General features: G+C 44.9%; 1 protein-coding gene and 1 long non-coding RNA gene across 2 annotated transcripts; both read right to left on the bottom strand.

The window, feature by feature from the left end:
- Positions 1–9,139: 9,139 nt before the first annotated feature.
- On the bottom strand, positions 9,140–13,039 carry LOC136572937 (uncharacterized). Its single transcript, XR_010785829.1, has 3 exons — positions 12,534–13,039; positions 11,518–11,625; positions 9,140–9,614 (listed from the first exon to the last, which is right to left on the bottom strand). It is a non-coding gene; the product is annotated as an uncharacterized lncRNA (long non-coding RNA).
- Positions 13,040–142,068: 129,029 nt separating this feature from the next.
- On the bottom strand, positions 142,069–283,285 carry EMCN (endomucin). Its single transcript, XM_066573976.1, has 12 exons — positions 283,163–283,285; positions 245,929–245,994; positions 224,388–224,450; positions 203,084–203,137; positions 200,596–200,649; positions 194,886–194,993; positions 162,546–162,638; positions 153,188–153,235; positions 151,804–151,893; positions 149,998–150,022; positions 145,666–145,727; positions 142,069–143,326 (listed from the first exon to the last, which is right to left on the bottom strand). Exons 1-12 carry the CDS (start codon positions 283,215–283,217, stop codon positions 143,280–143,282), a joined length of 765 nt encoding a protein of 254 aa, XP_066430073.1. The 5' UTR covers positions 283,218–283,285; the 3' UTR covers positions 142,069–143,279.
- Positions 283,286–288,358: the final 5,073 nt, after the last annotated feature.

Raw genomic sequence — 288,358 nt, 5'->3', positions numbered from 1 at the left:
TCATGCAAGTAAACATATTTCATGCCATGGAATGCTTTTCTCCAACCTAATTCTTTGGCAACATTTCTTTGTAATTAATAATGCATAACCAGTTGCCAACATCACAGAACGAGCATAAAAAACCAATGTACAAATTATAGCAACATAGCAAATGAAATGAATCCCTAATGACCTGCCTTTGCCATGTTTCTGCACTAACTACAGTATATAGCACCAAATGTGGCAGCAGCAGGCTTCATAAATTAGATTATTGCAAGACTGGCTGATTTATTCCTGGCATAGAAATCTAAATTGATGCTCTAAAAGTGTCAAAAAATGTAAAATTATGTGGCGAGATTTACTCATACAAATTTGCACATTATTGCCCTGTTAGAAATCCCAAAAGCGATGGAAAGTTGTGATGCTCAAAAATGTTCCTTCTCAGAAACCAAATTATTACTTTTTTTTACGTTGGATGTGTAAAAAACATCTGTCAGTGTTTTTTACTAGACCTATTTTAGACAGTAGGATTTGTCATAAAAGAGATTATTTTCCGGCCATATATTATACTTTGCTTAGTCTCTGTTCACATCATGTTCGGTTCTTCTGGCATAGATATGGCCAGTAGGCATTCCATTTTTTTCACATTTATTTGTAAACAGAGTCAACTTCCCAATACAAGGGTATCCCAAAACAAAAGTAATCAGCATAGTATGCCTTGTAAACAATGGGGTTCAATGACAAATGCATGAAACCATATGGTATACAGTTGTAAGCATCTTGGTGCACACCACAAATGTGATATTTACAGAGCCTAAAGGTACCTCTACATGGGCTGATATAATCACTCAAGTAATCGCTCGAATGAACGATTTCAGGTGGCTATCGGCTCGTGTACACATGGCTGCAGAAAGGGCACTGAACGAGAAGTCACAAAGTTCTCACTAGTCGTTCCTTCTAAACTCACTGAAAAGGAACAACTGCTAAATGGCTTCTTACTCAATGTAAACAGAATTGGCTCAATATTTGAGCAACTGCCTGCTTACGTTGAATGGAGGCGGGTGGGCCAGAGTGATCCCTAGTCCACTTCGCCTCCATTCACGTAAATAACCTTTGAGACAGAGTTGGGCTGCCACAGCACTTTGTCAGCTACCTTATGTGATGTGTGTATATATGTCTGTGTCCTACTGTTTTGTTATGTGTATTGGCCTCGTCTAGTGTCTCCTCCAACTAACTCTGCATGACTGTGCAGAATGCACCCTACCCCACTCTTTTACCTCTCAATCACCCCTACCTAGGACTGGTATTAAGTAGAAGGCTTCCCCATGGCCAATGATTGGTTAGTGAGTGAGGTATAAAAGGCAGAGTGTGGTGCGGTTGAGGAGTCTTGGAAAGTCAAGGAAAGTAGATGGAGAGAGACCAAGAGTGAGGAGGCAGGGTCCAGCTTAGGCTGGCATGGCCAGGCTAGCCTAGCGTGGCTCAGACCCGATCTGGAGAGGAGAAGCCGAGTCATGAGGAAAGCCTAGAGTCGGGTGTGTAAGAGGTGAGAACAGCAGAACAGAGAGGAGCCTTCTTCAGTCTCCTGCAACCTTGCTGTCAGGACTCAAACCCTCGAGTTCCTGTGTCCCAGGCGAGGACTCTTCCCAGTGAGTTATTACTCCTGTGGACAGCTTTCCTGCTGAAGTTTGTGTAGGACCCTTGCTCCAGCTTCTTTTCCTGAGGAGACTCCACCTAGTTTTCATTAATTAGTCTGGCTATTTAAACCTGGTTCTGGCATGCCTCCCTTGCTTGATTATTGAGCATTTAGCCTTTAGTCAAGCTCCTGTATATATCTGCCAGCTGCCTTGCTGTACCTGCTGTTCCGTGTATAACTGTAGCTTCCCACTGACTACACTGTTCCTGCTGAGTTGGCCACAACCTGAGGACTCCCATCCAGACCCTTTTCCTAACACTTGCCCTGAGGGATTATTGCCAGGGAAGGTCTGCTTGTCAGCGTCAAGGAAGTCAGCCACCACAATCGTGAGTTTAACTTGTCCATGTACACAGTCAGAAGGCAAAGTGTCTACAGGAGAGCCTGCACTGTTCCCTCCATTCCTCCATGAATAACCCCCTCGCTCTGCTATCCCTTAACTCAGCCTGCCTACCTTGTTTCTTCCTACAGTAGAGAATTAAGGAGTGATTGTACATCGTTACCTCTGTTTGACTTCATGCTGTTTTTCCAAGTTGCAGTAAACTGTGTGCCTTCGGTTTTACTGGTACCCTCTTGGACTTGCCTCTTTATTTTGTCTCTAACAAAAAGAACTCACTAAAAGGCACTGGCATCACATTGGACTTACACTAACTACCGATGGCCCCAGCAGGGCCCTATTGCAATCCCAGCTACTGAACGAGCCACCATCTCCGGCAGAGTAGCCATCACCGTGACACCGTTAGTATTGGTGCAACCGCTCGAGCTACCCTTCTGTCGACTTCTGCTCACTGCACTATCACTGCTGTGTAAAGCACAGGAGCGTTAGTCGTTGAATTCGCTGTCAATCGCTTGTGTGCCTGACAGTTGTAAAGAGTGTATAGAGACCGTAAGTTACTCATCTGCACCAAATGCTCAATCAAAAACATTGAAGCTGTTATGAATGCTAAAAGAGTAAAACAATGCCCAAAGACAGGACACTATTTACTTAGGCCGGGTTCACACGGGCAGATTTCAATTGTGAATCTGCGATTGGAATCTGCACGGTGGATCTGCGGCTAAACGCAGTCATTAGAAAGAAAGAGAAACCATTTCCGCTGTTAATTGTTCTGGGAGCCCACCTGGCTACCCAGCCTGTATTCCATGCATGCTCCCATCTGATGTCCCTGCAAAGGGATGGGGTTTTCTCTTTCCACACTTCTCTGACTGCTTCAACTATCACCATCTGTGAAGCATTATAGGTCCATCAGGTCAAGACATATAGAGGCGCTGTCCAGACCACCACATTTTGCTTAAACGCAGGCATTGAAAGGCATGAAATTTTGATTTTTCCTTCACACTTGCGGATACGAATTGCCTCTCTGTCCCGTTGAATGGGGCCGCTCCGGCGTGCTCGCGCCGCACAGGTCGTCTGCGCATGCGGGACAACCCCTTTAAGGCCGTTTCTATAAGGGCGACACAATATGAACGTGAGAAAATCTAAGCCATATCGCATTGGTGGTCGCTACATTGAATGGCTGTGATTAGTCCATCAAACGCTGGCTCTAATTGGCCGAGCGCCGTAGCACTCAGCTAATCACAGGCAGCGCTTTCTGGAGGCAGGGATTTACAAATCCCTGACCAGGGAAAAATGCCTGAAGACAACTGCCGGGAACTGTGGAGAAGATGCGCCAGAGCTGACAGCACTTCTTAAGTGATGTATGTGTTTTTTTTTAATGCAGCTAGGCTTACTTGAGTGGCTTTACAGTAGGATTTCCTATGTTTTTGGACGATGTAATGCAACACATAGTAAGGCTCGATAGGGAAACATGGGTACAAAAAAAATCACAAATTGCAGCTGTATAGAGCATGCCGTGATTTTGATGTCTTGCAATGTCGAAGACTACAAAATATCACTTGTGTGGAAGAAACCATAGGAAAGCATGGGCTCTACATACATGCAATTTGTAGCACTATTGCATCGCAACAAAATCGTCCATGTGGGAGCGGCCTAACTCAGACAACCTATTTCGGGCTAAGACAACATAGTGGAATTTTTGCAGACTGCAGGTGGCAATCCAATTTCGGATTCAGGGTTTCCTAGGGGGTTTTCTCTTTCTGCCATTATACAATGGCGCCATCTGCTGGCTAGAGCCAGTACTGCAGTATGGGACATGCTGGAGAGGCCCCCAACAACAGAGCGGCCAGTAATATACAGTAAGAATACCCTGCCGGACGTCTTCCGACATCGAAGCTGTACAGCCTTCAATCAAAATGTCCTCAGATGTCAGACAGTGGATTGGAAAGGGTTAATGGGGGATGTTATCTCAGGTGATATGGATCATGCAGTGTAACAAGGGGGCATCTTCTACGTCTAGAGGAAAGGTTTCTACACCAACATAGAAAGGGGTGCTTTACTGTAAGAGCAGTGAGACTATGGAACTCTTTGCTTGAGCATGTGGTGATGGTGAACTCTCTAAAAGAGTACAAGAGGGGCCTTGACACCTTTTTGGAGCAACACAATATTATGTGTTATAACTTATAATCACTAATTTTTTCAAAAGTGTCGGTGATCCTGGGATTATTCTGATGGCCAAATTGGAGTCAGAAAGAAATTTTTTTCTCTTAATGCTGGGTTCACACGGGGCTGATTTGCCGTGGCTTTGCTGCTGTTTTTCCGTTGCAGTTTTGCCACAGAAGAACCGCTTCTGCGGCAAAACCGCTTTAAGCTTATTTTCTGACTATTTTCTGACTTCGTCCATCCTGACAGCACACATGGAGGTTGCCCTTTAACCTCGTTGGGACAGGAAGAGGAGAGTTTAAAAGGCCACCTTCCACCGCTATTCTCCAGTGTTCTTCCTGTCCCAATGGGACACAAGGGAGAGTTGCCAAATCCAGGACTCTTACCTGGATTTGGCAGATCTTCGCAACACTGCCCTGCAAATGTCGCACATCGCAAGACCAGTGGTTTCCTGCTGGAGCAGAAGGTCCCTCCACAAATGCCGGGCATCCCTGCGAAGAAGACAAAAAAGGAAAAACAATTACGGAGGTCTGGCTTCTGCAGCGGCAGTAAGTTCAGACTTTTTCCGGGAAAGTCAGCCGCTTACCTGTTTCCCTGGCTGGACTTACAGCGCAGCTGCAGGTCATCGGGGGCATCCACTGTGCCGACCGCCGTGCCGGTCGGTGACGGGCGGCCTCAGGTGACGTGGATATGTGACTGCAGGTGACGCGGCCGCACGCATATTACCAAAGGAGGCCTGAGTTCTCCTATGGGGCCGATTCAGCCAATCAGCTGGCTGGAATCGGCACCACGTGACACAGCGGCGTGCCCGCGCATTGCCGTGCACAGGATTGTGCTGCCTGAGTTCTCCTGTGCGGCCGATTCAGCCAACAGCGGCGTGCCCGCGCATTGCCGTGCACAGGATTGTGCTTTGCCCGCGCTTTCACATGTTCAGTGCCTTGCCATGCACTCGTGTGGACACAGGATTGTGCCTTGCCCGCGGTTTACATGCCACTCGTGTGTGGCACAGAGAGTTATTGATTTGGCAGGTATTTTTTGTGCTTTTTGGCAGGTATTTTTTGTGCTTTTTGGCAGGTTTTTTTTGTGCTTTTGCCAAAGGTGATTATTTCTTTTGCGCACGTGGATTTGCCAGCGGAAGTTTTACATCTTTTGCGCAAGTGGATTTGCCAGCGGACGTTTTACACAGGACTACTAAAAGCCAAGGTAAGCTGCTGCATCTGCTCATTTAATTGCGCTCTTACTTCCCCTGCGCGCATTGGCGGAGAGGCGGCCAATTCTGCATGCCGCTGCATTGTCCACGAGCGCGATCCCCAGCATGCCGCTGCATTGTCGCCGCGATCCCCAGCATGCCGCTGCATTGTCCACGAGCGCGATCCCCAGCATGCCACTGCATTTTCGCCATGCCGCTGCATTGTCCACGAGCGCGATCCCCAGCATGCCGCTGCATTGTCCACGAGCGCGATCCCCAGCATGCCGCTGCATTGTCGCTGCGATCCCCAGCATGCCGCTGCATTATCGCCATGCCGCTGCATTGTCCACGAGCGCGATCCCCAGCATGCCGCTGCATTGTCCACGAGCGCGATCCCCAGCATGCCACTGCATTTTCGCCATGCCGCTGCATTGTCCACGAGCGCGATCCCCAGCATGCCGCTGCATTGTCCACGAGCGCGATCCCCAGCATGCCGCTGCATTGTCCACGAGCGCGATCCCCAGCATGCCGCTGCATTGTCCACGAGCGCGATCCCCAGCATGCCGCTGCATTGTCGCTGCGATCCCCAGCATGCCGCTGCATTATCGCCATGCCGCTGCATTGTCCACGAGCGCGATCCCCAGCATGCCGCTGCATTGTCGCCGCGATCCCCAGCATGCCGCTGCATTGTCGCCGCGATCCCCAGCATGCCGCTGCATTGTCGCCGCAATCCCCAGCATGCCGCTGCATTGTCGCCGCAATCCCCAGCATGCCGCTGCATTGTCGCCGCAATCCCCAGCATGCCGCTGCATACATGGTCGCCGCTGCATTGTCCACGAGCGCGATCCCCCAGCATGCCACTGCATTGTCGCCATGCAGCTGCATTGTCCACGAGCGCGATCCCCAGCATGCCGCTGCATTGTCGCCGCGATCCCCAGCATGCCGCTGCATTGTCGCCGCGATCCCCAGCATGACGCTGCATGCATGGTCGCCGCTGCATTGTCCACGAGCGCGATCCCCAGCATGCCGCTGCATTGTCGCCGCGATCCCCAGCATGCCGCTGCATGCATGGTCGCCGCTGCATTGTCCACGAGCGCGATCCCCAGCATGCCGCTGCATTGTCGCCGCGATCCCCAGCATGCCGCTGCATGCATGGTCGCCGCTGCATTGTCCACGAGCACGATCCCCAGCATGCCGCTGCATTGCTATGTGTGGAGACGCGGTTACCAGAGATTTGTGCGCTGTGCGCTGCTACGTGTGGAGACGCGATTACCTGAGATTTGTGCGCTGTGCGCTGCTACGTGTGGAGACAACACCCAAGATTTGTGCGCTACGTGTGGTGAGTACGTCACCTGAGATTTGCGTGACGCCACCTGACGCAACCTGTCTTTTTTTTGCAGATTTGTGCGCCTTATTGCAAAATAACGTGTGGAGAGGATCCTGACGTTTGGACGCGTTTCGAGAAGAATTTCGCTTCGCTCGGACACCATCTGACATCACTCAGTGAGGTAAGCTGCTGCATCTGCCAAATTTTTCATTGCTTGCATATGCTCATGTGTACATGCATGCGTGCCTGTATGCGTACATGCCTGTATGCGTACATGCATGCATGCCTTATGCGTACATGCGTGCCTGCGTGTATGCGTACGTGCGTGCCTGTATGCCTATGTGCGGGCATGCGTGCCGTATGCGTGCGGGCATGCGTGCCGTATGCGTGCGGGCATGCGTGCCGTATGCGTGCGGGCATGCGTGCATGCCTTATGCGTGCGGGCATGCGTGCATGCCTTATGCGTGCGGGCATGCCTTATGCGTGCGGGCATGCCTTATGCGTGCGGGCATGCCTTATGCGTGCGGGCATGCGTGCCTTATGCGTGCGGGCATGCGTGCCGTATGCGTGCGGGCATGCGTGCCGTATGCGTGCGGGCATGCGTGCCGTATGCGTGCGGGCATGCCTTATGCGTGCGGGCATGCATGCCTTATGCGTGCGTGCATGCCTTATGCGTGCGTGCATGCGTGCATGCCTTATGCGTGCGGGCATGCGTGCATGCCTTATGCGTGCGGGCGTGCATGCCTTATGCGTGCGGGCGGGCATGCCTTATGCGTGCGGGCATGCATGCCTTATGCGTGCGGGCATGCGTGCATGCCCTTGTGCGTGCGGGCATGCGTGCATGCCCTTGTGCGTGCGGGCATGCGTGCATGCCCTTGTGCGTGCGGGCATGCGTGCATGCCCTTGTGCGTGCGGGCATGCGCGCATGCCCTTGTGCGTGCGGGCATGCGTGCCTGCATGCATGCCTGTGTGCGTGCGTGCCTTATGCGTGAGTGCGTGCCTTATGCGTGAGTGCGTGCCTTATGCGTACATGCATGCCTGTATGCGTGCGTGCATGCATTATGCGTACATGCGCGCATTATGCGTACATGCGCGCATTATGCGTACACGCATGCCTGTATGTGTACACGCATGCCTTATGTGTACACGCATTCCTGTATGCGTACACACATGCGTGGCTGTATGCCTATGTGCGTGCATGCGTGCCTTGTGCGTACAGGCACGCGTGCGTGCCTGTATGCGGACATGCACGCGTGCGTGCCTGTATGCGGACATGCACGCGTGCGTGCCTGTATGCGGACATGCACGCGTGCCTGTATGCGGACATGCACGCGTGCCTGTATGCGGACATGCACGCGTGCCTGTATGCGGACATGCACGCGTGCCTGTATGCGGACATGCACGCGTGCCTGTATGCGGACATGCACGCGTGCCTGTATGCGGACATGCACGCGTGCCTGTATGCATGCATTTATGTATCGATGCACGCATGCGTGTACATGCATGCAGATGCACACATGCATGCATAGATGCACGCATGCATGTATGTATGTATAGATGCATGCATAATTCTTCTGACCTGGTTGGGGGAGTAGTGGTCATTGTAAGTGGGTTGAGCGGATCTAGGAATCAGTAATACTGGTGGGATGTGACTGTTAACCTGCTGATTTCTCGTCATTTCCTGCAGATCTGACGTCCTTGAGAACGGGAAGGCTGGCAGACAGTGAAGAGACCCTCGTCGTTCAGCAATCTTTAAACCCTTCTTTTAATGCACTGTTTTTTCCCAGTGACTCCCTTGTTTTTAATACGCTTTTTAAAAAAAATAATTATGACGGAGGATCCTGAAAAACTGCGCAATATTTTACTGCAATGCATTAAACAGAAAAGACCCATAAACACAGCGGCCTTTTGTCTATGTCACAAAGGCTGCTAGGTGTCATAATTAAGGATGAGCGAGTATACTTGCTAAGGTACTACTCGTTCGAGTAATGTGCCTTAAACGAGTGTCTCCCTGCTCATCCTTAAAGATTCGGGGGCCGCCGTGAGGGAGAGCGGGGAGGAACGGAGGGGAGATCTCTCTATCTCCCCTGCGACTCACCTGTCAGCCGCAGCGGTCCCCGAATCTTTATGGACGAGCAGGGAGATACTCGTCTAAGGCACATTACTTGAACGAGTAGTGCCTTAGCGAGTATACTCGCTCATCCTTAATTATGACACCTAGCAGCCTTTGCAAACTTGGATTGGTGTAGGAAAACTAAGTGTTCCTCAAAATTCTGAAAAGTAATGTTAAATTTGTACGTCTCCTAAATGGAAAAAATAAATGTACAAAAGTTTTAAACCGTGCTTCCAGAATAAAGTGAACAGATGGAAATCTATATGTTCGCAGAGATTTGTACAGAATGTTGGCACTTATTTTATATATGACATTTGACAATGTGAAAAAATGAAAATTCAAAATTGTGCAAAGTAGCAATTTTAATAAATATACACAACTTTTAACAGTCCTTTTTTACTACCTAACAGAAGTACAACAAGGGGAAGAAAAAAATGTCACAGTCACTTGGATATGCAAAACCTTTACGGACTTATGATATGTCAAGTGACACATGTAAAGTTCCAAGTTTTCAGTCTGTCACTAAGGCGCAAACAGGCTTGTTCTCTAAGGGGATAAATAGCTTAGTGTATAAACTGTGAACCGACTAACGAGGGACAGTGAGCAGCATCACATGCAACCTGACAATCTTCATCGTACTGCTCCATCAGATCCTGATGATGGATTTCCATAGCAGGTGATGGGCCATTTCCAGCTTTTAAGCGTCCTCCGGAGCCAACATCTGGGAACTTTTGGCTCTCTGGTGATTCAACTCTGTGGTTGTGAGCACCGGAAACGGTTACCACAGTGCAGTATTCTGACCAAAACGTATCAGCTGACCTAGAAGGAGGAAGAAAAAAAAAATTAACCCTGCCTGCAATTGGCTTAATTCCGTGGGTTTTCCTAGTTCTTGCACTGTCCCTGCTTTTCTTCACTCCTACTTTAATAGATAAAGACATCGTATTTGGACAATTGGTATGTTTCTCCGAAGGTTGGTGCAGTATTGGGATGGAACCTGTACGTTTGCTTAAAAAAAGGAATTAAATGCTCAAATCTAATGTTATGTCTTTTTCGCCCAATAAGACGAATTTAACACAGCAAGTGTGTGAGAGAGAGAGAGGGGGTGGCTGAGTAAGTGGGTGAGCATACATGCATGTATACATACATGCACGCATACAGGCATGCATGCACACAGGAACGCGTGCGTGTACGCATACAGGCACGCGTGCGTGTACGCATAAGGCATGCACGCATACAGGCACGCGTGCGTGTACGCATAAGGCATGCACGCATAAGGCATGCATGCACGCACATAGGCATACAGGCATGCATGTACGCATACAGGCATGCATGTACGCATACAGGCATGCATGTGTGTACGCATACAGGCATGCGTGTACGCATACAGGCATGCGTGTACACACAGGCATGCGTGTACACACAGGCATGCGTGTACACACAGGCATGCGTGTACGCATAAGGCATGCACGCATACAGGCACGCGTGCGTGTACGCATAATGCCCGCACGCATAAGGCACGCATGCCCGCACGCATAAGGCACGCATGCCCGCACGCATAAGGCATGCACGCATGCCCGCACGCATAAGGCATGCACGCATAAGGCATGCATGCCCGCACGCATAAGGCATGCAGGCACGCATGCCCGTACGCACAAGGCATGCACGCATGCCCGCACAAGGGCATGCACAAGGCATGCACGCATGCCCGCACGCATGCCCGCACGCATAAGGCACGCATGCCCGCACGCATAAGGCACGCATGCCCGCACGCATAAGGCATGCCCGCATGCCCGCACGCATAAGGCATGCCCGCATGCCCGCACGCATAAGGCATGCCCGCATGCCCGCACGCATAAGGCATGCCCGCACGCACAAGGCATGCATGCCCGCACGCATAAGGCACGCATGCCCGCACGCATAAGGCACGCATGCCCGCACGCATAAGGCATGCACGCATGCCCGCACGCATAAGGCATGCACGCATAAGGCATGCATGCCCGCACGCATAAGGCATGCAGGCACGCATGCCCGTACGCACAAGGCATGCACGCATGCCCGCACAAGGCATGCACGCATGCCTGCACGCATGCCCGCACGCATAAGGCACGCATGCCCGCACGCATAAGGCATGCCCGCATGCCCGCACGCATAAGGCATGCCCGCATGCCCGCACGCATAAGGCATGCCCGCATGCCCGCACGCATAAGGCATGCCCGCATGCCCGCACGCATAAGGCATGCCCGCACGCATAAGGCATGCATGCCCGCACGCATAAGGCATGCACGCATGCCCGCACGCATAAGGCACGCACGCACACAGGCATGCATGCACGCACGCATACAGGCATGCATGCAGGCACGCATGCACGCACGCACAAGGCATGCACGCACGCATAAGGCATGCCCGCACGCATAAGGCATGCCCGCACGCATAAGGCATGCACGCATGCCCGCACGCATAAGGCATGCACGCATGCCCGCACGCATACGGCACGCATACGGCACGCATGCCCGCACGCATACGGCACGCATGCCCGCACGCATACGGCACGCATGCCCGCACATAGGCATACAGGCACGCACGTACGCATACACGCAGGCACGCATGTACGCATAAGGCATGCATGCATGTACGCATACAGGCATGTACGCATACAGGCACGCATGCATGTACACATGAGCATATGCAAGCAATGAAAAATTTGGCAGATGCAGCAGCTTACCTCGCTGAGTGATGTCAGATGGTGTCCGAGCGAAGCGAAATTCTTCTCGAAACGCGTCCAAACGTCAGGATCCTCTCCACACGTTATTTTGCAATAAGGCGCACAAATCTGCAAAAAAAAGACAGGTTGCGTCAGGTGGCGTCACGCAAATCTCAGGTGACGTACTCACCACACGTAGCGCACAAATCTTGGGTGTTGTCTCCACACGTAGCAGCGCACAGCGCACAAATCTCAGGTAATCGCGTCTCCACACGTAGCAGCGCACAGCGCACAAATCTCTGGTAACCGCGTCTCCACACATAGCAATGCAGCGGCATGCTGGGGATCGTGCTCGTGGACAATGCAGCGGCGACCATGCATGCAGCGGCATGCTGGGGATCGCGGCGACAATGCAGCGGCAAGCTGGGGATCGCGCTCGTGGACAATGCAGCTGCATGGCGACAATGCAGTGGCATGCTGGGGGATCGCGCTCGTGGACAATGCAGCGGCGACCATGTATGCAGCGGCATGCTGAGGATCGCGGCAACAATGCAGCGGCATGCTGGGGATTGCGGCGACAATGCAGCGGCATGCTGGGGATTGCGGCGACAATGCAGCGGCATGCTGGGGATCGCGGCGACAATGCAGCGGCATGCTGGGGATCGCGGCGACAATGCAGCGGCATGCTGGGGATCGCGCTCGTGGACAATGCAGCGGCATGGCGATAATACAGCGGCATGCTGGGGATCGCAGCGACAATGCAGCGGCATGCTGGGGATCGCGCTCGTGGACAATGCAGCGGCATGCTGGGGATCGCGCTCGTGGACAATGCAGCGGCATGGCGAAAATGCAGTGGCATGCTGGGGATCGCGCTCGTGGACAATGCAGCGGCATGCTGGGGATCGCGGCGACAATGCAGCGGCATGCTGGGGATCGCGCTCGTGGACAATGCAGCGGCATGCAGAATTGGCCGCCTCTCCGCCAATGCGCGCAGGGGAAGTAAGAGCGCAATTAAATGAGCAGATGCAGCAGCTTACCTTGGCTTTTAGTAGTCCTGTGTAAAACGTCCGCTGGCAAATCCACTTGCGCAAAAGATGTAAAACTTCCGCTGGCAAATCCACGTGCGCAAAAGAAATAATCACCTTTGGCAAAAGCACAAAAAAAACCTGCCAAAAAGCACAAAAAAAACCTGCCAAAAAGCACAAAAAATACCTGCCAAAAAGCACAAAAAATACCTGCCAAATCAATAACTCTCTGTGCCACACACGAGTGGCATGTAAACCGCGGGCAAGGCACAATCCTGTGTCCACACGAGTGCATGGCAAGGCACTGAACATGTGAAAGCGCGGGCAAAGCACAATCCTGTGCACGGCAATGCGCGGGCACGCCGCTGTTGGCTGAATCGGCCGCACAGGAGAACTCAGGCAGCACAATCCTGTGCACGGCAATGCGCGGGCACGCCGCTGTGTCACGTGGTGCCGATTCCAGCCAGCTGATTGGCTGAATCGGCCCCATAGGAGAACTCAGGCCTCCTTTGGTAATATGCCGGCCGCACTGATTGATAACACGGCCACACTGGCTGATGACGCGGCTGCGCTGGCTGATGACGCGGCCCAGGTGACGCGCACGCGCTGATTGGGTGCGGCCACGCTCGCTGACCGAGATGATGTGCATGCAAGCTAGGGGGCATGCTCCCGACGACGTCAGATGCCGGGGGCGGGCCCAGATGCCGGGAATGCGGCGGGAGACGCCAAATTCAAATAAAAACCATCCTTTTCCCAGGCAGCTCACCCTTTTGGGAATACTGCCACGCTTCTTCCAGCTCTACAGGAAAATGGAGACCGTGGAAGGAAACAGGGGAAGTGCAGCAAGTGTGAGTAGTCCACTTGGACAAAGAACTTGTCATGTAAATTGCACTATTATCCTCCAAGTTAATAGCCTCTCCTACATTTCCATTGCAGGAGGATGCATCCAAAAAATTGGAATCCAAAAGCAGGCTCAGGAAGTGCGCATTGTGCGCCACAAAAATGGAGGATAATACGAAAAAGCTTGTATGCGTCGAGTGCACGTCTAAAATTGTTAAAGAGGAACAACAATCCTTAAGGGAAATTATCCGCTTGATGGTACGGGAGGAAGTCCAGGCAATCAGATCCGATCCTGCTTCCCAACCTAAGCCTGGGCCGTCTAGGCATGAACGCAGGACTTGGCTTCCTCAGACTCCGATGAGTCAGACTTGGACATGGCTGAAGGTGAAATTTCAGACTTGTCCACGCCGGTCCTCTTAGAAGATGATGAAAAGAAGTATTACTTTTCCATTTGTGATTTGGAGGAACTAATAACAGCTGTTTGTAAATCTATGGAAGAATTAGACGTCCAACAACCCAGGTCTCTTCAGGACAAGATGTTTGGTGAGCTGAGAACAAGACGGCGCAAGTATTTTTCCATTAATCAAACACTAAAACAATTGGTGGAAGATGAGTGGAAAAAAGGCAGAGAGACAATTGTCGATGTCCAAAGACTTCAAGGACAGGCTCTTGTTCTCTGCTGACAAGACTAAATTATGGAACACAGTTCCGAAAGTTGACATCCAAGTCACTAAATTAATTAAAAAGACAACACTCCCATTTGAGTATGCGTCTCAGCTTAAGGATCCCATGGACCGGAAGGTGGGCGGGCTCCTCAAGTGTGGCTGGGAGACTACAGCCAACCTGATAGACGCTAAGATCGCGACTACTTCAGTCGCTCGTTCCATGTTCATATGGCTGTCACAATTAGAGTCGCACCTGAGGCAAAAAACTTCAAGGGGAGAGTTAGCGGAATGTATTCCTTTGTTAAAAAAAGCCATGGGCTTTCTGGCCAATGCTTCGGCTAAATCAGTCCGGTTCTCAGCAAAAAATGCAGCATTATGCAATTCCGCTAGGCGCGCGATGTGGCTCTGAGCATGGTCGGGTGACACCGCCTCAAAAAAAAAATTGTGCTCAATCCCCTTCCAAGGGGAATACTTATTTGGTCCTGTGTTGGACAAAATTCTAGAGAAGGCAGAAGACAAGAAAAAGGGATTTCCATCAGATTTCTCTTCCAGGAGCGGCACAGGGTTTAGACAGTTCTTTCGTTCCAAGGCCAAAGAGGCAAAGGCAAGACGGGCAGGTGGTCCTACCCGAAGGGAGGTAAGGGTAAAACTTCCCCTTTCTTCCCGCCAAGACCTGAACAAAAATAATTGGCAGGTTACACCAATTCGCAGGGAGATGGCCTCAGCTTAATGAAAATCCCTGGGTATTGGAAATTGTTTCATTGGGGTATAGAATTGAGTTTGATTCCCTGCCTTCTAGCAAATTTTTGGTTACCCCAACTGATCTCCCCTTCTGCAAACCTGATAAGAGGAAGGGGTTGGGAACCTGTTACAGATGGGAGCGATGGCTCCAGTCCCTTCATCTCAGCGAGGGTTTGGGTATTATTCGCCATTATTTTTGGTGCCAAAACCAAATGGTTCTTTCACATTTATTCTTAATTTAAAATCTCTGAATAATTATATATATAATCACTATTTCAAAATGGAAACAGTGAACTCTACAATTATGTTGATTAATCAGTCAGACGTTATGTGTACAATCGACCTGAAAGAGGCGTACTTTCATATACCTATTCATCCTGCGTACCAGAAATTCCTCAGGTTTGCAGTCAGAATGAAGTCAAAAATGAATGAACCGATAGGATTCCTTAGGAATCAGGGTATCTGCATAGTACCTTATTTGGATGATTTGTTACTTGTCTGGGGAAGTTCCGAGATTATGGAACAACATCCAAACATAACGTTAGGTCTTTTTTCGGATCTGGGATGGCTGACTAACCTGGAAAAATCAAGTCTTCAGCCAAATACAAGGAAAACTTTTCTGGGAGTTTAGTTAGACTCTCGCAAATGTTGCCCTTTTTTACGCCTGTCAAAAAGGATATTTACGTGGGCGGAAGAAAATGTAAGATCCCTGTCAGGAGTGCATCTAAAGGGCTCTCTAAATATGGTCACGGATTATCTGAGTCGGGAGGAAATAAATCCAAGAAATTGGTCCCTAATAGAGATGATCGAGCACCAAAATGCTCGGGTGCTCGTTGCTCGAGTCGAACTTTCTGCAATGCTCGAGAGTTCATTTCGAGTAACGAACCCCATTGAAGTCAATGGGCGACTTGAGCATTTTTGTATATGACCGATGCTCGCTAAGGTTTCCATTTGTGAAAATCTGGAAAACCCAAGAAAGTGATGGAAACGACACAGAAACGGATAGGGCAGGCCAGGGGCAACATGCAGGGCTGCATCTCAGGCTCCCAGGTCTCACTATTAAGCCACAATAGCGGCAAGAATGTGCTCCCCCCCTAACAATTTTTACTTCGGACAAACCCTCATTGGCAAGGCACACCTTAGCTAAGCACCACACTACCTCCAACCAAACACACCGCTGCCTCTTCTCCTGGGTTACATGCTGCCTAACCCACCGCACGACCCTGCGTCCGCAGCGCACACAAAAGTGTCCCTGCACAGCCTTCAGCTGCCCTCATGCCACACCACCCTCATGACTATTTATAAGTGCGTCTGCCATGAGGAGGAACCGGAGGCACACACTGCAGAGGGTTGGCAGGGCCAGGTAGCGACCCTCTTTAAAAGGAAAGGGGGGCGATAGCCCACAATGCTGTTGAGAATCGATGAGAAATTGACGTTCGATCTTCATTCCAATCCTGTGCCACCTCCGTCAGGAGCTGCAAACGTGGGCATAAAGGGGACTCAGCTGCCAGCCCAGCACTTCTACGCATCTCCACAATGCAGCAATACTCGGTGTGGGAAGTATGTGAGCGGGCCCTGGGTCAGCCTCTGTCCCAGCAAACACCTTGTGTGGCCCAAGGTGCTGCGAGTGACATAGCAATGGGGAATCCATGTTCCCACACACTACTCATTCTGTTTGGGTGTCGGATACCTCATCGACAACAAAAGGGGTAAACCATCTGCACTCTGCACCATCCCCAAGTCTGTCAGTGTTTTGGGGACAGACAGGTACAACTCCGCTATGGGAAGCCTGTGTGCACCCGCAGCATGGGTGGCTAGCAGGAACCCACAGACGGTACATAAAGAAATCCCATTGCAGCTCCCCGGATAGCTGAGCTTACGTGAGAGAAAATACATGTTGGCTTCGGCCCAGACTGCATACCCTAGTCAGTCTGTTTTTTTTAAAAGTGCCAGGCAGGTACAACTCCGCTATGGGAAGTCTGTGTGCACCCGCAGCATGGGTGGCTCGCAGTAACCCACAGACGGTACATAAAGAAATCCCATTGCAGTGCCCCGGATAGCTGAAGTTACGTGAGAGAAAATACATGTTGGCTTCGGCCCACACTCCATGCCCTAGTCAGTCTGGGTTTTTTTTTAAAAAGTGCCAGGCAGGTACAACTCCGCCATGGGAAGTTTGTGTGCACCTGCAGCATGGGTGGCTAGCAGGAACTCACAGACGGTACATAAATAAATCCCATTGCAGTGCCCCAGGAGTTGCAAACGTGGTCATAAAGGGGATTCAGGTGCCAGCCCAGCTCTTCTACACATCTCCACAATGCAGCAATACTCTGTGTGGGAAGTATGTGAGCGGGCCCTGGGTCTGCCTCTGTCAGAGCAAACACCTTGTGTGGCCCAAGGTGCTGCGAGTGACATAGCAATGGGTAATCTATGTGTCCACACACTACTCATTCTGTTTGGGTGTCGGATACCTCATCGACAACGCAAGGGGTAAACCATCTGCACTCTGCACCCTACCCAAGTCTGTCAGTGTTTTGGGGACAGACAGGTAAAACACCTCTATGGGAAGTCTGTGTGCACCCACAGCATGGGTGGGTCCAAGAAACTTAAAGACAGTACACATAAAGAAAATCAGAGTGCCCAACATGGCAGACTTTCACTGCGCCGAGGACATAGGCCTCTGCACAAACCCTCAGCAATCGCGGGCATAGAGCGGACTCTGATGCTAGCGTAGCAGTGAACGTCTCATTAGCGCTGTATCGCTCCTCTTGTTTGTCCCAATGCAGTGCCTTGGATAGCTGTGGTAACGTGAGAGAAAATACATGTTGGCTTCGGCCCACACTCCATGCTCTAGTCAGTCTGTTTTGGTTTTTTTTAAAGTACCAGGCAGGTACAACTCCGCTATGGGAAGTCTGTGTGCACCCACAGCATGGGTGGGTCCCATGAACCCAGAGAAGGTACATAAAGAAATCCCATTGCAGTGCCCCGCATAGCTGTGGTAACGTGAGAAAAAATACATGTTGGCTTCGGCCCATACTCCATGCCCTAGTCAGTCTGTTTTTTTTTTTAAAGTGCCAGGCATGTACAACTTTGCTATGGGAAGTCTGTGTGCACCCACAGCATGGGTGGGTCCCAGGAACCCACAGATAGTACATAAAGAAGTCCCATTGCAGTGCCCCCGATAGCTGTGGTAACGTGAGAGAAAATACATGTTGGCCTCGGCCCACAATCCATGCCCTAGTCAGTCTGTTTTTTTTGGGGGGGGGGCAGATTGGTAGAACACCGCGATTGGAAGACTTAGTGCACCCATAGTATACACAGACCCCTGTAATATTTCTGTAGCAAAGGTATAAGCTGACCCCAGTAACAGTTATGTCTAGGGAGACCCCAGTAACATTTCTGTAGTAACAGTATAGACAGACCCCAGTAACATTTCATTAACAGAAGTATAGGCAGACCCCTGTAACATTTCTGTAGCAGAAGAATAGGCAGACCCCCTGTAACATTTACGTGACAGAAGTATAGGCAGACCCCTGTAAGATTTGTGTAGCAGCAGTATAGGCAGACCCCTGTAACATTTCAGTAGCAGCAGTATAGGCAGAGCCCAGTATTTGTAACATTTCAGTAGTAACAATATAGACAGACCCCAGTAACATTTCTGTAGTAACAGTATAGGCAGACCCCTGTAACATTTGTGTTGCAGCAGTATAGGCAGACCCCTGTAACATTTCAGTAGCAGGAGTATAGGCAGACCCCTGTAACATTTCAGTAGCAGCAGTAAAAGGCAGAGCCCAGAATTAATAACAGTACAGAAGCAACAGTATAGACAGACCCCAGTAACATTTCTGTAGTAACAGTATAGGCAGACCCCTGTAACATTTATGTAGCAGCAGTATAGGCAGACCCCGGTAAAATTTGTGTAGCAGCAGTATAGGCAGACCCCGGTAACATTTGTGCAGCAGCAGTATAGGCAGACCGCTGTAACATTTCTGTAGCAGCAGTATAGGCAGACCCCTGTAACATTTGTGTAGCAGCAGTATAGGCAGACCCCAGTAACATTTCTATAGCAGCAGTATAAGCAGACCCCTGTAACATTTCTGTAGCAGAAGCATAGGCAGACCCCAGTACCATTTTTGTAGCAGCAGTATACGCAGACCCCAGTACCATTTCTGTAGAAGTAAAGGCAGACTCCAGTAACATTTCTGTCGCAGCAGTATAAACAGACCCCTGTAACATTTATGTAGCAGAAGTATACGCAGACCCCTGTAACATTTCTGTAGTAACAGTATAGACAGATCCCAGTAACATTTCTGTAGCAGAAGTACAGGCAGACCCCAGTAACATCCTTGTGGCAGCAGTATAGGCAGACCCCTGTAACATTTACGTGGCAGAAGTATAGGCAGACCACTGTAACATTTAAGTGGCAGCAGTATAGGCAGACTCCAGTAACATCCTTGTGGCAGCAGTATAGGCAGACCCCTGTAAAATGTACATGGCAAAAGTATAGGCAGACCCTAGTAACATCCTTGTGGCAGCAGTATAGACAGACCCCTGTAACATTTAAGTGGCAGCAGTATAGGCAGACCCCAGTAACATTCTTGTTGCAGCAGTATAGGCAAACCCCTGTAAAATTTACATGGCAGCACTATAGGCAGACCCCAGTAACGTTTTTGTAGCAGAAGTATACGCAGACCCCTGTAACATTTCTGTAGTAACAGTATAGACAGATCCCAGTAACATTTCTGTAGCAGAAGTGCAGGCAGACCCCAGTAACATCCTTGTGGCAGCAGTATAGGCAGACCCCTGTAAAATTTACGTAGCAGAAGTATAGGCAGACCCCTGTAACATTTAAGTGTCAGCAGTATAGGCAGACCCCAGTAACATCCTTGTGGCAGCAGTATAGGCAGACCCCTGTAAAATTTACGTGGCAGCAGTATACGCAGACCCCTGTAACATTTAAGTGGCAGCAGCATAGACAGACCCCTGTAACTTTCTTGTAGCAGAAGTATAGGCAGGCAGACTCCAGTAAAATTTCTGCAGTAATAGTATAGGCCAACCTCTGAAACATTGGGGTACGATGAGCGTAGGGGAAGGCCGGAAAAATTAGTTGGATAAGAGTGTAGGCGTAGGCCCAAAAAATAAGTGTATCAACCAAGAGGGAAGGTGAAACCCATAAAATTTTTTTGAAAGATACAGCTCAATGTTGCTTAATTTGTAACAGAGCCTATAGGCAGCCCTGTTGAAAAAATTGGTTCATGTTAAAGTATCAATACTTTTGAAACTTTGAAAAATTGTAAAAACATTGGTAGATGAGCATTTTGGGCCGCAGAAAAATTGGCCGTTCAGCGCGATGACATGTTGTTTCTGGAGGAGGAGGACTAATGTCAGAGACAGATTGACAAAGATAAATGCCCCGTTTTCCCAGTGATAGAGAAGAGTACTTTTATCTGCGGTTGCAGCGAAAAGAATCTTTAGGTTCTGCTGCTCTCTGCCGGTGGAGAAGAGAAGTCTGGGGAAATCCAGGCTTCGTTCATCTTTATGAGTGTAAGCATGTCGGCACTGGCAGTTGACAGGCGGGTACGCTTGTCCGTGATGATTCCCCCAGCTGCACTAAACACCCTGTCTGACAAGACACTAACGGCAGGGCAAGCCAGCACCTCTAGGGCATACAGTGCAAGTTTGTGCCACGTGTCCAGCTTTGACACCCAATAGTTGTATGGAGCAGAGGCATCATGGAGGACGGTGGTATGATCGGCTACGTACTTCCCCACCATCCTTTTACAGTGCTTCCTCTGATTCAGCCTTGACTGGGGAGTGGTGACGCAGTCTTGCTGGGGAGCCATACAGCTGGCAAAGGCCTTGGAGAGTGTTCCCCTGCCTGCGCTGAACATGCTGCCTAATCTCCGCGCCTCCCCTACTATTTGGCCCTCGGAACTGCGCATTCTGCCGCTAGCGCTGTCAGATGGGAAGTTTACCATCAGTTTGTCCACCAGGGCCCTGTGGTATTGCATAACTCTCGAACCCCTTTCCTCTTCGGGAATGAGAGTGGAATGGTTCTCCTTATATCGTGGGTTAAGCAGGGTGTACACCCAGTAATCCGTAGTGGCCAGAATGCGTCTAACGTGAGGGTCACGAGAAAGGCAGCCTAACATGAAGTCAGCCATGTGTGCTAGGGTACCAGTACGCAACACATCGCTGTCCTCACTAGGAAGATCACTTTCAGGATCTTCCTCCTCCTCCTCCTTGTCCACAGGCCATACAGGCTAAATAGATGGGAGGCAAGCAGCATGGGTACCCTCTGCAGTGGGCCCAGCTGTCTCTTCCCCCTCCTCCTCCTGCTCCTCCCCCTCCTCCTCCTCCTCCCAACGCGCTGAGATATAGACATAAGGTTGCTTTGACTATCAAGCGACATACTCTCTTCCCCCATCTCCTGTTCCGACCGCAAAGCATCAGCCTTTATGGTTTGCAGCGAACTTCTCAGCAGGCATAGCAGAGGAATGGTGACGCTAATGATTGCAGCATCGCCGCTCATCATCTGGGTAGACTCCTCAAAGTTTCCAAGGACCTGGCAGATATCTGCCATCCAGGCCCACTCCTCGGTAAAGAATTGAGGAGGCTGACTCCCAGTACGCCGCCCATGTTGGAGTTGGTATTCCACTATTGCTCTACGCTGCTCATACAGCCTGGCCAACATGTGCAGCGTAGAATTCCTCCGTGTGGACACGTCGCGCAGCAGTCGGTGCTCTGGCAGATTAAACCAATGTTGCAGGGTCCGCAGGGTGGCAGTGTCTGTGGTGGACTTGCGGAAATGTGCGCAGACCCGGCACACCTTGCCAAGGAGGTCTTACAAGTGTGGGTAGTTTTTCAGAAACCGCTGAACCACCAAATTGAAGATGTGGGCCAGGCATGGCACGTGTGTGAGGCTGCCGAGCTGCAGAGCCGCCACCAGGCTACGGCCGTTGTCACACACCATCATGCCCGGTTGAAGGCTCAGCGGCGAAAGCCAGAAGTCGGTCTGCTCTGTCAGACCCTGCAACAGTTTCGGGACCGTGTACCTCTTGTCACCTAGGCTGAGTAGTTTCAGCGCGGCCTGCTGACGCTTGCCCACCGCTGTACTGCCGCGCCACACCGACTGCTGGCGACTTGCTTCTCACATTTCTTAATTGAGAGGTAGAGGTTGCGTAGGAGGAGGAGGAGGAGGGGGAGGGTTTAGAGGAGGTGGCATAGACCGCCGCAGATACCAGAACCGAGGAAGGACCCGCAATTCTGGGTGTGGGTAGGACGTGTGCGGTCCCAGGCTCTGACTCGGTCCCAGCCTCCACCAAATTCACCCAGTGTGCCGTCAGGGAGATATAGTGGCCCTGCCCGCCAGTACTTGTCCACGTGTCCGTGGTTAAGTGGACCTTCCCGGTAACCGCGTTGGTGAGGGCACGATTGATGTTGCGGGAGACATGCTGGTGTAGGGCTGGGACGGTACACCGGGAAAAATAGTGGCGACTGGGGACCGAGTAGCGTGGGACCGCCACCGCCATCATGTTTTCAAAAAGCCTCCGTTTCCACAAGCGTGTACGGCAGCATCTCCAGGCTGATCAATTTGGCAATGTGCACGTTTAAAGCTTGAGCGTGCGGGTGCGTGGCGGCGTATTTGTGCTTTCGCCGCAACGCTTGCGCTAGCGACAGCTGGACGCTGCACTGAGAGACATTGGTGGATGGGGTCAAGGACAGTGGAGGTGAGGGTGTGGGTGCAGGCCAGGAGACGGTAGTGCCTGTGTCCTCAGAGCGGGGTTGGATCTGAGTGGCAGGTTGGGGCACAGGGGGAGAGGCAGTGGTGCGACCCGGAGGCGGTGAACGGCCTTCATCCTACCTTGTGGGGTGCTTGGCCATCATATGCCTGCGCATGCTGGTGGTGGTGAGGCTGGTAGTGGTGGCTCCCCGGCTGATCTTGGCACGACACAGGTTGCACACCACTGTTCGTCGGTCGTCCGCGCTCTCACTGAAAAACATCCACGCCTTTGAACACCTAGGCCTCTGCACGGTGGCTTGGCGCGAGGGGGCGCAGCAAAGTGCAGCAAATCCACCCCGTGTGAACCCAGACTAAGGGCTTATTCAGACGGGCGTATATCGGCGGGGTTTTCACATCCGGCCGATATACACTACTCCTCTCTGCAGGGGAGGAGGCGGGCTGAGCCAGGCCAGAAGCAGTGCACTGGGTTCTCGACCCCTCTCTCCGCCCCTTGCGGAGAGAGGGGAGACACACTGCAATCCTCCACCTCAGCTGTCATCCATGGTGGGGGATTGCTAGTTCCCCGAAATGATGCGAGGTCTTTTTATATAAAAATGCCTCGCATTTGCAGGGAAATTGCATGTTGGCAAGGGTGATATTGGTTGCAATTGGTTCATGTGTGAAGTTAGCCTTATGCAGGTGCAATTTAAGTGAAAAAAAAATGTTGCAAAAATTGCATGTGTTTTTTGACTGGCACTTGCTTGATCGTCTTTTCTTACTAACATATTTGTTTTTGTTTGTTTGTTTGTTTTTTGTAGAGAGATGTCTATGGACAAACACCAGAAAATAAAACATAATACCAGAACATGCTGCAATTTGCAAAAACTGCAGAAAAAGTGATAAGAAAAAGGAAACGCGGCTACGAAAAAAACAGTGTTGGTAGGGCATTTAAAAAAAAACTGACAGACTAAGGCTGGCTGTCCACAGCCGATAGTTCATAGCGTGATCTGCGGTGATAAATCGCACGCGGATCACGCTTAAAATACTTTCCATAGGATAACTATAGAAAGTGCAGCCCGATGTACACAAGCTAGCACTAGCACTTGTGTAAATCGGGCTGCATTTTCTATAGTTATCGCAATTTCCTGCTCACGTCTAAAAATTTTCCTTGGTGAACTTATCATAATGATAGGTTCATCGCAGTAACTTTAAATGATCTTCCGAGGCGAAAATCCACTCGAGAGAATCAAGCCTGCCCTTGGACAGGCGGCCTTAATGGTGTATGTACATGTGATTTAAAAAGGGCACGTGGATTTGCGACAGGTTTCACCATTCTGCACTGCAGGCCGCACCATCGGTTAGTTTCTATGTGGTGAAATTCTGCAACCTGTGGATATTATTCAGCTGCTAATTTTGTGTGCATAAATCCGTATGGAAAATCTGCAGCATTCTCGCTGTGTGTGCTTTAACCTCAAGGTCTCCTCCACACGGGTGTATGCGTTTTTGCAGGCGACTCAGCACAATGTTTTTTCAATGTAAACAAGTATTTTTTGCACGCGTATTGGCATCTTTTACTGTACATTTTGCACTCGCAGGGCATGTTTATTTGCACGCCGGAGACAAACACGCCCCTATTTAAATGGCTATTTAGCCTAATGAGTTCCTGATATGTTTTTTTTTCTCACAGAATTGCGCAATATATTGTGCATCCTTTTCTATGGGGACCATTTTTGCGCAAATACACAGAACGATTGAGCATAGTCAGGAAATGTGTGCAAACCGATTGATGTCAATGGATTCTATTCTCTGCACATAAATGTTACACATCCAAATACACCCGTGAGAAGGAGCCCTTAAGGCCCATTTACACACAACGATTATCGCTCGAAATTCATTAAAACGATGGCAGATGAGCGATAATCGTTGGGTGTAAATGCTACCATTGTGCACTTTTCGTCTGAACAATGATTTCTAGGTGAGTTTAAAAACCATAATTCAGACCGCAGGCTGCTATCTCCACGGGAGCAGGAGATAACATTGTTTTCTCTTAGCAGCCCATTCCAGAACAGTGAAGCTAATTGCAGTGCTCAGACCACCTGCTGAATACTGCAAGCATCTCTGGAGGCTCATTTACACATAAACGAAGCTGATAAAGTAATAATGGGCATAAGTGCCCATAAAGCCCCATTTAGACAGGACGAATGTGGGGCAAACAATGCCCGACACTCGTCCCCAAACATACTCGGTCTGGTGCTGCTGCATAGGAGTGAGTATTGCTGGCTTACAGTGGGGCGGCTGGAGGAAATTTCTCTCCTCGCACTCCTCCTCACTTCTCCATTTACTTAACATAGCGGCCATTCAATACTGAAAGGCTGCTATTTGCACTGAACGATGATCGTTCCGCTCATCGTCCATGCAGCATAAACGATGGGCGATGAGCTTATGGGCTACAAAATCATCGCTACGTTTTGAAGCCTGAAAGAACCCATTGGAAACCATCAGTTTCACATACATGCATTTTGTGGCACTGATTTTATAGCGAGATTTTGTAGCCTGTGTGAATAAGGCCTAAATAGCAGCCGTTCAGTATTGAACGGCCACTGTGTGAAGTCCATGGAGAGGGGCGGGTAAGCGAGAGAAGAGAAATCTCCTGCAGACACCCTGCCCCCCTGCTGGCCACTCTGTGAGCGAGACACCGATATTAGCTCCCATGCAGCAGCACTGGAGCGAGTGTATGCGGGAACCAGTGTCGGGCATCGTTTGTCTGATATTTGTCCCGTCTAAATGGGCCTTTAGTACTTTATACAAAATAATCACTAAAACTTTCAATCGTTTGAAAGATTATCTTTGCGTGTAAATGGGCCTTTAGGCTGTTTTCACACATATTGAAATTGTTGCATGCATTCAACAAAGGAATACCCACAGCTATTACACTGGAAAACCGTAGTGGCCAAATCTTCACCCAAGTGGTGCAGATTTCCCTGCGTTTTTAATTGAGGATCAGTTATGGAATTTACTCTTCATATTGGCCTGAATTCTGCAGCATAAGTAGCGATCCGCCGCTGCGATGGAGGATAGCAGAGTTTCTCCCATTGCTTTCAATGGGGAAACCTCGCATCACACTGTGCACACCTAGCACATAGTGTGGTGGTACCGCAGGCCACATTGATACAAATGGGAGATGCGAGGGTTCACCCAAAGATAGGACATGCCGCGATTTGTTTCCCCTCATCGTAGTGTGATGCAATGCGGGAAAGCATCGCTCATGTGTATTAAAAAGAATGGTGTTCATATTCCAGCGTAATTTGTATGTTTCACGACGCACAAATCTTGCACAATCCCCCCCCCCCCCCCCCCCCCCGTGTGAAGCTGGCCTAAATGTTACGTGAAAAATATCTGGAGAAGGAACTAAAAAAAAGAAGGTTGCATACAAGTCATGTACCGATCCCAGAAGACTCGCTGCTGACTATAGTCTAAGGCAGTGATGGTGAACCTTCTAAAGACCGAGTGACCAAAGTGCAACCCAAAACCCACTTATTTATCGCAAAGTGCCAACATGTCAGGGGGCGGGGCTTATCACGACGTATGATTTTTATCTATGTCGTTATAAAAAAGACCGGGCCGCTTTAAAATAGACAGCTTGCAGATTTTGACTGCTTTTTGGATGCAGTTACAGTGACCCCCCCTCCCCACGATGCCCCAGCGGTAACAGTGACCTCATGGCGGCCTCAGCGGTAACAGTGACCTTCCCCCACGGCGGCCCCCAGTAGTACTAGGGACATCCCACAGCGGCCCCCAGTAGTACTAGGGACATCCCACAGCAGCCCCCTGTAGTAATAGGGACATATCACAGCGGCCCCCTGTAGTAATAGGGACATATCACAGCGGCCCCCTGTAGTAATAGGGACATCCCACAGTGGCCCCCTGTAGTAATAGGGACATCCCACAGCGGCCCCCCTGTAGTAATAGGGACATCCCACAGTAGCCCCTAGTAGTAATAGTGACACCCCACAGTGGCCCTATGTAGTAATAGTGACATCCCACAGCAGCCCCCAGTAGTAATAGTGACATTTCATAGTGACTTCAGTAGTAATGCTATTACTACTGGGGACAATATAGGAGACACTATTACTAATAGTATCCCCTATATCAGCCCAAGTAGAAATAGCGCCCCCCTCAGATCCACATAAATACCCCTCCTCCTCGTTGAAGCATCACAGCTCCTTTGCTTAGAGCTGCTAGCAGTTCTGATTACATGTGCACACTGTGACCTCAGTGTGCTGCCGGACACCTCCTGCTCTCGCGGAACCTAAGAGGAGACGTCAGGGGAGGAGGAACTAGGCTACACACCAACGTCACAGTGTGCGCTGGGATCAGTGCAGCTGAGTGAATACCGGCAAGGAAGCCACAGCCCCTGCCGGTATTCACTAATGTGGTGAGCAGCCACTGGCGGTGCGTGCCAGCAGTGAGGGCTCTGCGTGCCACCTCTGGCACGCGTGCCATAGGTTCGCCACCACTGGTCTAAGGCTACATTCACACGGGTGAGCGCAATATTGCACTTATTAACATGCGTTTTATCTGAGGACGCAAGGCATTTTTCACGCAGAAACACCTTGCATCACTTCTGTGAGATTCCGATCCTCTGGCGCTTGTTTAACTCGCGTTGGAGGAAATGTTTGTTATTGATGTAATTCGAAAACATCACATTGCGCGGCATATAATGTATTTGACAGTTCCATTGATAACAATGAGCAATGCGTTGCAAGGAACGGCAAAAGAATAGGACATAGAGCGTCTGCTCCATTCAAAAAAGTGGAGTTCATATTTGTGTGAGTTTTGTGCATTGCGAGAATTTCACACCTATGGGAAAGTAGCCTGAAGCAGAGCTGCACGCTGACTATTTGTAGCACGATCACTGGAATTCTAAATCACTGTCTGCGCACAAGTTGCTTGTAACTTGTTCTAACTGATAGATTTCTGCATGCCAAGGGATGAATGGTAGTAACACGTACAACCTATGTCTGTGGACTGCAGGTGTTGATGTGTCACATAAGACTATGTAAGTGGACGGCTACCTCTACAGATGACATATAAAGAAATCTAGTTGTCCCTGTAATGCCCAGTGTGTGCCGGAGGGTAGATCGCTGGTGGAGAGCTCAGCAAGGAAAGCTGCATCCATTAATGTTCTCTTTTTAAGCTATAAATATCTATCCGGCAGCTGACCCCGGCCACTCACTCGCTGTGACACCCTCCGAGCTGCCACCGTTGTCATTATTTTCAGAAGCAGCCATATGCTCCGAAATCTGAGCCGCAGAACTGTCTTGTGCCCCACTAGCCGTAATCCAAGCTACTTGTTTCTATGAGAATGTATAGAGAAGGACATGTGTGCAAACTATTAGGAAACATGTAGCAACAGGGGACATGTGACACTCAGAATGTTAGACCAGCAAACAAAACCTTCAGACTTGCTATTCTTATGCCCTACTGGATAGTTCACTTCCCTTAAGATGTCTTCAAGCCTCATTGTACCTTCATGCAGAAAATGCGATATTGAATTTATGTTGCATTTCTGCAGATGGACAATGTTAACCAGCCTTGCGAAAATAGTTGCATTTTTTCTTGTGGAATTTGTATATTAACCCCTTCATGACATGGCCTATTTTGGCGTTGAGGACCAAGCGATTTTTTGGTATTTTGCCATCTCCATTTTTCAAAAGCCATAACTTTTTTATTTTTCCGTGGACGCGGCCGTATAAGGGCTTGTTTTTTGCGTGGAGAACTGTAGTTTTTATCGATGCCAATTTTGGGTACATAGACTATATTGTAAATTTTTATTTTTTTTTTTAATGATAGCAGAGAGAGAAAACGCATCAATTCTGCCATAGATTTTTTTATTTATTTTTTTACACCGTTAATCATGCAGCATAAATGAGACTTTCCATTTTTTCTGCAGACCGGTACGGTTACAACGATACCAAAATTCTAACATTTTTTTTAGGTTTTCCCACTTTTCTGCAATAAAAACCCTTTTTTTTGGAAATCTTTTTTCTATTCTAAATTGCTGCATTCAAAGTCACGTAACTTTTTTATTTTTTGATGTACAGAGCTCTGTGAGGGCTTATTTTTTGCGAGACGAGCTGTAGATTTTATTGGTACCATTTTGGCGTACATACGACTTTTTTGATCACTTTTATTGCGTTTTTAGTGAGGCAAAATGCAAAAAATTAGCATTTTGCCTCAGTTTTTTAGCTTTTTTTTTAGCGTTTTTTTCGGTGCACAGTCAAAAGCATGTGCAACTTATTGTACGCATCGTTACGGACGCGACAATACCAAATATGTGGGGTTTGTTTTTTTTTTTACCTTTTTTTATGCTAATCTGAGAAAAAGCATAAAAAATGTTTTTTTTACTCTTTTTTTTACATTTTTTTTTAATTCATTTTTTAAATCTTTCTTTTTTTTACACTGTTTGTGTCCCTCTGAGGGACTTTAATCACTGCCCTGATGATCGCTGTCATAAGGCATGGCAGAGCTACTGCTCTCCCATGCCTTATCGCTCATACAGCGATCTCAGGCATAGGCAATACAGGACGCCAGTGTCTGGCGTCCTGTTGCCATGGTGACAGGCCGGGCTCTCGCGATGACATCGCGAGTTCCGGCCGGAGACACAGAGGGAGCCGCGCTCCCGCTGTGAACTCTTCCCCTGCCGCGATCTACTTAGATCGCGGCAGGGAAGGGGTTAAAAGTGGCGGGCGCATCTCCGATGTCCCCCCGCTGCTGCAGCGAGACGCCGGCTGTGACTGACAGCCGGCTCCCGCTGCGGGATAGCGCTGGATCACATATGATCCAGCGCTATCTCCAGGACGTAAGTTTACGCCCTGTTGCGGGAAGTACCCCGCTCCCAGGACGTAAACTTACGCCCTGCAGCGGGAATGGGTTAATCCCTTAATGCTGCAGCCCCTTTTTTTTCAATTTTCGTTTTTTCCTCCTCCCTTTTAAAAAATCGTAAGACCTTTTCAATGTAGCTGTATGAGGGTTTTTTTGTGGGACGAGTTGTATTTTTCAATGGTATTATCTAATGTAGCATATAATGTACTGAAGTTTTTTTTAAAAAATTTTTTAAGTGGAGTAAATGAGGAGATTCCACCATTTTTCGGTACGTCTTGTTTCTACGGTGCATAAACTGCAACAAAAATGACATAACTTTATTCTATGGGTGAGTACGATTACTACGATACCAAACATATAGTTTGTTGTTTTTTTTGCTGTACAACCTTTAAAATAATTAAATGTCTTTGAAAAAAAAAATATATATATATTGTAGGGGTGCGCTACAGAAGATGGCCTGTAGGGGGCAACAGACAATCAGTCTGATGCCTGAAAACACCCACAGGTGTGGTGAGTGATATAAAAATGGGTTGTACCATGCTGCAAGAGAGACAGTGTCTGGCTGAGAGCCAGAGAGTGCCGGGCTGCCAGGCTGCGGGTGTCAACACCAGAGACAGTGTCTGGCTGAGAGAGCTAAGAGACACAGCTCAGTGGAGCTGGGGCTGCCAGGCCCAGTGTCAGGCTGAGAAGGCCAGAGGTGGAGAGGGAGACACCCCTCACCTGCACACCTAGGAGAGGTGTGTGGTTGGGAGATCCAGGCTGCGGTGATTCGCTTTGTGAGCGGAGAGCCGCTGTGGACAAGGCGCTGCGAGAGATAGCAGGACCCCTGAAGTACGCCTGCCTTGGGACTAAGGGTCTGAAGGCACGACAGACTGAGGACCAGCTGCGCTCTGGACATTCACAGGTCTGTGAGACTCTATGGACTTATATGGTCTCCTCAGCTGATGATTTACCTGCTTGCCCTACAGACTGTAAAGGGTTAAAACTTGAACAGAGACTTTTGTTGTTGCAATCATTTATTATTTATCTGGAGACCCAGTCGTTTATGTTGCTGTTAAAGATTGTGTGAATAAAGTGCAAGTAAAGAAGAGAAGTGACCATTTGGCGTGATATGTAACCCCCGTGTTGTCACTATATATATATATATATATATATATATATATATATATATTTAGTAAAACTTTTAATTCTGATTTTTACTTTTTTTTTTTTTTTGTAGTCTCCACAGGGTACAACTAGCAATGCTTTGATTGCTCCTGCAGTGTGATATAATGCCTTAGCATTATATCATACTGTTATCGGGCAGGCGGGCAGTTTATCAAGCCACCCCACGGGAATGGCTTGATAGGCAGTCTGCTAAGAATGGATTTAATGACTTTGTCTCCAAACTCAATACCAATGAGATCAATCTCAGGATCACGTCGGAAATCCAGACAAGTTCCATTGCCTTTCTGGATATCCGTATTTCCAAGACCTGTGAGGGTGCGCTGTCCAGTACTCTATACAGAAAGGAAACGGCGACATAGTTTACTTTCCTGGGAGAGTTCTCACCCCTACTCCCTACACAAAGGGATACCGAAGGGGCCATTCCTTCGTCCTAGAAGGAACTGCTCCTCGGACCATGAGTTTTTGGAAGAAAGCGAGAATTTGAAAATGAGGTTTATCCAGAGAGGGTATCCACCAGAGCTTTTGGATCAAGCTCGCACTTAGTCAAAAATGATCCAATTTATTAGTAATATGCCCCAAAGAGGAAGATAAGACCGTCAGGATCATAACTACATTTGACAGGGGAGTACCACATATGCGGCGTATCCTAAATAAATACTGGTATATACTCCCGGAAGATAGTGATTTGAGGGATATCCTCCCCAGCACTCCCCTCCTTACCTTTAGACTAGGACATAACATAAGGGACGGAGTGGTGAAAAGCCGCCTACCACCATCCCTGGGATCACAAACAGGGTTGGGCTCCAATCGCCCATCTGGCACTTTCTCTTGTGGAAACTGCTTAGCTTGCCCCTTCATTCATAGAGGAGCTGAGTTTATTTGTGCCAGAACCAATGAAACATACAATATCCGTGAATTCATCAATTGTAAATCTAAAACTTGGTCTATATGGTCTCATGTCCCTGCCCACATAATTATGTGGGCAAGATGGTACAAGAGTTCTGTAGACGGATTTAGGCGCACATTGGAAACATCAGGAGGGGCGAAAGCACTCTTGTAGCCAACCATGTTCGTCTCTTCCATGCAAATGATGCCAGTCTACTGAACTTTCAGGGTCTTGAATCTATCAGTCACCGAGAGAGGTGGCAACATCAATAAGAGACTCCTTCAGAAGGAGACGCAGTGGATTTTTAGGATGGATTGTGTACATCCAGGCGATCTGAACGAGACTCTCCCCTTTAATTGTTTCATTTGAGATAATTTCTGAACGAAGCTAGACGGTTTCTGCTTATGACCTCCAATTTCTTGGTAATCTATGCATTAGCTCTAAAGTCCACCCACATCTTCATTAAATTTGTAGGCAAATACATTTTCCCTCTGTGTGCTGTACAACTCGATAGTCCTTTATCTTTTCATTATTTTTTATGACTATAAAATTAGGCATCCTCAGACTTTGTCTATCAAGTATTTGATGTGCATACTGCATCAGGTCATTATGCTATCTTTTATATATCTATGATGGCCATAATTTTACTATCATTAGATATTCCGTTGGGCTATCTAGTTATTTGCCAGTCTAATACATGATTGTCTAATCTAATTGTGTATTATTCCCCCGGCTTGCTGCTAACATCATCTTTTAGAGATTTCCATACTTGGGGTTATCATCAACGTTAATACACTCTTGTGTTTTTTATTGCTGCTTTTCTCTATCGATTGCGGCATGGTAGAAGCCAATTCCATTTTGGATCAAGCGACCGGAGCAGTGCGATCACGTCTAGCTTTGCCCTAGACTCCATTGTGGCCTGCACTGACATGCTCCTGATATCTCCTAGGTCAGTGTTCCCCCAACTCCAGTCCTCAGGGACTGCCAACAGGTCATGTTTTCAGGATCTTCTTAGTCTTGCACAGGTGATGTAATTATTGTCAGTGCTTCAGACATTGCCACAGGTGTTCTTACTATAGGATATTCTGAAAACATGACCAGTTGGTGGTCCCTGAGGACTGGAGTTGGGGATCCCTGTCCTAGGTCACCATGCTTTATCAGGTGACCGAATATTGCGGTCACGTGGAGGTGTTTCTTGCGGGTATCAGCGGCCTTCACTTACTGTTTACATCTCCTAGGCAACTGTGTCAGATCATCTGACCGGGTTCTTGCAGTCATGTGAACTCGGGGCTCACGTCACATTACAGCCCGTACTGTCTTTCCTCCGACGTCTCCTAGGTAATGCTAGGTTACGAAGCGGAGTTCCGGTTCCGGGGCAAATAATGGTAGGTTACCATGGGAACATGTACACCTCCCGGTTAGCTGCGGCGGGTGTTGGTCTATATCTATATCTCCTTTTTAATAGTCCTCCGTTACATCAGGAGGACATTCTAGAGTCTTGCTGGGCACATACTAGGTTCACCTGGGCCTGCACTATACGCGATCGGGCGTTTGTTGTATAGCATACACACAAGGGCTGTACTTGTTTATACTTGGTTGTGATTGGTGGAGATCATTATTAATAAACGTTATATTTTAGAATCTTACCTGTGAAGGCAGACCAGCTACTATGACACCCACACGGCTCCCTGCAATCTCATCAAGGGACCCCTGAACATCATTCTGGGGATTTAGGTGTTGAACATTTAAAGAGTTAATAGCGCCGATCAGCCACACAGCTGATTGCCGCTATTGCCAGCGGGTGTCAGCTGTAATAAACAGCTGGCACCCACGCTGTATGAACAGAGGTCGCGCCGCAATCTCTCTTCATACATACCCTGACCCCGCAGGATGTAACTGTACGTCCCATAGCAGGAAGGGGTTAAACATATTTAGAGCGGCCTCAAACGGGGACATTTGTGGCCGCAAAATTTGTGCCCACAATGCGCAGCAAATAGAACTCAATGGGTTTCTTCACCTGGGGTTTTTTTTTTCCACGTACATTTTGAGTGTGGGCAAAAAACGTGACATGCTCTATTTTTGAGCACAATTGCGCACCGAAGGCACCTGTCCAAAATCGTGCACGGAACTGCACGATTTTACAGTTTTAAATGATACCACCTGGGCCTACTAAGGCAGCTGATCCGCCTACTAGGTAGGCTGTCCCACCTACTCAAACATGGCGCTGCTGAGACTGCACTGATGTGAGTGGTCCCGGCAGCGCAATAAAGTACAGTAAAATGTGACGATACAGTCACAATAGGCAGCGATCATGGGCCCTGCATAGCGCATATACGTCCCGCGACAGCGAGCGTATGTGCGCTTGCGCCCATGTGATGCCCCCTTAGAGCTTCTGCAGACAGGCATATTTACGCAGTCTTTGCATGTGTAAATTTGCTTGCCTAAAACGCAGAGACTGGAAGCCATTGATTTCAGTGGGTTCCCTCACATTGTGCGTTTTTGCGCACAAATTGTGCACACACGAAAATTTATGTGACATGCTATATTTTTGTGTGCATTTGCGCACTAAAGGCCCTGTAGAATCCACATGAATTTGTGAAATTAAGTGTACGATTTCGTGGAGAAATCGATAACACTGGAGACTAAGTAGGCTGCACAGCCTGTTAAGTCCCAGACGCACGGAAAAGTATAGTAAAATGCGCCAATAGCGCTCCCGCAATTAGACTCGTGGTAGCGTGACGTATCTATGCCTACACTTGTCTGCAGGAGCCCTTAATTGCTTTTTAGGTGCGGCTTTTCCACTCTGGAATGTGTTGCATCTTTATGATATGGTAGTGGTATGTTACTGAGGTCACATGGGCAAACCTTATTAAGCGCTCTCTCACATGAGCGTATTGTAATTGCGTATTTCGCATGTGTATTACGATATAGCAAGCAGTCATAGACTTGCATTGTATTACTCCCACTTATTGCGCAAAATACGCAAGATAAATTGCAGCATGCTCCATGTTGGTGCGTATTATGTGCCAAGACAGAACAACCTTTGACTTTGTCAGAACACGAATGAATCTTGGAGGAGGCTTCTTGCATCAGTGGAGAATATGAGAAATCTGGAATAAAGATAACACACAGGTCTGGTGACCCCATTAACACCAATGTAGAGACCATAAAACTGTCACATTCCTATCAGTGGACTAATTAAGTATTTACTCCTCTGCTCATTCTATTCTGGTATTGTTGTAAATGCAAATTAATCACATCCTGTCTGTGCCTTGTCATATGTATGTGTATATATTTATGCCTCTTCAGATCAATTTTTTATTAAGGCCGCCTGCAGACGGGCGGAAATTCCACGTCGGGATTTCCCGCGGAATTTCCGCCCTTGGAAGCTGCCATAGGATTGCGTTAGCAAACACAATCCTAGGCAGACGGCTGTGGTTTGTCCGCGCGAAATCTCGCATGGCAAACAAACTGCAGCATGTTCTATTTCTGTGCGGGGCTCGCAGGCAGCCTAAGCCTGAGAAAGAATCCTGAGCGGTTTGAAAGCTCACCATAACATCATGTATTTTTGTTAGCCATTAAAAGGTATCATATCTACAAGATGACTTGGTTTCTCTTGCTGGGAACAATCGCACTTTGCTCTACTGCCTAACAAGGTACCAAACATTTTTCCATTTTACACAGATATACACACCAAGATAATTCATGGGATTAGTAGCTCGCAGTAAACACATGATGTTCATTGCGTGTTTGATGCATGACGCGCGCAGTTATCTCTTGGGTGGCACACAGCAGATTACGGCCATATGAGCCCAGACTAATAAATATCAGACATAGATTTTCAAGCGGATTACTCTATTTGCAGATTATGGTGCAATTTTCATGTTAGCCATTCATCTCTAAAGCAAAAATCTGCTGAAGATGCACACAGTTTCCATAACATAACCACACATGCTGCGGATATGTAAACTGCAGCGTTGTTCAAATTTGGTGCAGATTTGTTGTAGAAAAAGTCCACACTCTAATAAGATTTTCCCAAAACGCCTCCCATCAATTCAGTAAAGTAGCAACCAGCAAGTGTTTCCCATTGTTTTCAATGTGGTAGTGAGAAATAATCAGTTTAGACTTTCTCAGCTATGTATCATTCACTAAGCCTAATATTCACCTATATGACAAAGTAGGCTTGCAGCGGAGAGAAAAGATCACCTTATACAGTGACTTTGGCTGTGACACATGTAGCCCTGCAATCTGGCACCCTAATTGAAAGCTATGCAGATTGGACAGCTTCCAACTTGCCGCAATCGCGACTCACTGATCACGAAAAAAACTGGCAAAGTTGTATGCCTGGGAATCGATGAGTTGCCACTGTTGCAACTTGCTAGCCACACCATGGCCCAAACTGACTTCAAGTAAATTGCAAAGACGCAGGGCTACACAGCAATCTTTGGTCACACGACCAGTGTTGTGGCCAAAGTCGTCATGTAGCTCTAATTTAAATATCCAGCGGAATGGGCAAATTTTAGACTCCATCAGTATGTTGCTTAGATACACAGGACCTTGTGATGTTGCTATAGTCTATAACAATATACTTCCCTTCCTTAAAAGACCTTTACAAATATAAAATATAAATGTATGTAATATATATATATTTCAAAGACAAGGTAACCATACAACAATTTTCTATGTATGACAATAGGCCTAAAAATAATGCAGCAATACATTTAACAAATAACACTACTAGACAAGTGACAAATATTACTTCCGTAATGTTACTGAACAATACCTAACCTTACAAGGCCAATATTACCATTCTTACCACTATAAAAAAGGTCAAATATAATACTGTCACATAATATCCATTACCATCACATAGTTGCTGTATATTGTTACTATACTGATACTCAAACACTATAAAAAGACCCCAATACGGTCACAATATAGTGATAAAAACCAGTTCTAGACAGGCATTCTGCAGTCCGTATGTGCCTGCCCTCTGTAAATGTGCCCCTTTTGTACTGTACTCCATTAGGAATGCCCCATTTATGCTTTCCTGCATACATAATAGTAGTATCCCCTTTGCGCCAATAAAAATTGAAACTCACTGCAGCGTCCAAGCAGCAGGGTAGGGAAATAACCTTAGTAAGCCAACCTTGTTACCACAGGGGAAGTCCACCAATTAGTAACCGAGGTTACATTAAGTCCTGTTTGTCACTCGTGACGTCAACGTCCCATCCACTGCAGCGGATCACTCAGATGAATAACGTAGTCCACACACAGGGTTTTTTCTGAACAAGAATCGGGAACGTTCGGTCCTGTCCGTTTACTTAAGCTCTTAAATCAAGATCAATAAAACAGTCTTTGTACAAAACAAGTTGTAGTGTTGAAGCAGTGAGGATTCTTGGGGCATTTGTATAATCTACAGTTTTAGTTATCTGTTGGATCTCTCTCCTGGCAAAACTCTCTCCACTGTCATACACTCACTTTTTCCTTGCTAAGCAGCCTTTTCCATTTCTCCAGATACATGCAGTACCTGCGCTGTACACCCATGCATTTCCATCATGTCCGGGCATTCACTCTCTTTAAGTTTAGCAGCTATATGGAGGGTTCCTAGGAATGGCTGGGATCAAGCATGAGCATTAGACCATCTCTCCTCAACTCTAGTCCACCATAACCCCTTCTCAAACCCTCTTTCTTCTCCTTCCTCTAACTACTCCCTCCTTACACTGAATAACTAACCTTTTTGCACCTTTCTCTCCACACATACATGTGGACAAAGACCAATGAACAGTTAGACAGATAGATCCATTTTCCAGACAACACCAGGCATTAAGCCTTTCATGCCTGCAAACTCCAATACACATAACTCTGATGCATTCCACATTTATGACAGTAATACAAGATAAACATAAAACAAGTATTCTGAGGTGGTGGAGGGATCCCTAAACTCTAAGCCACTACAGTTCCCCCCTACTTAAGAAAAGCCGGGATCAGAAATCCTCAGTGTTCTAACCGAGTATCACTGTATCTCAGTCTTAAGTAGTATAAGGTAAAACCGTTACACACATTCCCCCCTTTGGTTACTACTCAGAGTTAACCCATCGTGGTGTACTCAGCCTACCTGGGATTACACAACTGTAATACATGACAGGGTGTAGAGAAATGGACTGACCAGTGCTATGGGGCCCATCATAATTCTTCTCCCCAAAGCCTGAAATCGAGATACAGCAATGTACGTTGACACGCAGATAGAAAAGGGTGACTGTCAGACTTTGAATTGAGGAGAAGTTTAATAAACTTCACTTTCCTCTACTTGTGATGGGTGGTAGCTTAAAGTTAATACCCCCAACCGAGCTGACTATGAATGATAATGAAGATGTGTCCCCTGACACAGATAAGACACAAGGCTGACACTGGAGTAATTGGATTTAGTAGGCTGCAGCATCCAGACCTCACCACTAGATTCACTCAGGCATACCATTCCTTGAAAACACTTATTCACACTAGGTGCCTTTAAAGATAACTTTCTGTCTTCTCTGCATAGTCAGACCTGCACATTTACATATAATTTTAATGCATAACTTTTAAGCAAACAGTGAAAACATTGTTATGCAAAGCATAAAATAATGCGTTTATATAGACAATGGGGGACAAAAAATAACTTTGCAGTCTCTTAGGACAAATAAAAGGGGCAAAAGAAAGTTCAAAATGTCCTGGTAGACAACGGGTACATAAAGTCTTTATCGCCATGTTACTCTCCTTGCACATGGGACTGCAGGTTCTTCTGACTCTGACTTTGTCGTGAAGCCTGTTGGTGTCTCATTGCTTCCCCATGAGTGTATACCCACTAAGGAGCACAGAGATGGGCTAGCTTGAGTAAGTTCTCTCACCTCCAAGTCCTCTGGAGAGCTGTCCTCTTTTTCTTGGAACGGCATTGGACAGTCCGCAGACTGTTGTTGTGGTTTGTATAACTCCTGTAGGCGACCCTCCCGTTTGTCCTCAAAAACAAGGGAGAAATTTGAATCCCCATACTCCACAATAAACGGTAGCAGGTGCTCCAGCAAAGCCTCATTGGCAGTATCATTGTCCTGGTCCACTAGGATCCAAGGTGGGTACATTGACTACACAAACCCAGTGTGGGTATGATAAAACTTGAAAGTCCAGTTTCTTTTTCTGTTATGTGAAAAATCAGGAGCTGTGTTGTGCTGAAAAAATCCAGCCAACTCTTGGTCCCATACCAGCAGACAGTGCACTGACGCAGCAGCGGTGGTGACAACAGGCCTGGTCATCCCACTTGGTTCCACGCTGATAGTGGGGTTTGACGGCTCCTTCTAACTTCTCCCTGAAACATCCACTGCGCTGGGAGGCACTTTTGAAATGAAGGGCAGCCAGTCCATTACTTCTTTCTCATCCCCAGAGTAAAAGTGGGGTTTTGGGGGCCAATATCCTGCAGGGACTCCTCTCACCACTTTGGCAGCAGCCTTGGCTCTCGATAGGACTCTCACACTGGTCTGCTAGGATGTGGCTCACTCAGCAGCACTCCTCCTCTGGGCAGTCCCAACCAGTCTCCTCACTTTGCTCTGCAGCGGGGCTGTGCCTCTCCCCCCTCCCCCCCCTATTTTTCTGTAGCAATGGTGGAAACTTTGTGGCTGGAAGAATCAGCGGACTTTTATGGAGTAAACGATGAAGAAGGCTGAGCACCGTCTTGAAAGTCCATTTGATCACCGGTGTTCTCCAACATGCAAATCTGGCAACTCCACTTTATCTAACAACATTACACAGTCATTTTCCACTTGGTAACACATTTTGGACTCATACAATTTTGATTTCAAGGTTTTTAAGGTTGCTTACTTCTTCTTTGCATCTTGCAGGCAGGAGTATTTGGTCTCTGCATCTCGCAGGCGGGAGTATTTGGTCTCTGCATCTCGCAGGCGGCAATACCTTGTCTTGTCGTTTCCTCTTTAAGGCTCAGAGGGTTGGAGGGATCTTGTCCTTGAATCTTGGAAGGCTCAGAGGGCTTGCTGCCGGAGGCAAAATCCAATTTGCTTTTTGCAAGGCACAGAGGTACTAACTAAACCATGACTGTTAATGGCGGAGGCATTAATTCTCCTACAAGCAAGGCGCGGAGGTATCATGTGTGTTTCTGCAAGCATTCTTTTGGCGCAGAGATATCATCCTGTTCGTGACACCAAGGAGGCTCCACCCTGCAGCATCCGAGGAGCAGGCCCTAAGCCGACACTCACCTTTGCTGTTCCCAAGATGAATAGTCACTTTTCTTCTGTCTGCAGTCCCGGGCTGAGCACAGGTGTTGCGATGCAGTGACATTATTGTGCCGACTAACTTCCTCTATGTGTCCTCAAGCTCTGACAGGCCACAGGTTTAAAGCAGCCTGTGACTTGCCAGAATAAGTGCCAACAGCTCTCTGCTCCGCTATTGTTTTGAACTGCATCTGCATCTTGAGGAAGCAGATCCAGTTCAAAGTAGGGATTTTTTAGGAATTTGGGTGGGGCCAAGAGATGAGCGAGCATACTTGTTAAGGGATAATACTCAAGCGAGTACCGTCCTTTTCGAGTACCTACCTGCTCGTCAGAAAAGATTCGGGTGCCGGCGAAAAGGACGATACTCGCTCGAGTATTGTCCCTTAACGAGTATGCTCGCTCATCTCTAGTGGGCCCCCTTCCATTATGGGCCTTCGCATCCCTGTAACCATGATCATTACTCCGCAGTCTGGTACAACATTCCAAGACTGTAAGCGAAGTGGCATTGATTTTATTGGACCTTTCCATGTAATGTTGTCAGATGTCTAATAATAATAATAATCTTTAAGCTAATTTCCTGGGCAGTGTAAGATCTCCGCTGTGATTCTACACTGAAATTTTGCACCACTATCCCATCATTTTGGTGCAGATTTAGCTACAGATTTCACTCATTGCATTGAAATGTACTAAATCTATAGTGAAATATTCGCAATAAATAGAGCATGCTCTAGATTTGAAAACTGCACTATGACTCGAATCCACAGCAGATTTTGTCCTGTGGAAGTGAATGGAGTTTGTTAAAACTCCACACACTAATATTGTAACTGTGTGTAGTTCTGGAATTTCAGTGCCGATTCAAGAACCAACTTCACAGCTAGTATGTGATCTGTAAAACTTGACTAAGCGGTGCACAAGAATATAAAGACGCAGCGGAGCTTTATTACCCTCGTAGTCAGTGGTGGTCCAAGATTACAGACTTTAGCAATGAGTGAGGTGTTGAACTGTGTTATCTGTATTGCATGGATATTCTGACCATGCAGTAGAGTGGTAAAGAGGTATTTGTGGCTGACAGAGGTCAGGGGGCTGTGAACACTTTGAGCAGCTCATTAACTTTTAGGGGGCATGGAGAGGCATTATTACTTGTTGGGGACACAGGACACTTTTTGTGAGAGCACATAGGGGCACAATGACTTTGAGGGGGCAGAGAGGGGCACTATTTGATTGTGAGGATACAGGAAGACACTTGCAGAAGTAAGAAAGTTTAACCTGATATGTAACCAACCAAATAAACTGTGGCACAGAACTTTTTTGTGCCTTTATCAATACATTTTCAGTGGCTTTTTGTTGCAGCAAGTTATCCACGCTGGCTAAAATATTGCTATATCTGTACTCTGTGGGAGCAGTAATTGTGGGAGCGCAGAAGGGCTCCATTTGGGAGGGTCACAATTTCTTTAAGGTGGCACAAAGAGACACTGTGGGAGCACAGGGGGACACCGTTTATACAATTACTTTGCGAGAACACAGAGGGGAACATAGGAGGAATGATTTATTGTGGTAGGCAATATGGGCAAGTTATTCCTGTATGGATGCACTATTTGTGGGGCGCAAAAGGGGTACTGTTACTATGAGGTATGCTGAGAGTGGCATTGGAGGTAGTGGCAGTATAGGAAGAATGTGCAGAAATGAGCCATGAGGGTTTGGTCCCAGATAGACAATCAAAGAGAAAGATGTCTCCTATGATCACTAGATACTTATTTTTTTAGGGGAGCTGGTGCAAAACCTATATTTTGGGGTTTCTGCACCTGTTTTTTTAAGACCCTGGCAATGCCCCCGACTGCTAGTGTGACATCAATGGGTTACTTAACAAAACCAAGTTCCAGGCAGGCTACGACCTTGAAAATGGGAAGGGTGGGGGACCTTTATCTGAACCTCTGCACCAGAAACCATAAGCATTTAGCTACATCTTTGCTCAAGTGTAGTGTATTCACTGTATGAGATATCAAAGCATCATGTTGATGGGATTTTTCCTTAAGAAACAGGAAAAACATTTTAACCCTTTCCAATCCACTGTCTGACGTCTAAAGACATTCTGATTGAAGGCTGCACAGCTTCCGATGTCGGAAGACTTCCGTCAGGGGATTCTTACTTTATATTACTGGCCGCTCTGTTGTCGGGAGTCTTTCCAGCATGTCCAATACCGCTGTACTGGCTCTAGCTAGTAGGTGGCGCCATTGTAAAATGGTAGAAAGAGAAAATTCCCTAGGAAACCCTGAATCCAAAATTGGATTGCAAAGGGTTAATATAAAATATGGTTGATGGCTAGAATGAGTACAATACTACCATATATCAGTAACTGCATTTCTGAGTTGTGCAAACCTTGGTCACTCTGGTGTATTGGATGCTCATGAATATTCCATGCTTTTATCTTCTAATTTCTTGCTAATTATTAGGCTGACTTCAGACGAGTATATTGTATCACGTCTGTAATACTGATCCGTATTTACCCCCCACACCCCAAAAAATAGCAATACATAGACAAAAATGGGAAAAAATAAGTTATGCTACGTTTTTCAAAAACAGCTGTGAAATATACAGCCACAGCGGTCTAAGTTAGTGATGCTTAGTAATGCCAGATGGGAGGTCGAGCTCTGATGACTATTGCTATCACAATTTATAAGGCATTTAACACTTTGCTGAACAAAGGTCTATGCGCTTCAAGCTACATTTATAAACATATTGATTGGACTTTTTTTAAATGATGTCTTCTATGACCAAATGGAACAATATCAGTTTCAGCCCGCATCCCCATTTGTCCTCAGGTTTGTACTTGGACAATTGAGATGCATGGGAGGCCAACATATTGAGTTCTACCTACTTGCTATACCATTCCATTTTGGTCTATGATAATATGGGTTAATAACTGATGTATATATTATCTGATAATGTGAAATATAAGGTGAAGATGATATGTGCAGCCGTTTAGATATCTTTAGTAATCTTGTTTATTTCATAAACCATTTGACAAAAAAAAAGAAATAACAGAAAACAACAGCTAACAGACAAGTAAGGGCTCTTTCACACAAGCGTTTTCCATGAGTGTATACTCTGCACAGGGAGGCAAAAGTTTGGACACACCCATTTAACTGGTGAACTAATGAGAAAATTAACTTCCAATGTGTGAAAGTAAAATGAACTTGTGAAAAAGTACAAAAGAAAAGGGAAGGCAGAAACAAGGGGGCGCTATCTGCTGCATCAAGTTCAATAAAATCAGTGTAAAATGTAATAGCCAATTCTCTCACCTGATAAAGTTGTGCTAAAATGTGATGTGATGGACCCAACAAAAAGGGGAGTTGCAAGTGTGAAAGTAACTAATATTGGTTTAAAAGCGCATCAATCCTGTAGCCGGTATATTCGCTCACAAAGTGTTGGAAAAATCCAATTTATAGTAATTGTATTTTTAACAAATGTCCTTGTAATACATCATTACTTCTCATCACAGTTTGCAGAGCAACACTTTATAATGAATTGTTCTTTTGAATTAGACAAATGTAATCATGTACTCCAGATGTCCTGGCATTATTACTGGATGTACCCTTTCAAGGCTTCATCTTCTCGCTTTAATTATTTTATGTTACATCACTAAAAAAATAAATTCTCTATGAAAGGCTTATTAATGTGCTTCAGAAGAGCTTGGAAACATCACCTGAGTGTTTCTCATTGTTTTCTTCTCCGATGCACAATAATAATTAGGCATACCTAACTGATAAGGCTACAATACCCATTTAGTATCACCTAAATTAAGTGATTGCTCCAACACGAGCCTCAGTCAGTCCTCCTGAGGGCCTTTCTCAGAGCTCAAACCAGTTATTGAATTGCAGCAGAAATAAATCCAACTGATAAAGGCGCTTACTCCTCAAATACTGACCATTAAACATCAGGCTGATTTTCAATTCAAGTTCCCCTTTTTATTAGCAGAAACAAAAAAGAGCAAAACATAAAAAAACTGCACGTTTCAACCCTGGAGGAGGGTTTTCACATACATGAAAATCACATATTGTTCCACTATTAAAACTAGAAAGTCGCATTGTGCTCACATGGAAATTGCATTTATAGGCAAGTGCAATGCAATTTTTTTTTTTTTTTGTGGCTCCTATAGGATATCATGGACGTTTCTTGAGCAGAATCACGCTAAAATAAGACAAGCTGGGATTTTTTGAACGCGCACTGGCAGGGCAAGCAAAATATCGCTCATGTAAAATAACCCATCGAAAACAATAGGTTCTTTTCAAATGCGATTTCTCTGGGCCTTGCAACGCACAGAAATTGCACATGAAGCTCACCTGTGTAAATATACCCTAATTAGTAGACCATTAACCCACTCATACATCGTTTTATGTACGTTATATGATATATAATCTCCTATTGCTTGATATAATTTGTTTTTATACACCTCTCTTGTCTATTACTATGTCTCTCCATTACTACTTTGTGCAACAGTCAAAACACTTAAAGGGTCATTCAGTTGTATGCAAATGAAGCTTAGCCATTTTATAGTGAAAAATTATGCAACTTTCAACATTTTTTGTAACTGAATCCTTATTGTTTTCAGGATCTCTGTTTGACGTCAGAAACATTCATTGTTTATGTGGGCTGCTAACCAATCCAGACCCAGTCCTGATCACACAGCTGAGGGTTTGTATATCTAGGCAGCTCTCTGCAAGCTAAATAGAACAGCAGCACAAATGTATCTGTTTATGAGCAGCGAAAAACCCAGATGCAAAATTAACAATTGACCAAAACCCATTGGCTTGTAACTAGAGATGAGCAAGCACCCAAATGCGCCGGTACCCGTTATTCGAGTTGAGCTTTTTGTAAAATTCGAGAGCTCTACTCGAGTAACGAACCCCATTGACTACAATGGGAGACTCGAGCATTTTTGTATGGGGCCGCCGGGTGGCGAGCTTTTTTTTTTTTTCTTGGTTCGTGTGTTCTCTCTCTCTCTCTCCCTGCCAGCCCAAAAATTTGCCATTGACGCCTACGCTGCATGCGGGTGGGAAGGGGTCCAAAACAGGCACCTCACAGTGGGGAGGAGCCAAAACGGGGGCGGGGTCGAACACAGCATGATGCTCGCTCGAGTAACGAGCACCATCGAGTATGCTAATACTAGAACAAACATCAAGCTCGGCAGAGTACGTTCGCTCAACTCTACTTGTAACATTACAAGGGAACTATAGTATTTGCATGCATTTATTTCTGCGGGAATTAAAATGAATGCCTGCTGTTGCACAAAAAGACCAACCTTTCGTGATCTGAGCATTTTTTTATGAAAATGGAGAGATGTCAATAGTGATTCGATAACATGATTGGATTACTCTACAAGATGTCTGCCTATGGGGTATATGAGTAAGGTTGGTTTCACATCTGCGTTGGGGATTCCCCTTTCCTGCTTTTGGGAGCAGGAAAGAGGAATCTCTGCAGCCAAACAGCTCAGTCTCTGGAAGGAGGCAAACCGCACCGGACGGACCCCATAGACTATAATGGGGTCTATCCCCTTTCTGCCCAACAGGCTTCTGGATGGAAGAAAAAGCGCTGCATGCTGCACTTTTTCTTCCATTATTTTGAACCGGATCTGTGTCAGAACGTCCTGCCGGAGGTTCCAATGCAGATGTGAAACTGGCGTAACGGTGGCTGAATTTCAACACACTTAGTAAAAATGAAGAGAGCATTGTTAAGGGTTTGTTTCATAAAGACATCTCCTGTCCACATGAACTATTAGGTTGGTTGCCAAATTGATTCTTTGTGCCGGGTGACGGAAAGCCAAACTAAGCTTCTAATATACAGTAAAATTCCTTTATTGCAGCATTAATGTAATCAAATAGGTTCAGAATTAGCAAATATTCTTGATTAGACAGTCATAAAAAAGCATGCAAGATAGATTTATAAGGTAGAAACTCCATTAAAATGGCCCAAAATAAACTAACATCATTTTTTTTTATAGGGGAGTTTTATGTTCTCTCTACTCAGATTTTACTTTTTTTTTAACCTGATTTTTGTGATTTCACTGCAGTTCATGCCAGAAACAAGCCTCGGTTATCAGAATTAGTGAACTCTCAGATGCTAGAGTAAAGTCCCATTTACACAAAAAGATGATCGCTCAAAATTTGTTCAAAAGATAGGATGATTGATAGTTTGGGCAATCATTTTGCATAAGCTGCTAATGGGCACTAATGCTCATTAGTAGCTTATTGGCTTCATTTGCATGTAAAGGAGGCTCCATGGGCTGTATGCAAATGACAGCAGATGGGCTGTTATTTGCATTCAGCTCCTTTGTTCTCCAGTGGAACTGTAGATGGATACAATGTTATCAGCACTCCCGTGGAGAAACACAGCATGCGGTCCATACTATCAGCTCTCTGGCCAAACAATGGATTTTAAGCTGAACTAAAAATCCTTGTTCGTCTAAAAAGCAAACGATGGTAGTACACGCAACGATTATCACTCAAAAGACATTGTTTGAGCGAATTCTGAGCGACAATCATTGCGTATAAATGGGGCTATATTTGCACACAAATGCCATTATGTCTTGCATACACATCTAATAGGTACAAAAAGCATTGACAATTTGGAATACAGTAGTATTTATTACTAACAATCTTCATTTCCTGCACCTATAACGGAAAAATACAATCTCTGCTTGGAGATATGAAACTTGGGACTTAATTTGATGACACTCTTGAAAAGTTGCGGAAAACAGGTTCTGTTGGCGAGAAGATCTCTTAGGTAGTCCCACCCTTGAGTGTCCTGTTTTAAAACAAGCTTTAGTTCAAAGGTTGGTTCAACTGAGCAGTCATATACCATTGTGTCCAAAGCAGTTTTCTTATTGTTGGTTTCCAGGATCACATATATAATGCAACCTCGTAGTCCACAAGGCTCATTCAAGGATAACTTTAGTGCCTCCTGAGCCACCCGTGTGGTTAGTTCTTTGGGGACCAGAACTTTTGAGCACTGTAGTTTTGTACTTTTTGCCCTATACCAGCTGTTTTCTAACATTGTCACTAAATGACCAGTCCTCACAAAAGATAGAGCGTCTCCAATGTTGAGTTCGGTGGACAATTGATCCATGTAAACAAGCCAGATAAATCTGTGAAAGAAAAACAAAAATATTTCTTACTTTAAAGTCTATATTCACCAGTGTAGTAGTATATTAAATATCACCCGTCTGTGTGCTGTGCGATAGTCTCTGACTTTGTACATTGCATCTTCTATTCTTGTCCATGAAAACGCACAAGACTAGGACATGCGTCAATTCTTTTTTTCACGCAGACCATCGATGTAAAAGAATGTTTTGATGAAAGAGTCGCCTAGGTTTTTATGCTATTATATGACTTTGGATAAATGCTGCACTGTGCAATACAGAAGGATTTGGGGGAGTAGAAAGAACATCCAAAGACTGCAAAGAAATATGTGATAAAGGAGTCCTACAGACTGAAGTGAATTCAAGCACACACAACAATTTTATCTTTAAAAGATAGTAAGAACATTTTTCTTTCATGCCAGTGGCAGGCATTCCAGCACTATGTATCTTCATAGCATTTTGCACTCACTTAGCACTGCATATAAAGAGGTTGAAATAGCAAAAGGGTATTTTAAAAGTTCTTCTGCCTGGGAACAAACTCTCACTGAGCATTTTTAATGTTAGTCTTAAGGTCCATTTACATGCAAAGATGATCGCTCAAAATTTGCGAGAAAGTGATTGAGCGATCATTTTGCATTAGGAACTAATGGCCTAATCAGCCCATTAGTAGCTAACTAGCTTCATTTGCATGTATTTAGAGAACAGCGGCTGGTCTGTTCTCTAAATACATCACTCGTTGTGCCGTTGACAGCAGGCTGCATACAATGCTATCAGCGCTGCCCGCAGAGAACACTGCATGCGGTCCCTGTTATCAGGGACAACGGCTTTTATGCTGAGCTGAACTCCACAATGGACGAAGAGTTCGCACATATTTACACGCAACGGCTATCGCTCAAAAGCCGTTGTTTGGATGAAGTTTGAGTGATATTTGTTGCATGTAAATCAGCCTTTAGGCACTACTCACACTGTTCATATAGCAGCCATGAGGGCAGTTTCAGACAACCGTATGCACTGTTGCGTAGTGAGCTACTTTAATTTGCGTGTATTTGTGCATTGTACAGTACCTTTTGTGCATGTAGGACCTGTTCACATGCGCACACAAGACATCCGCACCCTGATTTAAAAGGCTATGTAGCCTAGTGAGGTCCAGATGTATTCTTTTCCCCACGGTTTTGTGCATGGTTTTATGTATCCCTTTGCATTTCGCGTATGAATTTGCACACCTCCCATTAATTTCTTGGGGCCCTTGATGCGCAAATACGCAGTCCTATTTTTTTCACGTGCAAAAAGCGTTAATGAGAATAAACCCATTGATATTAATGGATTCTATTCCCTGAGTATTGTGCGTCTGTGGGAGACCTACCCTACAAAGGAACTAGAAAGGACCTTTCACACGGGACAGAATTATGCCGCAGGATGCAGCCAAATCCGCTGCTGTGGAATTCCACAACGAAATCCGCCGGTCTAACTGCAGATTTTGATGCCGAATTGCAGGCGGGTTTTAAGCCATTTCAATTCCATATCAAAAGTTGTACGTAGCCTGTGAATTTTGGTGCAGAATTTACAATGGTTTGCGGTGCGCCGTGTGGCCTATTCTCTCATGTTCCAAATTAGTTGAACAATCCCAGTAATCTTTAGGCACAAAATGTCATGTATTTATGAGACTAGTATTATGCGCTATATGTCAAGGACCATAAATGTACAGTGGAAAAATAAAAAATGTTACGGCTTCAGAATGTAGAGATGACATTTTTAAAAAACCTATGCCCTTTAAAGTCCCCAAACGACTGTGTCTTTGAGGGGTTAAAGAATTAAAGCTTTGGAAGTTTCTAAAACGGTTTCCAGACTGCATGTAAGACAGTGTACTAAAACAGGTGTTTTTTGTACAGGGATGTCCAGGTAATTTTACATGAACCACTTGTAAATTGACAAAGAAGACCTGCAGCTAAAAATTTAAGAAAACTCATCTGTGTCCGTGTGCGCAGTAAGTGCAGCCTCTTAAAGCTACTTCCTGTCAGCCATATTGAATCTTAGCAGTTATCTCTGTCCTCAGAAAACCTAGCCATGTTTGTAAATAAGATGCCTCTTCATCTTTCCTCTGTTATGGCCCTTTTAAGGCCCATTTACACGGGATGAATGTTGGGCAAACGATGCCCGACACTCGTTCCTGTGTGTACTCGCTCCAATACTGTTGCACAGAAGCGAGTATCACTGGCCTGCTCAGCAGGGAACCAGGACAGCTGGAGAAGTTTTCTCTCCTCTGCCCCTCTCCATTCACTGTAGGCAGCGGTCGTTCAGTGCCGCTGTTTTAAGTGAATGGAGAGGGGCGGGGGAGTGCGAGGAGTAAAATCACCTCCAGCCGTCCTGCCCCCCTGCTGAGCGAGCCAGTGAGACGCACTCCTGTGGAACAGTATGGGAGCAAGGACATGTGTTTGCCCGACATTTGTCCTGTGTAAATGGGCCTCTAGAGAAGACGATTCCCATTTGAAGGAGCAAATGAGCGAGTGACGTCACTGCTAACTCATTCCCTCTCATGCAGCCTGCTTAGACCGGCAAATGCATCGCTGACTTGTTCAAGGGAGAATCGTTCAGCCGTTGTATAAGTGAATGAGAAGGAACTGAAAGAATGCTGTTTAAACCGAAAAATAAGAGAACAAGCCAACAATTATTTTTATGCCTGCAGAAACTGAACGGCGAACGAGAAGCGGTCAATTTTAGTTTTCGTTTAGTCGCTTATTCGCATTTAGACTGAACAATTATCATTCACTTTCACTCATTTGAACGATTTTTTGAACAATAATTGTTCCATCTAAAAACAGCATTGGATCTAACAACCAATCACTGCAAAATAATCTACTCTTTATCAACCCCTTCACTGTGCAGACTCCTGCAGGACTTAATCTAGACCTGCAACTGTTTGCAGAGTGTAGGGCTTGTATATTTCCCGTAAATAGTCACTATTGAGGCAACTGTCCGGTCCCAGGGCACAATTTACCCAGAGACTGGAAGGGGAGTTATATTACCTGATGTGCTCCTGTCTCCCTTTAGTGGATCTCCTGCTTCTGGAGAACCTCTGCTGTGTTTTGAGATGGCCTCACTGCAACTTAGTCTACCAAATTCACCCTGAGCACTGTTACTCACTTGGTAGGTGATGACAGTACACACTGCTCCAGTTGTCCAGCTCATGTTAGCATTAGGATCTGAAAGCAGCATGTGATGCTTAGCTACTCATATACAGTGTGCAACAAGTAATGACATGAGCGCCGTGGCCATCTTAAAGGAACCAGGAGATTAGCAGCAGTACGGGAAGAAAGGAGGGCACCTGGTAATATAACTCCTCCTTTCAATTCCTGGGCAAAGTTTGTCTCTGGGACCAGAGGGTCGCTTATCACCTATCAATAGGATAGGTAATGAAAGTCTGATTGGTGGGGATCTTGTTATCGAGACCCCAACAATCCCCAAAACTGAGGTCTCTTGTTCCCCTTTTCTTCTCCCTATTTCTGTCTCACAGAGATTGAATGGAGTGGTGGTCACACATGCTTGGCGCTGCTTCATTCATTTCAATGGGGCTGACAGAAATAGCGTAATACAAGTGCTTGACTATCTCTGGCAGTCCCACAGAAGATAAATGGAAAGATGTTGTGCATGCTCAACTGACACACCATTTAATCTCCTCCTCCATGCTGGGGTGCAGCAAGTCTATTGTCAGGAGAGAAGGGGGACATGGGATCGCCATTCGTGGGATAGGTGGGGGTCTCCGCTATGAGACCTCACTGATCAGATTTTTATCCCCTATCTTTTGGATAGGGGCTAAAATTTGATTTTGGTATAGCCTCTTTTAGTCAAAATCTTGCACGTTTTAATTTTCTTAGCATTGTGAAGAGTGTATGTTAGTGCAGGACACCACTGATAGGAAGGCTTATGCCTTTGTGCATTAGGGCTCACACCCACTAGCGATACGACTGAGCACTGCCTGTGATTGGTCACAGCTCTCGGCCAATCAGAGGCAGCACTCAGCTGTCATTCATTGATGACTGGGCACTGCCTCTGATTGCCTACAGCACTCAGCCAATCAGAGGCAGCGCTTTCTGGAGGCAGGGATTTTTCAATCCCCGGTCACCAGAAGACAGAAGAAAGACAGAAGACTGCCGGAGCAGGGGAGAAGAGCCGGACTGCTCTTCCAGGTGAGTTAATTTTTTATTTTTTTTTAACTTTTTTTACAGCTAGGCATAATTTTCAGGAAAGGTCTTATATTTCAAGCCCTTGCCCGAAAATCATCCCCGCAGTGGTGGCCTTCATTCCATTGCTTTCAATGGGGCTGCAGCAGTGCCGGACCCATTGCATGCAATGGGATAGCATCGTGTACCTCTGCCACTGCTGTGACAGGGCATTCCTTCATCCCCCGCGGTCCCTATGGGGATGAAGGGATCCCCTGCCATAGCTGTCACAGCTGTATCAGGGGAGCGCAATGTACTCCCTATTTTTTCAATGAGGCTGTCGCTGCTGTCGCCGGCCCCATTGAAAACAGTGGGCGATATCGCACATTCTTCTTTGCAATGCGAGGTTACAGTGAACACATCGCTAATGAGAATGAAACCATTAAAAATCATTGGTTTCATTATCATGCGTTTTCACTCACTCTCACATCGCAGAGAAGTCGTATCACCAGTGGGTGTGAGCCCTTATATTTATAAAGTCAGTACCTAAACAGCTATTTATGAGCAGATTGATAATGCACATGGGCAGGGAAGGCACACAGAATAAAATGTAGGCTTTCATAGCTCCTCTGTAAACTACCCAGCAGGTAGGCAAGCTGAGCAATGTGGTACAGTGCTGGCATCAGCGAGGTAGAAACTAATGGTCCTTCTAGATGAATGAGCGGACGAATGACGTCACCGATAACTCCCTCATGCTGCCTGTTTAGAAAAGCAAACGTATCGTTGCTCGTTCAAACAAGAATCGTTTAGTCTCTATATAAGCAAATACAGATGGTCCCCGACTTGCGAACAGGTTCCGTTCCAGGAACCTGTTCACAAGTCGATTTGTTCGCAAGTCGAACAAATGCTTGTATGGAGCAGGATCGCGGGTGGATCCCGCTCCATACAACATCGGGTGCAGGCTGTTCTTACAGCGGGCACCAGGCGGCAGCAGTTCCGACGAGCCGCGCCGCTTGTCTGAACTGTTAACACTTTAAATACCGCTCTGACAGCGGTATTTAAAGTGTTAACAGTTCTGACGAGCGGCGCGGCTCGTCGGAACTGCTGCCGCCGGGTGCCCGCTGTAAGAAACAGCCTGCACCCGACGTTCAGGGGGCCCGTACAGCGTCCCACGATGAGATCACGGGACGCTGTGCGGTTGCTAGGCAGCTGGGGACCTCCTGAAAGGCCCCAGAGCTGCCTATGCAGAGTGCCCATCAAGCGCACGGCTTGATAGGCGCTCTGCATAGACAGCCCTAGGGCCTTTCAGAAGGCCCCCGGCTGCCTAGCAGCCGCGATCTGACCGGACAGGCTTCTATCAGGCTTGATAGAAGCCTGCCCGGTCCCTGCACAGTATGATGTAATGCCATAGCGTTACATCATACTGTGCAGGACAGATAGTTCGTATCCAGCGAAATTCGTAACTCGAATGTTCGCAAGTCGGGGACTATCTGTACAGGGACTGGCAATTGCTGTTTAAAGGCAACTTCAGACAACCGAATTTGTGCACGTGAAATACATGGGTTCATTCTCAAGAACAATGTTTTCCTGGTGGAAAAGCAGCACCTGCTCTATTTTTGTGCACATTTGTGCACCAAGGGCTCCGTAGAAGTCTACTGGAGGTGCACATATGCGCACTCCATACCCACGTAAATGCTCAATATGTTGTACAAAAACATTTGGACCTCATTAGGCTAAATAGCCTTTTAAATCACGGAGGGAGTGTGTCACGCACGCATGTGAAATGGCCCTGTGTGTGCAAAAAGTACAGTACAGTACGCCGATACACATGCAAATCTACCTCATCATACCTCGCTCACTGCGCAAATACGTTGCGCTGAAGCATCCGCAATTGCACATACTGTCATCTGAAGCCGCCCTAAACCAAACGATCATTGAACGAGCCAAGGATGATTTTTATGCCTGCATAAACTGAACAAAAAACAAAAAGTGTACGGTTCTCGTTCGCCGTTCAGTCCGTATCTCGCATTTAGATCGAACGAGTATCATTAATTTTCGCTTATTTGATTACACTGTGCAACAAATTTTTTAAACCATTTTGTAACAAAAAGTAATTGATACGTTTCTATAAAATTAAAGCCTGCTGATTACACTGGTAAAACGGAATACCAGCGTCACGTCTCATTGTCAAGTAATTAAACCCCTTAGTGACCAGGCATTTTTTTTTTCGTTTAAAAAAAAAACAAAAAACGCAACTCCTTTATTCATCCATCGATGTGGCTGTATGAGGGCTTGTGTTTTGCGGGACGGGTTGTGTTGTTCAGTGGTGCTATTTATTGTACCTTATAATGTACTGAAATTTTTTTTAAAGTTCTAAGTGAAGTAAAATAAAAAAAACAACTACATTTTGCCATCTTTCAGTGCATCTTGCTTCTACGGCCCACAGGCTACAGAAAATGACAAAATGACATGATAACTTTACTCTATTGGTCAGTACGATTACTACGATACCAAACGTATGCAGTTTTTTATTTCAAAGACATTTAATTTTTTTTAAATTATTTCCTGCAGCCATCTTCTTTTTTTATTTTTCCGTCCACATAGTTGTGCAAGGGCTCATTTCTTGCGGGACGTCCTGTAGTTTGCGTTAGTACCATTTTGGAATACATACGACTTTATGATCACTTTTTATGGCATTTTTTTCTTGGAAACAGAATGACCAAAAAAGCACATTTCTGGCGTTCTTAATTTTTTTTCATATGACATTCACTGTGCGGGGTAAATAATGCATTACTTTGATAGATCGGACTTTTATGGATGCAGCGATAATAAACATGTATTTTTGCTTTATGATTTTGATTCTTTTATTCAGTCTAACCAATGACCTGTAAAAACACAGTTCATTAATTACAACTTACTGGTGGATGCTCCGCATCATTTCCACCACATGAAAACATTCCCTATATGTTACATAAACCTACCCTTATAGTGGTCAGTCAGCATGCAGTGTGTAACAGCGATTGGGAAATAGCTGCACAATCACTTTTGTTATTCTTTTTATTAAGCATGGTTAGTGGTGAGCCTGCTGGATTACTTGTATAGGCAGATTTCAAATAAATACAATAAAACGGCAATTAGAGTACAATATTCCCCATAATTGGAAAACCTTACATGGCAGAAAATAAACGATATCCTATTTGAATTCAGCGCACTAAAGTTACTATAAGCCGCCTATCTGCTTATCTGTTACAGAAATTGTGTTGCACAGTGTAATCGTTCCGTCTAGTACGACCTTTACTCATTGCTGGGCATTTACATTCCGACTTTTGAAATGCATCAATGCAGTTCCTGTGCCGCACCATGAAATACAAGGCAAAGCATTATTCTACAGCCTGAAACCTTTACATACTGGATAGTTTTATTCTTCTAAATCCCTTAAGTTGCTCTTCAAATACCTAAAGCCCTTTATCCAGCTCAGGTGATACAGCATGCAGCCAAGTTTATGGATTCTTAGTTATGTTATCTTCTGTTTCCCCTAGAAGTTTGCTGATAATGCTCTATGCTTGTCCTATATATTAGGACATACATGTCATATGCCCTGAAGATCTGAGTACTTACCGCCAATGACTGCTGTGAAAATCTGCAGTTGGGAAGATTCTTGAATATCTTGATAGAACTAATGATGAAATCTCCAGACTGAAATGTTATCTGCAGTCCAACCTCCGCAGTATTTGGGAGGCTTTGTTCGGCTGCATGAGAACTGTGTCAGCAGCCGGCAGCCTGACAGGCACTTATAAGTGGGAACTGTACCCATCTTCTAGCTTCTTTTCACTTGACAGTTCTTCGTTTCCATGAAGCAGCCGGGGTGGTTTCCCTGTAAATAAGGATCTGTTATCTTCTCATATAACCACGATGTTGTAACTAAACCCCACACTAATGCAAAGGTATTAATACATGGAAGATGGCTGCAGAAGTCCCAGCAGTATTGGTCACAAGACCCTTCAAAACTTTAAGTAGAAACATAGTAAAATGTGTTTGATGTGGGACTGTTCTGCTCTGCTGAAAATTCGACTAAATCTGATCTTTGCTGGGACATCTGCTTTGTTCACTCATGTCTCCTAAATATAGAGGATCTTCCCGCTGGATACATTATTGGCACAGCAACATGCTTGATATTAGGGTGTGGACAAATAACTGGATCATTCCTTCTGCTTTACAGGAGAGACGATTCACATTCCTGTTGTTTTTTTTATGAGGCTCGCGCAATTACTCACATCCCGTCCCATTCATTCATCACATTAAAGAAGGCTGAAAAGGAATTACACAAAGAATAAGCATTTGTCTTCATTGTTACATTCTTAAGGGTTGAAAACATTCCCACACATATACCGAATGGATGGAACTGGATTCGGTTTTCATTTTTTTCCGTTCTGGATTAATAGAAAACTCTTCTTTCGGCTTGCAAAAAATTGTGTTTGTAATGTGATTCATATATTCCTATTGACGTGTGGCTAACCTCTGGCTGCAGTGTTTTGGTCAAAGAATGATGGAAAAACTTCTTGAAAAGTGGATCACTTTTCCAGAAAATGCTGTGTGTGATACCACCCTTAGGGTTCCTTCACACTGGCGATTGCAATATCGCCACAAGAAAATCACAGCAAAATTGAGACTTTTTTCCCATGATAGTTGATAGCATAAGCGTACCAACAGGGGTCACAATGGCGGCCAGGCCCCTCTGGTGAGGGGGCCTCGAGGCCACCCTCTGCCAGATACATATGCAGATTCAGTGCATTACCGTCTGGTCGCACTGTTGACCGCACAGCACCAATCACGTGACTGGCAGTGTGACAAACTGGAGAGGAAGCAGAAGAGAGGAGGAGAGAGGGAACCGCATGGCATGGCACTGAGGTCATCCTGTATACAATGTACAGCGGCCGCATCTGCCTGCCCTGCTGCTCTCCTCACATAGAGAAGTGGTCCGGGGTATCTATCTATCTGTCTGTCTGTCTGTCTTTCTCATATCTGTCTGTCTTTCTATGTCGTCTATCTATCTCTCATATCAATCTCATATCTGTCTGTCTATCCATCTATTTCTCTCTCTCATATCTATCTATCTATCTATCTATCTATCTATCTATCTATCTATCTATCTATCTATCTATCTGTCATCTCTCTCTCTGTTATATCTATCTACGGCTGGTATAAGTTATACATCTCCCTGTATATAATTGCACACTTTACACACAATTAAAAAGCGCATCAAAAACACATGCGGTTTTTAATAGTGTATGCAGTTTCTTAAAAACGTATGTGGTCTTTGAATACAGCATGCAGTTTTTAAAAATGTTTTTCTTTATTGTGGTTCAAAAGTACAACAAAAAACATGAACACACCCTAAGGCCACTCTCACACATGCGTTCAGAAAACGCAGCTCAAAATCATGGCATGTGCACCACAATTTCGAGTGGCGGTTTGAACGCATGGTGTAAAACTTTTTAATGCACCCCATCATTGTGATGGATGAGAAGGTGCATTAAAAAATGTTAAAACATAACATATAGGCACATAAAGCATCAAGGTGCGCAAGCGTAATTGAAGTGCATTGTAAAGTGGTGAATCACTGGTACTTCTTCCCAGTTAGGATAGCTGACTTTTTTCCAGAAGCAATGGACCGCTGTTGGAGAGGATGCAGACAAAGAGGCACTCTTCTTCACATATTCTGGGGTCCCCCTGAAATACAACATATATAGAGGTCACTTTTCTCCATCATATATAGGATCATGGGGGTTAGAACTCCCTCATACCCAGGACATGGTGGTTCTCCTGCTTGGAATAGAGGGCATTCTAACTAGGTACAGGAAACTAGTAGCACACATCCTCCTATCCGTAAAATTGCAGATAGCTAGACAGTGGAAAAAACAACGCGCACACACACACACTATCTGAGTTACAACATGTGATAACAGACCATTGTTCATTCTAAAAACTCTATGCTTCTAGGAATGATAAAGTAAAAGACTTCCTAGACACATGGCAGCCACGGTTAAATCACATTCAAACAGAATTGTAAGCTCGTCTGTTCTTGGGGAGGATGATGACCCCAGGCAGAAGTTAAAGAAGATAGAGGTTAGAAGGTGTGAACAGAAAGAGATAGAGAGAAGAAGGTTGTACCTCCTGGTACAATAATGACATGCTTCAGAAAGAGATTATCAGTTGAGAACTAAAGTATAATACGGACAATACGAAGGGATGGATCTCACCATTCCCACATTCCCCTTTCTTTCCCCTAACCAACTAAATTTCAAACCCAGTTTTTCTAATATACCCTTGTTTCACAGTTACTACTTTGGGTTCAAATCTTGAGGTATGATATAACTATAAAATGGCATCGTAAGCTAAGGAGGATTGAACAATCTTGCAGTTGGGAATTACAAGTGTTCTACAAAGGGTAATATGTGAAATGAATTATTATTTGATTTTTATTAATATTTTCAATAAGAATTATTGAATAAAAAATGTGAAAATGCAAAAATAGAATAGACAGCTCTCGAAAATCGCGGTGTTAGATACACTGCGTTCAAGCTCAGGTCTGAGTAACCCCTTTAAAAACAATGGGAGTGTTGCACCACGGTTAGCATGGCACTTTGGACGCCACACAAATAGCGGTAAAAAGCGGTGTGTGTAGTGCTGGAAATGAATCATGTTTGGAAAGATTATGCCAAGGGGCAGATCATGTATGGAAATATATTTAAGTTGCAAAAAACATCTCACCTTCAGTTGCCGCTCGTTGTTTCATATAGTAGAGTGCCGGTTTGCAGTGATGTATACTCACGTCCTGCCACTCGGTCTTGGTGGTTACACTTGACTAAATCAATTGATGTGGAAGAAGAAGGACGTAGTACGAGTATAAACCGTGACTGCTTTTATTAAGTTATAGTGCCAATGAAACAGCAAAAAAGACGCGTTTCGATTCACAAAATCTTGATCACTTCAAAGCTTCAAAGCAGCACAATTTAGGTATGGTTATGGGTCGGGAAGGGGGGGGGGGCACAAGCTGAACCTCATGCATCCGGGCTCCTGAGCCTTTGTTTATGCCCCTGGTTGATAGAGTATAACAAAATAGTTAAAGGGAGTCAGTCAGCACTTTTTATCCCACCAAACTGCTAACATGACTAGATAGGTGATGTGAAAGTAAATTTAACCATACAGCACCTATTGTATCTTGATGCCACCAGAAGCTAGGGGTTTGACAGGAGGACAGGTGCTCCCTGTCAAACCCCTAGCTCCCGATTGGCTCAAGAAGCGAAGGTGCAGGAATGAGCTAAACTGCATGGGGAAGCACCGTAGTGAGTGAGGAGGGCTCAGTGTCTGTTAGTCGCCACACACCTGCAGCGCTGTTACAGCAGCAAAGCTGTCCTCCTCCTCCAGCTGTCCGTGGCCTGGTGGCTATAACGCTGAATCCCCCGCCAATGTTGGCTGCCTGGTCTCCTAATGCAGTGTGCGGGGGGCCACATGTCTGAAATCCTTGCCCTTCGCTGCTGCCTCTCTGCTGTAGTGCTGCTGTGGGTGGATGGGCCACCACTATGTCCTGGCTGATGCCGACCCGGGGTAAGGAAAGGGAGGAGGGAGATGAGCGCCTTCAGGCGGTTCACGGGCCTGTGGGTTCCATCATGGCCACCCCACTCAGCGCTGTAACACACAGTGGGGTGCGTTGTCCTGGGATGCCGTCAGAGAAGGGGTTTTCACCTACGGCAATGTGCGCCTCCAGTAGGGGCTGGGAAGGAAGGGAGGTGCAGCCCTTCATGGATTGCAGCCGGGTGCCTTCTTCTGTCTGGCTGGTGGGGAGGGGCTTTATGCTGCCCTGCATAACAGCAGGGTCCCTTCTTCTGGCTGCCCAACGGGGAGGGGGTTTAAGCTGGCCGAAATGCGCGGCTCGGGAAGGAACGGAGGTAAAGGGCTCACAACATTGCAGCTGCGGCCTCAGCTTACTGAGGTGCCAGGACCTGCAGCACAGCCAGCTCTTCCAGCCAATCACGTTCAGGGGGCGTCACCCCTCCTGTCAATCTTCACTCCATCAGTTCTTCCTGGTGGCGTCAAGATACAATAATACCAGCCATTCATACTGGCAACATAACTGAGAAAACAAGATTTTATGTCTTTTATGCGAATTAGACTCCAATAATAATTATCCGCTGGGCTCTCCATGACCAGAGAAGTGTCCTGCCTTTTTTTGTCAATAGACCCAATCTCTCCCCTATTTGACGGAGCGAGATCATTCGGCCATACCCATGCCATATTGGTAAATAAAACACCTTTGTGTGGCCACATCGTCCAACATGCTCAACCGTCCTACAGTCCCGACTCACAGCTCATGTTGTTGTGCATCTCATAGCCACACGGCAACATCTGTGAAAACATGAAAAAAATGGGGCATAATCACGCAGTTTTATGAATTTTTACAAGCTCATTTCAGATGAATGGGACAGTTATGGAAGATAAATACACGCTTAGGAAATTCCTCCTATTAAAAAGAAAAGTTATTCCAGCAGGTTATGTGTTAACAGTTTATTTTGTGTCTTCTTCCTGAAGATTCTCTACCTTTATAACCAGTTGCACATGAGCGCATTACGTGTGAATTAATGTGCCAGTAATATGGACAAGTATCCCAGCCCAATCGCTGGTCTGCTGACCCAAACTCAGAGCATTGTAGGTCCTCTGAGGATAGATCAACCCGGAACACTTGTGTGTATTATGGGCACAAAAAATGCCCAGAGTGCGTTCTTCTGAAATTGGCCTACAAGTGAATTTTCAATGACCAACCTCTAATCCAGAATAATTTATCAGGTCCCTTTGTTGACAAATTAAAGGGAATCTGTGATGAGGTTTATACTGCCCTATGGGTACCCCCAAACATGGTCTTTTTAAAGTCAAAATATTAACACCATACAGTAATTACATTTACATTGTGTAACAACAAGCTTTCGGATCTTTTATCGATCCTTCCTCAGACTAGAATGGAACTGGTTTGGATGGGGCACATAGATAATATACAAACGCAGAGAGGACACCTCTCCTCTTGATTGAATGCAAATATTCACATACAGAAAATTGACACTGCTTTATACTCAAAAACTTAAAACAGACAAACTGAGCCGAGACATAAATACCTAATCAGTCCATTGAGCTCAGGAATGTGACAGTTTTATGATGTCTCTTATCTCTCCTTCAACCTGCACATGGTAGGAGATGCAGCATCGCTTATTGGATGGCAGCATTATTAACAAGTTCTGAACTTTAATGAAGTATCATACTGAAGGGTGATTTCAAGTCGCAGCATCACAGAAGAATTTGGGAGTACAAATTTATGGCCATGTTTGATACCCTCAAGAATGGAATGAATCTCAGCCCGGAATTCTTGCAGAAGTAGAAAATATGAAACGTCTGAAGGAGGTCAAGAGGGATGTCCTCTTCCGAAGCATTATTTTATTTTATTTTTTTTAATTCATAAAAATTCAGAACTTAACTTGTAATAATGTTGCCATCCAATAGGTGGTGCTGCATCTCCTTCCATGGGCAGGTTGAAGGAGCGATAAGACACATCATAAAACTGTCACATTCCTAAGCTCAATGACAGTAATATTGCCCCCTGTGAGCCCCCAGTAAGTAATAATTCCCTCTGGGGGGCCCTCAGGCAGTAGTAATATCCCTTAGAAGTAATATTCCCCCTTTAAAAAGTAATAATGACCCTTCTCAGTACCTATTAAGACATAATGACCCTGCGTACCTACTATTTCCGTAACGCGGATGACCGCAGCAGCTCGTCGTCAGTCATGCACAGTGCAGTTTTTTTTTCCAATGTATTTCCCGCCTCGTTGCTTAGAGATGACACGGGTACCCGCTGCCCATATGCAATGATAATGTGTATGTTGACTTCAATGGAGGACGTTCACAGCAAAATAGAACATGCTGCGATCTTTCCTCCGCTCGCAGAATACGCATTTCGTATCCGCAAGTATTAGTGCAAAAGTACATACTTTGCAATGGCTGCATTTTGCTGTGCATCCTCCGCGTGGATTCCAATAGCGGATTCTGCAATTGCAATCCTCCCATGTAGAGCCGGCCAAAAGAACCTTTCACACGGGACGGAATTATTCTGCAGGATGCAGCCAAATTCGCAGCTGCGGAATTCCACACTAAAATCTGCAGGTCTAAATGCAAATTTTGATTCAGAATTGAAAATGGCTTAAAATCAGCCTGCGATTTTGCATCAAAATCCGCAGAGCATCGAGCGGCCTATTCTGGCTCATGTAAAAGCTCTAATAGGCTACTTGCACACGAACGATATTTCGCACTGGGGCTCTTTTTTACTTGGACAGAAAGCCAGAGTTAAGAAAAAACATTTGCAGCATGTCCTATTTTTGCCAGATTGCAGTATTTGCCCAATTAAAAAATATTAAAAATATTATTATTATTGATGACATATGGATGTGATGACTTTTCAAATACATCCATAATACGGATCAGTGTTACGGACGCGTTTTCATACACTCGTCTGAATCACTGATACAACAAAAAGCGCGCACTCCCGTTCTCCATCCACTGTCAGTGACCATAAAGATGTCATTGCATCACCTGCTCTGAGATACTGGGATCCTATGAGAATAGTAGAGCAGGCGGTATGCTCTATCATGGAATGCTGCGCCATACTTTCCAACTTTATTGGTGCCCTGTGGGTGCTGATACGGTTGATTGCGGTGTTTGCCCGAGGTCTGAGACCTGTGGCCCTGATCCCCTCTGCTGGAGATGCCTTTGGCTGTGATTGTCTGAAAGTCAGAAAGACTGCTGCCATGAACAGAGGAGGCTGCAAAAAGGGGCGTCCAATAGCACAACTTAGAATTGGGCCCTTCCGTTCAAAAAATACATTAGAGGCAGAATATCTATAACTTGTGGGTTTAGATACAGCAGCTAAGTTTTAGTATACCTGCATATAATGCAGTCATCATATAATAGTCAGATACCAGCTCTACGTAATGATAGTGATTACAGTGCAGTTACCTCTGGTGATCACAGGTGACACCTTATTTGATTGTTAACATCCATTTTAACTGGGCCTAGATGACTATGAAGGTTTCCTCTAGCCATAAATCATCTCTACACAATCTTACCATCCTGCCACTACTCCAATGAACCTCTTAGTAGTCCTCCTATAGTATAATGTTCATTATGTAGATCTGAATAGGACTAATGTTCCCTCTTTGGCCCCCCTGATATTAGTGTTCCATCTGTAGCTCCCATAGTGCTATAGTGCCCTCTGTGGCCCCTTACAGTACTAGTGATGCCCCCTCCGTGACTCCACCCCCATTGTACTGGTGCCCCCCTAAAGCACTGGTGTCCTTTCTGAATGACCAAGTGCTAGTGTTTTCTTTCTGTGGCCCCACAAGATAATGGAGCCCCTTCTGTGTTTCCCCCTTCTCCATAATTTCCAGCAGCACACGTTTCACTTATGTTCTAGCTGCTCAGGATACAGCCCTCTCAGTCAGTGCAGGCTGCTCCTCCTTCCTACTCTGTGTAGTGCTGCCGAAAGATGGGGAGGATCAGCTGGCACTAAGAGAGTTGCATCCTGAGCAGCTAGAATGTAAGTGAAACTTGTGCTGCTGGACATTCAGGGGAAGAGAGAGGCGAGTCAGTGGTGGGAAAGGGGATGGGGCCATACAGCCCCCATCCCTCTCTCTACCACAGGTAGTTTGCTTACATTGGCTGCAAGATAGACCTTAGGCTTAAAAGGGTTTTCTGATCTTTTTTCAACTAATGACCTATGCTCAGCATTCTGCACCCGACTGTGTGGAACGTTCTGCACAAACGTTTGTGATGTTATCCCTACTGATTGCAATTGTTACCAGTCCTGAAACAGGATGCGATACCATGTTCTTTTTGTGAGAAGATGCAAACGAATGCAATGCTTTTATACAATATTTCATGTTTAGTGATGAAGACTCCTTTCAGACACAGCTAACAAACGTAATGTCAGAATCTGGGGGAGGAAGCCCACCTGTCTACATGAGCGTATGAACGACTCCAAGGTGAATGTGTGGTGCACTATAACTTGTAGAAAAGTGTACAGCCCGTCTTTTCTCCATGAGAAAACAATCCTGGGGATTTAGTATCTGCACATGATACAGATATGGCTTCTGTCGCAGCTGGAACAAGAAATCCCAGGTTTCATCTTCGAGCAGGATGGCGCCCCCCCTCCCCTCCCCATTTTCGCAATGATGTCAGAAGTGATCTCAATAGGTGGGATCAAACAGATGGATTGGCCATGACTAGAGATGAGTGAACCTACTCGGCCACGCCCCTTTTTCACCCGAGCGCCGTGATTTTCGAGTACGTCCGTACTCAGGCGAAAAGATTCGGGGGGCGCCGTGGGTGAGTGGGTGGTTGCAGCAGGGAGCGGAGGGGAGAGGGAGAGAGAGAGGGCACCCTCCTGTTCCCCGCTGCTACCCCCCCGCTCCGCCACACCTCCCCCCGCCCCCCGGCGCCCCCCGAATCTTTTCACCCGAGCACGGAAGTACTCGAAAATCGCGGTGCTCGATCGAGTAATTACTCGAAACGAGTATATTCGCTCATCTCTAGCCATGACGATAGCAAAATTCTTCCTTGGCCTCCACGTTCCCCAGACCTTATGCCTTGCGAATTTTCCTCTGGGGAGTGTTAAAGTCTACATATACCTCCCTTAGCGCCCATCATGCTTGATCTGCCAGTAGGATCATAGAAGCCATTGCATTGTGATACGCTACAATGTACTGTATATGGCAGGAAATTGACGACAGGCTCCATGTGTGACGAGTGACAAAGGGGGTTGCTCTACTGGCTAACACGGTACCAAACCTTTTTTTCCATTTATGTGATCACCTCTGATATGGAAAACAATGATGTTGTGAAACAAAACATTTTGAGTTTCGATTTTCAATTATATCAAAACGATGTAACGGGAGTTATGAGGGTTCCAGATCGGTAAGATGGTTTGTAATAACCCTGTAACTAGTTCATGGAACCCAGAGATTGGGACTTTCATCTACTGCTATGTGACAAACTCTAAACACCCATTTTGGCCACCGTTTAGTAACGACTGTCTATTGCCGTTGATACCTTTTGACTCTGCGACATGTCATTGGTCGCATGACTCTATCCACACCTGTCGGACCAGGGTCAGCTTTCAACAGATTCATAAATGTGTTTTAATTACTGGGCTTTCCTGATTGGCATTTTTACTCAGTGTTGATTTATTTTTCTTCTGACATTAGGAGCAGCAGTACGAGCCGCAGTAATATAATCTGTCTGTCACTTGACTTCTTGAGCTTCGCGTGACTGATCCGCTGCATATGTCATCTGTTTACTGTAGTAAAATGAGAAATCCCGCTAACATTAACATATGCAGCAGCAAATACATGGGAGGAAAAGGGTGGATGGAAGTGATTCTGATTATTTGATGAATGTTTTTAGTTAATACACCTATATATCCTTATTGAGAAAATATGTAGTTTATGTCATTATTTACCATGTGCTGAAAGGATGAACACATTGCAATGGACTAACTTTCAATTAACGCTATAACTCGGTCTGCACCTTATAAATCGTGTGCCCTCAACACTGTGGATGCAGTGTGGCGTTAGCTCAGTCAATAAATGGTTTACCCTGGCCAGGGGCAAAGAGCTCCACTTATACTGTTTGGAAATACATTCCCTTGAATGTAACTTAGTCTTGCAGGAACTTTGGTTAGGCAAGTAAGCCAATCCAATAACTGAAATATGCAGTCACTATACCATGAACAAACTATTAGCACAGTGCCTTTGTGGAGGTTGTACAGTGCTGAAGTCAAACCAATCTATTTAAAGGGGTTGTCCGGCGCCGAAACTGTTTTTTTTTTTTCAATAGCCCCCCCGTTCGGCGCGAGACAAACCTGATGCAGGGGTTTAAAAAAAAAAAAAAACGGATAGTACTTACCCGAATCCCCGCGCTCCGGTGACTTCTTACTTACCTTGCGAAGATGGCCGCCTGGATCTTCACCCACGGTGGACCGCAGGTCTTCTCCCATGGTGCACCGTGGGCTCTGTGCGTTCCATTGCCGATTCCAACCTCCTGATTGGCTGGAATCGGCACACGTGACGGGGCGGAGCTACAAGGAGCAGCTCTCCGGCACGAGCGGCCCAATTCAGAAGGGAGAAGACCGGACTGCGCAAGCGCGTCTAATCGGGCGATTAGACGCTGAAATTAGACGGCACCATGGCGACGGGGACGCCAGCAACGGAACAGGTAAGTGAATAACTTCTGTATGGCTCATAATTAATGCACGATGTACATTACAAAGTGCATTAATATGGCCATACAGAAGTGCTGAACCCCACTTGCTTTCGCGGGACAACCCCTTTAAGTAGTGAAGGTATGCTACTCACAATTACACACTGCCGAAACTTGAATATCTGAATACATGCTCTTGCTGGTGCTCTCTCTCAGTGAAGACTCTGTGATTGCAGTTGGTAATTACAGCTGATGTTTCCTTGAACGTTTGGTATATTTCCCTCTGGAATTTGCATTCTAACAGCTAGGGAGCACCACACCAGATATCCAAGTTGCCCCCTCTCTGTCACAGCAAACCCAGCTCTTCAGCACCAATGGGCAGCTCACTCCTCACAAGGCTCTCTAACCTCTGCAAAAAACTGTTCCACCCTGATTGCAGATACTCATAACCCCACCTGCAGGTCAGCTCTGCTGCAACTTTCACTAGCAGATTCTCCCTTCTCTGCACCCTCTGAAACTTCTGAGTCACACCAGCGCATGCCATTTATACCTATTCCAACAACCAATCAGTAGGCAGCTGAGGTCCTGTTGGTCCACAGCTGCAAAGTTAGGGCCATAAGACAAGGTATAACAGTATTATGCAGATATATACATGGACATTTAATCCATTACATGGCTGCAACAGTCCATCTGAGAGATCAACCCATTCCATGTACTTTTAATCCAAAATACAATCTCATTAGAGGTTTCTGTACTTTTACCTTATACAGGGACGAAGGTGTTGCCATTGCCATGAAATCTTGTCAATGTAAGAACATCGAACTTGTTATATACGTCACCCACAATACATTGTCACTAGATAATGCCCCGTACTTGCCCTTTCTGTTTACCCAAGTAGCCACCTAGGGAAGCTTCTTTGCTTTTTGCACATTCTGTCGCATGCCACTGTACTTGTGGAAGCAAGGTACTCAAAATTGACTTATATCACCTATCCATATGAGAGATGATAAAAGTCTGATCAGTGGAAGTTTCAACACTGAGTCCCCCTCCAATCCCGAGAATGAGGGTCCTGTGTCTCCCTCTCCTCCTCAGTGTGTGTTCACTGCACCTCTCTTAGAAATGTGGAGATTGAATAGAACAGCAGTCAAGCATGTGTGTGCATTAAGTTACTGCTGAAGATGGCCAAGTGCTTGTACTCGGTTATTTTAATCAGCCCCATTGAAATGAATGCAGTGGAACCGCACATGCATGACTACCACTCTATTCAATCTCCTCCTCATTCCAGGTGGTACAGTGAGCCTGTAGAGAAGAGGAGGGGGGTACGCGGAACCCTCGCTCTCAGGATCGGTGGAAGCCTCAGTGGTGAGACCCCCACTGATCAGACTTTTATCACTTATCCTATGGGTATATTTATTATAACACATAAACTTGGGGAATAGGTTGGCAATACAAGCTTCCGTTAATTGATAAGCAGTATACTGTTGTTACAGAATCGTTGGATGACCTCACTAACTGTAACTAAGACTTTCTGCAACTTTAACATTAACAGAATATTATAACAATCTTTTACACATCACAAAAATTAGCAATACACCCCAGCCATAAAACACATGTCTGGGTGTCTGTGCAGGTTTCAGTATCTTCACTGTGAACAGTGCCATGTTCCTGCATGTCTGTTCAGTTTTTGGTACATGTAGTGTGAACTGTGCCTTGCTGTGGATGCTTTATCATCTAGAACGAGATAGGTCCCTAGGTTCCAGCGTGGGATTGTCCCTATCGGGATGAATGCCCCAAATGCAGGCAGGTTTTCCTGGGGTTAGGTATCTTGTTAGAGTAGGGACCCACAAGACATTGAGGACCCTTGAAGTGGGCTCACAGGCTTAAGCATCTTCTCCAAAATATGATCTAATACCTTGTATATTCTATAGTTATTCCATCTGGCTATATGCGCAGGTATACTGGTGAGTGTTTTGAGTGCTTGTCAGTGTTTGATTTATGTCTGTTTCTCAGTTATGTCTGTGAATATTGAGCCCAGTTCGCGGCTCTACATTTCCGTCTGAGTTCGCCTGTCGGCGAGTATGCAGTCAGTCTCAAGGTTCCGCAGTTCAGTTTGCTAGTTTGTGGGTTTGAAAGACGTAACAGTAAGGCTCTACTTCCCATCTGTGGCTTAGTTTTCCCTTTCAAATGTTTCTCTTGAACCAGAACTCGCTCTTCTGTTGCTGTGGAGTTTCTTGCGCTGGAGTTATAGCTGTATATCTGTTTTCTTGAAGTCTTGGTCCTGTGAGCCATCAGATTGTTTGTAACCAATGCCAGTGCACCCAAGACATATCAGTTATTTTGGTAAATTCTGCCAGCAGAACATTTATTCATTTCAATGTAGACTGCAATGCAGCCTTCCACTCTGCCTATTCGATGCAGTAGTATAGGAGCACTCTCACACGCCTTGTTGCTTTAGTTTATTACAGCTAATTGCACCACAAGAATGGCGCTGACTGCCCTTCTGTTGCCGATTCCTTGCATGCTTCTGTGTGTCTGGCTAAAAACAACAGTCAAAGTGCTAATGACCACTTGTCCATGAGTCCATGTGAGACTGTGTGAGTTACATGCTTCGCCCCTGATCACTTGATTGTGATGGCATCACATCCTAAAGCATAAACCATGCAGAGCCTGACAGCAGCCGTGTGCTTAAAGGACCTGTGATGATGTCACCATTATGTAATCAGTTACCGGAACTTAGCTATGCTCCGGATCACGTGATGGTGATGTCATCACACATGCTGCTTCACTTTAATAATTAAATAACCTGCAGAGCTAAATGGCAACCTTGTGCTGTCAGGACCTGTGATGTCACAGTCATGTGATCCCTCACCTGCTCTTTGCTCAACCCCTTATTACATAATGGTGACCTCATCACAGATCCTAATGCAGCAGAGGCAGATGAGAAATGTATGTAGCACAGCTGTGTGTGCTATGCGTGACACACGCATGGAGCAAAGCTGTGTGTCTCGCACGCACATGTAGCAGAGCTGTGTGTGTCTGACACATGCATGAAGAAGAGCTATGTGTGGTGTGTTTAACATGCATGTTGCACAGCTGTGTGTGACACGCATGTAGCAGAGCTGTGTGTGGTGTGTGTGACACGCATGTAGAAGAGCTGTATGTGGTGTGGTGTGTGTGTGTCACATGCGCATGTAGCAGAGCTGTGTGTGTGTCACATGTGCATGTAACAGAGCTGTGTGTGGTGTGTGTCACATGTGCATGAAGCAGAGCTGTGTGTGGTGGGGTGTGTGTGTGTCACATGTGCATGTAACAGAGCTGTGTGAGCCTCACATGTAGCAGAGCTGTGTGTGGTGTGTGTCACATGCACATGAAGCAAAGCTGTGTGTAGTGTGGTGTGTGTGTCACATGTGCATATAGTAGAGCTGTGTGTGCTGTTTGTGACACACAGGTAGCAGAGCTGTGTGTGGTGTGTGTGACATAAATGTAGCAGAGCTGTGTGGTAAGTGGTGCATTGCGCCACCAGAAACACTGCTACTATAATTCCCTAATAATTTCTAGTAGCTTAATATTACACTACAGTGAATTTACAGGTACAACATAAGAATATACCCTGTTACAAATCAGCAATTGTGACTCCTCTTGGCTAGATAACTCTTTGCTCATTTGCATGAATCATGGGATAACCTTGCAACCTAATTGCAGAGGTATGTGGCATTAGAAGTAATTGATTTCTCATCCCCTGACAGCCAATGAAGTTACTTTTCAGGGGCGAGATGGTGATGACAAGTTCACTTTAACACTGTAATAGTACGATCTATTAATACAACACACACATATTACAGAAAAACTCCTCTAGGATAACCGCTGACAGAAGCAGACAAGCATCGCACTCTCTTTAGCTGAAAGCAGGCAGCAAAAATATAACAGTTGAAAAAAGACCATCCATTCCACCCACGGTATGTGGGCAGATGCCTCTTATCCTTTGTTAGTATCATTTTTCAGGGAGGTGTATTTATCTTTCCATGCACCATAATAATAGAAAATACAGCAAATATCTTAAAAGTGTTTGACAGCTTTTAACTAATTTAATATATGAAAACACTTCTGTCCCTAGGAACAAACTGAAGCTGCATTAATACTTACATGTAAGAACCCTACATAGACACACGTGATATGCACTTATAAGACCGGAAAACTTGGAATAGACTTTTACCCCTAGCAGGAAGAGAAGCATCTGGTAATAGTTGTAGCAACAAATAATAATAATAATAATCTTTATTTGTATAGCGCCAACTTATTCCGCAGCGCTTAAAAAAGCGCTTAACAAATACGAAATGAATTGAAACGAGGGGGTTAAAAACGTTGGTAAGTGTGAACATATCTAATATCTTGTATTTGTTCACTATTATGAGGATTAATAAAGGGATATTCCAGGCATTGCTAAAATCTGTAAAAGGCAGACAAAAGTTGCAGTATATTAACCATTTAAATTCTCCCTTTGCTTACTGCCAATATCTTATGACGTTGCACTCGCAGTAACATAACGTCTGATATACTGCATTGTCCAATGGTTATAGGGTGTTTTGATGTTTGGTCACGAACCACAATATGCCATTAGACAACATGACCAAGTGAGGCAATGTCACTATGGAAGCTAAGACATTATGTAACATTCGCCCTGGTGTGTATTAGACTTATAGGGGCATTCCAGTTTCAATTAATAAATGTTATTCCTTGTAAAATGAAAAGTTCTACAATACAAAATACTATATACCTTCTGCATGAACCTCTAATGCTTTCCAGGATCTCTGCTTGCAATTACTTAATAGGAATTACTCCCACAGAATAAGGTTGGGAGGGGTATAGTTTTTCCTTGTGGAGACCACCTAGTAAGTGTCAGAAGGCTTAAAAGGCCATGCATACTCCTTTGGGAAATTTGGTATGCAGAAGGGAGATGTCATCTGTCACCCAGCCTATGACATCTGACTAATGGCAAGACCCCGAAACAGCTGTCTGCACATAGTTATCTTTTCCTTCTGGAGAAGACTCTGGTTTTGGCTTATATTCCCAGTCGTGTTCTAAGGCCTGTTAAAAGGTCAGACATTGACTTGTAGGAAAGCTACCTTCCAATAGGTGGTGCTGCTGAGGCATTGTAACATCTACCATTTGTATTCTAATCTAGAGAATACAAAATTGTAAAGGGATAGACTACACAGGTGTGTGGCTTGTTATAAACAGGTTTGATAAACAGGGGTGTAGCTATAGTTAGTGCAAAGGGGAAGGTGCACCTGGGCCCTAGAGCCTTAGCGGGTCCATAAGGTCTGTCTTCCCCATAAGGCCGCCTGCACACGGGCGGAAATCCCGCGGCGGGATTTCCCGCGGGATTTCCGCCACTGAAAGCCTGCATAGGAGTGCATTACAATACGCACTCCTATACAGAAGGCCACGGTTTGGACGCGCAAAATGTCGCGCGGCAAACAAACCGCGGCATGTCCTATTTTTGTGCGGGGCTCGCAGAGTCTCGCACAGATACGTCACTCACCCGGCCGCTGGCTCCGGTCTGCGCATGCGCCGGCTGCCCGGCAGCCGGCACATGAAAGAGCCGGGGCCGCCGGGCGCGGGTGAGTACGCGCTCGTCTCTGCAGGTGCTCGGGTCGGGTCCCGCGGCGAGAATTCTCGCCGCCGGATCCGACCCGCTCGTCTGCAGGCGGCCTTAAAGAAGATCTGTACTATAAATAAAGCATTATAGTTGGTGGCCCTGATACAGATTTTGCATTGGGGTCCAGCAGCTTCAAGTTACACCTCTGTCGATACGCATAGTGTAAAAGTGACCATAGATCTTAGCCAGCTAAATTCCCCTCCCTCCAACAGCTATTCATCATGACTCTCCAATAGCCCTACATGTGTCCTCAATAGGAAAAGATGAAAAAAGCTGCTTTAAGACCCCTTTGGCAGCAACTTATCTCCCATAGGAACAAAGGATGGGGCATGTTGAAATTCAACATGGCTAATCCTTCTTTGCCCTAACATCTACTAAAGGGTGAGCATTGGGACACCTCTGTACACATAAGATAGTCGTCTAGGCCCACTGTTAGGCATCCATCACAGCCTCTATTAAATGTATATGTTGGTACCATAGCATTTCTTGTCTTATATGCTGAACACAAGCAAAAATGAGATGTGAATGGCCTTTAATGCGTATAGGTTCATTTACATGGGGTGAATGTCAGGTAAACGATGTCCGACATTCATCCTTGTGTTTCCTAGCTCCTGTGCAGGAACATGGGAGCGAGGAAACACAGGGACGAGTGTCGGGCATCGTTTGCCCGACATTTGTCCCATGTAAATTGACCTTTAGGCATATTGGCTGCAACCAATCTTGCACTTCGGTATACATCACATGATCGGATTGTATCCACTTGGAAGTAAATAGTAAATGTTCCTAGTAAATGACTGCAAGCAGAGATCTTAAAAACAGCGAAAAATTGACACAGAAATTATATTGAAAAAAGTGTTTAACTCTTCATTTTACAAACAGTTATTTGCTTCCACTAGAAACCCCTCTGAAGAATATGTCCTACATGAAATCCCTTATGGCACATTTTCACTATATCTCTGTCTAGACTTTTGTCCAAGAGCGTAGCTGGATGCTAGTTCCTTGTTAGATGATAGTTGGTACTTGGGTGACAGCTTCACAGCAGTAAGATGAGTTGTGTTGGGACCAGGAATAAGGACTTGGAACTGGCCAGCGTGGTCAGAAGCTGGACAGCAGAAGAATACATTTTTCGGTAGGCGCTATCGAAGCCCAACTGCCGATCCCATTTAATTATCTATTAGATGGGATCAGCCATTATCACATAGCTAGCACCCTTAAGGAGCTATTTGCATGCCTTGAGTGGAGAGAAAGAAGCCAAGGAATTAATTCACTATATTTCTATTGAACACACATTTTCAGGCTTAGCAAACAATCCGGGCTTGGAAACAGATAAAAAAAAATGTGTTCTGCCAATATTACAGTAAAAAGGAGGATGTTATCGAGGTAAATAATAAGGAATACGTCCATGAAATGGTAAAGACATTGGGGGTTAATTTACTATTCAAAATACAACACTATCGTGGCGCAATTTATGCCAGGAAACTGCCCTGCCTGCTTTGCACCATGTTTATCATGTTTTTAGACCCTTTCAGAGAGCTTTTCCAACTTGTCCGTAAAATGGGCATGACCTAAATTGCACCAACTATTGCGCCAAATTGCAGCGATTTACGCAAAAATTTTGGTGCCATTTCTGGTGTAAACTAAGCCAAATAATAGGTTGATGAAACTGAGACTAGACAGTCTTACAGGCTGACAGATTTATTATTCAGCAGAGCTGCTATGGTACATCTTAAGACTAACTTTCAGACAATATTAGTGAATGAGCCCCATTGTTAATGAAATGTTGGAGTATGGCTGGGGCGATGCAAAGCCAAAAAGCAATTACGCTTTTAAAATGTCTGTAAAAGGTGTGAAAAATGGTCCATTCATCACCTCCTTGAATGTCGATAAGATTATAAACACCCTTAAAATCTAATTTGGATGAAATCCTGGCAAGCATCAATCTCTGAAGGAGCCCAGGGACAAGCAGAAGCAGGTACTGCAGCAATTCTTCATGGTAATGCTGTTTAGTTTTTGCAGTCAATATCTGATTCATTCGCCTTAAGTGGAAGATATTCAGGTGTGATCATTGTTTGCATAGATGTCCCATAGCTGCTGGTTGTCATAGTACTATACTTTGATTGCATGTCACTATTTAGCTGCCTAAATGTCTTTTTAGTTGGCAAGATGAATTGGAACGAGCATGCACCCAGCAATAACGTAACTATTGGATATTCTGTATTGTTTGCTTGGGAAGAATGAAAGCTCCATTTTCACGGGGCAAGCTGTCAGGCAAACGATGACCGGCAGCTTGTTCCAGTGTTGCTTGCTGCTAAGCTGTTACACAAGAGCGAGTATCGCTAATATTGCTCACAGCGCTGCCTGCATGGAGGCGGAGCGGACAGGGAGAGTTCTCTCTCCACCCGTCTCCATTTACAGTAAGCAGACAGTCGTTCAGAACTGAACGACTGCTGTTTACATTGAATGGCGCGTTATTCAGTAGTTAATGCAGAAACTGAATGACTGAACAATTCTCATTCAGTCGCTGCATGCATTTACACGGGACGATTATCGTTCAAATTCCTGCAGGAATTTAAACAGTTCTGGATGATGAACATCCTGTATAAATGGGCCATTACACTAAGCAAAAATTGGGTAGTTCAATCATCCATAACAGCACCTCTAGTCAACCCTTCTGCCACTGCTTTCTATTCATTAAATTGTTACAATGCCTGTTTACATGAAAGTATTTGCAGCAGACAAACAATGATTTTTAGGTCCGTAAGAAAGATCCAGTAAAGGGTCACCTAATGGTTTATCGCTGATTGTTCACTGGATGCACAAGTTAACACCTAACAATTATCGTGCAAATCACTCAATCTAATTCACATGATAATTGTGTCATGTAAAAAGGCCCTTTCCGCCTTCTATAAGGGTGGAAGGGGAAGCATACTTTTTTTCATATCATACCATGGGGAAGGGAATACTATAAGCGGGATGTAAACAAGGAGGTGGCGGGGTGATATAATACAGTCAGGCCAGGCTCACACGGGCAAATTCCAATTGCAGAATCCACAATGAGCATCTGCGTGGAGGATCGGCAGCAAAATACGGGCATTGACAAACATGTACCTTTCTTTTTGCTCTCACTTGTGGATACGAATTGCGTATTCCGCGATCAGAGGAAAAAATCTTAGAATGCTCTATTTTGCTGCGGACTTGGCGTGAACGATTTCCTTTGAAGTCAATGGAGGCCATCTGACCCGTAGCCCATATGCAATCAACATTGGGCTGTGGGTACCCACATCATCGCTAAGTAGCATAGTATGTTAGGCTGAAGGGAGACAATGTCCATCTTGTTCAACCTGTTTCCACCCCCCCCCCTTGTTGATCCAGAAGAAGGCATAAAAAACCCCAATGAGGTAGAAGGCAACTTAGCCCATTGGGGGAAAAAATTCTTTCCCGAATCCATAATGGCAGTCTGAATAATCCCTGCATTAAAATGATGGTGCAGGAAATACAAATATTGAAAAAAAAACCTCCAATGGCTGACAGCAAGCCACCATGGTCATCCGAAATACAAGAAAATAAAGTATGCAGGGTCACTGGCTGGGCTGGCAGTCGGAATCCCATATGCCCAGCCTAAGAGCAAATTGACGGGAAATGAATGCCTAAGGAAAGGAAATGGTGGAGGTCTTATTGTGTTTGTACTATTGCAACTTTTCCCTTTTGGCAAGCCCAGAGGAGGATGGTTGCAATATACTTATAATTTGCTTTTCAATCAGAGTTGTCAAAATTGCTACACAAGCAACAATTTCCGAGTTGCCACTAAAACAATGAAGTACTGAAGATTTATATTGCTCAGAAGGTTGCTGGATTCCTTTTGGGCTTTTAACTTCTAATTTATACAGTGTGGTTTTGTAAAGTACGAGGGGTTATTAATTGTGTTTGGTGGGACTTATGGACTGACTTATGTTTCTTGCATACTGAGTCTCAGATGGGAAAAGGAAAATTTTGATAGAAGTCAAGCATGAACTAGTACTGCAGCAATCAACTTAAGTAGCCTTCACCATACAAGGTGGCCAAGTAGGACAGGTGGTCAGTAAGTGTCCAGCTGTCTTCAATATAAGCAGAGATTGGCTTGCTGTCTGTAATGGCTCTGATACTGAAGAAGCAAACATTCCAGGGACTCTTAGGCAGGATACCAGAAGACTAAACATGTGGCTCTATGTGTTCCTGACGCTTACATACTTACCAATGTATCTGGATGGACAGTCAGATCTTCCACAGACACCGGAACATTTGTGCATGTGTTGCTTGTTGTAATTGTTTGGACGCTAGCATTGGGCAAATTTTCGCAGAATCAGATCCGGTCAGCCCCAACTGATTTTTAGTGAAAATACATGAAAAATAAGCGTTCTATGCGTGAAAAAAAGGTGTGTTTTTGTTTGTTTTGCAACTTCAATCAATATGGCTTAGTGGTTAGCACTGTTGCCTTGCACTGCTGAGATCCTCAGTTCAAATCTCTTCAAGAATAACATCTACTTGGACTTTGACCATGAGCAACATCTGTATGGAGTTTTTCAGATTAGGACCTAGAACTGCAACAGTGCTAACCACTAATCCACCACAATTGTTCATTCATCTCCAGAGGAGGAGGAGAATGAACCTAAAACCTCCATACACATGTTGCGCTTAGTCAGATTTTAACTCAGAGCTGCAAAACAACAGTGCTAATGAATGAATCCACCACCCTTGTTCCTCGTTCTTCATTCCTCTGAAGAACGAGAAGAAATAGGAGAAGAAGCCACACAGTTACTTCTTTTTTCCTCCTCCAGAGAAGGAAGAAGGAAGAAACTTGGTGGCTCAGCAGTTATCACTGTTTGCTTGTAGCACTGGGGTGCTTTGTTCATATCTGACTACAGACAATAGCTTTATTGAGATTCTATGTTCTCTGTGTAGGATGAAGAAGTGTGGTGGCTTAATAGTTAGCACTGTTGCCTTGCAGTGCTGGTGTTCAGAGTTCAAATCTGTCCATGGGCAACATCTATATTGAACGTTTATGTTCTTTTTGTTTTTATTCTTCTTCTGCTCCACTTGGGAAGAAAGAACAGTTGTTAGCACAGCTGGCTCGCAGTGCTGGGTTCTCCAGTCAATCTGATCAAAGGCAACATCTATATGGAGTTTTTCAAAGTCCATGCAAATGTTGTCCTTGATGAGATCTGAACTTAGGATCTCAGCACTGCAACAGTGCTAATAATTGAGCCACATGTAAAAAGTAAATGTGGCCGTATTCATGGGTGTAGAAGTCACAAAAGTTTCCTTTATTCTCCCATAACAAAAGATATACAGTCTACATTTCGATCCCCAATTAGACCTTTGTCAATTGGGGACCAATACATAGCCTGCATATTTTTTTGAGCCACAGTCATTGAAGAGCCACCATTACCACTAAGCAATAGGGTCCTTCTGGCAGCCAAATTAGTGAACCAACTTTTTACTCCCATTGGGTTATTTTTGGAAAATCGGGTCGGGAGTGACTGACTTGATTATTCCAATAATTGCTCATCGCTACATATTAGTTCATTCTTGAGCTGGTTGCTTAACCCCAGAGGAAATAGAAACCTGAGCACAGGGTTATTACAGTGTTCTGAAGAATTAAAGAATCCATAGTAAACTCAGCAGATGCTGTCCTATGAGAGTTCTTATAGATCATTGCCAAAGCTTCCAAAACACACAAAGATTCACAAACTGACTATTTTGTTCCACAAATTTGTGTGTCTGGGCATGATTCGCCTTTTTAGCAAAGTAATAATACTGCCCACTTTTCTCTCGTTAATTTGCTAGGTACAGAGCTGTAAAGAAGAGCAACTGGCAGCTGTAGACAAACCAAAGGACCTTTGATAAAGGCACAGCCAGACCAAGGTCTACTGTGATGCAATAAGTTACCTCTGGCAAAGGCAAAGTGGCGAAGAGTTTAGGATTCTGCAATTCCTAAACCTCTTAGCGTAGCTGTACAGATTCACAGGTAACAGTCTGGGGCAGAAATATGATCAAACATGTTGAGTCAGGTCAGTAACAGGCAGTTGTCATCAGGTCTAGGAATCAATAGCAGTAGGTAGGGTCTAGAAATCAGGCCAAAGGTTGGTGCATGGACAGTCAGACCACAGCAAAAATTAATGGGAAATGAAGAAAAACTTACCACCATGGTTGACAACCAAGTGATGAAATTCTGGAGCAGTTTTACCCCTCAACGGTTCCTGAATTATGTCAAATTTCACATCTAGGTCTCCATCCTTCAGCAAGCGCCACGCAAAGCACAGTGCGAGGAGCTCTTGCTTCACATTGGATGCCACAGCTCTGCACAACTTGACACACCTGCCGCTGGATAGCTGGAGTGTTACCGAGGATTGTGTTGGCAGCTTCTGACATTCGCTGTTGTAAAGGATTATGTGCACATTGCAGTAACTAACAGCAGACCAGTACTTTTTTGGAAGTGTCTAAACAATATAAAAATAGGTCTTGAACATTTTCAACTGTTGTATTACTTATATAAGCCTCATTGTGGATCTGCCTAAAGCATGCCTTTCATTTAGTGGAAACTCTCCAAGTAATGCATTCCAATGTTGAAAGTTTTTTTTCCACCATGGCAGACTAAAGGCCCATTTAGACCCAACGATTGACACTCAAAAATCGCTCAAAGCCATCTTTTGAGCAATAATCGTTGGATCTAACTGCACGGATATTGTGCAGTTTTCGTTAAGGAGTAGTTCATCATTGTCTTTCAGCATGCTGAAAGAGATTGATGAGCCTTATCAGTGCTGCGCTCTGAGTTTCAGCTGGTATCCTGCTTGGAGAATGCAGCCAGAGTATAAAGACAGTGCTCCAGCTGGGTTCTGCATACCCCACTCAGAGTGCTCAGCTGTATACCAGCTGTGTGCTCCATGAACACAGCAGAAATATGCAGAAGATAGTGCTCCAGCTGTGTGCTTCGCTAGGAGCACTCAGCTTTATACCAGCTGTGCACTCCGTGAACACAGCAGGAGTATGCAGAAGACAGCGCTCCAGCTGTGTTCTGCATACTCCGCTTGGAGCGCTCAGCTGCATACCAGCTGAGTGCTCCGAGAAGACAACAGCTGTATGCAGAAGATAGCAGTCCTGCTTGTCTTCTGCCTACAGTGGGAGCCTTCATTTACACACTTATGCAAAGTGAATGCTGAAAACTGTCCCTTAAACTGCCGTTTGAGTGAATTTTGAGTGATCATCTTGCCATGTAAATGCACACAATGGTTATCGCTCAAAAGATGTCTTTTGAGCGAGAATCGTTGTGTCTAAATAGACCTTTAAATGACATATTGCTAGTATATGCTATCATTTCCTCATCGCTGGTGGACAATTACAAGGACTTTCACACCCTTGAGAATGAAGGGGAACACTGCACAGTGCCTTCTTCACAGATTTTGCATAGCTGTGTTCTCTGCACCGCATGTGCCTTGGTGTGGCTCTGTTGGGATTGGCAGTGGTCCCAGAGATTGGATGTCCACCGATCAGAATGTTATGCCATCTCCTAGCAAAGCCGTAGTATTAGAAAATGGGAACACTCTTTTATGAAATTAGGGCTTCAATTTGCAATCAGCAGTCTAAGAATTTTTCATAATGGTTTAGTAATTTTATTGCATCCATTTCATAGCCCTTATATTTCTGTATGAAAGATGGAACAATTGTTCTAATTTTAAACAGTGGCGTCTGTTAGAAATGTTGTGTATGCAAAGGCTTTTATGTTTTTGGCAATGCAGTCACATTTCTTGCAGATAGATCAAGGGGCCATATTTCTATAAAATGAAATGAATTTTCGGTAGCACAGTCATGGAAGTGATTTAGACATATCCATATCCCTCTGCCGCTTGCTTTGCTCTACAGAGGACAGAAGTTACAACCTTATGTTCCGACTCACACAGCATCTTGTACTTGTAAGAAAAATCTAAGCTATTATATCATATAAAATGCGGTAGATTCTGACAGCAAGCAGCGTCACCTGACAGAAGCTTTAGTTTTACACGCTCTTCAGCTGGGTTATTTTCCTTCTGCTCCTCCGAAAGTGTGAAATATTGTTTACTTTTATAGAGCAATTTTTTATGGAAACACTTTTATAGCAGAATAAAAAAAACGTGATGCGAAATCACAAATGTATCTAATAATATACTGTACCTACATATATAGTTAGTATGTGTGTGTGTAATATATATATAGATATATAATCTCATACCTTGATTAAAGCTGTTCATGACAATGCCAGTGTGATGGCCATTGTCCACGTCTAATAAACTAGTACCAGCATTCTGTGTCACCCACATTTTCTTCAGACTTACTGTACTGGCCAAATTAATCGCAGAAGTGCATTTTTGCAATCATTTTCTTCAAATTTAGTTAGGGGTGAATTCTAAAAAAACATAAATCACAAAAAGAAAGTCAAATATGCATCCCCATATACTTTGCAGGACAGGCTCAATCACCATGTTCCCTGATAGCATGCTAAGAGACAGATTACATTAAGAGGCAGCAATTTGGTCAGTGCAGACTAAATTGCAGCCACACACCTCAAACCAAATTGTGGTAGGGGTGACTGCAAACAAAATGATCTGCACATGTGAACCGATACCAAATATGTTAGCCATAGATAGGTGCGCCACACTATACAGGATTACGACCCATGCTGGCAAAGCAGTGGATTGCCCTGTATTACCATGGTGGACCACACTGTCATGACACCCCGGGCTGCCTGAGCATCTATAGCAGACTGCCCGCAAAACAATACTAATAAATGCGGGTGTTATTTAGCACTTTTGTCTTTTAATCTAGTTAAGGGCTTATTTACACAAGCGTATATTGCTTGGGGTTTCACACCTGGCTGATATACACTTCTATCTAAGCATTTTCCCCCTTCCCTCATCCTCACCGACTCTCTGCCTCTCTTCTCCAGTCCGGCATTCGCAATGGGAGGGGGCAGAGCTAAGCTCTATTCTGTCCCGCCCACTCCCATTGCTGGCGATGGCCAAGGGCAGGGGAGGGGTGGGAGCTTAGCTCCATCCCGTCCCGCCCACTCCCATTTCAAACCGCTCGGAGAGGAGGAGAGAAACAGAGCCAGTGAATGGGAGGAAAGGGGGGGGGGGAACTGCTTAGAAAACGCCGACCGATATACGCTCATGTAAATAAGCCCTAATAGTGAGATAGCGTAGGTTCTGAGGTACACATGGTGGCCATGCCGCGGCACACCAACTTACGTGTCTTGGCCAAATTGCTAACTAACACCAGCATTTATCAGTATTTTTTTTGCAATTAGTTTCAGTGGTCAATAGATGAGGGCACAGCAATGCCGTTTTGGGTTTTCCTGCTCCATTATGGGAGCAGAAAAGCAGAATCCCTTTGCCAAATTCTGCTCAAGATAGGCCTATCTTAGGATGGGGCTAAATAGATCCCCTTGAAAATAATGGGGTATGCTCAGTTTCCAGCTGTCTGTCTAGTTTTCACAATCAAAATAGCATAGTATGCTGCATTAGTTCTTCCAGGATTTAAATAGAAATCAAAGTAGTGACGAATTAAGGGGAGAAACTCTCCATTAAATTACCATCCTATGAACATAGTCTCTCTAGAGAGGAACATAGAGCTCTACATAATTTGGAGACGGATGGGACCATTATCATCAAAGCCGTAGATAAGGATTATTATCTCGTAATTTCTGATCGGAACGTGGAAAGGATACAGAAAGCTATAAACGTCTCACATTTGACCCCACTACACAATATCAAGAAGAACTGGGCCTTATGTTACAGGAAGCTTGTACTTTAGAGCGTATTGATGAAGAAAAATTTACTTTCTTATTCTCTCTTTATCTGCGGGTAGCCGCTTTTTATGGACTACCAAATGTCCATAAGGGCCTGAACCCATTATAATGCCATTCTATTGTCTCAAGTATTAATAGCTTAACACAAAACTTTGTTATTTACCTAGATTAAATTCTTCGGCCTTTTGTGGTGGCTCGTCCATCCTATATTAAGGATACTACTGATTTAATGTTGAAATTGGATGACAGAAGATGAGCATACTTTCTTGTGTAATATTGATTTAGAAGGTCTCTACATCTCGATCCCACATGACTGTGAAATACAATCAGTGAAATACTACCTTAGGACCCATAATGTTTATCTGAGACAACACAATAGTTTTGTATTGGATCTTCTCAGATTTGTCCTGACCCTGAATTATTTATTTGAATCCAGGGTCCATTCCCATCGCGCCCACTTGTGCCAATTTGCTCCTGGGCTGGTGATAAGACACACTGGTATTTGGGGAGCTCTTTCTTGTTTAGTTTTAATAACCAATGATAATAAATAAATTATTATTATTACAAGTGAGGCGTGTTCTAACCTCGCTGCAAATGTCTTTGCATATATTCTTCTTTTTAATGGAATTAACAGAAGAACTTACTTGATTACACTAGGAAACCAAGTGTGGTCATTTGTTCTCAGAGTACTTCATTTTTATAAGATTTGAAACACCCAAAATATACCTTTTAAGCGTAATTTTCACTATCAGGCTGTTTCTGTTGTATGGGGTCATATGTGATTAAATCCTACATGCGCAAGCCAAACTATCATAGGCAAAATGTGACACTGTTTTAAATCCTGTAATCACTGTAACTATTGTACTTACACATTGCTCATAACAAACACTGTCCGGAAGAACTTTAGATTTATGGAACTAGGGCATAGTGATTATATTAAGAAAGCAATGACGGAAAGAACTATTGCTACCATTGATTGAAACTATTCACTTGTAACATTTTTACCAACTAGATGACAAACCATTAATAAAGATTTATTTTCAGGTAAACTTTTATATTTAACAGATCGATCGCTGAGCTCTGTTATTGACTGCAGCCCCTGTGACGTCCCATAAACTGGGCGGAGTGGGGATCCAAGCACTGTCTTGCGGCACAGCAGGATCGGGGAGAGTGGAGTATAAAATCATTTATTATTTTACTGCATGGGGAAGGGGTTATTTACAGCTGGTACAACTCAGACAATCCTTTAAGTTAAGTTTTTAGATGTACATTGTGATTTGCTGTTTAATAAATATATGCAATCCACTTTTACTGAATAGTATGGAAATGGAAAATAAATTACAGAAATGATAGAAGGTTTGTAGGCTGCCAATCTAACTGAGATTGGAGAGATGTACAGATAGTATTACTGGAGTTGAAATTGGTTGAGCGCTGATGTTAGAAAAGCTTTGATGTTTGCAGACTGAAGGACACAAAACAAAAAATGCTGCTTGTTCTTATCTCTTTCCTTGAGCACATCTCCAAGCTGTCATCAGTCAGGCAGAAGAGAGTAGCGCTAACCCTGCTACCAAAAGTATGGAGTGCAAAGGATAAGCATCTTAGAAAAGAAAATATCAGTTCTAACTTCTATCTTTATTGCGATATCTCTTACAGTGAATATAATAGTTTGCTCCATATTTAAGTTTTACTTTATTGGAACCGGCAGCATCCACATTACATATATTTTTAAAGGGGTCTTCCTGGATTTTTAGCATTAGCCTTAAACTGGTTATGTCACTACAAATGAATTGCTAATGTAGTTGTCTTAAAAATGCATCTTCCTTCAAGTTGTGGGATTGCCCCCCAGCCCCCCCCCCCCTCGGTGTCTTGTGACATGTCCTAGATACGCAAGGAAACAGAACACTCATTTGTGATCTCAAACCAGCAATACTTGTAAAGTGACAGAATCCACATACCTGTTTCTTAATATTTGCTAAGCAAGAAAGTAACTATGAAGTGCGCTATATTTCATTTATGATATTAGTAAAAAGAAAGGTCTGCCGGTTTTCCAGAAACACGGTCTGAGTCTGGCATTGCAGTATAGCCTAGGGCTGGGCATCCACGTGCCGTGTGCATGAGTTTCACCCAAGAGGTTTGAATGCAACTCGCGTTGGACACCATACGGACACCTGTATGGGGTATGTGGGGTAATTCTGCCAAGGATTCAGTTAAAATGTGGGTGATGTTGTTTCCACATTATTTTATTTTCTGTGTGGTTATGTTTCAACTTGGTCGTATTGTGGTGTTAGTGCAACCGCTTGTGATCATCTTGTTTATGTGTAGACAGTATATTCTGTACTCTAGCCCTTTGTGGCACAAAGTGCTAAGGCAGTAGAAATGCAGTCCTAAACTCTTGCTCATGACCTGAAGGTTGTGGGTTTAATCCCCGCATGGTTTAGGCAGCCGGCACAAGGTTGACTCAGCCTTCCATCCTTCCGAGGTTGGTAAAATGAGTACCCAGCTTGGTGGGGGGGAGGGGGGTGGGTAATACATAAATTATTTGAAAGCGCTGCTGAATAAGTTGGCGCTATACAAATAACAAGATTTATTTATTTATATATTTACTCTAATGTATTAGAAAATGTGACATGATAATGCTGGGGGCATGCCTTCAATATAAAAGGGCACGCCTTCATATAATGTGCAAGCTGATTGACTGTAGTGGTCAAAGGATTGCTGAATTAGGCTCCCGGCATGGCCTATTGAGAAACAGTCAATGACCATATCTTAAAGGGAACCTGTCAGCAGATTTTTGTAATTGCATCCAAGCCCAGCGCTGCAGTGTGTACATTGCTGCATTTTATATAGTGATTTTGTTTTGTCTCATAATCCCATAATAGCAGCAAACTTGAGTAATGTGTGTCCGAACCTCTCCCATGCTGGTCATCACCAAGCCCGCCCCCGTAGGTTTTTCAGATGTGATTGATGCTGTAAGCGTCATGTAGCGCAGCAAAGTTTCACAGGATTGTCATTCGGTACATGCTTGGCGACAAACAGGCTGCTAGCAGAGCCGCTCCAGTACGCCCACTGGACCCCTCTGCAGCATTTACATACAGCGCGGCAGAAGTCTGAACACGCCTTACTCTGGTTTGGTGCTATTATAAGACAAAACAAAAACACTATATAAAAGCCGCAATGTACACACAGCAGCGCTGCTCTTGGATACAATTACAATAGTCTGCTGACAGGTTCCCTTTAAATATCATGCTGGAAAGTCTAAGCACAAATCCTCGCCCATCAAATGTTATCCTTTCGGAATGCATCAATAGAATCCAGTAACAGCAGGTCAGGCCGCCTCTATGAAAAAACAAACTGCTTATTATAATTGCTATATGTATACAAACACATCATTAAAAATAACTGGGCAATGCAATAGGCGTAGTTAAGCATAAATATTCATATCTACTTACATCTAATGCATTTTTTCCTAATCACATGACTATTAATCTAGTGCTACACTAATTTAAGTATTTACTTGAAAAGATCATTTGGAAAGAAGTAAGACTTTTCACTACTAGTATAATTTTCATAAGATATTTATTTAATTGAGGCCAGCCCATAAAAAAACTTTTTGCTTAGAATGACCGAGCATCTAGTAGAAAGAAATAAACTTTGTACTCCATTCTACGGTTTGCGTATAGATTTTAATCTACATAAAAAGTTAAGTAACTTTGTAAATACATTTTCAACCCTTAGTTATGGCCTATATTATCATCCTGTATTATCATTCTTAAAGGGGTTTTCAAGGGAAGTACTATTTATGTCTGATCATCAGGATAGGTCATCAACAGTTGATTGGCTGGGGTCCGTCGCTCGGGACCCCAACAGATCAGCTGAGCGGATGCATGCTGTCAGTGCCGCAACAACACAGAGGTCTGATTTCAATGAGAGCTGTGCCTGCAGTTACAAGCGCTGGCCACTACATGGAGGTCGGCGTGGAAGATTTCCCTGGAAAACCTCTTTAAGGGCGCCTACCCACTGGCGATTTTTTTTCCTGCGATGCTAAATTGCGTTTTGCGTTTTTTCTGAAGAGCAATTAGCATAGAATGTGTTCTTGTCCATTTGTTTTTTTTTTTTCGTTTCTTTGCAATTTTTCACATAGGAACTGTCAGTTGCATATGTCTCCTTATTTTTCTCTTAATGCACCCATGATTGTCAATGGAAATTAACGAAAAACGCAGCGAAAAAGATGCGGAAAACGTGCTGAAAACGCGCAGCGTTTAGCATCGCAGGAAAAAAAAATCGCCAGTGGGTAGGCGCCCTAAGGGTGACTACCCACTGGAGTTTTTTTTTTCCCTGCGAAATTCGCAGCATTTTCTTTCTGCAGGGGTCTATGGGACTTGTAATGTTAAAATCGCGATCGCGCAAAATCGCTATTTCACCCTAACTGTACAGACTTCAGAGCGGAAATCTCACAGAAATCCTTGTTGGTTCATTATCTACAAGGAGTTTGCATTTGAGAGGTACAGTATAGCATTGTACAGTTGTCTTGCTATAAAGGCAACAATTGAGTTAAAGGGGTTGTCCCGCGCCGAAACGGGTTTTTTTGTTTTTTTTTAACCCCCCCCCCCCCCCGTTCGGCGCGAGACAACCCCGATGCAGGGGTTAAAAAAACAAACCGGAGAGTGCTTACCTGAATCCCGGCGGTCCGGCGTCTTCATACTCACCTGCTGAAGATGGCCGCCGGGGTCTGCTCCCTCCGTGGACCGCAGCTCTTCTGTGCGGTCCATTGCCGATTCCAGCCTCCTGATTGGCTGGAATCGGCATGTGACGGGGCGGAGCTACACGGAGTCGGCATTCTGCACGAGCGGCCCCATTGAAGACAGCAGAAGACCCGGACTGCGCAAGCGCGGCTAATTTGAGCATCGGAGGCCGAAAATTAGTCGGCACCATGGAGACGAGGACGCCAGCAACGGAGCAGGTAAGTATAAAACTTTTGATAACTTCTGTATGGCTCATAATTAATGCACAATGTACATTACAAAGTGCATTAATATGGCCATACAGAAGTGTATAGACCCACTTGCTGCCGCGGGACAACCCCTTTAACAGAGCATTCTACAAGCTAAGCTATTTGAGACCCATTAACAATTTCCAGTAACAACCGGAAGAATGCAGAAACTTGAAAAGAGGAAATGGGGTGAGAGGAATATGTATACGTACTTTAGAAAATCACCAGTGAATAGTATTGCTGGGATTGATTAAACACCCACACCAGCATCCAGTTCACGGGCAAAGCTAAAGGCTCATGCCCCCCACACACGCACAGCTATTCTGTGTGGCTACCGGCCATGGTCAGCCTCAAAAAATACATACACACATACGTTTTATATATCAGACAGCGTTTCTTAGGAAAATGATTATAACTAGACGGGTGAATGATGGGAGTTAAATAGGATTCAACAAGTAAATAGGATTATTCAATGTAAACATTCCGGTGAGGTCTGTAGGAGGTATATCCCATATATTAGGACTGTAAAGGGGGCACATTGCACACTGTCCAACAGCTCAGAGGCCTTCTGCAGAGACAGAAAGAAGGCAGCACATTGCTTGTCATTTATCTTCCATACAAAAAGTGCAGTCTATGGAAAGCTTATATATCATTCTTTATTACATGAGTTGTAAAAGAGGATAAAAACCTGCCATATCTTTTGAGCGAAGTCCAGCAATGTTAGTGCTGAGGGTGCCCCAAGGCCCCCTAACTTATGCGCCCGTGTGCAATTGCGACCCCTGCAGCCCCTATTACTACGCCACTGGCAGTACAGCCAGCTGGGTGGTTATTTAGTTAGAGCTTCGATTTGGTGATCATAATAATATGGTTTATGGCAGGGGTACACAACATGCGTCCCAGGGGCCACATGTCGCCCACCATGCCATTCTATATGGCCGAATCATCTGGACACAGAAATATCTATGTGTAGCTGCTCACATGTAGCTTTCATGTCAGGGTGAAGAGGGGTGGCACATTGCAGGGCAACATGGACAGAAAGTTCTAAGGGTGTACTGTGCAGCCATGTCTGGTCCTCTATATATTAGGACAAGTACTAATGGTGTACTGTGTAGTCATGTCTGGGCTCCTATATATTAGACCAAGTACTAATGGTGTACTGTGTAGTCATGTCTGGGCTCCTATATATTAGACCAAGTACTAATGGTGTACTGTGCAGCCATGTCTGGTCCTCTATATATTAGGACAAGTACTAATGGTGTACTGTGTAGTCATGTCTGGGCTCCTATATATTAGACCAAGTACTAATGGTGTACTGTGTAGTCATGTCTGGGCTCCTATATATTAGACCAAGTACTAATGGTGTACTGTGTAGTCATGTCTGGGTCCCTTTATATTAGGACAAGTACTAAGGGTGCACTGTGCAGCCATGTCTGGTCCTCTATATATTAGGACAAGTACTAATGGTGTACTGTGTAGTCATGTCTGGGCTCCTATATATTAGACCAATTACTAAGGGTGTACTGTGTAGTCATGTATGGGTCCCCTATATATTAGGACAAGTACTAAGTGTGCACTGTGTAGTCATGTCTGCGTCCCCTATATATTAGAAGAATAAAGTCTCTTGACTTGTTTGGCACTCCCGAAATGAGTATCTGAGTTAGGGTGCGGGCAGACGAGCGCATAAACGGCGCGTTTTTGCGACCAAACGTATATACGTGACCATCTGAGGCAATGGTTTCGAATGTATTCGTTCACATGGGCGATTTTACGGCACGTAAAAACGGCAATTCGAAAAAAAACGGAACATATGCGACCGAAATACGCGCCAACGCATACTCGATCGCCGAAAAGACCGTTTGCAAAGTAGGAACAAACGAAAAAACGCTTTCTAGCTCTGGTCGTGATCGGTGAAAAACGATCGCTCGGGCGATTATACGTTGCGCTCGTGCGAACGTAAATACGCCTACGCTCGTCTGCCCGCACCCTTAGAGGCATCATATGTATACGCAGTTCTCTCCGTTGTAATTTATAGGACTTATGAAGTGCCAGGCTGTTACTTCGCCATCCATCATCTACAATGGAGAGATCTACATGCATTCTCTCCTCCTCTCTGGAGTGCTCATTGGCGAAAGTCCTGGAAATGGAACTTACTTTGATTTATTAAGGCATATACCATAAATGTGTCAGATGGGAATACTCTTGCAGCCCTTGGTAGTGGATTAGTATTACAATGTAGCCTTCAGACCAGAAAAAGTTGTGCACCCCTAGTTTATGGCATCATATCAAAGCCCCAGATCGTAGCTTTCAGATGATATTAGGATCAATATTTAGGTGCAATATTTGCTGTGCATCACTTGTTTGAAGGTTCTGGGTAATGTTTAATGTGTCTTGAGTTGAAACTAGAATGTTAGATTTACAGGATTAAATGGATAGAATGTGGATAACATGAATGCTGAGACAGATATAAAGAACATTTTGAAACATTTTGCTCTTTATGCAGAAACTCTTAGTCACAATTAATGTTATGAAAATTACCATTAAAAATATTTCACATTATGCATTGTGTAATGTTGGAGACAGGCACACAAAGGTTTCAACTAAAACCACCATCTTTTGGCCTTGGACTCTACAGAAAAGGCAACATCCACTAGTGTTCTGTATGTTGTGAAAAAAGTCATATTTTCCAGCAGAGAGATTTTCTACAAACATGCTGATAAATGTCATTTTGTGCAATAATGAGAACATCTCCTCACTGAAAGGGTTCAATGCCTTCTACCTATACAGCCTGAATCCTGTCTAATCATCATACTGACAGGAAAATTGGGTTTTCTATAGCAAGCCTTACAATGAAACCTGTTACCATTATAACCTACGAATTGAAAGAAAAACTGTTCTCTGAATACGGTATTTTATTCTTGAATACATCCGAAATTGTATCATAATGATTAATGGATAAAGCTTATTAATTTCCTACAGTTGCGATAAAAATGAATTAATAGATGGTGAATTATATGTAGCTTCATATATGAATATTCTATTGTGTAGTAGGATTACTGAATTTATGTAAATGCACTTCAGATGTGCTGCACACGACCTCCCTAAAGTGTATCTGTCACCAATTTACCTTCATTCTCTACTAGTTCATGATAGCATATTGTGTAACATTTTTGGGCAGGGGTGGAAAAAAATACTGCAAAGTAAGAATTAAAAAAAAAATAGAAGGCATCTGACTCTAAATATATTCTTCACCAGCCCAAACATAAAGCCAATGTCATTGCAAACTATCTTCAGTGTAAAGAAGAACAAGGAGTCCTGGAAGTGATGATATGGCCCCACAGAGCCCTGATCTCAACATCATGGAGTCTGTCTGGGTTGCATGAAGAGACTGAAGGATTTGAGCGTGCCTACATCCACAGAAGATCTGCGGTTGGTTCTCCAAGATGTTTGGAACAACCTACTTGCCGAGTTCCTTCAAAAACTGTGTGAAAGTGTACCTAGAAGAATCAATGCTGTTTTAAAGCCAAAGAGCGGTCACACCAAATATTGATTTTATTTAGATTTCTCTTTCATTCGTTCACTTTGCATTTTATTAATTAATAAAAATTAACTATTAACACTTCTATTTTCAAAAGCATTCTCACTTTGCAGCATTTTTTGAGGCAATTTCCAGGACAATCAGGCATTTAGAGACGAGTGTGGCGCTATACAAATAAAGTTTATTATTATTATTATTATTCTGGACAAATAGTTAATAAACTTACTATAATGTGTGTGTAATGTGTGCACAAACACACGCTCACATGCTTTAACAGCAGGAGAGGCAGAGACTTTGGATATGGTTATCCCGGTGTCTGCAGATCTGTCAGCCTGCAGCCTGCAAGTGCAGATGCGCTGGCTGTGAAGATAGCCGCCCCCCCACCCCACCTTGTTGCTATGGAATGATAGAGAGTGGATTGCAGAGAAGCTGGAAGGGAGAACCCTAGTTGCAACCACTTCAAACATGATTTACAGTGGTGAAGCAACAACATTTTAAATACAAGTATATTATAGAAATGATGAGACTAATACAAGCTAGTAGATGAAAAGAAGTTGTCTGAAAAGTTAGTGCCCTTTAAATAGAAAAACATGGTGTGAGGTGAGATGAGACACATGAAATCATCAATTTATACAAAGTTTTTCCATAGAGTCTACTGTAAAATATTTCCAACTAATTTCATAAGTGCATTCCCACAATGCAGTAAATGATGTTTTAGAGTAAAAGGCAGGTACAAGGTGCATGGAAAATGAGTGTCCTAACTGGGAAGCAGTCCATCACATATCGATCTGATCTACTGGCTGACAGTCAAGTACTTAGCGCAGTATACTAAACGCTTCAAACGCTCATATTTGTTTTATGTTCCGCTATTCTCTCCATAAGGTGCTTCGTGATGCTATTAGACATAGAGAAGCCAGAACGTTAAACACTTTAACTGTATTAGGTACATATCCAAGTCCCTGTTCAGTAGATGATATCGTTCACGCAGAGGTGATTGAGTACCAAAGAAGCCTAAATAGGTGGAATTCACAAAACATGCAGTAAATCCAGTTGTTAAATTATCTTTTGGATTGGCAAGAAGTGGTAAATTAAAGTTTAAGGCTGGCTACACATGGGCATATCTGTGTGCACAAGATTTGTACGTGCTATACGCAAAGAGTAGAACTTATTGATTTCAATGGGTTAATCACATTTCTGTATTTGGTGCGTGCATTTCAGTTGCTCAAAAATAAAACATGTTCTATTTTTTTGCGGATTTGCGCACCAAAGATCAATGGGGATGCACAATATGCAAGAACATGCGTGAAGCACTGCGTAATTACACAGGAAAGAGTACACAACTGGAACTCATTAAGACTAATTAGCTATTCCATTCCGTGTGTCTTTCTTTGTCAAGCACAAATTAACATGCCTTGCGGAAGCAAAAAGTACAGTAAATACACCAATGTGTACGCAAAAAAATAGTTTGTTTCACAAAAACTCTACTGTGCTACCCCAGGGCAACCAAGACACGAGGCCCACTTTGAGGAGCTGGCGGGGGTAGAAGTGTCACTTGTCACTTTGGCTCTACCAGACTCTTTTCCCGGAGGGACGCATGGAACCTCGGCCATGTCACCGTTTTGCCTCTTCCAGGCAACGCTGGGACAGGGGTTACCTGTATAAGTGTAGTGCACTTGAAGTTGTCACGTTTCTTCACACCGTTGAGGATTCGGCAGTTGAATAAAGAGAGTCCACACAGACGATTGGAACTTGATTACCCAGTCACTGGGAACAGGCAATGACCTGTGAACTTTACGTGCAGGAAAGACAGCTTATTGCTGATCGATCAGGGAGGAGAACAAAGGATGAAATCGGGCCTACAGTCTCAGTTATCTGCAGTGCTCCACTCAGGACACACACACTCTCCAGGACTCTGAATAACTCCAGAGGAGAAAGACAACACTCCACTGACACTCACTCAGAACTCTTGAAGATGACTCTGCACGGCAGACTCCTTACTCTTTTCTCTCCTCAGGAGGTGGTTCCTGGCATGGAAGGCCTTAGGATACCTCTCCTTCTCTTCCATCATTTCACCACATGAGGGTTGAAGGTACTCCCATGTGGCCAGCATTCTCACTCTTCTCTCAACCTTTGAAGTAGAAGGACCCACCCCTTGCTCTCAATCACTCATAGAGGGAAGATATCACTTGACTAGACAGATTTTGATACATTCCCAGACATATCCCAGCCACTTTCAGACATTAACCTCTTGCATGCTGCAGCTGTGCAATACACATAACAGCAGACAAGACACTTTGCACAGTGCATCCACACTGAAGACATATGTATGACAGTTATGGAGAGGCCAGAAATAGGTGTTTCGGGCCACTACACTACGCTCAGGCACATGCAAATATGCATACACTTGTGTGAAGGCTGCCTAAAACCCCCTGCAAGTCTTCCAGAGGTGATCTTACAGGCCTCCAAAGGAGCTGGTCACAAAACCTCTAATATGGACATAATTCCTGAGCTTTTACTTGCTTGTGTTGCATGTAATTATGGACTACAGTTAACCCCTTAAGGACCAGGCTGTTTTGTACCTTAAGGACTAGACTCCTTTTAGGGATTTTATCCATTTAGTGGTTTAACTGCCCTATTTTTTTCCCTTCAGTTACCAAAATTATTTTTGCTGCATTTTTTTCGAGTGACAAATAGGGCTAATTTTTCAATATTATTTTCACTGACTTTTTTCCGTTTTATTGGGGGTAAAACGTTAAAAATATGATTTTTTTTAACATTAATAGTTTTTTTAAATTAGTATATTGAAGCTAAAATAAAGTATGGGAATGGGTTCCTCATTTTGTTTTGGACATTTTGATACATAATATGTATGGTTTCGGATTAGCCTCGTGTGGCACAGAGTGTAAGCTTTTGCCTACGACCTGAAGGTTGCAAGTTCGATCCCCGCTTGAGTCAGGTAGCCGACTCAAGGTTCCGAGGTCGGTAAAATGAGAACCCAGCTTGATGGGGGGTAATAAGTAATAATTACCTGAAAGTGCTGCGGAATAAGTTGGCGCTATACAAATACCAAGATTTATTTTTATTTACAGGCGGCATACGGTGACAATTTTGGTTGGTGTCAGCTTTGGGTTATTTTTAGAGATGAGCGAGCATACTTGTCCGAGCTTGATGCTCGTTCGAGTATTAGGGTGCTCGAGATGCTCGTTACTCGAGACGAGCACCACGCGGTACTCGTCTCGATTAAACGAGCACTGACCATTGAATTCAATGGAGCCGGCAATACAGCCGACTCCATTGAAAGCAATGGGCTGCCGGCGATCGCGGGATGAATTGTCGGGAAGGGGTTAAATATATAAGCCCTTCCCTGCAATTCATCCAGAAATGTGTAAAAATAAAAAATATATATATACTTACCTGGTCCCGGCAGACGGAGTTCAGCGCAGCAGGCTGCAGTTCTCCTGAACTGCTCTGAACAGCTGTGAGTAGTAACATCTCATTCAGCAGGCGGGGATTTTAAATCCCCGGCTGCTGAATACTACTCACAGCTGTTCAGAGCTGTTCAGGAGAACTGCAGCCTGCCGCGCTGAACTCCGTCTGCCGGGACCAGGTAAGTATATATATTTTTTTTATTTTTACATATTTCTGGATGAATTGCAGGGAAGGGCTTATATATTTAACCCCTTCCCGACAATTCATCCCGCGATCGCCGGCAGCCCATTGCTTTCAATGGAGTCGGCTGTATTGCCGGCTCCATTGAATTCAATGGGCTAACATCGTTCTTCTCTGCCACAGCTGTTACAGCTGTGGCAGAGGAGAATGATTTTTACGCTGACAGTGGGGGGGGGGGGGGGTCTCACTCTTGCCGCTATTGTGGCTTAATAGTGGGACCTGGGAACTTGAGATGCAGCCCAAAATGTAGCTCCTCGCCTGCCCTATTCGTTTCTGTGTCGTTTCCATCACTTTCTTGTGTTTTGCAGATTTTCACAAATGAAAACCTTAGCGAGCATCGGCGATATACAAAAATGCTCGAGTCACCCATTGACTTCAATGGGGTTCGTTACTCGAAACGAATTCTCGAGCATCACTGAAAGTTCGACTCAAGTAACGAGCACCCGAGCATTTTGGTGCTCGCTCATCTCTAGTTATTTTCTTTCTTATGCATATATTTTTTATTTTATTCTGTAATTTTGTTTTACTTATTTATGTAATTATTTCTTTACTATCTATGTCCCCTATGATGTCATAAGACCCCTGGGGAACATTCACATAGTCTTTTTTTTTTATTACACACTTTTCCACTGTAGCTGGAGCATCCATAGGAACCCCAGTTACAGGGAAAACATCCCCTGTAGTGACATTAGTCCCTTACAGAGCGGATCAGGGTCTACTAGGACCCTGTAGCTCTGCTGTGCCAGGGGATCCCGGTGGTCACATGACTGCCGGCTCACGTAGTGGAAGTGTAGTAGCCCAAAACACCATCCTAGTCCCCTCCATAAATGTCATACATGTTTTGTCTTATGCGGATGCTCTATGCAAAGCTGTCATGTCATTTTTAGTATGTGTGTTTCACAGCTGCAGCGTCTGAAGGGTTAACTTTAATAAAATCATTGCATGCCTGTAAATGTATCAGTTTGTCTTGTCATGTGGTACAAGTGAGGTTATAAATGAGAGAGATTGAGAGTGGGAAAAGAGTCCATCTTCAGGAGGAGAGAGTGCTAACACAGAGCCACATGGAAGCACATTTAGCTTCTATGTAGGTGAAGTTGGAGGAAGAGGAGCGACATCCCATAGCATTTGGAGTGTGGATGTGAGAGAAGTGTGTCCCAGTAACAGAAAGAGAGAGCGCGCACTACCCCAGTTTCTGGGTACAACAGGTACCCATTCACAACACAGGTTTTTCCTGTGCAGCCGTCCATTATTAGGATCACCGCACAGAGGTACTCTATTGAGTCACCCATGCATCTACCGTGCGGGGTGTATATTGGCTAAGCCTTCATTTAATAAATGTTTTGCCAGAGTGTCTTTGGAGTGACCCCTACCCCTCTTCCCCCTCTGGAATGCTCCCAATCCAGGACCGATTACATACAGATAACATGGACTGTAGGGCCGTATTCATCCTGTGTATCCTCCCTACCTCTGAGGTATAGCCTTTTACTACTTAAAGTAAATTGTACCTGAATTACCTGTTATACAAGTTTATTGCCAAGTAAAAGTTATACCGGGCCCTAACCATTCCTAGGGACCCGAGGTACTACACACAAGTCTCCATGTTCATTTCTCCGCCGCATAGAATAACGGTGTGTGGGAACAGTGGCATCATGAGTGATAAGTACTACTACTCCCCCTATCCCATTTATTGGCACTCCTTGCCAAAGGAGTGTTGAAGCTGGCCTGCGATCCTGCTCTGGCCTTGGCTACGTGTCATCCCTCAGGGACCAGAGCCTGGTAAGTGCCACCGTGATGAGACAGCACTTATCCCTCCCAACTCTTCACGTTAGCCAGGTGCTCAGGGTCACCCCTCTGAGCGATGTGTACTAGAGAAAGGAGAAGGCAGAAAGGGTTAAAAAATGCTTCTCTCTCTTCTCCGGGTTATCAGCTGTGACTAACAGCTGACAACCCGTGCTGCTTCTGAGTAATTGCTGAAGCAGGGGATTTAATCCCCCTGCCGTATTTTTACTATCAGCTGGGATTAAAGCCCAGGACCAAGTGCTATAAATTTACTGTGCTTGGTCCTTAATTGGTTAAATATAGTGAAATACCATTGTGTGAAAAACAAAAAAGATCTCAAGCCCTAATATACAGTACAGAGTTAAACACGCATGTAACATTTACCTCCATATATTTTATGATCCATATTTACTCAATAGAAAACAGTAGCAACATGGAGGCAAAAAACACAAAAAAATAGGTCATGCTCCATTTTTAAAAAACATGTGAAAAATACAACCATGTGAATACATAGATTTGCATTAGCTCCATGTTACAGCCTGCAAAATATGGGTCAAATCTGAAACTTAAATATGCTCATTTACAAGTGTGACCTAAAAAGTGGAATTTTCCTTAAGGCCTCGTTCACACGAGCGTGGTTTACACTCTGTTACAGCAATATGTAAACCACGCTTCTATAGCAATCGGTTGCTATGGAAGTACTCACACTGAGTTTATTTACCAGTGCAGATTCTGGTAAAAAAACATAGGTCAGCGAGTGCCGACTCGCCTGTCAGCTTCGTACTGTGGAGCTGACCACAGGCTTCTATGTGAGCCGCGGCAGCACACTGCCCGCAGCACGGACATGTGAACGGGCTGCTCCACGGAGCAGCTTGTTCACTGTAGAATTCCTGCCTGTCAGCAGCGTGGTTTACACGCTGCTGTAGCAGCATGTAAACCACGCTGGTGTGAAGAAGGCCTAAGGCTAACTTCACCCAAGCAAGAGCGATATCAAGCCGTGAAACATGACAAAACCGCCTCGCCTCACTTCGGGAAGTAGCAAGACATTGCATCACACTCGCGTGCACCCAGGACGCGGTGTGATGCTGCTGCCAGCCCCATTAAAAGCAATAGGCGATGTGAGGGCATGCCCAAAGATAGGACATGCCGCAATTTGTTTCCTGCATTGCATTGCGATGTGATGTGTAAAACAATCACCCATGCATATGACCACTTTCAAAAGAATGGAGTTGATATTCATTCGAGATTTCTGCGTTGCAAGATTTTTTTCAACCATTTAAAAACGACCTAATGATGCTACCTAATTACTTATTCAGACGAGCGTATATGTAAATATGTTCATCGGTACGGTACGTATTTTCGCATGAATGAAGTGAGGAGATAGAAAGAAGCAGCCTAATATATGTCCATGTTGGGGTATCGATCTTTCTTTTTGCGATCAACATGCCCGTTCACATGCTCGCATGTTACAGCCTTTCCGTGGAATAGAATGCCAATTAAATGCCTAATTAGGGACAGCTGTCTTTTTTTCCCAGCGCTGTACGCAGGGTAACTCCCTTCTCCTCCCTTTTTTTGAGCCGCTATAAAGTCTATGGCAGCTTTCTGTGTAACACAGAGAAAGATAGATCTTTTCACGGATGAGGATTTTGCATGGAAAAAACATGTTTGTCAGAATGACTCTATTGAAATTGCAGGTATCACTTTGTGGTGTTTACGGGTGAGATTTGCACATGCAGAAATACCTCCACAAATACGTTCCCCTGAGTCCGCCCTTATACAAAATTCTGTACTTTTCTATGTAGATGCCAAGAAGTAATCCCCCGCCCCCAATCTTTTATGTTGCTTTGGAAAGAGTTCGGCTTGATATACTAGATCCATCTTCAAGCCAGTATGAGTTACTGTACTTGGACACCTTACTTGCTCTAAAAGCCTGTGCCTGAAACTGCTGAGTCAAAGACATCCTAATGGTAATGCTGCAGTAACTCCTAGAAGCCATATACAGTATTCACGGAAGTTTCCACAGTAATAACATGCAAAATTTATTGCCCTATACTCACAAGTGTTTTTGTAATTATCTACTGTATAAACGGCGGAGCATTGCAGAGGTATAAAATATATAGCAGTGATGACTGTGGAGGATCGGAAAATAACAATACAGCACGTACAGTAAATAGCCCGATATAGGTCCATAGTGCACCTATGAGAATCCAGAAGAACTAGGGCATGCTCTGTCATTTGCTGTATAAGGCTTCTTTGACACTAAGGGAACAAAGACCAACTGTCAGACAAAAAAAAATCACTCAAAACGAGCGTTTTTGACTGATCCCGTGTAAAAATTGGACCTGATAGAGTGTTGAGCAAGAAATTTGTATTGATTAGTAATTTGATTATTCAAAGTTAGAGATGAGCGAGCACCAAAATGCTTGGGTGCTCGTTGCTCGAGTCGAACTTTCCGCGATGCTTGAGAGTTCGTTTCGAGTAACGAACCCCATTGAAGTTAATGGGCGACCCGAGCATTTTTGTATATGACCCATGCTCCGCTAAGGTTTTCATTTGTGAAAATCTGGAAAACCTACGAAAGTGATGGAAACAACACAGAAACGGATAGGGCAGGTGAGGGGCAACATGCAGGGCTGCATCTCAGGTTCCCAGGTCTCACTATTAAGCCACAATAGCGGCAAGAGTGCCTCCCCCCCCTAACAATTTTTACTTCGGACAAACCCTCATTAGCATGGCACACCTTAGCTAAGCACCACACTACCTCCAACCAAGCACAATCACTGCCTGCGGGAGACACCGCTGCCTCTTCTCCTGGGTTACATGCTGCCCAACCCCCTCCCCTCCTGCACGACCCTGCGTCCGCTGCGCACACAAAAGTGTCCCTGCGCAGCCTTCAGCTGCCCTCATACCACCCGCTCGCTTCATAGCCACACCACCCTCATGTCTATTTATAAGTGCGTCTGCCATGAGGAGAAACCGGAGGCACACACTGCAGAGGGTTGGCAGGGCCAGGCAGCAACCCTCTTTGAAAGTGTGAGCAATAGCCCACAATGCTGTTGAGAATTGATAATAGATTGACGTTCGATCTTCATTCCAATCCTGTGCCACCTCCGTCAGGAGCTGCAAACGTGGGCATAAAGGGGACTCAGCTGCCAGCCCAGCACTTCTACGCATCTCCACAATGCAGCAATACTCGGTGTGGGAAGTATGTGAACGGGCCCTGGGTCAGCCTATGTCCCAGCAAACACCTTGTGTGGCCCAAGGTGCTGCGAGTGGCATAGCAATGGGGAATCTATGTGTCTCACACTACTCATTCTGTTTGGGCGTCGAATACCTCATCGACAACGAAAGGGGTAAACCATCTGCACTCTGCACCCTACCCAAGTCTGTCAGTGTTTTGGGGACAGACTGGTAAAACACCGCTATGGGCAGTCTGTGTGCACCCACAGCATGGGTGGCTCCCAGGAACCCACAGACGGTACATAAATATATCCCATTGCAGTGCCCCAGATAGCTGAGGTTACGTGAGAGAAAATACATGTTGGCTTTGGCCCACACTGCATGCCCTAGTCAGTCTGTTTTTTTTTTTTTAAAGTGCCAGGCAGGTACAACTCCGCTATGGGAAGCCTGTGTGCACCCGCCGCATGGGTGGCTAGCAGAAACCCACAGACGGTACATAAAGAAATCCCATTGCAGTGCCCCAGATAGCTGTGGTAACGTGAGAGAAAATACATGTTGGCCTCGGCCCACAATCCATGCCCTAGTCAGTCTGGGTTATTTTGGGGGCCAGATAGCTAGAACACCGCGATGGGAAGACTTAGGTGCACCCATAGTGTACACAGACCCCTGTAATATTTCTGTAGCAAAGGTATAAGCTGACCCCAGTAACATTTCAGTAGTAACAGTATAGACAAACCCCAGTAACATTTCAGTAGTAACAGTATAGACAAACCCCAGTAACATTTCTGTAGTAACAGTATAGGCAGACCCCAGTAACATTTCTGTAGCAACAGTATAGACAGAGCCGAGTAACATTTCTGTAGTAATAGTATAGGCAGACCCCAGTAACATTTCAGTAGCAGCAGTATAGGCAGACCCCTGTAACATTTCAGTAGCAGGAGTACAGGCAGAGCCCAGTATTAGTAAAATTTCAGTAGTATCAGTATAGACAGACCCCAGTAATATTTCTGTAGTAACAGTATAGATAGAGCCGAGTAACATTTCTGTAGCAGCAGTATAAGCAGACCCCTGTAACATTTATGTAGCACAAGCATAGGCGGACCCCTGTAACATGTCTGTAGTAGAAGTATAGACAGACCCCAGTAACATTTCTGTAGAAGTAAAGATAGACCCCAGTAACATTTCTGTCGCCGCAGTATAAGCAGACCCCTGTAACATTTATGTAGCAGAAGCATAGGCAGACCCCAGTAACATTTATGTAGCAGCAGTATTGGCAGACCCCTATAACATTTCTGTAGTGACAGTATAGACAGATCCCAGTAACATTTCTGTAGCAGAAGTATAGGCAGACCCCTGTAACATTTACGTGGCAGCAGTATAGGCAGACCCCAGTAACATCCTTGTGGCAGCAGTATAGGCAAACCCCTGTAAAAGTTACGTGGCAGCAGTATAGGCAGACCCCAGTAACATCCTTGTGGCAGCAGTATACGCAGACCCCTGTAACATTTCTGTAGTAACAGTATAGACAGATCCAAGTAACATTTCTGTAGCAGAAGTATAGGCAGACCCCTGTAACATTTATGTGGCAGCAGTATAGGCAGACCCCAGTAAGATCCTTGTGGCAGCAGTATCGGCAAACCCCTGTAAAATTTACGTGGCAGCAGTATAGGGAGTCCTCAGTAACATTTTTGAAGCAGAAGTATACGCAGATCCCTGTAACATTTCTGTAGTAACAGTATAGACAGATCCCAGTAACATTTCTGTAGCAGAAGTATAGGCGGACCCCTGTATAATTTACGTGGCAGCAGTATAGGCGGACCCCTCAAACATTTAAGTGGCAGCAGTATAGGCAGACCCCTGTAACATTTACGTTGCAGAAGTATGGGCAGACCCCATTAACATTCAAGTGGCAGCAGTATAGGCAGACCTCTGTAACATTCAAGTGGCAGCAGTATAGGCAGACCCCTTTAACATTCAAGTGGCAGCAGTATAGGCAGACCCCTGTAACTTTCTTGTAGCAGAAGTATAGGCAGGCAGACCCCAGTAAAATTTCTGTATTAATAGTATAGGCCAACCTCTGAAACATTGGGGTACCATGAGCGTAGGCGAAGGCCGGAAAATTGGGTTTGATAAGAGTGTAGGCATGGGCCCGAAAAATAAGTGTACCAAGAGTACAAGTATACCTCTGAAAAATTTATCAACCGAGAGATCAGGTGAAACCCATAAATATTTTTTGAAAGATACAGCTCACTGTTGCTTAATTTGTAACAGAGCCTGGAGGCAGCCCTGTTGAAAAAATTGGTTTATGTTAAAGTATCAATACTTTTGAAACTTTGAAAAATTGTAAAAACATTGGTAGATGTAGATGAGCCTTTTGGGCCGCAGAAAAATTGGCCGTTCAGCGCGATGACATGTTGTTTCTGGAGGAGGAGTAGCAGGAGGAGGACTAATGTCAGAGACAGATTGACAAAGAGAAATGTCCCGTTTTAGCGGGGATAGAGAGGAGTGCTTTTGCAGCGAAAAGAATCCTTAGGTTCCGCTGCTCTCCGCCGGTGGAGAAGAGAAGTCTGGGGAAATCCAGGCTTTGCTCATCTTTATGAGTGTAACATGTTGGCACTGGCAGTTGACAGGCAGGTACGCTTGTCGGTGAGGATTCCCCCAGCTGCACTAAACACCCTCTCTGACAACACACTAGTGGCAGGGCAAGCCAGCACCTCCAGGGCATACAGCGCAAGTTCGTGCCCCGTGTCCTCCTCCAAAAACGTGCTGAAATATAGACATGAGGGTGCTCTGACTATCAAGCGACATACTCTCTTCCCCCGTTTCCTGTTCCGACCGCAAAGCATTAGCCTTTATGCTTTGCAGCGAACTTCTCAGCAGGCATAGCAGAGGAATGGTGACACTAATGATTGCAGCATCGCCACTCACCATCTGGGTAGACTCCTCAAAGTTTCCAAGGACCTGGCAGATATCTGCCATCCAGGCCCACTCCTCGGTAAACAATTGAGGAGGCTGACTCCCACTACGCCGCCCATGTTGGAGTTCTTATTCCACTATTGCTGCTCATACAGCCTGGCCAATATGTGGAGCATAGAATCCCACCGTGTGGGCACGTCGCACAGCAGCCGGTGCTCTGGCAGATTAAACCGATGTTGCAGGGTCCTCAGGGTGGCAGCGTCCGTGGTTGACTTGCGGAAATGTGCGCAGACACGGCGCACCTTGCTGAGCAGGTCAGACAAGTGCGGGTAGTTTTTCAGAAACCGCTGAACCACCAAATTGAAGACGTGGGCCAGGCATGGCACGTGTATGAGGCTGGAGAGCTGCAGAGCCGCCACCAGGTTACGACCGTTGTCACACACGACCATGCCCGGTTGGAGGCTCAGTGGCGAAAGCCAGAGGTCTGTCTGCTCTGTCAGACCATGCAACAATTCAGGGGCCGTGTGCCTCTTGTCACCTAGGCTGAGGAGTTTCAGCACGGCCTGCTGACTCTTGCCCACCACTGTGCTGCCGCGCCGCGCCACACCGACTGCTGGCGACGTGCTGCTCACATTTTTTAATTGAGAGGTAGAGGTTGTGTAGGAGGAGGAGGAGGAGGAGGGGGAGGGTTTAGAGGAGGTGGCATAGACAGCCGCAGATACCCGAACCGAGGAAGGACCCGCTATTCTGGGTGTGGGTAGGACGTGTGCGGTCCCAGGCTCTGACTCGGTCCCAGCCTCCACCAAATTCACCCAGTGTGCCGTCAGGGACATATAGTGACCCTGTCCGCCAGTACTTGTCAACGTGTCCGTGGTTAAGTGGACCTTCTCAGAAACCGCATTGTTGAGGGCACGATTGATGTTGCAGGAGACGTGCTGGTGTAGGGCTGGGACAGCTCACCAGGAAAAATAGTGGTGACTCGGGACCGAGTAGCGTGGGACCGCCGCCGCCATCATGTTTTTGAAAGCCTCCGCATGGTGGTGGTGGTGAGGCTGGTAGTGGTGGCTCCCCGGCTGATCTTGGCGCGACACAGGTTGCACACCACTGTTCGTCGGTTGTCTGCGCTCTCACTGAAAAACATCCACACCTTTGAACACCTTGGCCTCTGCACGGTGGCTTGGCGCGAGGGGGTGCTTTGGGAAACAGTTGGGGGATTCTTCGCTCTGGCCCTACCTCTACCCCTGGCCACCCCACTGCCTCTTCCAACCTCTCCTGCTGCTGCACTTGCCTTCCCCTCTGAAGACCTGTCCTCAGTTGCCTTAGCAAACCAGGTGGGGTCAGTCACCTCATCGTCCAGCGGCTCTTCCTCCGAATCCTCTGTGTGCTCCTCCCTCGGACTTACTACCCTTACTATTGCCTCACTGATAGACAACTGTGTCTCATCATCATCGTCCTCCTCACCCACTGAAAGCTCTTGAGACAGTTGCCAGAAGTCCCCAGCCTCATCACCCGGACCCCGGGAACTTTCCAAAGGTTGGGCATCGATCACGACAAACTCCTCAGGTGAGAGAGGAACCATTTTTTCCCAATCAAGGCAGGGGCCCGAGAACAGTTCCTGGGAGTCTGTCTGCTCATCAGAATGTGTCATTTTCATGGAATGAGGAGGCTGGGAGGAAGGAGGAGCAGCAGCGAGAGGATTCAGAGTTGCAGCAGTGGACGGCGTAGAAGACAGGGTGTTCGATACATTGCTGGATGCAATTTCTGACATCCACGACAGGGCCTGCTCACACTGCTCATTTTGTAATAAAGGTCTACCATGTGGACCCAAAAATTTTGATATGAAGCTGGGGACCCCAGAAACTTGCCTCTTTCCTAATCCCGCAGCAGCCGGCTGCGATTCACCTGGACCAGGAACTCGGCCTGTGCCCACACCCTCACTTAGACATCCGTGTCCTCGCCCGCATCCACGTCCTCTAGCCCTACCCCTACCCCTCAGCATGGTGGATTATGAATAGAGCAGACACAGAGCGGTGTAAATAATTATGGAATTTTTGGCGAACAGTTGGAGGCTGACAGCAGTATTGTAATGCTAACTCCAGGCAGAAACAAAGAATACAGAAGGCTGCAAACAGGCCTAGCCGTGCAATACTGATGCACTACAACTCCCACCAAACAACCTGTAAAATGTACACGGTTAGGGGTAGCCCAACGAAGGAGCTTTTCTTGTAATTTTTTTGAAAAAGAATACAGGCTATATAGCCTGTATATGACTTTCCCTCTATCAGTGGCTGTGGCCGTACGCTGTACGTGAAGTTGACAGCAGGCACAGAGCGGTGTAAATAATTACGGAATTATTGGCGTACAGTTGGAGGCTGACAGCGGTTATGTAACGCTAACTTCAGGCAGAAACAAAGAATAGAGAAGGCTGCAAACAGGCCTAGCCGTGCAATAGGGATTCACTACAACTCCCAACTTTTTATGCAAACAGTTGAAGAATAAAGAATGGATTTTTATCTCTAACAACAACTTGTATATGCTACAATAACCACCCCATATGCTGCTTACTCTCTACAAATATACTACAACTCCCACCAGACACACAGTAAATTTCAGACGGTCAGGGGTAGCCCAACCAAGGAGCTTTTATTGTAATTTTTTGGAAAAAGAATACAAGCTATATAGCCTGTATATGACTTTCCCTCTATCAGTGGCTGTTGCCGTACGCTGTGCCTGAAGCTGACGGCAGACACAGAGCGGTGTAAAAAATTAGGGAATTATTGGCGTACAGTTGGAGGCTTACAGTGGTTATGTAACGCAAACTGCAGCCAGAAAAAAATTATACGCAAGGCTGCAAAAAGGCCTAGCTGGGTAATAGTGAAGCACTACAACTCCCAGCAGCCACACAGTAAAATGCAGACGGTCACAGGTAGCCCTAAGAAGGAGCTTTTAAAAAATTTTTTTTTGAAAAAGAATACAGGCTATATAGCGTGTATATGACTTTCCCTCTATCAGGGGCTGTCTCCGTACGCTGTGCCTGAAGCTGACACAGAGCGGTGTAAAAACTTAGGGAATTATTAGCGTACAGTTGGAGGCTGACAGCGGTTATGTAACGCAAACTGCAGCCAGAAAAGAATTATACGCAAGGCTGCAAAAAGGCCTAGCACTACAACTCCCAGCAGCCACGCAGTAAAATGCAGACGGTCACAGGTAGCCCTAAGAAAGACCGTTGGGGTTCTTGTAGACAGGATCCTACACTACCACTGTCCCTGCCTCACCAGTACTGCCCCTATACTCTGTATAATTGACTGCAGACTGAGAACGCTATAGCTGTAATAGCCTGCACAGCCCGAGATGAAAAAAAAATTTTTTGGTGCAAAACTGCTCCCAGCAGCCTCAACAGTAATGCACACGGTCAGATGTGGCCCTAAGAAGGACCGTTGGGGTTCTTGAAGACGCTAACACTCTCCCTATAGCAGCAGCACCACTCTCCCTAATCTCTGCCAGCGTGTGCCTGAGGCGAGCCGCGGGCGGGACCGCTTTAAGTACTCGGCGGTCACTTGATCTCACCAGCCACTCACTGCAGGGGGGTGGGATAGGGCTGGAACGTCACAGGAGGAAGTTGTAATGCCTTCCCTGCATGTCTATTGGCCAGAAAATGGCGCTAAACATGCAGGGAAGGAAATGGAATTGACTCGAGTAGCACGTGGTGCTCGTCTCGAGTAACGAGCATCTCGAACACCCCAATACTCGAACGAGCATCAAGCTCGGACGAGTATGCTCGCTCATCTCTATTTACAGTCATTACAGCCTCGGCTATTAGGGTATAAATCTTCAGAGCTCCCACAATTACAGACTGAGGGCTCTTTCCTACGAGAGTATATCGGCCGGCCATTCTCATGGCCGGCTGATATATGCTGTGATCTGATGCATTGGATTCCAATGCATTTGATCACATGGCCGTATTCCTGAGACATATAAGCACCCGTCCGGCCAATATAGCGCCGGGCGTTTTTCGCTGGGCCCAAAAGATAGCCCTGGGACTATCTTTTGGGCCGGAATATGTCGGCTGCTGTGAAATGCAGGTGGATGGTGTGGCAGGTTCTGACAATATTTCATCAGATGCTATAGACAGTGCTCTGGAGGCTTTACTGCACCTCCAGCTAGAAGGACTTATTTGGTGTTACTGGTTTTTATGGGGAACGTGCGCCCCGCTTAATTTTTGACCATTCATCATTTTCTCCAGTACTGACTTGCTGAATAATAAATGCAAACATAACCATAGTCATAGACTGACAGCTATCTGTATATGGGTGCCCCAATATACCGTGTTTTCCCGAAAATAAGACCTACCCTGATTTTTCAAAGAGGCTTGAAATATAAACCATACCCCCAAAATAAGCCCTAGCTGCATTGCATTAAAGGAAAAATAGGAATACATTACCTAGCAGGCTTGGTCCAGGTCCCTACCGCTGCTCTGAATGGGTGAATAAGAGCTGCCTCTGATTGGCTGAGGGCTGTGACCAATCAGATGCAGCCCATTTAGCAGGCGGGAATTTTAAATCCCCGGCTGCTGAATACTACAGAAAGCAGTTCAGGAGAAGAGCCGGCTGGACGCGGCTGATCTCTGGCAGCTGCAAAAAGGTGAGTATATTTTTTTTATATTTTACAATTTTTTGGATGGTTTTCAGGGAAGGGCTTATATTTGATGCCCTTCCCCGAAAATTAATACAGCGCTTGCTGGCAGCCCATTGCTTTCAATGGAGCCGGCTGTATTGCCAGCTCCATTGAATTAAAAGGGAGAATATCGTTCTTTTCTGCCACAGTTGTTACAGCTGTGGCAGAGGAGAACGATCTTTAGTATATGTTCTCAACGGGGTCGGCGCTGCTGCCATTGGCCCCATTGAGCGCATATACAAGAACAACGATTTGCGCAGAACGCAGTTACATGCGTTCTGCGAATCGTTGTGTCATATCATTTTCAGCACATCCGCATAAAAAACGGCCATGTGACCGATCCCATTGCAAAGTATTGGGTATATATATTTGCAGATCGCAAGCGCATCTGCAAATCGGGCAAAAAAAAAACGCCCGTGTGACTGAGCCCTTAGGCTGCAGCGCTGCCTGCATGACGTCTTGATTTACTCTGCAGCCAAGAAAAGGGTTCAAGTCAAGATGGCAGCAGGCAGCCCTGTGGTCTACAGAAGAAAGGGGAGACAGAGGCCAGGACTGTCAGCAGTGGCTAAGAAGTAAGTCAGGATACCGACTGCAGTCGGCAGAAAAAAGCTGGGTGGCCCAAAAAATCTGCTGGAGGCCCGACCCAGAGGTCTCATTACGGAAATCCAATGGAAATCTGTGTGCAAAAATATAGAATGTGATGGAAACATTGACATCAATGCGTGCATAAAATTGCGCCATGTGAAGCAGCCCTAAGTCATCAATGGTAAAGTTTAATTACTGAGTGCTCTTTTTAACAAAAATTCCATAGGATTTTGAACTGTGAGGGACACATCTGGAGGCCCATAAACACGTAACGATTGTCGCTCAAACTTCCATCAAATGAACAAAAGTGCGTGATAATTATTACATCTAAATTTGAGTCATCGTGCACTTTTCGTTCGCTCATCGTTTAGGTTTCGCCGGCTCGCTCGGTACTCGCTACGTATAAAAATATTGTGTAGCACTGAGCAAGAAGTAAGCGATTCTCAACCATGATCTGCCAGTCTAAACAGGTGGCACGAGTGCAAACGAGTTGGTGGTGACAATACTCGCTTGTTCAAACGAGATTCGGCTTGTGTAAAAGTGGCGCAATACCTAGATGTTTGTATGTGCAGATTTATTGTCGCTATACAATGTTATTTTGGTGGGAATCGACCAAAATGTAGATGATAGAAGACGTCAAGGAGGTTAAGTGACCCTTACAAGTATTCACTGGTTGTGCCTCTGCTCCTGGCACTTGGCAATGTTAGATGCCATTGTCCAAGAGCGAACCATATGTTTGGCCACCATTACACGACTCAGAAATGCGCAGGGCTCCGGTTCAAAGAATCCTGAAGAAATGAATTTACAGTAAGTCATTTAGGAGATAACGAAGCAGAAATGAAGTCTGTAGCGATATGTCATATGGAGAGTGCGGTCCAGCGAGGAAATCTTTAACTGAACATAAGCTAGAAAGTCTTTGATGAAGTTACCTCCAGTTGGACACTAAAGTCTACGATCTCATGTAGTGGAGGTTCAGCTGATCCGCTGTGGATTGTGGTGCGGGTCCACATCAAAATCCGCATGGAAGGGCAAATATCCTTGCCTGAGCACAACGTATTTGCGCAGTGAACGTGTCTGTGCATAGTACAGTACTTTCTTGCACACACAGGCCAGTTCATATGTGTGCGACACCTGATTTAAAAGGCTATTTAGCCTAATGATGTCCAGATGTGCACTCTTTTTCACGGAATTTCGCAGTGCATACCAAATGGTCTTGCGTTTTGCGTGTGTATTTAGACTTCTACGGGGTCCTTGGTGCACAATTACAAAGAAAAATCAGGACGTGTTCATCTGCCGCGCGCAAATGGACATGCCCTGCGTACGCAGAAAAGTAAAATATGCTGATACATGCACAAAAAAAGCGTAATTCATAGCACAAGTATATTGCGCTGAGGCACACCCAAAAGGGCATACGCCCGTGCAAAGGAGCCTCCAAAAGGTGAAAAATGTAACATAAAACTGACTATTATTTTATATGTGCAACTCCATAAAAAGCAAGCAGGTGGGGCGGAGCTTATCTCAGCAGCGCTCGGCAGTTTCTCATGAAGTATCATTTCATTTATAGCCCCTTCAATGAGCAAGAGCGTATTCAGGCACGTTTTATAAAATGTGTATATTTGTGCTCGCAACTGCGCTTTTTAACTGTATTTTTTGACTCGTGCTCGATTGTGTGTTCAAAAATATACACACCGATGCTTCCGGACACTGAAATGGCCATATTCCTTAATGATTGCCTAATGTGTTCTTCTCCTGCGCAAATGCACAGAAAAATAGAGCATGCTGCGTTTTTTTGCACAACGCAGTTGCGTATGCAAAATACGCGCTTGTGAACAAACCCAAGGAAATCAATGGATTCTATTTTCTGTGTATCGCAAGAACACATTTGCATGCACAAATATGCCAGTGGGAACCAAGCCTAAGGGCGCCCACCCACTGGTGTTTGCGATTTCCGTGCGTGAAAAACGCAGCGTTTTTGCCGCGTTTTCCGCACGTTTTTCGCGGCGTTTTTTGCGGCGTTTTCGCGGATTTTTCGCGCCATTTCCATTGACATTCATGGGTGCATTACGAGAAAAATAAGGACACATATGCAACTGACAGTTCCTATGTTAAAAAACGCAACGGACCGAAAAAAAAAACGCCAGTGGACAGGAACACATTCAAAACTAATTGCTCTTGAGAAAAAACGCAAAACGCAAAGGAAAAAAAAACGCCAGTGGGTGGGCGCCCTTAGGCTCCATTCACACCGGGCGGTTCCGCTGCAATAAAAAATGCACCAAAAAGTTCATTTGCAAAACTATGTTTTTCTCCATTTATCAAAAGTCATATTTTTTTTATTTTTCCGTCGACGCGGCCAAATAAGGGCTTGTTTTTTGCATGGCGAACTGTAGTTTTTATCGGCGTCATTTTTGGGTACATCAACTATATTGTAAAACTTTTATTTTTTTTATGATAGCAGGGAGAGAAAACGCATCAATTCTGCCATAGATTTTTTTTTACAGCGTTAATCATGCTGCATAAATAAGACATTCCATTTTTTCTGCGGCTCGGTACAGTTACAGCGATACCAAAATTCTTACATTTTTTTTATGTTTTTCCACAATTTTCTGGAATAAAAACCCTTTTTTTGTTTATTTTTTTCTAAATCACTGCATTCAAAGTCCTATAACATTTTTTTTTGATGTATGGAGCTCTATGAGGGCTTATTTTTTGCGAGACGAGTTGTAGTTTTTACTGGTACCATTTTGGGGTACATACGGCTTTTTTATCACTTTTATTGCGTTTTTTTTTCTGCAGGGGTCTTTGGGCTATGGGACATGCAAAGCTAAAATCGCGATCGCGCAAAATCGCGATATCGCGGTAAATCGCGATTTTGCGCGATCGCGATTTTTACATTACAAGTCCCATAGACCCTCTGCAGAAAAAAAAAACCTGCGAATTTCGCAGTGAAAAAAAAACGCCAGTGGGTGGGCGCCCTTAGAGTTTATTCACAGGAGCGTATATCGGCCGCTGTTTTCACGGCCAGCTGATATACACTACCATCTGAGCTGTCTATCCCCTTCCCTCCCCCTCGTTGGCTCTCTGCCTCTCTCCTCCCCTTTGGCTGTTTGCAATGGGAGGGGGCTGGGTTGGAGCCAAGCTCCTGTCCCCTCCCCGTCACTAGCAATGAGAGGCGGCGGAATGGGGCGGAGCCCTTGCCCCATCTCATTGCAAACAGCTGGAGAGGAGCAGAGAGGCAGAGAGCCACCGAGGGGGAGGGATGGGGGAAGACAGCTCAGATGGTAGCGTATATCGGTCGGCCGTGAAAACAGCGGCCAATATACGCTCATGTGAATAAGCCCTTAAGAGTAGATTAACGCAGTCAAGTTTCACATTTGAGTTCTGTCCGATAGCAATATGGATGTGTGTGATTTGAATGTGTTTGTTCTCATGGGATGCTGAGAGATTGAAAAATGGATGCATGTCCTATTTTTGGGTGATTCCTCCTAAGGAATGACACATTATTTCCTGTAGGATTTAGTGGAATAATTGCATTGCATATGAGTGTGATGTGATTTTTACCAGTGACATCTATTGAAAGCACTTGCGATCTTTTCATGCGCTTGAAAACTGCAGGTACATAGATGTGAGGCAATGGCTATATTAACCCCTTAAGGACATAGCCTATTTGGGGCTTAAGGACGCAAGGATTTTTGGCAGATTTTCTTCTCCATTTATCAAAAGTCATATTTTTTTTATTTTTCCGTCAACGCGGCCAAATAAGGGCTTGTTTTTTGCATGGCGAACTGTAGTTTTTATCGGCGTCATTTTTGGGTACATCAACTATATTGTAAAACTTTTATTTTTTTTATGATAGCAGGGAGAGAAAACGCATCAATTCTGCCATAGATTTTTTTTTACAGCGTTAATCATGCTGCATAAATAAGACATTCCATTTTTTCTGCGGCTCGGTACAGTTACAGCGATACCAAAATTCTTACATTTTTTTTATGTTTTTCCACAATTTTCTGGAATAAAAACCCTTTTTTTGTTTATTTTTTTCTAAATCACTGCATTCAAAGTCCTATAACATTTTTTTTTTTATGTATGGAGCTCTATGAGGGCTTATTTTTTGCGAGACGAGTTGTAGTTTTTACTGGTACCACTTTGGGGTACATACGGCTTTTTTATCACTTTTATTGCATTTTTAGTGAGGCAAAATGCAAAAACATTTTCTTTAAACGCTTTTTTCCATGCACAGTCAAAAGCATGTGCAGCTTATTGTACGCGTTGTTACGGACGCGACAATACCAAGTATGTGGGGTTTTAATTTTTTTTTACCCTTTTTTATGCTAATCTGAGAAAAAGCATAAAAAAAGTTTTTTTAAAACTTTTTTTTAAATTCATTTTTTTAACCTTTTTTTTTTGCACAACTTATGTCCCCCTGGGGGACTTTGACCACAGAACTGCCCATCGCTGTGATAAGGCATGGCATTGCTCTGTGAGCAAGCCAGCACTACTAGCTTTCGTGCAGGAGCAAGGACACACAGGGACGAGTGTCAGGCATCGTTTGCCCGATATTTGTCCTGTCTAAATGGAACTTTGCTGATCTCATACATGGACCATAGGCGTATCGTAAGGGGGACCAGGGGTCACCATTGCAACCCGGCCCTTGCTCTGCGGGGGCCCAGAAGCACCGCCATACCCAGGCAGAAAACACTGCAGCTGTAGCTCCTCTCGGGTTACTTCTCTTCCCGCAGCGTGTCGACAGCCACCAGTGAGACGTCCAGGGAACAAACAGGCTGCTATCTGCTTCCAGAAACATTCTTTCTTGCAGTAAAGTCCTCCCACAGGCTGGTCACATGACTGGCCACATGAGTGTGACTTCATTAGAGGTCCTTGACAGAAACAGCAGACCCACCAGGCTCAGGTAGTTACCCATGTGCTGCCAACTCACCGGAGGAGAACCCCCCTGTCTGCTGGGGAGACCCACAAATTAGTGGAGTTACTGAGGTAAGGAGATTTACATGGAGTTCATGCAATAACCCTCCATCTGTAACCTCACTGACCAGCAGGGAATGCCTGCCATTAACTCCTTCATGACTGGCCTGGTTTAAGCATTAATGAGCAACCAGTTTTTATTCTTTATTTTTGTGCATTCCTGGGGTCAGAACTTTTTTTTCTTGTTGACGTGTTTGTTTTGAGGACTTGTTTTTGCGTGACAAGTTGTTTATTTAACCCCCTCCCTCCCCATGACATAAGGGTACATCATGGGAGTGGGGTACTTCCCGCAAAATGACATACCCTTACGTCATAGGGATAGCGTTAGACCATAGCAGATATCGCGCTATCCCTCAGCGGGAGCCAGCTGTCACTAGTAGCCGGCCTCCTGCTGCAACAGCAGGGGTGCATTGGAGATGCGCCCCCCGCTGTTAACCCCTTCCCTGCCGCGATCAATGTAGATCGCAGCAGGGAAAGGGCTCACAGAGGAAGCGCGCTCCCTCTGTGACTTCAGCCAGCTCTCGCAATGTTATCACAGAGCCCGGCTGGTTGCTATGGCAACAGGACGCCAGATACCGGCGTCCTGTATTGCCATTGCCTAAGATCGCTATAATAAGCGATAAAGCATGGCAGGAGAGAGGTCCTGCCATGCCTTATCGTAGCGATCATCAGTGCTGCAGTGTAAGTCCCTCAGAGGGACACAGATGGTGTAAAAAAAAAATGTTTAAAAACCCTTTTTTTAATGCTTTTTCTCATTTCTCAATTGGAAAAACTTAAAAAAAAATATAAGAATTTTGGTATCATTGTAATCGTACCGGCCCGCAGAAAAAAATGTATTGTCATTTATGCTGCATAATTAACGCTTTAAAAAAAAATCTATGGCAGAATTGATGCATTTTCTTTCCCTGCGATCATAAAAAAAAATAATGAAAGTTTTAAAATATAGTCTATGTACCCAAAAATGGCGCAGACAAAAACTACAGTTTGCTACGCAAAAAACAAGCCCTTATACGGCCGTGTCGACGAAAAAATAAAGTTATAGATTTTGAAAAATGGAGATGAAAATCCGCCAAAAATCGTTGCCCAAAATGACTATGTCCAAAATATATATATATTTTTTAATGTTTTTACTTTTTTAAAATACACTAAACATCCATTTTTTTATTTGTATTTTTTTTAGATTTGCTTTTCAGTCACTGCATTCCAGTAAACATTATGTTTTGTTTTTTTTATTTTATTTTTCCATCAATGAATCCTCTGGGTGCTTGTTTTTTTTGTGGGATGAATTCTAGTACCTTGTTGTACCGCCTCTAGCTTGGGTACAAGATGTGATACGATCAGGCATGGAGGCTCTAGTACCCTGTTGTACCGCCTCTAGCTTGGATACAAGATGTGATACAGGCAGGCATGGAGGCTCTAGTACCCTTTTGTACCCCCTCTAACTTGGATACAAGATGTGATAAGGGCAGGCATGGAGGCTCTAGTGCCCTGTTGTACCGCCTCTAGCTTGCATACAAGATGTGATACAGACAGGCATGGAGGCTCTAGTGGTTGGGTTGTACCACCTCTAGCTTGGATACAAGATGTGATAAGGGCAGGCATGGAGTCTCTAGTACCCTGTTGTACCGTCACTAGCTTGGATACAAGATGTGATATGGGCGGGCATGGAGGCTCTAGTACACTGCTGTACTGCCTTCAGCTTGGATACAAGATGTGATACGGACAGGCATGGAGTCTCTAGTACCCTGTTGTACCGTCTCTAGCTTGTATACAAGATGTGATATGAGGGGCAATAGAGGCATACAGGTTCCATATGGTATTATGTGTCCACATTTGCTATAACTGAGCCTCTAGATCATGCAAACTCGTAGGCTGTGGGAGGTGGCGTCCCAAATGGTCATATATATATTCTATCGGTGATGAATCTGGTGACCGGGCAGCCACGGAAGTGTGACAATGTTGTGGAGTCAATCCTGTGAACCCCTTGTGTGTGCGGCCAACACTGCAGTACCATGAGAGGTTGCAATCGGGACCGGGCCCCTCAGCAAATGGGGGCCCATGGTCCCCCTGCCAGGTGCCACTTCACCTCTGTGGCCCGTGGGCCACCTATCAGCCACAGTCTACACTCTAGTCGGAGAAGGCCATTACCAGAGGAGCAGGATGCAGACTCCGGGGCACGGATTCCTCCCACTGAGAGACTGCAGTTGTGATTGGTCACAACTGCCAGACGCAGGATTGGTACGGCTAGTAGTGCACTGACAGTGTTGGGGAGCGTAGGAGACCAGAGGAGGGGGTAAATATTATATTATTATATGTTTATCTCTGGTATAAGTTATACATCTCCCTGTCTATAAATGCACTCTTTGCACACAATTCAAAAACCCATCAAAAACACGTGTGGTTTTTAATAGTGTTTGTAGTTTCTTAAAAATGTTTGTGGCCTTTGAATACCGCATGCAGGTTTTTTAATGTGTTTTTCTGACTTGTGATTCAAAAGTACAAAAAAAACGTTAACCTGCCCTCAGGCCGCTCTAAGATGTGTGTTCAGAAAACAAAACTTCAAATCGTGTGTTTTTTACCTCATTTTTGAACGCATGGTAAAGCAGTTTTAATGCACCCCATTATTGTGATGGGTGGGGAGGTGCGTTAGAAAACGCAAATACAGGATGGATAGCTCTAGAAAATCACTGCTTCCGAGCTCATGTCTGAGTAATCGCATTCAAATCAACAGGAGCAGTGTACCGTGATAAAAGGGGTGTGTCGCCCAAGGCTGGGTTCACACAGGGCAGATTTGCCGCGGAAATTCCGTGTGGAATTTTGCCGCGGCAAATCCGCCCGCGGCCGCTAATCTCGGGATTAGCCAGCCATGTGGACGAGATTTCTCAGAAATCTCGTCCACACGGGATGGCCAATCCGCTGCGGTAAGCCAGGCTGGAACCGCGGCTGTGGCGGCCGCAGCTGCGGTTTCAGAATATGCAGCATGTCTATTTATTCTTTCTTTCCGCCGCGGCAGCCGAAAAGCGAGCGGCCGGGCCGCTTCAAAGCCGCCGCAGGTTTTTCTGCGGCGGTTCTCCTGGCGGAAATCTCGCGGTTTTTGCTGGCAGAAAGCCGTCATAGGAGTCTAAGCCTGGGTTCACACGGGGCGTATTCCCGGCGGAAATCCCGCGGTTTGGCCGCAGCAAAAACCGCGAGATTTCTGCCGGGAGAACCGCCGCGGAAAAAGCCGCGGCGGCTTTGAAGCGCCCTGGCCGCTCGCTCTTCCGCTGCGGCCGGTGCTCCCATAGAGGAGAGCGTGGCCGCAGCAGAATGGAAAAAAGAATGGACATGCTGCATATTCTGAAACCGCGGCTGCGGTCGCCGCAGCCGCGGTTCCAGCCGGACTTACCGCAGTGGATTGGCCACCCCGTGTGGACGATATTTCTGAGAAATCTCGTCCACATGGCTGGCTAATCCCTAGATTAGCGGCCGCGGGCGGATTTGACGCAGCTAAATTCCGCGGCAAATCTGCCCTGTGTGAACCCAGGCTAAGGCAGCTTAAAAAAAGGGAAGGTTGTGACCCTGTATAAAAAACAGGTAAAAAAAAAAGACAGCTGGCCCTAATTTGGCTTTAAGTAGCCGTTCTATTCCATGGAAAGGGAGTAATGCGCGTGTGAACTGGCATTTGGAGTGCAAAAACTACATACTATGCGCTGGCACGTGTGTATCTGCCTGTTTACTGTCATCTCCAAACCAAGTTCATACGGTTGCAGCGAACGTATTTGCGCATATGTTCATCTGTGGAAGCTCTAAGGGTGGCTGCACACCAGCGTTAGTTTAAAAATGTTCGCTATTTGCACAGCGAAAGAGTGTTTTTTGAAGCCATTCACATGAGCGGGGGAATCTCCTCCACCCTGATTTAAAACGCTAATTAGCCTTCCGAGGTGCCGCTGTTCTCAGGTATGCACAGTGCTTAGCTTATACCTGCACGTACATATGTGTGCATTTGCGCACCCCCATAGACTCCTATGGAGATCCTTGGTGCACAAAAATAGAGCATGGCGTTTTTTTTTTCTTCAAGCGATCGCAATGTGCACGCAAAAAAGAAAATTGAGAATGATCCCATTGAAATCAATGGGTTCTATTCGCTGCACATTGTACGCACAAATATACCCGTGTGCGGCCACCCTTTAACACGCATAGGCATGCAAAAATGCAACGCCCATTATGCAAATATACAGCGCAAATACGCTTACTCCCGAGTAAAACTGTCTTTAATCTAGCACTGTTGTCTCAGCTATCTGACGTTGAGTGACACGGCTGCATACGTGGGTCATGATGCCCATGACAGTGATATGAGCGAACCCTTATAGAATGTAATATTGTTCCTGTTTTGGCGTACAGCTCGCCACGCACCCCTGAGCTAACATCACTGCAGAGATTGCTGATCCGTGTCTGAAGATGATATATTTTCCACTCTATCCCTGCCAAAAAAAGTTACAAACTAGCTCAGCTTTCCAAGCAATTCAGCAGAAATAAAACAAATAGGAATGTGATCATGTAGGCAGCTGAGTTATCCATCATGCTGCGGGGAATAGAAAAAGAGAAAACTGACAGCTGCACCAATGATAATGCAATGTGAGGCAGACGCTGTCACTAACATAAAAACATTGCAGTAAAAATATGCTGATCTCCCGGATCTGCGAGTACAATCCGCATATATGATTAGTATAGCACACAGCGTTCTATGTCCGCTGTAATGTGCAGGCAAAAAAAGGATGTCAGAAAGACGAATTATGCGTTATCCTCAATCATCCCAGACACGCAGCAGGGACCCTGCCACAGTTGTTGATATTTGTCACTTCATAGGGAGAATATAATGCTTCTCCTTACTGCATGAAAAAGGATACACTGCAGGCACGGTAATACAGCTTGTGACAAACATAATGCTCTCTTGGTAACATGATTAATACCGCAGAAATCAAATACAATCCGCATATACAATCGCTTAAGTTCCGACGTAGCTAGGGCTCAAGCTGATGTTGATTATATTTCCAGATATTTCTGTTTATTTAGAACACAATAGGGCGTCCTGCTAAATAAAAATGACAACGGCTGCCTTAAGATACCGGATGGCTTCATTAAATGAGGAATTGACTAGAGGAGTAATAAAGAAGGCGCTGAAGATTATTAAAATATTCTGGATGATTAGAGACTCTGCATTATCTGGCTCGTGAAATTAAGCTGCAATGCCAATTAGAAGCTGCCATGGTGCAGTGTGGAGGGCGAGCCATACTGCAGCATTGACCGTGTGCTGTAGTTCTATTGAACTTAAAGAAGATCTTATGGACAAGCACATCTATTATTGCGTTATTTAGAATTAAAAGAACTAAATTATGCGTAGTACCGCGTTTCCCTGAAATTAAGCCTTACCCCAATAATAAGCCCTACCTGATTTTTAAGGGAGACTTGAACTGCCCCGAAAATAAGCCCTAGCTAAACTACATAAAAAAAACCATCAATACTCCCCTAGCCCGCGACGTCTGAGTCCTGTGCAGGGGTCACCGGCACTGTGGCAAGCTGCCGTGTTCTCTGCGCTGACATATCACTCTCTTTCTGGTGATGGTTCTTTGAATACCCGGCCTCCAGCAAGCAAGTGCTGTGATTGGATCAAGCACCACCTAATCGGAGCCGGCGCTCAAGCATTCACAACCATTCAGTGAATGACATCACTGAATGGGTGTGATTGGTTCATCGAGCGTCGGCTCTGATTGGCTGAGCCAGCGACACTCGTGGTCCAATCAGAGCACTCTCTTGCTGAGTGTGGGGTATTCAAAGCCCCGTCACCAGAAAGAGAGTGATATGTCAGCGCAGAGGGCACGAAAGCCTGCCACAGCACCGGAGACCAGCGCGAGTGACTCGGATGTCATTGGCCAGGTGAGTATAAGACCCCTCCCGAAAATAAGACACTGCTTCTTTTGGGGCAAAAATTAATATGACAGTGTCTTATTTTCGGGGAAACACGATATGTTAAATTCCTCTTTTATATGAACTGTAAGGCCACCTGCACATGGCAGAGCCAGATTCCGCATGTGAGAGCCTGCAGTGGAATCCAGCTCTGACCCCGGCCGGCAACCCCGCGAACCTGTCTTCTTTCTTCATTACTTGCACTGCAGATGGTCCAGATGACGAGCCGTCGGACATGCACAGCACAAAATTCTTTTTCAAAAGTTTATTTTTTCTGTGCCATCGCTAGGCAATGACACGGGTAGCCGCAACCTATGGGCAATGTCAATTGCAGAAGGGCTCTGGGTCGGATGGCTTCCATTGACTTCGATGGATGCCATCCGGGCGGAATCCGCACTAAAATAGAATATGCTGCAATTTTTCTTCCGCGAGCAGAAATCGCAATTAATCTCCGCCCGTATGCAGGAAGAAGCACTTTTCCATAGCATGTTACAAATGGTATTTGGTGCCAACGTCCACTGTGGATTTCACAATGCAAATCTGTTCGTGTGCAGGCGGCCTAAGTGAGACCATCATACTGTAAAGAGCTGTCAGCTAAACAATCAGCTATCACTCCGGCTGCCCCATATACATGCACAGGTTGGCTAAGCATGCCAGAATTTAAGGGGACTAGGCATCTGTGAGATACCTCTCGCAGAGGTTATGTTCTGGGGGAAAAAAAGCATTTGCCTTGCTAAAATCCACATCTTCTTGACTGCAAATTAAAGGGATTTTCCGGAGAGGTATATTTACCCTGATATAGCCTGGATCCAGCAGTGCCGTCATGTTCACTTGGTCTCGGTTCTGACACTGAGTCACACGGTATGGACCTCATGTTATTGGTGTCATCTTTAAAGGTTGGCTGATTGGCTTTTTTCAATACCTGAGTCAGCCTCCTTCTCTGTGTATTAGCTGTGACAACGAGAGGCCTAAACTGCATGACCCAGCGTCGGAACTGAACTGGAAGTAGAGGTGTGCACTGCTGGACCTGGTTTGGATAACCTTTTTTAACCCCCTTAAATGAATAATTCATATGTATGGCCAGACTTATATCTTATTGTGTTGCTGACAGCTATACTCATTGTCAAAAAAAATATCAAGCACCTAGAAGGAGTTGTTGAAATCTAATGATACTTTCTCTGTATGATTGTAATGTTTCTATAAGTAAGTGATTATAATATTAGAGCAAAGAGAGAATTTATTGTGGCAAAACTGAACACTTGAAGGGAGGATCTAGTACCCTGTTGGTCCACCTCAAGCTTGGATGTAAGTTGTGATACACGCGGACATGGAGACATACAGGTTCCATATAATATCCTGCAGCATATCTGTCCACATTTGCTGTATCTAAGCCTCTATATTGTACAAACTTGTAGGTTGTCAAAGTTGGTGTCCCAGATGGTCCCATATATATTCCATTAGTGAAAATATGGCAACTGGGCAGGTCACAGAAGTGTGGCAATGTTGTGGAGACATTCCTGTGACATCCTTCTTGAGTGCGGGTCAGCATTATCTTGCCGGAAAATGCCTCTTGGAAGTCCTACCATGAGAGGAACACATGTGGCCACAGGATCTGCTGAACATATCACTGAGCTGTTATTGTCTATTTTACCACTAGTAGCATTGACCTGCTGTCGTATGTGATGGGCCCCCCAGACCATCACACCAGCAATGGGGCAGTGCGCTGCTCCACAGCAAAGGCAGGATTGCAGAGCTCACCCCTTGGTCTCCAGACAGTGCCCAAATTAAACCTGGATTTATCGCTGACGACAATTCAGTTCCATTCGTAGCAGTCCAGTTTCGTTGTTCATGATATCACTGTAAACAGAGGCGATGAGGGGTGTCAAAGGCAGTACATGTAATGAGCACTGTAAAACCAAATGTCCTTCAGCCGGTGCCTAGAAATGGTTTCAACAGACACGGGGGCCTGTAATGATGGTGCCACCTGTCTCTGGATGGTGGACAACAAAACAGCTGCTTGTGCTTGTTGAAGGATCAGATGGTCCTAATTGGTATGTTTTCAGGTATCTAAATTCAGTTAGTTCATGCACGAGCACCGAGGAAGCTTACAAATCACACACACATTGGATGTGATTGGAAGTCATCTGTTTATTCAATTAATCAGCGAAAGTATATATACAAAGACATTATAATTTATTATAATTTATTTATTATCATTGATTATTAAAGTTCAACAAAACAGTGACACCTATGGTCGGCTGCACACGCCAAGTCTGGATTATGCATGCAGAATCACGCAGCGGAATCTGGCCCTGCCAGCAGTGGCATCCGCGTGTACCTGCTGGCTTTGAGTTTCATCTGTACAGCATGGCTAGCTGTTGGACATGCACAGTACAGATGTTTTTTTAAACTCCTGATTTTCCCACTGAATACGCGACCTTTCCACAACTACATTTCGGAAGGGCCACAGATCAAAGGAAGCCATTCGTCCAGAATCTGCAGAAAAATGGAGCATGCTGCGTTTGTTCCTTTACTTGCGGAAACCGCAATTGGTTTCCGCAAGTGTGCAGGAAAAATTGATTTCCAATAGCACGCTATGGGCGCTATTTGCTGCGGATTTCCTGTTGGAGGACAGGAAATCTTATAGTTTCTCTCATAGGAGTTTAAGGGTTATTCAATGTAAACATACCACTGAGCACTGTATCAAGTATAGCATATATAGGAGGACTGTAAAGAGGGCACTTTACATACTGAGGGATTTCCAACACACAACAACTGAGGAGCCTTCTAGAGTGATAGAAAAAAGGCAGCAGATTGTCTGTCATTGAAAGTCCATGTGCTTCTTTCACTCAGTGCAGTCTATGGATGGCATTGTTAATTACATTTACTCCAAGTCATGAGGTGTAAAAGAACATAAAAAACCTGCCATACCTCTAATGCCCACCGATATTAGTGGTGAGGGGGGCTATTGGATCCCCCTAAATTATGGGCCGGGGTGCAATTGCGACCACTATTGCTAAGCCACTGCACCTTAATGGGTTGTCTGATTTATTAAACCCATTTCAAAATATCCTATTAGAGAGAATAGTGAGATAAAGGGGCAGCTTTCTCAGTATAATGGTACTTCCAGCCATTCAGTTTTACAGGGAACTGCAGCCAGCCCCATTCACATGTTCTCTGCACAGTGTGTGGCTGGGGTGATACACTGTAAAGGAAGAACAGAGAAGGGAACGCTCTGCTAAACAAGCGCTGCAGCCCCTCTATTCTTGGGATTCATTGCAGTCCCAAAGGTCAGAACCCTACCGATAATAAAGTGACAGCATAACTTACTAATAAGCCATCACATTGTAACATGGAAAATTCCATTTAGGTAGAGAGGATTTCCCTAGATATGACCGTGAAGATCATCTCTCACTCTTGAGGATCCAGCAAGCCTATGACTAAGGACAGTCCTTTGATTACAATCTGAACCATACAATGGTCCATTTTCCCTGTGTTGGTGCTGCAGGGAAATTCATTAAACCCCCCACAGATTACAGATGAATCCTGTAGACTCTAATAGCAAAACACTCTGAGTTCAACTTTTCATCATGGGAGCCTTCTGCCAAAAAGATATTGTCTAAAGTGGACAACCCCTTTAAATCCTATTAAAAAAAACCCTTCTAATTCTTGTCCATCTGTTACTGTCATATAAATTGTTTGACAACAAGGAGTTTTATGCAATATTGAATCACCAGCAATGCGGTCTAATATTTCTAGAGTTTCTTAAGATTATGTGTACGCATTGAGCCTCCTATTGATTGCAGCCCATTGGAAGTCCAGATGCTATTTCTATTTTAAGATAAACAGTTCTGCATTCTGGGCAGTAATTGAATTGACGTCATTAGTTAAACTGCAGGATTTACCAAACCTTTCTCCTCGATGAAGCCCTCACTGAGCTCTTTCTCATATTGCGGAAATGAATAGATGCACACAATAAGTGGTTCTGAAATTGTGTTGCCATGTGGATGCCCCATGAGTCAGCCCTCCTCTTCTCGCCTGCGTTACAATGACATGTCTACCATAAAGAATCTCTTCTTGATTTAAGTCTTCAGCCAACACTTTTTTAAAAAAAAGCAATTTAGATCATCATTCTGCAGTGAATGTGTCATTTTCATGTAACACAGTTATAAAGTATATCTTGAGAGAATGAAGCATGCCCACTTACCACCATGGCGTTCTGTACACCCAGTTACTGCCTTGCTCCACACATTCTCTTTACATTTTCAGAGTTTTTATTTGTCAACCTATGTTTAAATTAATGATGGGTGCTTAAAGGGGTTGTACTAAAATTTGAAGTTCTCCCATATCCACAGGGGGATATAACAATATACTGTAACATGCTTGGAGAGCCACATGTTGGAGACCACTGTTCTAGGCTATTTATTTCAACTCCTTCCTAAAATATATTTCCAGGGTTCCATGAGTCTTTGCTTGTTCATGTGCCTACAAAACTGCTACAATGGAACAAGGATAGTGGTTACCAATGATTTTCTTTCACAAATTAACAAAATAGCACCAGGGGAGAAAATTAAAAGAAAATTATTATAGCAATCACTTTATCCCCTACATTAAAATTGGAAAAACCCTGAAATCATGAAAATGTCATTTTTTTATTGTGGAGTTTTAGTATAGGTCTCAAGTAAATGCAGTTGTTTCAAAACTCAGCTGCCCTAAATGCATTTTACCTCCTCGGCGATGTAACTTATTTTAGGATACATTCACATATTGTGGATTTGGTGTGGATTTTCCGCAGTGCAAAGTACACAGCATAAGGGCTTATTCGGACGACCGTATATCGGCCGCGTATTCATGCCGGCCGATATACAGCGTCCCTCTTTGCAGGGGTAGAAGGCTGGAAGAGCTGGGAGCAGTGCTCTGAGCTCCCGCCCCCTCTCCGCCCCTCTGCACTATTTGCAATGAGAGGTGGCGGACGGGGGCGGGGCTAAGTTACGGGAATTAGCTTCGCCCCCGTCCCACCCCCCCTCATTGCAAATAGTGCAGAGGGGCAGAGAATTGGCAGAGAGGGGGCGGGAGTTCAGTGCACTGCTCCCGTCTCTTCCAGCCTCCTCCCACTGCAAAGAGGGACGCCGTATATTGGCCGGCATGAATATGCGGTCGCTATATGGTCGTCTGAATAAGCCCTTATCCATATGAAAATATACAACATTGGTGCAAGCTTTGATATAGATCTGCAGCAGTCTTCACCCCTTCAATTGAAATAGCAAAGTCTGCTATGGATCCACGCCACAATGTGCCATGTATGAAAACACCCTCAGGACTTTGTCACACGACCGTATGTGTAAAAACACTCACCACAGCTCAGCAAATTTGCGCATGAACGAGGTTGGATGAGGTACATTTCCATGCGTGTCTGTCCATATTACTGGAGTTTTTGTGTGCACATGACCAGTTCATACCCATGTGCAGCACATACTTAGGGTGGATTCAGACGAACGTATATTGGCTCGGTTTTCACGCCCAGCCGATATACGTCGTCTCTCTCTGCAAGGGGGGAGCCTGGAAGAGCCAGGAGCAGTGCTCTGAGATCCCGCCCCATCCCTGCTTACTCTCCGCCCCTCTGCACTATTTTCAATGAGGGGAGAGCCAGGATGGGGGCGGGGCTAATTTGGGGAACTTGGCCCCGCCTCCTTTCATTGCAAATAGTGCAGAGGGGCGGAAAGGAGGCGGAGAGGGGGCAGGTGAGGACACCGTATATCGGCTCGGCGTGAAAACCGAGCCGATATACAATCGTGTGAATCCAGCCTTACCGTGGATTAAAAGGCTAATTAGCCTAATGAGGTCAAGATGTGTTCTTTTCCCTGCATCTTGCGCAGTGTTTCACGTTTCCCCTTGTGTATTTGCTCACCTCCCATAGACTTCTATGGAGCCGTTGGTGCACAAAATGCAGGAAAATAGAGCAGGTCCTACTTTTTTCCGCACACATGAAATGCACTTGCAAGGCGCTTATGAGAACGAACCCATTGAAATCAGTGCATTCTATTCTCTGTGTTTTGCACATGGAGATTTTGTGTGTGCAAATACCGGCGCCAACAAGATTGCGTGAAGATGTCCTTCACCTGTATACTATGCAGAATGCAGGGGAAAAGAACACACCTGGACCTCATGAGGCTAATTAGCCCTTTAATCCATGAAAAGGGTGTGAAGCACATGCGTGTGAATTGGCCATGTGTGCGGGAAAAGTACAGCAATATTTGCAAACATGCGCAAATGTACCTCCTCCTTCTTCGTTCATGCACAAATACATTGCGCTTCAACAAGTGTTTTTGTGCATGCGGTCGTGGGAAGGAGCTTTTATATAGCAATGTTGATCTAGAGAAAGGCAAAAAAAAGGTATAAACCAATTTTCCTCATTTTAGGGAAAAAATTCCTTCCCAAGTCCAATGACAAGCTAACTTTATTCTTTCAGAGCATTATTTTTATTGACATTTAAAAGAGGGGGGGGGGGGGGGGGATGACACTATAACAGGCTTGCACAAATGTTATACGAATATTCAATATACATGCATTGTAATAGCAGAGAAAAAGTGGAAGAGCAAATATGTATGGTAAAGTGTATATATACAGGAACAATTATGATAGTACCTACATAGAATCAGAAGAAGACAGATCATCCTACAATCACATAGGTTTACTAGTAATTGGTAAGAGCCAAATACGTAATTCTAAGTTTTAGCTGCAGTGAGATGCTTTATTATAAGAAGGATTCAACCATACTGTATTTCCCATTCTTTAAGAAACTTTGGGAAGTTCTTCCAACTGCATGCAATGATGCGTCCGCACAAACCTGCCTTTCTTTTCTTCAGGGTGCATTCAGACGACCGTATATCGGCCGGGTATTCATGCCAGCCGATATACGGCGTCGCTCTCTGCAGGGGGAGGAGGCTGGAAGAGCCGGGAGCAGTGCTCTGAGCTCCCGCCCCCTCTCTGCCTCCTCTCCGCCCCTCTGCACTATTTGCAATGAGAGGGGGTGGGGGCGGGGCTAAATTCTGGGAATTCGCTCCGCCCCCATCCTGCCTCTCCTCATTGAAAATAGTGCAGGGGGGTGGGGAGGAGGCAGAGAGGGGGTGGGAGCTCAGAGCACTGCTCCCGACTCTTCCAGCCTCCTCCCCCTGCAGAGAGAGACGCCATATATTGGCCACTGTGAATACCCGGCCGATATACGGTCGTCTGAATGCAGCCTCAATCTGTACTGCAGATGGTCCGCACGGCTCGCCGTTGGACATGCACAGTACAGATTTTTTTTGTAGACCCCAGCTCTTCTTGCGTCATCACCTAACGATAATGTGGAATCTCCAACCTTTCCACAATGTCCATTGTGGAAGGGCCGCCGATCGTACGGCTTCCATTGACGTCAATGAAAGCCGTCCATGCAAAAAAGGAGCATGCTGCGATATATATATTTTAGCGCCGAAAGGAAACTGCAATCAGTTTTCACTCGTGTACATGAAGAATCACTTTTCTATAGCATGCTATGGGCGGTATTTTCTGTGGAATCTGCTCCGAATTCTGCATTGCAAATCTGCCTATGTGCATATGGCGTTAGTAAATGCTTGCATTTTCCATAGATTTACAATTCTGGAGCATCTTCACCGGCTGGGTGATAAAAAATCATCCCAATTTTCACAAAGTCAAATTGGGTTAGTTTGAACCATTTTTTGGGAAAATCGAATTTCCTATAATACTGCTGCAGAGGTCAGTATGGAGCCAATCAGCAGCTAGGGTGCCTATCTGGCACCAAATGTGTCCTCCATCTTGTATATAGGCACCAGTTTCATTGGACGCCTTCATTGCACGACCTAGCCAGTTTTTGCAGTTGAGTACACGACAGAGAAGCTCATCATGTTTATATTCCTATATAATATGGGATCTGTTGCTAGAGCCAGATATTCCACATATTATTGCTGGTGTTAAAGCTTGTATAGCAGGGTTATATTGGAGGGAACACCGAAAGCATCTGCATCACGTTTATATGCCTGTATAACACATAATCAGTTGGTAGGGACAGATACTCTGCAGAGGATATATTGCTGCTGCTGGTGAGAACTTGAATGGGTCGTATCAGAGGGAGCAGAGAAAGTTGCTGCATCACGTTTCCATGCCTATACGAAATGTGGTCTGTGCATCGGGAGGTGAAAAAAATCGCAAGTGCTTCCAATAGTTTCAGTAGTAAAAATCGCATCGCATTCAAATGCAAACACCTGTGAGTGCGTTTTTTTTTTGTTTTTTTTTCTATAAGAAATAATGGGTGATTGTGAGGAATCGCCCTATAGTAGGACATACAGTGATTTTTCAATCTCTTATAATCACTGCGAGAAAAAAAAAACGCTCATGGGAACAAATACATTGAAATCAGTGTGTTATTTTCAGGCACAAGTTCCATCCATATCGGACAGAACTTACGCATGAAACTCCCTAAAACAGACATGTTGGGAGCGGTGACAGGTCCCCTTTAATTCCTTGCAGCATTCCTTAACCATGATGTTAGAATAGAAATATCACAGAAATCTACAAGGTACCAGTGCATCGTTGTTGACAAGATACAATATGAATGTGTTCTGCATGATACATAATGCAGTATTGTTAGATAAATATCTACAGGAAAACAGAAAACACAGATTGGATCAAGATGGAACGCTTCGTATTTTAATCATGCCATAGCATTGCTGGCTCTACCCCCACAGTGAACTTCCTAACCGATTAGTCCTAAGATATTTACAACTCGCAGGAGCAATGCTATTAATACTACATGATTTACAGAAAACACCAAAAATGCAATACCTGATAGTCTGCAAAGCAGACACGGTCGCCATAGGCACGATCGCCATAAGGCAGACACAATCGCCGTAGGGCAAGCGCAACCGCCATAAGCCCTAAAAAGATGCAGTCAGCCAGAAAATAGTGTGGAGGAGCAAATTGTTCATGGCAGGCTAATATGCAGTCACTCACACAACCCAGCCCAGTTTGGGGAGGGGCGACTGCACATAATCATAGCCTGCACATGTGAACGATACCAAGATGCCAGCCTCAGATGGATGGTGACCCACCATACAGGATATCAACCCTCACTGATATGACAGTGGGTTGCCCTGTATCTCTAAGTGGGCCACACTGGCTGACATCTTAGGCTCCCCCAACAACTAGCAAACTACATACAAAAAATACTAATGCATACTAATAAAATGCAGGTGTTGGTACTGCATTTTGGCCAAAACGCATAGGCTGACGGGCCACGTCCAGGCCACACCGCGTCCGTCAGTACCTGCGCTAACTCACTATAAAAATTACATAAAATCACAGAGGTGAGAAAAACAACAGACATTATTCACAGAAAACACCAAAAATGCAATACCTGCATCGCCATAAGGCAGGCACAATCGCCATCGGCACAATCGCCGTAGGGCAGGCGCAACCGCCATAAGCCCTAAAAAGATGCAGTTAGCCAGAAAATAGTGTGGAGGAGCAACGTGTTCATTGCAGGCTAATATGCAGTCACTCACACAACCCAGCCCAGTTTGGTGTTGCACGATACATCGCAAGCTGCAGTCAATTCCACATAGAAATCCGCAGATTTTGATGCTGAATTAGAAATGGCTTAAAACCTGCCTGCAATTCCACATCAAAATCCGCAGTCAGACCGCAAAATTTTGGTGTGAAAATCCGCAGCTGCGGATTTGTGTGTTTCTTCTGCTTTATTTACCTATGTAAGCAATGCGGAATAAGTTGGCGCTATACAAATAACGAGATTTATGTGCAGGAGGTTTATTTTTTCTACCAGGTTTCCCATCTTTTCTCTGTTCTTTTGAAATAGATGCTTGTTTTTATTTAAAATTTGTAGTTCAAGCTTCTTATCTTTTTGGTAGTTTTTTTTTTTACTATATTTATTTTATATGGGATTTGTTTCAATTTAAGGAAGATTAATGTTGCCTAAAATGTATTTGGTAGCAATCTAAAACATAATTGTTATGTCACTGCTGAGCAATTACGCACCACGCCCAGCACAGACATGAGGCAGTGTTCACACAGGACAAATAAACACTGGTATATCCCACGTAAAACACCAAAATAACCACAAAACACAAACAAGGGGGAAAGAGAGGAAATCAAGCCCTAACAGCCAGAAGAGGCAAAAACCCCTGCCTAAAGTAGGGTGATCGCCCTGACAAGGTCGGCTCTACATCCTGAACCTGGGTCACCCAAACTTACCACTGGTGGAAACAGAGAATATCTAAAAACAGGTGGTAACAACTATAGGCAGCAGGGACGATGACAGAAGCAACTCCAATATACGAACAATATACCAGGCACTTAACTGAATCAGGATGACACCAAGGAAAATGTGGAGTAGACCAACTTCACCACAAGAGATGAATATTCAGCAACTACTAAGAGCAGGGGCTAGAATACATAAACCACCACTCTAATAGGTTGACCAGCCAGAGAAAATACCCAGGGAAATCTCAACATACAACTCCTAATGACCTTCTATCACTAACAGGGGAACCTGATCAAAGAAAGTGTCATCATGACACTGCGGCAATTATGTCATAAGCCTGTCGTGGCGGCCGAGCCATGACAGAACCTTCCCTTCGAGAAGGGGCCTCAGGACAGCTCCACAGAGAGCTGTGGCCGAAAACAAAAGTAAAACTGTGGCGCTTTGCCAAGCTGCTGTGTAAGAGTGGCCTGAGAGGTCACGCCATTCCTCAAAGGCCCATTTAATAGCCACAAGCTCTGTCCCCAATGTCTTAGTTCTGTTCGGCCGATGAGAAGCTCCGCAAAAAGAAAACACAAGGACGAATATTTGTCAACTCACTGGTACCCTGAGACAAAACTGCTCCCACTCCCACCTCAAAAGCATCCATCTCTACAACAAATGGCTTAGAGGAATCTGGCTGTAAAAGAGTATATGAGCAGTGGGAAAACAGTTTTTCATGGTATTAAAAGCTTTTGAATGCTTCAAGGGATCATTTTGATAGAAAAGCATCTTTCTTGGTCATATCAGTCAGAGGTTTAACAATCTCTGAAAATCCACATATAAATAAAAAAAATTGCAAACCCTAAAAACCTTTGACGCATTATTTACCCTACATGGTGAATGTTGTCAAAAAAACAAGTAAACAACACCAGAATTACGCTTTTTTGGTCACCCTGTCTCCAAGAAAAAATGTGACAAAAAGCGATCAAAAAGTTGTTTGCTTTCCAAAATGGTACCAATAGAAACTACAGGACGTCCTGCAAAAAATAAGCCCTCGCACCACTATCTGAATGGACAAATAAAAAAGTTATTGCGGTCAAAAGATGGCAGCGGAAAATAATTGTAAAAAATAAATATCCTTGGAAAAAATAAAAGTAGCACAGCAAAAAAAACTAAATAAATTTGGTATCGTAGTAATCGTACTGACCCATAGAATAAAGTTATAGGGCCATTTTTGTTGCAGTGTGTACCCCGTAGAAACAAGACGCAACCAAAGATGTGTCTTCTTTCCATCTTGTTGGTATTGCCGCGACTGCGCATGTGAGGTGTTCTGCCGCAAGTGTTCATATACTATTCATATGCTTTATGAACACCAGTGCCGGGACACCCACAGTCATGGGAGTAGCCGCATGTGCGCTAAAGCAGGCTGCTGTGGATTAGGCATTTCCTGCTAGGCAGTGAACTGCAGCGAATGGACGCTACATAACAGGAAGAAGAGGATCCGGTTGGCTTGCGGTAAGGTGACCCGGAGGACTGGCAGTGCCAGAAGAAGATCATGAGGAGAAGATGCGGTTAGAAGACTGAAGGGGAGGAATAGGTAAGTATAACTTTTTTTTTTTTTTGACAGAACCCTTTTAACCTCCAGGCCAGTTAGTTTTCCATCTGAGAAGTCCATCATAGGCACATCTGAACAAAATGATCTTCCCAGCCATAGTCAGAGCAGCGACTCTCAGACAGACATTTTCCCCAGCGTTGGATCGGACTTAACTCTTAATTGCATCTTCAAAATTCCGATAACATAGCTTGTTTTGTATGTTCTGCTTTTAATTTTGTATATAATAATCTTCGAAATGTTGAAAATGTCATGTCAGGCGGTAGCCGAGTCCCCAAGAATAAGAATAATCCAATCATTATAGCTGAAAAATGTTTTGTTACAAATACCACTGAAATACTAATCTTCGGAAGGCTTCCTGGCGAGTTTATTCCTCAGCCAATTTCTTTCAGTCCGGCTTTATTACTCATTCTTTTTTAATTCAATGTGAATTAGCACACACAATATGGATGTCATACTTTACAGCCTAGGTTCTCAACATGTGGCGTGTAAATACCAGATAGGGTACATGACATATCTCTAGGGGATACACACACTGTGATGCACTCATGCAGAAAATTGGGCTGTGCCCCTCAGTACTGCACCGGAAATCGCTGTCACTTTGATTCATTGTAATTGCACGTGGATTACTACTAATTTCCACACTGCACTTCAGCTTGCTATTGTTTCAGTTGGCAAGTCCAGATGCCACGTGGCGATGCGCATGCATTTACTGCGGATCATCCACAGTATATACAGGTGCCCTTTCACGCAGGTTCACATTCCGCACTACATTCTACCGCTTAATTCATCGCTGCGGATTCCACAACAAAATCCTAAAGTCTCATCGTGGATTTTGATGCAGAATTGCCTGCAAAATTCAGTAATTTTCATTCTGCATCAAAATCTGCACCGAGCTGCGTGGATTTGGGAGTGAAATTTATCATGGTCTGCAATGCAGAATACAGGAAAATTCCATCCGTGTGAAAGGGCCCTTGGAGGAATTCCCTGTTAAAAAGCAATACTTCAACAACTGAATTTAATTTATCAATGTAACAATAGATGTTTTTTGGCTAAAAACATTGAAAACTACGTAATTCGGGCCGAATGTTATATTTATCCCGTGCCACTTTTTTGTAAACATCCAAATGTGTTGTTAAAAGTGTCAGGGCTTATCGGACTGAACGTGGTTTATAAAGATGAGATGGACGTCTGCACTCCATATGGCAAAACTTTATTAGTCAAGCAGAAAGTGCACCAGCGACATTTTGGCTCAACACTGAGCCTTTTTCAAGGAATCAACAAGGGCATAAATGAGACTGTATACAGCATAGACAAACATTCATCATTAATGTTTGACCAATCATATCATTCAACAAACCATTATCACCTGCTGAATATACAGGAATATCCAGTCATAGCTGCGATCCATTATACGATTGGACGACACCCAATCTCGGCATCCTTGTGTCTTTAAGCACGTGTTTGATCTCATGAGATTTCCACCGGCTATCTCTTTGGCTTCAGCTATCACAATTGCGCATGTGTTGCCCTCTATACATGGACTCCCAATAAATTATATGCTACATAATGTTAGTTTGAAAAGCCTACACCCAGAAGGAAAAAATGGCCAATGTACTTAGGATGCCAAAATTATAATTTTATTGCGGAAAAGTGAATACTTGAAGGCACAGAGGCTCTAATACCCCGGTTGGCCACCTCTAGCTTGGATACAAGATGTGATACGGGTGGGCATTGAGGCTTTAGCACCCTGTTGTACTGCCTCTAGCTTAGATGCAAGATGAGGTACAGGTAGTCATGGAGGCATACAGGTTCCATATTGCATCCTGCGGCATATTTGTCCACATTTGCTGTAACTGAGCCTCTAGATCTTGCAAACTGGCAGGCTGTCGAAGTTGGCACCCCAGATGGTCTTCTACTGGCGATAAATCTAGCAACTGGGCAGGCTACGGAAGTGTGGCAGTATTGTGAAGGCATTCCTATGTGCGGCTGAGCATTAGTCTGCTGGAAATTTCCCTATTAGAAGCCCTGCCATGAGAGGCAACACATGTGGCTGCAGGATGTCTTAAACCTATCCCTGAGCTATTGCTTGAACTTGTCTCTGGATGGCCGACAACTAAACAGTTTTAGCTGCTTATGCTTGTTAGATGGACAGATGATCCACTTTACTGGTGGTCTGTCGAGGGTATCCTGAGCCCAATTGCCTTCTGTGCGTACCCTCATACATCCACTGGTCTCAACACCTCTTAACAGTCTGGTCAGAACACCCAAGTGGTAGGCAATTTGTCGATACGACCATCCAGCTTTTCACATTCCAATAATGCTTCCCCTCAACAAAAACACTGTTAACTGGGTAAAATCTCTTCTCTGTGTCATAGAGGAGTCTAGTGGTCAACAAGCTCTACACAAGCAGAAGAAGAAGTCACTACACACAAGAAGCCTCCAAGAACCTATTTATAGGCCAAAGGTGGGACCATTGTGGGCGCCTCAGGTGGCAAGATTGTCATCTATTCACCCCACAACTCTAATCATTTGCATATCTACCTGAGATGTAACTGCATGTTGAGTTTTGCAGCAAAATAATAAATCCTTCTTGGTGTTTGATTTTTTTTTTTTACAAAGAGTGCATATTTACATAGAAAAAAGGGGGAAGGGAGGGAGAGAAAAATGGGAAATTTCCAAACCATCTCATACACAGAACTGAGAGAAAGTGGTGTCCGATCATTCAGATCACCAGCCTGAAAAAGATACAAACTTCCATTAAAATATCCTTACAAATTAGACATAATATAAAACCGTATAAAACAACCATCTCAGTTGAGCTGCCCCATCACATTTTACGTGAGTATTTTAAGGTTCAGAGGATTTCAAGAGGGATGAGACCCAGCTTGCGTCCAAATTTATTATCCTCTAATGAGAACTTTTGCAAGAAGTTTGAAATTCGCTTCTGATGTTATACTCCTGGATGTAGAGAGTTTGCAACAAGAAATGGATAGCTTGAAAACTAATATGCACACACTTGATGATCAGTTGACATTGAGTCTGGTGGTAGATATATTCTCTTTTTCACTTTCTGAAATGGCAATATCAGTGTTGAATAGATGTTTATCATTTTGCCCTGTACAAAAAGTAGATTGGTTTAAGGTTAAGGTTGACTTGCAGTGTTTTTTTTAGATCTCTGCACTTGAAGGCATATTTTATGGATAAGGACGAAGGAACATCTACACCTATATCTCGTATATCTAGAGGTAATGAGGATAAATTTATGATCAAAGACTTGGGTATTCGTATCCCTAGTGACTTCCAACCGCCACTAACTAATCATGCAGTAGAGACTTTTATTCAGATTATTACAGAGTTAAAACCTTGAGGAGAGACTTTGCTAATACATATGTAACACCCCATTTACACTGAAAGATGATCGCTCTAATGACAGTTTGAGTGACAGTTTTGAGCAATCATCTTTGCATAGTCTATAGTAGATAATTAGCTACTCAAGAGCTACGCAGGCGGAGCAAAATACTGCATCTATCACTCGGCGAACAATACAGCTGTGTTGCATCAGCAAACAGCTGCATTGTTCTTCATGCTTAGCGCTCGCAACCCACTGTGAACTACCAGCAGGACATGAGCCGAAACAATCTTATCAGCACTCCCGACTGTGATGACAGCCTGCACCACTGATAAGAGTTCGTCACTAGAGATGAGCGAACGTACTCGTCCGAGCTTGATACCCGTTCGAGTATTAGCGTGTTCGAGATGCTCGTTACTAGAGGCGAGCACCACGCGATGTTCGAGTTACTTTCACTTTCATCTCTGAGACAGCGCGCTTTTCTGGCCAATAGAAAGACAGGGAAGGCATTACAACTTCCCCCTGCGACGTTCAAGCCCTATACCACCCCCCTGCAGTGAGTGGCTGGCGAGATCAGGTGTCACCCGAGTATATAAATCGGCCCCTCCTGCGGCTCGCCACAGATGCATTCTGACAGAGATCAGGGACAGTGCTGTCTTGCTGGAGTTGCTATAGGGAGAATGTTAGGAGTATTTTAGGCTTCAAGAACCCCAACGGTCCTTCTTAGGGCCACATCTAACCGTGTGCAGTAGTGTGGGGGCTGCTTTTTGCAGTGTTGCCCTTTTTTTTTTTTTTTTTTGTATATCGGCCGTGCAGAGCATTGCGTCCAGAGCATTGCGTCCTGCAGTAATTTTACATAGTCCAGGGCCAGTAGTGGTGGTGAGGCAGGGACAGTGAAAGACATATACAGTCTATATAGGCAGTGGGCTTTCCCAAAAAATCTGGGAAAAAAAATCTATTTGGGCTGCCTGTGACCATCCTGACTGTGCTGCGTCTCTGCTGGGGGTAGTTGTCCTAATTCATACACAGCCAGCTAAGTGTTACAGCAGGCTTGCGCAAAATTCTTTCCTGCCTCTGCTGTGCGTTCCGTAAGCGAAGTCAGCCTCCAACCACAGGCCAATAAGCGGCACACTTAATTACAGCGTTCTGTTTCTGCACTACTGGTAATACAGCATGCTGAGGGGTAGGGCTAGGCCTAGAGGACGTGGATGCGGGCGAGGACGCGGAGGCCCAAGTCAGGGTGTGGGCACAGGCCGAGCTCCTGATCCAGGTGTATCGCAGCCGACTGCTGCGGGATTAGGAGAGAGGCACGTTTCTGGCGTCCCCACATTCATCTCACAATTAATGGGTCCACGCGGTAGACCTTTATTAGAAAATGAGCAGTGTGAGCAGGTCCTGTCGTGGATGGCAGAAAGTGCATCCAGCAATCTATCGACCACCCAGAGTTCTGCGCCGTCCACTGCTGCAACTCTGAATCCTCTGGCTGCTGCTCCTCCTTCCTCCCAGCCTCCTCACTCCATTACAATGACACATTCTGAGGAGCAGGCAGACTCCCAGGAACTGTTCTCGGGCCCCTGCCCAGAATGGGCAGCAATGGTTCCGAATCCTCTCCTGCTGGAGGAGTTTGTCGTGACCGACGCCCAACCTTTGGAAAGTTCCCGGGGTCCGGGGGATGAGGCTGGGGACTTCCGGCAACTGTCTCAAGAGCTTTCAGTGGGTGAGGAGGACGATGACGATGAGACACAGTTGTCTATCACTCAGGTAGTAGTAATTGGAGTAAGTCCAAGGGAGGAGCGCACAGAGGATTCGGAGGAAGAGCAGCAGGACGATGAGGTGACTGACCCCACCTGGTTTGCTACGCCTACTGAGGACAGGTCTTCAGAGGGGGAGGCAAGTGCAGCAGCAGGGCAGGTTGGAAGAGGCAGTGTGGTGGCCAGGGGTAGAGGCAGGGCCAGACCGAATAATCCACCAACTGTTTCCCAAAGCGCCCCCTCGCGCCATGTCACCCTGCAGAGGCCGAGGTGCTCAAAGGTTTGGCAGTTTTTCACTGAGAGTGCAGACGACCGATGAACATTGGTGTGCAACCTTTGTCGCGCCAAGATCAGCCGGGGAGCCACCACCACCAGCATGCGCAGACATATGATGGCCAAGCACCCCACAAGGTGGGACGAAGGCCGTTCACCGCCTCCGGTTTGCACCGCTGCCTCTCCCGCTGTGCCCCAACCTGCCACTGAGATCCAACCCCCCTCTCAGGGCACAGGCACTACCGTCTCCTGGCCTGCACCCACACCCTCACCTCCGCTGTCCTCGGCCCCATCCACCAATGTCTCTCAGCGCACCGTCCAGCCGTCGCTAGCGCAAGTACACCGCCACGCACCCGCACGCTCAAGTGTTAAACGTGCACATAGCCAAATTAATCAGCCTGGAGATGCTGCCGTATAGGGTTGTGGAAACGGAGGCTTTCAAAGGTATGATGACGGCGGCGGCCCCGCGCTACTCAGTTCCGAGTCGCCACTACTTTTCCCAATGTGCCGTCCCAGCCCTGCACGACCACGTCTCCTGCAACATTGTACGCGCCCTCACCAACGTGGTTACTGCCAAGGTCCACTTAACAACGGACACGTGGACAAGCACAGGCGGGCAGGGCCACTATATCTCCCTGACGGCACATTGGGTGAATTTAGTGGAGGCTGGGACAGAGTCAGAGCCTGGGACCGCTCACGTCCTACCCACCCCCAGAATTGCGGGCCCCAGCTCGGTGGTGGTATCTGCGGCGGTGTATGCTTCCTCCACTAAACCACCCTCCTCCTCCTCCTCCTACGCAACCTCTGTCTCGAAATCAAGATGTGTCAGCAGCAGCACTTTGCCAGCAGTCGGTGTCGCGCGGCACGGCAGCACAGCAGTGGGCAAGCGTCAGCAGGCCGTGCTGAAACTACTCAGCTTAGGAGAGAAGAGGCACATGGCCCACGAACTGCTGCAGGGTCTGACAGAGCAGACCGACCGCTGGCTTGCGCCGCTGAGCCTCCAACCAGGCATGGTCGTGTGTGACAACGGCCATAACCTGGTGGTGGCTTTGCAGCTCGGCAGCCTCACGCACGTGCCATGCCTGGCCCACGTCTTTAATTTGGTGGTTCAGCGCTTTCTGAAAAGCTACCCACGCTTGTCAGACCTGCTCGGAAAGGTGCGCCGGCTCTGCGCACATTTCCGCAAGTCCCACACGGATGCTGCCACCCTGCGCACCCTGCAACATTGGTTTCATCTGCCAGTGCACCGACTGCTGTGCGACGTGCCCACACGGTGGAACTCTACGCTCCACATGTTGGCCAGGCTCTATGAGCAGCATAGAGCTATAGTGGAATACCAACTCCAACATGGGCGGCACAGTGGGAGTCAGCCTCCTCAATTCTTCACAGAAGAGTGGGCCTGGTTGGCAGACATCTGCCAGGTCCTTGGAAACTTTGAGGAGTCTACCCAGATGGTGAGCGGCGATGCTGCAATCATTAGCGTCACCATTCCTCTGCTATGCCTCTTGAGAAGTTCCCTGCAAAGCATAAAGGCAGACGCTTTGCGCTCGGAAACAGAGCCGGGGGAAGACAGTATGTCGCTGGATAGTCAGAGCACCCTCCTGTCTATATCTCAGCGCGTTGAGGAGGAGGAGGAGGAGCATGAGGAGGATGAGGAGGAGGGGGAAGAGACAGCTTGGTCCACTGCTGAGGGTACCCATGCTGCTTGCCTGTCATCCTTTCAGCGTGTATGGCCTGAGGAGGAGGAGGATCCTGAAAGTGATCTTCCTAGTGAGGACAGCCATGTGTTGCATACAGGTACCCTGGCACACATGGCTGACTTCATGTTAGGATGCCTTTCTCGTGACCCTCGCGTTACACGCATTCTGGCGACTACGGATTACTGGGTGTACACACTGCTCGACCCACGGTATAAGGAGAACCTTTCCACTCTCATACCCGAAGAGGAAAGGGGTTCGAGAGTGATGCTACACCACAGGACCGTGGCGGACAAGCTGATGGTAAAATTCCCATCCGACAGCGCTAGTGGCAGAAGGCGCAGTTCCGAGGGTCAGGTAGCAGGGGAGGCGCGGAGATCAGGCAGCATGTATAGCACAGGCAGGGGAACACTCTCTAAGGCCTTTGACAGCTTTATGGCTCCCCAGCAAGACTGTGTCACTGCTCCCCAGTCAAGGCTGAGTCGGCGGGAGCACTGTAAAAGGATGGTGAGGGAGTACGTAGCCGATCGCACGACAGTCCTCCGTGACGCCTCTGCCCCCTACAACTACTGAGTGTCGAAGCTGGACACATGGCCTGAACTCGCGCTGTATGCCCTGGAGGTGCTTGCTTGTCCTGCGGCTAGCGTCTTGTCAGAGAGGGTGTTTAGTGCGGCTGGGGGAATCATCACAGATAAGCGTACCCGCCAGTCAACCGACAGTGCCGACAGGCTTACACTCATCAAGATGAACAAAGCCTGGATTTCCCCAGACTTCTCTTCTCCACCAGCGGACAGCAGCGATACCTAAACAATACGTAGGCTGCACCCGCGGATGGAAGCATTGTTCTCTATCACCATCAAAAACGTGGACCCTTTAGCTTCATCAATCTGTGTATTATATTCATCCTCCTCCTCCTGCTCCTCCTCCTGAAACCTGACGTAATCACGCCGAACGGGCAATTTTTCTTAGGCCCACAAGGCTCAGTCATATACTTTTTGTAAACAATTTTTATACGTTTCAATGCTCATTAAAGCGTTGAAACTTTCACCTGAACCAATTTTTATTTTAACTGGGCTGCCTCCAGGCCTAGTTACAAATTAAGCCACATTAACCAAAGCGATTAATGGGTTTCACCTGCCCTCTTGGTTGGTTGGGCATGGGCAATTTTTCTGATGTACATTAGTACTGTTGGTACACCAATTTTTGGGGCCCTCGCCTACAGTGTAATCCAATTAATTTTTTGCCCACCTGCATTAAAGCTGACGTTACATCAGCTGTGCTGGGCACTGCAATGGGATATATTTATGTACCGCCGGTGGGTTCCAGGGAGCCACCCATGCTGTGGGTCCACACGGAGTTGTAACTGCATGTGTCCACTTCTAAAGAACCCCAGTCTGACTGGGGCATGCAGTGTGGGCCGAAGCCCACCTGCATTAAACATGACATTACCTCAGCTGTGCTGGGCACTGCAATGGGATATATTTATGTACCGCCGGTGGGTTCCAGGGAGCCACCCATGCTGTCGGTCCACACGGAGTTGTAACTGCATGTGTCCACTTCTAAAGAACCCCAGTCTGACTGGGGCATGCAGTGTGGGCCGAAGCCCACCTGCATTAAACATGACATTACCTCAGCTGTGATGGGCAATGCAATGGGATATATTTATGTACCGCCGGTGGCTTCCCGGCACCCACGCATGCTGTCGGTCCACAGGGACTTCACAATAGGGAGTTGTACCTGCCTGTGTCTATGATATAAAAACCCCGGTCAGGTTGGGGCATGCAGTGTGGGCCGAAGCCCACCTGTATTTAATCTGACATTAACTCTTCTGTCCAGGGCACTGCAATGGGATACATTTATGTACAGCCGGTGGGTTCCAGGGAGCCACCCATGCTGTGGGTGCACACGGAATTCCCATTGCGGAGTTGTACCTGCCTGTGACTATTTATAAAAAAACGCGGTCTGACTGGGGCATGCAGACACCTTGACAGAATGAATAGTGTGTGGCACATAGGTTCCCCATTGCTATGCCCACGTGTGCAGCTCCTGATGGCGGTGGCACAGGATTATATTTCTCATTGCTTCTGTACAGCATTGTGGGCTATCGCCCCGACCCTTTTAAAGAGGGTCGCTGCCTAGCCGTGCCAACCCTCTGCAGTGTGTGCCTGCCGTACCTCCTCATGGCAGACGCACTTATAAATATACATGAGGGTGGTGTGGCATGAGGGCAGCTGAAGGCTGCGCAGGTACACTTTGGTGTGCGCTATGGACACTGGGTCGTGGGGGGGGGGGGGGTTGGGCAGCATGTAACCCAGGAGAAGTGGCAGCGGAGTGTCATGCCGGCAGTGATTGTGCTTTGTTGGAGGTAGTGTGGTGCTTAGCTAAGGTATGCATTGCTAATGAGGGCTTTTCAGAAGTAAAAATTGTTGGGAGGGGGGGGCACTCTTGCCGCTATTGTGGCTTAATAATGGGACCTGGGAACTTGAGATGCAGCCCAACATGTAGCCCCTCGCCTGCCCTATCCGTTGCTGTGTCATTCCCATCACTTTCTTGAATTGCCCAGATTTTCACAAATGGAAACCTTAGCGAGCATCGGCGATATACAAAAATTGACTTCAATGGGGTTCGTTACTCGAAACGAACCCTCGAGCATCGCGAAAATTTCGTCCCGAGTAACGAGCACCCGAGCATTTTGGTGCTTGCTCATCTCTATTCGTCACTCAATTCTAGAAAACTAGAATTGAGCAAGGAACGAACCGTGCACGAAAACTGTACGATGTCCGTGCATTTAGACGCAACGGATATCGCTCAAAAGATGGCTTTGAGCAAATTTTGAGCGATGAATAGTTGTCTAAGTGGGCGTTTTATCTTCCTTTACAGGAATAGATGGAGCAACAGGATTTGATGTCTAATAAGGCTATTACCATAAAACTGGCAGATATGGGGGCACAGTGGTTTTGATGGACACAGACAAATATTTATATGAGGTTTATCGCCTATTGAATGATGAAAATGTTTATTGTAAACTGAGTAGAGATCTGAAGTTTGGGATTATACATTAGTTTAATGCTTTTACTGATGAAGCCTTATGTAAGGTAATTATTGAGGATAAACTGGGGAATTAATTGAAGGTACGTTCACCAGCTTCCCTGGTTCCGCACATGCTTCTATAAATCCACAGCAATCCAAAAGACCTCTCTGGGAGACCAATTGTCTCAAGAATAAGCTCCATCTTTAGTACAGTAGCTATTTTTTTTTGCATAAAGTCTTGCGTCAATTTGCCATCACTGTGTCCTTCGATATATGTGACACTAGTGATTTTTTGGATATAGTGTATTCAGTAGTTTACCAAATTTTCCTTTTTTCTGGTAATCTTTCATGGAGTATCTTTGTCTGCATCTATAAACTATGGGAACGATTTGGAGGCAGTTTCTGGAGCGCTAGCCAGCGTGGGATGCAGCCCGGTGAATACACAGTTTGTCCTCGCACTGTTTTGGGTGGACCTCAGAAGGCATTATTTCATCTTTGGGGATGACTATTTCAGGCAGCGGAGGGGAATAGCGATGGGGTCCAATGTGGCCCCCATGTATGATAAAATCTACATATCCTCCTTCGAGAACAAATTTGTGTACATGTCATTTTTCTTTGGGCACATTCTGTGCTGGCAGTACTTCATTGATGATATTTTCTTTATTTGGACCGGTATTCTTTTGGAACATCTCAATAGCTTCCATGAGATGTTGAATAATTGTGTAGATGGAATATGTTTTACTATGTTAACATCCAGGGTGTCATTACAGTTTCTGGATACAATGGTGTATGTGGAAGATGGTGGATTGTAAACTGATTTGTTTGCAAAGTCGACGGAACCTAATAGCCTCCTGCACTTTGAGAGTCACCACCCAAAACATGTGCTTGATTCCTGACCATGGAGTCAGCTGGTTAGGGTGAGTTGAATTGTTACTGATGAAATGTGTTTTGTGAGAAGAGTAAGCCAGATGTGTAAAAAAAAAAACTTTGCACAGAGGGTGTCTGTAAATCTGGGTGAAGGTGTTTGCCGCGCACATATGAACTGGCCATGCGTGTGCAAAAAAAGTACAGTAAACTATGCAGACTCGCGCAAATCAACCTTGCTCATAGTGCAAATATGTTGCGCTGAAGCGTTTGCATTTGCACATACGGCCGTGTGAAGCCGCTCTTAATAGGAAAATTATGAACTTACCGGTCTCAATATATTTTTTAGTGGCCATGTTTTCCATAAGTCAGCTGAGATATAGGGTGATTGACCATGTAGCACCCGCCAGGAGAGGCGGCGATTGTGAAATGCAGTTGAGGAAAAAGGAACTGAAATGGATCCATACCTTGGAGATATTGTATCCCAATGGTTTAAATGCAGAATTCAACTTCAGTAGAATATAGTCACGTAAGGAGAAACAGGGATTTCTATTTTTTCATCTTGGGGGGATTTTGTATATTTTGACATGGTTCTATATCAGATCACCAGCCTAAAACCTTCCATAAATATCCATACAGATGAGGCATAATATAGAACAAATAAAGATTATTATTATTATTCTATATTATGCCTCATCTGTATGGATATTTATGGAAGTTTTTAGGCTGGTGATCTGAATGATCGGACTCCACCTTCTCTCGGTTCTGTATATAGAATGGTTTTGGAATATTCCTTTTTCCTCTCTCTCCCTTTCTCCACTTTTTTAGATGTGAGTATATATTGTATTTTTGACATCTTAGGGACGTTTGATCCTCGTAGATGTATGCATTTCATATTAACATTGAGTAGCATGTAATTTATTGGGAGTAGATGAGTGGAGGTTGAGAGTTACATTTCTATCAAATTTTGGGCAAGACGTGCAATTGCAATCAATGAAGCCAAAGAGATAGAGGGTGAAAACTCATGATATCATGAGATCCGGAAGTGATCTTGACGTTTTGTACACCCCTCGACTGTGCGGACCCTGGTGCTGTGTGATGAGCATTGTGTATAGCCTGGGCTGCATTTTGTGTCAGATGCACAGGGAAGTGATGGCACACAACTCTTACAGGGTCTTCCATGTTATGTTTACAGATATTGTGCCTGTTTGTTACATTAATACTGTATGTTTTATGTCTATATTAGTACTTAGGAGCTCTTTTGCTATATCCCTACTACTATTTTATTACTACTCACAATAAGGTATGGGTGGCACCTGGAAAGTAAGAAATTGCACCAAAACTGTTTAAAGAATATAATTTTTATTAAACATTAATGGGATTGAAATAAGTTATAACAATATTCCACTGAAATTACAAAATTAATGGTTTGCTCTAAACATATATAAATCTAAAGCATTTTATACAATGTTTAAACAGTATTCATCCATTGGTAATCTTCTAGATGTCTTAAGGTGCTTTTATAGGGAATGATTATTGTTCCATTTCCTGCGATCCAGTGAGAATCTGAATGAATATCGTTCAGTGTAAATGCATGCACCAACTGAATGGCAAATGAGAAGTCTTTCACTTCTCGTTCGTCATTCAGTTTTAATTGGGACATTTAGGTTTAAGGCAAAACATGGGAATATACAGAGATAACTGCATACCGTATATTCTGGTGTATAAGGCGACTGGGCGTATAAGACGACCCCCTCCCAACTGTCGCCTTATACACCGGAAATACGGTGTAAAAAAAAAAAAAAGCTGTACTCGCCTGCCCCGGGATTCGGCGGCACTGCTGCAGGCTGTCGCTCCCTCCTCGTCCCCGATAGAACATTGCTTTCTGGATTTGGGGCTTGAAATCTCACGCGGTGTCAGCCAATTACATCATTGAATGACTGTGATTGGCTAACTCATGCGGCGTCAGCCAATCACAGCCAATTAATTACATCATTGAATAGCTGTGATTGGCAAACTCAGGCGGCATCAGCCAATCACAGTCACTTAATGATTTCATTGAATGGCTGTGATTGGCTGACGCCGTGTGAGTTAACCAATCACAGCATTAGCTTTCTGGAGGTGGGGATTTCAATCCTCGCATCCAGAAAGCATTGCTCTGTCGGGGACGAGGAGGGAGCGACAGCCTGCAGCAGCGCTGCAGAATGCCAGAGGAGGTGAGTACTGCTTTTTTTTTTTGTGTGTGTATACCCGGCGTATAAGAGGACCCCCGACTGCAGAGCAGATTTTTTGGGGTTAAAAGGTCGTCTTATACGCCGGAATATACAGTGTATATATAATCCAACAAGGATAGCTAATTGGAAAGGACATTTTCAGTGGCACTTCCCATTTTGTACTTCAGGCCCTGGTGAGCGAATTTGTTAAAGGGGTTCTGACATGAAAAAAAAAAAATTGTACTCACCTTGTCCCCTCCAGCCGGCATCTTCTTCTGTGCCTTTAAAGCAGAGCAGGAGCGGTCAAAAAGACAGCTTCCTGCTCTGGTCCGTCCGTCAGGCACTTCCGAGGTGAACGGACGGACCGCTCACAGCAAGCACGTCACAAGCAGTGCTTGCTGTGGGCGGCCCGTCCGTCTTGCTGAACTCCGGAGTGCTGCGCATGCGCAGTGGAGACGCATCCCGTCCTGACTCCTGTCAGAGGGCACCTCTCCACTGCGCATGCGCGCGATCCCGGAGCGGCGCGGCTCATACAGACAGAAGAGGAGGACCAGCGCCTGCTGGGAGATGACCCCCCCCCCGATGTCAACAACAACAGAAGAACAGGTAAGTGTTATCTTTTTATGCTTTAGCAGCCATTAAACCATGGGTTCCCTGGGTCCATTAGGCACACCAGGGAACAATGGCTGCTAAAGCATAAAAATATTATTTGTGTCAGAACCCCTTTAAGGAATTATTGATAGCACTTAGGAAACAATGGGCATTCTATTTGCTTGGCATACAAAGCACATAATACCTATCTACTGATAGTATAAGTGACAAGCAGCCTTTTGTCGGTTTCATAAACCCTCATATTTTTATCTACCAACTAAGAAATTTTCATTTTTCAAATTTTCTATGGGGATTAAAAAAAGGCTTTATGAGAACTATAAGTTTTGTCCTAGTGGAAGGTTTTTGTTACTACATTATTCTTCTTCTAAGTTTTTGATAAACCTACTAAAAAAAACAAAACAAATATTTTAACAAAAACAAAGGTAAATGTCAAAAGATGAAAACAAATCAAATACAATCTAAAAATATTAAAATCATTGTAAAAAAAATGGAAGTTTATACTTCTGAAAAGCTGGTATTTTAGTATTTCAGCTGAATAACAGTGTACAATCAGTGCAAAGGTTTCAACTCATCACTAAATGCAAAGCAATGAACACAATGTATTTATTTGTAATCACTCGGCAATGTCTTCAGCATTCAATAGACTCCATTTGGTTTGGTGACATCCTTTTTGAATCTAGTAAAATACAAAACAGAAATGATGTCATCATTCTTTTCGGCAAATTACAGAAGGCCTCAGAGATAACAGTGCTTCTGAGCGATAATCATTGTGTCTAAATGGGCCATTGTATGGCTATGCTAACGACCAAATAAGAGAATTGCGTCTCTTGGAATGTGATGGGAAAATGAAAAAACAAATTGCTTGGCCTTTAAAAAGGCCCATTTAGACACAACGATTATCGCTCAAAAGTTGTCTTTTGAGCGACTTTAGAGCTATAATTGTTGTGTCATGTACAGCACAAGATGATTGCTCAAACGTTGCAAGCTGAAAGAGAACGATCAGCCTTATCAAGAGTTCACAGTGGGATACAGCTGATATGGTGGTATTGTTTCAGCTGTATCCCGCTCCTTGAACACAGCTGGGGGATGAAGAACACAGCGCTCCAGCTGTGTTCTTCATACTTCGCACGGAGCGCACACCTGTATACCAGCTGAGCGCTCTGTGAACACAGCCCGGGTATGAAGAACACAGTGCTCCAGCTGTGTTTTGCATCCCCCGCTCGGAGCGTTCAGCTGTATAACAGCTGAGCGCTCTGAGCAGAGAACAGCTGGATGCAGAAGACAAGCATACCCCACTCGGAGCACACAGTGATTGCTCAAAACAGTCAATCAAACTGCTGTTTGAGCGATCACCTTGCCCTCTAAATGCACATGATTATTGCTCAAAAGTCGCTCAAAAGACATCTTTTGAGCGATAATCGTTGTGTCTAAACGAGGCTTTAGAAAATGTTAAACGTTGTTCAGTACATTATATGGTAATAGTAGCATTAAAAAATACAGCTCATCCCACAAACAGACAAGCTCTCAGACAGCTACGTCAACGGAAAGATAAAGAAATTAAGATTTTTTTGAAAGCAGGGAGAAGAAAAACAATAAATAAATTGCATCTCCATTCATTTCAATGGGGAAGACAGATAGTCGAGCACAGAGCTTGGCAAACTACCTGCGCCATGTAGAGGAATAGAGCTGCTGCCGTGCATGTGCAACCAGCGTCTCCAATCCCCACTACACTACAGAAATGGGAGGCTGTAACTTGAAGTGTGATACAGTAGACATAGGATCTCCATTCTTGGGATCTGTGTGAATCCAGTGGATGGATCCCTACTGATCTACCAATTTTCACCCATCTAGAGGATGGGTAAAAACTGAAAAAAAATGGTCTCCTTGCCAGAATATCCCTTTAATTTCCCCTGCAGTAAAACGATCACTTAATGAACTGATCATATGAACATTGGTTGTCCTAAACATCCAAACTCTTTAACCAGCACCATTAGGCCGCAGTCATACTTCAGCATCTGATCCCTACTTTTCATCTTTTTTGAATAACAAAAAAAAAAAAACTAGAGTGAATCCTAAACACAGAAAAATGATTTTTGCTTTAACAAACTGATAAAAAAAAATACTGTCCAAATATCCCTACTCTGCAGAATAGAACTCAGATCAATGGATTATTAAATATGTTTACTGAAGTAGTGAGCACTGTTACCTGACTGGATACCGTATTTTTCTATCTATTAGACGCACCGGTATATAGGACGCACCCCCGTTTTAGAGCTGGAAAATAGGGGGAAAAAAATTTGAACTCACCCAGGGACAGGGCAGGGTTAGTGCCAGGTGACGGAGCAGAGGGAGCAGCAGAGGTCCGAAAAACCGGTGCTCCATATCACAGCGGCGCTTGTGTGCAGCAGGAGGAAGGAAGGAAGCCGTTTGGTGGAGGCGGGGAGCAGCAGTAGTACCTGCCGGCGCTCACAAACAATCACAGGTATGTATGGGCGGCAGTGGGGAGGAGACTGGTCGCACATTTGTTCGTGCGATTGCGAGTTTAACACACAATCGCGCTAACTAAATCGCGTTCGCGTGTTAAATTCATGATTGCGCTAAAAATGACGATCGGAACAAATTTTTTGGCACATTCGCTCTATAAGACGCAGCCACGTTTCCCCCCTGCTTTGAAGGGGGAAAAAGTGCGTCTTATAAAGCGAAAAATACGGTATATTGGTAAAACATATGTATTCTGGTCTCTTCCTATAACATATTAAAGAAGTGCTCATTTTTATCAAATTTTAAAGAAAAGTAATTTTTCCACTCTCTTGGCTCTTTGCGGTGAGAGTACAATGTCCACCCTCGCTCTGCTTCCCATGGGAACAGAAAAATCAAATTGCACTTAATTTTAATATAGCCGGCTTTAGTCTTGCAGGCTGCTAATATTTAATATTAGACAACTGTTTAAATATTTAGGCAATGCTTGCCAAGGGCATCTGAAGACAGTGACGGAGAGCACTCCCAGACACTTACCAGAATACGGAGTAGCCGTCTTTACAGAAAGCAATTTAACACTTTCTTTCGTTTGAGCGGATCTATTACAGTAAAAAAAGGAGTCTGTAAGTTTCTTGTAAAATGATCTTAAGAAATTCTTCAAAAACAAAAGTAAGGAGCAAAATAATTAAAATGCAATTAAAAGCTACAACATCTGTATCACATAGAGGATACTATGGTCATTTTCCAGTGTGATGGCGCCTTTTGTACAGAATGAAGCCTCCTATCTATAACAGTCATCAATACATCTCTTCTAGCCTCAGTGACCACAGAGTGTAATCTAACTAGAAATGTTGTAGTCACAGGCGATAATTCAGGAAACTGAGCTGAGAAGCTCCATCTGTAGTCAGCAACAAGTAGGCCAAATAGCACTTGCCAAAAATGCTGCAGAATTTCAGCAGTGGATGTTGCTGCAATCCACAGCATTTACAGTACAAGCCATGGGGATGAGATCTCTGAAATGTCCTTCGCATGGAACAGAAAATTTCTGCAATGTCTGCAGTGCTTATAAAAAAAACGCTGTGGATTGTAAATCTGCCGCAAGCCTATTTATGTTTTGGATTTACGATGCAGATTTCAATCCTTGAAATGCAAGGGTTAAAATCCACAGAAGATCCGCTACAAAAACCACAGCCAAATCCGCACCATTTAAGTGTTGATTTGGCCACTGCAGTTTTCAAGTGGTTTTCCTGTGCGTAGACTGAAGAAAAGAAAAGCAGGTACATGCGGACACCACTGCTGCCAGGGCTGGATTCCGCATGCAGAATCCGACCCGCCCATGTGCATGAGGCCTTGGCGTAAGTTCTCACTGTGAGGGTTATGAACATGAAAACTTATATATATGTATATGTATACATTTCATCCATCTGTGATATACGTTTCCGGAGGCTTTAGGCCTGAATTGTATACAATAAATGCTTGTACATTTAGGTTAGTACTTAATTACATTAAGTAGAGGTGTAATCTTAAATGTCCATCATGTCTCCAAGATCTTGTTTATCTCGTTACACTGATCAAAAGGTTGTGTGGAATGCTTTGTTCTTGACTGCTGTCTAGGTAGGGCATGTGATTAAAATGTAGATTGTAAGGATACCAGACAGGGAGTCTACATTCAAATAAATAAAGCATTGTTTATAGAGAAGACACAATTATTTACCAGTAAAACAGGTCGACCTTTGTATAACAGTTCAACCTCTGTAACACTAGCCTTTGATTCGGATGACACTTGGATACGCCTACTTATTTTTGTATAAGAATAAGGCAATGTACACAATAAACTCAGATTGCTCTAAGACACGACCGTGATGCCTGTGTCTATTGCTTTCTCACGGTGGCCGCCATAACCACCTCTGATTTGGAGCCCCACAGCATATTAACGTAACATGGATTTATCCCTAACATTAATTCACACTCACAAATCGTTCCGCAGCACAAATCCTACAGCAATTACAGTAAAATGTAAGTAAATGTAGTTTTAATAACCCCATACAGCAGAAAAATCTACAGCAGTAGATAGTCATGCTGCGGATTTTTTTAATTCACAGCATGCTCTATTTGTTGCTGTAAGGCTGTAGATTTGCATTACAATTCAATGAATTTCACTGTGAAAATCCGCACTAAAAGATTTTGGTGCGGATTTACTCTGCGATGTGTGATGATACCCTTAGGGCTCAGTCAGACATGTGTTTCTTTTGCACACCTATGTGCGTTAAAAAAAAAAAAAAAGCGCACTAAGCCATATGGACAATGGATTGGGGACCACCAATGGACTTTGGTAGTCTGCTTTCCCCCCTTTTCAGTACAGAGGACGCTGGAGGTCGTAAGTGAGGACGGACCTCAATAAAAATTGAGTGGGTGCACACAAGATTCTAGAGACAGAGAGCAAGCAGGCGTGCTTAAGGCCCATTTACACACAACGATCATTGCTCAGAATTCATTTAAACAATGCCATATGAGCGATCATCGTTGCGTGTAAACACTGCCATCGTTTACTTTTGGGCTGAACAATGATTTTAAGGTGAGCTTAAAATCCATTGTTCAGCCGGAGAGAAGATAGCAGGAACCGCATGCTGTATTCTCCACGGGAGTCAGAGATTACATTGTATTCTACCAACAGCTCCTGCGATAACAAAGGAGCAGCATACAGATCTCAGACCACATGCTGTGCCCTGCAAACAGCTCCCGGAGGCACATTTACATGCAAATGAAGCCAATAAAGTGTTAATGGACATTAGTGTCCATTAACACCAAGCAAAATGATCGCTAAAACTGTCAATCTTTCAGTCGTTTGAAAGATTGTCTTTAGACATCCCTTGCTGTTCAGTCAGATCTTTGCTGGAACTTAGTGTTAAGAAAAACGTATCTGTTCTCTTCTTGTGTACACACTTTTTGGATGACTCTTTTGTTAAATACAAACTGGGTGTAAGCTGCCATTCTTGAGTTGGCACTGTCTACAGAAATATTATTTTCCCGATGCACAGGATACTTCATTGTAAATGTGTACATCAACTGTAAATTCCTTAACCCTTTCCAATCCAATTTGTATCCCGGTTTTCCTAGGGGGCTTACTCTTTTTCTGCCATTATACAACAGCGCTATATGCTGGCTAAAGCCAGTACTGCATGAGGTGACACGTTTAATAGGCTCTGACAGCAGAGAGGCTGGCAATATACAGTAAGAGAACCCCGATGGACGTCTTCCAACATCGGAGCTGTACAGCCTTAAATCATAATGTCCCTTTACTAGGATGCGTCCTATTCCATTCTGTTATTGACATGACCTTTAGATGTTATATGGCTCATTATTTTTGCATGAATTGGGTTTTTCAGTGGCACTTTACATTATAAATTGGATATGTATGACATTTGCACTCTTTACTTTTTTTTAGCAGAGGATACTATTTATCATATATAACGAGCTATTTGTCTGGGTGCCGCATTGAAAGCTACTTCTTATGATGTAGGTGGCCTTTATGTCTATCTTGATTGCTTGTAGCTGCCTTATAATTTATCTTGTGTTCCTTTTGATATAATATAATAACATATATGTATTATTCATGATGGGGATGCACATTTTTGTGTCGCTTTCTTCTCTTTGGTAATCAGTTATATGTTTTTGAAGCATGTGAGCACTGCACATTTTGATTCATGATGCCCTCGATTTCTCTCTTTTCCTCTTACCAGTATTTGTGTATATACACATTTTTGTGTGCCATTGAAGATACCTAACTTTCATTGACTATGATTTTAACCATTCAGGGTTTTCCTAAAAGGCTTTCTCTTTTTGCTGTTATACAACGGTGCCATCTGCTGGCTATACCCAGTGTGTGTGCACCAGAAAGGCTCCGACAGCGGAGTGGCTGGCAATAGATAGTAAGAATACCCTGTCGGACGTCTTCTGACATTGGAGCTGTACAAGCTTCAATCAGAATGTGGGAAGATGTCAGACAGTGGATTGGAAAGGATTAAGGGACCTCAATATTATATAGTAATGCAGAGCTTGCACTATGCCTATGTGATCTGTTCTGGATGAAACAGGGTTCATTTGCTAAATAATTTGTGAAAGTTTTCTGCCTTAGAAATAAAAAAAAATACAAAAATATGCAACATTTTAAAAAATTACTAGAAATTGGGTGAGGCTTTGCAGAAGGGTGCAGGGCCTCCGGTGGCCCAATAGATTTACTATAATTTGCACCATAAATTGGTGTAAATTATAGTACAACTCTATGCCACCTGATAGCTGGTGTAGATTTTATTTATATGTATCTCTTGTGCACTTGATTCCAGTGTACTTTGGATTAGGATTGGTGTATGACACATCAGTCTTAATAAATTCCTCCCGTAGACATAAACGTTTCAAACGTTGTGAGAAGGATGGGGGAGAGGGAGAATGCTTCACAGGGACTGTTTACTGAACCAAGAACTTGCAGTTCCACAAATATCTTTCTGGATGAGACCTAGTTGCACATTTCTCCAATGGACACAACCTGTTCTCTACCCTTCTGCTGGTTCTCCTTAAGGAGAATCTGTATTTTAGTGAGGCTGTAATGATGTAATGATGAAAGCAGAACTATTGCTTTATGTTAAATGAAAGTGAAGACATCAACTCTAAAAATAATTGTACCTTTTCAGATCAGCATCCTGATAAAATAATCACTCACTGAGTCGTCACATACATATTAAACAATGACCGGTGCCAGGCAGGCCGCTGACATTCATGGAACAGGACAGGCGGTTCATAAAGACAATCATTTTTGGCCTGTCTGCACTTAGTGATACACAGTAATATATTTGTTTGGAGTGGGTTACTTACACTTTTACTTCTCTGTTCTCAGCAGCTAAAAGAGAAAATATTGTCAGATATTATTACTTCTAAGACTTTTATATTACAGCTTCTAATATTTCTTATTTTTTTCCAATTCCCAATTATTGTTATAAAGACTTGTATAAAGGTTGGACACTGGGTTTGATTGGATCAGTTTGTTGTCGAACAAGCAGACCGAGCACCATTGTCAGAGACATGGAGGCACCAACTCTAAATAAGATGTGCGGGTGAGAGACACTACAACTTTTTTTCTTCTTTTTTGTTCCTTAATGCATAAGGGTGGCTTCACACAAACGTCTTTTGTGCGTACATACGCGCGCACAAAAACACGTGTCTATTACAACACATGCATTCCCTATGATGTGTGCACATGTCCGTGCTTTACAGGCGTGTGCCTGTAAAGATAGGACATGCGTGCACCCATTGTTTGAAGGCAATGGTCTGCCGGCACCACTGAATTGTTTTTCAGGGAAGGGCTTTACATATAAGCCCTTCCCTGAAAAACAAGAATTTTAGTGGTTTTTTAAAAAAAAAAATACTTACCAGTCTGCCGCTGCCGTGCGGCAGATGTTTCCTTCATTCCCATGAGGAAAAAGAATTCCCTGCTGCTGCACCTGCCACATAAAGAATTCCTTACCCCAGCTGTGACAGAGGACAGCTGCAGTAGGGGATCCGGCTGCCGGCACCCAGTAATTGTTTTTCAGGGAAAGGCTTTAAATATAAGCCCTTCCCTGAAAAACAAAGAAAAGTGGTGTTAAAAATTTAAAAAAAAAGTGCTCTGAATGAATGAAAGGCGAGAGTTTCCTGTGATTGGCTGAGCGCCTTAGCCAATCACAAGCAGCACTTTAAGCAGGCGGGAATTTTAAATCTGAATTATAAACTGCTTAGAAGAGCTGAGGACAGTGCCGAGAGGATGCTGCTGAGCCCTGTCAGCTGAAGGGAGGTATGTTTTTTAAAAATTTATTTTTAACACCACTTTGCCTTTTTTTTCTGGGAAGGGCTTATATTTAAAGCCCTTCCCTAAAAAAACAATTACAGGATGCCGGCAGCTGGATCCCCTACCGCAGCTGTCATCTGTGACAGCTGTGGTAGGGAATTCTTTATTCCCCGCAGGGATGAAGAATTACTTCGCTGCAGATGTCAAAGATGTGGCAGATGCAGCAGGGAATTCTTTTTCCTCGAAGGGATGAAGGAAATATCTGCCTCAAGTGGCAGACGTGCTCTTCATCCCTGTGGGGGCACGGCATTGGCGGGCAGGTAAGTGTTTTTTTGTTTTTTTTTGTTTTACACTAAAATTCTAGTTTTCAGGGAAGAGCTTATATGCAAAGCCCTTCCCTGAAAAGCAATTACGGGGTGCCCTCAGACCATTGCCGTCAATGGAGCCGCCGGCAGTGCAATGCACGGACCTGCATTCATGCATGTTTTTGCCCGCACATGGGTGTGCAATTATGTACGCACAAAAACATGCTCGTGTGAAGCCACCCTAAACCTAAACTAACTAAATCATTAGTGGAAAAAAAGAAATTAGGTAATTCCCACATTTTTATTTTTTGCTTTAATAATTAATATTGTTTTTCCCACCAAATCTTTATATTCAGCCCTTCAAGCTACAAATGAGGACACCTCTTTAGCAGGCGCACCAATGAATGTCAATACTGCCAGGTATATTTGTTTTGTTATCTTGGGTGAGTGTAAGCAAATTAATACATTTATGACGTTAATTATGTAAGATCTAAATATAAACCTCCATTTTTATTCCTAAAGTTTTAGACACCTTACAGTGACTTTTCTTACCTGGAGGCTTTTTCTGGCACATCTTATACAGAAATATTAAGACAACAAGAACAACTGCAGCGAGTACACAGCCTACTCCGATATAAATCCCTGCAAGAAAGAAATTGTCCAGGACAAAGAGCTTCTAAATCTCAGTGCAAATCATACAAAATTACCTGCAAATAAATCAAGTCTCGCCATTATTCTTAAAAAAGGTTTGTACCGTGAGTGAAAGTTAACCCCCCAACCACAGGATGGGTTTGACCACTAGGACTCCAACCAATCCTGAAAACAAAACTCATGTCCTGAAGTGAGGGGAGCAGCAGTCACACATGCACACAGCGCTCCATTAATTTCAGTTGGACCACCGGAGATAGCTAAGTTCAAGAGCTTGGTAGACCTACTAAAATGAATGTGCCCTCACTACAGGACTTGCTGGAGTTGTGTTCTTGGCATCAGTGCAGGTCCCAATGGTCAGATCTCCACCGATCAGAAATGTATCTTTTAATCACAACACAAGCCTTTTAATGCAATCATTGCCTATGAAGTCAACTTTTGTATATCCAATATGTATCATGGCAAAGTAAATGTTTTGAGGAGCTACATAAAATACAATTCCTAATTATAATGTTCTTATTGGAAATGCTTCCTGCAGTCATGGATGTATTCCATTAACCTGAATGGCTTCAGAGAATCTGCTTTTATTTTGCAGTCCTAGGCTCTCGCTCATGACCTGAAGGTTGCAAGTTCAATCCCCACATGGTTCAGGTAGCCTGCTCAAGGTTGAATCAGCCTTTGATTCTTCGGAGTTTGGTAAAATGAGCACCCAGCTTGGTGGGGGGTAATAAATGAATTACCTAAAAGCGCTGCGGAATAAGCTGGCACTATACAATTAATAAGATTTATTTTATTTATTTTGCCATAGCCATCAGTAGGATACAGACCGCGCTTCACAATGTACCGTGAATAAAGTTGTATCTACTTATAAGTCAAGAGTTTTCGATTTGATCTCATCACTCCTGTTTTTAATATAAGCAGTGCAATGATAATATTACCAATTCATGTGTATTGCGGAGGGTTGGGAGGAATAGGTATCAGATGAGTGCTTAATCAACATCTATCTTAGGTATATGGGCAACCTTAGGCAAAAATGGTATCAAATATTTTAAAATGCCCTTTTTTTAATTGTGTGACTGGTGGCAACACCGAAACCTACTGCAGTATTAATGAACTGAACATAGATGGCCATAGAGTTCTATGGTACTCTAAACTGAGTTCAGTAGAATCACTGGGTTCTGAGTGTTGATGCCATAACACGAACTCCAGAAAGTAGTTATATAATGACTGTGTATACTGGGTATACTAAACAATAATCACATAAGTCTCTATCCATGGATGGACTTACCTTTTTTGCTCTTTGATAGTGATGGTACTTCACCTCCTTCTGTGGCACCTATAACCATTTATATTAAAGGGAAACAAAATAGATCATGGAACGTGACTATAATATAGCCCTGGTCAAAAGGCATTCACAGTACCTAGTTAAGAGGCGACACTATGATCAATGCAAGCATTGAATCATTTGTCCATCTAGCTAAGTATATATTGTTGCCCTCCACTCATTTGGCTATGTAGCAAGTATTGCTATGTGAAGCCCAGAATTTGTAATTTATTTAAATTCTATCATTAAACTATTAATTATTTCACCAATAATAATAGCATCAGATCCTTGCAGCGTTACATCCCTTTATCTCTACTTAAGGCCCATTTACTTTCCTTTGCCCTTCTACACAGTGTCAGACTGGGGTACATATGACTATACAACGCTGTCCAGGATTAGGGGTGCACTCATCAGAGACACCCTTGTGAAGTAAGTCACATACTTCTCTACTTTTGGGAGTGTGCCTGCTGGAGCGCTGGGCACTTTTTTTTGGTTGATATATTGCTGTTGTTTCTCTGATATATACACATATATTCGGAATCCTCATCGGATCCTCTCCATGATTGGATGTCATAAGGACCAGTGACCATCAGGTTCCCCACCGTAAATCACAACATTGGGATGCACCCAAGCTCCCTGCCCCTAAGGGATACTCTGGTATCATCTGCCTGGATTTTTGATGTACTGGTGTTCCCTAGGTGAGTTAATAACATCCTTATTAGAGATGAGTGAACGTGCTCATTTAGAGCAATTACTCGACAGAGCGTTGCTTTTTTCAAGTAACTGCCTAATAGAGCGAAAAGATCCGGAGGGGGCTAGAGGTGAGCGGGGGGTTGCGAGGGGGAGCCGGGAGGGTAGGGGGGAGAGAGAGAGCTCCCCCCTGTTCCACCCCGCCCCCCAAATCTTTTCGCCCGAGTAGGCAGTTACTCAAAAAAAGTTATGCTCGTTCGAGTAATTGCCCTAAACGAGCACGTTCGCTCATCTCTAATCCTTATATTTCATTACCACTAATTGGTTATTATTAAGAATACTCCTTTCCCACTTGTGACTGCTGCCTTCTGATTGTGCCTTTTCGTACATGCTAGTCTGTTTTGCTTTTTCCGTGTTCTGTCTTAGTTCACCGTTTGGTGAGTGTGAAGTCTATTTCTCAGTGTCCATATTATGTCTGAATTCCTGAGTTCTGTCTATGCTGTCTGAGTTCGGTCTGAATTTCTGAGTTTGTTCGTTTGGAAGACGTAACAATGTGATTAAATGAACAGTTTTGTCACCTGAGACCCTAAAAATGGTTCCACCCTTGGCCTTTAAAAAGGCTCTCAGAGGCTAATTGTGTATAGTGGACCTCTTTTCCCACTTGTGTAAAGCTTGTTGACCACCAGACACTTCTATGACACAACCGAAGAGATTTCACCCAGTTAACTGAGTTTGAGAGGGGGCATTATTGGAGCAGCTGGATGGTCATATTGATGAATTGCACGCCACCTGGTCCATTCTGACCAGACTATTAAGAGGTGTTGTGATCAGTGGATGTGTGAGGGCACACACACAAAGCAACCAGGCTTAGGATGCCCTTGATGACCACCAGTAGAGAGGATCATCTGATTGTCCATGTAACAGTCTGGAGTGAGTTCTGACCCTCGTGTTGTAACCCGAACAGACAAATAGCATGGTCAAGGAAAGCCAAGGGTCGGTAATGGGTAGGTATCTGTTGCAGTACAAGGGAGCAGGCAAGTAGTGTAGTCAGGATTTAGCCAGAGGTCAGTAATGGGTATCAGCAATCGTGTAGGGAGGAGCTGTAGGTAGTAGAGCTTGACTAGAGGCAAAGAGCACAATAATCTCGCAAAGGTGAGAGACCAGGTTTATATGGGGTGTGCAATCAAGGGACAGGGTGGAGCCAATCAGGGAAACAGGAGCAGAAACTGGGAACAAGGACAAGTGTAGCAGACAGGGTCAGTTCTCTGGGTGGTGAAGATGGCGGGGTAAAACCTGATGGTGTGTCACGGGTGGCTCTAACATCTTCTTTCGGAAGATCCAAAGTGTAGTCAGCCCAGCCACACAAAGGACCCACTAATAGCAGCCGTGCTGAATAATTTTATTACCTATGTGTTCTTGTGACATCAGTGCCCCTTTACAGTAAACGAACCGAATTTTTGCTGATTTTTCATCTCAACAAGTTACTCTTCTTATACCCAACCTCTGAACATCCGCAGTCTCAGTTATCTGATGGACGATCCCTGGGGGTGCTTCTGACACATGAAGGGAAAACAACACATACCCCTTCATTTTCTTATTACATCCTTTCTTTCGCGGCTCCAGTCACACTTAACAACTTGGTTACTCAGTCCTCATTCGCTCCCAACATGGAGGTAATTAAGCGGAGGGAATATGCATTTGCCACTGCTGACTCCAGGAAAACAGGATCTGCACTCCACACGCCCCGAAGGGGAGATATTCCAAAGGCACAGGGATAGGCTCAAGGCTTGGCTCAGGTAACAGCATCAGATCTCCTGTCTACTCCTCACACGTCCTCCTTTACTGACTACATCTCTGCTCCCTTCTCTGGTAACGCTGACTATTGCACCACCGCATCCCACCTACTCTCTACTTCATGTTCCGATTACCACTCACTCTCTAACTCCTCTTCCAATGTTCCTGACGAGCTCCCCATGTCACACATCCAGCAGGTTAGGGAGACAAACAACACCACCAAAATAGGCTGAAGCAACACAAAACATAGCAAACATGAATACCCCAGAATAGGACAAACAGATCCAGCATCCTCCGAACACAGAGGGAATAAGTCCGGTATGGGGATTACTCAGTGTACTAACCCATTACTGGCTCCTGACCTCCCAGTAAAGGTTTAGCAGGGGAGCTCTCCATGGAGCTGAATAAATCAGCAGATGGATATACCGCAGGATACCATACAGAACCTGTATACCTCCATGACCACCAGTATCACATCTTGCACTCAAGCTAGAGGTGGTGCAATAGGGTACTAGAGCCTCCAAGCCTCCCTCCCCATATCACATCTTGCATCTAAGCTAGAGGCGGTACAACAGGGTACTAGAGCCTCCCTTCAAGTATTCAGTTTTCCACAATAAATTATCCTTTTGTTCTGATATTGCAATTACATGCTAGTATTAACATTACAATCACACATAGAAAGTTTCATTTGATTCTGACAATTCCTCCTGGGTGCTTGATTTTTTTGACAATGACTGTATATATTACACATACAATATATTTGCTCCATTATAGGAGCAAGAAAACGAAACCCACTGTCTGAACAGAACTTTCATCTGGCTGAACTAAATGGCAAGGAATGGACACAATTGACTATAATGGGTCTGTTCAGTTTCTAGCCGTCTCTCTGGCATTCTACAGGACAAAATAGAGTTGTGTGCCGCTATTGCTATTCTGTCCTGTTTAATCAAATACAGTGATGGAGGTTTTGAAAGAACTCTCCAATGCTGTTGTAAACAGACCCTTACACACACGTTCCATACAAGTTACACACATATTGAAGACATATCATACACATATACATACTCATGGCTAGAGTAAGTTGAGTTGGATGAGATGAATGCCCATCTGCCAACAATACCCAAAACTACCAAAACCCATCCACCCAACCACCACCCATTTCCCACCCCTTTTTACCTGTAGCAAAAATAAGACCAAGGAGACAGGAAAGAGTAACATAGTATGCTAGGCTGAAAGAAGACAATGTCTGTCTATTTCAGCCTATTTCAATCCCTTAGTTGATCCAGGGGAAGGCAAAAATCCCATGAGGAAGAAGCCAATTAGCCCATTTGGGGAGAAATTCCTTCCCGACTCCCTAATGGCAATCAGAATAATCCCTGGATCAACCTTTGATAGTTCCTACCTGATTGTAAGACCCAGAACTACAAACCCACAGGTCACCTAATGTCTATATCCTGTAATATCCTTTCGCTCGACAAAGACGTCTAGTCCCCTCTTAAACTTCTCTATGGATTTTGCCATTACCACGTCCTCAGGCAGAGAGTTCCACAGTCTCACTGCTCTTACAGTAAAGAACCCCCTTCTGTGTTGGTGATGAAACCTGCTTTCTTCTAAACGTAGCGGATGCTCTCTTGTTACTGACGCAGTCCTGGGTATAAACAGATCATGGGCGAGATCCTTGTATTGTCCTCTCATGTATTTATACATAGTTATTTTCTAGCCCCTTAGCCGTCTTTTTTCCAGGGTGAATAATCCCAATTTTGATAGCCTCTCTGGGTATTCCAGTCCTCTCATTCCATTTATTAGTTTAGTTGCCCTTCTTAGAACCCCCTCAAGCACTGCAGCATCCTTCCTGAGCACCGGTGTCCAGAACTGCACATAGTATTCCATGTGACAAGTGCCTTATATAGTGGAGGAATAATGTTCTTGTCCCTCGCCCCTATACCTCTTCTAATACACCACAAGACTTTATTAGCTTTTGCAGCATCTGACTGGCATTGGTTGCTCCAGTTACATCTACAATCCACTAGTACCCCCAGGTCTTTTTCCATATCACTTTTCCCTAGTGGTACCCCATTTACTGTATATTGGTGACATCCATTGGATTATAATGGGCACTGAGGTTGTTTATTACAAAAAATAAATAACTGTTTTTAATATTAAGATTCCTGCGTTATCAGCAACAATGAAATATAAAACAGTAATACCTCCATAAATAAAGGACAATGTATACAACAATGAATGAGAGCTAGACAACAGGGGATGTCCTTTGAGCTACAAACTGGTGACATTTTGTACTAACCAGCTTACCCTGAGCCATAACCCAGCTCGGAGGCACCGACATTACCACCTGCAGACACCATAAATTCTAAGAACAAGTGACTCGAAAGGAGCCTTAGCATCTGGTCAGTCTCAAACATGAATTCCTATGTTGCAGCACTCGGTTAGTGTCTAAGGCTTTGGGGTTTATATTGCAAAATAATTTTTAGTGGGGCAGACTCTGCGGGGTATTAGGCGGGTGCTGCTGTATGGGATTCCAGGTTCACAGTTTCATTTCAGTTCCTGTGCTTATTCAGTGCATCTTTGGATAAAATATGCCATTCTGCTTATGACAGTCGGCTACTTCAGTTGGCTCTCTCCTTTGCATTTTTTGAGGCTTTTCGTCTGGGAGAGTTAGCATCCCCCAATAATTTACATCCTGGGAGTTTACTAGCGGAGAATGTTGATTTATAAGCCGAATGGGTTGAGTTTTGTTGCATTGATCAAAAACATATCAGTTTGGATGCAGTCGATGAGTTGTTCAATTTATTGTTCCGGACTCTGAGGTATGCCCAGTGGATTGCCTGAGGCATTATGGGAGATTGACGCAAGCGGGTTGTTTACCACTTTTGCGTAATCAGGACGGGTCCTATCTCGTTATCAGTTCATGGTGGTTTTTAGGCATTTCCTGAGGGTAGCGAGTGTTAGTGGGAAAGTCTATTCCTCTTATTCTTTCCAGATTGTGGCAGCGACTGAAGCGGCACTTTGAGGTATGGATGAAGCTGTGAACTGGCCATTCGGCGATAGGAATCACCCAGATTTCATTCTTATGTACATCCTGATCTGTTGTGATGTTTTAATGGGACATCTTCTCAAGGGTTGTTGGTTGGGGAAAATGCAGTGCTTGGGGGGTAGTTTGTGTATTTGATACTTTAGCTGATTATTATTTTTACCTTTCCAGGTCTCCCCCTTTGCCTAATTTGGATTTTAGCACATTCCTATGTCTATTAGGGAACTCTGTTAGCATATGTGAGACTGAATGGGCGACAGCTCGGTTTTCCTTGCAGTGGTGCAGCATCCACTTGTTGGAACTCTGAGGTATGCTTTTGAGGCAGGTATTGCCTGAATTTAATACTTATACCCAGTTAGACAGGGACCCTAATATTCTTGTTCTTCATGTTGGGGACAACGATTTCGGGGCCTGGCCCTCTCATGATCTGGTCCGAGATATGAAGCATGGCCTTCTGGGTTTGTGGGTCCTGCAACTGGGCCTAGTAATTGTGTAGTCGGATATTATCTCAAGAAAGCAATGGAAGTTTGCCTGCTCCATGGAGTGGCTTAACAAAGCCTGGATTAATCTAAATAAGTAAAGCCATTTCAAAATTTGTTGCTAAGAATGGAGGCATGTGTATAGCACAGGGATCTTGAGTCAGGCGAAGCCAAAATCTGGAGGGATGATGGGGTGTACCTTTATGACGTGAGTATCACTATTTGGTGCCTTGCACTTCAGGACAGCATTAAATGAGTTTGGGCAACCTTGAGGTAGTCAATAACTGCTTTCTGTGGCAGGAGGAATCCTTGGAGTTGGTGATTAATTTGGATGAGAGGGAAGCATTATGTGGCAGGTACTAGAAAAAATACCACCACCAGATGATCCATCCATACCTCCTCCAACACCTGTGTCCAGTACTCCCAAAATTGCCCACACATGGAATACGCTGCACATGTACCACCTGATGAAAAATGCTGAACCAATGCTCCCGCTGCTTGCATACCAGTTCCCACGGACCATCTGGACACTCTATGCTCCTTACCTCCACATTTGGAGTCAGCTGCCAAAAATAATCCCATTGTAGGTGAGAGAGAGCATCCACTATGTTATTCTGAACCCCTGGAACATTAACCGCCACCACCCGCATGTTAAGGAAAAGACAAAAAAGAACCAAATGATGGAGAAAGCGCATCACCAGAGAAGACGACACAGAAATAGTGTTGATTGCCATTACCACTCCCATATTATCAAAATGCATAATATTGTCACTGCAACCATGATTGAGAACAGTTCAAGAAGGACAAGATTCTTTGTTATACTGGATTGGACACAGTGTGCCGGCCATGGTGCCGCACACCACTGCTCCAGATAAAACGCCCAATACTGATGAACTGATGCAACCATGAATAAATTGAAACTTGCACTTGCAAGTTAATTCGATATCCATAAAGACCCTCCATACTCATAAGTCCGCACAATGGTCAGCCACGAGTCAAACATAATGATATGGTTCCTGGATGCCTGCCATCACAGCAGCCAGCCTTTGACAATTAACTTTGCCTAGCTTTATAATATGACAGGCAAAGTTTAATATACCCAGCAATGACTGTAAATCCCGAAGAATGCTTTTCCGTAAATGATACACCTGCAGGACATCTGCTTTTAGGGCCACCGACGTGTCATCTGCAAGTCAGCACTCCATGGCCACCTAATCAATCGTAATACATAAAAAGCTAATGGCAGCAGCTCTGTCCAGATACTTATTTAGAAATGGGGTTATGTTTTTTCCAACTTCATTGGAGTCAGTCCCATTTCCAGAGGAACTGCCTGTTCTGCCAGACTTCTTCCTCTTTTTAAGGCACTGGGATGCAGAATGGGAGGTACCATTGCAATGGGAATAGGCATGCTTAAACTAACAAGCATCCTCAAACTTACAATGTCCATTACTGTACTGCCAGCATACCCCTAATTTCAAGCTACCACCTTGGCCTGACTGACCAGCTTGCCCAAACACTCTGGCCACTTCCAAGAAAGGACTGACCCTGTTTTACCAGCACTATTAACCATAGCCATAGCGCAATATATTTTCAGTCCCACCCAATAATGGCCCACAGCACCTTCTTCTGCCTAAATTGCACATGTAGTGGAGCCAAGCCTGACCTCCATAAACCCAATGAGCTTCACCAATGGAATCCATGTAGCAGAAAAGGGCCAAACAATGTTCAAGCGCCTTTTCCCTTATCATAATAGCTATAATTTCAAAGGCTTGTAGCCAACCTCTTTTCTTCCTCCTGCTCCTTACTTTTGTCCCACTTGCCCTTATCGAAATTTAATTTGGTGAGCAGAAGGAGAGAGAATTACTCTATGTATTCATCTTTATAAATGAGTTCTTTTACCTCCAGCTTTAAGGGAGCATTGAGCGGACTTTTAAAACGTAAACCTCCACCCACGCCTTACCATCCAAACATATGGCACCTGCATCCTTAGAAGACTCAGTTTGCATTAATACTGCCACTACTGCCTGCAATGCAGTTTAAGAAGCACAAAGCACCCAATCTGCCATACCCAAGATGCCACAGGTGACGAAAATTAAAAACCTAATGTGACAGAAGGTGTTTGCCTCAATTTCCCAAACAAATACCGCAAAAAAACACAAATTCCCACATATTATCCCCCTCTCCACTCTGGGAAATTCCCAAACCGTGACTAACCTCCCCTCTGTCCCATTGACGCCTCCCAAACTACGCAAAGATTGAGGACAGGAAAGAAGAGGAGAGAAGAGAATAGGTGATTCTCTCCCACCTGGCTGCCCAGGAACTGTGATCCAGTCATCTACTTTTTCCTGAATACACTGGGGCTCTACAACCACGTCCATCTCCATGGCTTCAGGTGCTGACATGCACTGGTGTGAGCAACATGGCTGAGGGACAGGTGGTGGAAGCTGACTAACCCCTCCTTACCAGGTCCCTTGAAACTGAAGCCACCATTTGTAGTGGAGGTGCAGGGGTTATGGCTTCTGGCCTGTCACATAGCAGCAGTACACGAGCCTCGCTCCTGAAAGTCTTCTCCAACTGATTCCTGTCAGGACCAGCAGTGTGGAAACAGGACCTGAATGATGAAGTCACAGGCTCCACACAACACAAAAGCAGGGTGATTGCTGGCTGTATTAGGAAGCAGCCATCCTGCTCTGCAAAAGTTCTAAGCTTGTGAGCGAGGCTTCCTCTCCTCTACTAGGTCAGTGCTGTGAGAGCGGAGAGGAGCCCGAGCAGGAGATACTGTGCAGAGACTGCAATGTGCTGGGAGTGCAGGGGGCCGGCCTACACCTGACTTAGGGGTCCACTTCAGGATTCCCCAGCTCCCTGGTGTGCGAGTCTGTGTCTGTTTCTACAATTGGGGTGGCTTTACAGGGAACGATTATCTAAATACTCGCTCAAAAGAGTGAATGCAAATAACAGTATAAACATGGGCACCAACAGGGTGATGAGCAATAATTCATTTACTAGTTACTAGTTGTTTAGTTTCACCTCATGTAAAAAATAGCCATTGGTTGATCCAAATGGAATAACTACTGACCAACAATTGTTCTGTGTAAAAGAACAAAAGCAACAGCCGTCTGAATGCTAACAACTCACTTGGATGACTATTCCAAACGACTATTCGGAAGACAGTTGTCCAATGGAAACCACCCTTACTTAGAACAGCCCTTTAGTCTGGGCAAAGTTCTCTTCTTGAATCCACTTTTACACTCACAATGAAATACGCTTCAATGTCTGCCACGCAAACGACCTGCAGACTTGTTTTACTGACCTTTATGATCTGTTGGCATAATATTAGAAGAAACATCTGGCAGGTTAACAACATCTTTCAGGTCGGCAGTAAAGTTATCTTCGATCTTTCCATCTGTAGAGCACATCAAACAAAATGCAAATTTACTTTATGGAGAAGCTGTATATAAAAGGTTAATTGGTCGCCATATACAGTATATTCATATATAATACCGATTTCAGTTATAACTTTACAACCTGGTTTGTTGTGAACCATACAGTCACTTATCTGATATAGTAGTGTTACCAAGTTTATGCAGTTTTTTTTAAATATATGATTACAAAATCTGACAAATCTGTCAGCAACATACCTTATTTACTAAGTGCTGGCTTGGAATTATTCTGTACAGTCGCACAAAAATTAAGGGGATTGCTCAAGACAATTGTTTTTCTAAATGTCGAAATTGTTATGGACTAAAAAAAATATGGTGCTTTCATTGATTTAGTCCGAAACACTCTGGTTCTTCCCTCTGGAAGAACCAGAGGTGACATGCTTTGATACCCACATGAGTGGTGCAACCAATCACTGCCTTTAGTGGACTAATGACAGATAGAAAGTAGTTCTCCATCATCCATAATATGAAAGTCCATGTTTCTGACATAGTATTAATATGACTTTTATATTGTGGATGCTGGAGAAATACCTTTGATCTGTATGTTGACTCGAGGCTCAGCTTGGTGGCATACTTCTCCTTACATTACAAGAGATTCCCCATGGCTGAGATCTACGTGTTCTTGTGGATGGCGGTGAGCTGATGGCTCCTTTTTCTGTTACATTTTGTTTAGTGGTCTTGTGTTGTACATTGCTAAGGCCAGTGATTGCCTCAAGTGGTCATGTGCATATATGCGTACATCATACTTTCAGGAAGGCAAGCAAAGCCTGGCAGAGGGGACCAGAGCAGTGAGAATGGTACAGGAAAGATCAAACTAGTGAGTATACTTTTTTATCATATGACATTTCCAATATTTAGATTTAAAAAATTGGACAACCCCTTTCAGCTGGATATATTCTAAAAGGTGTTTTGTTGTGGAAATGACCGCCAATTCTGCCTTTGGGTCACTTGTTCAAGTTTCTCATTATTACCCCAGACATTGACCAATCGTTGCAGGTGTGCTTGGTACAGCAACATTTATGGACATGGTACTTTTATTTATGAAGGTGGAAAATATTATATATCTTGTTCTGGTTTGCCCCATAACCTTGAAGAGTCCATAAAAATGCTCCATTTAGTTTTAAAGTTATAGGTGAAGAAGAAAAAAGCCTGTTACCATAAAATGTTTAAAACAAATGAAAGAATTGCTGATTTTCTCACAACTAATCCATTATCCCATTTTTACATTCACCGAGAGCAACTCAGTTCACTGTTTAATGAGGAGTACAGTACTGAAGATGGTATCAAGGGAGAGAGCAACTCATATTTCCGATGTAATTTCATATATTTTAGTAAAGACTCTCCAATTACTGAATATTCCATAGAATATATTTTTCTACTATGTTTTAACGGAACAAACTTTTGACCACAAGTCTCCAAGCGCCAATACCGAATACTCAATACATTTGGGACAATTGTTTTTCCATTGGCTTTTCTAATGATCCAAAATGCAGTATTGCATTACAGTTTTGAAAGTCGCAAACTATCTCAGTGTAACAAAGCAGAATTTATAAAAAATAAATGGGGTTAAATGGGTCAAATTTAGTTGTGTATTTACTACCGTTTTCTCACGTTGCATTGCCATGTTCATGAAGCTGATGTGCCACTTTTCCTGACATGTATTAAGATGGCAGAAAAAGTGGGTGGAACTTTAAGTTTCATTGAGTTCAACTCATTTATGAAGAATTTAGTGTTTTTTGTTAAGCCTATACTAGATTCATGCACTTCACATGGGAGAGATACCAGCACACTGCTTGCATGGTGCACCACTATTAATAAATCTGCCTTAATATATTTTAATAGGTAACGCTGACATATTTTTAATACTAGTAGACACAATTCTATTTAAAAAGATTTTTGAGAATAAATCAATAAAGGTTTCAAATTTTAATGGGAGATTTTTCAAATGAAACATTTGTATGACGTTACATTGCAGACCGTGCAGAATGGACATCATCAGAACCCAGTGTACTCATAGTCCACTTAATACCCGCTCACCAGTACCCAAGATGCAGGCGAGCGCCATCAATTTGGGAAATAGAGAACAGAAACCAACCCTCAAGTGATATTAAAGTATTCAAGCTTTATTTAGGAATTCCATAAAATTCAAAATGGACATAAAGTGCAAGCAGAATAGAAAAGAAAATAGAATCAGACAAAGCTACATAAAATCATTTATGTGAATGATCAGTAATGCAAAATTAATCCCATTACTATGGATGGAAATGGTGATTGGGGCCATAATAACACAAAAAATGCTGCTTAATTGTAAGGATTTACTAAGAAAGCATCTGTCTCTGAGGGGGATTTGTAAATCTTTTTACTATTACATTACATCTGGCCATTATGGTAAAATAACGCCAGTGACTCGTATACAATAGTTCATTGTCATGAAATGGCCCGACTCTACAACTGCATACAGAAACTTTGCAGAGTTTTTATAGTATTCTTCCTAACTGCAGACTATATTAATCTGCAGTCAGACTGAGTTTCCCCAGGCAGCCATTTATGACTTGTGTTTTCGTCCTCAGAAGTGTGCACACATATGGATGTGCATCTGCATAAACTAGTCTTTTATACAAACATAAATCAAAGTGTGACTACAAAAACTCCACAGCCCACAGTACAGCGAAATACCCAGTGTATTTCATATTCTACTCAATATTTTACAATCTGGCAGACTGTCATCTGTGATTTATGCTTGAATAAAGTTTATGAAAATTCTATTTGTCTGTGCACGCTCCTACTACCACATGCAGATTATACAGGGGGGAAGAAAATAGTCCTCAATTTGCATGTAACTCCTGTTCTATTTGGATTTTGTAGCTCTTTCAGTAGAAAAGATTCATTTTCACAGGATAACACAAAGATGCCACAGGTATATCACCATAATTGTGTAATCATACGTATTTCTGTTAATAGGAGCTCACTGATATATGCAAGGATATCCCATTCACAAGTCCCTAAGATCCCCAAGTCCCACATTCATTTACTTTTTATTGTAACTGTAGGTCTTATCCCAAATTAAAGCAGCCATCCAGTTGCGGGCCAAAATACTGTCCAGAGACCGGAGGAGAAGTTATATTACTTGCCTTGGTCTTCTGTGTCGTTGTCCCATTGATCAACCAGTTCTGGGCTCCCTTTTCAGTCGTCCAAACTGGCCACCACAATCTTCTAACTATCCAATCCGCTCAGTGTATTGGTAGTGTTAGACTATGCACTCTAACTGCTCCCTAATTGGCCAGCTAGCTCAATTACAGAGCAGCACATATTGTGCGTGGCATAATCAAAAAATTGTGGTGGCCATCTTGGACAACTAAAAAAGGAGTCCAAAAGTTACAAAGGCATAGAAGATGGATAGCAGGTAATATAACCACCACCACCACCACACCCTTAAATCCTGGGACAAAATTTTGTTCTGGGACCTGAGGGTCATTTTAAACAGTCACAATTAAAAATTGCAAATGTGGCAATTAAGGGAACACACGATCATATTCTAGGACCACTGCTAGGTTTCCAAACCAAAGTTGAACAATGCAAGATAAGATGAAATGAAACCTATGACTTCAGTGGTTTAATTTTCACTATCTGGATTCACACACATTAATACTATGCTGGAGAAAATATAGGATTTGCCATATCTTTCTTGCATGTAGTTTTTCTACATAGGACCTTCACGCTTTTTTTTTCAAACTCGCATGCAATAGCGTGGAGTTTGAATAGTCCAAACAAAACTACAGCGCCTATTAGCACAGGCGCCCATGTGTACAGAGCCTATTAGCACACGCGCCCATGTGTACAGAGCCTATTAGCACACGCGCCCATGTGTTTTTGCTCTAATACAGACTATGTGTATTTGCTGTGTAACGGCTAAAACACATTGCTGTAGGGGCAAATATGCTCGGCAGCACGGAGCGTAGCTGAACCTGAATGAGGGAGAGTTCTTCTCCCTCGCTGGCAGTTCAAGCACCGTGCCGGAGAGCAGGAGTTTAAAACAAGAGGAGCAGGATGTATTGACTACCTGCAGGAAAATAGGGCAGTCCCTCTCTTTTCTCGACCGTGAATACTATAAGGCCGTATAAGGGGAGAAAATGAAACTGTTGATCTCAATAGGAGTTCAGTGGTTTCGTTTTAACTGCTGAGATTTCTCGGCTGTAAATTCTACAGCCAAGAAAAGATAGTATCTGCCCAATGTTTTCCGCATGTACTGAATACATGGTGCAGGGAAGATTGGGCCGCACCTATCTTTCCACTGTTAAAGGGGTTGTCTCGCGAAATCAAGTGGGGTTATACACTTCTGTATGGCCATATTAATGCACTTTGTAATATACATCGTGCATTAAATATGAGCCATACAGAAGTTATTCACTTACCTGCTCCGTTGCTAGCGTCCCCGTCGCCATGGTTCCGTCTAATTTCAGTGTCTTCTTGCTTTTTTAGACGCGCTTGCGCTGTGCGGTCTTCTCCCTTCGGCTCCAATCAGGAGGCTGGAACCGGCACACGTCATGGGGCGGAGCTACGCGATGACGCGTACAAGGGGGCGGAGCGGAGCCGAAGGGAGAAGACCGCACAGCGCAAGCGCGTCTAAAAAAGCAAGAAGACACCAAAATTAGACGGAACCATGGTGACGGGGACGCTAGCAACGGAGCAGGTAAGTGTATAACTTCTGTATGGCTCATATTTAATGCACGATGTATATTACAAAGTGCATTAATATGGCCATACAGAAGTGTATAACCCCACTTGATTTCGCGAGACAACCCCTTTAAGGCCCTTTTAGACACAACGATTATCGCTTAAATTTCACTCAAAAGCCATCTTTTGAGTGATAAATTGTGTCTAAATGTGCCCATCTTTCACTGTTCTGCTGAACAACGGTTTTCAAGCAGAACTGAAAACCGTCGTTCAGCTGAACAGCTGATAAGCAGTAGCGCATGCTGTGTTCTGCCAGCGGAAAGCTGATTACAGCTGATAACATTGTTACAGCTGTTCTCAGCCCTGCTGGCAAAACAGCTGATAAGCAGGACCGAATGCAGTGTCTGCTGTCCATGGTGCTGAATTCTCCAAGGGGAGCCCTTGGCTGAGCAATGGAGCTAATTACAAAGCTCAGACCTCTTGCAGATTCTGTAGTTCTGTAACAGCTCCCAGAAGCTCATTTGCATGCAAATGAAGTTAATAAAGTACTAATAACAATTAGTGCCTATTAGTACTTTATGCAAAACGATCACTGATCTTTTAATCTTTTGAAAGATATCTGTGTGTGTAAATGTGCCTTTACTTTCAAACTAGTGTAAAGTTTGAACTGTCAGCAAGCGAGAAGAAATCTCCCTCATTCCATACTGCTGATTGTAGTTGCACCTATGGCAATGTGCTTAAGCCCTAATGTGTATTTTACATGTGTGAAAAATACGCACATAATACCCAAGACTCATATGTGCGTGTGACTGACACCTTAGACACATAAAATATCTGGCACAGTGTGGATTGTAACATTTGGCAAGCATTACACATATCCTTGACTGTCATTACACATACATATTCATTTCTTGTATTAGTGCAGCAAACTACACAAGATGACTTGATAGCATCTGTCATACTTTGTGAAATCATGGAAGAGAAAAGAACAACTGGCCAAAGTATCCAGTGGAAACGTTTTGTATTGACAGCTTTCAGATCCAGGCAATTATTTAAGCAGAATGAATCAGCAAATGTATGACAGCCGGTACCAATTAGCGGATATGAGTATGGGATCTGCAGTTTCACTGACACAGAACAGCAGCAAGTCTCCGGGTTACTATAGTACTTCTTCTAGCTGTAATATACTGAAGCTTAAATGTATATATCGGTAACATCCATGCTGGAATAAAAGGCACCATCTCTTACGACATCGCATAACCAGAACCCTGTGTATATGAAGAACTCTGATGCTAGATACTCTGATTTCCTCCCAGACCCCTAAAACATATTGGTAAGTTAATTGGCCTCCTATGAAGTTGACAGTAGAGCATATGTGTCTGAGGACTCTTTCACGCGGTGCAATGCATTTTTCAGTCAGCCACATCTCTGCTGAAAATCGCATGAACGAAGAATTGCCATGACCAAGTTGCGGCTATTATTCACCGTTTTTTCGTTAATTCACACGACCAGCTGCAACTTATTGCAGAGAAAATATGCCACAGTCACGAAATCCCTCGCTAGGCAGAACTGCTAGATGCAGTGGTCAGTGTTTAGCAATGGTAGCCACTGCTAAACTCCCTCCCCTTACCTTTTCTGACGGCTCCCGTATGAGTCTATGGAGCTACCAGCATTTTTCGGTCAAAAGATAGGGAAAGGCCTATATGTTTCCACAGCATGAAATTTCGGTTGCCTTTTTCAGTCACTTATGTGCTATATTTTTTGGTCGGACATCTTTGTACAGCAAAAACTCATTTGCCTGAATGATTACATTAGAAACCAATGCTTCAGATGGTTGCGATTTTTTTTATTTTTTTTTGCGCAGCTACATTAGCCGCAGAAAAACGTTCATGTAAATAAGGCCTGAGATTGGGAATTTAGATTGTGAGCTCCATTGGAGACCTTGTGACCTGCCAACTCATCCTTGATTTGCCCATTCAGCCCCTCCCAAAATGCAGCGACTAAAGCCTTGTTACTCCATCTTAACTCAGAAGCCAAGGTGCAAAACTGGATCGCGCATTGACCCACTGTGAGGTTATTCTGAGCAAGCCGCACCAAGGCGGACACGGCTGAGGATGGACGACTGGCTCATTAAAAACTCGGTGAAAGGTCTCAATGAATAGGGTAATGTCGTTTACCAGTGGATCAGCCCTCTCCCAGAGAGGGTTAATCCAAGCCAGAGCTTGGCCCATGAGGTGGGAAACAACAAATGCCACTTTGACGGGATCAGACGCAAAGAGGGGCACGGATTTATGAAACCGCAACATTGCCCTGGGTCTCCCTAATAACGAGGTGGTGCTGCCAATCGTTGATCTGACGTGGCGGCAACCGCAACTACGGGAGATGTCATGGCAGCGGAGTTACTACCGAGACGCATACTCACATTGTATAAATAGGCCAGGATCTGATCCTGCCTCTGTCGTTGTTGCGACAACTCTTGAAAACGTTCTGGAATAGCAGCGGGTTTAGAGCCAGTGGGATCAATGGCTGCAGCATATTGTTAGAAATTTCATATGGATCGCTCAACTAGTAGATGGAACTGACCGGCAGGGCAGACAGCTGACTCTGGAAACCCCGATGCTCACCACTAGAAAGCGTGACTTGGAATGCAAAGTGACCAGGGGATCTCGCTCTAAGCTGGAAGTAGGAGATGGAAAGTCCTTGCCTATCAACAGCAGAGAATTCGGCCTGACAAGGGCGGCCCTGCACAGGAACCCAGGCTCTGATTAACCCTGTCAGGACTGATCACCAGGAAGTTGGATAACACCATGCCGTCTGCAGAACCAAGGAGTGAGCAAGTTCAGGACCAGGCTGGAAGTTTTTGAGCAAACTGAAGGTAAAGCATAAACTGCAAACACAGGAACAAACAGGAGCAGCTGCAACATGTGCATATATGAGCGCTCATACACCAACACTGCAGCAGGGGCTGTCAGGTCTGAGGCCTCTATATGGTGGTGAAGAGATGACCAACAATCTGCAGCTGGGTGAAAGAAGCAGAACCAATTTAACCAAGGCAGTGCTGGAAAAAAGGCAATCACAGATTCAGCGCACGACACCCACGTCTTCCAGACCTAACAAGTGGGATCCAGAGCGCAATATTCTTTAGAATGGAAGCACAAGAGTAGAGCTGCTTCAGGCACCAGACTTAATTCCCACCCACTTCCAAAATAGCAGCCAGGCAAGGGAAAAGGAGAACAAGTGCTGGGAGAAGGCTATGCTCCCTCAGTGATGTAGCAGTGACGCTGCTAGAAACGTGATCGGTCTCCAACACTAGGCATGCACACTGCAGCTACAGTAACGAGTGGATGTTTACTGGTGGAGTACCTTCCTGTAAGAGACTGTGATGATATTTAAAAAGAGACACCTTGAAATAGAGTTCGATAAGCAGAGTGCCTTGTCATTCTGCTTTGGACATATAGTTATATTGTTAGCATGAAATTCCTATTAAAATCCATAATCAGGGGCGTAACTATAGAGGGTGCAGGGGATGCGGTTGCACCTGGGCCCAGGAGCCTTAGGGGGCCCATAAGGCCTCTCTTCTCCATATAGGGATCCCAGTACTATGAATAAAGCATTATAGTTGGGGGCCCTGTTACAGGTTTTGCATTGGGGCCCAGAAGCTTTAAGTTATGCCTCTGTGCAGCATGGTTTAGGTATGGTTACGGGTACAGATAAAGCTAGGAGGGCCTCAGGTAACCTTTTGCATCAGAGCCCCTGAGCCTTTAGTTACGCCCCTGTCCATAATGTTCAAGTAACCAATGCCCTCCTATGGAGTGAAGGTAAACCACGATTCCTTTTAGCAAGGTTTTGTTTGAAAAAAATACTGCCTTTCTCTCTGTCATCTGCTGCGCCATCCTGTAACCTGCAATTTGGGCAACATACTGCAACCTGTTTCAATAGCACCCCATTGGAACCCTGCAATCACATTGTGTGGGCCCGATGAGTGATAGAAGGAGCCCCCTCCTTCTGTCAGCCTTTTACATGCTGCAAGCCCTACTCCTCTTCACACGGAACACACATGGTGGCCTTATTCCAATGCGCTGTAAAAAGGTGTATACGTCAGAACAAGGCCCCATAGTGATAGCTGCAAAAAGGTGTATTGGTAATCACTAAGGGCATAAAGATCAAAACCATTCCTTGTGACAAATCTACAATAATAGAGGATATCTAGGAACACACTGCATAAAGGCCCATTTCGACAGCTGTATAATAGGGCCATGTGATATCTGTATTCAATGGACAGTGCACAGCCCATTATGGTCTATGAGGCTTTTCAGATGACCAATTTTTCACAAGGACCAATGGGCCATCTGAAAAAATGTCCTATTGTTTGTATTCACCAACAGGAATAGAACATGCAATTAGCGGGGTCCGTCTACTGAACAGCACACAGACGGGTGTCTGCATGCTATACAACGTGAGGTTTTTTTGGTCGCATTTTGCATATGGCTGTCTAAGGGCTTGTTCAAATTAACGCAAAATTCCGCGCTGTTAGCAATTCACAGACCACACTTCTAACAGGAACCACTAGGTTCCTATAGAATTGTTCCCTTGGAGTTTGATAAGTATGCAGAGTTTCGCGCACCTAACAAAAGATAGGACATGCGAGTGCAAATGTAGCATCCGGAGAGCGGGCCCACAGCCAAGGAGATAGCGGGGTAGAGAAAAGCCTTGTCGCGCTGTAGCTCGGGAGCCTTAAAGAATGCAGCCCACACCTCGGAACATGTGAACGTGCTGCTTTAAGTAGATTGAAGCAGCCCATTCACGCGATCTTTACAGCACTGTTAGCAGCGCACAATATTACACTCTTCTGCAAGAGCCCTGAGGTGTAAGGCCTCTATCAGATGAATGTATTTCAAATCCGTATTGGATCCGAATTTTGAGGATCATATTAGGGACATAATGAAAATCTATGAATCTATTTACATAGCGTATACAAGTTGCATTCACATTATGGTGTAATACACCCATTAAAGTCTAGAGGAAGTGCTTAAAATATGGATACATCTGTATTTGCATCCACTGGTCTTATTTTCTATTGGCCAGAAGGCAGATTTGTATTTGCCCAGTAGAAAATAAAACCAATTAACCCCTTGAGTGGCAGGTTTCTTATTACCATGTCGTGCTTCAGAGGGCAGATTTTTTAAATGAGTCAACAATGCAATTTTAGTATTTATTAACCCCTAGGGTGGCACTCATGGAAAATCTCCGGGGCTTGTTGCACTGACCATGCAGTTAACCCCTTCCCTCCATATGACATAAGGGTACATCATGGGAGCAGGGTACTTCCCGCAAAATGACATACCCTTACGTCATAGGGATAGTGGGAGATCATGACAGGTCTCGCGCTATCTGGCAGCAGGGGCTGTCTGTCACTGATAGCGGGCCTCCCGCTGCAACAGCGGGGGTGCATCAGAGATGCGCCCCCCCGCTGTTAACCCCTTCCCTTCAGCGATCTAAGTAGATCGCAGCAGGATAAGGGTTCACAGAGGGAGCGCACTCCCTCTGTGACTTCAGCCGGCTCTCACAATGTTATGGCAGAGAGCCCGGCTGGCTACCATGGCAACAGGATGCCAGATACCGGCGTTCTGTATTGCCAGTGCCTGTGATCGCTGTAATAAGTGATAAGGCATTGCAGGAAAGAAGTCCTACAATGCCTTATCACAGCGATCATCAGTGCTATGCTGTAAGTCCCCCAGAGGGACACAGATGGTGTTAGAAAAAGATCAAAATAATGTACAAAAAATAAAAATGTAAAAAACCTTTTTTATGCTTTTTCTCATATTAGCATAAAAAAACACATATTTGGTAATGTTGTGTTTGTAAAGACACGTACAATAAATTTAACATGCTTTTTATCCTGCACGGCAAAAAGCGTTAAAAAAAACGCTAAAAAACTGAGGCAAAATGCTCATTTTTAACATTTTGCCTCCCAAAAAACGCAATAAAAGTGATCAAAAAAAGGTGACTCCCTGCAGGGAGTAAAGAATCCCTTCCCACAGCTGTCAGCGCAAAGTCCTCCTATTGATTTCAATGAAGCTGCCGGCGGCCCCATTGAAGGCAATAGGATGCCGACACCCCGCAGTGATTTTCGGGGAAGGGCTTGAAATAATTTTCATTTCTATCTGGTGTGAAAAAAAAAACATACTTGCCTCACCGCTGCTGCCGGGGCTCAGGCGCGTCTAGCCGCTCGGGTCCTGGCACTGTAATTATGTTCTTTCAGCAGGTGGGGATTTAAAATCCCCGCCCGCTGAAAGGGCTGCGTCTGATTGGTTGAGCGCTCAGCCAATCACAGGCAGCCCTCGGTCCATTCATAGAATTTTTTTTTCATACCAAGTAGAAATGATTTTCAGGGAAGGACTTATATTTTAAGCCCTTCCCCGAAAATCGTAGTGGGGGTGTGGCATCCTATTGCCTTCAATGGGGCCGCTGGCAGCAGCAGTTCCATTGAAATCAATAGGAGGGCTTTGCAGTCCCCTCCCACAGCTGTCACTGCTTTGACAGCTGTGGGAGGGAATTCTTTACTTTCCGCAGGGAGTCCCCTTTACTCCCCATGCAGTAAAAACCCTGGAAAATTCCCCTGACAGCTCAGTGCTCTGCACATTTCAGCACTAGAGCTGTCCACGGAAACCTTCAGGGGTTTAACTGCATGGTCAGTGCAGCCAGCCCCTGAGATTTTCCGGGTGTGCCACTCAAGGGGTTAAAGCAAGGAGAGAGGCAAATACAGATCAAATACTGATGACCTACTGATTTGTAATACTGTCATATTACAGACGTATTCAATCAAATATGTTCATCTAAGAGGCCCAAAGGATAGACAGACAGACATACAGATAGTGCTTGATATATAGTACAATGATAATCTTGGGCCATCCCTGCACCAAAAACAGAAATGTACTCCAGCTATGAACTGGCATAGATTTCATCTACAATTAACACTAGTTTGCTGGCATGCATTGTAGTAAATGCCCCTCATCTCTAAGCCTCATACACTTAGCGTTTAAAAACGTGATGAGACTGGTGTTAATATAGAAAAATTACACTTTTTTGCTCAACAGAACTGTGTACAAAAATGTGTGACTTCTTTACAGCAGATGTCTGGCACAGGGATAGTCTTAATAGACTCTAATGTAGTCGTACTAGAAGCCAGTACTGAGCTGTCTGCATGTACTGCACATCCTTTCCTCTTTTTGGAAGGGCTCTTCTCTGCAGTCATTTAGATGTGTTAATGTTAGACTGCAGCAAAATTCCCGTCTGAGCCCAATGACTTCGATCCTGCCAAGCGTTCAGTTTAGTCATTGCTGAATTCTATGTTTATGGCACTTCTGCTTCTATAAAATGACAAAGCCAAAGACATGTCAAATGACCTGCCATCTCCACAGACTATTAGTACAAGGGTGAGAGTAGCAAAATGTTAAAACACAGGGATGAAAATGCAGTCTGAATATTTCCAATGACAACAAAAAGGTCAGAGTATTCTTACCAACAGCGCGTCTTCTTCTAAACTACAATACCCAGAGAGGTGATCAAACTTGGGGTTATGCAGTTTAGAAAAAAGAGGGTTGAGCACCCTAAGGGCGCAAATTGCAAGGGATTGTCAATGATAAATCAACCCCTTTAACAACTAAGCATGGTAAATTTATGGTGTTTGGTCATGGGCGTTAGCAAAAGTATAGTGTGGGATTAAAGCTCCTTTTCCTGCAAAGGAGCAGATCGGGTTGTCAGCTGTTAGTCACAGCCAAGGACTGGGAGCAGAAGGCAGAAGTTGTTTTTAATCGCTTCTTCCTTCTCCTTTACAGGCTACATGGACTTTGACTGCTTTGTAGCGCAGAGAGAAAGTGGAAGTGTTACTTCCGCTATTTAACTCGGCGATCATGTGACCACTGCCACAGCAGAGCTGCATGGTCTTAGCAGACCCAGACTAGTCTGTAAGTAACTACTCTCACTAAAGGGGGATGTTTTCCCCTGTAAATGTGCTCTTATGGATGCCCGAGTTACAGTGGAAAAGTGTGCATATACTATTTTTAAAAATAAAAAAATAGATTTTAACCCCGCCCAAAAAACTAGAAAACGGAGGGAAAAAAGTCAGTAAAAAAGATATAAAAAATAGCCCTATGTGTTAAGGAAAACAAAATGCTGCAAAAATAATTTTGGTTTCTGAAGAAAAAAAAAAGCAGTAAAACCACCACATAGGTAAAATCCTTAAAAATATTTTTCTTAAAAGGGTTAATACATTGGAGTCTCCGTTTCAATTGTATGTATATAGAGAGAAAGAGAAATGCTCTTTATAGCCACATTCCAGCCAAACCTACAGTAGCTTCAACAAGATTTGAAATGAAGACTGCAATCTATGAAAGGGGTTGACTCATCAAAGACAACCCCTGTCAATATGCACCCCTGGGGTGAACAGCCATCATCCTTGGTCTCATGCCTGGCATCACCTACAAACACACAAGTCAACTATTACTGTATGAGGGCACTGGTACTGTATGTACTTGTGTGCCCCCCCCCCCCCCACAGGGTAATTGGAGTTGTCAATGCAGTGGTTATATGAGATACATACAACAGGGACTGGAGCGGTTGCATCAGGTAAGAGAAAGTAAGTGATCGGCGACCACCTCCTGATTAGCAGCTAGTGTTATAACTGAGCCGTTATGTTTGACCACTCTCCTGCCATGAACCAACCATTGGACCTCTCTAGTGTGATTTACATATGGCTCACAGCAGACTGCCCTATTCTCCCATCCAGAAAACAAAGAAACCCGACGGAATGGAAGCGAACGGAAGCCCTAATTGCTGTCTGTTTTTTTAAAAATTATTTCAGCTTTACTCCCCCCAAAATGAACAGGAACCATGAACTGACCCTAACGCTGGTGTGAGAGCGGCCCAATTTTCACTATTCTCCCTAACGTAATAAACCCGATTTCTACCTATGTTGCCTCTTCTCAGATGAATACCTCTAGTAAGAGAAGCAGCATTAGAAATGGCAAACCTAGCTTGCAAATATAAAACAGGTTTCGGTCGCTTCTTCCCGTGGTTCTGCAGAACATCAATTGTTGATTTTGTTCTTTAGGACTCTCAGCAGATAATGTAGAGTTATTCCCTTGTGGCTATTAAAGCGGTTGTCCAGGACAATTTAAAATTGGGCAGAATCCATGGGATGTCATAAAATATATAAAATAAATATTACTGACCTATAAAATCCCCCACAGCTCCAGCGCCATCAGTCTTCTGCTCCCACTGGTCTCTTCTGCTGTCCTGCAGTGATGACCTTGTGACTGCTCGCACGCTTGCTGCAGTGGTTAATCACAGCGATGTACATACATCCATTATTAAAATACTTACTTAGAAAAGTTTAGTTTTTTTTTTTTCCCATTGAAATAGTGCTGTTTAATTTTTGACAGCGCCTCTAGGTGGAGCTCAGCACTCACTGTGCTTCATCACATTTTAATGAGAGAGCAAAGGATCTTGCCATTTCACCTTCTCTTCTTAACAGATTGATCTGAGTTACCACATTCAAATTGCAAGCATTGTCATATTATCAATGGTAGGTTAGCAATGCATTGGGGTATGACTGCTTTTATGTCACTGGCAAATAAGGGTTGATCTCTGTAACATTTATACATAAGTCACATTTCTTCTTCTATTTCTTCTTTTTGGTGCATTGCAGTCAGAAGGGCACTTGTGAGATCTATCTATCTATCTATGTCCTATCTATCTATCTATCTATCTCCTATCTATCTATCTGTCTATCTCCTATTTATCTCTTATATATCTGTTTTTCTCATATCTATCTATCTATGTCATATCTCTCTATCTATGTCCTATCTATCTCTCTATCTCGCTATCTCTCTATCTCATATATATCTGTTTATCTATCTCTGTCATATCTATCTATCTATCTATCTATCTCATATATATCTGTCTATGTCATATCTATCTGTCATATCTATCTATCTCATATATATCTGTCTATCTCATATCTATCTATCTATGTCATATCTATCTATCTATGTCATATCTATCTATGTCATATCCATCTATCTATCTATGTCATATCCATCTATCTATCTATGTCATATCCATCTATCTATCTATGTCCTATCTATGTCCTATCTATGTCCTATCTATCTATCTATCTATCTATGTCATATCCATCTATCTATCTATGTCATATCCATCTATCTATCTATGTCATATCTATCTATCTATGTCATATCTATCTATCTATCTATGTCATATCCATCTATCTATCTATGTCATATCCATCTATCTATCTATGTCATATCTATCTATCTATGTCATATCTATCTATCTATCTATGTCATATCCATCTATCTATCTATGTCATATCCATCTATCTATCTATGTCATATCCATCTATCTATCGATGTCATATCTATCTATCGATGTCATATCTATCTATCTATGTCCTATCCTATCTATCTGTCATATCTATCTATCTATCTATCTATCTATCTGTCATATCTATCTATCTATCTATCTATCTATCTATCTATCTATCTATCTATCTATCTATCTATCTATCTATCTATGTCCTATCTATCTATGTCCTATCTATCTATGTCCTATCTATCTATCTATGTCCTATCTATCTATCTATCTATCTATGTCCTATCTATCTGTCATATCTATGTCCTATCTATCTGTCATATCTATGTCCTATCTATCTGTCATATCTATGTCCTATCTATCTATCTATGTCCTATCTATCTATGTCCTATCTATCTATCTATATGTCATATCTATCTATCTATCTATGTCCTATCTATCTGTCATATCTATGTCCTATCTATCTGTCATATCTATCTATCTATCTATCTATCTATCTATCTATCTATCTATCTATCTATCTATCTATCTATGTCCTATCTATCTATCTATCTCCTATCTATCTATCCCCTATCTATCTATCTATCTATCTATATATCTATGTCATATCTATCTATCTATGTCATATCTATCTATCTATCTATCTATGTCATATCTATCTATCTATGTCATATCTATCTATCTATCTCCTATCTATCTATATATCTATGTCCTATCTATCTATATGTCATATCTATCTATCTATCTATGTCCTATCTATCTATCTATCTATCTATCTATGTCCTATCTATCTATCTGTCATATCTATGTCCTATCTATCTATCTATCTATCTATCTATCTATCTATCTATCTGTCATATCTATCTATCTATGTCCTATCTATCTATCTATCTATCTATCTGTCATATCTATCTATCTATGTCATATCTACCTATCTATCTATCTATGTCATATCTATCTAGCTATGTCCTATCTATCTATCTATCTATCTATCTCCTATCTATCTATGTCATATCTATCTATCTATCTATCTATCTATGTCATATCTATCTATCTATCTCTCTATCTGTCATATCTATCTATCTATCTATCTATCTATCTATCTATCTATCTATCTATCTATCTATCTATCTATGTCCTGTCTATCTATGTCCTATCTATCTATCTATCTATCTATCTATCTATCTATGTCCTATCTATCTATCTATCTATCTATGTCCTATCTATCTATCTATCTCCTATCTATCTATCTCCTATCTATCTATCTATCTATATATCTATGTCATATCTATCTATCTATGTCATATCTATCTATCTATCTATCTATGTCATATCTATCTATCTATGTCATATCTATCTATCTATCTCCTATCTATCTATATATCTATGTCCTATCTATCTATATGTCATATCTATCTATCTATCTATGTCCTATCTATCTATCTATCTATCTATGTCCTATCTATCTATCTGTCATATCTATGTCCTATCTATCTATCTATCTATCTATCTATCTATCTATATGTCATATCTATCTATATGTCATATCTATCTATCTATGTCCTATCTATCTATCTATCTATCTGTCATATCTATCTATCTATGTCATATCTACCTATCTATCTATCTATGTCATATCTATCTAGCTATGTCCTATCTATCTATCTATCTATCTATCTATCTATCTATCTATCTATCTATCTCCTATCTATCTATGTCATATCTATCTATCTATCTATCTCCTATCTATCTATGTCATATCTATCTATCTATCTATCTATGTCATATCTATCTATCTATCTCTCTATCTGTCATATCTATCTATCTATCTATCTATCTATCTATCTATCTATCTATCTATCTATCTATCTATGTCCTGTCTATCTATGTCCTATCTATCTATCTATCTATCTATGTCCTATCTATCTATCTATCTATCTATCTATCTATCTATCTATCTATCTATGTCCTATCTATCTATCTATCTATCTATCTATCTATGTCCTATCTATCTATCTATCTATCTATCTGTCATATCTATCTATCTATGTCATATCTATCTATCTATGTCATATCTATCTATCATATCTATCTATCTATCTATCTATCTGTCATATCTATCTATCTATCTATGTCCTATCTATCTATCTATGTCCTATCTATCTATCTATCTATCTATCTATCTATCTATCTATCTATCTATCTATGTCCTATCTATCTATCTATCTCCTATCTATCTATATATCTGTCATATCTATCTATCTATGTCATATCTATCTATCTATCTATATATCTATGTCATATCTATCTATCTATCTATATATCTGTCATATCTATATATCTATGTCATATCTATCTATCTATGTCATATCTATATATCTGTCATATCTATCTATCTATGTCATATCTATCTATCTATCTCCTATCTATCTATCAATCTATCTATGTCATATCTATCTATCTATGTCATATCTATCTATTTATCTCTCTATCTGTCATATCTATCTATCTATCTATCTATCTATCTATCTATCTATCTATCTATCTATGTCCTGTCTGTCTATCTATCTATCTATGTCCTATCTATCTATCTATCTCCTATCTATCTATCTCCTATCTATCTATCTATCTATCTATGTCCTGTCTGTCTATCTATCTATCTATGTCCTATCTATCTATCTATCTATGTCCTGTCTATCTATCTATGTCCTATCTATCTATCTATGTCCTATCTATCTATGTCCTATCTATCTATGTCCTATCTATCTATGTCCTATCTATCTATGTCCTATCTATCTATGTCCTATCTATCTATCTATGTCCTATCCTATCTATCTATCTATCTATGTCATATCTATCTATCTATCTATCTATCTCTCTATCTGTCATATCTATCTATCTATCTATCTATCTATCTATCTATCTATCTATCTATCTATCTATCTATGTCCTGTCTATCTATCTATCTATCTATCTATGTCCTATCTATCTATCTATATGTCATATCTATCTATCTATCTATGTCCTATCTATCTATCTATGTCCTATCTATCTATCTATGTCCTATCTATCTATCTATCTATCTATCTATGTCCTATCTATCTATCTCCTATCTATATATCTATGTCATATCTATCTATCTATGTCATATCTATCTATCTATGTCATATCTATCTATCTATGTCATATCTATCTATCTATCTATCTATCTATATATCTATGTCATATCTATCTATCTATGTCATATCTATATATCTGTCATATCTATCTATGTCATATCTATCTATCTATCTATGTCATATCTATCTATGAACATATAGTCAGAAAAAAGATCTGCGCTCAAAGATGGAATACACTAAGGAAGAATTCACATAGAAGTAATGGTGAGGTGTGACACTTACTTGAAAGGAGGGGGGTATGATGCACAAATGCCCCCTCCACAGAGTGTCCTCAACGCAGTATAGAGCTATGCTCCAAAGTGCATAGTAATCCAGGAGTTTTTTTAAAAGTCAGATGAAAACTTTTAATAAGGCGACGCGTTTCAGTGCAACAAAGCACCTTTCTCAAGCCATACACATAAAACAAAAATACCTATCTATCTATGTCATATCTATCTATCTATGTCATATCTATCTATCTATCTCTCTATCTGTCATATCTATCTATCTATCTATCTATGTCCTGTCTATCTATCTATCTATCTATCTATCTATCTATCTATCTATCTATCTATCTATGTCCTGTCTATCTATCTATCTATCTATCTATGTCCTTTCTATCTATCTATGTCCTATCTATCTATCTATATGTCATATCTATCTATCTATCTATGTCCTATCTATCTATCTATGTCCTATCTATCTATCTATCTATCTATGTCCTATCTATCTATGTCCTATCTATCTATGTCCTATCTATCTATGTCCTATCTATCTATGTCCTATCTATCTATGTCCTATCTATCTATCTATGTTCTATCTATCTATGTCCTATCTATCTATCTATGTCCTATCTATCTATGTCATATCCATCTATCTATCTATGTCCTATCTATCTATGTCCTATCTATGTCCTATCTATCTATGTCCTATCTATGTCCTATCTATGTCCTATCTATGTCCTATCTATGTCCTATCTATGTCCTATCTATGTCCTATCTATCTATCTGTCATATCTATCTATCTGTCATATCTATCTATCTGTCATATCTATCTGTCTGTCATATCTATCTGTCTGTCAGATCTATCTGTCTCTCTATCTCATATCTATCTATCTATGTCATATCTATCTATCTATCTCCTATCTATCTATCTCATATCTATCCGTCTATCTATCTGTCATATCTATCTATCTCATATATCCGTCTATCTGTCATATCTATTTATCTATCTATCTGTCATATCTATCGATCTATGTCATATCTACTCTATCTATCTATGTCATATCTACTCAATCTATCTATCTATGTCATATCTATCTAGCTATCTATGTCATATCCATCTATCTATGTCATATCTACTCAATCTATCTATCTATGTCATATCTATCTAGCTATCTATGTCATATCTATCTATCTATGTTCTATCTATCTATGTCATATCTGTCTATCTATGTCATATCTATCTATATATATGTCATATCTATCTATCTATCTATGTCATATCCATCTATCTATCTATCTATGTCATATCTATCTATGTCCTATCTATCTATCTATCTATCTATCTATGTCCTATCTATCTATCTATCTATCTATCTATCTATCTATCTATGTCCTATCTATCTATCTATCTATCTATCTATCTATCTATCTATATGTCATATCTATCTATATGTCATATCTATCTATATGTCATATCTATCTATCTATGTCCTATCTATCTTATCTATCTATCTATGTCCTATCTATCTATCTATCTATCTATGTCCTATCTATCTATGTCCTATCTATCTATGTCCTATCTATCTATGTCCTATCTATCTATCTATCTATGTCCTATCTATCTATCTATGTCCTATCTATCTATGTCCTATCTATCTATCTATGTCCTATCTATCTATCTATGTCCTATCTATCTATCTATCTATGTCCTATCTATCTATCTATGTCCTATCTATCTATGTATCTATCTATCTCTCTCTGTCCTATCTATCTATGTATCTATCTATCTCTCTCTGTCCTATCTATCTATGTATCTATCTATCTCTCTCTGTCCTATCTATCTATCTATCTATCTATCTATCTATCTATCTATCTATCTATCTATCTATCTATCTATCTCTGTCCTGTCCTATCTATCTCTCTCTGTCCTGTCCTATCTATCTCTCTCTGTCCTGTCCTATCTATCTCTCTCTGTCCTGTCCTATCTATCTCTCTCTCTGTCTATTGTATTGTACTGGCGTCACACTGGCATGTTTGCATGCACAAATATGCAAAGAATAGAACTCATAGATTTCAATGAGTCCATTTACATTTCCATATTTTGTCTGCACCTTTTTGTCACACAAAAACCCCCACAGCACGCTCTACCTTTCTGCACACTAGCGCACCAAAGCTCCACATAGAAGTCAATGGGAGGGTGTGCACACAATACACAAGGAGATACATTTTATGCTGCATAATTCTGGAACTCATTAAATAAATTAGCTATTTCAATCAGTGCTTCTTTGCTACCTCTGTCAGTATGGAACGCCTATTGTGTCGCAGTCACAAGAAATGAGCAAGGTACAGCGCACATTCACTACACTAGTGCTATCTATTGCTACTTCACAAACACCAGTATGAACTACGGGTGCAGTACCAGGTCCTCAGTATGTACTGCCATTTTAGTGGTGTTTTCCCCAATGATATCAACCACGCTAGAAAAACTACATGTAAAAACTTGACATTGATCATGTAAAGCCGCATTTGCCCTGTAATGCCCACTAAGGGCTCAGTCACACGGGCGCCGATCCGCCCGTGTTTCTGGACGATAAGACGGCTGCACTGCAGGTGCGGACGCCTCTCCGCACCAACCGGAAAAAAGAACATATGACTGGCAATGGAGCCGATCATGCAGAGAATTGTCCGCATGCGGTACGGACGTCTTATCGTCCAGAAACACGGGCGGATCGGCGCCCGTGTGACTGAGCCCTAAAAGCGAAATGTCTGGGGGAAAAGCACTTTGCCCCAGTAAAAACACCTGATCGCCAACGGTTCAGCTAGTATCCTGGTTTCTATTTAGAAAGACCTTATTTCGTAATCATTTAAGGGCATAACACACTGCCATTGGCACTGCTACGCTCGGCTGTACTGGGTGCGCGCTGCCGGAAATTGACTATAAAGGGAATTTGTCCGACTTCTGGCATGCCAGCTAAAATTTTCCCAGGTGTCATAGTACAGCTGCCCATGTGAATGCAGACAAAGCTGATGCAATGGTCACACTACTTCTAGAATGCATGAACATCACCTTCCATGCTCATCAGGGTAAATTCAAGATCTTCAAACTAGTAAGTGGTGGAGTGTAACATTATTGCACACATATCGCTTGAAGAAAACGCTGCACTATCTTCTTAACAAACACCATCCAAATTCCATCCTGGAGACGTCATACTTCAGTTTATGGAAGTTCTCAGGAAACAGCAAGTAGCATGGATGGTTGCCAGCTAGACAAGCCTTGTTTACAGAAGCTTCCCATAGTGAAAATTGACTTTATATGATACAACTGTAATAACAATAGAGTTGGCCACTAGAGTTGAAGGGTTAAGTTGGAAAAGCCTCTAGTGTTAATAAATTCATGGTGCGGAGTAGGTGGTCAAGGAGATTACAGCGATCTTCCTTATGGGATTAGAACTGCTAATAAATACAAACCAAATATCTAGACTCCTGCTATGAATGTCTCATGAATGCAAGCTTCATAGCCGTGTAACCAGGAACAGGCGCCCGGCTGCTGCCATGTCCGAGGTCAGCTCTCTGGAACTGAACTTTGACACACAATATAACACAAAGAAGTACACAATAAAGTACATAGATAATTGACTAGCGTAAATGGTCATTACAACAAAACCTCATCCACCTGCCCGGCCTAAAATAAAAAATAGGGCATACTCACCTGTCCTGGAGCCTCTGAAGGCAGCTGAGAGCCGCTGCCAGTATAAGTGATGACTTCCACGTAGAGGGCCTGGCGGAAGTCAGGTGTCCACTATAGCCAATCAAAGGCCACAGCATCGGCATACATGCTTACCAGACTTTCAGCTGTGACCCGGGGCTCCAGGACAGGTGAGTATGGCCTCTTTTTTTTATTTTAGGCCAGGCCCAGTGGGTGGACTGGGTTTTGTTGTAATGAGAAAACCCCTTTAAATCTCTTCTCTTCAATCTTCCCATTTTATCTATGAGAGAAAATGGCTAGCAACAAATATAGAGAAGTAAAACACAGATGTGAATACTGCACATTGAAACTATTTTTGCAAAGGCCTATATGTAGCCTCTGTTTCAGGGGATGTCCTGAAATTTGGAAGAGGATTTACCTATTTTCGAAACATAGAGGATCACTTCCTAATGAGCTGCGTCTAGTATTTAAGTGAATGGCGCAGACACAGCCAATCGACAAGGAATAATGCCCAATACTTTCCAAATTCCTATAGTCTGGCAATTGGCCAGTCATTACCAAAGAGTTCTTTCTATGGGTGTGTATACAGTTGTTACCCTCAGAACAGAAATCTAAGATCATGAGAAGCAAATTGGGTAAATCTGGGCTAGCATCAGCACCCATCAAGCTCAGGCTGGTGCCCGGGCCTAATGAGCCTGTAGGGCCTACTCAGCCATGGAAGAAAACAAAGTTAAAAAGAATCCTACGCTCTGAGTGTGAGTTGAGAGAACAGGGGGGAAAGTAACAAAGAGAGAACTTACTTCGTTGAGGGGTTCATTGCCCCAGCGAACCTCCTCTCAATCGTGGCTTGCATATTGGGCTTAAAAAAAGGAGCCAGGAATGTTGTAAAGACCTCCGAAATGCATTGCATTGACTGTGCCATTTCTATCTTGTCCTATTGTACCACCAAGAATGGTATAAAGTTTGGATAAGAAAGACACAAGGACCTTTGTTTATCTGATTGTGAAAGGCCACCTTGGATTTGCGAGGAGGTTCGCTGTGGTAACAAACCCCTCAACAAAGTAAGTTCTCTCTTTGTCGCTTTCATCCGGTATCCTTCAACACACACAGGATTCTTTGTAACCTTGTTTTCTTTCTGGCTCTGTGACCAAAAGACTCCTGTATCTCTGATATATCCCAGACGCTCTCCCAGTCATTGCAGACACCGATGGGGATCAGAGGTGAAGTGGAAGCCGGCCAGCGTTGTACAGGTGAATGGGGACCAGCTGACGGGCTGCTTACACCAGATGGGTCCCATTTTTTGACAACATTCTTTACGACACCCTGAGGCGCTGTACATTTTTTCTAGTTGCCTACCTAAGCATGAGATCGATCTGGTCCTCATTCTTTGAAATCAACTGTATCCACATCATAAAGATGAGCATATAATTGACTATGTCGATGGCATTGTAGGAAGTCGAGCGCTTCCTGCTATGCCATCCTCTCTGAAACGCAGGCAGCACAATGATGCCACCTGTGTCATTCTGAACAATGCTAGCCAAAAGAGGCCAAGGCAGAGGATGGTAGATACCTTGGGAGTGTGATGGAGGTGAGTGAGTTTATTATTTTATAATATCTCCAGGGCATAATGAGGCCTTACTAATTGTTTAGGGGCACAATGTGGACTTAATAATGACTCAGAGTACACAGCGGGGCCTTCTTAATGACTCAGTGAGTACAGCAGGACCTATAAATAAGGCCTCTTTCACACGGGCGATGTGTCTTAATGCTGACCGCATTGTGCCGAAAATTGCAGAAACGGGAAAAAGACGTAATCGAGTCACAGCTAAAATTAGCGTTTTCTTGTCCATTCACATGACCAGGTGCAGCATATATAAGCCACAGCCCGGAATTCCCTCGGTTGGCATAAATCCTCAGAATTACTTCTAATGCTAAAGAGAGGCACCTGTCATGTTTTCCCAGCACTCGCCACTGCTAAACTACCTCCCCCACTCTTTTTGTTCGGCTCCCATAGGAAACTACAGGAGTCGCCAGCGTATATCAGCTGAAAGATAGGGCAGGACCTAGCTTTTCGGCCGCGTATAAATTTGATCACTGATATTCTATCTTTTGCGGCACAACGTTTTTTCGCGTCTAAAATTTCGGTCATCTGAATGAATGCATTGGAATCCAATGCTTCAGATACTTGTGATTTTTTTTATTGCGGCTAAATTAGCCACGTAAAGGCGCTTGTGTGAATAAGGCCTAACTCTGGGGATACAGTGGGGCCTATAAATGACTCAGGGCACTGTGGGGCCTATAAATGACTCAGGGCACTGTGGGGCCTATCAGTGACTAAAAGGTAACAGTTGGCCCTGTAAATGACTAAGGGGGCATAATGAGTTCTAAAAATTATTAAGTGGGCACTATGGGGCCTATAAATTACTAAATGGGCACTGCAAGACCTATAAAGGACTAAGGGGGCAAAGCAGGCTTATAAATTACTAAGAGGGACATGTAAACCTTGAATTGGCCCTGTAGTACATAATTCTATAATTCTACTGTGCATCTATAAACCATAAAGGAATGCCTAACTCCTATTGGAATAAGTGACATCCCTGAAGCAAAATGTTGAAAACGTTCAAGTAACATGATATGGAAATTTCATCATCACTTTTCCAATCTCAACAGCTACTTCTATGTGAGGGTTAAAGTAATCTGTGAGCACAGTACATTCTGTTAAATGGGCCAATTCTGTGACTGCGCGTCATTACTATTATAAATCACATTTCTTGGGTTAAATTGTAGCATTGTCTATGGGGACTGAAGTATGCTGCAGCTGTTAATACAATGAAACAAATGACTTGCAGTCGGTGATGTACTCTCTACGTAAGCGGCCAATTAAGTGAGCATACTTCTGCCGCATTCTTGCGCTTATCGTACTGTTTCTGTTCAAATTAAGAGTTTAGGAGAAGGCTAAATTAAGATGACAGACAGAGAAAGCTCCTCATGTGTGTTAGTTCAATTAGGGTGCTGTCATTTCTTCGGCATCGTTTTGAAATAGCATCTTGTAAGTTGTGCAGTCTACACCGGCGCCACTTAGAAGGAGCTCTAATGCAGCTATGGGAGGAATACCCAGACTGAAAAGAAAATTGTTTAGAGTTCACTTGTTCAGGTTCATTTGGATTTTGCTGTTGAACTTTTTGCAGACTGATACCCGCAAGCAAAAACGATTAAAAAAACCTCAAAAAACAAGGAGTTTTGAAAAGTGCAGTTTGCACGCATTTTTACAGCTATCTGCTGCGGTCATCAAAATAATATGAAACGTGTTCTTGCAATAGGGAAAATGGCAAATGCATTACAAAAAGAAAACCCTTCAAAACCACATTTTTGTGTAATTTTGAGAAAATCTTATAAAGGCTGCTTTCACGCCAGAGTTAGAGTCAGTGCAGGGCTTCCCTCTCTCTGGTCCATTTTTAGGTGAGCAAAACTAAAGTAGCACTGAAAAAAAGGATATGTGTATTTCCCCATTGATTTCAGTTGGGGATTCAAAAAAAGGGAAAGCAAACGGAAAGGCTTCCATTCCATTAGGTTTCAGTTTTTTTGGATGGATAAATTGCGCTATTCTTCTAGCCAAAAAAAACAGAAACCTAATATAAGGGAGGCAGACTGAATTCTTTCTATTTGCTTTCCGTTTTTTTTTTGTTTTTTTTTTAAACCCCAGTAAAATCAATTGATCCGGGTTTTTTTCCATTTTATTTCAGTTTCTCTCCTCGAAAGGCATAGCAGAGAGTCGGACATCCTGAACCTAACCGTAACGTAGGTGTAAAAGCAGCGTAAGGCCTCTTTCACACGGCCGTAGGCGTTTTTACGTGCACCCGCCGGCGCCGTAAAAAACGCATGAATGGGCACACAAATGTAATGCTTGTGCGCCCGTTCAGACTGCCCAAGCCGGCGCATATATGCCGGGGCCGCAATGGCATTTGGCGGGGAGAGATAGCTTAGCTCAGCTAAGCTGTCTCCCCCTTCCCTCTCCCTTGTCTGCTCTCCTCCTCTCTCCTCCCCTTCGGCTGTTTGCAATGGGAGGGGGCGGGTTGGAGCTAAGCTCCTGCCCCCTCTCCTTGTCCACAGCCAGTAATGGGAGGGGGCAGAGCTCAGCTCCGTACCTGTCCCGCCTACTCCCCTTGCAAACAGCCGAAGGGGAGGAGAGAGGAGGAGAGAAGGGGAGAGAGTTTAGTAGTCACGCTGCTAAACTCTCTCCCACCTCCCTTCTTCGGCCGCTGTCATTAGCTCCCATAGGAGTCGATGGCAGCGGCCGTAGTCTGTCCAGGAAGATACTGGTAGTTCCAGGACTATCTTTCTTGCCCAGCGTAAAATCGCCCAGTGCTATATTGGCTGGCCGGGCACTTTTACGCTGCAGGAATACGTACATCTGTGTGACCTGATGCAATGCATCAGATGGGAGCGTATATCGGGCGGCCGTGAAAACGGCAGCTGATATATGCTCGTGTGAATAAGCCCTTAAGACCGCAAGAAAAATGTATTGCATTTTTAGCAACTAATATACATTTTTAACACATTGTCCAAGTGGTTCCTATAAAGAAAAAAATCTAAATGTGTGAGCTTACCCTTATAGAGGACCTGACAGCTCTCCTTACATTCATGTTTTAGTTAATAATTGTATTCTGCAGGAAATGCTACACGATTCTAGAGCATCTCCTCTTATATCTCTACATTCATTCCTCTGTTTTTCCTCCTAGAAGTTTATGAATAAATTGACAACTGGAAGTTACCAGTTTGGGTGTCCCTACACACTGACAGTGTCCGATTAGTGCTGCCAGCATCAGACATTGGGGATATACCCCTTTGATAAGGTGAATGGTAACGCCCAGTTGTCAATTTATTCATACATATTCAGAATGAATGACAGAGGAACGACATAATGCACAGTTCTGAGAAATGATGCTTCACACTTCTTATGTTATGGGGAACACAAGTATTTACTAAAATAGTCATATCAGGAGTAGTCACTGACCCTCTTTCAATTGTATCTGCAGGTACCCCATTTCCTTGTGTAGCACTGTAGTATTAAGCAATTCAAACATCTTGATAGTTAATAGAGTGTAAACTTCTTCTTAATTTGGTTAAATACATGGTCAGCAAAGGCTATTTTACCAAACAAAGGAGAAGTTTACACTTAATCGTCCTAATTAACGCTCTGTCCTTGGAGCATTGTGCCGAGCCACTAGTTTTCTTAGTTGTATCCCTCTGCACACCCACGCCGACTTCGGTGCAGTGTCATTTGGCAGGCAGCACCTCCAGTACATCTTGCACAATTCAAACTTCTATGGTCCTTGCCTCTTCTCTGGACCTCTTACAACCTTACAGGATTTGCTCCACCCTTTTTCTATTCTGCATCTATAAAGTATAATGCACTTATATAAATCTAACTCAGTGTTTCCCAACCCCAGTCCTCAAGGCACCCCTACAGGTCATGTTTTCAGGATATCCAATAGTAAGTATAGGATATGAGACACTGACAATAATTACATCACCTGTCCAATACTGAGGAAATCCAGAAAACATGACCTGTTGGGGTGCCTTGAGGACTGGGGTTGGGAAACACAGATCTGACTTTCAAGCCTTCATTGATCACATGGCCAGAGCCCTGCACATAAAGCCTGCATTCCAATTCACAGAAGCCATACGGCTCCATCTATGTCCTGCCATAAACACTATGTCAGGAGCCATATGTAGAGCGATATGGAGCATTACTCCTAGGGGAGCATAGCTTTCTCCAAACAGCGTGCAGTGAAGCACGCCACTAAGGTATTTGCACACAATCCGATATAAATAACATCACTATGAGATCAAAGTCATACAAATATACAATATAGACCTTGTGCACTTAAAGGGGTTTTCCAGTGAGAATACTATTGATGACCTATTCATAAGATAGATCATCAATAGAGATGAGCGAGTATACTCGCTAAAGGCAATTGCTCGAGCGAGCATTGCCTTTAGCGAGTACCTGCCCGCTCGAGACTGAAGGTTCGGGTGCCGGCGGGGGAGAGCGGGGAGGAACAGAGGGGAGATCTCTCTCTCCCTCTCTCCCCCCGCTCCCTCCTGCTGACTGCCGCTACTCACCGCTCCCCCGCGCCGGCCCCCGAACCTTCAGTCTCGAGCGGGCAGGTGCTCGATAAAGGCAATGCTCGCTCGAGCAATTGCCTTTACCGAGTATACTCGCTCATCTCTAGTCATCAATAGTTAATCTACTGGGGTCTGTCGCTTGGGACCCCAATCGATCAGCTGAGCGGGTGCATGCTGTCAGTGCTGCAAATACACAGAGGTCGGAGTGGAAGTCTCTCATTGAAATCAACGTGTGCTGTGCCTGCAGTTACAAGCGCCGGCCACTACACACTTCTGCTCCGACCTCTGTGTAGGTCATAAGTATCATTCTCCATGGAAAAACCCTTTAAATGGGAGCCCTACTGCAACTCCATACAGAATATATCCAGAATATATCTGAGTGCAAGAGGTCGATAATCATTAACCAAAATAGAAACTCCTAATTTAGTAATTTGCTATTTAAATTTCGGGATTCATGCCTTGGTCATTCCTTTGCTATATAGGATATTCACTAGTCCAAACAGGTATCCCATCATATTGCATAAAGTGCTTTCCCGAGCCCGGGCTACTAAAAATTACAGCATAATGGCCTGGTAATGATATTTTTCCATTTTACTAATTAAACAGTTGAAAACCCCGTCGATGGAAGCTCATCATACTCCATTCTCTGTGTATTTTTTAGATTAATATGCAAGTGAAGGACGCTGTACTCAATGCTAACAATATCAGCTCCAACAAAAGCAGTGATGACTGACCGTTCAGAATAAGCACCACATTGCTTATTCATTAATTACATTTAATTAAACCCCTTCCATAATAGGAGATAAAGCATACAGCTGGCTACTTCAGCCTGGCACAGGGCTCATTGCATAGCTTGTTTACAGAGATATGCCAACAAGATTTATTTGGGATGTGAAGACAGCATCTCCACCGAGGGGCCTTTCATAAAGCCAGTATATCTCCATACCCGCGTCTATAAAAGATGAATAACGTACTCAAAGCAAATATTCTCTCCACCTGTCCTAGCCGGTTCACACATAAACTGTGATAAAGTGTTTGGGATCAATTGTAGAACGTCTACAGAAACTTTTCAGCTGTATATACGAATAAGGTCTGCAATACACTTGCCATTAATCCGTATTGCGACTGAGCGGTTTGAGCGCAACTCGCATTGAGTACTACACAGACACCTGTCCGTGTGCTGTCCGATATACAGACAGCTTGCTTATTTACATGCATTTACATATCCTAATTCTCGTCTGTGATACGGACAAGAATAGGACCCGCAGTGTGTAGAGCCCCATAGGCTGTAATGGGGCCGTATGCTGTCCGTGAATTAACCTGGACAGCACATAGATGCAAGTACACTATTATACCAGAGGCCTAAGGCTCAGTTCACATCTGTGTTAAGACTTCGGTCATAATTCTGTTTTTAAAGAAGATAAATGGAATCAAAAGGGAAATAACCTTTTGAATCTACTACAAAGAATGGAAATAGATACAATATAATAACAGAATCTTAGTGTCCTTTTACCGGGGCCAGTTGAAGAACAATCGATTGTCCCCATAGAGCTGGCTGTTCACATGGGGAGATTTGCAGACAACCAGCGAGCAATTTTATGTTTGCTGAAAATCAACAATCCATCAACAAACAATGTTTACTCGCTCACTGGCTGATCCCTGTTGGGCAAACAAACATTCGTGCCAAAGGGACTCTACCTTTTGACACGCACTGTTTACTGAATCACATAGAAAAGCTTCTCTTGCATTTAGGTAGGAAGAAAAAGATTAAGCCAATGAAGGTCTCCTATTGATCAATTTTTATTGTTTAAATTTAATATATCATTAGATTAATTGGGATAGTGTACTGAGAATGGTTGAGAGGTATTCACATTGTAGGTATCTATGATACAGTATATCCTGGGCATAGGCCACAAATGCCTGCAAGGTGTGGGTCCCACTTTGGAACCCCTAACAATTAGGGCTCGATCAGACCATCGTGTTTTACACACTGCTACAGCAGCGTGTAAAATCACGCTTCTATAGCAACCAATTGGTTGCTATGGAAGCGCTCACAGGGACCTTTTTAAAAGTGCAGAATCTGCGCTTCTAAAAAAGAATGGACAGCGAGTGCTGACTCGTTTGTCAGCTCCGTGGTGCGCACTGTCCAGGGTGCTTTCCATTGGCTCCTACGGGAGTCGTGAAAGCAAGCTGCCTGCACCATGGACATGTGGATGGGCTTCTCCATGGAGCTAGGGGCAGCCCATTGAAACGCAGAATTTCCTGCATGTCAGCAGTGTGGTTTACACGTTGCTTAGCAGCATGTAAACCAGTCGTCTGACTGTGGCCTTAGATAGAATAGGGGTCTATTGAAACAGAGTGACTTACCACTTATGAAAAAATAGTTACTGTTTAACACAGCAAATTGCAAAATAACTTCCCATACAGTATTGCATCATAGGACTTCCAAAAAATGCTCTGGATCATATAACTCATTACATTTTTTTCTGCAGTTTCACAGCCTTAGGGCATAAACACATGGCTATGATTTAGACGTGACGACACAAAACCATTGATGTCAATGGTTTCGTTTCGATTAGCGGAATTCTCATGTGTTAATACAACGTCCGAGAAAAGACAGGACTTGCCCGATCTTTCTCGCGTGTAGTTTATACAACGTGCGAGAAAGGTCCTGCCTTGTCTATCTTCCCGTTTTTTTTTTTTCAAACTCAATCGCAGAGTTTGAATCGTCTGAAAAAAATCAAGTTCCTGTGCAACTACGCTATATAGCAGCAAGCATAGTAGCGCATGGGCCCATCTGTTTAAGCCCTTAAGGCCTCATGTCCACGGGCTTTAAATCCGCAGAGTTTCTCCCGCACGCGGATCCGCGCCCCATAGGGATGCATTGGACACCCGCAGGTAGTTAAATACCTGCGGATGTCATTTTTCCCATCAGGCGCGGATCCGCGTGCGGGGGAAAAAATGGACATGCTGCATTTTCGTGCGGGTCTCCCGCGGGGACGGCTCCCGCAGGCTTCTATTGAAGTCTATGGAAGCCGTCCAGATCCGCGGGAGACCCGTACCAGAATTAAGCTCACCTGCTCCAGGCGATGCGGTTCTTCCCTTCTTCGCGGCCGGATCTTCTTTCTTCGGCCCGGCGTATGTGCCCGGCGCATGCGCGCGGCATGCTGCCGGCAAGCCGAGCACGTCGGCCGGGCTGAAGAAAGAAGATCCGGCCGCAAAGGAAGGAAGATCTGCAGCGTCTGGAGCAGGTGAGTTTATTCTGATTTTTAGGCCTCATGTCCGCGGGGCAGGAGGGACCCACTACGGATTCTACATGAAGAATCCGTGGCAGGCCTGATTTTCCCCGTGGACATGAGGCCTTAAGCTTCTGCACACAACCATGTTTGCGCAGGTATTTACACACGCAAATCTGCAGTATAGGGCCCATTGATTTTTAATGGGTTAGTTCTCATAAGCGCTTTTATAGCGTGCATTTTGCGCTCACAGGAAAAAGTAAAACCTGCTCTATTTTCCAGCGTACAAGTCTATGGGTGGTGCACTAATATGCAAGAGGAAGCATGCACAAAACGCAGGAAAAGTACACATCTGGAGCTCATTAGGCTTTAAATACCATGAAATCCACGTAAAGTGTGTGTCCTGCATACGTGTGAACTGGCCTTGTAGGTGTAGAAAGTACAGTACTGTGCGCAGACACACAGATTACGAAACTCTTCAAACCTCGTTCATGCACAAATATGCTGCGGCGAGCCTTTTTAGTGCTTTGCCTCGTATGAAGCCCCCTTCATTAATACATTCATTTTGTGTCGAGAAAAGGATAGTTTAATAATAAATGGTAGAATTTCCATCAATAACAAAAGTTTGTTCTCCATTGAACAGAAATGATGAATCCAGTATATAGTCAATGACATATAGACATTGTATTACCTGTTGGCTTGATTTCAGTGGAGTTAGATGTAGCATGGGTCAGGTTTAGTGTAGTAGGATTACCAGTAGTTAATACTGTGCTGGGAGTATTTGCAGGACGGTACTGAGCTGTAAGATAAATATTAATGATACGTGAATAACCTTTCAGAATGCCTTTATACACTCTTATGATTTGGCAGAAATAATCCTATCCATAAGTGACCTGATTCCAGGCCCCATCTCACAATAAGAATACGGCTTTGTACAGAAAAGAAAATTATAACTTTTGATGGTCAAACTTGCTCCGACTGCAAGATATTCTAGTGTGCAGGATAACATAATCCTTTTCCATGATAAAGGAAATAATAGTGTTGGCAGTAATGTCACCAAGTAGAGTTCACAATGGCAGAAAGTCATAAGTCTTAGATCTGGGAACAGTCTACGTTTTATCTGCTCCTCTACAGCATCTATAATCTAGCCTCCTCACTAGTATATAGTCTTTACAGAGTTGGATGCTGTACTCTTCACACTCACCCACTTTCTGGGTCCCGCATTGTCCGCCTGTGAAGTCTGCCTACCAGGCAAAAATCGGACTCCTTTTAGAGTCCCGTGTGCATGCTCTCCCGTACAAGTCAGCCGTTCAGTCTTCACAGGCAGACAACGCGGTAACCAGGAAGCGGGTGAGTATGAAAAGTACATCACCTGGCTCCGTCCCCTGCCCTAATAGCACCCTAACTTAGTTTGTGGTGCTTTAGGTAGGTGACAGGTTCCCTTTAAAAATAAGCAACGTTTAAGAGGGCTTGTCTTCTCTCCTGACTTTTCTGTGTTAGTAATTACTTGATTTTTCCATAAAACACAAAGCGGGATCATCTTTGTGAAGATTCCTTCTTTGTACTTCCTGGAAATAAGTGAATAAGTTGACATATAAGAGGGTCTGTCGCTACAGTCTAAGGGCTCATTGACACAAGGGAATTTGCGCAGCTAACTTACATGCGCAAAAAAACATGACTGTTAGAACCAATGGTCTCCTATGGAAACATTCAGACTAAGAAATTTTAAAAAATTTAAAAAATAAAAAATCGCACCTAAAAAGATGGGCCTTTTTTTTTCCTGACTGAATTTCCTGACCTATTTTTGTTGCGCAAAGCGCAGAAGCCTCCTTGGACTCCTATGGGGGACTATGCGAGCTGGCTGGCAAAGAGAGATGAAGGGATTCCCCAGCAGCAAGGATGGAGGGGTTTCCCTGCAGGGGAGATGGAGGGATTCCCCAGCAGCGCAGATGGAGGGACTCCCCAGCAGCGTGGATGTAGGGGTTCCCCTGCAGGATAGATGGAGGGATTCCCCCATGGTAGGGGAACCCCTCCATCTGTACTGCTGGGGAATCCCTCCATTTCCCCTGCAAGAGAACCCCTGCAGAGGAACCCCCTCATCCGTGCTGCTGGGGAATCCCTTCATTTCCCCTGCAGGAGAACCCCTCCATCCATGCTGGAATGAAGGGAGTCCCTAGCAATGTAGGGATGCCCCGGGGAGATGAATGGAAGCCTCGGAGGCTCTTCTTCATCTCTCTCTCTCCAGCAGTGCAGATTTTCAGCCCCTTCTGTTGGCTGTGGAAAGATCGCGGCTGAAGCTCAGGACTTCAGCGTATAAAAGTCATCCCTTTAAACGATTTTTTCTGCAGCTGGAGTTGCAATTTTTTTTTATGCAGCTAACAGCTGTGTAAATTCCACACCCGTGTGAATGAGCCCTAATACTTTCAGCACTAATTGGACTGTGTTCGATTATGCAGGGATATGGTCTTTTCTAGAGGTAACATGGCAGCATGGTAGCTGAGTGGTTATCACTGTTGCCTTGAAGTCTTGGTTTCAATTTGACCAAGGGCAACATTTCCATGGAGTTTGTGTGTTCTCCCAGTATTTGTGCGGGTTTCCTCCCACATTCCAAAAAAACATACTAATAGACGAATACAGACAAGCCAGTGCCAGAGTCAGCAGCTCACTCCCCTCTCTCCACTCATAGTCAGATACAAGTGATAGCATAACTGTACTTGGGGGCATGGCTCAATATAAGTGAAGAGAATCTGTGTACAGCGCTGTGGATTATGTATGTGCTATATAAATGAGTAAAATACAATAAATATTAACAGAGGGACATCATTTATATTCCCCATAAATAACCATTCTAGAGAATCTATTCGTCTAAGGCTGGGTTCACATGGGGCGGATTTGCCGCGGAAATTCCGTGCGGAATTTCACCGCGGCAAATCAGCATGCTGCCGCTAATCCCGGGATTAGCCAGCCATGTTGACGGTATTTCTCAGAAATCTCGTCCACATGGGACGGCAAATTCGCTGCGGCTAAGCCGGCAGAAGCAGCCGCTGCGGCGCGGATTTGCCGACAGCAGCATGTTCATTTTTTTTTCCCCGCTGCGGCCGCTGTCTCCTCTATGGGAGCATCGGCAGCAGCGGAAGTGCGAGCGGCCGGGCTGCTTCAAAACCGCCGCGGGTTTTGAAGCAGCGGTTCTCCCGGCGGAAATCTCATGGTTTTTCGCTGCGGCCAAACCGCGAGATTTCTATCGGGAATCCGCCCCATGTGGACCCAGCCTAAGTATTTACTAGAGCAGATATGTCAGAAGACCTGAGAGGTCTGATGATGGGGCTCATGGTTTGGTTTCAGTTAGTTAGTTTCTCCATGTCTCAATGTGTCTCTATTTCCTGATTTTAGCAAAACACAACATTAGAAGTCACGAAAGGAGAAACCAACACAAAATAGCAAGTAGTGGCCCCTGTGCAAAGCCTATAATCTTTGAAGCTTTCAATGCAAAATCTCTAAGGCGGTCCCCACCGACCATATGCCATTCATAATATTAGTGTCTTCTAACACAAGACCTCTTGGAGTGCCAGGGCTTTGGCGTGACAGCTAATTTTGAACCTCCTATAGATGTGACCGCACTTAGGTCATGACTTAAGAGCCTAGCACAGTAACAGTGCAAAGACCAATGGAAATGTCTGCACCTTAATGAATTTTCAATCTCTTGCTTGTAGTCAATATGCTCTACAGCTGCTGTTAAGTGACAGGTACAAGTAATTTACATGATCCATGCACAGCGAGTATGCCGGGCACAGTCAGCAGGAGCCATTGTAGCGTGAATGTCAATGTGTTTAGAGAAGAATTCTAACTTAAACCAAACACAATTACCATTGAGGGCTACTGTACATGATAGAAAACCTAACCGGTGACTCCCTCCATCACTGTCCTAGATCACAGAGAACAAGTAGACTGGAGACATATGAATATTGGTACATGCCCAGGTAAATAGGAACTGCTGGGTCAAGGCTGTAACTTTTCTATTGCACACAGCTTCTAGAATGCTGATCTTCTCTATTGTCGATGTACAGTAAAGGACCGCTGAAGGACAGACAGAGCTCAGCCAAGGAGAAGGTTTAACGTTCCTCTTCTTCTGCTACAGAGTAGTGAGGGAAGGCTATCAATTTTGTTTCTGTGTCCTTTAAGATGCCTTTTTCATGATTTTTGGCCATAAGGACACCACAAATTTTGGGGGATTTTCATCTCCACTTTATTATTTTTCCGTCGACACTGCCGTATGAGGTCTTGTTTTTGCGTGGCAAGCTGTAGTTTTTCTTGGTACAAATTTTTGGGTACATATAATGTATTGGAAAACTTTTCAATTTTTGGGGGGAAGAGCAGGGAGAGAAAACATGAATTCTTCCATTTCACACGGCCGACAAAGCTATGCGATTTTCTCACGTTGTGACAATGCAACAAATCGCATGTATGGAAAGCCCTTGCTTCCCTATAGGTTCCTTCACATTTGCGATGTTTTGTAGCGTGCGACATTGCAAATCAAAAACCTTGTGGTTTTCGCAATATGCCCGCAATTTGCCATGCTTTGTAGCCCATGCCTTCCTCTCTGCTGCATTGCATTGCATTAAGATGCAGTTTTTGTGCAGTGCGATTTAACTTTGACAGTTGGAAATCCTACTGTCAAAGCCCTAAACAAAGCCCTAGTTGCAGAAAAAAAACACATCAACTAGGAAGTGCTGTCAGCTCCATTGCATCTTCTCCCCGGTCTCCCGCAGTTGTCTTCAGGCATGTCTTCTGGCCGGGATTGGAAATTCCCCACCCCCCTCCAGGAAGCGCTGCCTCTGATTGGCTGAGCGCCTCTGATTGGCCAGGGCGCTCAGCTAATCAGAGGTCGCGCTTCCTGGAGGCGGGGATTTTCCAATCCCCGACCAGAAGACATACCTGAAAAACCGTGCCGGGGGTTGGGGAGAAGACACGGCAGAGCAGAATCACCGATGCGATATCGCTGCACCACAAAATCTCCGTATCACCGCGAGAAAACTTGGCGATATCGAGTCGACCGTGTGAAACAGGCCTTAATCATGTAGCATAAATGGCATAATAAATTTTTTCCTGTGGGTCGGTTCGATTACAGCAATACCCAAATTATTTTTTTAGGTTTCTCATTTTTGCACAATAACCCCCCCCCCCCCTTTTTTTAAAATATTTCTTTTTTTACATTGCTGCATTCAATGTCCTATAACGTTAATATTTTTCCATGGACGGAGCTCTGTGAGGACTTGTCTTTTGCACGATGAACTTAGTCTTCTTGGTACCATTATGGCATACATAGGGATTTTCTGATCACTTTTATTGCGTTATTTGGAAGGCAAAATGAACGAAAGCATCTTGCCCCCATTTTATTGTGTTTCTGTTAACATTTTTTTGCCATGTAGGATAAATAATGTGTTCAATTCATTGTACAGGTCATTAGAGATGCGATTATACCAAATATGTGTGTTATTTTAATATTTTTTTTAAGGGGACTTGAACCATAAAAGCTCTGATCGCTATGATGCATTGCAGTTCTCCTGTGCTGCAGTGCATTATCGCTCACAATAGAGAGAACAGTCCATGGCAGGCTCAGACACTAGTGTATGGTGTCCAGTTGCCATGCTAACCCATCGGCCCTTTACAATTACACTTCGGAGTGTCGATGACATTACAAAGGTAGTGCACTCCTTATGTGAACCCTTTTAAATGCCACCATGTACAATATTGATTGTGGCATGTAAGGGCTTAAGAGTATAGGCATCAGTGCCTCACAATCTAGTACCCCCTTGGACTGCAACCGAGGGGCCAGTTTCACCTCATTTTTTCTGGTTCTTTTCCAGTGTGGAACTTTCTGTTCCGTCATTGTTCGTTTTTCTTTGCCTGTATTTTTGTGAGGCTCAAAACGATTTTAAACGTATCTATTATTAAAAGTTATATTTTAGGGGATACACTCAGTGAATATTTTGTCAAAAAAGTTTCTTCTCTCGTATCCCTCTGCCTCTGTGAATTAAGTAGTAAACTGTACACTTAACCCTTTCCAATCCACTGATTGACGTCTTAAAACGTTATGATTTAGGGTTGTACAGCTCCGATGTTGGAAGACGCCCGTCATGGTTCTTTTACTGTATTTTGCGAGCCTCTCTGCTGTCGGAGCCTGACCAACGTGTCACCTCATGCAGTACTGGCTTTAGTCAGCAGATAGCGCTATTGTATAACATCAGAAAAAGAGTAAGCCCCCTAGGAAAACCAGGATGCAAATTGCATTGGAAAGGGTTAAAGGGGTTATCCAGATTTTTGAAATTGATAGGCTGTCCTTGGGAAATCAGTTTTTAAAACCCAGCTATTTTCCTATAAAACAGACACAGGTTTTAACTTACCAGTTGTGTTCCTCCCTTTTGTTGTTGCTTCAGTTCCATTCTTTGTTTGATTATCTGTTGGATGTAGAATAACAGTGTTATTGTTTTTGTAACATCTGGACAATGCATCTAAAAAGCAAATTAAGCGAAATGTAACGAAGTGATGTCCCCATATTTAGTAGCATAATAAATGCAGTGTTTATTTACACAAGCTGTACGTGTTTATGAACATTAGAAAGGTTTCACTTAAAGCACAGGTGTCAAACACAAGGCCCGCCGTCTCAATTTTCTGTGGCCCGCCGGCTATGCAGTAAGTTCCCTCACTCCTCCGTGCTGCTGTCAGTAGATGATCTTCTCTCGGCTTGTTCTGTCTAGTGCAGACAGTAATAGAGGAGTGCCGATAGCAGACTGACAACGGCCGCGGAGGAGGGAAGAAGAGTGCAGAGTGCATGATCTCTGGAGGGACGAGAGCAACGCTGAGGAGGAGCAGCTGCAGGGTGGGATCTGTGTGTGTATATGTGTGTGTCTGTCTGTGTGTGTATGTGTATGTATGTGTGTAATGCGCAGAATGGAGTGCGTGTGTAATGCGCAGAATGGAGTGCGTGTGTAATGCGCAGAATCGTGTGCGGGTGTAATGCGCAGAATGGAGTGCGTGTGTAATGCGCAGAATGGAGTGCGTGTGTAATGCGCAGAATGAAGTGCGTGTGTATGCGCAGAATGGTGTGCGTGTGTAATGCGCAGAATGGAGCGCGTGTGTAATGCGCAGAATGGAGTGCGTGTGTATTGTGCAGAATGGAGTGCGTGTGTATTGTGCAGAATGGAGTGCGTGTGTATTGTGCAGAATGGAGTGCGTGTGTATTGTGCAGAATGGAGTGCGTGTGTATTGTGCAGAAGGGAGTGCGTGTGTATCGCGCAGAATGGAGTGCGTGTGTATCGCGCAGAATGGAGTGCGTGTGTATCGCGCAGAATGGAGTGCGTGTGTATCGCGCAGAATGGAGTGCGTGTGTATCGCGCAGAATGGAGTGCGTGTGTATCGCGCAGAATGGAGTGCGTGTGTATCGCGCAGAATGGAGTGCGTGTGTATCGCGCAGAATGGAGTGCGTGTGTATCGCGCAGAATGGAGTGCGTGTGTATCGCGCAGAATGGAGTGCGTGTGTATCGCGCAGAATGGAGTGCGTGTGTATCGCGCAGAATGGAGTGCGTGTGTATCGCGCAGAATGGAGTGCGTGTGTATCGCGCAGAATGGAGTGCGTGTGTATCGCGCAGAATGGAGTGCGTGTGTATCGCGCAGAATGGAGTGCGTGTGTATCGCGCAGAATGGAGTGCGTGTGTATCGCGCAGAATGGAGTGCGTGTGTATCGCGCAGAATGGAGTGCGTGTGTATCGCGCAGAATGGAGTGCGTGTGTATCGCGCAGAATGGAGTGCGTGTGTATCGCGCAGAATGGAGTGCGTGTGTATGCGCAGAATGGAGTGCGTGTGTATTGCGCAGAATGGAGTGCGTGTGTATTGCGCAGAATGGAGTGCGTGTGTATTGCGCAGAATGGAGTGCGTGTGTATTGCGCAGAATGGAGTGCGTGTGTATTGCGCAGAATGGAGTGCGTGTGTATTGCGCAGAATGGAGTGCGTGTGTATTGCGCAGAATGGAGTGCGTGTGTATGCGCAGAATGGAGCGCGTGTGTATGCGCAGAATGGAGCGCGTGTGTAATGCGCAGAATGGAGCGCGTGTGTAATGCGCAGAATGGAGCGCGTGTGTAATGCGCAGAATGGAGCGCGTGTGTAATGCGCAGAATGGAGCGCGTGTGTAATGCGCAGAATGGTGTGCGTCATTGGTCACTATGGGGGACCTTATTACCAATCGGGCCACTGTGGGATTCACTTTTACTGTCTTACAATTAGAATTGGCCCTTTGAAGGCAACCATAAGGCTGATGTGGCCCTCGGTGAAAATGAGTTTGACACCCCTGACTTAAAGGGGTTGTCCCGCGAAACAAAGTTGGGGTATACACTTCTATATGGTCATATTAATGCACTTTGTAATATACATCGTGCATTAAATATGAGCCATACAGAAGTTATTCACTTACCTGCTCCGTTGCTGGCGTCCCCGTCTCCATGGTGCCGTCTAATTTTCAGCGTCTAATCGCCCGATTAGACGCGCTTGCGCAGTCCGGTCTTCTCCGTGTTGAATGGGGCTGCTCGTGCTGGAGAGCGCTCCTCGTAGCTCCGCCCCGTCACGTGTGCCGATTCCAGCCAATCAGGAGGCTGGAATCGGCAATGGACCGCACAGAAGACCTGCGGTCCACCGAGGGTGAAGATCCCGGCGGCCATCTTCGCAAGGTAAGTAAGAAGTCACCGGAGCGCGGGGATTCGGGTAAGTACTATCCGGTTTTTTTTTTCAACACATGCATCGGGTTTGTCTCGCGCCGAACAGGGGGGCTATTGAAAAAAAAAAACCCCCGTTTCGGCGCGGGACAACCCCTTTAAAGAATGAGTGCATAAAACATCTTACCAGAAGGTCTGATGCTTGAGAGAGTTGGTACAGGGGCTGGAGTTGAGTCATTCACTGCAAATCAACACATTTCATTATTTGCTTTATGAACATGGTAACAATAACTTACATGAACATTTTATGTAAGAGATCTTAAAGTACAGTCACTTGTATCTGACTATGAGTGGAGAGAGGGGAGTGAGCTGCTGACTCTGGCATTGGCTTGTCTCCACAAGAACATAAGGCAGCCTGATCAGTCTCTTCCCTGACATCTGCTGGTGGGGGTGAGCTGTATAGCCCTCATACACATTATATGATTGACTGGTTTGACCAATATATCTAATCTGTATGGCCCAGCTCTAGTTAACAAAACTCAAAAAGACACTTATGAATGACATTAGTATAAAAGGCCCCCATCAAAATATTTCTATGCTGTTATCTCAGTAGTTATAGCTCTAGATACCATTAGATATATATATAAAAGAGGACTGTCCTTTTAAATAGTGATTTTTATTGATGGCTGTTCTGTAAATTGGACCATCTTATAGATCAGATCACTACTGGTCTCTTGTTAACATAGAAACATAGAAGACAGACAGCAGAAGACTACCACATGGTCCATCTAGTCTGCCCTATTACTTCCCTTTTATTTCTTTCTTAGGCTTCACAAATGCTTATCTCAGACAGGCTTACAGTTACTGCTGATTTTAAATCATATCTGCTGCTGAATCAATTTGCTTCAAACATCTACTAATCTGAACATAAAAAATGGTTCTGGAATGACCATTGTATGTTGAAAATATGCAAATAAGGGAGATGGAATAAATCCTCCACAGTGCCACCTATTGAAAGGCAGCATTCCTTCGAGTCAAAGTGGGACTTTTTATACAAGTCTTGTTACAATGACTGGGAATCAAAAGCAAAGCCAGACTCCATGTACATACAGCTGTTTCCGGGTTATTGCCCTTCATCAGTGTACAGTAGGAGTCTGGCTTTTGCTAGTGAGAGGCCTGGGACAGGGGTCAGAAACGCTCTTTTCTCCTTAGGGAGAGCAACTATATGCTTTTAATTCCCAGTCATTGTAACAAGACTTGTATAAAAAGTCCCACTTTGACTCGAAGGAATGCTGCCTTTCAATAGGTGGCACTGTGGAGGATTTATTCCATCTCCCTTATTTGCATATTACCCAGAGGAGCGTGCGTGGCCATTTGAGTCTCCTCACTTAGTTTATAGTATATAGTTGCTCTCCCTAAGGAGAAAAGGACGTTGAAAATATGGTATGTTCAAACCATATTCTATAGGAAAATGGCAATTGGTTCTGAAGCTTCCAAAAAGGTAAATCAAAAGTAATACAGAATGAAGATTAGCCCTGGAATACTACCCTGGGTCAAATGTCACCCTGTCAAATTTTCAAACTAGTGCCACCAGAGGCCATTAATTTCATTTCTTCTATTACAACATAACTGTAATGAATTCTTATACGTACGATGATATATTTGACAAATCTTCTTCAACTACTTTTGAAAAATGAAGGTGTAGTATTACCGTCTGTCCGGGAAGGTGTAGTATTGTAGGGTTAAAGAAAAGTAAAGGGGTATTCCGGCTACACAAAGTTTCTGTCAAATGAATGATAATCCAAAGTTATTGAAGTTTGCAATGCTGTTCGGTTTTGGATTTTGCATCTACCACTCTATAAACCATCATCTTCTCCTGGCACCTCAGAAGTGTTATTCACAGGTTGCCTTGGATATGACCTGCAGGCATTCCAGCGCTACAGGTTGGACTTGCTCAGTAGGAAGAAACAGGGATGTTTTTTTTTCTTCAGCTGGGCAGCGCTTAGTGGGGATGTGCACAGGAAGGTAGTACAGAGCGGAGAATTGGTAGAAATGTAGTTTTAAAGTGCATATCGGCAGGGTTGAGTCAGCCATCTTGGAAATGGTGATGCAGGGAAAAATCAGAAATGGAGGAGAGGATAAGGTGGTAATAGCTGCTCAATTTATACCCATAACCAGTGCTCACTTTCAATATTAAGGGCAAGTAGAAGTCGTTTTTAACTGCTTCTGCCTTCTCCTTTCCAGGCTACATAGTGCTCAATGAGTGCTCTGTACTAAAAAGTGACAGCAGAAGTGTTAGTTCCGCTAAAGTGATCATGTGATCGTCGGGTTCCTTGTGTCTCAGCAGAGCTGCAGGGTCCTAGTAGACCCAGAGTAGCTCTGTTAGTGACGTCTGTCATTATGGGGGAATGTTTATCCCCGTAACTGGGGCTCCTATGGATGCTGCTGCTATGGATGCCCCAGCTTCAATGGGAAAAGTGTGAAATAAAAAAAAAAAGCATGTGAATGATCCCCAGAGCCCTTATATTACATCATAGGGGACACAGATGGTTAAAAAAAAATTACAAAAATAAGCTAAAAAAATTACTGAATAAAAAAATAAATTATAATATATATATATATATATATATATATATATATATATATATATAAATGGTCCACCGCCAACGCCAACCAAAAGCTTCACTACATGCAATCTGTAAAAAATTATATATCAAAATGTCCAAAACAAAATGTAGAACCCATTCCCATACTTCATTTTAGTGGAAATATACTAGTTTTAAAAATAAACAACTATAAATTGAAATCACTTTTTTTTTAGCTTTTTACTTTTAAAAGTCAGTGAAAAAAACATAAAAGATAGCCCTATAGGTCACTGAAAAAATAGCAAAAATAATTTTGGTAGCTGAAAAAAATAGGGCAGTTAAACTACCACATGGGTAAAATACCTAAAAAGTGTCTGGTCCTTAAGGTACAAAACAGCCTAGTCCTTAAGGGGTTAAAGGGGTTATTGTATGAACCAAGTTAAAAACACCCTGTAGTCACTAACATAAATCTAAAGCTAATATTCTTCAAACTGCTTCTCCGAACTAATTTGCATCCTTTGTAGTGCAGTTAATCATCCTGCTCTTGTTCCATTCCAGTCCTGTGGGCAGTCAGCAGTGTGACCTCATGAAACCCTGCTGCCATTCCTTTTCCCAGGAGTGCAGTGAGGTTCACTACTAAATCTATGCACAGCAGTGAGCTGGAACTGAGGGAAGGGTAGTGACTGCCCATACTATCCACTTCTACACAAGGAAGATGTTGGACACATCGGGCAAAACATAGTAACATAGTATGTTAGGCTAAAGGGAGACAATGTCCATCTAGTTCAGCCTGTGTCCACCCCACCCCCACCCCCCATCGTTGATCCAGAAGAAGGCAAAAAAAACCAACAATGAGGTAGAAGCCAATTAACCCATTTGGGGGGAAAAAATCCTTCCCGACTCCATAATGGCAGTCAGAATAGTCCCTGGATCAACGTTTGAAAGTTCCTACCTGTATCTGAGACCCGGATCAACAACTCGCTGGTCACCTAATGTCTATATCTAAAAAGACGTCTACTCCCCTCTTAAACTCCTCTATCTATTTTGTCCCGCCCCTCCCCCGCTGGCCGCTCCATGAACCAGCCTGCTCTGATAGCACAGGGACGAGTGTTGGGCATCGTTTGCCCAACATTCGGCCCGTGTAAATGGACCTTTAACCGTCTTTTTTCCAGGGTGAATAATCACAATTTTGATAGCCTCTCTGGGTATTCCAGTCCTCACATTCTGTTTATTAATTTAGTTGCCCATCTTTGAATCCCCTTAAGTAGTGCAATGTCTTTCCTGAGCAGCAGTGTCCAGAACTATACACAGTATTCCATGTGGGGCCTGACAAGTGCCTTATATAGTGGAAGAATAATGTTCTCGTCCTTCGCCCCTATACCTCTTTTAATGCACCGCAAGACTATATTTGCTTTTGCAGCAGCTGACTGGCATTGATTACAGTCAACTTGTACCCCCCAGGTCATTTTCCATATGACTTTTACCTAGCAGTACCCTGCTTATTGTGTATTGGTGACATCCGTTTCTCCTGCCCATGTGCATAACCTTACATTTATCAACATTGAACTTCGTTTGCCATTTTTCTGCCCAAGCCCCCAGCTTATCTAGGTCATTTGCAGCCGTACGTTGTCCTCCTTTGTATTAATTATTTTGTATAATTTCGTATCGTCTGCAAATATTGATATTTTACTGTGCAGCCCCTCTATCAGGTCATTGATAAATATATTGAACAGAATGGGGCCCAATACTGAACCCTGAGGCACCCCACTAGCAACGGTGGCCCAATCAGAGTATGAACTATTTATTACCACCCTCTGCTTTCTGAGCCAATTCTTTACCCAGATACACACGTTTTCCGCCCAGTCCGAGCTGCCTCATTTTATATATTAACCTATTATGCGCCACAGTGACAAATGCTTTAGAAAAATCTAGATATATGGAATTAATAGACTCTCCCAGGTCCAGCTTAGAACTTACTTCATTGTAGAAGCTGATCAAATTGGTCTGACATGATCGACCCCTCATGAACCCATGCTGGTGAGGAGTTATACCATTGTTTTCCTTGGGATATTCCAGGATGGCATTTTTCAGAAACCCCTTGAATATTTCTCCAATTATTGAAGTGAGACTTTCCGGCCTGCAGTCACCAGGCTCCCTTTTTGACCCCTTTTTGCATATTGTAACCACATTGGCAATACACCAATCCAGTGGTACAACCCCGGTCTAAATAGTGTCCCTAAGTATCAGAAATAGTGGTCTATCACGTCACTTAGTTCCCTTAGAGCCCTTGGGTGTATTCCATGTGTGCCCGGTTATTTTTTCGATTTAAATCTTTTTTTTAACCGTCTCTGCACTTCCTCCTGAGTTAGGCAGGTGATATTTTTCTTTCGAGAATACACTTGAGAAAAAACTATTTAATAGATTCACCTACCCACATCATCATCTATGATTTCTCCTTCATTATTTGTTAAAGGGCCAGTGCTCTCATTGCAAATGGTTTTACCATTTATATAATTAAAAAACTGTTTAGGGTTATTTTTGCTCTCTTTGGCAATCAGTTTTTCTGCCTCCTCCTTTGCAGTATTTATCTTTTCCTCACATAATTTGTTCCTTTCCCTGTATATTTTAGCGCCTCTTCGCTGCCTTCTTGCTTTAGTAATTTAAACGTTTTCTTTTTTCGTTTATTGCCTCTCTTACAGTCTTGTCAAGCCACATTGGTTTTCTTCTACTTGTAGTTCTTTTATTTTTAAAGTGTATGAACTGCTTGCATGAAGTAATTAGGATGTTTTTAAACTTTTCCCATTTGTCGCCTGTACTAATTTTTTTGAGGATGTTGTCCCAATTAGTGTTACTGATAGTAGTTCTAAGCTGATCAAATTTTGTCTTACTAAAGTTCAGTTTTTTTGTCGCTCTCTGATAAGGTTTCTTATTGAATGACAGCTGGATATTAATTATATTGTGGTCACTATTTCCCTCAAGTGTCCTCAAACCTCATGATTCTGTCAGGTTTGTTAGTTGATAATAAGTCCAGGATGGCTCTTCCTCTAGTTGGCCCCTGTACAAGTTGGGTAAGGTAGTTATTAGAGATGAGCGAACGTACTCGTCCGAGCTTGATGCTCGCTCGAGTATTAGGGTACTCGAGCTACTCGTTACTCAAGACGAGCACCACGCGGTACTCGAGTCAATTCCATTTCCTTCCCTGCATGTTTAGCGCCATTTTCTGGCCAATAGACATGCAGGGAAGGCATAACAACTTCCTCCTGTGACGTTCCAGCCCTATCCCACCCCCCTGCAGTGAGTGGCTGGCGAGATCAAGTGACCACCGAGTACTTAAAGCAGTCCCGCCCGCTGCTCACCTCAGACACACGCTGGCAGAGATTAGGAAGAGTGCTGCTGCTGCTATAGGGAGAGTGTTAGCTTCTTCAAGAACCCCAACGGTCCTTCTTAGGGCCACATCTGCTCATGTGCATTACTGTTGTGGCTGCTGGGAGCAGTTTTGCACCAAAATTTTTTTTTTCATCTTGGGCTGTGCAGGCCATTACAGCTATAGAGTTCTCAGTCTGTAGTCAATTATAGGGCATAGGTGTATAGAGTATAGGGGCAGTACTGGTCAGGCAAGGACAGTGGTAGTGTACAATCCTGTCAACAAGTACCCCAACGATCCTTCTTAGGGCTACCTCTGACCGTGTGCATTAATGTTGTGGCAGCTGGGAGCAGTTTTGCACTTTTTAATTTTTTTCATCTTGGGCTCTGCAGACTATTCCATTGTCAGTCTGCAGCCAATTATGCAGAGTATAGGGGCAGTACAGGTCAGGCAGGGACAGTGGTAGTGTAGAATCCTGTCAACAAGTACCCCAAAAAAGCTCCTCCTTGGGGCTACCTGTGAGCGTGTGCATTACTGTTGTAGTGGCTCACTATTAGCCAGCTAGGCCTTTCTGCAGCCCAGCGTATAATTTTTTCAGTCTACAGTGTGCGTTACATAATCGCTGTGACCCTCCAAGTGCAGGCCAATAATTGTCTAATTTTTTACACCGCTCTGTGCGTCCCGTCAACTTCACGCACAGCATACGCCCACAGCCGCTGATAGAGGGAAAGACATATACACGCTATCTAGGCTGCTGTTTTTTGTTTTTTTTTTAAAAACTAAAAAAACATTCCTCCTTAAGGCTACCTGTGAGCGTGTGCATTACTGTTGTAGTGGCTCACTATTAGCCAGCTAGGCCTTTTTGCAGCCTAGCGTATAATTTTTTGCGGACTGCAGTGTGCGTAACATAACCGCTGTCAGCCTCCAACTGCACACCACTAATTGCATAATTATAAAAGCACTCTTTTGCATCACCGGGAAAACGGCGCATTTATCTTTGTCAATCTGTCTCTGATATTAGTCCTCCTCCTGCTACTCCTCCTCTAGAAACAACATGTCATCGCGCTGAACGGCCAATTTTTCTGCGGCCCAAAAGGCTCATCTACATCTACCAATGTTTTTACAATTTTTCAAAAGTATTGAGACTGTTACATGAACCAATTTTTTCAACAGGTCTGCCTCCAGGCTCTGTTACAAATTAAAGGGGTTGTCCCGCGGCAGCAAGTGGGTCTATACACTTCTGTATGGCCATAATAATGCACTTTGTAATGTACATTGTGCATTAATTATGAGCCATACAGAAGTTATAAAAAGTTTTATACTTACCTGCTCTGTTGCTGGCGTCCTCGTTCCCATGGAGCCGACTAATTTTCGCCCTCCGATGGCCAAATTAGCCGCGCTTGCGCAGTCCGGGTCTTCTGCAGTCTTCTATGGGGCCGCTCGTGTAGAATGCCGGCTCCGTGTAGCTCCGCCCCGTCACGTGCCGATTCCAGCCAATCAGGAGGCTGGAATCGGCAATGGACCGCACAGAAGCCCTGCGGTCCACGGAGACAGAGGATCCCGGCGGCCATCTTCAGCAGGTAAGTATGAAGACGCCGGACCACCGGGATTCAGGCAAGCGCTGTGCGGGTTGTTTTTTTAACCCCTGCATCGGGGTTGTCTCGCGCCGAACGGGGGGGGGGGGGGGGGGGTTAAAAAAAAAAAAAAACCGTTTCGGCGCGGGACAACCCCTTTAAGCAACAGTGAGCTGTATCTTTAAAAAAAAAAAACGTTTATGGGTTTCACCTGCCCTCTCGGTTGATAAATTTTTCAGAGGTACACTTGTACTCTTGGTACACTAATCTTTCTGGCCCACGCCTACACTCTTATCCAACTAATTTTTCCGGCCTTCGCCTACGCTCATGGTATCCCAATGTTTCAGAGGTTGGCCTATACTATTACTACAAAAATTTTACTGGGGTCTGCCTGCCTGCCTATACTTCTGCTATGAGAAAGTTACAGGGGTCTGCCTATACTGCTGCCACTTACATGTTACAGGGGTCTGCCTATACTCCTGCCACTTGAATGTTACAGGGGTCTGCCTATACTTCTGCTACAGAAATGTTACTGGGATCTGTCTATATAGTGTTGCTACTGAAATGATACAGGGGTCTGCGTATACTTCTGCTACAAAAATGTTACTGGGGTCTGCCTATGCTTCTGCTACACTAATGTTTCAGGGGTCTGCTTATACTGCTGCTATAGAAATGTTACAGGGGTCTGCCTATATTGCTGCTACAGAAACGTTACTGGGGTCTGCCTATACTGCTACTACAGAAATGTTACTCGGCTCTGTCTATACTGTTACAACAGAAATGTTGCTGGGGTCTGTCTATACTGTTACTACTGAAATGTTACAAATACTGGCCTCTGCCTGTACTGCTGCTGCTGAAATGTTACAGGGGTCTGCATATACTGCTGCTACTGAAATGTTACAGGGGTCTGCCAATACTGCTGCTACATAAATGTTACAGGGGTCTGCCTATACTGCTGCCACAAGGATGTTACTGGGGTTTGCCTGTACTTCTGCTACAGAAATGTTACTGGGAACTGTCTATAGTGTTACTACAGAAATGTTACAGGGGTCTGCCTATACTGCTGCCACGTCAATGTTACAGGGGTCTGCCTACACTGCTGCTACAGAAATGTTACTGGGGTCTGCCTATACTGTTACTACTGATATGTTACAAATACTGGGCTCTGCCTATACTGCTGCTACACAAATGTTACTAGGGGGTCTGCGTATACTTCTGCTACTAATATGTTACTGGGGTCTGCCTATACTTCTGGCACGTAAATGTTACAGGGGTCTGCCTATACTTCTGCTAATGAAATGTTAATGGAGTCTGTCTATACTGCTGCCACTTACATGTTACAGGGGTCTGCCTATACTCCTGCCACTTGAATGTTACAGGGGTCTGCCTATACTTCTGCTACATAAATGTTACTGGGGTCTGCGTATACTTCTGCTACAAAAATGTTACTGGGGTCTGCCTATGCTTCTGCTACACTAATGTTTCAGGGGTCTGCTTATACTGCTGCTATAGAAATGTTACAGGGGTCTGCCTATGCTGCTGCTACAGAAACGTTACTGGGGTCTGTCTATACTGTTACAACAGAAATGTTGCTGGGGTCTGTCTATACTGTTACTACTGAAATGTTACAAATACTGGGCTCTGCCTGTACTGCTGCTACTGAAATGTTACAGGGGTCTGCTTATACTGCTGCTACTGAAATGTTACAGGGGTCTGCCAATACTGCTGCTACATAAATGTTACAGGGGTCTGCCTATACTGCTGCCACAAGGATGTTACTGGGGTTTGCCTGTACTTCTGCTACAAAAATGTTACTGGGATCTGTCTATAGTGTTACTACAGAAATGTTACAGGGGTCTGCCTATACTGCTGCCACGTCAATGTTACAGGGGTCTGCCTACACTGCTGCTACAGAAATGTTACTGGGGTCTGCCTATACTGTTACTACTGATATGTTACAAATACTGGGCTCTGCCTATACTGCTGCTGAACAAATGTTACTAGGGGGTCTGCGTATACTTCTGCTACTAATATGTTACTGGGGTCTGCCTATACTTCTGGCACGTAAATGTTACAGGGGTCTGCCTATACTTCTGCTAATGAAATGTTAATGGAGTCTGTCTGTACTGTTACTACAGAAATGTTACTGGGGTCTCCCTAGACTTCTGCAACATAACTGTTACTGGGGTCAGCTTATACCTTTGCTACAGGAATATTACAGGGGTCTGTGTATATTATGGGTGCACCAAGTCTTCCCATCGCGGTGTTCTACCGGTCTGGCCAAAAAAAAACCCCAGACTGACTAGGGCATGGCGTGTGGGCCGCAGCCAACATGTATTCCCTCTCACGTAACCTCAGCTATCCGGGGCACTGCAATGGAATTTCTTTCTGTACCGTCTGTGTGTTCCTGCTAGCCACCCATGCTGCGGGTGCACACAGACTTGCCATAGCGGAGTTGTACCTGCCTGGCACTTTTAAAAATAACCCTGAATGTCTAAGACATGGCGTGTGGGCTGCAGCCAACATGTATTCCCTCTCACGTAACCTCAGCTATCCGGGGCACTGCAATGGTATTTCTTTCTGTACCGTCTGTGTGTTCCTGCTAGCCACCCATGCTGTGGGTGCACAGAGACTTGCCATAGCGGAGTTGTACCTGTCTGTCCCCAAAACACTGACAGACTTGGGTAGGGTGCAGAGTGCAGATGGTTTACCCCTAGCGTTGTCGATGAGGTATCCGACACCCAAACAGAATGAGTAGTGTGTGGACACATGGAGTCCCCATTGCTATGTCACTCGCAGCATCTTGGGCCACACAAGGTGTTTGCTGTGACAGAGGCTGACCCAGGGCCCGCTCACATACTGCCCACACCTAGTATTGCTGCATTGTGGAGATGTGAAGAAGTGCTGGGCTGGCAGCGGGCTCCCCTTTATGCCCACGGTTGCAGCTCCTGACGGAGGTGGCAAAGGATTGGAATGAAGATGGAACGTCAATCTATTATCAATTCTCAACAGCATTGTGGGCTATCACCCCCCCTTTCAAAGAGGGTCGCTGCCTGGCCCTGCCAACCCACTGTAGTGTGTGGCTCCGGTTCCTCCTCTTGGCAGACGCACTTATAAATAGACATGAGGGTGGTGTGGCATCAGGCCAGCTGAGGGCTGAGCAGGGGCACTTTTGTGTGCGCTGCGGATGCAGGGCAGTGCGGGGGGTTGGGCAGCATGTAACCCAGGAGAAGAGGCAGCGGTGTGTCCCGCAGGCAGTGATTGTGCTTGGTTGGAGGTAGTGTGGTGCTTAGCTAAGGTTTGCCTTGCTAATGAGGGTTTGTCCGAAGTAAAAATTGTTAGTGGGGGGCCCACTCTTGCCGCTATTGTGGCTTAATAGTGGGACCTGGGAACCTGAGATGCAGCCCTGCATGTTGCCCCTCGCCTGCCCTATCCGTTTCTGTGTCGTTTCCATCACTTTCGTAGGTTTTGCAGATTTGCACTAATGAAAACCTTAGCGAGCATCGGCCATATACAAAAATGCTCGAGTCGCCCATTGACTTCAATGGGGTTCGTTACTCGAAACGAACCCTCGAGCACCGCGGAAAGCTGGACTCGAGCAACGAGCACCCGAGCATTTTGGTGCTCGCTTATCTGTAGTAGTTATATTTAATTGTTTTCAAGAATTGAAAACCTTGTGAGATTCGAAGATTTCATTTTCCAATATTATATTTGGATAATTAAAGTTTCCTATAATACTTCATTGCGGTTTGACACCTCTTCTATTTGCCTTATTAACAAATTTTAAGTTTCTTCTTTTATTTTTGGTGGCCTATAGAAATCCTAAATCAAGATTTTGTTATTTTTCCTTCCCTGTATTTCTACCCACAGAGATTCCACGTGTTCATCTCCTACACCTATATCTTCCCGTAGCCTTGGCATTAAGTAGGATTTAACGTACAGACATACCCCTTCCCCTTTCTGTTTACCACGGTCTCTTCTGAAGAGATTGTAACCCTGTAAATTCACCCCCCAATCGCACTTATCATCAAGCCATGTTTCAGTTATTCCTATTATGTCGTAATTTTCTTCACACATTCTTGCTTCAAGCTCACCCACTTTACTGATCAGACTTCTTGCATTTGTTGTCATACAATTTATATGGTTGTTGTTATTCTTTGCATTCATTATGCTACTTATGGTCCTACTACCTGTTCTATCCGTTCTAGCTGCACTAACCCCTCCCCCTATTTGACTCCCATTCCCAATACTTGATCCCAGGTCACTGTCTACACTGTCTTCCCCCCCTATTACTCTTTTTGCCCTCCTACCAGTCCCTAGTTTAAACACTCCTGAAACCTTCTAGCCATCTTATCCCCCAGCATAGCTGCATTCTCTCCATTGAGATGCAGCCCATCCCTATAGTAGAGCCTGTAGCCAACAGCAAAGTCAGCCGAGTTCTCCAGGAACTTAAACCCCTCCTTCCTGCACCAACTCTGGAGCCACTTGTTTACCTTCCTAAGCTCTCACTGCCTTTCTGGTGTGGCTCAGGGTACAGTTAGTATTTCTAAAAAAACTACCTAGAGGTCCTTGCCCTAAGCTTAAATCCTAGGTCCCTGAAATCGTTTTTGAGGGTCCTCCATTGGCACCAACGACAAAGTTAGTGGTCAATGTGCACCATGAATGTTGGATTCTCACCAGCCCCAACCAGTAATCTGTCAACCCAATCCACCATGTGTCGAAGACAACACACTGTTCAACGATTCAGGTCTTTGTGGCAGATTGCCCTATCTGTCCCCATTATAATTGCATAGCCCAACACTAGGACCTGTCTAGTCTGCCTTGTGCTCCCCTTCCCCTTCTTACTGGAGCAGTCATCTCCCTGGCATTTAGAGGGCATGTCATGCTGCAGCGGTGCTGACACTGTAATGGCATTCCCCTCATCTGCCAACTTTGCAAACCCATTGGGGTGTGTCAGTTCAGGATTCCCTTTACCCCTTCTAACTGTCACCCAGCTAGCTGCCTGCTTGTCCTGCCCTTCCGAGCTACCGTCCTCCCCGGCATCTACCCCGATGAGTGCCTGCTCAGTGAGCAGAAAACACCTTTCTATATCGTCAATGTATCTCTGTGTGACCAGTCGCTCATTTAAACTCAGGATCTGGGCTTCCAAATGTGCGATGTTCATGCATCTTGCGCAACAGTATGCACCCTCGATCAGCTGATCAAGGACCGCATACATTGCACAAGTAGCGCACTAAAGGCATTGTCAAGCATGGAGCTCACTCTAGTGGGGATCTACAAATTTGCTTGCAGAAGTACCGGAAATCAACTACATCGCAACCACTCACGTGCCTCTGCCCGTTCGCAACCACTCACATGCCTCTGCCCGTTCGCAACCACTCACATGCCTCTGCCCGTTCGCACGAACTCACATGCTTCTACCCATTCGCAACCTCTCACGTGTCTCTGCGTATTCGCAACCTTTCACGTGCCTCTGCACATTCGCAACCTCTTATGTGCCTCTGCCCATTCGCAACCTCTTACGTGCCTCTGCCCATTCGCAACCTCTTATGTGCCTCTGCCCATTCGCAACCTCTTATGTGCTTCTGCCCATTCGCAACCTCTTATGTGCCTCTGCCCATTCGCAACCTCTTATGTGCCTCTGCCCTTTCGCAACCTCTTATGTGCCTCTGCCCTTTCGCAACCTCTTATGTGCCTCTGCCCTTTCGCAACCTCTTATGTGCCTCTGCCCATTCGCAACCTCTTACGTGCCTCTGCCCATTCGCAACCTCTTACGTGCCTCTGCCCATTCGCAACCTCTTACGTGCCTCTGCCCATTTGCAACCACTTACGTGCCTCTGCCCGTTCGCAGCCACTCACATGCCTCTGCCCGTTCGCAGCCACTCATGAGGTGGTCACTTCCACAAACACCAGTTATTTCCGATGAGAATTTTTTTTTTTTTTTATGAATTCATATTGCTAAACTTCTTATTTTATATGTTCTATTAAATATCAAACAATATATTTCGTGTAATAACCTTTTTAAAGGGGTTGTCTAGTTGTAAACTGTCGATAGTCTATTCTCAGTATGGGTTATCAGTAGTAGATCAGCGAGGGTTAGCTACCCAGGACCTCCTATGATCAGCTCTTCATTGAACTCGTGCCCTTATTCACTGAGCTGATTTCTGCGGGCATCTGACAGCTCTGTTCTCACTGCAGTGGCCAGGCTTGGTATTACAGGCAGGGATCCTATTCACTTCAATAGGTACTTTCCTGAAATACCAAGCCTGACCACTGCAGGAAGAATGGAGCAGTCTGCTTCCTGATCAGAGGGAGTCTTGGGCAATAGACCTTTGCTAATCTACTAATAGTGACCTATCCTGAGCAGTGACCAATAGTTTACACCTTGACATCCCCTTTAACGCATATCTACACTCAGATAAACAAGTATATTTATTTGAATGTAGCATTTAGGAGTCTTGGACCTTCTGCAAATTTTTGAAGAAAAAGAAGGATAGACGTTTATGAGGTGAATACTGCATTACTGCTGTAGGGGCAAGACTTGAAATGTTTAGTTAAATGTTTATTCCAAAGTGTTCAAACTGTTCAAGATCTGTGCCTTATATGTGTAATGTGTAAAAAAGCGGGTGTCTATGGTGCAGTAGCAATGACGTTGGGGTTCTGCCACCATTTGAAGTCAAGCTTGGCCAGAAACTCGGCTCAGCGCATTTGGTCAGATAGACAAGCAGTAAAGGAATATTATCCAGGGGGGAGAACGCTGATCTCCTGCAAGCCTCCCCTGTATGTTCTGCAGCCTGTATTGACAATTTGCAAAGCCTGTTTGTTAGTTTAAAGAAAATGTTGAAAGATGCAGCAAGACCGTGAAATTATTCAACAAGCAAGGACGTTATGTCTCTGGTGACTGCTTCCACTTTCCCCAGAAAGACTCTGAGCCATATCTCCAGCAAGAACATACAAAAGCTAAATGTAACATAAGGTAATATACCCTTTCAAAGAGGTACCCGCAACCGGCCAATACCGGTAAGACCACTGAGTCTACCATGAAACAGGGAACCACATAATCTAGTCTACCAGTGGCCCTGACTTCACCCAAGGGCCCACTACACTGCATTTTTGAAAGGAATGGAGGGCAGCAAACATTTTTATCTCCTTCCTGGGATTCTTCTCCAACGCTTCTGAATGCTGCAGGTTGCTCATTTCGAGCTGGCACCTGGGTACTTATGATAACACACAATGTGAGGGCAAACTTTTAGATCTAATTCCTACCAACACACCATCATGTCCCAACTACTAACATGTTATACTGTATATTAGCTTGTCCACATTTACTTATGGAATTCACTTTCTGTGCTGGCTACAAAGTTCCAGAAAGAAAATACTACCATACCAAATGACACGTATCTCTGCTTTATCCATGCTGAGCATATTTGCAATGGTGAAAGTGATTTTACTGGCATTTAGGGGCGGAAATAGTGTAATATTGGAACTGTAAGTTTGCATTGTTTATAGCAATTTGTATCCCAATTATACGTATTGTTTTTGCTTCTTAGTTTACAGATGGTCATTGGGATACTGAAAAGGGATTGATATTCTTGCAACACATAAGTGCATGCTTTTGTAATATAAATCATCCTAATAGCCGAAGTAAAATGCAGCAGAAGTAATTTCTAATGGGTCATTATGTACAACGGAATTGAATAACCATAGTCCTCCGCCAGGTCATCTACAATTTATGTAAATTAATGATTCGTAAATTATTATAGCAGTTAAAAAAGAAGAAGAGACAATAGTTACAACATTATAACAAAGAAGTTACAAGACTAAGCCGAGTCGGCAAATGTATTAACCAGTCCAACTCTCTAATGAATAATTCAGGCCCATTATTGAATATAATAAATTTAAGGTTATTTCAGGACAAGGATAAAACGCAGCAGGCACGGCACGATATACATAATTTATTAGTCTATCTTCCACAAGCCGTACTCTTTATTCTTTACATTTTATCAACACATGCAAATAAAGCCATCTACTAACCAAAAGGGTATTGTTCTCTGGAGCTTAGGTTATGTTATTCACTCTGTGCTGTTTGTGTAGTGTTACATATTTACAAGTTGCAGACTTATGTTTCAGAGAGAAGTAGTTAACATTCAACTCCCTGGATTAAAAACATTGTAAAATATATTTATCGGGATGTTTTCAAAATGTATTTAATGAGGATTTCTTCCTAAAACTTGAAGGGTATATGAACTTTTGTAAACCATTCCAGAAAATAGCACTGATGACTTGTTGATTGCGAGCACTAAGGGGTGATCTACCCAGTGTCATGACCCTTCTACTCACAGCTTGTAAAATTTGGCTCCCTGAGTTAGGCTCAGACTGGCCCACAGGGGAAGGGGTGAATCCCCCAGTGGGCCTCCAACCGCCCACATAAAAGGTGAATGGTGCTGCACACCCACTGCAATACATACTTAGAGGCAAAGTATAACATCTTCGGGTAGCTTTGCAGGGGTGTATGTGCAATTGCCCGTGACTCAGTGCAACATATTTGCTCCATGAATTAGGCTTTTTTTGCACACGTATCAGCGTATTTTACTGTACTTTTTATGCTCACAGGGCATATTTTTTGCTCATGGGGCACAACTACACCACAATTTAATGTATGGAGAATAGGCCGCAGCATACACGGTGCTTTAAATTGTCATAAAAAAAGCAAAAACTTTATTGTTTCATCTTAAAAATAGGACAACGTTTCGACCTTTCATGGTCTTTTTCAAGCCGTATAGTAGGTGAAACAAGACAATCAGACCATGCTCTTGTGACAATTGAAGCACCGTGTATGCTGCTGCCTTCTCTCCATACATTTGATTGATTCTGAATGGTTGAAGATCCACAACCTTCTGGTGGCTCTGCATTTTTTTGCGCTCGCTTAGACGCATTTTTTTGCTCCTCTCCCGGTCTGGCTAGTCCAACTGGGCTGATTTGAGTGCTGCTGACCTATTCACTGACGATTACTCCACAATTTAAATGGTTATTTAGCCTAATGAGTTCCAGATCTGTTTTCTTTCCCATAGAACTGCATAGCATAATGTGCATCTCCGTACACAAATCCACACAATGGTAGAGCATGCTGCGCTTTTTTCCATGAAAGGTGTGCGCAGAAAAAGGAAATATGAAAAAAAAATTAAAAAACGTATTCTGCGTGCAAATTTTGCACATGCAAAAAGTCTCGCAAGCACGCCTGTGTGAATTCGCCATTAGACAGGTAATGTTTGCAAGGAACTGCTCAGTGGGCCCCAAGAATAAATTTTACTGATGGGCCCTAGGTATCACAGTCTGACAATTTTCTGAGCTATGCTGTTGGGCACTCCAAGGCATAATGTTTCTTTCTGAACTACAGTGCCATGTAAAATATTGAAGCAGGTGTGGAAAAAATGCTGCAAATTAGGAACACTTTTAAAATTAGAATTGTTAATACTTTAATTTCCACTTCATAAGCGCTCGTTTTAGCATCGGAATTCCGCATGCAGATTTTGCCAATTAACAGGGCTAAACGCATGTGTGATCCATGCCAAAAACTGCAGCATAAAATGCAGTTTTTAGAGGCAAAATTTGCCCCAGGAAATGTGGCGAATTCTCCAGGTGAACATACCTTAACAATGGTTTGAGAAGAAGTCAGCAGCATTTAAGAGGACTATTATACAGTACTTCCATAACAGTGCTACATGGCATGTTGCTGGCTACCTTTTACAGTCAGTGTAAAGCAGTGTTTCCCAACTCCAGTTCTCCTGGGTCTTAGTAGTCCAGTTTATATTTACCCATTAAGGACCAAGCACCGTAAATTTAAGGCACTTTGTACTGTGCTTTAATCCCAGCAGATAGTAAAAATATGGTGCAGGATTAAAGCTCCTGCAATGTAGCAGGAGCAAGTCAGGTCCTCAACTGTCCGTGACAGCCCAAAACTCAGAGGAGAAGGCAGAAGCTGTTTTGAACTGCTCATGCCTTCTTTCTTGCAGACTACATAGCACTCAATGAGTGTTATGTTTTGAATAGAGAAAGCAACAGATCTGCAGGATCTTAGTTTTGTTAGTGACTTCTGTCCCTACAGGGGGATGTTTCCTTTATCACTGGAGCTCCTATGGATGCTCCAACTACAGTGAAAAATCGTGAAATATAAAAATGTGAATGACCCCCAGAGGTCTTATATGATGCCATGGGCGACATAGATGTTAAAAAAAAGTGATTACAAAAATAAGTAAAAAATACAGAATAAAAAAAAATATATGAAAAAGAAAATAACCAACTGCTGACAGCAACCTGAACTGTTGCCATATGCACCCTGTATTCTGAGACTATACAAATTATATATCAAAATGTCCGAAACAAAATAAGGAACCCATTCCTATACACTATTTTATCATAAATATACTAATTTTAAAAATAAACAACTATAAATTAAACAATTTTTTTTTAGCTTTTTACCTCGAACAAAACTAAAAAACTTAAGAAAAAATCAGTGAAAGAAAATATAAAAAAATAACCTTATACATTAAGGGAAAAATAAATTCATTCAACAAAAGTCATTTTGGTAGCTGAAGAAAAATAAATAAGGCAGTAAAACCACCATATGGGTAAAATCCCTAAAATGTGTCTAGTCCTTTTGGACCAAAACACCCTGGACCTTAAGGGGTTAAGCAATGTATATGTGCTACAGCCCTGCACATAGCCAATAACAGTTTTGTGCACCCATCTTATTATTCCATTCACTCATCTGCCATAGTATTCTTTTAAGGAAGCCTTTTTCTGTACACAAGATTCCACCTGATTCTTTAGTTACTATGGTAACCCGTAAGTAACATTGTTGTGTCTCTGCGCAAACTGGAGTATTTAGCTCCAGACAGTTGTGTCTCCCATTGTTGGCACTCAATACACTTTGTTCAGCACAATCTATTTGAGCTCTGGGTTTTTTTTATTCCTGATTTGTATAATTGGAAAATCCTGGCATAGTCCAATTACTTCAATCTGAGAATTGTGGATATAATGCTGGTAATCTCACTTATTTCTTTTCACTCTGAAGGTTTGTGTAGTAGAATCTTTTAGATTACTGTTTAGATTTTTAGCAACTTAAAACTGGATACCTGAGAAATGGTGAAGGCAAAATAATATTTAAAGAGAAATTCTGGAAAATACTGTATCATATAAATGATATCTACAGGGGTGGACAAAAATATGGAAACACTGTACGAAATGCATGCCTTAAAATCGGTCTCCACATGTGTTATTGAAATATACTTTATAATCCCATGTGATTTAAGTGAAGGTAATATGAGACAGATGCTGCTGGGCAGAAGTGAACATCTGCCCAAGCAACAAGGTTCCATTGGTCAGGGGTTTGAGCCACTCAGCTGCTGTTACCAGCTGGCTCCAAAGACCACCCAGAGCAGGGCAAGAGGTGAAGAAAACACAAATTTGGTGGGAAAGCTCTCAGCCAAGCATGGATCAAAAGGGCAGCTTAGTGCTAATGATAAAAATCCCATGCATTTCATATAGTGTTTCCATATTTTTGTCCACCCCCCTGTATGATTGGGGCTACTGTTGATGTTCAGAAAGAAAGCACTTTATTGAACAATTTAAAGGAAGGATAAAAGTTGATTTTTTTTTAGCAGTCTAAGTGGTTTCACATCTGTGTTGGGGATTCTGCTTTCCTGCTCCATTCAACGAGCAGGAAAGGGGAGCCCCCTCAGCCAAATGGTTCCATCTCTGAATAGAACCGAACAGCGCCAGACAGACCCCATTGACTATAATGCGGTCCTGCCCCGTTTTTGGAGGAAAGGAAAAACACTGCATGCAGCGCTTTTTCTCCTGGTATTCTTAGCCGAATCTGCGATGGAACCTCTGGCCGGAGGTTCCGACACAGATGTGAAGCTGGCCTAAGCTAATTATATATAACGACAGGTAGATAAAAAAAAATTAAGGTACCTTTGGTTCATCAAATGCTCCGAAGCCAAAAAATCATGGTTACTACGATTCCTGTGCATTATGCAAATTGCAGCTAGAGCTATCTGGTGGGCAGTTGAAGTTCAGAAGTGGTTCGGGCTCTCTTCCCCTTCTTTGGTGTAAACATGCCCCTCTTGATTGACGTCCCCAGCTGCCTGTGTTGAAGACATGAGCGTTTCACTCTGAGCCTGCGCCACACTAGAGGATCCAACACGTGCAGTGCCTCTCTTGCAGCTGCATACTTATGCAGCATACGTATGCGGCAGAGATGGAGTGTTTCACATGCACGGCATGTCCAGCGCAGGTAGCTGTAGACATCAATCAAGACTCAGAGGGATGTTTTTTCACTAAAGAAGGGAGAGAGAGCCCTGACCACTGCTGCATGCTGACTGCATCTGACAGTTTTAGCTCTCATTTTCATAACTTGTAGTAACTGTAATATTTCTAATTTGGAGCATCAAATTCGAAAATTAAAGGTACCATTATGTTCATTTACTTACTGCACATGTTATTATACAGTTAGCTTACACTGCTAAAATCAATTGACAGACGTCTTCCAAAATGTATCTGCACTTTTACTTGACTTTTCAGAATAAGCTACTGTGTAACATTATAACTGGCCATTATATGACTTGTATATGGCATTTTCACCAGTTTTTTCCTCTGTAGGCTGTATCTATAATTTTTAGTTGTCCTTGAGCTGATGAGTGGAGACTGCTATGAAGATGTCTCTATGCACTGAACATGGAGAAAATAGCACACACACAAAATACGCAGCATCATACAGGACCATACTGAGCAGTGTAGGTGTGATTACAGTATTCCAGTGGCTGTAAATCACTTACTATTAAAACATTGGCTATCATATTAACACTAGTTGCCTCAAAGTGCTGCAAACATTTAAACTCTTTGGCACTACTCAGAGATTTCTGCCCCTGGAAATTTGATACTACATTTTAAAGAAACATTGCAGTCAGTGATTTCTAAGCAGTGCCATAGGGGTCTGTGCAGTTCATGGACCTCTTTCATTCTGGTGGTGTTCTGAGATCACAGACTCCATCAATGTGATCACACGTATCCATAACATATAACAAAATATGTTTTAATAAACTTTATTTAAATTAAACATCTGTAGGTCCCAGAGTTTTTCAATGTTGTTAAAATATTATCCATTTTGTGTCTTTTTTGTTTAGTTCTTCCTTACTATCCTGTAAAGATAACATGAAATAAACGCTAAAGAGTATACAGTATATACCTGCACCACACCAACAATTCCAGGAACGAATATAAGAACAGCAGTCATCATATGACTGTTAGTCACCTTTACAGCAAAAATATCCAGCTGACCCACTGCTGCTTCTACTAATATACAGAGCAATCACAGCTTCATTGAATGTAGGTACTAAAACTACGATTGTGGGCCCCTAATCTGCCTAAATTAATTAGTCCTTGAGGAGGGAATACTGAACATATAGAAGTTATAGGTAAACTACCAGAAGAAACAGAAGATCCACAAGGGGGCATTTCTGTTCAGACAGTTATATATCCAGATGCCTTTGGGTTTGACTAGGCAGTAAAAAAATCCAACAAGTAGCTGTAATTGGAGGCACCCCAAAGCTCAGAGTCCTTCGACCTACCGGGGCATGGGTAGGTAATGTGGAGACATTCCAGCCGGTAGTATTGGCCTCTCTCACTTCTGCTTGTCCTTCGTGCCCTAACAGATGTCTCTGAAAAAGTATAGGTGCCAACAATGGCTAAAAAGCCACCGCTGTCGGCATCTATTCTTCTTTAGACCCATACTTCCCAAGAACCCGTGTCCTGTGATGTCCTATTACTTCAATAAACTTTAACCTTTAAATCGCATCTCTTCTGCGTAGGTTATTATTCTGAAAACCATTATTAATGTAACTATTATTTAACAGGTACTATGGAGTTACAACATTTAATACCACATCAGTAAAACTGTTTGCTTACCTGTCTTTGAAGTAGTATTAGTTGGTATAATATTAGGGGCACCGGTATTTGTCTTTAAGATACCTGTAATATAGAAAGAAAGCAGGTCTCTTAGAAAGTTGGTCCAAACTAAGCAAGCTGTCACAAATTATAACTGCTATATGGATAATTTGGTCGATATAATCAATAATAAGCATTTATACCAATGATCCATTAAAATATTCATTGTAACAAAATGCTTGCAAGGGGGTGCCTTGCCAAGGACTGTGAGAACACATAATCCCATATCCTTTAACTGTAAATGCCAGTGAAGTAATTGGGGAATGATGTCATATTATATTGTGCTATGCCATGTTATGTGAATGCCCGGATGATGGCTAATATACACATTATTATATGCAATGTGAATAATTCTGCTCTATGCCTTTAAGAGGATCGTGCTGTGAGGTCGGAGGTCACATATGTAGAATGTGGGGATGCTATAGCACTGCTCTTCATGCATTGCATTCTAGAAGGGCCAGAATATAAATAAGAGAATGCTGCTAAAAGTAATTGGCCCCCTGCAACTTCACTACATGGCCATGTCTCACCCATCACTTGTAGCAGCATTGGTGGCATTTGATGCCGTATAAGCCTCGAGACATTTCTTTTGTTCCACCCACTAAAAGCAAAAAAATATACTGTATAGAAACATTGGAGACAACATACGATAACTTTCCTAACCCTTTAGGCTCAGATACAGCAGCTCTAGTGTACGACTAATAGTGAACTCAGCATATAATGGTTAAATACCAGTTCTACTCTGTGATAGTGATTACAGTGCAGTTACCTCCAGTAATCACTGGTGACATTGTATCTGATTAGCATCATTCCCTTTCACCTCTACCTGGCCTAGAATGCAATAATGACTTTTTCCAGCCACCACTTGTCTCTGCAGAATGTATAACACAGACATCTTTGGCTCCATTCTTTATCACCATACACTACGTCCCCACGCCATTAACAAACCTCCATCATGCTGCCGCATTTAAAAATGCTTACCAGCCATTACTTAAAATAAGTAATATTACACAGACTGCTCCCCATGCCACCCTCTCTCACAGACTGCTCACCTGTCACACAAACTGCAGTTTTCCGCAATAAATTCTCTTTTTGCTCTGATGTTGCAATCACTTACCTATATCAACATTACAATCCCACAGGGAAAGTTTTATACCATTCCAACAACTCCAAGGTGCTTGATTTTATGACAATCAGTGTAGTTTTATGGGGAAAGATTCAGTATAACTTGTAATTTATTCATTTATATCACTGCTCCTTCTGAGCTTAGAGGTCCAATGGGCGGTTCTATTAGTGATTGACAGCTATTCCTGTATGTATTGTATAGTCATTCACAGATAGCTGTCAATCACTAATAGGACTGCCCATTGGACCGCTCAGATCAGGATATGCAGAGGTTTAAATGAATAAAGTACAAGTTATACTGAATCTTTCCCCATAAAACTATATATCAATCTGCTCAGCTCCTTCAGCTCTATAACTTGATGCCTGTAGTTTGGACAGACAAAATCAAGCTGACAGACTGCCTTTAACGTTGATACAAACATAATGCATGATAGATATTTCTTTTGTACGTTCTGTTCAGTCTTATGTCCTGCGCCCCCAATAAGATTACAGCTTGTTGTTTTGAACTAAAGTAGCACTGTTTCTTTCCAAGGAGTATTTTTTCAGTGTGCCAAGTATGTTAGTGAAGTTGTTATCAGGAAGCTGCAACAATATGCAGCCATTCGAACCCCAGTAAGATATTTGGCTCCTTATATGTATATTTAACCTTTAAATGACAGAAGGACAAGAAAGCAAATATGGCATTATTGCACCAGAGACATGGACATCATATGTGCCAGTCGTTCTGTTTCCCTTTAAACTACCCTTCAGGGATTAACAGTTGCCTGTCTTTGTCTTGTTTACACCTGTTTTAGGAAGCGATGCTTCTGTTGATGGAAAAGACTTTCTGTAGACCTCCCCAGGGCAACATCATTGGATTTCACATATCCAGCGCTGCTAGCTATTATGCTGTGAAATAGTATCCAACTGTGGTCATTACCACCATTGTTTACCACTGCTTTCCACATTTTCAGCTGCATGAAATGTGCTCAGATAATGCCCACACATGTATTATGTACTTCGTGGGAATAGAGTTCAAATGTCTTGGTGACTATAACCATTCAATGACTCCTTACATGTCCTTAGTCTGTCCTTCTTTCTTTCCTTCCATCTCTCTCATGCATATGTTACTCTCATAAACTAAGTACTTATACTCATAACCCATGCTTTAAAAAAAAAAAAACTTATATCATGCGGTATACTTTTTTCAGGTGGCCCACTGTACAGGAGATCATAGTCTGTTGTGCTTTCCTATACAGTCGGTAAGGCATACCAACTAATGTCAGCCTCATAGGGTTGCCAACTGTCCAGAAATTCCTAAAATAGGGCACTTTATTTCAGTCTATGAAAAAAACAGATATGTCCATGAATTAATTTTCAAAGCTGGTGGTACTTCAGCGGGTTATTATTACTAATGTCATTATCATTTTACAGCGCAGAGTAAATTCTGGTAATGAGTTCATATCAGTATCTAACGTATAAACTAGAGATGAGCGAGCATACTCGTCCAAGCTTGATGCTCGCTCGCTCGAGTATTAGGGTGTTCGAGATGCTCGTTACTCGAGACGAGCACCACATTTTCTGGCCAATAGACATGCAGGGAAGTCATTACAACTTCCTCCTGTGACGTTCCAGCCCTATCCCACCGCCCTGCAGTGAGTGGCTGGCGAGATCAGGTGACTGCCGAGTATTTAAAGCCGTCCCGCCCGCGGCTCGCCTCAGACACACGCTGGCAGAGATTAGGGAGGGTGCTGCTGGTGCTATAGTGAGAGTGTTGGCGTCCTCAAGAACCCCAACGGTCCTTCTTAGGGCCACATCTGACTGTGTGCATTACTGTTGTGGCTGCTGGGAGCAGTTTTGCGCAATTTTTTTTTTCATCTTGGGCTGTGCAGGCCATTACAGCTATAGCGTTCTCAGTCTGCAGTCAATTATACAGAGTATAGGGGCAGTACTGGTGAGGCAGGGACAGTGGTAGTGGAGAATCCTGTTGACAAGAACCCCCAAAAAAGCTCCTTCTTAGGGCTACCTGTGACCGTGTGCATTTTACTGCCTGGCTGCTGGGAGTTGTAGTGCCTCACTATTACCCAGCTAGGCCTTTCTGCAGCTTTGCGTATAATTTTTTTCTGACTGCAGTTTGCGTTACATAACCGCTGTCAGCCTCCAACTGGATGCCAATATTTCCATAATTTTTTACACCGCTCTGTGTGTGCCGTCAACTTCACACACAGTGTGTGGCGACAGTCCCTGATACAGGGAAAGTCATATACACGCTATATAGCCTGTATTCTTTTTCCAAAAAATTTAAATAAAAGCTCCTTCGTTGGGCTACCAGTGACCATGTGCATTTTACTACCTGGCTGCTGGGAGTTGTAGTGAATCACTAATGCACTGCTAGGCCTGTTTGCAGCCTTCCTTATTCTTTGTTTCTGCCTGGAGTTAGCTTTACATAACCTCCGTCAGCGTGAAAGTGGACGCCAATAATTCCATAATTATTCACACCACTCAGTGTCTGCTCTATTCATAATACACAATGCTGAGGGGTAGGGGTAGGGCTAGAGGACGTGGACGTGAACGCGGGCGAGGACGCGGAGGTCCAAGTCAGGGTGTGGGCACAGGCCGAGTTCCTGGTCCAGGTGAATCGCAGCCGGCTGCTGCGGAATTAGGAAAGAGGCAAGTTTCTGGGGTCCCCAGCTTCATATCACAATTTTTGGATCCACGTGGTAGACCTTTATTACAAACAGAGCAGTGTGAGCAGGTCCTGTCGTGGATGGCAGAAAATGCATCCAGCAGTGTATCGACCACCTAGTCTTCTATGCCGTCCACTGCTGCAACTCTGAATCCTCTCGCTGCTGCTCCTCCTTCCTTCCAGCCTCCTCACTCCCTGAAAATGACACATTCTGATGAGCAGACAGACTCCCAGGAACTGTTCTCGGGTCCCTGCCTTGATTGGGAAAAAATGGTTCCTCTCTCACCTGAGGAGTTTGTCGTGACCGATGCCCAACCTTGGAAAGTTCCCGGAATCCGGATGATGAGGCTGGGGACTTCCGGCAACTGTCTCAAGAGCTTTCAGTGGGTGAGGAGGACGATGATGATGAGACACAGTTGTCTATCAGTGAGGTAGTAGTAAGGGCAGTAAGTCCGAGGGAGGAGCGCACAGAGGATTCGGAGGAAGAGCCGCTGGACGATGAGGTGACTGACCCCACCTGGTTTGCTAAGCCAACTGAGGACAGGCCTTCAGAGGGGGAGGCAAGTGCAGCAGCAGGACAGGTTGGTAGAGGCAGTGGGGTGGGCAGAGTAGAGGCAGAGCCAGAGCGAAGACTCCCCCCAACTGTTTCCCAAAGCACCCCCTCGCGCCGAGCTACCCTGCAGAGGCCAAGGTCTTCAGAGGTGTGGATGTTTTTCAGTGAGAGCGCGGACGACCGACGAACAGTAGCGTGCAACCTGTGTCGCGCCAAGATCAGCCGGGGAGCCACCAGTACCAGCCTCACCACCACCAGCACGCGCAGGCATAAGATGGCCAAGCACCCCACAAGGTGGGACGAAGGCCGTTCACCGCCTCCGGGTCGCACCGCTGCCTCTCCCCCTGTGCCCCAACCTGCCACTCAGATCCAATCCCCCTCTCAGGGCACAGGCACGAGCGCCTCCCGGCCTGCACCCACATCCTCACCTCTGCTGTCCTCAGCCCCATCCAGCAATGTCTCACAGCGCAGCGTCCAGCTGTCGCTAGCGCAAGCGTTGGAGCACAAGCGCAAATACCCTGCCACACACCCGCATGCTCAAGCTTTAAACGTGCACATTGCGAGATTGATCAGCCTGGAGATGCTGCCGTACAGGCTTGTGGAAACAGAGGCTTTCAAAAACATGATGGCGGTGGGGGTCCCACGCTACTCGGTCCCCAGTCGCCACTATTTTTCCCAGTGTGCCTTCCCAGGCCTACACCAGCACGTCTCCCGCAACATCAATCGTGCCCTCACCAACGCGGTTACTGGGAAGGTCCACTTAACCACGGACACGTGGACAAGTACTGGTGGGCAGGGTCACTATATCTCCCTGACGGCACATTGGGTGAATTTGGTGGAGGCTGGGATGGAGTCAGAGCCTGGGACCGCTCACGTCCTACTCACACCCAGAATTGCGGGTCCTTCCTCGGTTCTGGTATCTACGGCGGTCTATGCCCCCTCCTCTAAACCCTCCCGATCCTCCTCCTCCTCCTACGCAACCTCTACCTGTCAATTAAGAAATGTGAGCAGCATGTCGCCAGCAGTCGGAGTGGTGTGGCGCGGCAGCACAGCAGTGGGCAAGCGTTAGCAGGCTGTTCTGAAACTACTCAGCCTAGGTGACAAGAGGCACATGGCCCCCGAGGAGGAGGATCCTGAAAGTAATCTTCCTAGTGAGGACAGCGATGTGTTGGGTACTGGTACTCTGGCACACATGGCTGACTTCATGTTAGGCTGCCTTTCTCGTGACCCTCGCGTTAGACGCATTCTGGCCACTTCGGATTACTGGGTGTACACCCTTCTCGACCCACGGTATAAGGAGAACCTTTCCACTCTCATTCCCGAAGAGGAAAGGGGTTCGAGAGTGATGCAATACCACAGGACCCTGGTGGACAAACTGATGGTAAACTTCCCATCTGACAGCGCTAGCGGCAGAAGGCGCAGTTCCGAGGGCCAAGTAGCAGGGGAGGCGCGGAGACCAGGCAGCATGTTCAGCGCAGGCTGGGAAACACTCTCCAATGCCTTTGCCAGCTTTATGGCTCCCCAGCAAGACTGCATCACCAGCCCCCAGTCAAGGCTGAGTCGGAGGGAGCACTGTAAAAAGATGGTGAGGGAGTACGTAGCTGATCGTAGCAGCATCCTCCGTGATGCCTCTGCTCCATACAACTATTGGGTGTCAAAGCTGGACACGTAGCTCAAACTTGCGCTGTATGCCCTGGAGGTGCTGGCTTGCCCTGCTGCTAGCGTCTTGTCAGAGAGGGTGTTTAGTACAGCTGGGCGGATCATCACGGACAAGCGTACCCGCCTGTCAACTGCCAGTGCCGACATGCTTACACTCATAAAGATGAACGAAGCCTGGATTTCCCCTGACTTCTCTTCTCCACCGTCGGAGAGAAGCGGAACCTAAAGATTCTTTTCACTGCAACCGCAGATAAAAGCACTCTTCTCTATCACCGGGGAAAACGGGGCATTTCTCTTTGTCAATCTGTCTCTGACATTAGTCCTCCTCCTCCAGAAACAACATGTCATCGCGCTGAACGGCCAATTTTTCTGCGGCCCAAAAGGCTCATCTACATCTACCAATGTTTTTACAATTTTTCTAAGTTTCAAAAGTATTGAGACTGTAACATGAACCAATTTTTTAAACAGGGCTGCCTCCAGGCTCTGTTACAAATTAAGCAACAGTGAGCTGTATCTTTAAAAAAATGTTTATGGGTTTCACCTGACCTCTCGGTTGATAAATTTTTCAGAGGTACACTTGTACTCTTGGTACACTTATTTTTGGGGCCCACGCCTACACTGTTATCCAACTACTTTTTCCGGCCTTCTCCTATGCTCATGGTATCCCAATGTTTCAGAGGTTGTCCTATACTATTACTACAGAAATTTTGCTGGTGTCTGCCTGCTTATACTTCTGCTACAAGAAGGTTACAGGAGTCTGCCTATACTGCTGCCACTTACATGTTACAGGGGTCTGCGTATACTGCTGCCACAAGGATGTTACTGGGGTCTGCCTATACTTCTGCTATAGAAATGTTACTGGGATCAGTCTTTACTGTTACTACAGAAATGTTACAGGGGTCTGCGTATACTGCTGCTACAAAAATGGTACTGGGGTCTGCCTATGCTTCTGCTACATAAATGCTACAGGGGTCTGCTTATACTGCTGCCACAAGGATGTTACTGGGGTCTGCCTATACTTCTGCTACAGAAATGTTACTGGGATCAGTCTATACTGTTACTACAGAAATGTTACAGGGGTCTGCGTATGCTGCTGCTACAAAAATGGTACTGGGGTCTGCCTATGCTTCTGCTGCTATGTCACTCGCAGCACCTTGGGCCCCATAAGGTGTTTGCTGGGACAGAGGCTGACCCAGGGCCCGCTCACATACTTCCCACATTGAGTATTGCTGCATTGTTGAGATGTGTAGAAGTGCTGGGCTGGCAGCTGAGTCCCCTTTATGCCACGTTTGCAGCTCCTGACGGAGGTGGCACAGTATTGGAATGAAGATCGAACGTCAATCTATTATCAATTCTCAACAGCATTGTGGGCTATCGCCCCCCCCCCCCCCCTTTCAAAGAGGGTCGCTGCCTAGCCCTGCCAACCCTCTGCAGTGTGTGCTCCGGTTCCTCCTCATGGCAGACGCACTTATAAATAGACATGAGGGTGGTGTGGCTATGAAGCCAGCGTGTGGCATGAGGGCAGCTGAAGGCTGCGCAGGGACAGTTTTGTGTGCGCTGCGGACGCAGGGTCATGCGGGGGGATTGGGCAGCATGTAACCTAGGAGAAGAGGCAGCGGTGTGTCCCACAGGCAGTTATTGTGCTTGGTTGGAGGTAGTGTGGTGCTTAGCTAAGGTGTGCCTTGCTAATGAGGGTTTGTCCGAAGTAAAAATTGTTATGGGGTGGGGGCACTCTTGCCGCTATTGTGGCTTAATAGTGACACCTCGGAGCCCGAAATGCAGCCCTGCATGTTGCCCCTGATCTGCCCTATCCGTTTCTGTGTCGTTTCCATCACTTTCGTAGGTTTTCCAGATTTTCACAAATGAAAACCTTAGTGGAGCATCGGTCATATACAAAAATGCTCGAGTCACCGATTGACTTCAATGGGGTTTGTTACTCGAAACGAACTCTTAAGCATCGCGGAAAGCTCGACTCGAGCAACGAGCACCCGAGCATTTTGGTGCTCGCTCATCTCTAGTATAAACTGTATTAATCGGTATCATGGAAACCAAAAGGGCAGTCTTTTACCTTCAGTTGGGTGAATTATAGCCTATAGATATATTCAATGTACATTTGGAGTTTTCCCAGAACAGAAGGTAAATATAAAGGGAAAATGCTATGACAATATAGCTTAGGACGTCATGCAAAAGGCCATAGCACAGCTCCTTACGAGCTCAGAGTTGTATGGAGGCAAACAAAGGGGTTTTTGACAGATTCATATAGAATCCAACAGCAAAAAAAACAATCCACCAAATGCCTTATTGCAATTATACTATGTTCGCCCCTGAAGCATTGCTTCTAGAATATGTTTATATGTTGCTGATATTTCCGTTCGCTTTTATAAAAAAAAGGTATAAAAATAAAGCAAGATATAGAAAATGTAAGTTTAAGAAGGCATGTTAATAGTACTCACATAGACACATCTCAGAATGCGATTCTAGCTATTCCGCAAACTTCGATAGCATTTGCCAGCGTTAGCATTTCATCACCTTCCATTAAAGTCTTTTATCAAACAAACATTTCATTAAATTATTAAAGGACACACAAGTGGTGTAATTCTCATTATGCCGGCTTCAACAGCACGGAAATAACTGACAGCTAAAATAATAAAAGGACAAATAACTTATTACTAGAGATGAGCGAACACCAAAATGTTCGGGTGTTCGTTATTCGTAACGAACTTCCCGTGATGCTCGAGGGTTCGTTTCGAACAACGAACCCCATTGAAGTCAATGGGCGACCAGAACATTTTTGTATTTCGCCGATGCTCGCTAAGGTTTTCATGTGTGAAAATCTGGGCAATTCAGGAAAGTGATGGGAATGACACAGTGACGGATAGGGCAGGCGAGGGGCTACATGTTGGGCTGCATCCTAAGTTCACAGGTCCCACTATTAAGCCACAATAGCGGCAAGAGTGGGCCCCCCCCCCCCTCCCAACAACTTTTACTTCTGAAAAGCGCTCATTAGCATGGCATACCTTTGCTAAGCACCACACTACCTCCAACAAAGCACAATCACTGCCTGCATGACACTCCACTGACACTTCTCCTGGGTTACATGCTGCCCAACCACCCCCCCTCCCCCCCCCCCACAGCGCACACCAAAGTGTCCCTGGGCAGCCTTCAGCTGCCCTCATGCCACACCACGCTCATGTCTATTTAGAATTGCGTCTGCCATGAGGAGGAACCGCAGGCACACACTGCAGAGGTTGGCACGGCTAGGCAGCGACCCTCTTTAAAAGTGGCGGAGCGATAGCCCACAATGCTGTACAGAAGCAATGAGAAATAGAATCCTGTGCCACCGCCATCAGGAGCTGCACACGTGGACATAGCAATGGGGAACCTATGTGCCACACACTATTCATTCTGTCAAGGTGTCTGCATGCCCCAGTCAGACCGGGCTTTTTAATTCATAGACACAGGCAGGTACAACTCCCTATTGTGAAGTCCCTGTCGACCCACAGCATGGGTGGCTCCCTGGAACCCACCGGCGGTACACAGAAATATCCCATTGCATTGCCCAACACAGCTGAGGTAGTAATGTCGTGCTTAATGCAGGTGGGCTTCGGCCCACACTGCATGCCCCAGTCTGACTGGGGTTCTTTATAAGTGTACAGATGTAGTAAAAAGTCCGTGTGCACCTACAGCATGGGTGGGTGCCAGGAAGCCACCGGCGGTACATAGAAATATCCCATTGCATTGCCCAACACAGCTGAGGTAGTAATGTTGTGCTTAACCCTTTCCAATCCAATTTGTATATGGTTTTCCTAGGGGGCTTACTCTTTTTCTGCTGTTATACAACGGCGCTATATGCTGGCTAAAGCCAGTACTGCATGAGCTGACACGTAGGATAGGCTCCGACAGCAGAGAGGCTGGCAATATACAGTAAGAGAACCCCGACGGACGTCTACCAACAACGGAGCTGTACAGCCTTAAACCCTAATGTCTTCAAAGGTCACACAGTGGACTGGAAAGGGTTAATGCAGGTGGGTTTCGGCCCACACTGCATGCCCCAGTCAGACTGGGGTTCTTTACAAGTGGACACATGTAGGTTAAACTCCCTGTGGACCCACTGCCTGGGTGGGTGCCAGGAAGCCACCGGCGTTACATAGAAATATCCCATTGCATTGCCCAACACAGCTGAGGTAGTAATGTCGTGCGTAATACAGGTGGGCTTCGGCCCACACTGCATGCCCCAGTCAGACGGGTTCTTTAGAAGTGTACAGATGTATTAAAAACTCAGTGTGCACCTACAGCATGGGTGGCTCCCTGGAACCCACCGGCGGTACATAAAAATATCCCATTGCATTGCCCAACACAGCTGAGGTAGTAATGTCGTGCGTAATACAGGTGGGCTAAAAATTAATTTGATTACACTGTAGGCGAGGGCCCACAAAAATTGCTGTATCAACAGTACTAATGTACATCCCAAAAATTGGCCATGGCCAGCCAAGAGGGCAGGTGAAACCCATTAATCGCTTTGGTTAATGTGGCTTAAGTGGTAACTAGGCCTGGAGGCAGCCCAGTGTAACGAAAAATTGGTTCAAGTTAAAGTTCCAATGCTTTTAAGCGCATTGAAACTTATAAAAATTGTTCTGAAAAATTATTTGAGTGAGCCTTGTGGCCCTAAGAAAAATTGCCCGTTCAGCGTGATTACGTGAGGTTTCAGGAGGAGGAGCAGGAGGAGGAGGAGGAGGAATATTAGACACAGATTGATGAAGCAGAAATGTCCCCGTTTTGGATGGTGAGAGAGAACGTAGCTTCCATCCGCGGGTGCAGCCTACGTATTGCTTACGTATCGCTGCTGTCCGCTGGTGGAGAACAGAAGTCTGGGGAAATCCAGCCTTTGTTCATCTTGATGAGTGTTAGCCTGTCGGCACTGTCGGTTGACAAGCGGCTACGCTTATCTGTGATGATTCCCCCAGCCGCACTAAACACCCTCTCCGACAAGACGCTAGCCGCAGGACAAGCAAGCACCTCCAGGGCATACAGCGCTAGTTCAGGCCACATGTCCAGCTTCGACACCCAGTAGTTGTAGGGGGCAGAGGCGTCACCAAGGATGGTCGTGCGATCCGCTACGTACTCCCTCACCATCCTTTTACAGTGCTCCCGCCGACTCAGCCGTGACTGGGGAGCGGTGACACAGTCTTGGTGGGGAGCCATAAAGCTGGCCAGGCCCTTAAAGACTGTTGCACTGCCTGGGATGTACATGCTGCTCGATCTACGCACATCCCCTGCTACCTTGCCCTCGGTACTGCGCCTTCTGCCACTAGCGCTGTCGGCTGGGAATTTTACCATCAGCTTGTCCGCAAGGGTCCTGTGGTATAGCAACACTCTCGAACCCCTTTCCTCTTCGGGAATCAGAGTGGGCAGGTTCTCCTTATACCGTGGATCGAGCAGTGTGTACACCCAGTAATCCGTCGTGGCCAGAATGCGTGCAACGCGAGGGTCACGAGAAAGGCATCCTAACATGAAGTCAGCCATGTGTGCCAGGGTACCAGTACGCAACACATGGCTGTCCTCACTAGGAAGATCACTTTCAGGATCCTCCTCCTCCTCCTCCTCCTCAGGCCATACACGCTGAAAGGATGACAGGCAATCAGCCGGTGTACCGTCAGCAGCGGCCCAAGCTGTCTCTTCCCCCTCCTCCTCATCCTCCTCATGCTCCTCCTCCTCCTCCTGTACGCGCTGAGAAATAGACAGGAGGGTGCCCTGACTATCCAGCGGCATACTGTCTTCCCCCGCCCCCGTTTCCGAGCGCAAAGCAGCTGCCTTTATGGTTTGCAGGGAATTTCTCAAGATGCATAGCAGAGGAATGGTGACGCTAATGATTGTAGCATCGTCGCTCACCACCTGGGTAGACTCCTCAAAATTACCAAGGACATGGCAGATGTCTGCCAACCAGGCCCACTCTTCTGAAAGGAATTGAGGAGGCTGACTCCCACTGCGCCGCCCATGTTGGAGTTGGTATTCGACTATAGCTCTCCGTTGTTCATAGAGCCTGGCCAACATGTGGAGCGTAGAGTTCCACCGTGTGGGCACGTCGCACAGCAGTCGGTGCACTGGCAGCTTAAAGTGATGTTGCAGGGTGCGCAGGGTGGCAGCGTCCGTGTGGGACTTGCGGAAATGTGCGCAGAGCCGGCGCGCCTTTACGAGCAGGTCTGACAAGCGTGGGTAGCTTTTCAGAAAGCGCTGAACCACCAAATTAAAGACGTGGGCCAGGCATGGCACGTGCGTGAGGCTGCCGAGCTGCAGAGCCGCCACCAGGTTACGGCCGTTGTCACACACGACCATGCCCGGTTGGAGGCTCAGCGGCGCAAGCCAGCGGTCGGTCTGCTGTGTCAGACCCTGCAGCAGTTCGTGGGCCGTGTGCCTCTTATCGCCTAAGCTGAGTAGTTTCAGCACGGCCTGCTGACGCTTGCCCACCGCTGTGCTGCCACACCGCGCGACACCGACTGCTGGCGACATGCTGCTGCTAACACATCTTGATTGTGAGACAGAGGAGGAGGAGGAGGAGGAGGGTGCTTTAGTGGAGGAAGCATACACCTCCGCAGATACCAGCACCGAGCTGGGGCCCGCAATTCTGGGGGTGGGTAGGACGTGAGCGGTCCCAGGCTCTGACTCTGTCCCAGCCTCCACTAAATTCACCCAATGTGCCGTCAGGGAGATGTAGTGGCCCTGCCCGCCTGTGCTTGTCCACGTGTCCGTAGTTAAGTGGACCGTGGCAGTAACCGCGTTGGTGAGGGCGCGCACAATGTTGCGGGAGACGTGGTCGTGCAGGGCTGGGACGGCACATCGGGAAAAGTAGTGGCGACTGGGAACTGAGTAGCGCGGGGCCGCCGCCTCCATGATACTTTTGAAGGACTCCGTTTCCACAACCCTATACGGCAGCATCTCAAGGCTGATGAATTTTGCGATGCGGACGGTTAACGTTTGAGCGTGCGGGTGCGTGGCGGCGTACTTGCGCTTGCGCTCGAACACTTGCGCAAGCGACGGCTGAACGGTGCGCTGAACTACACTGCTGGATGGGGCCGAGGACAGCGGAGATGAGGGTGTGGGTGCAGGCCATGAGGCGGTAGTGCCTGTGTCCTGAGAGGGGGGTTGCATCTCAGTGGCAGGTTGGGGCACAGGGGGAGAGGCAGGGGTGCAAACCGGAGGCGGTGAACGGCCTTTGTCCCACCTTGCGGGGTGCTTGGCCATCATATGTCTGCGCATGGTGGTGGTGGTGAGGCTGTTGGTGTTGGCTCCCCGGCTGAGCTTTGCGCGACAAAGGTTGCACACCACTGTTCGTCGGTCGTCAGGCGTCTCTGTGAAAAACTGCCAGACCTTAGAGCACCTCGGCCTCCGCAGGGTGGCATGGCGCGAGGGGGCACTTTGGGAAACACTTGGTGGATTATTCGGTCTGGCCCTGCCTCTACCCCTGGCCACTGCACTGCCTCTTGCAACCTGCCCTGCTGATGCCCTTGACTCCCCCTCTGAAGACCTGTCCTCCTGAGTAAGCGTTGCACACCAGGTGGGGTCAGTCACCTCATCGTCCTGCTGCTCTTCCTCCGAATCCTCTGTGCGCTGCTCCCTGGGACTTACTGCCCTTACTACTACCTCACTGCAAGACAACTGTGTCTGATCGTCATCGTCCTCCTCACCCACAGAAAGTTGTTGAGACAGTTGGCGGAAGTCCCCAGCCTCTTCCCCCGGACCCCGGGAACTTTCGAATGGTTGGGCATCAGTGACGATAAACTCCTCTGGTGGGAGAGGAACCGCTGCTGCCCAATCTAAGCAGGGGCCCGAGAACAGTTCCTGGGAGTGCTCCCGCTCCTGAGCAGGTGTTATTGTAGTGGAGTGAGGAGGCTGGGAGGAAGGAGGAGCAGCAGACAGAGGATTCGGATTGGCAGCAGTGGACGGCGCAGACCTGCGGGTAGACGATAGGTTGCTTGAAGCACTTTCTGCCATCCAGGACAGGACCTGCTCACACTGCTCATTTTCTAATAACCGTCTCCCGCGTGGACCCATTAATTGGGCGATGAATGTGGGGACGCCAGAAACGTGCCTCTCTCTTAATCGCGCAGCAGTCGGCTGCGACACACCTGGATCAGGAGCTTGGCCTGTGCCCACACCCTGACTTGGCCCTCCGCGTCCTCGGCCGCGTCCACGTCCTCTAGGCCTACCCCTACCCCTCAGCATGCTGTATTACCAGTGATTTGATTTCACAGGCAGGAAATAAATTGGCGCAAGACTGCAGGCCAAATATAATTTTTGCCCTTTTTGGAAAACGAAAGGCCCCACTGCCTCTAGTGAATGAATTATCTAAGTTTAATAACTGTGCTGTGTCCCTGCTTATGTGTCACAGAACGTGAGGGTAGCAGAGTTATTATAACTCTGGCAGAGCAGGTATTTTTTTTCCCAATTAAGGAAAGCAAATGGCGAAGCCAGCAGTAAAGCGTAGCTGGGTGCGTATGATTTAGCACTGTTCTTCACGCAGCTCACACGTCTCCACCGCCCGTAAGGACGGACAGAGGCTGGACAAATAGATTTGTTTTCAGTTTTTTCCCACCAAAAGGCAGCACTGCGTATATTCTATGAACATGAGAAGTGTAATAACTGTGCTGTGTCCCTGCTTATGTGTCACAGAACGTGAGGGTAGCAGAGTTATTATAACTCTGGCAGAGCAGGTATTTTTTTTCCCAATTAAGGAAAGCAAATGGCGAAGCCAGCAGTAAAGCGTAGCTGGGTGCGTATGATTTAGCACTGTTCTTCACGCAGCTCACACGTCTCCACCGCCCGTAAGGACGGACAGAGGCTGGACAAATAGATTTGTTTTCAGTTTTTTCCCACCAAAAGGCAGCACTGCGTATATTCTATGAACATGAGAAGTTTAATAACTGTGCTGTGTCCCTGCTTATGTGTCACAGAACGTGAGGGTAGCAGAGTTATTATAACTCTGGCAGAGCAGGTATTTTTTTTCCCAATTAAGGAAAGCAAATGGCGAAGCCAGCAGTAAAGCGTAGCTGGGTGCGTATGATTTAGCAATGTTTTTCACGCAGCTCACACGTGTCCACAGCCCGTAAGGACGGACAGAGGCTGGACAAATAGATTTGTTTTCAGTTTTTTCCCACCCAAAGGCAGCACTGCGTATATTCTATGAATAATAACTGTGTTGTGGCCCTGCCTATACAATTCTTTCCCTGCAGTATCAATGGAGGGTGGAATGCTCTGCAGAGGCGATTTTGAGAAGCCCACAAAAAATGCAGCACAGCTAACAGCAGCCTGGACAGTACTGCACACTGATAAATATGGCCCTAGAAAGGACCGTTGAGGTTCTTGAAGGCTACACTCACTCCTAACACTCTCCCTGCCTATGCAGCACTTCTGTCCCTAATGCCAGGTGCAACGGTCTGCAGAGGCGATTTTGAGAAAAAAAAAATCCCACTGCTAACAGCAGCCAACACACAGCTATCAGTGGCCCTAATAAGGACCTTTGGGGGGTCTTGAAGCCTACACTAACTACCAATTCTTTCCCTACAGCAGCTCCGGTATAAACAGCACTGTCCCTCATCTAACTCACACCGCATCTGAGGCGAGCCGCGGGAGGGGCCGACTTTTATATTAGGCGAACACCTGATCTCGCCAGCCACTCACAGCAGGGGGGTGGTATAGGGCTTAAACGTTGCAGGGGGAAGTTGTAATGCCTTCCCTGTCTTTCAATTGGCCAGAAAAGCGCGCTAACGTCTCAGGGAAGGAAGTGAAAGTAACCAGAACACCGCATGGTGTTCGTTACGAATAACGAACATCCCGAACACCCTAATATTCGCACGAATATCAAGCTCGGACGAACGCGTTCGCTCATCTCTACTTATTACTAATAAAAGAATAGCTGAAATATTTAAACCTTTTGAAAGAAATTACAACATAATGTTTTTAATCTAGATTTGTCAGAATATTCTGCATGTATCTTGGATTTTCACTTAGTAAGGCCTCAGTCAGAGGAGTGTGTATTTTGACGCTTCTGTGCTGCACAGAAAAATGCGCTGCATGGATGTGCAAAATCCGCATGACCGAACCTCCGTGCCCATTGCTTTCAATGGGGCCGGCACTACAGCAGCCGGCCTCATTGAAAGCAATAGGATACAGGCACCCCCGGCAGTGATTGGCTGAGCGCTGTAACCAATCACAGGCAGTGCTCAGCTGTCATTCAATGAGCGCTCAGCCAATCAGATACAGCCCTTTCAGGAGGTGGGGATTTGAAATCCCCGCCTGCTGAAAGAACTTCAGTACAGTGCTGGGTAGCCAAGCGACAAGACACGCCGAGCCCTGACAGCAGGGGAGAGGTGTTATATATAAAAATATTATATACACACACACATATTTATATAATATGTGTGTGTGTATATAATATTTTTTTTTTTACACGAGCTAGGGCTTATTTTCAGGGAAGGGCTTATATTTAAAGCCCTTCCATGAAAATCATTGCGGAGGTTGCCTGCATCCCATTGTTTTCAATGTGGCAGCTGCAGCGCCAGCCCCATTGAAAGTAGTGGGAGAACATCATGGTCCTCTGTGGCAGGGGATTACTTCACCCCTGCAGGGAGATCCATCATCACTGGACACTGAAAGTGCTGTCACAGTGTTCAGTAATGAGGGAATTTCCTGTGGGGATTGTTGCAGAGCATGGACCTATGCGGTGTACACATGTCCTATTTTTACAGCTGCATGCATTTTCATGCCTGTAAAAAACGGACATGTGAACACATAATAAAAAACCAATGGTTCTAACAGACACGCGGCTTTTTGCGCCCATATTCGCCCTCAAATACATGATCTTCTGACTTCGCCCTAACTGATGGTAAAGATGGTACATGGAGTTTACTGTTTCACATTTCTGATGATCCCATCAAGTGCCGCTCACATTGCCACGTGGCACCAGCACATAAATCTCTTTTATAATAACTATTCCAAATGAATATAGTTTAAAAACTGAATTGAATTAAGAAAAGATTTGGATTGGGTAATGATAAAGTGGATTTATTGATTGTGGCATTTAGAAGGTTGGCAAATTGGAATTAGAATAGAGCTAATTAAATATAGGTATAACAGCGCAGGATCGAGACGTATAATGTAATGCAGACCTAATGCAGTATTCCTTTCTGTTAAAAATGTGCAGTATAAATTTAGTCATTCCATTAAAATAAATGAATTTCTGGAGATGCCTACACTCAGCATGTCTCCCCATGGTATATAATCTTATTGGTGAAAGGCTCTATAGCTCCTACTCAGCAACTTCAGCAGGTCCACAACTGGAGCTAGCTCAGCTACGATGATCTGACTGTCTGGGGACTCATTTACAGATCACACTCTCGGGCTGCTCCCAACCTCTATTCAGGCTTACAGGGTTCCAGACTAGACTACACCCAACCCTGCGCAGACCGCATGCTTGCTTGAACACTTCACCAACACAGCCAACACAACCATATCTTGCATACCAACCTCCAGGTTTTATACTTACAAAGGCAACATGTGTAGGGCAAAATGTACTCTACCATTCGTCCACCAGATGCACATGCCACGCCCAGCATGGTACCCAATGCCGTATACCCTCAAAATGGCTATACAAAATGTAGTCACACCATGTCCACGAGGGCCATAACTTAACCTGTTATAATTCCCCTACTGTATGGTTGTACACAATCACTATGATTATCAGGGGTACAATACCCAGCAATGGCTATTCTCTAATCAGCTATTTTTGCCGCATATATTCTAATACCATGTACATCACATGCATTCAAACTATAACATGCCCCATATTAAATCTTAGCAATGTACACTAAACCTGCAACAGTTAGGCATCAATTCTTCCGTTTTATTGCATTTTCTACACAAAATCTCAGCATCTATACTCTAAGCATTGGCTATTATAACATTATTAGACTTTAGCAGCTTATATCACTAGCTAGGTGTTCCGTCACTCGAGGCAAAGAATCAGTTTAGCACCCCTTCTACATGGAAACTTCAGTCTTCAGTTCAAAGTACAGGGAGCGATGATGTCACCAACACCAACGACAGGGCCATGTGACCACTGCAGTCAGTTACTGGCTCACTTAAACCGGTAATTAGCTGAAATGGTCAGATGACCTGGAGTCAGTGGTGTCAGTATTCTGCACCCAGAAACTGAAGGCCAGAGAGGAAAAGGTAACAGCGAAACAGCAGCGGTGGAAGATTTTTGCTGTTTTTCAGCTTTTGCTGTCTCTTTTTTCGACTATCTGGCCTTAGTCAGACGAGCGTGTTATTTTGTGTGCCTATGTGCGTATAAAAATTGCGTCTATTAGAACCATTGGTTTCCTATGAAGTGTTCACATGTCTGTTTTTTAGAGGCGCAAAATACTTGTACCTGCAAAAGATAAGATATGCGTGCCTAGAATGTGCGCCTGTAAGGTCTGTGTTGCGTGTTAAAGATAGAACCACACTCTGTATAGGTACGAGCTGCGCATAATTACATTATTCTTAAATCATTTCTTTCAGGGAGCGCAGTGTAGTGTGATTAATTTCTAAAAAACTCCGTGCAGTATAATTTATTTCTGGAAGCACAGTATATTATCATTTATTTTTGGGGGCTCAGTGTATTATTTTTTTCAGGAGCGTAGTGTATAATATCTTATTCCTGGGGGCACAGTCAGAAGCACTATTTTCAGGTGACGCAGTGTGTTGTGTTACTATTTTCAGGGGAGCCAAAGATGTTTTTTAATTTATTTTTACTAGATATACGAGGGGCTGCTGATAAGTCTTTGGCTTTGTGTTCTTCTTTTGGTTCTATGGTAACGAATGTTACATCACATGAAAGCCTTATGTGTCTAATATAGGTTTTCAAAATTTTGTGTTTGTAGCTTATGGCAACAGTAATCTAGGCATGCGGGAAAACAAATGGCGGAGTCTAAGGCGATATTCACAGCAAATGAGAGCAGAGGAGCGATAAGATTCTTGTTTCTGCAAGCAAAGTCCGCGAAGGATATTCATGGGAATATGTCGCAGACATTGGGGGATCAATGCCCTTCATATTCTACAGTTAAGAACTGGGTTGGTAAATTTAAAATGGGCCACTTCAGCGCCAACGATGAGGAACTTCCTGGACGACCGAGAGAGGTTATTATTCCGGAGATCGTCGATGCTGTGCACAACCTCATACTGGAGAATCGGCGAATTTCAGCTAAAGGAATAGCAGACATCATGGGGATTTCTCGTGAACGTGTTTTTGCCATTATCCATGAACATTTGAACATGAAGAAGCGATCTGCAAAGTGGGTCCCCAAATGTTTGACAACAGATCAGAAAAGCATACGAGTGAAAACTTCCCGGTCCATTTGTTGGCTTTTCCGGACTGATAAGAACTTCCTGAATCGACTGGTCACTATGGATGAGACCTAGATTTATTTGTATGACCCTGAAACCAAGGAGCAGTCAAAAAAGTTGAGGCACAGTGGTTCTCCTCGCCCAAAGAAGGTCAGGGTGCAAAAATCAGCCACTAAGGTGATGGTGTCTGTGTTCTGGGATAAGGAGGGCGTGCTGCTAGTGGACTACCTTCAAAATGGTTCCACCATCAATGCAAGGTATTGCATTGAACTTTTGGACCAATTGAAGGCAGCTCTGAAGGTCAAAAGGCGCGGCAAGTTGTCCAAAGGAATCTTGCTCCTGTAAGACAACGCCTCCGTTCACACTGCACAAGCGACTACGGCAAAACTGGTGGAGCTAGGCTTCCAGCTGGTTGACCACCCACCTTATTCACCAGATTTAGCTCCCCCCGACTATCATCTGTTTCCAAACCTAAAGAAACGCCTCAAGGGGACCAAATTTCATACCATTTCTGATGCCATGGCTGCTACGGATGACTGGTTTGAGGCACAACCAAAATCCTTCTTTTTGCAAGGCTCACAGAACTTGGAATACAGATGTAAGAAGTGTGTTGACATCAGTGGAGAGTAGGTGGAATAAATGGAAAGTTTCATCTTCTTATCACGTTTTTTCTGGGTAAAGCCAGACCCTCATATTTATCCCTTTTATCTTACTTTATTCATATATATAATATTTTTTTTCCCATCTACCATTCCTTTTGTTTCTATTCTTTTGTATTTTAACTATGTACACCAACACTACACTATATGTAAATTTTCATATAATCATAGAATGGTAGAGTTGGAAGGGACCTCCAGGGTCATGGGGTCCAACCCCCTGCTCAGTGTAGGATTCACTAAATCATCCCAGACAGATGTCTGTCCAGCCATTGAAGGAGAACTCGCCACCTCCCATGGTAACCTGTTCCCCTCATTGATCACCCTCACTGTCAGAAAGTTTTTTCTAATATCTAATCTGTGTCTGCTCCCTTTCAGTTTCAACCCATTGCTTCTAGTCTTTCCTTGTGCAAATGTTTTAAAACTGTTCATGTACATTATGCACAGTGAGTATCCATCAAAACTAAAAGAGGCAATTATTGCTTTGAAACGCATAGTGTTTTTATCTGGCTTTACTCAATAAAACTTCACGACTTTTATAACTACACATTGAGTATGTGCACATATATCCAAAGGGTTATGCTATTTCTCCAGTTTTTTTGGCTACTGTCTTCCACATAAACATTGTTCAACCCCATGAGGCCTGGCAGCACCCACAACTTGATGCACGTACCTCTTTCACCATCCCATCATATAAACATGACCAGTTTGGAAGACAAACCTTTTTGACATTCGCTCACTGGATCTTTACTGGAGTAGCTCCGCTTCCTTTTTTTCACATTACACTTTTCATGAGGTGCAAAGTCCGCAGAGACAAGAATTAACTGAAGAAATCATGAAGTTCTGGACCAGATGGAGATGAAAAGAAATGAGTCCAAAGGACATCACTTGTGAGTCACTCAGTGTCATTGTGTATTCCTTCTCTGACTGTGTTACATTAGTATTGTGTTCACAAGTAAGGTCTGTAGCATTCTAGTTTGCTAAGTCGTTACCATTGGTAAGGTCATACAAAGAGCTGTAGTTTCACATGGTAAAAACCTCTATAGCACACATTGGGTTGCAAATAATGTTTTGATATAGTAAGCACCCCAAAGCATTAGTGGCAATCCAATTATATTACATCTTTCATTCTCTTTCACCCTCCCTTTTTTGCATCCTCTCTTTTGTTCTTTCTCCCTCTTTTTCATTCTCCCTCTTCTATTCTCTCCTGCTCTAGGATAACCATGCCGTCTAGGTTAGACACACCCTCAAATAGCTACTCCCATCACCCAGTGAAAGGCTCTCCCAGGTTGATATCTTTGCTATAGTACTTGATAAAATGTAATTTTCTACTAAAAAGCAAATTAGAGAACATATTGAAATGCGTTCACAAATCACAATCCCATTTTTCACTTTTAAACAACAAGTTCATGAAATTATATCACTTAACAATTGAAAGCAAAGATTGTAAACACAAGTAAATACCTGAAGATGTCGATGTTCCAATTGTAGTTTGGTTTTCATTTTCTCCATTGAGATTATCTGGTAATGCTATAAAGTTGTGAAAAGAAAGGTTTCTTCATTAATCAAACACAAGAATTGCAATATGTTATCACAAAACATACTGAAATACAATCAATACAATTACAGCTTTGTTAACAAAGCAACAATTACGCCATTACATGACTGCATATACATTGTATTCACAATAAGGAAACCCACATAAGCCTAGTGCTTTCACCATAACTGTGCAAAAATAAAGCCCGCAGTTCCTTTATTTCAGTTTACATAACATCATCCTGGGACAGGAAAAGTTCTATTTACATTTGGGCAGCTGAGCTTTTAAAGCAACCCATTGCGTGCAAGAACTTTTCTGTATAGGTAATGGTCTTCATTTATTTTAAATTTTTTTTGTGGAAATTTCTTTTAAGGAAAAAAAATAATAAAACAGAACAAACAAATTTGAGAGGTAATAACTAGAGATGAGCGAACACCAAAATGTTCGGGTGTTCGTTATTCGGAACGAACTTCCCGTGATGCTCGAGGGTTCGTTTCGAACAACGAACCCCATTGAAGTCAATGGGCGACCAGAACATTTTTGTATTTCGCCGATGCTCGCTAAGGTTTTCATGTGTGAAAATCTGGGCAATTCAACAAAGTGATGGGAATCACACAGAAACGGATAGGGCAGGCGAGGGGCTACATGTTGGGCTGCATCTCAAGTTCACAGGTCCCACTATTAAGCCACAATAGCGGCAAGAGTGGGCCCCCCCCCCCCTCCCAACAACTTTTACTTCTGAAAAGCCCTCATTAGCATGGCATACCTTTGCTAAGCACCACACTACCTCCAACAAAGCACAATCACTGCCTGCATGACACTCCACTGACACTTCTCCTGGGTTACATGCTGCCCAACCGCCCCCCCCCCCCCACAGCGCACACCAAAGTGTCCCTGGGCAGCCTTCAGCTGCCCTCATGCCACACCACGCTCATGTCTATTTAGAATTGCGTCTGCCATGACGAGGGACCGCAGGCACACACTGCAGAGGTTGGCACGGCTAGGCAGCGACCCTCTTTAAAAGTGGCGGAGCGATAGCCCACAATGCTGTACAGAAGCAATGAGAAATAGAATCCTGTGCCACCGCCATCAGGAGCTGCACACGTGGGCATAGCAATGGGGAACCTATGTGCCACACACTATTCATTCTGTCAAGGTGTCTGCATGCCCCAGTCAGGCCGGGCTTTTTAATTCATAGACACAGGCAGGTACAACTCCCTATTGTGAAGTCCCTGTCGACCCACAGCATGGGTGGCTCCCTGGAACCCACCGGCGGTACACAGAAATATCCCATTGCATTGCCCAACACAGCTGAGGTAGTAATGTTGTGCTTAACCCTTTCCAATCCAATTTGTATATGGTTTTCCTAGGGGGCTTACTCTTTTTCTGCCGTTATACAACGGCGTTATATGCTGGCTAAAGCCAGTACTGCATGAGCTGACACGTAGGATAGGCTCCGACAGCAGAGAGGCTGGCAATATACAGTAAGAGAACCCCGACGGACGTCTACCAACAACGGAGCTGTACAGCCTTAAACCCTAATGTCTTCACAGGTCACACAGTGGACTGGAAAGGGTTAATGCAGGTGGGTTTCGGCCCACACTGCATGCCCCAGTCAGACTGGGGTTCTTTACAAGTGGACACATGTAGGTTAAACTCCCTGTGGACCCACTGCCTAGGTGGGTGCCAGGAAGCCACCGGCGGTACATAGAAATATCCCATTGCATTGCCCAACACAGCTGAGGTAGTAATGTCGTGCGTAATACAGGTGGGCTTCGGCCCACACTGCATGGCCCAGTCAGACGGGTTCTTTAGAAGTGTACAGATGTATTAAAAACTCAGTGTGCACCTACAGCATGGGTGGCTCCCTGGAACCCACCGGCGGTACATAAAAATATCCCATTGCATTGCCCAACACAGCTGAGGTAACGTCAGCTGTAATGCAGGTGGGCTAAAAATTAATTTGATTACACTGTAGGCGAGGGCCCACAAAAATTGCTGTATCAACAGTACTAATGTACATCCCAAAAATTGGCCATGGCCAGCCAAGAGGGCAGGTGAAACCCATTAATCGCTTTGGTTAATGTGGCTTAAGTGGTAACTAGGCCTGGAGGCAGCCCAGTGTAACGAAAAATTGGTTCAAGTTAAAGTTCCAATGCTTTTAAGCGCATTGAAACTTATAAAAATTGTTCTGAAAAATTATTTGAGTGAGCCTTGTGGCCCTAAGAAAAATTGCCCGTTCAGCGTGATTACGTGAGGTTTCAGGAGGAGGAGCAGGAGGAGGAGGAGGAGGAATATTAGACACAGATTGATGAAGCAGAAATGTCCCCGTTTTGGATGGTGAGAGAGAACGTAGCTTCCATCCGTGGGTGCAGCCTACGTATTGCTTACGTATCGCTGCTGTCCGCTGGTGGAGAACAGAAGTCTGGGGAAATCCAGCCTTTGTTCATCTTGATGAGTGTTAGCCTGTCGGCACTGTCGGTTGACAAGCGGCTACGCTTATCTGTGATGATTCCCCCAGCCGCACTAAGCAAGCACCTCAAGGGCATACAGGGCTAGTTCAGGCCACGTGTCCAGCTTCGACACCCAGTAGTTGTAGGGGGCAGAGGCGTCACCAAGGATGGTCGTGCGATCCGCTACGTACTCCCTCACCATCCTTTTACAGTGCTCCCGCCGACTCAGCCGTGACTGGGGAGCGGTGACACAGTCTTGGTGGGGAGCCATAAAGCTGGCCAGGCCCTTAAAGACTGTTGCACTGCCTGGGATGTACATGCTGCTCGATCTACGCACATCCCCTGCTACCTTGCCCTCGGTACTGCGCCTTCTGCCACTAGCGCTGTCGGCTGGGAATTTTACCATCAGCTTGTCCGCAAGGGTCCTGTGGTATAGCAACACTCTCGAACCCCTTTCCTCTTCGGGAATCAGAGTGGCCAGGTTCTCCTTATACCGTGGATCGAGCAGTGTGTACACCCAGTAATCCGTCGTGGCCAGAATGCGTGCAACGCGAGGGTCACGAGAAAGGCATCCTAACATGAAGTCAGCCATGTGTGCCAGGGTACCAGTACGCAACACATGGCTGTCCTCACTAGGAAGATCACTTTCAGGATCCTCCTCCTCCTCCTCCTCCTCCTCAGGCCATACACGCTGAAAGGATGACAGGCAATCAGCCGGTGTACCGTCAGCAGCGGCCCAAGCTGTCTCTTCCCCCTCCTCCTCATCCTCCTCATGCTCCTCCTCCTCCTCCTGTACGCGCTGAGAAATAGACAGGAGGGTGCCCTGACTATCCAGCGGCATACTGTCTTCCCCCGCCCCTGTTTCCGAGCGCAAAGCAGCTGCCTTTATGGTTTGCAGGGAATTTCTCAAGATGCATAGCAGAGGAATGGTGACGCTAATGATTGTAGCATCGCCGCTCACCACCTGGGTAGACTCCTCAAAATTACCAAGGACATGGCAGATGTCTGCCAACCAGGCCCACTCTTCTGAAAGGAATTGAGGAGGCTGACTCCCACTGCGCCGCCCATGTTGGAGTTGGTATTCGACTATAGCTCTCCGTTGTTCATAGAGCCTGGCCAACATGTGGAGCGTAGAGTTCCACCGTGTGGGCACGTCGCACAGCAGTCGGTGCACTGGCAGCTTAAAGTGATGTTGCAGGGTGCGCAGGGTGGCAGCGTCCGTGTGGGACTTGCGGAAATGTGCGCAGAGCCGGCGCGCCTTTACGAGCAGGTCTGACAAGCGTGGGTAGCTTTTCAGAAAGCGCTGAACCACCAAATTAAAGACGTGGGCCAGGCATGGCACGTGCGTGAGGCTGCCGAGCTGCAGAGCCGCCACCAGGTTACGGCCGTTGTCACACACGACCATGCCCGGTTGGAGGCTCAGCGGCGCAAGCCAGCGGTCGGTCTGCTGTGTCAGACCCTGCAGCAGTTCGTGGGCCGTGTGCCTCTTATCGCCTAAGCTGAGTAGTTTCAGCACGGCCTGCTGACGCTTGCCCACCGCTGTGCTGCCACACCGCGCGACACCGACTGCTGGCGACATGCTGCTGCTAACACATCTTGATTGTGAGACAGAGGAGGAGGAGGAGGAGGAGGGTGCTTTAGTGGAGGAAGCATACACCTCCGCAGATACCAGCACCGAGCTGGGGCCCGCAATTCTGGGGGTGGGTAGGACGTGAGCGGTCCCAGGCTCTGACTCTGTCCCAGCCTCCACTAAATTCACCCAATGTGCCGTCAGGGAGATGTAGTGGCCCTGCCCGCCTGTGCTTGTCCACGTGTCCGTAGTTAAGTGGACCGTGGCAGTAACCGCGTTGGTGAGGGCGCGCACAATGTTGCGGGAGACGTGGTCGTGCAGGGCTGGGACGGCACATCGGGAAAAGTAGCGGCGACTGGGAACTGAGTAGCGCGGGGCCGCCGCCTCCATGATACTTTTGAAGGACTCAGTTTCCACAACCCTATACGGCAGCATCTCAAGGCTGATGAATTTTGCTATGCGGACGGTTAACGTTTGAGCGTGCGGGTGCGTGGCGGCGTACTTGCGCTTGCGCTCGAACACTTGCGCAAGCGACGGCTGAACGGTGCGCTGAACTACACTGCTGGATGGGGCCGAGGACAGCGGAGATGAGGGTGTGGGTGCAGGCCATGAGGCGGTAGTGCCTGTGTCCTGAGAGGGGGGTTGCATCTCAGTGGCAGGTTGGGGCACAGGGGGAGAGGCAGGGGTGCAAACCGGAGGCGGTGAACGGCCTTTGTCCCACCTTGCGGGGTGCTTGGCCATCATATGTCTGCGCATGGTGGTGGTGGTGAGGCTGTTGGTGTTGGCTCCCCGGCTGAGCTTTGCGCGACAAAGGTTGCACACCACTGTTCGTCGGTCGTCAGGCGTCTCTGTGAAAAACTGCCAGACCTTAGAGCACCTCGGCCTCCGCAGGGTGGCATGGCGCGAGGGGGCGCTTTGGGAAACACTTGGTGGATTATTCGGTCTGGCCCTGCCTCTACCCCTGGCCACTGCACTGCCTCTTGCAACCTGCCCTGCTGATGCCCTTGACTCCCCCTCTGAAGACCTGTCCTCCTGAGTAAGCGTTGCACACCAGGTGGGGTCAGTCACCTCATCGTCCTGCTGCTCTTCCTCCGAATCCTCTGTGCGCTGCTCCCTGGGACTTACTGCCCTTACTACTACCTCGCTGCAAGACAACTGTGTCTGATCGTCATCGTCCTCCTCACCCACAGAAAGTTGTTGAGACAGTTGGCGGAAGTCCCCAGCCTCTTCCCCCGGACCCCGGGAACTTTCGAATGGTTGGGCATCAGTGACGATAAACTCCTCTGGTGGGAGAGGAACCGCTGCTGCCCAATCTAAGCAGGGGCCCGAGAACAGTTCCTGGGAGTGCTCCCGCTCCTGAGCAGGTGTTATTGTAGTGGAGTGAGGAGGCTGGGAGGCAGGAGGAGCAGCAGACAGAGGATTCGGATTGGCAGCAGTGGACGGCGCAGAACTGCGGGTAGACGATAGGTTGCTCGAAGCACTTTCTGCCATCCAGGACAGGACCTGCTCACACTGCTCATTTTCTAATAACCGTCTCCCGCGTGGACCCATTAATTGGGCGATGAATGTGGGGACGCCAGAAACGTGCCTCTCTCCTAATCGCGCAGCAGTCGGCTGCGACACACCTGGATCAGGAGCTTGGCCTGTGCCCACACCCTGACTTGGCCCTCCGCGTCCTCGGCCGCGTCCACGTCCTCTAGGCCTACCCCTACCCCTCAGCATGCTGTATTACCAGTGATTTGATTTCACAGGCAGGAAATAAATTGGCGCAAGACTGCAGGCCAAATATAATTTTTGCCCTTTTTGGAAAACGAAAGGCCCCACTGCCTCTAGTGAATGAATTATCTAAGTTTAATAACTGTGCTGTGTCCCTGCTTATGTGTCACAGAACGTGAGGGTAGCAGAGTTATTATAACTCTGGCAGAGCAGGTATTTTTTTTCCCAATTAAGGAAAGCAAATGGCGAAGCCAGCAGTAAAGCGTAGCTGGGTGCGTATGATTTAGCACTGTTCTTCACGCAGCTCACACGTGTCCACCGCCCGTAAGGACGGACAGAGGCTGGACAAATAGATTTGTTTTCACTTGTTTTTCCACCAAAAGGCAGCACTGCGTATATTCTATGAATAATAACTGTGTTGTGGCCCTGCCTCTACAATTCTTTCCCTGCAGTATCAATGGAGGGTGGAATGCTCTGCAGAGGCGATTTTGAGAAGCCCAAAAAAAATGCAGCACAGCTAACAGCAGCCTGGACAGTACTGCACATGGATAAATATGGCCCTAGAAAGGACCGTTGAGGTTCTTGAAGGCTACACTCACTCCTAACACTCTCCCTGCCTATGCAGCACTTCTGTCCCTAATGCCAGGTGCAACGGTCTGCAGAGGCGATTTTGAGAAAAAAAAAAATGCCACTGCTAACAGCAGCCAACACACAGCTATCAGTGGCCCTAATAAGGACCTTTGGGGGTCTTGAAGCCTACACTAACTACCAATTCTTTCCCTACAGCAGCTCCGGTATAAACAGCACTGTCCCTCATCTAACTCACACCGCATCTGAGGCGAGCCGCGGGAGGGGCCGACTTTTATATTAGGCGAACACCTGATCTCGCCAGCCACTCACAGCAGGGGGGTGGTATAGGGCTTAAACGTTGCAGGGGGAAGTTGTAATGCCTTCCCTGTCTTTCAATTGGCCAGAAAAGCGCGCTAACGTCTCAGGGAAGGAAGTGAAAGTAACCAGAACACCGCATGGTGTTCGTTACGAATAACGAACATCCCGAACACCCTAATATTCGCACGAATATCAAGCTCGGACGAACGCGTTCGCTCATCTCTAGTAATAACTCAATTCTTTAACAGGAACGAAAACTCCATATATATATGCCCAGATATTTAAACAAGTGGGCATTGAAAAAAGAAAGGAAGTGAATAGGTATTAAGAGTACTGTGTCCACCACTACTGAGCATGGTAAAGAGATAGAGATAAGGGTTAAACAAATCAAGGTATTACATCATATTTTTCCATGTGGCTTATGGGCCTGAAACCATAAACACCGCCCCTTCACCGATACAATGTAGGAAGTATGGATCATCATGAGGGATTGATTCTTAGAGAAGTATTCTGTCCAAGATGCCCAGGAAGAAAATGTCGAAGATTTAGTAACATATCTATACGAATATAATCCTTCCATATGATACGTGGAATTAATAGCTTCATTCAGGGAAATTGCATTCGAGGATTTCCTTTTTTTGGCAATTGCCCAATGAGATGCAAGGAATATATGGGGGATAAGAACTGAGTAAAAATATGGGAGTTCATCTGTAAACAAAAAGTAAAGAACTAGTGCCAGGGCCATAAATTGATGTATCACAGTATAAACTATGTTCCAAAAAGAATAAATGATTGGCATAACCAGCACATATGAAAATAAGTACCTTTAAGACCAACAGGTTTCGGGGACAGAATTGTTCATTTTGGCAAGCCTAGCAGGTGTTGGGTATCAGCACATAAATATTTTCTGTGAGACTCCCAATACTTGATTCCATAAGAAATCTTTTTAGTCCAGGAGAAAGCTTTCCTGCATTCTTTCAATTGAAATTGTTGTTTAAGATATTGCTTTCATAGTTGCATATGTGGAGATTTACTTTTGGTAAGCTGAGAAAAAAAAGAGTCACTATAAAAGATAGAAATGCCCTATTAGACACTGAAAAACGTAAAAACAGACGTGGGCAAAATGGGTCTATGAACATCTAAGAGCCGAAGAACAAAGAGCATGATGCAGTCTTAAAAAGGCAAAACACAGACCACAAAGTACTTGAAATTACCTACATAATGTAGAGAAATCTTATATAGAGTTGTTCTCATATAAATCACCTTTTCTATGCCCAAAGATTGCCAGGTTATGAAGTCAAAGTCTATGAGTGTAGAGGACAAAAAATGCAAAGGAAGGCCCAAGATCGGTTGTTTATGAGGAAACATAATGCTGCCATATAGAGACCAAAATTTGTAAGCTCAGTAGGGTATGAGACTGTAAGGGAAGGGAAGGGAAGGGATGGGATTTAACCAGCCAGGAGAGAAATAGGAAGAGCCCCTAGGGTGGTTGATTTAATCAAGATCTATTGTTAGTACGAGGAAGAGGCCCACCAATGTTTGATTTTATCTAGAAACTCGGCAGAAAAATAACGTTTAGCGTTGGAGGCTGTCATACCTGCTATTTTCTAGGACCTAGCTAAAGTAGAAAATTTAATTCTAGCATGAGACACACCCCAAATACAACTGTTAAGAATAGTCTGGGGTTTTGTAAAGGAAGAGTTTGGCATAGGAGTTACTATAGTTCTAAAAATCTAGAGGATACGTGGCAACACCATCATTTTAACCACTGCTATCCTTCCTGCTCAGTAAATAAAGGGTTTACAAAAGTTATTTAAAAGGTGTGGGATATGATTAAGCATGGGCAAATAATTATTTGTAAATATATGGGAGCTAGGTCTTGTTAAATGAATACCTAGATGGGGTATGGATTTGTGGTTCCATATGTACAGAAATGAGTTGATTATATGTTGGTTGCTTTTGTCATCAATCCAAACACTGAACAATTGGGATTTTGTATTATTTGACTTATCATAAAAATAGGACACACATTAGCTGGGGAAGTGGTTTCTCTGGTAGGCTTGGTCAAGGTAACAATAAGGCCTTCCAACCTTTCTGGAGGTAAGGCACCGCTATTCATTGCCTCATGGAATACCAATAGCAAATAAGGGGTCAGAAGAGAAGAATATTTTTTAGAATAACCATTGTAAATCCATCGGGCCCAGGGATTTAAAAGGTTTTGACGTTTTAATAGCCTCTAAGACATCAGAAAAAGAAAGTGGTGTAGAAAGAGAGGTTAATTTGTCTGGTGACACCCAATTACTGATTGCAATTAGCACTCCCCTTTTTTTCTTATCAGGATTGGAAGCAAGAAAAAGATGTGGAAATTTAGGATGTGAAAACTTAGGATGTTTATCTTTTTCTAAAATGTGTTCCCTTTGCAAAGAATATATCAGCATGTAGTTTAAGGGCCTCACGCCAAATGAACTACGCTTGAATGGACTGTTCAAACTCTTAACATTCAAAGAAGAAATAGTAATAGGCATGGTGTATAAATAAATGAAAAAGCGGCACCGTCTACATGACACATAGAGTGGTGGGCACATAGGATAGGAAAAGACCTTTTAGTAGTACAACAAATACAAAAGTAACAGAAAAGCAACTAAAAAACCCAAAAAGCGGAATAATAGTGTTTACCTAGTGCACACAGCACAAAGGGTGAATAATAATTTGGGGGTATAAACATACCTAAACCTCAAGAATAGCTCCAAAGTATAAGAAAATAACAACATCGCTGAAGTAATTATCAGTTGAAGGTAAAGAAAGACCATTCTTACTGATGGAGGACCATTCTTGTGTCAATTCATTGAAAGAGATGCAGTTTGGTCAACAGGAATAACAAGGCTGAGGCTCAGGGTCCAGCAGGATCCCACTGTAATCAATACCAAAACCAATATATTTGCCAAAAACAACAACCCTGACTGGATCCCCTTAAAGTAAACTTTTCTTGCTCATATATAAAATTTCTCCTCAAAAAGATATAAAAAGAACAGATATGCTGAAGCAGCAGAACAAAGTTTTACAGATTCAAAGAGTCTGAACATATAAACTACCTGCCTCACTACATACATTGGGTGTATTTATATTTTATTCGGAACGGTGGAGCTGCGCTCACTCCACCGACTCCAACACAATGCCTCATGCACACTGAGTCATAGAAACCAATATGACCATGTGAACTAGTGCATAAATGACACTAGACACTGACTGGATCAGTGATACTACCGGTAATATACTGAAAGCACCACAATCAATAGTGAGGAGATAAATGCCTACCGCATAAATCTGAAACTAAAACATAGCACTAAAGCTCCTCCGACATGTTTTGCCAGACAACTGATGTTCTAAGGTGTCCTTTCTATGTTTTTGAGGTGAAATCTTATATATGATCAATAAAAGTCTACTTTTAATGGGATCCACTTAGGGTTGTTGCTTTTGGCAAATATATTGGTTTTGGTCAATAGGAATGTCCCATTTCTTCAGGAGGGACAGTCCATCTGCTACGATTGTTGCTATAGAGGTTGCTCCATTTCTTGAAATAGGAAGCTTAGTAGGGGAAGCCACGTCTGAACTTAATATTGGCACCAGGAAGAGCTGAAGTAACTGGATTGAATTGTCTACTGAGTTGAAATGTCACTGTAGAGAGATCAGTGAACATTAATATGGCATTACTTGGTGTTGGTAATGATCCTCTTCACTGCTTCTTGTTTAGAAGTTTTTCCTGGGTCTGATAAAAATGGAGTCAAGCTAGGATGTCCCGTGGAATGGCCTGTGAGGCAGAGCGACGTTTGGGGATCCTGTGTGCTCTATCAATAGCATATTCCAGTGGAGATAAAGATGGGAGCAGTATTTGAAGAAGTTGAAGTAGAAATTGAGGAAGGTTCACAGGGAAGATGGATTCTAGAATTCCTTGAAACTTAATGCTGTTTCTCCGCAACCTATCCTCAACATCTGTAACTTTTTTGCATAGATGGGAAACGACTTCTTCCAGGGTGTTATGAGTGTCCACTGACTCGTTATATGCGCAGAGGAAAATTCTCCAATTTTTTGTTGAACATGAGCTGAACGTGTAATGAGGTGATCCAAGTTAGATTGTAGTTGGGAGGACATTTTTTACATATCTCTAGAAATGTCTGTCTGAGGAGACAAAAGGAGCTCCTTCAATGTGTTAGTAGAAAAAGGGATTATCTGTACCTGGATATGATTGTAGAGTATTGGAGAGGTCTTCCATGTTGGGAAACTGATCAAATTTGCTGACGACACAAAGCTAGGAGGGATAGCTAACACTAGGGAAGAGAGAGTGAGAGTATTCAAAAAGATCTAGAAAAGCTTCCACAGTGGGCAGCAACTAACAGAATGGTATTTAAGAAGGAAAAATGCAAAGTCCTACATCTGGGCAATTAAAAGTTAAGAAAGAACATACAGAATGGAAGGAATTGAGCTAAGCAGCACATGTGAAAAAGACTTGGGTATGCTAATAGGTTATAGACTGAACATGAGTCAACAATGTGATACAGCAGCAAAAAAGGCAAACACAATTCTGGGATGTATTAAGAGAAGCATAGAGTCTAGATCACGTGAGGGAATTATCCCCAACTACTCTTCCTTAGTTAGACCTCATCTGGAATACTGTGTCTAGTTCTGGACACCCCACGTTAAAAAAGACATAGACAAACTGGAGCAAGTTTAGAGAAGCGTTACCAAGATGGTGAGCGGCCTGCAAATCATATCCTATGAAGAACAGTTAAAGGATCTTGGAATGTTTAGCTAGCAAAAAAGAAGGTTGAGAGGAGACTTAATGGCTGTTTACAAATATCTGAAGGGTTGTCACAGTGCAGAGGGATCAGCCCTATTCTCATTTGCACAAGGAAAGACTAGAAGCAATGGGATGACACTGAAAGGGAGGAGACACAAATTAGATATTAGAAAAAACTTTCTGACAGTGAGGGTGATCAATGAATGGAACAGGTTACCATGGGAGGCAGTGAGTTCTCCCTCAATGGAAGTGTTTAAACAAAGGCTGGACAAATATCATCTGTCTCGGTTGATTTAGTAAATCCTGCACTGAGCAGGTGGGTGGACCAGATGTCCCTGGAGGTCCTTTTCAACTGTACCATTCTATGATTCTATGTTTGGACCATCAGTAGTAGCAGAATGAGATTCTTTTTTCAAGGTTCCTTAGAGCTAGTCTCTTGTAGTGACTTCCCTGGAGGAGAGATTATGTTTCACAGTTTTAGGTGAAGAGGACCCTATAGTGGTGAATAGTATTCTCGAGATATTGTTGCTATCTGATCTGGTGCTATGTGGGCCAGGAGGAAAAAAAATCTAAGCTTTCTAGGTGCTGTAGTTTTGATTCACTTTTGGCCCATTTTTAACTGGTATTAATAATTTCTGTAAAAAAGGTAGTGCTGCTTTGTTTTTGTTGAGAAAAAAACAATAGTAATCTCCAGTAAATTGTTGTTGTGGCTCACAAATAAATGGGTCAAAAATATTCTCTAAGCATAGCATGAAAAATGGCAGAGACTGCTTTGAATGGTCATGATCTGAGCTGCTTTGAGGCTTTTAATCAGTCAGGCATTCTGAAGGGTGCTAGAGATGATGTTAGGCATATAGTAAAGCTGATAGCCCAGATTCTCAGAGCTCTCAACATTCGTGCCTCCAAATATAAAGAAATTGCAGGGCAAAAGTCAATAATTCTATGAGGCTCCAATGTTGCCACCAAGGGACTAACATCTCATGCGGAGCAGTAACTGTTTATAACAGGGGAGTCTATATGGCAAAGTTTGGACTGGGAACACAGCACCAAGGTCCCCAGTCAGTACCGCTGCTAGGCCTCTATCCTCACCACAGCCAATCTGTATTTATGAGTGGTTCAGCTCAGAGGCCCGGAACCTGTCTTCTTGGCGCCAACTCCACAGCTTCACCTGTGGGTGTCTGCTTGCCTCATGCTGTCCCCCACAGGGGAAATGTGCCAGAGCTGGAGAGACCCTGAGCTGCAATCTCAGCACAACCACCACCAGCTGAGAACTGCAAACCTGAAAGTTGAAGCAGCGCACTACGTAGCACTACAGAGAAGGACACCGGGCTGTGAGCTGTTATTCAGAAGTCTTGTGCCACAAGCTCCAGAAATGACCGGAGCAACCCGAAGCAGAAAACACTGAGCAGCAAAAGCCAAGGAGGCTTACGAGGAAGCACAGTCTCCAGGCTGGAGCCAGCATGTGTTCTCACTCCCCCTACCATCTCATGCTCCCGGATCCAAGGCTCCCAGATGAAGGCAGGGTGCAACCACTCCAGGTGAGGACACAGGAGTGCATGCAGCGGAGTCTCATGGGAAACAGTAAGTGTCCTCCACAGAATAGATGTCACAGGGAAAAGGCTAATAAAGGCTTAAAAAGATGATGGAAAGAGTAACACCAGCTGTAATAATCAGGCATCCACTAACTGTAGAGGTATAACAAGGTTTCTACACCAACATAGATGGGGATTCTTTACTATAAGAGCAGTGAAATAATGGAACTCTGCCCAAGGATGTGGTAATTGGTGAACTCACGAAAAGTGTTCAAAATGGGCCTGGATGCCTCCTTGAGTGCAATATTATTACATAGTATGGTTATTACATTTATGCAGAAGGATTGTTGATCCAATGACTTATTCTGACTGATAAATTTGGACTAGGAATTGATTATTTTTTTCCATAAACGCAGGGAAAATGGCTTTTTTGCCTCATGGGAGTTTTTGACTTCCTCTAGATCAATATTGCAGAATATTAGGCTGATTTGGATGGATGCATATCTTTTTTCAGGCTTGCAAACTATGTTACAATAAGAGACTTGAGTCACTGTAGTTTAAAGGGTTTATACCAGGATCACAAGTTATTCCATTCCACAAAATGGATAGGCTTGCTTGGCCGCCACTAGATTAATTTCAATGGGGTTGATGGAAATCCCGAGCACTTTCTACTTGGCAATCACTGTTGGGGTGCAGTAAGCCCACAATTTAGGAGGGTGGGGGGACATAGGACCCCTGTTCATGGGATTGGGGTGAGACCACCACTGATCAACCGCTTAGTCTTTATCCTATGGATAGGGGTTAAATTGTGGTCCTGGGGCAACCCCTTTAAAGAAACAAATCCCGACAAAATATTTTTCTGTAATGTCAGATATAGTTAGGGCCAGAAATATTTGGACAGTAACACAATTTTCACGAGTTGGGCTCTGCATGCCACCGCATTGGATTTGAAATGAAGCCTCTACAACAGAATTCAAGTGCAGATTGTAATGTTTAATTTAAAGGGTTGAACAAAAATATCTGATAGAAAATGTAGGAATTGTACACATTTCTTTACAAACACTCCACATTTTAGGAGCTCAAAAGTAATTGGACAAATAAACATAACCCAAACAAAATATTTTTTTTTCAATATTTTGTTGCGAATCCTTTGGAGGCAATCACTGCCTTAAGTCTGGAACCCATGGACATCACCAAACGCTGGGTTTCCTCCTTCTTAATGCTTTGCCAGGCCTTTACAGCCGCAGCCTTCAGGTCTTGCTTGTTTGTGGGTCTTTCCGTCTGAAGTCTGGATTTGAGCAAGTGAAATGCATGCTCAATTGGGTTAAGATCTGGTGATTGACTTGGCCATTGCAGAATGTTCCACTTTTTTGCACTCATGAACTCCTGGGTAGCTTTGGCTGTATGCTTGGGGTCATTGTCCATCTGTACTGTGAAGCGCCGTCCGATCAACTTTGCAGCATTTGGCTGAATCTGGGCTGAAAGTATATCCCGGTACACTTCAGAATTCATCCGGCTACTCTTGTCTGCTGTTATGTCATCAATAAACACAAGTGACCCAGTGCCATTGAAAGCCATGCATGCCCATGCCATCACGTTGCCTCCACCATGTTTTACAGAGGATGTGGTGTGCCTTGGATCATGTGCCGTTCCCTTTCTTCTCCAAACTTTTTTCTTCCCATCATTCTGGTACAGGTTGATCTTTGTCTCATCTGTCCATAGAATACTTTTCCAGAACTGGGCTGGCTTCTTGAGGTGTTTTTCGGCAAATTTAACTCTGGCCTGTCTATTTTTGGAATTGATGAATGGTTTGCATCTAGATGTGAACCCTTTGTATTTACTTTCATGGAGTCTTCTCTTTACTGTTGACTTAGAGACAGATACACCTACTTCCCTGAGAGTGTTCTGGACTTCAGTTGACGTTGTGAACGGGTTCTTCTTCACCAAAGAAAGTATGCGGCGATCATCCACCACCGTTGTCTTCCGTGGACGCCCAGGCCTTTTTGAGTTCCCAAGCTCACCAGTGAATTCCTTTTTTCTCAGAATGTACCCGACTGTTGATTTTGCTACTCCAAGCATGTCTGCTATCTCTGATGGATTTTTTCTTTTTTGCAGCCTCAGGATGTTCTGCTTCACCTCAATTGAGAGTTCCTTTGACCGCATGTTGTCTGGTCACAGCAACAGCTTCCAAATCCAAAACCACACACCTGGAATCAACCCCAGACCTTTTAACTACATAATTGATAACAGGTTAACGAGGGAGACGCCTTCTGAGTTAATTGCAGCCCTTAGAGTCCATTGTCCAATTACTTTTGGTCCCTTGAAAAAGAGGAGGCTATGTATTACAGAGCTATGATTCCTAAACCCTTTCTCCGATTTGGATGTGGAAACTCTCATATTGCAGCTGGGAGTGTGCACTTTCAGCCCATATTATATATATAATTGTATTTCTGAACATGTTTTTGTAAACAGCTAAAATAACAAAACTTGTGTCACTGTCCAAATATTTCTGGCCCTAACTGTAGGTCAGAGGATCAGATTGGTGTTTCTGAGCTTGGATTACCACTAATTTTCCGAACAATATCTTACTTTTGGCACCTCTCAAACTCTTGTTACCAGAATTTACTTGTTACCTCTGGCACAATATTTTAAGCAACGCTTGACTGACCTGAGCGGCCCATTGTTTAGAATGTTTTGTCAAAGATAGGCAGTAATGCAGATATTAAAATGGAATTGACTAGTTTGGATGGTTTACAGTTTAATAAACTCAAGACTCCACTAATGTTGTTTTTGACAGATCTCCATAATATTTCAGTTAATTAATTTTGGTTGGATTTCTCAGTAACGTTTTCCAGAGAATCATTCATGCAGAAGAGAAGAGTTTGTCTCTAGGAGGTATGAATTGTATGTAAGCATAATAAATTTCCCCACATGTCTCCATTACATTACTTTACATACTGTAATTACCTAAAGGAGAAAAGAAAATGCAATGTTGTTCTCTAGTAGAGCAGACGGCAGTTTTCTTATTACAGTGATGTATCTTAATGGGTACAGATATGGGATGCCAACCATTACTATAGAGCTCCGGCACTGTAATGCACAATCTTCCCTTCCTGTTTACCAAATGGCTTGGTAAAGATTTTCTCTATACATAAATGTTTCTTTTTATCGCACAAATAGAAGAAAGAGGGAAACTTGCCAGCTTAGAGAACTGGCAGTACTTAAGAGATTTTCTTTGAAGAGAAATTTATGAAGTAACAATGGAAGGAAAGGTAATCTGTAATGTGTGTGTTAGCAACGATGTGACATGGAGGCAGTCTTTATTTTCCGGTTTATATTTGTGTTTAATTATCTATTTTGATTCTATGGCCACAAATGTAGTCTTCTCAGATTAAAGAGAAGCTGAACAATTCACTGAGTACAAACCAAGGCATATTAAAAAACCCATTCAGATACTTATTATCATTCATTTACTAAGTTATTTACATAAATAGATAATATTTTATATTGGCAGATGCATACTAAATGGAAATCTCTGCAGAGCACTTCAAGTTACATTAAGAACAACCTTATAAAGTAAAGCATCATTGGAACAAAAACAAAGTACTCTAAGCTTGCGGCACAACATCTTTAATGCCCTTCTTATTAACCACCACATCCATTCTGTGTTCTAGAGGACAAATATGTTACTTGAAAGCACAAAGTGCAGCCATTAAACTATAACGATCTCTGAAATGCTGGTAGAAATTAAAAATGACAATCCCCTAAAATAAGGACTTAGGCAAAACAAGGACCATTTACGCAAATGTTGTAAATCTTTCCATTAAAATGATCTAGCCTTACAAAATTCATGAGAAAATAATGAACAATGGACAGCCAACAAGCATAGCAAACTCTATTCAGATCTGCATTTAGAGCCTTCTTCAAGGGTATTTGATATTTTTTACATCACGGATAGAGCAGTGTGTAGCAGTATTCTTAACACCCAAAATATTGGAACCCAGACAGACCCTTTCATGAGTAATTAGGATCTGTAATGAACCATTGAGATCTATTCAGAAATGGATAGCTGTAATAGCTCAGTGATGAATGAAAGCCATGCTGCTAAATGTGAAGAGATCCTTAATTGGATTAAATCTGAGAAATCATAAACATTCCTGTTGTGAAGTTTGTAGACTCACAACCAGAAGCCAGGAAATGCCAATGAAGCGCGATGTGTATGACCACTAGTAGTGTAACAGTCAAGCCCTGTTTTGGGTCGAACGTAGCTAAAAGTTTGTCTCAGTGCGAACCCGAACCTCAAACAGTTTGTCTCGCTGAACCCATTATAACCTCCTCCTGGTATTTGTGAAGTACAGTTCAAGCTAATTTGGACTGAACCAAACTGTTTGCCTAAATTGATCGACCCGGCAGCACCGAACTTTTTCAAAATTTGCTAAACACTAGCCATTAGCAAAATCAAATATCATTCCAAAATTAAAAAAGGAGTGCCCCAAATCCACCAGCTCTATCAACGTCAGTAGATAGTATGCAGGAGCAACTTCTTTTTTGTGAGGTATGAACACTAGAGATGAGCGAACGCGTTCGTCCGAGCTTGATATTCGTGCGAATATTAGGGTGTTCGGGATGTTCGTTATTCGTAACGAACACCATGCGGTGTTCTGGTTACTTTCACTTCCTTCCCTGAGACGTTAGCGCGCTTTTCTGGCCAATTGAAAGACAGGGAAGGCATTACAACTTCCCCCTGCAACGTTTAAGCCCTATACCACCCCCCTGCTGTGAGTGGCTGGCGAGATCAGGTGTTCGCCTAATATAAAAGTCGCCCCTCCCGCGGCTCGCCTCAGATGCGGTGTGAGTTAGATGAGGGACAGTGCTGTTTATACCGGAGCTGCTGTAGGGAAAGAATTGGTAGTTAGTGTAGGCTTCAAGACCCCCCAAAGGTCCTTATTAGGGCCACTGATAGCTGTGTGTTGGCTGCTGTTAGCAGTGGAATTTTTTTTCTTCTCAAAATCGGCTCTGCAGAGCGTTGCACCTGGCATTAGGGACAGAAGTGCTGCATAGGCAGGGAGAGTGTTAGGAGTGAGTGTAGCCTTCAAGAACCTCAACGGTCCTTTCTAGGGCCATATTTAACCGTGTGCAGTACTGTCCAGGCTGCTGTTAGCTGTGCTGCATTTTTTTTCGGCTTCTCAAAATCGCCTCTGCAGAGCATTCCACCCTCCATTGATACTGCAGGGAAAGAATTGTATAGGCAGGGCCACAACACAGTTATTATTCATAGAATATACGCAGTGCTGCCTTTTGGTGGAAAAACAAGTGGAAACAAATCTATTTGTCCAGCCTCTGTCCGTCCTTACGGGCGGTGGACACGTGTGAGCTGCGTGAAAAACATTGCTAAATCATACGCACCCAGCTACGCTTTACTGCTGGCTTCGCCATTTGCTTTCCTTAATTGGGAAAAAAAATACCTGCTCTGCCAGAGTTATAATAACTCTGCTACCCTCACGTTCTGTGACACATAAGCAGGGACACAGCACAGTTATTACACTTCTCATGTTCATTGAATATACGCAGTGCTGCCTTTTGGTGGGAAAAAACTGAAAACAAATCTATTTGTCCAGCCTGTGTCCGTCCTTACGGGCGGTGGACACGTGTGAGCTGCGTGAAAAACATTGCTAAATCATACGCACCCAGCTACGCTTTACTGCTGGCTTCGCCATTTGCTTTCCTTAATTGGGAAAAAAAATACCTGCTCTGCCAGAGTTATAATAACTCTGCTACCCTCACGTTCTGTGACACATAAGCAGAGACACAGCACAGTTACTACACTTCTCATGTTCATTGAATATACGCAGTGCTGCCTTTTGGTGGGAAAAAACTGAAAACAAATCTATTTGTCCAGCCTGTGTCCGTCCTTACGGGCGGTGGACACGTGTGAGCTGCGTGAAAAACATTGCTAAATCATACGCACCCAGCTACGCTTTACTGCTGGCTTCGCCATTTGCTTTCCTTAATTGGGAAAAAAAATACCTGCTCTGCCAGAGTTATAATAACTCTGCTACCCTCACGTTCTGTGACACATAAGCAGGGACACAGCACAGTTATTACACTTCTCATGTTCATTGAATATACGCAGTGCTGCCTTTTGGTGGGAAAAAACTGAAAACAAATCTATTTGTCCAGCCTGTGTCCGTCCTTACGGGCGGTGGACACGTGTGAGCTGCGTGAAAAACATTGCTAAATCATACGCACCCAGCTACGCTTTACTGCTGGCTTCGCCATTTGCTTTCCTTAATTGGGAAAAAAAATACCTGCTCTGCCAGAGTTATAATAACTCTGCTACCCTCACGTTCTGTGACACATAAGCAGGGACACAGCACAGTTATTACACTTCTCATGTTCATTGAATATACGCAGTGCTGCCTTTTGGTGGGAAAAAACTGAAAACAAATCTATTTGTCCAGCCTCTGTCCGTCCTTACGGGCGGTGGACACGTGTGAGCTGCGTGAAAAACATTGCTAAATCATACGCACCCAGCTACGCTTTACTGCTGGCTTCGCCATTTGCTTTCCTTAATTGGGAAAAAAAATACCTGCTCTGCCAGAGTTATAATAACTCTGCTACCCTCACGTTCTGTGACACATAAGCAGGGACACAGCACAGTTATTAAACTTAGATTATTCATTCACTAGAGGCAGTGGGGCCTTTCGTTTTCCCAAAAGGGCAAAAATTATATTTGGCCTGCAGTCTTGCGCCAATTTATTTCCTGCCTGTTAAATCAAATCACTGGTAATACAGCATGCTGAGGGGTAGGGGTAGGCCTAGAGGACGTGGACGCGGCCGAGGACGCGGAGGGCCAAGTCAGGGTGTGGGCACAGCCCGAGCTCCTGATCCCGGTGTGTCGCAGCCGACTGCTGCGCGATTAGGAGAGAGGCACGTTTCTGGCGTCCCCACATTCATCGCCCAATTAATGGGTCCACGCGGGAGACGGTTATTAGAAAATGAGCAGTGTGAGCAGGTCCTGTCCTGGATGGCAGAAAGTGCTTCGAGCAACCTATCGTCAACACGCAGTTCTGCGCCGTCCACTGCTGCAAATCCGAATCCTCTGTCTGCTGCTCCTCCTTCCTCCCAGCCTCCTCACTCCACTACAATGACACCTGCTCAGGAGCGGGAACACTCCCAGGAACTGTTCTCGGGCCCCTGCTTAGATTGGGCAGCAGCGGTTCCTCTCCCACCAGAGGAGTTTATCGTCACTGATGCCCAACCATTCGAAAGTTCCCGGGGTCCGAGGGAAGAGGCTGGGGACTTCCGCCAACTGTCTCAACAACTTTCTGTGGGTGAGGAGGATGATGACGATCAGACACAGTTGTCTTGCAGTGAGGTAGTAGTAAGGGCAGTAAGTCCAAGGGAGCAGCGCACAGAGGATTCGGAGGAAGAGCAGCAGGACGATGAGGTGACTGACCCCACCTGGTGTGCAACGCTTACTCAGGAGGACAGGTCTTCAGAGGGGGAGTCAAGGGCATCAGCAGGGCAGGTTGCAAGAGGCAGTGCGGTGTCCAGGGGTAGAGGCAGGGCCAGACCGAATAATCCACCAAGTGTTTCCCAAAGCGCCCCCTCGCGCCATGCCACCCTGCAGAGGCCGAGGTGCTCTAAGGTCTGGCAGTTTTTCACAGAGACGCCTGACGACCGACGAACAGTGGTGTGCAACCTTTGTTGCGCAAAGCTCAGCCGGGGAGCCAACACCAACAGCCTCACCACCACCACCATGCGCAGACATATGATGGCCAAGCACCCCACAAGGAGGGACGAAGGCCGTTCACCGCCTCCGGTTTGCACCCCTGCCTCTCCCCCTGTGCCCCAACCTGCCACTGAGATGCAACCCCCCTCTCAGGACACAGGCACTACCGCCTCATGGCCTGCACCCACACCCTCATCTCCGCTGTCCTCGGCCCCATCCAGCAGTGTAGTTCAGCGCACCGTTCAGCCGTCGCTTGCGCAAGTGTTCGAGCGCAAGCGCAAGTACGCCGCCACGCACCCGCACGCTCAAACGTTAACCGTCCGCATAGCAAAATTCATCAGCCTTGAGATGCTGCCGTATAGGGTTGTGGAAACTGAGTCCTTCAAAAGTATCATGGAGGCGGCGGCCCCGCGCTACTCAGTTCCCAGTCGCCACTACTTTTCCCGATGTGCCGTCCCAGCCCTGCACGACCACGTCTCCCGCAACATTGTGCGCGCCCTCACCAACGCGGTTACTGCCACGGTCCACTTAACTACGGACACGTGGACAAGCACAGGCGGGCAGGGCCACTACATCTCCCTGACGGCACATTGGGTGAATTTAGTGGAGGCTGGGACAGAGTCAGAGCCTGGGACCGCTCACGTCCTACCCACCCCCAGAATTGCGGGCCCCAGCTCGGTGGTGGTATCTGCGGAGGTGTATGCTTCCTCCACTAAAGCACCCTCCTCCTCCTCCTCCTCCTCCTCTGTCTCGCAATCAAGATGTGTTAGCAGCAGCATGTCGCCAGCAGTCGGTGTCGCGCGGTGTGGCAGCACAGCGGTGGGCAAGCGTCAGCAGGCCGTGCTGAAACTACTCAGCTTAGGCGATAAGAGGCACACGGCCCACGAACTGCTGCAGGGTCTGACACAGCAGACCGACCGCTGGCTTGCGCCGCTGAGCCTCCAACCGGGCATGGTCGTGTGTGACAACGGCCGTAACCTGGTGGCGGCTCTGCAGCTTGGCAGCCTCACGCACGTGCCATGCCTGGCCCACGTCTTTAATTTGGTGGTTCAGCGGTTTCTGAAAAGCTACGCTCGCTTGTCAGACCTGCTCGTAAAGGCGCGCCGGCTCTGCGCACATTTCCGCAAGTCCCACACGGACGCTGCCACCCTGCGCACCCTGCAACATCACTTTAAGCTGCCAGTGCACCGACTGCTGTGCGACGTGCCCACACGGTGGAACTCTACGCTCCACATGTTGGCCAGGCTCTATGAACAACGTAGAGCTATAGTCGAATACCAACTCCAACATGGGCGGCGCAGTGGGAGTCAGCCTCCTCAATTCCTTTCAGAAGAGTGGGCCTGGTTGGCAGACATCTGCCATGTCCTTGGTAATTTTGAGGAGTCTACCCAGGTGGTGAGCGGCGATGCTACAATCATTAGCGTCACCATTCCTCTGCTATGCATCTTGAGAAATTCCCTGCAAACCATAAAGGCAGCTGCTTTGCGCTCGGAAACGGGGGCGGGGGAAGACAGTATGCCGCTGGATAGTCAGGGCACCCTCCTGTCTATTTCTCAGCGCGTACAGGAGGAGGAGGAGGAGCATGAGGAGGAGGGGGAAGAGACAGCTTGGGCCGCTGCTGACGGTACACCGGCTGATTGCCTGTCATCCTTTCAGCGTGTATGGCCTGAGGAGGAGGAGGAGGAGGAGGAGGAGGAGGATCCTGAAAGTGATCTTCCTAGTGAAGACAGCCATGTGTTGCGTACAGGTACCCTGGCACACATGGCTGACTTCATGTTAGGATGCCTTTCTCGTGACCCTCGCGTTGCACGCATTCTGGCCACTACGGATTACTGGGTGTACACACTGCTCGATCCACGGTATAAGGAGAACCTGCCCACTCTGATTCCCGAAGAGGAAAGGGGTTCGAGAGTGTTGCTATACCACAGGACCCTTGCGGACAAGCTGATGGTAAAATTCCCAGCCGACAGCGCTAGTGGCAGAAGGCGCAGTACCGAGGGCAAGGTAGCAGGGGATGTGCGTAGATCGAGCAGCATGTACATCCCAGGCAGTGCAACAGTCTTTAAGGGCCTGGCCAGCTTTATGGCTCCCCACCAAGACTGTGTCACCGCTCCCCAGTCACGGCTGAGTCGGCGGGAGCACTGTAAAAGGATGGTGAGGGAGTACGTAGCGGATCGCACGACCATCCTTGGTGACGCCTCTGCCCCCTACAACTACTGGGTGTCGAAGCTGGACATGTGGCCTGAACTAGCGCTGTATGCCCTGGAGGTGCTTGCTTGTCCTGCGGCTAGCGTGTTGTCGGAGAGGGTGTTTAGTGCGGCTGGGGGAATCATCACAGATAAGCGTAGCCGCTTGTCAACCGACAGTGCCGACAGGCTAACACTCATCAAGATGAACAAAGGCTGGATTTCCCCAGACTTCTGTTCTCCACCAGCGGACAGCAGCGATACGTAAGCAATACGTAGGCTGCACCCGCGGATGGAAGCTACGTTCTCTCTCACCATCCAAAACGGGGACATTTCTGCTTCATCAATCTGTGTCTAATATTCCTCCTCCTCCTCCTCCTGCTCCTCCTCCTGAAACCTCACGTAATCACGCTGAACGGGCAATTTTTCTTAGGGCCACAAGGCTCACTCAAATAATTTTTCAGAACAATTTTTATAAGTTTCAATGCGCTTAAAAGCATTGGAACTTTAACTTGAACCAATTTTTCGTTACACTGGGCTGCCTCCAGGCCTAGTTACCACTTAAGCCACATTAACCAAAGCGATTAATGGGTTTCACCTGCCCTCTTGGCTGGCCATGGCCAATTTTTGGGATGTACATTAGTACTGTTGATACAGCAATTTTTGTGGGCCCTCGCCTACAGTGTAATCAAATTAATTTTTAGCCCACCTGCATTACAGCTGACGTTACCTCAGCTGTGTTGGGCAATGCAATGGGATATTTTTATGTACCGCCGGTGGGTTCCAGGGAGCCACCCATGCTGTAGGTGCACACTGAGTTTTTAATACATCTGTACACTTCTAAAGAACCCGTCTGACTGGGGCATGCAGTGTGGGCCGAAGCCCACCTGTATTACGCACGACATTACTACCTCAGCTGTGTTGGGCAATGCAATGGGATATTTTTGTGTACCGCCGGTGGGTTCCAGGGAGCCACCCATGCTGTAGGTGCACACTGAGTTTTTAATACATCTGTACACTTCTAAAGAACCCGTCTGACTGGGGCATGCAGTGTGGGCCGAAGCCCACCTGTATTACGCACGACATTACTACCTCAGCTGTGTTGGGCAATGCAATGGGATATTTCTATGTACCGCCGGTGGCTTCCTGGCAACCACCCAGGCAGTGGGTCCACAGGGAGTTTAACCTACATGTGTCCACTTGTAAAGAACCCCAGTCTGACTGGGGCATGCAGTGTGGGCCGAAGCCCACCTGCATTAACCCTTTCCAGTCCACTGTGTGACCTGTGAAGACATTAGGGTTTAAGGCTGTACAGCTCCGTTGTTGGTAGACGTCCGTCGGGGTTCTCTTACTGTATATTGCCAGCCTCTCTGCTGTCGGAGCCTATCCTACGTGTCAGCTCATGCAGTACTGGCTTTAGCCAGCATATAGCGCCGTTGTATAACGGCAGAAAAAGAGTAAGCCCCCTAGGAAAACCATATACAAATTGGATTGGAAAGGGTTAAGCACAACATTACTACCTCAGCTGTGTTGGGCAATGCAATGGGATATTTCTGTGTACCGCCGGTGGGTTCCAGGGAGCCACCCATGCTGTGGGTCGACAGGGACTTCACAATAGGGAGTTGTACCTGCCTGTGTCTATGAATTAAAAAGCCCGGTCTGACTGGGGCATGCAGACACCTTGACAGAATGAATAGTGTGTGGCACATAGGTTCCCCATTGCTATGCCCACGTGTGCAGCTCCTGATGGCGGTGGCACAGGATTCTATTTCTCATTGCTTCTGTACAGCATTGTGGGCTATCGCTCCGCCACTTTTAAAGAGGGTCACTGCCTATGCCTTTAGCCAGCATATAGCGCCGTTGTATAACGGCAGAAAAAGAGTAAGCCCCCTAGGAAAACCATATACAAATTGGATTGGAAAGGGTTAAGCACAACATTACTACCTCAGCTGTGTTGGGCAATGCAATGGGATATTTCTGTGTACCGCCGGTGGGTTCCAGGGAGCCACCCATGCTGTGGGTCGACAGGGACTTCACAATAGGGAGTTGTACCTGCCTGTGTCTATGAATTAAAAAGCCCGGTCTGACTGGGGCATGCAGACACCTTGACAGAATGAATAGTGTGTGGCACATAGGTTCCCCATTGCTATGCCCACGTGTGCAGCTCCTGATGGCGGTGGCACAGGATTCTATTTCTCATTGCTTCTGTACAGCATTGTGGGCTATCGCTCCGCCACTTTTAAAGAGGGTCACTGCCTAGCCGTGCCAACCTCTGCAGTGTGTGCCTGCGGTCCCTCGTCATGGCAGACGCAATTCTAAATAGACATGAGCGTGGTGTGGCATGAGGGCAGCTGAAGACTGCGCAGGGACACTTTGGTGTGCGCTGTGGGGGGGAGGGGGGGTTGGGCAGCATGTAACCCAGGAGAAGTGTCAGTGGAGTGTCATGCAGGCAGTGATTGTGCTTTGTTGGAGGTAGTGTGGTGCTTAGCAAAGGTATGCCATGCTAATGAGGGCTTTTCAGAAGTAAAAGTTGTTGGGAGGGGGGGGGGGGCCCACTCTTGCCGGTATTGTGGCTTAATAGTGGGACCTGTGAACTTGAGATGCAGCCCAACACGTAGCCCCTCGCCTGCCCTATCCGTCACTGTGTCATTCCCATCACTTTCCTGAATTGCCCAGATTTTCACACATGAAAACCTTAGCGAGCATCGGCGAAATACAAAAATGTTCTGGTCGCCCATTGACTTCAATGGGGTTCGTTGTTCGAAACGAACCCTCGAGCATCACGGGAAGTTCGTTCCGAATAACGAACACCCGAACATTTTGGTGTTCGCTCATCTCTAATGAACACTCATTTCATAACCATCTGCACAAATTTTAGAAACAAAAAACTACTTATATTATTGCTATTTAGATGATACTGTAGCACAGTGATGGCGAACCTTTTAGTGACCAAGTACCCAAACTGCAACCCAAAACCCACTTATTTATCGCAAAGTACCAACACGTCAGGGGGCGGGGCTTATCATGACATATGATTTTACCCCCCGTCGTTCTAAAAATGGACAGGGCCGCTTCAAAATAGACAGGGTGCAGCTTTTGACTGCTTTTTGGATGCGAAAATACTGCAGAATGTTTTCATCGAAAATTTCTGTGAAAAGTTCTGCAGCATTTCCGCATGCAAAAAGCAGTCAAAATCTGCACGCTGTATATTTTGAAACAGCCCTGCCCATTTCCGTCACATGTAAACATACCCTAGCATAGTAGTGACACCCCACAGCAGCCCCCAGCATAGTAGTGACACCTCACAACGGCCCCCAGCATAATAGTGACCCACTACAGCAGCCCCCAGTGTAATAGTGACACCCCACAGCAGCCCCCAGCGTAATAGTGACAACCCACACCGGCCCCACAGTCTGTGCTGCAGCTGCTCCGTGTCCTGCCCTCCAGCTGCTCCCTCTGGCCTTCGCTGGTAGTGGCTGTGCTCATGCCGCCGGCACTCCATGTCCTGCTGCCAGCGCCGCTCCCTATCAGAAGCTGGGGGCGTTACAACATGTCAAACTACTGTATTATGTCGCCACCCCTAATTTCAGGTGGCGACCTAATACAAGAATACCAGGGAGCCGTGGCCCCTAACTGTATTCACAAATGGTGAGCGGCCGATGTCAACACGTGCCAGCAGGTAGAGCTCTGCGTGCCGCCTCTGGCACGCGTGCCAAAGGTTCACCACCACTGCTGTAGGAGGTCTTATGGTTTAAACAAACCTTAATAAATTAAACAGAACCCACAGATCCCCAGTAACAAAAAACCTAGTTATGGTGCTGTCAGAGGACGTGAGAGGAAGCTGGGTGAGGTATGTTTCATACCCTTTAAATGCTGCAGCCATTGCTGACGGTGGCATTCAAATGGCTTGACCCCTCCCTTTGCTCAATCTGTCTGCTTAAACAGTCCACCGCACGGAAGTTCCGCAGTTTAAGCCACCCATAGTGAAGCATGAGCATTCGCACCTCAATTAACACATGTGGATTTGTTTTCAAGATTCTGCATGTGGAAAACAAAACACAGCATGCTCCATTTCACTGTGGTTCCCGCTCGAACGGCGTCCATTGAAGTCAAAAGAAGCTGTCTGATCTGTGGCCTGTCCACTGAAGAGTAGGTAGCCGACAGCATGGAGCTGTCATTCTGGGCTCCTGCCAGTCCCCCCGGCAATGTGATCGCAATAAAGTGGGGGGGGAAAGTAAATAAAGTTAGATATTCAGCTGCCCTGATGGATCCAATCCATCAGGGCAGCTGAAAGTACTCACCCGCCGTCCCCGAAGTCTGCCACGGTGAAAGGGTCCTCCGGGACCTGGCACCGCTCTATTGCGCATGCGCGCCAGATGTATGACGTCACGCGCATGCGCAGAAGGCCGGGAGCCCCGGCAAATTCAAAATCTCCTGGCTCCCGGCTCCTGAAGGCAGCGGGGAACCAGGAGATGTCACCGGGGACCACTCACCGTGGTCCCCGGGCCCGAGATCACCGCTATCGCAAAAAAGTTGAAAAACGTAAAAAGAAAGTGGCAGTGTCACCTCCCCTCATGGATCCGATCCATGAGGGGAGGAAATAATACTCACCTCGGGTCCTCCGCGATGTCCTGGTCTTCCGGGACCCGAAGTCCCCCTCTGCGCATGCGTGCCCAATGTCAATCATCGAGCACAGAGGAGCTCGAGTCCCGGGAAATTCTAAATCCCTCTGCTCCTGGCTACCATGTGTAGCCAGGAGCAGAGGGATGTCACTAGAGAGATGATCACGGTCATCCAATGGGTAACCGTGATCATTTAAAGTAAAAAAAAAAAAGTTTAAAAAGTTTAAAAAAAAGTTAAAAAAGCTTACGTTTCATCTCCCCTCACGGATCATATCCATGAGTGAGGATGAAATGATGTACCTAAGGCTCCCAGATTTATCAGTGCACCTTACCCCCGCTTCTGCGCACACGCCCGTCGCCAAAATGGCGGACGCATGCGCAAAAGCCGTGGATTGCCAGAGTAATTTAAAATCTCCCTGCTCCTGGCTACAAAACTTAGCCGAGAGCATGGAGATTTCACAGGAGGCCGCAGTGAGCGGTTCTTGATCACGTGTTCGCCCTTATCCAATGCGATCGGTGAGAGGAGATGAAACTTTTAACCGGAGGCCTCTGTATATGCAACCAAATGCGATCTTCCTCCATGAACTTTCCCGGATTCTGCACATGCGACTGTTGGCAAAACACCGGACACATGCACAGGAGGCGGGGAGCCCAGAAAATTTTAAATCTCCTTGCTCCCAGCGACCAATGGCCAGTGGCCTTGTTGAGCGGTCCCCGGTCACGTGTTAAAAAGGTAGCGATCTACCTTAGGCTTGTCTCATTACGGATTCCGCATGTGTCTGATCTGCGGTAATACGCAGATCAATCGCATTGGATTACACAATTTCACTCACATTAGCGAGTCAGAATTGCGTAATCCACTCGCAGAAAAGAGAACGCAGCAGGTTTTAACGTGTCAATTTTTATTCCGTACAAGTGAGCAATGAGGCCTGGAATTTATTCAGTTGTGCCCTGCAATCCAACGGATGTTCCCTCCATTATAGGCCTTGCCATGTGTCCTATAAGTAGATTAGGGCCACAATGAGTCTGTTTCTGAACATGGGACAAATGGGGGTATCCATTTTGTGGTGAACGTCTTCATTCCTATGTACACTGTACAAAAAAGACTGGTTTTAAATTGACAAAATTGCCAAAAAAATGAAAAACGTAATTTTTTCCATCTGCTTTGCTTAGATTCATTCAAATACTGTGGGGTCAAAATATGCAGTACACCCCTAGATGAATTTGTTAAGGGGTCTAGTTTTCAAAATTGGGTCATTTGTGGGGTTCTCTATCATTTTGGTCGCTCAATGGCTCTACAAGTGGGCAATGGGGCCTGGAATTTATTCCGTTGTACCCTGAAATCCAACGGGTGCTCCTTCCATTATAGGCCTAGCCATGTGTCCTTTAAGTAAATTGGGGCCACAAGGGGTATGGCTCTGAACACGGGACAAATAGGGGTATCCATTTTGGGGTGAAAGTCTTCATTCATTTCTGTGCTGTACAAAAAAAACAGTTTTTAAATTGATACAAATGCCAAAAAAATTGAAAATTTTAATTTTTTTCCTTCTACTTTGCTTAGATTTATTCAAAAATTGTAGGGTAAAAATACACAATACACCCCAAGATGAATTCGTTAAGGGGTCTAGTTTTCAAAATGGAATCATTTGTTGAGGTTCTCTGTCGTTTTGGCCGCTCAAGAACTCTACAAGTGTGCTATGGGGCCTAAATCACCTTCATGCTAAATTTCTGTTCTGAAAACCACCGACTACTCCTTTCATTTTGGGCCCTGTTGTGCATCCAGACATAAGATTAGGGCCACAATGGGTATATTTCTGAACACGGGAGAAACAGGGATATCCATTTTGGGGTGCAATTCTTCATTCATATGTGTGCTGTACAAAAAAAAGCTGTTTTTAGAATGACAGAATTGCCAAAAAAACAAAAATCACAATTTTTTCCTTTTGCTTTGCTAGAATGAGAGATGAGCGAACGTACTCGTCCGAGCTTGATACTCGTTCGAGTATTAGCGTGTTCGAGATGCTCGTTACTAGAGGCGAGCACCACGCGATGTTCGAGTTACTTTCACTTTCATCTCTGAGACGTTAGCGCGCTTTTCTGGCCAATAGAAAGACAGGGTATGCATTACAACTTCCCCCTGAGACGTTCAAGCCCTATACCACCCCCCTGCAGTGAGTGGCTGGCGAGATCAGGTGTCACCCGAGTATATAAATCGGCCCCTCCCGCGGCTCGCCACAGATGCATTCTGACAGAGATCAGGGAAAGTGCTGCTGATGCCGGAGCTGCTATAGAGAGAGTGTTAGGATTGATTTTAGGCTTCAAGAACCCCAACGGTCCTTCTTAGGGCCACATCTGACCGTGTGCAGTACTGTTGAGGCTGCTTTTTGCAGTGTTGCACATTTTCTTTTTGTATATCGGCCGTGCAGAGCATTGCGTCCAGAGCATTGCGTCCTGCAGTAAGTTTACATAGTCCAGGGCCAGTAGTGGTGGTGAGGCAGGGACAGTGAAAGACATATCCAGTCTATATAGGCAGTGGGCTTTTCCAAAAAAATTTGGGAAAAAAAATCTATTTGGGCTGCCTGTGACCGTCCTGACTGTACTGCGTCTCTGCTGGGGGTAGTTGTCCTAATTCATACGCAGCCAGCTAAGTGTTACAGCAGGCTTGCGCAAAATTCTTTCCTGGCTCTGCGTTGCCTCTTACATCACCGCTGTCATCCTGTCCAGAGTGAAACAGTCTGCAGTAATTTTACATAGTCCAGGGCCAGTAGTGGTGGTGAGGCAGGGACAGTGAAAGACATATCCAGTCTATATAGGCAGTGGGCTTTTCCAAAAAAATTTGGGAAAAAAAATCTATTTGGGCTGCCTGTGACCGTCCTGACTGTACTGCGTCTCTGCTGGGGGTAGTTTTCCTAGTTCATACGCAGCCAGCTAAGTGTTACAGCAGGCTTGCGCAAAATTCTTTCCTGGCTCTGCGTTGCCTCTTACATCACCGCTGTCATCCTGTCCAGAGTGAAACAGTCTGCAGTAATTTTACATAGTCCAGGGCCAGTAGTGGTGATGAGGCAGGGACAGTGAAAGACATATCCAGTCTATATAGGCAGTGGGCTTTTCCAAAAAAATTTGGGAAAAAAAATCTATTTGGGCTGCCTGTGACCGTCCTGACTGTACTGCGTCTCTGCTGGGGGTAGTTGTCCTAATTCATACGCAGCCAGCTAAGTGTTACAGCAGACTTGCGCAAAATTCTTTCCTGCTTCTGCTGTGCATTCCGTAAGCGAAGTCAGCCTCCAACCACAGGCCAATAAGCGGCACATTTAATTACAGCGTTCTGTTTCTGCACTACTGGTAATACAGCATGCTGAGGGGTAGGGGTAGGCCTAGAGGACGTGGACGCGGGCGAGGACGCGGAGGCCCAAGTCAGGGTGTGGGCACAGGCCGAGCTCCTGATCCAGGTGTATCGCAGCCGACTGCTGTGGAATTAGGAGAGAGGCACGTTTCTGGCGTCCCCACATTCATCTCACAATTAATGGGTCCACGCGGTAGACCTTTATTAGAAAATGAGCAGTGTGAGCAGGTCCTGTCGTGGATGGCAGAAAGTGCATCCAGCAATCTATCGACCACCCAGAATTCTGCGCCGTCCACTGCTGCAACTCTGAATCCTCTGGCTGCTGCTCCTCCTCCCAGCATCCTCACTCCATTACAATGACACATTCTGAGGAGCAGGCAGACTCCCAGGAACTGTTCTCGGGCCCCTGCCCAGAATGGGCAGCAATGGTTCCGAATCCTCTCCCACTGGAGGAGTTTGTAGTGACCGATGCCCAACCGTTGGAAAGTTCCCGGGGTCCGGGGGATGAGGCTGGGGACTTCCGGCAACTGTCTCAAGAGCTTTCAGTGGGTGAGGAAGACGATGACGATGAGACACAGTTGTCTATCACTCAGGTAGTAGTAATTGGAGTAAGTCCGAGGGAGGAGCGCACAGAGGATTCGGAGGAAGAGCAGCAGGACGATGAGGTGACTGACCCCACCTGGTTTGCTACGCCTACTGAGGACAGGTCTTCAGAGGGGGAGGCAAGTGCAGCAGCAGGGCAGGTTGGAAGAGGCAGTGCAGTGGCCAGGGGTAGAGGCAGGGCCAGACCGAATAATCCACCAACTGTTTCCCAAAGCGCCCCCTCGCGCCATGCCACCCTGCAGAGGCCGAGGTGCTCAAAGGTCTGGCAGTTTTTCACTGAGAGTGCAGACCACCGACGAACAGTGGTGTGCAACCTTTGTCGCACCAAGATCAGCCGGGGAGCCACCACCACCAGCATGCGCAGACATATGATGGCCAAGCACCCCACAAGGTGGGATAAAGGCCGTTCACCGCCTCCGGTTTGCACCGCTGCCTCTCCCCCTGTGCCCCAACCTGCCACTGAGATCCAACCCCCCTCTCAGGACACAGGCACTACCGTCTCCTGGCCTGCACCCACACCCTCACCTCCGCTGTCCTCGGCCCCAGCCACCAATGTCTCTCAGCGCATCGTCCAGCCGTCGCTAGCGCAAGTGTTGGAGAGCAAGCGCAAGTACGCCGCCACGCACCCGCACGCTCAAGCGTTAAACGTGCACATAGCCAAATTTATCAGCCTGGAGATGCTGCCGTATAGGGTTGTGGAAACGGAGGCTTTCAAAGATATGATGGCGGCGGCCCCGCGCTACTCAGTTCCCAGTCGCCACTACTTTTCCCGATGTGCCGTCCCAGCCCTGCACGACCACGTCTCCTGCAACATTGTACGCGCCCTCACCAACGCGGTTACTGCCAAGGTCCACTTAACAACGGACACGTGGACAAGCACAGGCGGGCAGGGCCACTATATCTCCCTGACGGCACATAGGGTGAATTTAGTGGAGGCTGGGACAGAGTCAGAGCCTGGGACCGCTCACGTCCTACCCACCCCCAGAATTGCGGGTCCCAGCTCGGTGGTGGTATCTGCGGCGGTGTATGCTTCATCCACTAAACCACCCTCCTCCTCCTACGCAACCTCTGTCTCGCAATCAAGATGTGTCAGCAGCAGCACGTCGCCAGCAGTCGGTGTTGCGCGGCACGGCAGCACAGCGGTGGGCAAGCGTCAGCAGGCCGTGCTGAAACTACTCAGCTTAGGAGAGAAGAGGCACACGGCCCACGAACTGCTGCAGGGTCTGACAGAGCAGACCGACCACTGGCTTGCGCCGCTGAGCCTCCAACCGGGCATGGTCGTGTGTGACAACGGCCGTAACCTGGTGGCGGCTCTGCAGCTCGGCAGCCTCACGCACGTGCCATGCCTGGCCCACGTCTTTAATTTGGTGGTTCAGCGCTTTCTGAAAAGCTACCCACGCTTGTCAGACCTGCTCGGAAAGGTGCGCCGGCTCTGCGCACATTTCCGCAAGTCCCACACGGACACTGCCACCCTGCACACCCTGCAACATCGGTTTCATCTGCCAGTGCACCGACTGCTGTGCAACGTGCCCACACGGTGGAACTCTACGCTCCACATGTTGGCCAGGCTCTATGAGCAGCGTAAAGCTATAGTGGAATACCAACTCCAACATGGGCGGCGCAGTGGGAGTCAGCCTCCTCAATTCTTTACAGAAGAGTGGGCCTGGTTGGCAGACATCTGCCAGGTCCTTGAAAACTTTGAGGAGTCTACCCAGATGGTGAGCGGCGATGCTGCAATCATTAGCGTCACCATTCCTCTGCTATGCCTCTTGAGAAGTTCCCTGCAAAGCATAAAGGCAGACACTTTGCGCTCAGAAACAGAGGCGGGGGAAGACAGTATGTCGCTGGATAGTCAGAGCACCCTCCTGTCTATATCTCAATGCGTTGAGGAGGAGGAGCATGAGGAGGATGAGGAGGAGGGGGAAGAGACAGCTTGGCCCACTGCTGAGGGTACCCATGCTGCTTGCCTGTCATCCTTTCAGCGTGTATGGCCTGAGGAGGAGGATCCTGAAAGTGATCTTCCTAGTGAGGACAGCCATGTGTTGCGTACAGGTACCCTGGCACACATGGCTGACTTCATGTTAGGATGCCTTTCTCGTGACCCTCGCGTTACATGCATTCTGGCCACTACGGATTACTGGGTGTACACACTGCTCGACCCACGGTATAAGGAGAACCTTTCCACTCTCATACCCGAAGAGGAAAGGGGTTCGAGAGTGATGCTATACCACAGGACCCTGGCGGACAAACTGATGGTAAAATTCCCATCCGACAGCGCTAGTGGCCGAAGGCGCAGTTCCGAGGGCCAGGTAGCAGGGGAGGCGCGGAGATCAGGCAGCATGTACAGCACAGGCAGGGGAACACTCTCTAAGGCCTTTGACAGCTTTCTGGCTCCCCAGCAAGACTGTGTCACCGCTCCCCAGTCAAGGCTGAGTCGGCGGGAGCACTGTAAAAGGATGGTGAGGGAGTACGTAGCCGATCGCACGACCGTCCTCCGTGACGCCTCTGCCCCCTACAACTACTTGGTGTCGAAGCTGGACACGTGGCCTGAACTCGCGTTTGGCGTTCAATTCTCATTTTCATGTGCACTATAGGAAAAAAATATGTCTTTAAAATGACATATTTGCAAAAATATAAAATTTTATTTTTTCTCCTCTAAATTAAAATAATTCCTGAAAAAAAAACTGTGGGGTCAAAATACTCCTGACCCCCCTCAGTGAATACATTAAGGGGTGTAGTTTTTAAAATGGGGTCATTTGGGGGGGGTATTTATTATTCTGACACTGATGAGCCGTTGCAAACTTGGCTTGCTGTAAGAAAACAAAGTAACATAGTAACATAGTAACATAGTATGTAAGGCCGAATGAAGACATTGTCCATCTAGTCCAGCCTGTCTATCCTACTGTGTTGATCCAGAGGAAGGCAAAAAACCCCAAGGCCAGAAGTGTTCCTCAAAATGCTGAAAAGTAATGTTAAATTTGTACGTCCTATAAATGGTTTAAACAAACACAGGTTTTTCAAATGTGCATTCAGAATAAAGTAAACAGAGGGAAATATATATCCTAACAAAAATTTGTAAAGTATGTTTGCACATATTTGAGATATTATAGTTGAAAATGTGAAAAAATTACAATTTTTTTCAAAATTTTTCCAATATTGGTACTTTTAATAAATATACACAAATTATATCGGTCTATTTTTGCAACATCAATGAAGTACAACATGTGACAAAAAAGCAATGTCAGAATTACTTGGATATGTAAAGCCTTTACGGAGTTATGCTATATTGAACGACACATGTCAGATTTACAAAATTTGGCTCCGTCACTAAGGCGCAAACAGGCTTCATCACTAAGGGGTTAAATGAGAATGCTCTTAAAGCTTGGGAGCATTGTATATGAGGAAGGGATGTAATGCTGAAAATCATTGTTCCATTAGAAAGAGATATTTCAGATTAACCCCTGATGAATATATGAATAAAGGAAACGCGTTGGGATAAATAACAGCCTAAATCATAGGCAAGGTGTTTAAGCACAGGCATGAATAGCTCGATCCTGAGACCTGGGAAGCTATTAGCTTTAATCTGTGTATGTAGACATATGAAACTGGTAGCACTTCAGTCTGACAAGTCAGTATATGATTACTGCAGTATTCCCATACTATGGAGTAGGTGCCTCGTTCACCCTAATATGAACTCAGTGTGTGATCGAGCTGCTGCTCCGTTGCAGTGGGCAATATTCATGGCACATGATATAAGTGTTTATTATTTTAATGAAATTGATAAAGTTTATGTTTTAGTTGTATGTTAGGCCGGGCTCACGCAATTGTAAATTTACCGCGTATTACATTGTCTTATGCTGTTTCACTCACATTTGCATGTATGCACTGCGTAATACGCAAGCACAAAACAGAACGCAGTATGTTCTATTTTGCTGCGTATTACACTCAAGAGAGCCCATTGTTCTCTTTGGAAGCGTAATTAACGCTTCGCAGACGCAATTACATTGTGTATGGTTGGAGTGTATATGCGCAGTTGTGAAGCGGTGTGGGAGAGTAAAAAAAAAAACAGGAAGCCTGCGCATGACAGCGTGTGTGTTAATATTGTGACAATATCACTGCCATATGCGCAATAGGCCAGCTTACAGCCGGCTCCACAGCGGTAAAACCCTGCGTAACTTAAGCAGGGTTTTACACATACGGTCTTGTGAGCCCGGCTTTAGTCAGCGGTTGAGCCATAGTTTAAATATAGGGGACCTACTAATTATATCTGTTTTTTTTTAACTCAGGCAACATAGCGGACACCATAGTCAGGTATAAACAATAGAAAAAAAAGTTAACACTAATTAGAAAAATGGAAACTGTTTCACTAGCTGGTTTTAATTAGTACAAAAATGAGATGACAAGATTCGAGTGTTGGCGAGGGTGAGCGGTGGGTTGCGGGGGTGAGCAGGGGGAAGTGAGGGGAAGAGAGATCTCCCCCCTGTTCATGTCCCGCCGCCCCCTACCTCCGCCGGCACCTGAATCTTTTCTGATGAGCAGGCAGGTACTCGAAAAGGACGATACTCGCTCGAGTATGTGCCCTTAACGAGTATGCTCGCTCATCTCTAGTAGCCTATGTTTGTGCTACATGATGATCAGCTCAGGCTGGTCTGCTTCCCTTTTATTGCTTGGCTGACAATGCAGAACAGAGAACTTGAATGTGTACTTACATACATCTTACTTTTAGCAAGCAAGTTGGGGGGGTTATGTCTTACTATGGGGCTTGCAGTTTGCTAGTTGAAGCTCTGATTCATATATATGAAGAAGGAAAAGTAAAGACAGACATCAACCACGATACCAATGTTATGGACTGGGAAGTTCTTAATTTGTAAGTCAAATGAATGTTATTGTAGTATATACAGCTTGTATAGATATTATTCATGTACTCTATATTTGGTCTCCTGTCTCTCGAGCCATCCTTTTTGCATCATCATTTTCTATTTTCCTATTGTTTTTTTTTTTAGATTTCAGAATTTCAAATTGCAATTGAATGCAAAAAATGAATACACAACGGAGTTTGTTTTAATTTTTAGAATTCTAAATATGATGAGATGAGCAGAACAGAAAAATAAAAAAATGTCCTAAAAGAAATACATTAGAATTTTTTGTACCAAATATAAACATTTCAAATGTGTTTTGTTCCATGGATTTTTTTTTTAAACACGGCATACTTTAGGTATGGCATTTTTATGGTGTAAATAATAAATGTAAGTATAGAAAAAAGCTATTGAAAAAAGTTTGCAACAAACATGTGAAATTCGTGGTGTTTTTTCGAAGCCCAAATACAATGATATGAAAAAAATATATATAAATACACATCAATTCCCTTTACTATACATATAGATGGAGAGTCACAAATGCTCTGCTGGGGGTAAATGTTTGACTTATTATACTTTTAAGTGCCAATAACATAAAAACAAGGATTATTCAAAGTGCCATCAGATCTGTATCACAAATATTTTGCTTGTCCTTCGGTCATATTATGCAGAGTATATACAACTATTTAGTTATGTTTTTGAAGAGATTCTTTTACATTGGCCATATGTTAAGTAACTTGGGTTCAGGCACACACCACTTAGCAAGTTCAAAAATATTAGTGGCTTCCTAATGCTATCCATATAATGCAGCAACATCATTAGATTCAGCTTAGGCATACATATATATGATATCACAATTTACCTGTGAGCAGCATTAAGACAGATAGAAAGAGAGTCTCAGCTCCGATGGATTTCATGGTTCTCTATGACATCCCCCTCACTTTGTCCCATAATCTTTTCTTTTTACTAACTAGGCAGGGTTAAATTATCATGTGGAAAAGGTGTGTGCCGGCACGGCCTCTTTCTGCTTATTTTAGGACTGATAGAGAACTGGAGGAAATGCACTAATCTCCCGCTGGGAGTTCAGGACATGGGGGATGTATTGTTTAAATTCTTCACAGGAAGTTCTTTTCATCTGGTGTTAAATGTGTTGTTCTTAAATATAATTTTTTTTTAACTGTGTGAGCACAAATAGTGCAAGTATCCCAGGAATTCCTAAAAATGTAAATTATATAATTCAGAGAATATAAGTTTTAAATGAAATCAAATGTTATTTATAATAATATTAATAAATATTAAATATTTGCTCTAAAAGTAATGAGACAAAAACATCTGGGTAGCAAATGACAGAGACAAGAATATGTCATGACGATCTGGGCCGAATGAATACAAGAAGAAAAAAGAACGTTAACAATACTAGAAGACTTCACTTGTGAGTTACTGAATACAATTGTGTATTCAACCTCTAACTGCATCACATTATTAATAGTTTCAGTCATAGGATCTGCAGCAAGATGAAGGGATTAACATTCTTGCTTTTATATCAATACTAGAGATGAGCGAGCACCAAAATGCTCGGGTGCTCGTTACTCGGGACGAAAATTTCGCGATGCTCGAGGGTTCCTTTCGAATAAGGAACCCCATTGAAGTCAATGGGCGACCCGAGCATTTTTGTATATTGCCGATGCTCGCTAAGGTTTCCATTTGTGAAAATCTGGGCAATTCAAGAAAGTGATGGGAACGACACAGAAACGGATAGGGCAGGCGAGGGGCTACATGTTGGGCTGCATCTCAAGTTCCCAGGTCCCACTATTAAGCCACAATAGCGGCAAGAGTGGGCCCCCCCCTCCCAACAATTTTTACTTCTGAAAAGCCCTCATTAGCAATGCATACCTTAGCTAAGCACCACACTACCTCCAACAAAGCACAATCACTGCCTGCATGACACTCCGCTGCCACTTCTCCTGGGTTACATGCTGCCCAACACACCAAAGTGTCCCTGTGAAGCCTTCAGCTTCCCTCATGCCACACCACCCTCATGTCTATTTATAAGTGCGTCTGCCATGAGGAGGAACCGCAGGCACACACTGCAGAGGGTTGGCACAGCTAGGCAGCGACCCTCTTTAAAAGGGGCGGGGCGATAGCCCACAATGCTGTACAGAAGCAATGCGAAATCCAATCCTGTGCCACCTCCATCAGGAGCTGCACACGTGGGCATAGCAATGGGGAACCTATGTGCCACACACTATTCATTCTGTCAAGGTGTCTGCATGCCCCAGTCAGACCGCGTTTTTTTATAAATAGTCACAGGCAGGTACAACTCCGCAATGGGAATTCCGTGTGCACCCACAGCATGGGTGGCTCCCTGGAACCCACCGGCGGTACATAAATATATCCCATTGCATTGCCCATCACAGCTGAGGTAATGTCATGTTTAATGCAGGTGGGCTTCGGCTTCAGAGCGGTCGGTCTGCTCTGTCAGACCCTGCAGCAGTTCGTGGGCCGTGTGCCTCTTCTCTCCTAAGCTGAGTAGTTTCAGCACGGCCTGCTGACGCTTGCCCACCGCTGTGCTGCCGTGCCGCACGACACCGACTGCTGGCGACGTGCTGCTGCTGACACATCTTGATTGCGAGACAGAGGTTGCGTAGGAGGAGGAGGAGGAGGAGGAGGGTGGTTTAGTGGAGGAAGCATACACCGCCGCAGATACCACCACCGAGCTGGGGCCTGCAATTCTGGGGGTGGGTAGGACGTGAGTAGTCCCATGCTCTGACTCTGTCCCAGCCTCCACTAAATTCACCCAATGTGCCGTGAGGGAGATATAGTGGCCCTGCCCGCCTGTGCTTGTCCACGTGTCCGTTGTTAAGTCGACCTTGGCAGTAACCGCGTTGGTGAGGGCGCGTACAATGTTGTGGGAGACGTGGTCGTGCATGGCTGGGACGGCACATCGGGAAAAGTAGTGGCGACTGGGAACTGAGTAGCGCGGGGCCGCCGCCGCCATCATACCTTTGAAAGCCTCCATTTCCACAACCCTATACGGCAGCATCTCCAGGCTGATAAATTTGGCTATGTGAACGTTTAACGCTTGAGCGTGCGGGTGCGTGGCGGCGTTCTTGCGCTTGCGCTCCAACACTTGCGCTAGTGACGGCTGGACGGTGCGCTGAGAGACATTGGTGGATGGGGCCGAGGACAGCGGAGGTGAGGCTGTGGGTGCAGGCCAGGAGACGGTAGTGCCTGTGTCCTGAGAGGGGGGTTGGATCTCAGTGGCAGGTTGGGGCACAGGGGGAGAGGCAGCGGTGCAAACCGGAGGCGATGAATGGCCTTCGTCCCACCTTGTGGGGTGCTTGGCCATCATATGTCTGCGCATGCTGGTGGTGGTGAGGCTGGTGGTGGTGGCTCCCCGGCTGATCTTGACGCGACAAAGGTTGCACACCACTGTTCGTCGGTCGTCTGCACTCTCAGTGAAAAACTGCCAGACCTTTGAGCACCTTGGCCTCTGCAGGATGGCATGGCGCGAGGGGGCGCTTTGGGAAACAGTTGGTGGATTATTCGGTCTGGCCCTGCCTCTACCCCTGGCCACCGCACTGCCTCTTCCAACCTGCCCTGCTGCTGCACTTGCCTCCCCCTCTGAAGACTTGTCCTCAGTAGGCGTAGCAAACCAGGTGGGGTCAGTCACCTCATCGTCCTGCTGCTCTTCCTCCGAATCCTCTGTGCGCTCCTTCCTCGGACTTACTCCAATTACTACTACCTGAGTGATAGACAACTGTGTCTCATCGTCATTGTCCTCCTCACCCACTGAAAGCTCTTGAGACAAGAAGTCCCCAGCCTCATCCCCCGGACCCTGGGAACTTTCCAAAGGTTGGGCATCGGTCATGACAAACTCCTCCAACGGGAGAGGATTCGGAACCATTGCTGTCCATTCTGGGCAGGGGCCCGAGAACAGTTCCTGGGAGCCTGCCTGCTCCTCAGAATGTGTCATTGTAATGGAGTGAGGAGGCTGGGAGGAAGGAGGAGCAGCAGCCAGAGGATTCAGAGTTGCAGCAGTGGACGGCGCAGAACTCGGGGTGGTCGATAGATTGCTGGATGCACTTTCTGCCATCCACGACAGGACCTGCTCACACTGCTCATTTTCTAATAAAGGTCTACCGCGTGGACCCATTAATTGTGAGATGAATGTGGGGACGCCAGAAACGTGCTGTGATACACCTGGATCAGGAGCTCGGCCTGTGCCCACACCCTGACTTGGGCCTCCACATCCTCGCCCGCGTCCACGTCCTCTAGGCCTACCCCTACCCCTCAGCATGGTGTATTACCAGTAGTGCAGAAACAGAACGCTGTAATTAAATGTGCCGCTTATTGGCCTGTGGTTGGAGGCTGACTTCGCTTATGGAACGCACAGCAGAGCCAGGAAAGAATTTTGCGGAAGCCTGCTGTAACACTTACCTGGCTGCGTATTATTTAGGACAACTACCCCCAGCACAGACGCAGTACACTGAGGACGGTCACAGGCAGCTCAAATAGAAAGTTTTTTCCCAAATTTTTTGGGAAAAGCCCACTGCCTATATAGACAGTATATCTCTTTCACTGTCCCTGCCTCACCACTACTGGCCCTGGACTATGTAAAATTACTGCAGACTGTTTCCCTCTGGACAGGATGACAGCGGTGATGTAACGGCCAACGCAGAGCCAGGAAAGAATTTTGCGCAAGCCTGCTGTAACACTTAGCTGGCTGCATATTAATTAGGACTACTACCCCCAGCAGAGACGCAGTACACTCAGGACGGTCACAGGCAGCCCAAATAGAATGTTTTTTCCCAAATTTTTTTTGGAAAAGCCCACTGCCTATATAGACAGCATATGTCTTTCACCTTTTTCACTGTCCCTGCCTCAGCACTACTGGCCCTATACTATGAAAAGTTACTGCAGACTGAGGACGCAATGCTCTGCACGGCCGATATACTAAAAAAAAAAAATGTGCAACACTGCAAAAAGCAGCCTCAACAGTACTGCACATGGTCAGATGTGGCCCTAAGAAGGACCATTGGGGTTCTTGAAGCCTAAAATAACACCTAACACTCTCCCTATAGCAACTCCAGCAAGACAGCACTTTCCCTGAACTATGTCAGAATGCATCTGTGGCGAGCCGCGGGAGGGGCCGATTTATATACTCGGGTGACACCTGATCTCACCAGCCACTCACTGCAGGGGGTTGGTATAGGGCTTGAACGTCGCAGGGGGAAGTTGTAATGCCTTCCCTGTCTTTCTATTGGCCAGAAAAGCGCGCTAACGTCTCAGAGATGAAAGTGAAAGTAACTCGAACATCGCGTGGTGCTCGCCTCTAGTAACGAGCATCTCGAACACGCTAATACTCGAACGATTATCAAGCTTGAACGAGTACGTTCGCTCATCTCTAATCAATACCTCCCAGCATATGATACCATTGTTGGGGTCATTTTTATAAATGATCTGGAGGAGGGAATTGATGGGAAACTGATGAAATTTGCTGATGACACAAAGCTAGGAGGGATAGCTAACACTAGGGAAGAGAGACAGAGTATTCAAAAAGATCTAGAAAAGCTTGAACAGTGGGCGGCGACTAACAGAATGGTATTTAGCGAAGAGAAATGCAAAGTCCTACATCTAGGCAAGAAAAATTTAAAAAGCACATACAGAATGTGAGGAATCGGGCTTAGCAGCAGCACATGTGAAAAGGACTTGGGTATACTAATAGATCATAGACTGAACATGATTCTGGGATGTATTAAGAGAAGCATAGAGTCTAGATCACGTAGGTAATTATCCCCCTCTACTCTTACTTAGTCAGACCTCATCTGGAATACTGTGTCCAGTTCTGGGCACCCCACTTTAAAAAAGACACAGACAAACTGGACCAAATTTAGAGAAGAGTTACCAAGATGGTGAATGGTCTGCAAATCATGTCCTATGAAGAACGGTTAAAGGATCTGGGAATGTTTAGCTTACAAATATCTGAAGGCCTGTCACAGTGCAGGGGGGTATCAGCCCTATTCTCATTTGCACAAGGAAAGACTAGAAGCAATGG

This window comes from Eleutherodactylus coqui, chromosome 7 (assembly GCF_035609145.1).
Source record: "Eleutherodactylus coqui strain aEleCoq1 chromosome 7, aEleCoq1.hap1, whole genome shotgun sequence".
In the NCBI taxonomy this organism is placed as follows: domain Eukaryota; kingdom Metazoa; phylum Chordata; class Amphibia; order Anura; family Eleutherodactylidae; genus Eleutherodactylus; species Eleutherodactylus coqui.
This window is presented reverse-complemented; position numbering and strand designations above follow the sequence as displayed.

Bases quoted from the DNA above. Each gene is read 5' to 3' on its own strand.
- EMCN (XM_066573976.1), bottom strand. From the start codon at position 283,217: ATGAAATCCATCGGAGCTGAGACTCTCTTTCTATCTGTCTTAATGCTG. The intron at 203,138-224,387 runs GTAAGCAAACAG...GTTGATTTGCAG, and splicing joins TAATACTACTTCAAAGACAG to TGAATGACTCAACTCCAGCC. The intron at 194,994-200,595 runs GTAAGTTAAAAC...TTTATCTTACAG, and splicing joins AAAAGGGAGGAACACAACTG to CTCAGTACCGTCCTGCAAAT.